Source organism: Hypanus sabinus, chromosome 16 (genome assembly GCF_030144855.1).
Source record: "Hypanus sabinus isolate sHypSab1 chromosome 16, sHypSab1.hap1, whole genome shotgun sequence".
Classification (NCBI taxonomy): Eukaryota; Metazoa; Chordata; class Chondrichthyes; order Myliobatiformes; family Dasyatidae; genus Hypanus; species Hypanus sabinus.
Window position 1 is genome coordinate 18532046 of NC_082721.1, and position 288358 is coordinate 18820403.

The 288358-nt window shown below is 41.5% G+C and overlaps 4 protein-coding genes and 2 non-coding genes across 12 annotated transcripts in view; 1 reads left to right on the top strand and 5 right to left on the bottom strand.

Moving 5' to 3' along the window:
- Window positions 1-505: 505 nt before the first annotated feature.
- apc2 (APC regulator of WNT signaling pathway 2) lies at window positions 506-233790 on the bottom strand. Its single transcript, XM_059990792.1, has 15 exons — window positions 233693-233790; window positions 162168-162326; window positions 119152-119242; window positions 107419-107611; window positions 100093-100201; window positions 83981-84094; window positions 69860-69937; window positions 33600-33680; window positions 29512-29890; window positions 25574-25669; window positions 21783-21922; window positions 16888-16965; window positions 13783-13899; window positions 11117-11331; window positions 506-6290 (listed from the first exon to the last, which is right to left on the bottom strand). The coding sequence occupies exons 1-15, from the start codon at window positions 233744-233746 to the stop codon at window positions 506-508; spliced, it is 7689 nt and encodes a 2562-aa protein (XP_059846775.1). The 5' UTR covers window positions 233747-233790.
- An 8050-nt stretch (window positions 233791-241840) lies between these two features.
- On the top strand, window positions 241841-248595 carry LOC132405789 (gap junction beta-5 protein-like). The gene is made up of 2 exons (XM_059990793.1): window positions 241841-241888; window positions 247365-248595. Exon 2 carries the CDS (start codon window positions 247374-247376, stop codon window positions 247968-247970), a length of 597 nt encoding a protein of 198 aa, XP_059846776.1. The 5' UTR covers window positions 241841-241888; window positions 247365-247373; the 3' UTR covers window positions 247971-248595.
- A 729-nt stretch (window positions 248596-249324) lies between these two features.
- On the bottom strand, window positions 249325-254094 carry rps15 (ribosomal protein S15). 3 transcript variants are annotated; one of them, XM_059991213.1, is made up of 4 exons: window positions 254011-254094; window positions 253436-253524; window positions 251512-251746; window positions 249325-249968 (listed from the first exon to the last, which is right to left on the bottom strand). In XM_059991213.1, the coding sequence occupies exons 1-4, from the start codon at window positions 254011-254013 to the stop codon at window positions 249855-249857; spliced, it is 441 nt and encodes a 146-aa protein (XP_059847196.1). In that variant the 5' UTR covers window positions 254014-254094; the 3' UTR covers window positions 249325-249854. The 3 variants fall into 3 exon arrangements, 1 of the variants encoding a protein (XP_059847196.1); XR_009516047.1 differs by lacking the exon at window positions 249325-249968 and having other exon boundaries at window positions 251650-251712; window positions 254011-254035; XR_009516046.1 differs by lacking the exons at window positions 249325-249968; window positions 254011-254094 and adding an exon at window positions 253611-254004 and having other exon boundaries at window positions 251650-251712.
- On the bottom strand, window positions 250292-250422 carry LOC132406600 (small nucleolar RNA SNORA13). Its single transcript, XR_009516205.1, has one exon. It is a non-coding gene; the product is annotated as a small nucleolar RNA SNORA13 (small nucleolar RNA).
- Window positions 254095-267196: 13102 nt separating the features above from the next.
- dazap1 (DAZ associated protein 1) overlaps window positions 267197-288358 on the bottom strand; it is a 22484-nt gene continuing 1322 nt past the window's right edge. Inside the window, exons 2-13 of one of the 5 annotated variants that reach the window (XM_059991214.1) lie at window positions 286734-286774; window positions 285140-285306; window positions 284216-284287; window positions 283524-283634; window positions 282269-282317; window positions 277365-277447; window positions 273496-273652; window positions 270936-270965; window positions 270677-270826; window positions 269504-269677; window positions 268142-268234; window positions 267197-267883 (exon numbers count right to left, since the gene is read on the bottom strand). In XM_059991214.1, the coding sequence (XP_059847197.1) occupies window positions 267702-267883; window positions 268142-268234; window positions 269504-269677; window positions 270677-270826; window positions 270936-270965; window positions 273496-273652; window positions 277365-277447; window positions 282269-282317; window positions 283524-283634; window positions 284216-284287; window positions 285140-285306; window positions 286734-286774 (1309 nt within the window). In that variant the 3' untranslated portion in view covers window positions 267197-267701. Of the gene's footprint in view, window positions 267884-268141; window positions 268235-269503; window positions 269678-270676; window positions 270827-270935; window positions 270966-273495; window positions 273653-277364; window positions 277448-282268; window positions 282318-283523; window positions 283636-284215; window positions 284288-285139; window positions 285307-286733; window positions 286775-288358 lie in introns of those variants that run through there. The other 4 variants (XM_059991216.1, XM_059991215.1, XM_059991217.1 and 1 more) reach the window with 4 other exon arrangements.
- LOC132406599 (small nucleolar RNA SNORA13) lies at window positions 271822-271952 on the bottom strand. The gene has a single exon (XR_009516204.1). It is a non-coding gene; the product is annotated as a small nucleolar RNA SNORA13 (small nucleolar RNA).

Sequence of the window (288358 nt, forward strand, 5' to 3'; positions counted from 1 at the left end):
TTTATATATACGTATATATAGATTTTAATTATCTTTGTTCCTGAAGGAACTCAATTATGAACTCCTCAGAATCTCTGATTAATCATGTGTGTTAGCCACCTAACTAGTTAACTAATATTTTCAGAGGCCAACTTGCGCTGAGACTGATCAAAGTTTGCATGACACCTTATCCTTGGAACAATGCCTTTTCTTATATTCACAAATGCAAATGAATCACTTGCTGCTGTGTATCACCATTTGTTGCAGTCAACTAATAGTAACAGGTGAGTGTTAACTTTGTAGGTAATGTCACAGGTGGAGGTACTTCACCTTGTAACCTCTTCTAGTCGATTGATAATCCATAATAAGATGGGTGATGGTAGAACTAAAGTATATGATGCATGCATTTTGTACCTCAATGTGCTTGGTGTACGTTTATGGATGAATGCACCATTGATAGATTTTACCACTCAAAGTGAAAAAATGCAAAACAATCAAGTACTTAAGCCATTATTCCATTTGGCTTTCAGCTTTGCACCTTAGCCACTGTTTTCTCATTAATAATAGGTGCTCGAATCTGAGGTGGCTGGAGAGATCCACTGTCTGATTTTATTGTCTTGGGGCTGGGTATATAATTGAAAGGAGTCACTCGAGCGGCTCTACTTGGAGAACCATGTCGACTAGAATTGAAATGCATATGACTTGGGGCTGTAGTGTGGCTCTCAGTCTCAGAGGATGTGGTTATATTGTTCCTCATAAGTAACACTGCATCAGGTTCCTGTTCGGCTGAGTGGATGCCATATATAGTCTCTAAGCTTTTCCCAATAAATGGCCTGCTCCTGGTATTCCTGGGAATAGCTTGTTGAAGGTGAGGGACAAGGTCCAATGTGGGTGATGTGCTTGAATTTGTTTTTGTAATTGGAAAATCTTCAGTCTGCACGAAAGCATCACTGGTTCTCGTTTCCATGGCTCCCATTTTGCCTGGCAGTTGCTCAGATTCTGATTTATTTACCAGTGCCATTGCAGAAGGTGGGAGAGAGTTGCTGAGAAAATATGGAATGTCTTCATCTTTGATTCTTCGCCATGTTCCCTTTAAGCTGGGCTGATTATTTCTCAGCTGTTGTTCATTTTGTTTGGCAAGTCTCCCAGCTCTTCGCGGTTCCTCTTCGCTCCTGGTCTTGTCACTGGATTCTGATGACGCTGAGCGAATGGAAGATGGACTTGCTGCCCGCTGTAACACGTTGATGTGAGGGGAAGATGAATATCGTTTAAAGTGCTCATTCTTCCAGGCCACGCTGTTTTTCACAGGGAGCCTCGAGGGGCTTTCTGAGCTTGGTCTCCTCAACAGCTTCTCATTCCGGAGTGCTGATTCTTTGCATACGACCTTGTATTCGTTCACATTAATGTTAGAGACTGGTTTGGCAACCTTTAGGCCCTGGCACTGTGTAGAACGCAAGACAGCTGCCTGAAAATCTGATTTGCTTCTCCTTGGTGATGCAGACTGAGACAATGATGAGACCGACTCAGATGAAGAAGCTTCAGACTTCTGCCTCTTGAGAAGGCCGGGGGACTCCTTGATGAATGTCAGCTGGCGCACAAAGTTAGACTTATCTGATTCACTGCCACTTGACTTTGCTGAGGACATCCTCACCAGGTCCAGCCTGTTTGGAGGCATGACCTTCTTCGAATCTTGGTTCTTATTTGGCGTGGCAGTATCATTCCTTTGAAAGGTCGGCAGTTTTTTCACTGGAGTTATTTGCTTACATGGTACCTGACTGTTTGATGTTTGGACTGGTGACCTTCGAGTGACTTTCCCTGATGATGGAGATCTAATATTTGGAGTGGAAGGCAAGGAAGTGACTTGAGGTCTCGGTTTCTGGTCAATTTTATTGATGCTGGTTTTTGTTACATTTGCTCCTTGCTTATTGGACTGTACCGATGTTGTTAAATTCCTCTGGGGCTGCCTGGATGGTGTTGAATTCCTTGATGATCCCCTCGAAGGACCCCTTGGTATTCTTGCAGGTGGAGTTACACTTCGTTTTAGTAGGGTTGTGTCAGCTTTCTCTGTTGTTTGTCCAGGTCTATGCAAGCTTCGAGACCTAAAAGTCTGGTTAGGATTTTTGCTAGGGGTGTTGTTCTTAGGTATTGCTTTCTTTGAAGAAAGGCTGGCATTATTGGACTTTTTCAACATATCAGGCATGTAAATCACGGTCCTTCCTCTGAAGATCACAGGTAAGCTTACTGCCCGGGATGGTTGCTTAGGTATGTTTGAACCTCTGTTAGTGTTGGAGGATTTACCTGCAGTTGCTTTGTGATCATTTACTTTCTTCCCTTCCTTAGCAGCACGCTCGGCACCCTCTAAGTCATGGGTTTGCTCTTTCTGTGTCCTTTTCTTGTCCTTCCTCTCGAGCGTAAAGTGGAGTGTTGACCCAATGGACAACCCTGACACAAACGATAGAATAGAATCCGATTCTGAGGAAGGTTCCCTTGAAAGACAGGCTGCCGCCTGATGCAAACTAGTGACTATGGAATTGGCACCTTCTTGAATAGCTTCCCACTCGATACTTTCCAGGTCAGGAGACGTCAGATCTGACAACGAGCTGCAAAGGTCTCGGCTTGTATCGTTCCTCTGCTGCGAATCCCAGGCAACATTCACACCAGTGTGGGTTTGTGCATTACCCTTTTGGCTTTGCTTTGCAGACTTCTCAGATTTCTTTGAAGAATGCTTCCTCTTCTTTGGCATTGCTGAGCTGATGCATTTCTGCAGGAGATCATCTTCAGAATCATAACTCAGTGAGCTTGGGGAGCTATCCCTTGTTGTCGGCATGGATGAGTATCCATGGCTGAAAGACTTGGAAGTGGAATTTTGAGACTTTTTCCTTGATTTTACAAACGACTTGCGAGTCTTCGTTTGAAAGTCCTCCAACTCCATGTCACTCAGGGAGCTCAGCGAGGAACTAAAGGAGAAGCAAAGTGGACTTTCATCTGTAATTAGCGCCCGCTCATTCTTACTGATTACACCAGCATTTTTGAACTTTGTAGTTGTCTTATAGTTGTGGTTTGGTTCATTTTTTGTTTCTAAGTTTTGGTTGATGACATTTTCCTCATACTCATTTTTCAGCCCGTTTTTCTGTTTTGTGACACTTAACCTATCTAAAGATTCATTTTCATAAAAGCAATAAACAGCCTCTTCAGTAGGTGTAGTGTGGCGCATGGACTGAAAGGCATAGTTTCCATGAATGTATTCTCCACCAGAAATGTCCATTCTTTGCTCATCATCATCTGCACTCTTACAATTGTCTTCCTTTTTATCCAATTTCACCACGTGCCTTGGTGTACTTTGTTCCTTCCTTAAGACCTTTGCAGTGAATCCTGACTGGAATCCAGGAACATTGTGGCTTTGACACTGTTGCAGAGGTAGAGAGTTCTGATTTCTTTTGGGAACCTCCCTTTGATTGACATTAAAATGCGATTGAGCTCTTGGGATTGAGCTGGAATGGGGACACACTTCATTTCTATTTAAGTTATATTTATTCCCTTGTTCAAGGCTTTTATCATGCATTCTGATCGATATTGGTACTTCTAGGTCATCAGTGTTGTGTCCTTCTGCAGGAATCAGTTCTCTTCTCTCAGTTATTTTAGGTTGAACTTTTGCCACGGTGGGTGACTCCCTTTGAGGATACTCCAGTGTCTCGTCACTGAGGGAGGCAGAACTGGAAAAGTTGACCGGCGTACCTTCAACAGAATCTGAGTATGAGGAATCTTCTCTGAGGGTGTCACTTTTGGAGGTACTGTGCCCAGCTGGATCTAGCTGAGGATGGGCTGGCAATAGCATGTAAACGGGCAGCTGAAGTGACTTCTTCGATTGCAAGACTTGAGTGGACAAGCCGGAAATGAGTGAGGTCTTCACTTTTCTAAACTTGGTTGGCATCGCAGAGTTTATACATTCTTTCAGGATTTCAATGTCGTCATCAGAGTTCTCCAAGATGCTATCCAACTTGTCGGCCTTCTCCATTCCATCAGCGCTCCGTTCCTCCCTGATGTCTTCCCTCTTTTCTTGTGCCAGACAGTTGAAACAGCTCTTTTCTTGGAGAAGAGGCATCAACTTTAGTTCAATATCTTTCTGTATATAGGGCTCATGAAGGGTGAGCGCACTTAGGCTTGACGCACACGAGAAGTTTTCATTCGGTTTCTCCAGCGTGAAATACAACATTGTGTCAATATCTGGAGGAAGTTGGAAACGCTCCTTGAATTCATTGATATCCATGTGCTTCTTCATCTCACTGTCCCATTGGTTATTGGCTTGGCTGGCATCTTTTTCCAATTGGTCCAGCAATGGCGTTTTACTTCTACTCGGAGGCATGGTTTGCCCGGGGCTGTCGGGTAAATCACTAGGACTGATTGTACCACTTACCATTTCACTGCAGGGGTCACTTTGAATGGAACTGACTATTGATGGACTTTCAAAGCTTCCAAGTGAACTAACTGAACTACACCGGCTTAAAACCAGTGGGGTTTCTTGCAAATAATTGTCTGACGGACTCGAAGGGCTGGAATCCATATTTCTGGAGGCGGCTCTTTTCCTTATCAAAAACTTTTCATGCTTTGGACAAGGTATTTCAATAGGCTGGGATGCAATGCTAAAGGAATGATCACTGGACTTGAGTTGCATCTCTTCTGTGGCAAGAGACTCATCACTTATAGGCTTTTCGGCCGTCAGTGGTGATTCTTTCTCTATGCCAATTATTTCCAGGGAAGAATCACTGTCAACATCATTTTCACTACCAATTTGTACATCCAGAGCATTTTCAGCAGACGATAGGGATGACAATGAACTGCAACGTGAAAAGCAAATTGGGGTATCTTCCACACAGTAAGTTTGTAAGGTTTCCTGGTCATTGGAGACTGGTGTACAAGCAGATGTGCTGGAGAGGCCTTGACTCAAATCTCTAGTACTCTGGGAAAGTCCGGGATGCACCCATGCCTGTTTCCTGCTCGATGAACTCTGAGGAGTCAGGGAATTTCCTGGGCTTGGGCTAGGACTGCTTCTTGTTGTGACCGAAGGCATGTGGGTCCTTTCATAAAGGGGTGAAAATTGTTTCTTGCTTATCTCATCTGCTTTTCTTAGCCCCCAGACATCATTCCATGAGGTATTGGATTCTCTGGAACTTGGCTGTCCATCAGAATCTTTTCTATCCATCTGATGGCTCTCTCCATTCTTTAGGTCCAGATTAGTTGGTCTTTTCTGATACATAGGAAGTTCTTCCTTCTGCTCTGTACTTGAGGGTTCCTTCAATGAGTTCATTTGACTTTTTGTGTCACATTCACCAGTGCTATTAGAACACTCCAGACTATCACTTGACAAGTTGGCGTAGTCTGTCCTAGCACCCAAGATGCCTTGCATTTTCCCACGAGTATCCCGTCTCCCTAAGTTCACAGTGTCTGCAAGGTGACGGGGTGATGAAGACTTTGTCCTGGGTTCATTCAGGTCATCTAAGGCAGACTGCCAGTCGAGGCACTGATCCTCTGAGCTAAGGCTAAAGCTGTCCTCTGAGGAGGTGTGCATGTTCGACATATCTTCCACTATTTTGTCAATTCTGGCCACCGTGGTGGATATTTGGTTGACCAGTCTCTCCGCAGCGATCGACACGTTGTCAGTGGCAGGATTGAATTTCTGAGCATCCATTTGTTTCCCGTCAAGATCCCTTTCTGACTCTGAGCATCTTCCAGTACTACGGCACCGGGACACGGCTTGCCCTTGAAGGAAGGAGGAGTTCAGATACATGGACAACATGGACAGCCCTCCGGTTTCTAATCCAGTTGGTATATTGGGACCCTCATCATCATCAAAGCATCCAGAGTCAGAAGCATAGTCCTTGGCCAGACTTTCAATGTGCCTAAGTGGCTTGTTGATGTTGGAATGCTTTGGGCTAAGTTTCTCAATGCTGTCGAAAGTCTCTGTTAAATGTTTGGCATTGAGCTCGGCCTCCAGTGCTTTCTGCTTCCTCATGTACAAAGAGGGCATGCAAGAGCCCGGGGATATCATGGTAGTATCCTTGTACTTTGCTGGGCGGTTAGTCAACAGGTTCCTCAGGGCAGCCGCACTTCCCATCGCTATCATCTTGTGTTTGGAATGGATCAGGTTCCTCAGCATGCTGACAGCCCCCAGGTCCCACAGCAGTTCCTGGTCCTTTGAATTTCGAGCTGAAAGGTTCCACAGGGTCCCACAAGCATTGCTGACAATGGTCAAACTGTGAGACTTCAGATGTTGTAGGAGGGTCTGCAGGCAGTTGTAGTCACGGAGAATTTGCCTAAAAGATAAAGTAAACAGAATGAGGGGTTTGAATTTTAATGGTACAACAGCTAGCCAACAGATAGCAATCCAAAAATGTCTACATTTTAAAGCAATGTTATGAAAGTGCAAGAATAGTCCATTTCTTAGAAACTTACAGCACAATAAGAGGCCATTCAGCCCACAGTGCCCATGTTACCTAGTAGGTAGGTTAGGGATTGTTTTATATCTCTAGCACTATTTCAGGCAGGGAGTCTCATAGTCCGCCATTCACTGATAAGAGCAAATAAATTTTCCAGTTCCTGCCTAACTCTTCCAACAATTAACAGTTCATTGTCCTCTTGCTTCTATGCAAGGGATAATCATTGACAATTGTTCACCTTGGAAATATAAATTATACACCTCAGTCAAATTTTCCTTCAGTTTCCCTTATTCTAAAGAAAGCAACCTCAGACTTGCAGATCATTCCTCAGAATTATTAGTCTCCAGACCGGACAACGTCCTAGTAAATTTCTGCTGCACCTTCTTTGTTGTTTAAATAATATTAAGGTTATGCATTAATTAAGGCCCGGGGTGGGAAACAATTATACCTCATTTAACAGTGTAATATGTTCATGATATTTTACAGCAATTTCTTTAAAAGACTGAATTTTTTGTCAGACACAATAGACTACAGCTTCTGGAATCCAGAGAAACACAAACAAATGCTGAAGGAAATATTCAGCTCTGGGTGAGCAGATAAAGAGACTTGACTCGAGACATCAGTTATCCATTTCCCTCCATTGAGCCATTGACTCCAGAATTTTATCATTTCACTGATTCTCCTTGATTTCAACGGAGAAGGTTACCAACAACAGTGAGTCAACTGAGAGAACTGCAGTCCTGAGAGGAATTTGAAGATTTTTATTATTTCTGCTTTTGCACTACCTTTAACTATTATATATTTACTCTAATCAATTTACTTACTTTTTCTATATTATCATGTATTGCATTGTACTGCTGCCATAAAGTCAACAAATTTCAGAACATATGCCAGTGATATTAAACCTGATTCTGGTTCTGATTGTCACAGTTAATTATCCATCTGCTGGAATCCTGAAGTTATTGTTAATGTAATTCTAACCACAAAATCTGATCAATAGTTAGGAATGTTTAGATTTTTAAGATTTTTAATCGCGTCATGAGACGCGATTAGACAGAACTTAATACTACACACAAAATGCTGGAGGAAATCAGTGAGCCGTAATAATGACTGAAATAGACTTTTATTTTCTGAATGCTTTCCAACAAGCTGTTTTTTGCTTTATTTTCAATTCAATCGCATTGATGTTCATGCCCTTTGCATTTCCACTGTGCAGAAAAATCAAGTGACACATTGGTCCCATGGATAAATCTGTCTGGTGCAATACCTCTTTCCATTGAACGGAACATTGTAAAGCAAGCTCATTGTACCCTTTACACTGCTGTTGGGAGTATTACTGATAGCCTGGACCAGACTATTTATAGGCTCAGGAGTCTCTCTCTCTCTCTCTCTCTCTCTCTCTCTCTCTCTCTCTCTCTCTCTCTCTCTCTCCCACTCCCTCTCCCCCTCCCCCTCCCCTCTCGCCCCCCTCTCTCCCCCCCTCTCTCTCTCTCTCTCTCTCTCCCCCTCTCCCTCTCTCCCTCCCCCCTCCCCCTCCCACTCTCTCTCTCCCCCTCTCCCTCTCTCCCTCCCCCCTCCCTCTCTCTCTCTCCCCCTCTCCCTCTCTCCCTCCCCCCTCCCTCTCTCTCTCTCCCTCTCTCTCTCTCCCCCTCCGTCCCCCCCCTCCTCTCTCTCTCTCTCTCTCTCTCTCCCCCTCCGTCCCCCCCCTCCTCTCTCTCTCTCTCTCCCCCTCCCCTCCCCCCTCTCTCTCTCTCTCACTCTCTCTCGATATATATATATACCATCCTTTATGCTACTAGCAAGAAATTACTTTAGGAATTTGATTTATATTCTCGTGAGTCTCTGCACAGACCAAAATAGCAATCTGCTCACTGTAGATTTCAGTCCAGAATTGTACAGATAGCAGGTTTCAGTTGATATGAATATTTTCCTTTCTGCATCTAATAGACTACTCATGTTTAATTATCAGTTAATTAAGTAACATATGCTCTAAAACACTACTCTACTCATTACTGTGGTCCAGGTGAGAGTAGATAGTGTGGTGAACTACATATACCTGTTTGGCATCCCCCCCCCCCCCCCCCCCCGCTGACTGCTCCTGTGGCTCCTCCCACAGACCCCGGTATAAAGGCGATTGGAGGCACAGCCCCAGCCTCAGTCTCCAGGATGTTGTGTGGTGGTCATTTGCTGCTTGTTCTTTCTTCCAGCCTATATCTCGCCTCATGTCTCCAAGAGTTATTGATGGTGCATCAGATAGTATTAGGCAGATCAATAGGGCTAGGACTAAATGGGCCAAAGGGCCTATTTCAGTGCTGTAGTGGTTAATGACTCTAACTCTAACCACCCAAACTTCTCTTAAGTTTGGCAAATTGTTATTGGTGTAGCAATGGCTCTATTACATACTAGAGAACATCTACAGATGCTGGAAATACAAGCAGCACACACGGGATGCTGGAGAAACTCATCAGGCCAGGCAGCATCTATGGAAAAGAGTACAGTCGACATTTTGGGCCAAGACCCCTCAGCAGGCTTTATTGCGTTGTATTTTACAACATGCTATAACATAAATAGATCTTAAAACATAAAAAGTCATATCTAAAAGCTCAATTGAGTATTATATTTCACTAATCTATTAATTGATTTTATAAGTTGTGAGCATCATATGGAAGGCCCTTAAAAAGATGGTACTTGTTGCATAAAGTGAGGACATGTTATTTATATTTGTTGGTACTTGAAGAAATCAACGATCTGAACCATTGAGCTGTCAGTTTGTGCTAAAATACTTGTGTAGTGTGAAGTTCAGTTAATAAAAAGAACAAAAACTTGGATTTCTGTCATCCTGTTCACAGCCTCGGGAGTTTTGGGGATTTACAGCCAATCAAGTATGACTCAGCAGCGTCACATTTATAATGTACTGAATGCAGCATCCAGTTTGCATGTGGCAAGCTTAAACGAACGGTAATGTGAAGATAAACACAAGAGATTCTGCAGATGCTGGAAATCCAGAGCAATACACACAGAGTGCTGGAGGAACTCAGCAGATCAGGCAGCATTGATGGAGTTGAATTATGAGCTGATGTTTCGGGCCGAGACCCTTCATCAGGACTGCATAATCTGAATGATCTGGAATATGATGATGCCTAGATTTGGATTATGTGTTATTGAAACATACATGTGCATGCTAGATTATTCCAGGAGAACATTCCCACTGTTTTCTTTAAAAGAGGGTCATGGATCTTTTTATGCCTACCTAAGTGGGCAAAAGAAAGTTCAGTTCAATGGTCCATTTACACATAGGACCTCATGCATAGCAACTCTCCCATAGGATTGCCTTGGAATCTCAGACTAGAATTTTGTGTTGGTATAACACCATAAGATACAGAAGTAGGCCATTTGGCTCATTGAGTCTGCTCTGCCATTGAACCATGGGCTGATCCAATTCTTCCAGTCATCCCCACTCTCCTGCCTTCACCCCATACCCATTGATGCCTTGGCTAATCCAGAACCTACTTATCTCTGCCTTAAATACACCCAATGACTTGGCCTCCACAGCCTCTCCTGGCAACAAATTCCACAGATTTACCACCCTCTGGCTAAAGTAATTTCTCTGCATCTCAGTTCTAAATGGACGTCCTTCAATCCTGGAGTCATGCCCCCTTGTCTCAGACTCCCCTCATGGGAAATAACTTTGCCAAATTTCACCTGTTCAGGCCTTTTAACATCTGGAATGTTTCTATGAGATCCGCACCCCCCCCACCCCCCACATTCTCCTGAACTCCAAGGAATACAGCCCAGGAGTTACCACATGTTCCTCATACGGTAACCCTTTCATTCCTGGAATCATTCTTGTGCATCTTCTCTGAACCCTTTCCAATGTCAATATATCCTTTCTAAAATAAGGAGCCCAAAACTGCCCACATTACTCCAAGTGTGATCTCACAAGTGCCTTATAGAGCCTCAACATCACATCCTGAATAGGGTCTGAATTCCCAAACGTTAGAGATTCTGCAGATGCTTGGAAACTTGAACAACACATGCAAAGTGCTGGAGGGGAGTAAACAGTCGAGGTTTTGGGCAAAGCCCCTTGATCAGGACTGGGAAGGAAGAGGACAGAAGCCAGAAGTGGGGATCAGGACAGGATTACAAGCTGGCAGGTGATAGATGAGACCAGGTGATTAGGAAGGTGGGTTGGTAAGGTAGAGGGTTGAAGTCTGAAGCTGGCAGGTCTTAGGTGGAAGAGGAAAATGGGCTGAGAAAAAAGGAAACTAATAGGCGTGGATAGTGGACCATAGAATAAGGGGAAGGAGGAGGGTCACCATGAGGGAAGAGATGGGCAGGTGAGGATAAGAGAAAGGGTGAGAGAGAGAAAAAAGAATGGGTTATCTAAAAAGAGAGATGGGGAATTTACAAGAAGTTAGAGAAATTTATGTTCATGCCATCAAGTCAGAAGCCACCCAAATGGAATATGAGACGTTGCCCCTCCAACCTGAGTATGGCCTCATCATGGCAGTGGAGGTGTTCGCAGACAGGCATGTTGGAATGAGAAATAGAAAATTGAATTGAAAAGAGCAGCCATTGGGAGATCCTGCTTTTTACGCCAGACAGAGGTGAATTTACAAACCTTTGACTGTGGCTAATGTATTCAGACACTAGTTAACTGTACCACACAACCCTAACCTCCATTTTTAAGAAGATAATGTTACCTGTACTCTTCATTTGTTGCAATGAGACTGGAAATATTCCGTAGAATACCCCCACCACTCTCAATAATGGCAAGTGAATTGCTCTGACATTTATAGGTCAGAGTACCCACGAGGAAAATCAGTGCCCCTTCAACGGAACAGATTGCGACTTTGTTCTCAGTGCTGTGAGCTGACAGGTTCCAGAGGGCACTCAGCAGGCTCTTGAGAGTTGATTCCTTGAGAGAAACATGAAAACACAAAATTCAGAATGTGAACTCACAGAATCATTCAAGGCAGTAACATTCAATCCTCCATAGCTCGACCAGCCAGATCCACCCATAAAGCTTTTGGAAATCTCTGTGTTCTTGTTCTTATTACTCTTCTTAGAGCTTTATTCAAGCATTCGTTTTTTTTTTGTCAACACAGGAGATGCTGCAGTTGCTGGAAATCCAGAGCAACATGCACAAAATGCTGGAGGAACTCAGTAGGTCAGGCAACATCAATGGAAAGGAATAAACAGGCGATGTTTTGGGCCAAGACCCTTCAATAGGACATTGATTTCTTGTGTGAATTTTCACCAGACAACTCCATGATCTTATTTTTTTACATAATTTATATCCATCTCAACCTACCATGTCAATATGGTTAAACTTAAACTATTGGTTTTGAGTCCTGAGGAAGAGTCTTGGCCTGAAATATTGTCTGTTTGTTCACTTCCATGAATGCTGCCTGATTTGCTGAGTTCCTCCAGCATTTTCTGTGCATTGCTTTAGGTTTAGCTTTTCCATGCGATTTAATATCCTTTATACACACATAATCTGTTGCAATTGTAAAGAGCCCAATGTCTCGAACCTACGCTCAGAACTTTGAATCAATCTTGTACCCCTTCTCTGCTATGCTCACTGGAACAGAATTCTTCTCTTGTAAATTGTGAGAGAATTCAAACAGCAGTCTCAATAATCTGACAACTTTATATTCACAATATTATATGCATCTTGTTTTGCGTTGCTACTGAACATGACATCGGCATGTTAAATGCAACATTTTCTAATACTTATAGATTTGCTTCAGCCTAGGGATTTCCCTCCCAGTACATGTATTAATTCCCCTTAATGTGTAGTAATTTATCTCCTTATTATCTCATCTCCCTAGTGATCCACCCAGAACAGGAATTCCCAGCCTATGGTCCACAGACCACTTGCTTACTGGTATTGGTCCATGGCATTAAAAAGGTTGGGAATGCTTAATCTAAAATATAATCAAAAATAGAATAGGGATTATTGCCACTGAAATAAGTCGTGAAATGTGTTGTTTTGCATTAGCATGAGTGTGCACTCTAAACAAGTCACTATATGTTACAATAAAATAATTAAATATTGCAAAAGAGGGAATTCTGAGGTAGTGATCGTGAGTTCATGGACCATTCAAAAAAATGATGGTGGAGAGGAAGACAATAGCCCTAAAACATTACTGTTGGTCTTCAGGCTCCTGTGCCTCCTCACTGATGGTAGTAATGAGAAGAATGTATATCCGGGATGGTGAGGGTCTTTTATGATGGATGCTGCTTTAATGAAGCACCGCCTTTGGAAAATGTCCTCGAAGGTGGGGAGGATTGTGCCACTGATGAGCTGGCTGTCTACAGCCCTCTTACAATCCTGTGCGTTGGCACTTCCATTACAGACAGTGCTCTCCACGGTACCTTTGTAGAAGTTTGTTAGAGTCTTTTGGGATATGCTTAATTGCTTCAAAGTCCTAATGAAGAATAGCAGTTGGCTGCCGTTGTTGTATTGCATCAGTATGGGGGGACCAGGATACAGTATATCCTCTGGGATGTGGACAATAAGGAACTGCTCATACTTTCCACCATGGACCCATCAGTGAGAATTGATGGTCTTCTCCCAACATTAATTTATTTTATTTAGAGATACAGAATGGTTACAGGTCTTTCTAGCCCAATGAATGACCTTTCCCTCTCTATAGACGTTGATGCCCTTACTAATTAAATACCTATCAACCTCTGCTTCAGATATATCCAATGACTTGGTCTTCACACTAACTGTGGCACTTCCACAGATTCAACACCCTCTGGCTAAACAACTTCTTCCTCATCCCCATTCTAAAGAGTTTATATTCTGAAGCTCTGCTCTGTGATCCTAGATTCCCCTACTCCACTCCATGTCCATTCTATCTAGGCCTTTTAATATTCAGTAGGTTTCGATGAGATCCCACCCTAATTCTTCTAAACACCAGTGAGTACAGGCCCAGTGCCATCAAAAGTTCCTCATACATTAATCCTTTCATTTCCAGGATTCTTTTCTTAAACCTCCCCTGGAGCCTCTCCAATGCTAGCACATCCTTTCATAGAAATGGGACCCAAGACATTTCACAGTACTCCAAGCACGGTCTGATCAATCCCTTACAAAGCCTCAGCATTGCATCCTTGCTCTTATATTCTAGTCGTCTGGAAAAGAATGTTAACATTGCAGTTGCCTTCCTTACTTGCAACTCAACCTGCAAATTAACGACTCCCAAGTCCCTTTGCACCTCCAATTTCTGAATTTGCTCCCCATTTAGAAAATAGTCTACGCATTTATTCCTTCTACCAAGGTGCTTGCACTCGTTCACAACATACTTTATTGAACACCCAGACTAGCAATGAATTGTGAATTAGTCGATAGAGAACGCACCTTTTTGGCTTTGAGGGCGCACCGCATCAGTGCGCTAACGCTCGCAACTTCCCGTAGGATCCTCTTGCTGTTGACATCTGCTCTCCATGAAAGGTTCCTCAGAATACTTGCCACAACCTGGAACAGGACATGGATGTTACACACAGAGTAAAGCCAATCCTATGAAATGCTGACCAGCAAATAGACTCAAACTTGGTTTTCATTAGCCTGGCCATTCACAAGGAGTAATATATACAGTATTTGCTCTTTGGCTAGATTATCAAATTGACTCACACTGCTACATCTACATGCATATAGGTGAAGAGGACATGAAAAGGATGCTTCTAGGATCCAATTTAGCCTCAGAATAAAGGGAAAACCTTTTAAAACTGAGAAGGAATTTCATCAGCCATATGGTGGAGAATCTGTGGAATTTATTTCCACAGAGGTCTGTGAAGGACAAGTTATTGGGTGTATTTAAGGTAGAAGATCTTGACTGATTGAGGGGGGTTTAAGGGTCATGGGGAGAAGGTAGGAGAATGGAGTTGAAAAAAAATCAACATGACTGAATAGCAGAGCAGACTCGATGAGTCAAATGGCCTAATACTGCTCTGATTTCATCTAGTCTTAGGGACATATAGAGTCATAAAAAAGTACAGCACAGAATCAGGTCCTTCAGCCCATCCAGTCCATTATAAATGTTTTAATTCATAAATCAAATTGTTCTTAACACTGATTTCTTATGTAAATAAAGGCAAGCGTGTAAAGCTAAATCACAATCTGAAGATTTATCAAAAACTGACTGATTCCATAAATATATATCTTGTTATATTTGCATTTATAATATTATTATAAAATATATCTTGGAAATTGGACTAATTTCTACATTTTATGCAAATCAGGCTTCAAAGTTTTAGCTAATGTAAGTCATACTAGAGTTAAGTTTTGTGTGAAATTAGATCCATTTGGAAAATGGCCGTTGCATTATTGTGGCTGATTCAGCAAACCTTGGCCCAGTCGCACATCTGATGACATCGCAGGTCACATGATTCATCTACCACTGCCAGAAAATGGAGCTTTAGTGTGGGCCTGCAGCCTTCACCATTTGCCTCCAGAGAATGGTGTGGAGATCAGAAATGAGACAGCAGTTCATAAAGCTGTCCTGTAATACTGATCTCTTGTGTGCCATATTTTTATTGGTCAGCATTAAAGATAAAGATTAGGTTTATTTGTCACATGTACCTTATCGTGCATTGTTTGCATCAACTCAAATCAGAGAGGACTGTGCTGGGCAAGTAACGCCACGCTTCCAGCCCCAACATAGCATGCCCACAACTTTCTAAGCCTAACCCTTGGAATGTGAGAGGAAACCCATGTGGTCATGGGAATCACATACACACTACTTATAGACAGCAGTGGGAATCGAACCCTGATCTTCACGCCGGTAGTGTTGCGCTAACTGCTACGCTACCATACCACTCTGCATAATAATTCAGTGGTGCTCCCTTCTCTGGCTGCAGCCATTTGGACAGCCTATACCTCACAGTAGCTTGGCACTACCCAGCAGCTGATCAGGGTCAGAGCTGTGTGCCCAAACACACAGGATGTCACCATGCTCCCTTCCTCCCATTTATTCCCTCATTCTCTACGTCAGCTTTTCATGCAGCCACCATGGCCTCCATAAGAGTAATTTCCCAGCATCATCATGGCAATTTTTTAACAAAACTACAAAAGCTTATTTACATAAAAATACACAAAATACAAACATCAAATATTTACAAAGCAGTGAACAGATTCAAATTAAAATATTATTATTACTGTCTATAAAACACTCAGTTCCCTGGGGGGGGGGGGACCATCATTCCTGAAAATCCCCCATGGTACCCATCATGACTGCATGCTCCTTTTCCAAGGATACCCGGGCATGAAAGTATCCGCGAAAGAGGGACAGGTCATCAGCCGAGCAGAGCCCTGGACTGTCCGCTGCCTGGACCTGTGGATGGCCATCTTGGCCAGGTCCAGGAGCAAGCCCACCAGTAGATCCTTCGAGCAACCTGCCCATGTTTCAGGAGTGCAGGACCAAGCTGTTGATAGATACCACTTTGTAATGAAATACCATAGAGCTGGTTCAATCTAATTTTTGCCCAACTTTACAAAGTTCTCCATGACTCACAAGTGGACATTAGCGTTGAACACAGCATATCTTTAGCATTGAAATAGAGTTAAATCCGAATTCCAGCCACACATTTTGGATTTGATTCTAGTTGACATCTGTTGAAAATCCAAACTGCTTGAATACTAAAGCTGATCTTCAAGCTATCCATGTAGTGAAAACAGGGTAAGTTCAGGGCAGACTTTGGTTTTAAATCTACCTCTTTTTGAACAGTCCATCGAAGTTAAATTCAGTGATCCCTCATTTTTGCCCCTTTGGACCCAGCTTGCACTTTCCTGTGCAAGTTGAATGATGGAATGCGAAGATTAACATAATTCTTTTGCATATGGACCACAAAGGCAGAGAAGCTGAGGTAGGTGAAATGGATGTAGTGGACTGCTTCTGTGACACTTGTTGCATGAAGTCACGGGAGAGAAGTACTGGTAGATATGAAGCAGTCTCCTTATTTAACAAAATGAGACACAGCAGGCATCACATTGAGACCCTTTCTGAGAAAAAGGACTGCTTGACCCAACACTACACGTTTTATATGCTAGAGGTCAAAGGACAATTCAGGACCATTACATATTTACAATGCATCCACAGTATTTCCTTTGAACTAAACACAGCCTTCACACCGCACTCTCACCACCCACACTAAAGACACCCAAATAATGAGTTTAAACCAGCATCGTCAGGTCTTCCATTTAACTGTGGTTCATGGTTCTTAGGAATCCATTGAATTTATAAAATCCATAGCTGCATTTTAAATTTAATCTACTGTCCATATACAGATCTGAAGATTGGAGGCTAAAGTTATTTTCTATATGTCCTAACCCCAAAAACACTCTAACAACACTGTGACAATTACAGTATTTTATTGTCTTGTAATGAAGGTATTTTTCTGATAAAATGTACAATTAAAATCATTGCAGACTTACCCAATTATGTGACCAAAATGATTCATTACTGACCTGATGTATGTCTTCACTTTCTGACTCTAACTGGGCCACGATACTTTGCATGCAGCCTTTTCTAGAGCATAATGTCGCCTGCAAGAGGAAATTGGGTTCTGAATACTCAGTAAGTGAGTACATCTTAATAAACACAACAATTTGATTCATTCACATCAGGACATTTCTGACCAAGACTAATGGGCTGTCCAAGAGTTTGTACCTGAAAATGGCTCCTTTATAGTACATTATGGCCCCATTGAGAGAGGGACTCACCCAGGTAATATCCTATTTTTGACTGTCAGTTTTGTGGTCTAGAACTAGTATGATACTTCGATCTGAATTAACTGCTCTGGGATAGAAATGCATTGTAATTTGGCTCAGTGCCTTGGTCATGGGAGGAAAGAAAAGTATTGGCCTGGATTTCTCTGCCAAGCCTTCACTAATCTGAGCTGGAATAGAACCTAGAAAAGTTCAGCACAGTACAAGCCCTTAGGCCCATGATGATATGCCGACCTTTTAACCTACTCCAAGATCAATGTAATGCCTCCCTCCTGCATGGCTCTCCATTTTCCGTCATCTATGTGCCTATCCAAGAGTTTCCTAAGTATCCCTAATCTACAGTATCTGCCTCCACCACCATCCCTGGTGTTCCATGGTCTCACCACACTTTGCTTGGATAATGTACCTCAGATATCTATCTATACTTCCCACCAATCTCCTTAATAGTATGGCCTTCCATATTAGGAACTTCCAATCTGGGAAAAGGGCACTGGCTGTCCAATCTATCAATACCTCTTATCTTATGCACCTCTATCAAATCTCCTCTCATCCTCCTTCACTCCAAAAGTGAAAAACCCTGGCTCGCTCAACCTTTCTTCACCAGACACATTCTCTAATCCAGGCAGCATTCTGGTAAATACCTTCTGCACCCTCTCTAAACCATCCACATCCCTCCTATAATACAGAAAGGTGTCGGAACAAGGCCAGTAGCATCATGAGGAATCCCAGCCACCTGTTCCTGAACTCTTTTGACCCACTCCCATCAAGGAGGAGGCTATGCAATATCCATGCCAGGATCACCAGACTTAAAAACAGTTACTTTCCCCAAGTGGTAAGGCTGATCAACACCTCCATTCTCTAACCATGCCTCCACGCCCTCAGCCACCACCATATTATCATTTCCTGTCAATCACCCTATGAACAGGCACTCCTGTGCCTACAGTCACCTGACATACAATCAATCTATCTATAAAAGCTATGTTATGTTTTTATATTGATTGTGTCTTTTTATTATTGTTGTTTTATTGTGTTTTTTGTGCTGTATCAGATTCAGACTAACAGTTATTTTGTTCTCCTTTACACTTATGTACTGGAAATGACATTAAACCATCTTGAATCTTGAATCTCAAAGGAGGCGACCAGCATCGAATGCAAAATATTTGTCTAGCCTTTACCCTAACATTGCCTCATATCTCTTGAGTTAGGTCCCCTGATTAATGAAGAGCAACACACCATATGCCTTCTTAACCAGCCAATCAACTTACACAGCAACTTTGAGGGATCTATGGATACAGACCTCAAGATCCCTCTGGGCTTCCTGCACATGGCAAAGAATCTTGCCACTTACCTTATACTACCGTCTGAAGTGTATCACTTCACACTTTTCCAGATTGAACTCCATCTGCTGCTTCTCCACCCAGCTCTGCATCCTGTCAATGCCCTGTTGAAACCCATGACAACCTTCTACACTATCTACACCACCACCAATCTTTATGCCATCTCCAAACTTACTAACTCATAACTTAGTGAAACTCAATGGTAGAAAATCGTCATCAACCATTTACAATAATGCCCTATTTGATATAAGCTGTGATTTTACTTAACCCAGAAATTATACTTACATTTGGCCAAACCTGCTGGCTTAGTCCACCCACCTGGAATGTCAAATGTAGTGACCCACACATATTTGGCCTGTCACAATGTATATGGACAATAACACTGGCCATCAGTGTCCCAGACTCCAGTGCATGGTCCAAGCAGCAATAGTGTTTGCACAAGATCAGGTTTGGTGAGGAGACTGTTCCTAAAATTCCCTGAGTGCTTTGCAAAGCTATAAAAGCAGCAAGGTATGCTGTTTAGTAAAAATTAAATATCTCTGATAAATAAGTGGTTAAGAATATTTTAAAACATATAATGACTTAGTGTAAGGATATAGAGCAAAATACAAACCAAAGCAAAATAATTTAAAATAAACTATCTTTTCTTTTTTTTCCCCTGGTACAATCGCTGGAGGGTTTTGGGTCCAGTTTGGGATATAGGAAGTACTTTCTCACAATGAAAACTGGGGAATTCAGAGATCCATGGAATCTGGTAGCAGAGAGAACTGACAGATTGGACATCCTGAATCTATTAAACACTTGGTAACCAGTGCCAGGATTTAATGGATTTAAATGGTTAAATGCCAGTGACTCTAATGGGAACCATGTAGCATCAGCCAACATAATCCTGTTCACTGATCCAATTTTTAGAAGCAGAATAGTTCAGATTGTTCCTACCGTCTAATGTACTTTGTGCAAATTATATTAGACAAATTTCTGCTCTTTTTTTTAGGGAGAAACATTAAGAAACTCCCTTGGGCTGAGGGACTGGATGGCACTGAATGCATGCATTAAACTGTCAGGAAGTATCATTTTTGTTAGGGAAGCTGGAAGGAGGGAAAGGCAAAGAAGTAAGTCCAACTTCTGTTCAGAATAACTATTCCCTCTTGACAAGTGCCTGAGCGTGTGCTTCATGCACCTGATCACTAACTTTTCTGGAAGAGATTAAAGCATCTGCCCTTGACCTAGAAGATTTTGTTTCAGTAACAGATGAGCCCAGTACAGGTCATCAATTATTTAAACTAAATAGAGTTTAGTTAATATGCTTAAGCAGATTGGCTAAGATAAGCTGTCAAAACATACACAAATCCACCTCTTTTTCATCGACTCCAAGCTTAAGGATCCTGGGATAATGTCCTGGCAATCAGACTGACTTACATTATAGATGGTGCAACATCTGATGAGCATTTTTTCATTAATCCTCTCTTTATGTAGTAGACATTATCTTTCAGTAAAAATGAACCACAAATATTGACTTGGGAACTTCTCCAGATGACACGACTCACACTCTAAACAATAAAATTATTGATTTTCTTTAATTTGTTCTGTTTCTTAGCATTGCTGGCGGGGTCAACAAACATGCATTAACAAGTAGCCTTGAGCTGAATGGCTTAATTATATCAGTTATAATCAAATTCACTTCAGTAGAACTGGAGTTTCAGTTAAGCTAATTTATTTGAGAATGTTTGATTCCCTACAAAATATTCATAAACCAGTTACATATGGTTTCATGGTCAGCATTTCTGCTACTAGCTTTTTGGAGCTTTTTATTCAGATTTATTGGCTTATGAGCTTTTTAGTAACTGAATTTAATGGTCATAACAGCCATGGTCCGAACTGGGCTAAAGCCCTCTTCTTGAACTCCTTGTTGTAAGTGCAGCAATTTAAACCAAAAAAAAACTAGATACTGGAAATCCGAAAAAATAGAAAATACTGGGGGAAAAACCAGCAGGGCAAGGATCAGCTGCAGAAAAAGAACAAACACAAACGATTCTTCGAATCCAGAGTAGCGCACACAAAATGCCGGAGAAAGTCAGCACATCATACAGCATCTATGGAGAGTCATTGTTTCAGGTTGAGTCCCTTCGTCAAGAGAGTTTGGATGACGGATCTCAGCCTGAAACATCGACTGCTGTTCCTCTCCACAGATACTGTGTGATGTGTGGGGTTCCTCTAACTTTCTGTGTGTGGAAAAAGAAACAGTTAAAGTTTCAGATCTGAGCTTCAGCAAAACTTAATCAATATGCCAAGTCATAATACACATAAATTATGTTATTGTACTAATGCTTCATAAATGTTATTTTTAACTCATTACAGAAATTACAATGGAGAGAACTGACCCACAATTTTCCCCGCTTTCCCCATTTCCCTAGATTCTTGATTCTGAAGGTTGACCTTGCGAGTCCAAAGAGATCCTTGCTACTGGGCCTTGATGAACATCATCAGCTGATGTAGATGAGCCATGGACATTTGAGGAAGCCTGACAGATCACAGAGCACCACCCACTCATTCCTAGTCTCGCCGTCCATCAAGGCTGTCAAGGCTGTCTCTATTAACTCTACTGTGTATCTAACACTAGTAAAAATAAAGCAATTAATGTACTTAAAATATTAGTTTTCTCTTAAGAAAAGGAAGTAAATATTTCAAATAGATAAATAAAATGTTAAACTGAAAACAAATAATTTAAAAACATCTCCCACTTTATTTTCATCCTTCTGTGCAGGAGTAAAATCTGCATTCAAGGGGCGGGGGGAGGGGGGATTTGCAAACCGTGCGGCATGTCTATCTCAGGACATGCACTGAGCACATTTCCTTGACATTTTTGCCGGATCCGATGCCCAGCAAAATCTAATCCAATGAACTTACACCTACATCGAAGTGGTTAGAAAATATGTGTTTTGTTTCAACTGCTTATAATGGAAAAAAGATATGGAAGCAGATTTTGCTCAATCTCTCTGTCCCGATGAGAACATTACTTCTTTTCCAATCACCCCTCCCAACCTTCCAACTCTCACTTGATCATTCTCACACAGAGTGGGCACTCATGATTCTTGTGGAAAGAATAAAGCCTGTCCAGACCAAACCCTTCATCGTCACTATCTCCTCCCATAGATGCTGTCTGGCCTGCTGCGTTCTGCCAGCATTTTGTGTTTTTATTTATTTCCAGCATCTGCAGATTCACTCGTGTTGCCTTCCCGTATTTATCTAGCCAGTAAAGTGTGGGCAGGTGTGCCTGGACGAGCTACAGTCACTCACCTTATTGACGACATCTCCAAAGGTGAGGTTGGTCAGGGCCATCCCTGCGTACCGACGTAGGGCTGAATTCAAAGGGTCACTGGTTGCCCCGTACATGTCGCAATCAACTTGAAGCAATTCGGCAACTGCCTGCAGTCCTCCTGTGTCAGGAGAGATAAACAAACACTGGTGAGACATCTCAGTGTCTCGTCTTCTCTCTTTTTTTGGTTTGGAGAAGCTAAATTTGGCAATGTTTATTTTACAGAACATAGAACACTACAGCACAACACAAGCACTTTGCCCCATGATGTACTGACCTTTTAACCTACTCTAGACTTGTAACTCTGCAACATCCTTCAGCCAGTGGAATTGAGCAGATTAATTAGAAATTGAGTATAAATTTTCATACAGATCTCCAAACTCCAAATTACTGATTTTTTAATAAATCAAATTTCTTTTTGTAGAACTAAATATGCTTGGAGTTGGGATTAGAAGTCAGCATTTAAACCCAGTAGACCTGTAATCACATTTCAGAGTTATTTTAAGGGGTGTATACTTAAGATCATTGACTAAAAAATCAGGTGGGTAATTCTGAATGATTATTTAACAAAATACTTCTCCTTCATTGATAGTTTATTATTGCCTGGTGAATCAAGTTGCTGTGAAAATCTTTGCACACCATTCATACAGATTATTTCATCGCATCAGTATATCATGGTAGTACAAGGGAAAGGCAATAACTGGAGGCAGAATATAGGTTACAATTACAGAGGAAGTGCAGACTGACAAAAAAGGTGAAAGGTCATGACAAGGTGAACTTTGAGGTCAAAAGTCCTTCCAGGCCATTGATTCCAGGATGAACTTTCATCTGCAGGACTTCAAGTTGCACCAACAGCTTACCTTTTTTTAGAAACATTCAATAAATTATTTTTCCTGTTGTTACCTGGCCCACATGAGGGATATGATCCAGTAAATAAACTTTAATTAATTTTTCGGGGTGGAAGGGGATCTGCATTACTGTCCACTGGAGGCAAGGCAGTCTCCTGATGCTGGAATCTGAAGCCACGAACAATCTGCTGGAGGAGCTCAGCAGGTTGGGCAGCATCAGTAAACTGTCTGGGTCCCTGAAGTTACGAATCTAGCAGATCCTTCATTGCTAGCATTATTGTCCGACACTAATTAACATTGATTAAATTGGTGGTAAGGCATTTTCTTGCTGTAGTCCATATGGAGCAGAATTCCCCTGTTGTTGTAAGGATCTCCAGCATTTTGACCCAATGACATCTTTTTGTACAAGTCAGGAGAGTTCCATCTTACAGGGAAATGATAGCTACAGACCTTATTCTTTTTGGTGGTGGAGGGTATGTGTATGGGAGGAGGCACTAGAGTAGCTTAGGCAAGCAAATTTTGTAGATGCTACACACAGAGTGTGGAGGGAATGAATGTTTGGGTAGGTGGGTGGATAATCTATCAAGAGTTCTCTCTTGTCGTCGATACTGTTGAGCTTCTAGAGTCTTGGTGGAAATGGAACTGAAGTGCTTCTTGTCACACTCCTGACCTATGTCTTGTACTGTACATGTTGGAAAGACTTTAGCAAGTCACAATCAGAGGCATGTCAATTACTATAGGGTCTTCAGATGGTCTGTTTGAGTTTCTAGCTGTTGGTGACCCACTCAGCATGTTAATGATAGGGGTTCTCAATGTTGGAAATGAAATGGAATTCCAGGTGCATTTGGTTGCACTCTTCCTTGTTGAAACTGATCGGTGGAGAAATTTTGCTGCTATTTTTACTTATCTTTTAAGCACTCAGACTTTTGAAGTGAATGGAATCAGATGGGTGGGTAGTGAGTAGAGCCTAGCACTAACAGCTACTGTCAGATTTCCCTCTCAACAGAATGTCTGTTGAATGTGAGTCTCGAAAAATAATTTGCATTTGAAATAAAACTCATAAGGACAAAGTTATGAAATCAGCATATCCAGTCATTAGATGCAGAATTTGTTCAAAGATAAACAAATCTGTTGCCAGATGTGATTATTGTACTCAGCAGCATGAATGCTACAAACAGCGGTAGATACAGCCCAGCCCATCACATGAACAGATGTCTCCATCATTGAGCACATTTGTAAGGGGGACTGCCACAAGAAAGCACCGTCCATCATCAAGGAAACAACCACCCTGGCCATGCTCTCTTCTCATTGCTGCCATTAGGAAGGAGGTACCAGAGCCTTTGGTCCCACACCACCAGCTTCAGGAAGAGTTATTACCGGAAACAGCCTGGATAACCTCACTCAGCTCAACACTGAACTGATTCCACAACCTATGGATTCCCTTACAAGGACTCTACAATCTATGTTCTGATCTTTTGTTGTTTGTGCATAGTCTTTCATTGATCGTATTGTATTTCTTTGCTTTACTCTGATTGCCTGAAGGAAAATGAATCTCAGGGTAGTATATGCCTACATATGTATACTTTGATAATAAATTTACATTGAATTTTGAATGTTATTGTCGGTTTCCTATTGTCGGTAATCTACAGAGAAAGTCTGCTCAGACACTCTCTCTGCTATTCCGGCACCATCACCCATTAATTCAGCTGATCCATCCCACAATCAGTGAGAGATTCTATTAACTTTATGCCTTTGATAGGAAATTCTCTCCCTAATCCTGCTTGTTGTGACATTTATTATCAATATCTCTGGAACCACTCTGTGATTCTTCATTTAGTTTATGAAAGGCGATTGAAATTTATAAAACTTGAGGCCATTCAGCCCACTACACTGACAACAACAGTTATCCTAACTTCCTAGCTTTCAGACCTTAGTCCTGTGTATTCAGGCACCTCTAGTGCTTGTTCTGGCATTTGTTAGGGGTTTCTGTCTTCAGCACCCTTTAAACAAGTTTCACCCCACCACTTTTCTGTGACTCCTCAATGCTGCTCTATATTTCTTTACCTCTTAACTAAAGTCTGAGCTTCCCTCACAACCTCTCCCCTCACCCAAACCATTCCTCCTTATCTCTGTTCTAAAGGGATACCCTTCTATTCTGAGGTTGTACTCTCTGGTCCTACACTCTCCCATAATTAGAAACATCCTATGCATGTCTACTCTATCTAAAGCAGGGCTTCACAACATTTCTTATGCCATGGACCCCCACCATTAACTGAGGGGTCTGTGGATCCCAGTTGGGAATCCCTGATCTAAACCTTTCAATATTCAAAAGGTGTCAATGAGATTCCTTCCTTATTCATCCAGCGAGTACAGGCCCAGAGTCATCCACCACTCTTTGTGCATTAACCTATTCATTCCCAGAATCATTCTCATAAGCCTCATCTGAGCCCTCTCCAATGCCAGCATATCCTTTCTTAGATATGGGGCCCAAAACTGGTCACAATACTCCAAATATGGTCTGACAAATGTCCTATAAAGCCTCTTGCTTTTACATTCTACTCCTCTGGAAATGAAGGCATTTACCTTGTCTTCCTTTCTACAGACTCATCCTTCAGGTTAACCTGTAAGGAAACCGATACTAAGACTTCCAGATCCATTTGCACCTCTGATTTCTGCATCTGCTGCCTTTTCAGAAAATAATCTATACATTTCTTCCTTCTACAAAGGACGATATACTTCCCTACGTTGTTTTCTATCTGTGCTTCATCAATGATTGGTTTCTGGTTTATTTGTTTGTATTGGGCTCTTGACTTTCAATTCCAACAAAGGAGCTCTTTTCAAATGTTCTATAAAATCACCTCCTTACCTTATTAGGGACATAGAAAGAACGACTATGAAAGAATTGAGAAAACAATGCAACTTGCCAAGCTCATTCATAGCACGTCGGTACTCTTCATCGAAGGACAGCTTCATTATTGCACACATTGCCTGGCAGATCTGGGGTTCTATAGGCAATGGCACTACAAAGGAACAAAAGTTAAGACCATTTAAGCACAATATTCCAAAGCATTTGTTGCAGTTATATGTCATATACTAAAGAAATTAACACCTTTTGGTGGTAAAGATATTTTTTCAGCTTGGTGGTTCAATAAATACTGTAGGTAATAAATGAAATAAAGTGGTAAACACAAGAGATTCTGCAGATGCTGGAATCAAAATCAGAATCAAGATTAATATCACTGATGTGTTGTGAAATTTACAAATGCAAACACAAGGAAATCTGCAGATGCTGGAATTTCAAGCAACACACAAAATGCTGGTGCTATCATTTCCGATTTCCCCCTCCCCCTCCTACTTTCAAATCTCTTACTATCTCTTCTTTCAGTTAGTCCTGACGAAGGGTTTCGGCACAAGACCCAAGGGTCAACAGTGCTTCTTCCTATAGATGCTGCCTGGCCTGCTGCGTTCTACCAGCATCGTGTGTGTGCCGTGAAATTTGTTGCTTTGTGATAGCAGTATATTGCAATATATAATATGTTTTTAACTAGATATTACAATAAAATATATTTTAAAATTAGATTAAATAGTGCCAAAAAAGAGCAACAAAATCTAGCAAGGTAGTGTCACTGTCCAGTAATGGATGTTCCCATGACAATATGGTTCAATGACATCCAAGTCACTCACAGCATTCCATAATGAGTGTAACATGGGGTAAATGACATAATTGCCTGAAAATCCAAGCAACACACCCAAAATCCTGGAGGATCTCAGCAGGTTGGCAGCATCTATGGAGGGAAACGGACATTCGACATTTCAGGCTGCCGACTATTCATCCTATAGGTTTTGCCTGACCTGCTGAGTTCCCTCAGCATTTTGTGTGTGCTGTCAAGCATCTACAGAATCTCTTGTGTCTCTGCCATTGCCTGCAAAATTTCACGATATATGCCAGTGATATTAAACCTGATTCTAATGTGACACAAAGCAATCCTATTGGCCTGTACTTGGGAGAATGGGTGGTGATCTTACTGGGATGCACAAAATTCTGAAAAGCTTGACAGAACTAATGCCTAATTGATGCTTCCCCTGGGACTTCAATGAGGCCTTCATTAGCCAGAATTGACCATGAATGTTATAACCTAGCTGTCTAAATATGCAATCCTGGGCATTACAATATGGATAGCCAGCTGCTGCCCATGTAACAAGCTTCCCGTCTCCATGCATCTGATCAACCCAAAGGAATGACAGGGACGGTACATGGGTTGCCAGTCAGCTTTGAGCTCAACGTAGGACGGTCGTGGGGACTCCAGTTCTGGGTTTTTCACTCATGCTTTACTGCTGAAGCCTTTGCCTTGAGTTTTGAGATCAGAAATTTCCTTCCCCTTGATGAGCTGCCAACCACGGCTGATGAACCCTACCTGCCCAAAGTGGCTGGTTTTAAAGTGCCGGTAACCCAATGTTGACCCTTCTCCTATCAGTAGAGAAGGGGCAATGTCAGGTTACTGGTGCTTTAAAACCAGTCCACCGGGCTTAGGAGCTAAGCCACATATGAAGACCAGGAGCCGGAATCAGACCTCAGAGACTATTTGAGGTGCATGCCATTGGGAACAGTTAATAGGTAGTGGGATTTTATCCTCATTACCAATCCCAGCTATAACAACCTTAAGGTTAGGATATTGAGCTGAGTATAGTCAAGACAGAGATTGATGGAGTTTTAGGCATTAAAGAAATCAATGGGTAAGGAGTTCCTTCAGAAAAAAAGTGCTAAAGTGAAGGTTGAGCCATGATCAAAGCAAGTTGAATGGCCTGCTCCAGTTCCAATTTCTTATCTTACTTTCTTATTCACGTTCTAAGCTATCAGAGACATATTTATGGAATGTATAGGGTGCTCCTATGTATGTACCACTGTTAATGAAACGTCAATGACCTGAAACATTAACCCTTTTTTTCTGCCCTGATGTTGCTTGGCCTGTTGAGTATTAATGACAAAAGCAGAACCATTATCAGATTTGTTTAAATTTCAGTTAAATCAGGAAGGTTATCCATTGGCAACACAAGTGAATCTGCAGATGCTAATAGGCATCCGTTAGTCTCGTGAGACCATGGATTTGCGCCTTGGAAGGTTTCCAGGGTGCAGGCCTGGACAGGGTTGTATGGGAGACCGCAGTTGCCCAAGCTGCAAGCCTTCCCCTCTCCACGCCACCGATGTTGTCCAAGGGGAAGGAGTGACTCCTGATGAAGGGTTTCGGTCTGAAACGTTGTCACTGCCTCCTCCCATAGATGCTGTCTGGCCTGCTGAGTTCTGCCAGCATTTTGTGTTTTTAAGGTTATCCATTGCCTGGTTGAAAGGTAGGATGCAGTTCTTGAAGTTTATGTTTATTGGAGTGAACAGTATAGACAGCAAAGGACAGAAAGAGTAGAATGGGAGTGAGGGAGAAAAGAAAAGTCAAAATAAATTAATGGAACCTTGATGGGCCAGCTAATTCTGTAACCATTTATAATCCATAAGACCAGAAGACATTGGAGTAGCTATTTGGTCCATCGAGTCTACTCCGCCATTTTGTCATGGTTGATCCATTTCCCTCCTAACCCCATTCTCTGCCTTCTCCCTCTAACCTTTCATGCCCTGACTAATCAAGAACCTATCTGCCTTAATTGCCCCCAATGACCTGGCCTCCATAACCATCTGTGACCACAAATTCTCTAGCTAAAGAAATTCCTCCTCATCACTGTTCGAAAGTGAGTCCCCCTATTCTGAGGCTGTGCCCTCTGGTCCTAGACTCTCGAACCACAGGATACATTCTCTCCATATCCACTCTATCGAACCACCAATTTGAAAGCTATCCTCATTTTAAATGATTTTCCACTATTCAGATTGCTGTGTCTACATAAATAGATGCCTTATAGACAGAGGAATCCTCAGAATCAATCAAATGAAGGACTGATATGAATTAGTTAGGCAGTTACTCTATTTTAGTGAAAACTTTGTGAGTTCTAATAATCAGATGTGGAATGTGAATAAACCAGGTGAGGGCAATCAAGGTTATGGAGATTGTAGCAGAAGAGGTCATTCAGCCCATCAGGTTTGCTAAATCTTATCTCTCTCAGTATTGCATCTTCACCTCAACAACTTTGTTGTGGGGTAAGTAGAATTCTAAAGTTCCACTGTGCTGATTACTAGTCTTGACAGAGATAGAACTAGGACAGAAAATGGAAGTAGTGATCAGCAAAATGATCTTATTGACCAGCAGAACAGGTTCAAGGGGTTTCAAGATTTTTCCTCTTATGTCAAACGGTAGTTGCTTCTAGGCATCACCTCAGATAGAGCAACACACACAAAATGCTGGAGGAACTCAGCAGGTCAAGCATCAATGGAAAAAAAAATCAAGAGTCAACATTTACAGCCCAGACCCTTCATCAGGACTGGAAGGGAAGGGGAAGAGGCCAGAATGAGAAGGTGGAGAAAAGGGAAGGAGTACAAGCTGACAAGTGTTAGGTGAACCCAGGTGAAGGGGAAGGTTGGTGTATGGGAAGGGGGGATGAGGTGATAAGCTGGGAGGTGATAGGTGGAAAAGGTAAAAGGCTGAAGAAGAAGGAGTCTGATAGGATGTGAGAGTGGATCATGGAAAAATGGAGGGAGGAGATGGGCAGATGAAGAGAAGAGAAATATTATGAGGGGAGCCAGAATGGAAAATGGAAAATGAGAGAAGAGGGAGGGGATAGAAATTAATGGAAGATAGAGAAGCTGATGTACATGCCTTGAGGTTAGAGGTACTCACAGGGAATAAGAAAGACAAGCTTGATTTGAAGGCAATGCCCTTTTGTTCTGTAATCGTTAGATGAGAAGGTTAGTTTATGTACTTACAGTTGTTAGATTCCGAGCTGTTGTCTAGTCTGTTGGAGTCCAGCCATTCCCAGCACGTTTCGCAGTACAAGCGCACCTGCTCCAGCACGTGTAGAACTCGCATTTCTCTCTTGGCCTGCCCCTCGTCGGGTTGGGAGTACACGATGTTATGGAGCGCAGCGCTGGCCCGGGCTCGAGCCTCCTTGTTGCTGCTGGAATTCCGGGCCGGCCCCGCGTCTCTCTCGCTGTCGTGCAGGAGCTGGATGAGCAGGGGCAGGCAGCCGGACTTGCGCATGGCGACGCAGCTGTCCTGGGAGCTGGACATGGCGAGCAGGGTCCTGGACATGTCATCCTTGTCGCGGGTCGCCAGCATGGAGAGGAGCCAGAACACCATCTCCACCTGCAAAGAGAGGTGCAGCAACCTTTCACTGACTTCGCACAGCACGGCTTTGATCTTATACAGCCTATAGCAACTCCTGGGGCATTTCTGTAGCATGCTTCAGATTATTTTCAGCACAAGACAAACCACTACATAATCAGTGAAGTATTTCTGAAGTGCTGTATTGCAGGATCAGCAACAGCCATTTTATGCACAGAGAACTCCCACAAACAGAAATGTTACAGAAGCCAAAGCTTAGAATTCAGCAATGGTAGATCCTTTTCTCACAAGATTCTGTGGTTCTCTTCCTGCCCCCCCCCCCCAATCTCTCATCTTTACTCTCCCTCCATTGCCTTGTATTTCTCTTCCTGTGCTTCCCTCCCCCCCCACCCCGCAAGGCTTTTGCTCTCTCCTTCTCCCTTCCTTTCCTTTGAAGACTTACAGTTGAAATATTGTCAGGACTTTGCCCTATGAGCATTCATAATCTGTGAGAACTGTAGGATGGTATGTAGGATAGATGCAAGCCATTCAAGTTACTTCTGGGATTTTCAATGGTGAATGAGAAGGCCACGTGCAAAATTAGGTTTTCCAGAGGTTTGTGAAGGCTGCTTCCGTTCTGTTCAAAAAAGTCCATCTGAGTATGTCTCAGTCTGATTCTGGGATCCCATATGAGCTTGTTACCCATGAAATGATATATTTACTGCAGCCTTCTTTCAACCCACCTCCATCACCACAATAATCACTCAGATCCATCTACCCAACCTCCAGCCCTGCTCACCAGTGTTCTGCCATGACCTTGCCTTCAGATATCCTTAGAAAGAGGTGACATAGGATCAGAAGACATAGAATGTGTAGCATTAAGAAAATATGTTAAAAAAAATCCCTGATGGGAGTTATACACAAGCCTTCAAACAGTAGCCAGGATGTGGGCTACAAATTACATCAGGAGGTAGAAAAGGCATGTAAAAAGGTCCTGATGAAGTGTCTCGGCCCGAAACGTCGACAGTGCTTCTCCCTATAGATGCTGCCTGGCCTGCTGTGTTCCACCAGCATTTTGTGTGAGTTGTTTGAATTTCCAACATCTGCAGATTTTCTCGTGTTTGCTCTTAAAAGGGGCAACATTGTGATAGTCAGTCATGCAGGATTTCAAAATGCAAATAGATTAGGAAAATCAGGTTGGTACTGAATCCCAAGACAGAGTATTTGTAGAATGCCTACAAGATGGCTTTTAGAGCAGCCCCTGGTGGAGCCAACCGGGGAATGGCAATTCTGGATTGGATGTTAAAATTAGATTTGATTAGGGTAAAGGAATCCTTCGGAGGCAGTGATCATAATATATTAGAATTCACCCTGTCATTTAAGAGGGGGAAGCTAAAATTGGATGTGTGAGTATTAAAGAGGAGTAAAGGGAATTTCAAAGGCATGAGAGAGGAGCTGGTCAAAGTTGATTGGAAGGGGACAGTAGCAGGGATGATGACAGAACAGCAATTGATGAACTTCCTGGGAGCATTTCAGAAGGCACAGGAAAGATACATCACAAAGACAACAAAGTATTCTAAAGGGAGTTTGACGCAACCATGCCGACAAGGGAAGTCAAAGACACCATTAAAACAAAAGGCAGCGTGTATAATATATCAACAATTACTGGGAATACAGGGGATTGGGAAGTTTTTAAAAACCAACAGAAGGCAACTAAAAGAGCCAGAAACAGAGAAAAGATTAAATATGAAGAGGATACCAGAAGTTTTTTTTTTCAGATACCGTAAATAAAGAGTAAATATGAAATGAGAGTGGATATTGGACCACTGAAAATGACACTAGAGAGGCCAGTTAGCCTGACTTCAATGGTTGGAAAGACGTTGGGGTCTATTATTAGGGATGAGATTTTGGAGTACTTGAAGACACAGGATAAAAGAGGCCAAAGTCAGCATGGTTTCCTTAAGGGGAAATCTTGCATGTTGGAAACCTTGGAGGAAATAGCAGGCAGGAGCAACAAAAGGGAGTCAGTGGATGTTGCTTATTTGGATTTTCAGAACGGCTTTGGCAAGATCCTACATATTGGTCTGCTTAACAAGATAAGAGCCCATGGTATTATAGGAAAGATGCTTTGTAGCATGGATAAAAGATTAGCTAATTGGCAGGAGGCAAAGAGTCAGAATAAAGAGTGCTTTTTCTGGTTGGCTGCATGTGACTAGCAGTGTGATACGGTCACCGTTGGGACCACTTCTTTTCATGATGTATGTCAATGATTTGGATGAAGGAATTGATGGCTCTGTAGCCAATTTTTCAGACAATACGAAGGTAGGTGGAGATGCAGGTAGTTTTGAATAAGCAGGATGTCTGCTGAAGTTGGCATATGGAGTATGGTGCCTAGTCACACACTTTGGTAGAAGGAGTAAAGGCATGAACTGTTTTCTAAATGGGGAGGAGATTAACAACTCACAGGTGCAAAGGATTGGGAGCCCTCATATAGGTTTCCCTGAAGGTTATCTTGCAAGTTGAGATGGTAATAAGCAAGGCAGTGAGTAGTTTTGGGCCCTTTGTCTCATGTTAACATTCATTTTGAGAGGACTAGAATACAAAAGCAAGGATATAATGTTGAGGTTGTATAAGGCATTGGTCGGACTGCACGGAGTATTGTAAACAGCTTTGGGCCCTTATCTAAGAAAAGATGTGCTGGCATTGGAATGGGTCCGGAGGAGGTTCACGAGAATGATCACATAAATGAAAGGGTTAACATATGAGGAGTATTTGATTACTCTGGGCCTGTACTCACTGGAATTTAGAAGAATGAGAGGGAATCTCATTGAAACCTATCAAATCTTGAAAGGCCTAGATAGAGTGGATGCAAAGAGGATGTTTCCGACAGTGGAATGTCTAGGACCAGAGGGCGCAGCTGCAGAATAGGGTGACATCCTTTTAGAACAGAGGTGAGGAAAAATTTCTGCAGTCAGAGTGTGGCGAATCTACGGAATGCATTGCCACAGACTGCTGTGCGGGCCAAGTCATTGGTTGCAGTATTTAAGGTTGAGGTTGACAGGTTCTTAATTAAAGTGTCAAAGGTTAAAGGGAGAAGGCAAGAGAATGGGATTGAGAGTGATAATAAATAAGCCATGAATGGATAAGCCCTGATGGGCTGAATGGCCTAATTCTGCTTGTGTGTCTTATGGTCTTATAGAAAATTATACCCATCCAACATCAGTTAGCCTTGCCGTCACTGACTACAATCACTGACCTCTTTATCTGGCAACCCCAACCATGGCCACCAATCACAGCAACAACATCATCACTGAATCCCAGCACCCAGCTCAGGCCAGTATCATTCCCATTGTCCCTGGTGTCTTTCCACAGGAAATCCCTTGTAATTCTGGTCCTCAATGTGCACGAATGCAGTGCAACGAGAGCACTACCTTGTTTCAGTCTGTTCAATACTGAACTTCCTACCTACAACCTCTACAGATTGTATATGCAGGTCATCGCACACTGACTTTAATTTAATGCACCTTTTTAAACAGTGAACTAGATTAGGGAGCAGGGTTGAAGGGTAATGATCTTATGGATAACATGGAGCTCCAAGCCAATTTCTTTACAGTTAACCATTTTCTGTAGATACTTTTACAGTGCACATGTAGAAGTATATAACATTAATGGCTGTGTATATGGATGTCCACTGTTTGTGGATGAAAATCTGTTCACTTTGTAATTTTCTAAAGTTATTCCAAGTCCTTACCTTACTGCCCAAGTTGTTTAGTCCTTGAGGTAAATTATTCATTGTGCTTTCTGTGTCCTGATCATTTGACTTTCCACGTCCCTGAACATAGAGCAAATGATTGCACAGTTTAGAAATTAATATGATGGAAACATTCTTTATTCAGATACCCCAAGACTAATCGTAGCAACAACCTTGCACTCAGCATCAGCAAGACCAAAGAACTGATTGTGGACTTCAGGAAGGGTAAGGTGCCGGAACACACACCAGTCCTCATAGAGGGATCAGAAGTGGAGAGAGTGAGCAATTTCAAGTTCCTGGGTGTCAAGATCTCTGAGGACCTAACCTGGCAGCAATATATTGATGCAGCTATAAAGAAGGCAAGACAATGGCTATATTTCATTATCAGTTTGAGGAGATTTGGTATGTCAATTAAAACACTCTTAAATTTCTACATTTGTACCATGGAGACCATTCTAACTTGCTGCATCACCGCCTATTATGGGGGGGTGGAAGACGGCTACTGCACAGGATCAATGTAAGCTGAAGAGAATTGTAAGCTTAGTCATCTCCATCATGGACACTGACCTCCGTCGTATCCAGGACATCTTCAAAGTGTGATACCTCAAAAAAGCACCATCCATCATTAAGGACCCCCATCACCCAGGACATGTCCTGTTCTCATTACTGTCATCAGGAGGGAGGTGCAGGATCCTGAAGACACACACTCAACAATTCAGGAACAGCCTCTTCCTCTCTACCATCTGATTTCTGAATGGACATTGAACCCATGAACCCATGAATTCACTACCTTTTTTATTTTTATTTTGGCACTTCTTATTTAACTATTTTATATACATATATGTGTGTGTATAATACAAAGTTTTTTCTCTATTATTATTTATTGCATTGTACTGGTACCACAAAGTCAACAAATTTCACAACATATGAAATTAATCCTGATTCTTATTCTGAATTGGTGTACTTCTACTTCTACATCAAAGGATTAAATGTCCAAATTACATTTCCTGCTTTCTCTTGGTGTTTTAAATTATACTCACAATAGAGAGTTTCTTTAAATAGAAACATCTCTCGAGCAGGTTGGATTACTATGCATGCCAGCTATCCCTTAATCACATTAGATTGCAGCAGACATTACATAATGTTCTTTTGTTCTGACTACATATTGGTTGATATTAATGCCCCCCATTACATGCAGACTGCTGTGATACAGTAATTAATGTGCAAAAGAATAAAAAGGAATAACCCACAAGCATCTTTAGATGTTGTCAGTTAACCTGCAAGACAATGGGACATTTGACTTGGTCTCACCCCATCACCAATGTTCCTTTGCCCTGTCCGTTGTTCCTGCCACTTTCTTGGCAAAGTTGTATTTTTAAATCTCTCTTTCCCTGTTCTCATGAAGGGCCTGAAGCATTGACTCCTGTTTTCTTTCCACATGTGCTGACTGACTTGCTGAATATTTTCTGTTTCCATTACAGCTGAAACAATGACAATATCATAAAATTGAAAAATCAGAACAATCAGGCCTAAAGTTTGAAATAGGTCTTTAGTGTACTATGCCAGGCCAAGCAACCACTAAATAAAAATGTGTCTTATCAGCAGTGCGTATTGACATGATGCAAGAGACACTGCCAATCAAATTGTTGGGATACACGGGGAATAAATTAGTACTTGAGCCCCCCTGATCTTAAAGCCTATCTCCAGCAAAATAGCTGCTTTTAAAACAGCTTCCTAGTTTCCATGATTCTTCTACTGAACTTATGATACAGAAAGAGTTAATACCATCGCTCACATAGCAGACTAAGACATTTGAAAGATGAAAAAAGTAAGAAATATGTATTATCATATTTATTAATTGAGACACAGCATGGAATAGGCCCTTCTGGCCTTTGAGCCAAGTTCCAATTTAATCCTAGCCTAATCATAGTACAATTTAGAATGACCAATTTTAACCTACCAACTGGTACTTCGTAGACCATGTGAGGAAACTGGAGTACCCGGAGGAAACCCATGCAGACACAGGGAGAACATACAAACTCCTGACGTGCAGCAGTGAGAATTGAACGCGGGTCGCCATACTGTAAAACGTTGTGCTATCCACCATGCTACTGTGCCACCCCAATATACCTGTGACAAATAAAATTCCAAGACAACTGGCTTCATTATTAATAAGAATGTTTCAATGGTAAACATGCCTATTCACTACTCTTAGAGCTACATCACACTCCACTCCATCCGCCAAAAGCCGAACTTCTCAGTGGCCAAGCATTTTAATTCCAATTCCCATTCCTGTTCCAACATGTTGATCCATGTCCTCCTCTTGTACCTCAATGAGGCCACCCTCAGGGTGGAGGGGAAACTCCTTATATTCTGTCTGGGTAGGCTCCAACTTGATGGCATGAATATCAATTTCTCCTTCCAGTAAAAAAATTATTCCCTCCCCTCCCCTCTTCTTCTATTCCCCACTCTGGCCTCTTACCTCTTTTCACCTGCCTATCACCTAACCCTGAGTCCCCTCCTCCTTCTCTTTCTCCTAAGGTCTACTCTCCTCTCCTAACAGATTCCTTCCTCTCCAGCTCTTTACCTTTCCTATTCACCTGACTTCACCTATCACCTTCTAGCTATCCTCCTTCCCCTCCCCCCCCCCCCCCCCACCTTTTAATTCTGGCATCTTCCCTCTCCAGTCCCGATGAAAGGTCTTGGGCTGAAGTGTTGACGATTTATTCATTTCCATAGACGTTGCCTGACCTGCTGAGTTCCTCCAGCGTTTTGTGTTTTGCTTTGGACTTCTAGCATTTGCAGAATGCCTCATATTTAAAGATCCTCCTTCCACTGTCCTTTGAAAACTTACACCATCTGAGAGAAAGCACGATCACTCCATTTCCGTCATAAATGATCAAGCACTTAGTTTGGACAGTGGTCCCTCATGCTGGATTCTACCACAGGAGGAAACACTCCCTCCACTATTTTTAGTTGTAATCCATACACAACAAATCCTGCTACATTCCCACAACATCGTTTAATTTACTGTGCCCTTTGCTAAGCTTTAATGTGCTTAGCAAAGCCCTTTGATGGTTTTAAAAAATATCCTTCATTTAGGGGAAGACTACCTAGTTCAGTTTAGTAATAGAAAAAGCTCCACTCGGGATCCAAAGAAAATAAAACTACGGGAGATGAAGCTGGAGTTTCCTATTGCTGGGATACTTAATCTGCACAGGCTTAATGTTCTGATGCACTTATTCCTAGTTGTCTGCAGAGCCTTTAGTTTTGAAAAGACTCAATATAAAACTTGAAGCAAGCAATCCAAGCAAATATAATGCAATGACATAAATGCAGTATATTGTTCAGGACTTTTAGGTAGTCGTTCATGCCTGTGAAAAGCCTGATGTTATTTAAAGGCTCAATTAAAAAAGAATAAGTATAACGATTAGATTTAGTTGTCACATGTACATTGAAACATCGAAACACACAGTACAATGAAATGAAGTCAAGAGGTTCAGTTGCTGTTCAGACCAAACATCAGAAGGGGGAAGAAATATTATCTAAGTGACTTTGACTGTGGAATAATTGTTGGTGCCAGACAGGGTGATTTGAATATCTCAGAAACTGCTGACCTCCTCGGATTTTCACGCACAACAATCTCTAGAATTTACAGAGAATGGTGTGAGAAGCAAAAAAAAAAAAAAAAATCCAGTAGGCGGCAGCTCTGTGGGCAAAAACACCTTGTTTTTTGAGACAGGTCAGAGGAGAATGGCCAGACTGGTTCACGTTGACTGGAAGGCGACAGTAACTCAGTGGTGTGTGGCAGAGCATCTCTGAATGCACAACACATTGAACTTCGAAGTGGATGGGCTACAGCAGCGGAGGACCATGAACATACACTCACTGGCCAGTTTGTCAGGTACAGAAAGTACTGATGCACCATCAATAACTCACACTGAGACGTAAGGCGAGGTATCAGCTTTTATTGACTGGAAGAAGGAACCAGGAGTGAGTGACCATCATACTACGTCCTGGAGACAGAGAGAGAGAGAGCATAGGCTTCAGATCGCCTTTATACCAGGGTCTGTGGGAGGAGCCACAGGAGCAGTCAGCAAGGGCATGTCCAGACAGGCACACGTAGTTCACCACATTCACCCCCCTTTGTTTAAAAGAGTCCCCATGTGGCGAAGTTTCTTACAAGTCAAGTCTATCAGGTGGTCGAATCTGTCGCTGCGATCTACGTAGCACCGGCTGTGATCGCATGGATGCCGGCGACATTGGTGATTGCACAGGGGATGGAGGTTGTGCTTGTTCCAGCCCACTAGGCGCCGGTGATCCCTCACGCATGTGCGAGGCGCCTGGTATAAATGCGTACGAAACGCCCGGTATATAAGTGTCGTGAGGAGTCTGTGTAGGGCCTGGTGTGCATGGTGTCACCTCAGGTGCAGGGTTCATAGTTACCGGAGAGCCTTCAGGGTAGTGGTCTGCTGCACCTGCGGGCGCGAGGTCGCGGACGGAGACCGTGTCCTCCCACCCATCAGGTAAGACCACATAGGCATACTGGGGGTTCGCATGTAGAAGGTGAACCCTCTCGACCAGCAGGGAGTATTTATTGCTCCTCACATGTTTCCAGAGCAGCACTGGCCCCAGGGACGTCAGCCAAACTGGTAGGGTGGTCCCAGTAACAGACTTCCTGGGAAAAGAGAATAGGCGTTCGTGAGGGGTGGCATTGGTGGACGTACATAACAGAGAGCGGATAGAGTGGAGTGCCTCAGGGAGGACCTCCTGCCATCGAGAGACCGGCAACCCTTTTGACTTAAGGTCTAAAAGTGTGGCCTTCCACACTGTGGCATTCTCCCGCTCCACCTGTCCATTACCCCGGGGATTATAACTCGTGGTCCGACTAGTAGCAATGCCCCTAGCTAGCAGGTACTGGCGCAGCTCGTCACTCATAAAGGAGGACCCTCTATCGCTGTGGATATAGCAGGGATATCCAAACAGAGTGAAGAGCTGGCGCAGGGCTTTTATGACGGACGTGGCAGTGGTGTCGGGGCAGGGGATGGCAAAGGGGAACCGAGAGTACTCGTCGATAACACTGAGAAAATAGACATTGCGGTCAGTGGAGGGAAGGGGGCCCTTAAAGTCAACACTCAGTCGCTCAAAAGGGCGGGTGGCCTTGACAAGTTGCACCGTGTCAGGACGGTAGAAGTGCGGTTTGCACTCAGCGCAAATTTGGCAGTCCCTGGTCATCGTCCTGATGTCCTCCAGGGAGTACAGCAGGTTCCAAGCTTTCACAAAATGGTAAAATCGGGTGACCCCCGGATGGCAAAGTTGTGCATGAAGGGCATACAGCTGGTCGAGCTGTGTGCTAGCACATGTTCCCCGGGATAGGGCATCAGGGGGCTCATTGAGTCTGCCAGGCCGGTACAGGATATCATAGTTGTAGGTGGAGAGTTCTATTCTCCACCGCAAAATCTTATCATTTTTGATTTTGCCCCGCTGTTGGTTGCTGAACAGGAACGCAACCGAGCACTGGTCGGTCAGCAAGGTGAACCTTTTGCCAGCAAGATAGTGCCTCCAGTGCCTAACAGCCTCCACTATGGCCTGGGCTTCTTTCTCCACCACGGAGTGCCGAATTTCGGAGCCTTGGAGGGTGCGAGAAAAGAATGCTACTGATCTGCCTTCCTGATTGAGGGTAGCAGCCAGAGCGAAATCTGAGGCGTCACACTCCACTTGGAAGGGAGCAGTCTCGTCCATCGCATGCATCGTAGCTTTGGCAATGTCCCCTTTAATGCAGCTGAAGGCCGCGCGGGCCTCAGCAGAGAGGGGAAATGTGGTAGATTTGACCGGGGGCGTGCCTTGTCTGCGTAATGGGGGACCCATTGGGCGTAATAGGAAAAAAACCCAGGCACCGTCTGAGGGCTTTGAGAGTGGTGGGAAGAGGGAGTTCTAACAGGGGGTGCATACGGTCGGGATCAGGGCCAATAACCCCGTTTTCCACGACATACCCAAGGATAGCAAGGTGGGTGGTTCCAAACACACACTTGTCCCTGTTATAAGTAAGGTTCAGAGCAGCGGCCACTTGGAGAAATCGTTGGAGATTGGCGTTGTGATCTGGCCAGTCGTGACCACAGATGGTGATGTTATCCAGATAGGGAAATGTGGCCTGCAGTTGGTACTGGTCCACTATCCGGTCCATTTCCCTCTGGAAGACAGAGACACCATTCGTGACACCGAAAGGGACGCGCAGGAAGTGATAGAGCCTGCCGCCCGCCTCGAAGGCGGTGTAGGGGTGGTCCTCTGGGCGGATGGGGAGCTGGTGATAAGCGGATTTCAGATCTATTGTCGAGTACACCTTGTACTGAGCAATCTGGTTGACCATATCCGCGATGCGGGGTAGGGGGTACGCGTCAAGCTGCGTGAACCTATTGATGGTTTGACTATAGTCCACCACCATCCTATTTTTCTGCCCAGTCCGAACAACAACCACCTGGGCCCTCCAAGGGCTTGAGCTTGGCTCAATGATCCCCTCCCTGAGCAGCCGCTGCACCTCTGACTGAATGAAGGCCCTGTCCCCCGCGCTGTACCTCCTGCTTTTAGTTGCCACAGGTTTACAGTCGGGGGTCAGGTCGGCGAACAGCAATGGGGGAGGGATCTTGAGGGTGGAGAGGCTGCAAGTGGTGTCAGTAGCACAGCTGTCGGCCTGGTTCTGGATGGGATGTGTGGGCCCGTGTGTGTGTGTGTGTGGTCAGTAGCGGGGTATGTGAAGAAGTCCCACAAAACTGAGGATTCTGGACAGTGAGTGGTGGGAGGGGCCTGTCATATACCATAGTCACACTTTCGAGATGGCTCTGGAAGTCCAGCCCCAATAGCACAGGTGCACACAGATTAGGCATGACCAGTAGCGCAAAGTTCCGATATTCTGTGCCTTGCACCACCAAAGTCGCTACACAACCCACCCGGATGTCTGCGGAATGTGACCCAGAAGCCAAATGGATCCTCCGACTTACCGGCCGCGTTGCGAGTCCGCAGCATTGCACTGTGTCCGGGTGAATAAAACTCTCAGTGCTGCCCGTGTCAAACAGGCATCTAGTCCAGTCCCCCTCCACCCGGATGTCCATCATGGACCTTGCAAGCTGGTGTGGGGCACTTTGGTCGAGGGTTACAGTGGCCAGAGTTGAATCGCCGTCGGGGTGCCCGGTAAGCATCGGAGGGTCGGGGGCAGGGCGTGATGACGCCAACAAAGATGGCCGCCCACATCCGGGCATGCAAGATGGCGGCCCCCACGTTTCACCCGCAGCGCTGCACTCCGCTCATAGTTGAGACTTACAGACCTTGGCGAAACGGCCCCGCTTTCCGCAGCTGGAGCAGGTCGCTTCTCGCGCTGGACAGCGTTGTCGAGAGTGCTTTTTGAGTCCACAGAAATAACAAAGCACGGGCTTCTGACGGGCCGCAGCCGTGGTCAGGTTCGGGGAGCTCGTGGAATCGCGACTGGCAGCAGCGTTGGCGAATTCGCTCCCGGGAGCCAGCGGTGGGATCTGAGGTGTCCACAGAACCGGCGGGGAATCGCGCGACTGGACAGCGTCAGCATTATGCAAAGCAGCTTCCAGAGCATTGGCCGTCTCGATCGCCGAGCGTAAGGTAAGGTCGGCATTTTCCAGCAGCCGCTGGCGCATGTACACTGACTTCAGTCCCGTCACAAAGGCGTCTCGCACTAGCAGCTCCGCATGCTGTTCTGCCGTGAGCGTCTTGCAGTCACAAGCTCGGACGAGTGTCTGTAGTGCTCGGAGAAACTCAGCGCACGATTCGCCAGGCCGCTGTTGCCGGGTAGCTAAACGATGTCTTGCGTAGACGGTGTTCACCGGCTGCAGGTACTGTCTTTTGAGGGCGTCCAGTGCCCCATCGTAGGTCGGCAGGTCCCGGATAATGGAGTAAACTTTTGGGGTGACCCTCGAGAGTAGGATTCTGTGCATAACGGCAGGTTCAGTTGCACGAACCTCCTCCAAGTACGATTGGAAGCATGCAAGCCAGTGTTCAAAAGCGAGAGCTGCTTCAGGGTCTTGAGGGTCCAAATCCAACTTTTCCGGACGTAAAACGGTTTCCATGTTTTAAAACTTCCAGTCAATAAAATTGATGCACCATCAATAACTCACTCTGAGACGTAAGGCGAGATATCGGCTTTTATTGACTGGAAGAAGGAACCAGGAGTGAGTGACCATCATACTACGTCCTGGAGACAGAGAGAGAGAGCATAGGCCTCAGATTGCCTTTATACAGGGGTCTGTGGGAGGAGCCACAGGAGCAGTCAGCAAGGGCATGTCCAGACAGGCACACGTAGTTCACCACAAGTACATAATAAAGAAGCCACAGTGGTGATTCAAGTTATCAATAGAGTGGAAATTTCCTTTTTCTGCAGATAATTTGCAGACTAGAACTTACAGAAGATAAGTACAGGAGTACACTTATTTTGAGTATAGGAGTTGGGATGTAATGTTAAAATTGTACAAGGCATTGGTAAGGCCGAATTTGGAGTATTGTGTACAGTTCTGGTCACCAAATTATAGGAAAGATGTCAACAAAATAGAGAGAGTACAGAGAAGATTTACTAGAACGTTACCTGTGTTTCAGCACCCAAGTTACAGGGAAAGGTTGAACAAGTTAGGTCTTTATTCTTTGGAGCATAGAAGGTTGAGGGGGGACTTGATAGAGGTATTTAAAATTATGAGGGGGATAGATAGAGTTGACGTGGATAGGCTTTTTCCATTGAGAGTAGGGGAGATTCAAACAAGAGGACGTGAGTTGAGAGTTAGGGGGCAAAAGTTTAAGGGTAATACAAGGGGGAATTTCTTTACTCACAGAGTGATAGCTGTGTGGAACGAGCTTCCAGTAGAAGTGGTAGAAGCAGGTTCGGGATTGTCATTTAAAGTAAAATTGGATAGGTATATGGACAAGAAAGGAATGGAGGGTTATGGGCTGAGTGCAGGTAGGTGGGACTAAGTGAGAGTAAGTGTTCGGCACGGACTAGAAGGGCCGAGATGGCCTGTTTCTATGCTGTAATTGTTATATGGTTATAACTTAGTAAATACATAAGTTTACTAGGTACTGGAGGTGACATCGGATGTACAGCAACTCTGGCAGGGTCTGCAAGACATTACTTCCTACAAAGCAAAACCCAATGGCATGAATGGATGAATGGCAGCAACGCTTCACTACCAGATGAACTCAATGCCTTTTATGCCTGCATTGAAAGGGAGAACAAAACCACAGCTGTGAAGATCCCTGCTGCAGTTTTGACAGCTGGTCTCAGAGGCCGATGTTAGGCTGTCTTTAAAGGGAGTGAACCCTCTCAAGGCAGAAGTTCCAGATGGAGTACCTGGTAAGGCTCTGAAACCCTGTGCCAACCAACTAGCAGGAGTTTTGAAGGACATTTTCAACCTCTCACTGCTACAGGCAGAAGTTCCCACTTGCTTCATAAACGCAACAATTATACCAGTGAATAATGTGGGCTGCTTTAATGACTATCACATCGACAGTGATGAAATGCTTTGAGAGGTTGATCATGTCTAGACTGAACTCCTGCCTCAGCAAGGACCTGGACGGATCGCAATTTGCCTATCACCACAATAGGTCAATGGCAGATGCAATCTCAATGGCTCTTCACATGGCTTTAGACCACCTGGACAACGCAAACACCTACGTTAGGATGCTGTTCGTCGACTATAGCTCAGCATTTAATACCAACCTTCCTACAATCCCGATTGAGAAGTTGCAGAACCTGGACCTTTGTACCTCCCTCTGCAATTGGATCCTCAGCTTCCTAACCGGAAGACCACAGTCTGTGTGGATTGGTGATAACATATCCTCCTTGCTGATGCAACACTGGTGCACCTCAGGGGTGTGTGCTTAGCCCACTGCATTACTCTCTATATACGCAAGACTGTATGGCTAGGCATAGCTCAAATACCATCTATAACTTTGCTGATGATATGACCATTGTTGGTAGAATCTCAGATGTTGATGAGAGAGCATACAGGAGTGAGATACACCAACTAGTGGAGTGGTGCTGCAGCAACAATCTGTCACTCAACATCAGTAAGATGAAAGAGCTCATTGTGGACTTCAGGAAGGGTAAGACAAAGGAACATGAACCAATTCTCAAAGGAGGATCAGAAGCGGAGAGAGTGAGCAGCTTCAAGTTTCTGGGTGTCAAGATCTCTGAGGATCTAACCTGGTCCCAACATATTGATGTAGTCATAAAGAAGGCAAGACAGCAGCTATACGTACTTTATTGGGAGTTTGAAGAGATTTGGCATGTCAACAGATACACTCAAAAACTTCTGTAGTTGTACTGTAGAGAGCATTCTCACTGTAGAGAGGCTGCATCACTGTCTGGTATGGAGGGGCTACTGCACAGGACCGAAACAAGCTACAGAAGGTTGTAAATCTAGTCAGCTCCATCTTGGGTACTAGCCTACAAAGTAGAACATCTTCAGGGAGCGGTGTCTCAGAAAGGCAGCTTCCATTATTGACCTCCAGCACCCAGGGCATGTCCTTTTCTCACTGTTACCATCAGGTAGGAGGTACAGGAGCCTGAAGGTACACGCTCAGGGATTCAGGAACAGCTTCTTCCCCTCCGCCATCCAATTCCTAAATGGACATTAAACCTTTGGACTGTATTTTTTAATATACAGTATTCCTGTTTTTGCACGTTTTTAAAAATCTATTCAGTATACATATACCATAATTGATTTATTTTTTTTAAATTTTATTTCTTATTAATTTTTTTCTCTTCTAGATTATGTATTGCATTGAACTGCTGCTGCTAAGTTGACAATTTTCACGTCAAATGCTGATGATAATAAACCTGATTCCAATTCTGATTTATGCAATCAATAAATTTTTCTTGCACAACATCTGTTGTATTGCCAATGGGAAAATTAGGTATATTGTTTGGGAAGTTACTGATTGAGAAACAGCAGTACAGGAGAGTCTGGTGAGACACTGGGAAAGAGATATCTGCTTAAACGTTTACTAAGAATGGAAGTTTTCCCACGTAATGTGAGATGTGGCAGGAACCACTGCATATTTTAAATATAATTTGGATAACTAATGTGCTATACTTTCTAATACCACTAAATGTTTTGGGAAATATGTCTACCATATGTCTACCATATCACTTTTCCCTATTCTGTATTTCATGAATAATTCGGTAAATTCAGATGTTATGGAAAAAGATTGTTGTTTTGTGAAACCTGTTGTCTTTGCCAACATATATGAACCTTGAATCTTTTTTCTTCTCCCACACATCTCCTTCAAAACAGGATTACCTTCCAATAGTACATCATGTTATTCCATCTATTTCAAAGCAAAATTGAATTCATGTTCTTCTAACAGATTTCAAATACAATAAATGCATTTATCTCACCATAGAGGAACAGCCAGTAAAGAGATTAAATCTGTCAGAACAAGGATACAAAACTTAGAGGCACAACTAGAAATTTATATTTACTTTTAAATCAATCAGCTTATGACAACCACTTTACTCAAAGATCCAACTGTTTCTATACAAAGGCATTATTTTCCTTAATAAGTCTTGTCCCCTGGGTTTATGGCCTGGTATGAAAATGACCTTAAGATTTTTTTCCCCTTTGGCCTGTGTTGTGAAGTTGTTTTTTCTGTCCCTGGCATGGGACAGAAATTGATATAAATTGCCTAATTACAGTTTATCCAGTGCACAGAACAGTCAAGTGTTACTAATGGTGGTTTAATTACTGTTACCTTGTAAATATGAATCTTTTTCTGCTATCACAAGAGAAGGGTCTGTCACTTACTGCTCCAGTGGCAGACAGAATATATTGCTAGGGTCCTCAACATGTATTAATCACCAAGTAGTATGAAATCTTTCATATTCTTGAATGAGAAATATCCTCTCTATAGGCACAAGAGATTCTGCAGATGCTGGAAATCCAGAGTAATGCACACAAAATACTGGAGGAGCTCGGCAGGTCAGGCAGCATCTATGGAGAGGAATAAACAACCAACATTTTGGGCTGAAACCATTCATCAAGACTCTGCCATCTTCCAGTTTGTACTCCTTCCCCTCCAGTCACCCTCTTATTTTGGCTGCTTCCCCCTCCCTCTCCAGCCTCGAAGCAGGGTCTCCGCCCAAAACATTGACTGTTTATTCCTTTCCATAGGACTGTCTGAGTTCTTCCAGCACTTTGCACTGTATGTGTTGCTCCTTTTTATAAGATCTTTAAGCTTACACAGAGGATTATATAACTTTACATGAGACAGCATGATTCTGAATAGATTGACTTAATAGAATGAATCTACTCTGGCAAAACAATTTATTTGGAGAGAAAAAAATTACAAGACTAAATGTTCCTTGAAAAATAAGTAGTGAAATGGGACAGAGGACTTTGGGAAGGCAAAAGCAGATCACCAAATCAAACCCCCGGGATACTCAGCAACAAAAAGCACCAGAGCTCTGGGATTCACTTCCATATTGACAAAATCAAGACAGCATATGAATAGGACTCTGTCTGGAGCTTTATTGGGGTAAACAGATCCGTTACACCACAAACACAAGAGTTTCTGTAGATGCTGGAAATTTTGAGAACACACAAGTACAAAGGGCTGGGAGGGTGGATTCAGCAAGTAAGGCAGTGTCTACTGAGGGAAATAAACAGTTGACATATTGGGCCAAGGCCCTTCATCGGGACTGGATAGGAAGAGGGAAGGGGCCTGGATAGGAAGGGGCCAGAATGAGAAGGTGAGGGGAAGGAGGCATGCAAGCTGGCGGTTGATAGGCAAGGGGAAATGAAGTAAGAAGTTGGGAGGTGATGGGAGGAAGGGGTGTAGAGCTGAAGAAGAAAGAATCTGATAGAAGAAAGGGAAGAAGGAGGGGCACCAGAAGGAGGGTGATCAGCAGTTGAGAAGATGAACCAGAATGGGAAATGGCAAAACAAAGAAGGTGAGGGAGGAGAAATTACTAGAAGTTAGAGAAATCGATATTCATGCTGTCAGGTTGGAAGCTACCCAGAGGGAATATGAGGTGTTGCTCCTCTAACCTGAGTGTGGCCTCATTGTGGCAGTTGAAGAGACTATACCTGCTGTAACAAGAAGAGAAAATGCTTGAAATTCTCAGCAGATCAGGCAACATCTGCGCATAGAGAAAGAGTTAACACTTCAGGTCGAAGGCCCTTTGTCAGTGCTCTGCACCCGCTGAGTTACATTGCAATGACTGTGAGAACTTGGAACATATCAATAGAGACCACCAGGTTGATATCACAATGTCAGTGCAGCGTTACATGAGGAATCCTGACAAATCTGCTCTGAACATTGCAATTCAAGGCTTGCTCTTTATGTGATTTTTGCAGATCGTGAGAGTGTCCTGCAGTGCCGTTCAAACACAACAAAGAAAATTTCTAAGCCCTGACCTTTATTTTACAAAAAGAATACGCAGGACTTGAATGAAGAGTGAGCAAGATTCATTAAAATTCATTGACAGCAATGGATCCCTTCAGAGTTAACTTGATACAAATCTTCCAGATTATCAAGTGGTTTGAATGGGTAGATGTTTCCATTTGCAAGTGGGTATCATAATTGGGGTCATTATTCATAATTGGGGTCCTGATGAAGGGTCTCGGCCCGAAATGTCAACAGTGCTTCTCCTTATAGATGCTGCCTGGCCTGCTGTGTTCCACCAGCGTTTTGTGTGTGTTGTTCATTAACCTCCCACTAGGATAGAGTAAACTCATGCTGCTGTAGGACAGAAGCGAGGTGAAAGTGTGGCATTGTAGCGTAGTGGTTAGCACAACACTTTACAGTACAGGCAAGCCGGGTTCAATTGCTACCGCTGCCTGTGAGGAGTTTGTACGTTCTCCCTGTGTCTGTGTGGGTTTCCTCCGGGAGCTCCAGTTCCCTCCCACAGTCCAAAAACATACTGGTTGGTAGGTTAATTTGTCGTTGTAGGTTGTCCTGTGATCAGGCTAGGATTAAATTAGGGGATTGCAAGGCAGTGTGTCTCAAAGGGCTGGAAGGGCCTATTCTGAGTTGTAGCTCAATAAATAAATTAATTAAAAAATGGAAGCTCACCAGCAGTGATCTGAGCAGGGAATTCAGAAGAGTTGTTCTCTTTTGTGTAAATGCTGGAAATCCAGAGCAACACACACAAAATGCTGGTGGAACTCAGCAGCATCTATGGAGGGGAGATAAACAGTCAACGTTCTGGACTGAGATCCTTCACCTCATGTGAAGGAGGAAATGGTGACCGTTTATTCCCCACAGACTTGCTGAGTTCCTCCGGCATTTTGTGTGAGCTGCCCTTTCTCTTTTATTCAATATTTCAGGATCTGAAACAATTTAGGCCATTATTTATTCACCATCTGTAATTGTTCTCAAGACATGATGATGAACCACCTTCTTCAACCACTCCAGTCATTCTCTTAAAGGTCCATCTTTCTGGTGGAGGGGAAGTTTGAGGATTTAGTCCCAGTGGTGTGTAACTTGGAAGGGAAGCTACAAATTATAATGTTCATTGATAGATAGCCTGGACAAGTGTGTTTTGTAGGTAATACATTAGAACAATACAGCTCAGATACAGGCCCTTCAGTCCATGCTAACAATAGCACTAAATTAGCTAGTCCCTTCCCATATTCCGTGTGATCAAAGGGAGAACACTAAAGATCAGTGAACAACCCTAAACAACAGGAACAAAATGGTGCCAGTAACCAATGGCAACATCCTGCAGACAGATCACAAGACTAATTCTTCTTCTTCTTTTAAATATGCTTCTATTACTAAACTGTGTGTGATTGGAGTTCTTAGTTTATATTTTGATTATGTGCTTTTAAGCCAACTGAACGATTTGGTGCTTTTGTCAATGTATATAGTCTACAACCGTCTCCTGGGGAATTCAATGAGCTTGAGAGCGGAGTGTGTGGCCTAAAGGCAAAGCACGAACCCAAGATCAGGTCCATTACTCCTCACTGATTAAAGTATCAAGCAAGATTGAAATCGACAAGGATGAGAGTGGAAGGTGAGCGGGTGTTCAGCGCTATCTCTGTATTTGACTGGTCTCCCTCTCCCTCTCACTTGCTGCTGCCAGAAAGGGGTGTAGGAGTCTTCCTCACACTGAAAGGCTCGATCGGCACGGCTCGAAGCTGCGGACTCATTTTAACAGACTACAAGGCTCATGTTTCTGGTTACTCTTTTTTGCTACTTTTGTGTGATCTGATCGAGGTGCTTCAGTGCTAGCTGGTTCTGCGGCCTGCAGTCAATGAACGACGCAATGCATAACTGAACTGAGCTAAACTGAACACTCACAGACCATTTTGAGGACTCTGAGGTCTGATGTTTAATATTCTATGTGTTACTCACTCTGTGCCGTTTGCTGGACTTGTTTTTTTGTGTCTAAGATGTTTGATTTATTCTTTGAAGATGTTCCATGATGTTTCTTTGTTTCAGGGCTGCCTACAGAAGGATGAATCTCAGAGTCATAGACTGTATACATTGATAATAAATGTAGATCGAATCTTCGTGATGAAAGAAAGATTACTGATGGAGTAAAAATAAAGTTTGTAGGTCCTGTTATTGGAATATTTTCACATCAAAATCACATTGACCAATTTTATCAGGGCTTGTCTGTGCCATACTGATGTCAGGGACAATCAGTCTCAGCTCACTTCTGGAAAAAAGCTCTTATGATGAAGTGTGTTCCTAAGTAACAAAATGACATGTCCTGCCCACCCCCCAGGACATGCTTTCTTCTCGCTGCTGCCATCACAAAGAAGATACAGGACACTCAGAACTCATGTATCAGGTACAGGAACAGTTACTGCCCCTCAAACATAAGGTTCTTTTTTTTTTAATTATTATTTATTTATTAAATTTTAAGAAAATTACAAAGAATAGATGTAATAAAAAAAGAAAAATAATATTGATCTCCCCCCCCCCCAACCCTTCCCCCTTAACCCTTATCTAAAGAAAGGAAAAAAAGAAAGAAGACAAAGATTGCCTGGATATCAGAGGATCCCCACATGCTCCATGGAGTTCAAAATAATTTTAATATTTATTTTTATTTTCCCCAATTACTTTATAATTTTATCTTCAAAGGACCTATATATTTAATCCCATCTTTTGTATGTATGGGAGCCAAATTTTCAAAAATATATCATATTCATTTCTTAGATTATATGTAATTTTTTCAAGTGGAAAACAACCATATATTTAATTATTCCAATGATCCATAGTTAAATATAAATCAGATTTCCAAGTAACTGCGATAACTTTTTTAGTTACTGCCAATGCAATTTTTATAAATTTTTTCTGATACTTATTCAATTTAAGTTTCGGTATTGTCCCTTCAATATCTCCTAATAAAAATAACATTGGACTATGTGGGAGTTGTACTCCAGTAATTTGTTCCAATAAAAGTCTTAAATTTATCCAAAATGGTTGAATTTTAAAACAAGACCAAGTAGAATGTAAAAAAGTACCAGTTTCTTGATTACATCGAAAACATTGATCAGACATATTTGAATTTAATCTATTTATTTTCTGAGGTGTTATATATAATTGATGTAAAAAATTATATTGTATTCATCTAAGTCGAACATTTATTGTATTTATCATACTCAGAACATAATCTTGACCAACTTTTTCCATCAATTTTAACATTCAAATCCCATTTTTGTCTTGATTTATGAATTCCAGATTCAATTGTCTGTACTTGAATCAAATTGTACATACAAGATGTAAATTTTTTAATTTTTCCTTTTTGAATTAATATTTCTATTTCACTAGGTTTTGGCATCAACATTGTTTGACCCAGCTTTTCTCGTAAATAAGCCTTTAATTGAAAATAACAGAAAAGAGTGTTGTTTGATATTTTATATTTATTTTTTAATTGATCAAACGACATCAATATACCTCCTTCAAAACAATCACCATAAGATTCTTGAACCAAAGGGAATAACTTCATTCAACATCACTTCCCCCATCGATGAAATGATCCCACAACTTATAGAATCACTTTCAAGGATTCTTCATCTCATGCTCTCTATATTTATTGCTCATTTATTTGTCATTTACTTCCTTTTGTATTTATACAGCTTCCTATCTTTTGCACACTGATTGAATGTCCAAGCCTTTCATTGATTCTGTTATGGTTATTATTCTATGGATTCACTGAGTTTGCCCACAACGCAATGAATCTCAGGGTTGTATACGGTGACATACTTGTACCTTGATAATAAATCTACTTTGAACTTTGAAGACAAAATGGGTCCTTGTGAGCAGATTACTGATGAGTAACTGATAAAGGGTTTTGCCTCAAACATCATCTGTTTATTCCCCTCTATGGATGCTGCCTGACCTGATGAATTCCTCCAGAATTTTGTGTATCTTAGGTACTAGCCTACAAAGTACTCAGGACATCTTCAGGGAGCGGTGTCTCAGAAAGACAGCGTCCATTATTAAGGACCTCCAGCACCCAGGGCATGTCCTTTTCTCACTGGTACCATCAGGTAGGAAATACAGAAGCCTGAAGGCACACACTCAGTGATTCAGGAACAGCTTCTTCCCCTCTGCCATCCGATTCCTAAATGAGTACTGAATCTTTAGACACTACCTCACTTTTTTTTAATATACAGTATTTCTGTTTTTGCACATTTTTAATCTATTCAATATACATAATTGATTTATTCATTCATTATTATTTTTTTATTTTTTTTTTCTCTGCTAGATTATGTATTGCATTGAACTGCTACTGTTAGGTTAACAAATTTCACGTCACATGCCGGTGATAATAAACCTGATTCTGATTCTGAAGTTGCTCAAGGGTTCCAGCGTCTGAAGGATCTCTTTGTGTCTGTGAGTAAGTGGTTGCACTGTTGATGATATCTCCCAGGTGGATGAGATTAGACTGGTTGTGTGGTCTTTAGTTGAATTAGATTTGTCCTGCTTCTTGTTAGAGCATTGGAACAGCTGGTTCCAGGATGTTGTACCCCCACCCCCCACCCCCGACATTATAGAACACACACACACAAACACACACACAAAATGCTGGAGAAATTCAGAATCAGGAATAAAGAGTTGCCATTTTGGGCCAAGACTTCATCAGGACTGGAAAAGAAGGGGGAATAAAGGAACTCCAAGCTGTCAGGTGATAGATGATAGAATTGAGCTGATACGTTGTCTGGTCCCATAGCCTTTGACATATCCAGCATTCTGAACTATTCCTTGTTAAGTTGTGGAGTGAATCAATTTGGCGAAAGACTTGCTTCTGAAGGTAGATCATTGCTGGGTGAAACTGGTTACAAATGCCCTCACATGGTGAGCCCCTGTCATTGTTGGGGTCGGGGATGTTCTTCGAGTTTCCTCCTCCCATTAGCTATTTTATTGTCCATCTGTGCTCCCGGCTAGGTGTGGAACGTCTGTAGAGATTTGATGTGATCCTTCATCTGTGAGCTCACTCCAATCTATTTCATGCTGCTATGGCCATTTGGCAAGCTTACAGGCCTGCCTTACTTTAATTAGAAAGCAGTTAGACGATGGAACTCACTACTGCAGAGAGTAGTTAAGGGAAATTGAATTCACAGGGGTGCTCTCTGAAGGGGAAATGATTGTAGATGAGATTGGCGAATCAGAAGAGAAAAGCTCATCTGGACCTCAAATACTGGCACAGATCTTTTTATTCAAATGACTTTATGAGGAGCAGAAATTTACTGAGAGGGATGGGAGAATATTCAGGGAAAGAACTGCTCACAATTATCAGTGCTGACCAGAGTGCTTGCTGCACATAGTGAGCACCAGGTGACTTCTCATTCAACAGAACCAGGTCATTCAACTCGAACTATGAGGTTTATAAAACACCCTGAGTCTTCACCCACCCCAAGCAGTACCTCTCGTGTCCTTTTCACCTTATAGAACAGTACAGCACAGGAACAGGCCCTTCAGCCCACAATGTTGTGCTGAGCCAGCTAAAAGGTAAGTCTTTAAAAACCCAAAAATGAATCCCTCCTATATACACCATGCCCATATCCCGCCATCTCCCACATATTTATGTGCCTATCTAAACATCTCATAAAAACCTCTAATGTATTTGCCTCTATCACCATGCCAGGGAGCACGTTCCAGACATCCACCACTCTGAGTAAAAAACTTAGCCCTCTTGTCCCCTACGTCCCCACCCACCTCACCTTCAACGGGTGCCCTCTGGCATTAGACATTTCCAACCCGGAAAAAGATACTCTCTGTATTTGTGCCTCTCATAATCTTATAAACCTCTATCAGATCTCCCCTCAGCCTCCACCGCTCCAGAGAAAACAACCCCAGTATTAATGGTAAGACTCTTGGCAGTGTGGAGGATCAGAGGGATCTTGGGGTCTGAGTCCATAGGACGCTCAAAGCAGCTGCGCAGGTTGACTCTGTGGATAAGAAAGCATACAATGCATTGGCCTTCATCAATCGTGGGATTGAGTTTAAGAGCTGAGAGGTAATGTTGCAGCCATATAGGACCCTAGTCAGACCCCACTTGGAGTACTGTGCTCAGTTCTGGTTGCCTCACTACAGGAAGGATGTGGAAACCATAGAAAGGGTGCAGAGGAGATTTACAAGGATGTTGCCTGGATTGGGAAGCATGCCTTATGAGAATAGGTTGAGTGAACTTGGCCTTTTTTCCTTGGAGCGACGGAGGATGAGAGGTTTCCTAATAGAGGTGTATAAGATGATGAGAGGCATTGATCGTGCGGATAGTCAGAGGCTTTTTCCCAGGGCTGAGATGGCTAACACGAGGGGGCACAGTTTTAAGGTGCTTGGAAGTAGGTACAGAGGAGATGTCAGGGGTAAGTTTTTTTCACACAGAGAGTAGTGAATGCATGGAATGGGCTGCCGGCGACGGTGGTGGAGGCGGATACGATAGGGTCTTTTAAGAGACTCCTGGACAGGTACATGGAGCTCAGAAAAATAGAGGGCTATGGATAATACTAGGTAATTTCTCAGGTAAAGACATGTCTGGCACAGCTTTGTGGGCCAAAGGGCCTGTATTGTGCTGTAGGTTTACTATGTTTCTATGTGTATTGAACTGAATAAGTTCTGTAGTGAATTTGAAAACAGAACCATTGTTCAGATGTACTCACAGGGATGATAGGGTCAGTGAAGCAGACCCCAGGAGAGGGTATGGCAACTCAGCTGAAGGGAAAGAAGTACTACCAATGACAGCCCCAGATCTCAGGGGCAAATGAAGCACTGTCATGTGTAGAAATTATGGTTCAGAGGTCAAGAGCTGAAGAAGAAGGAATCCGGTAGGAGGGGACAATGGACCATGGAATAAAGGGAAGGTGGAAGGGATCCAGAGAGAGGTGATGGCAGGTGAACAGAAGAGACGGGGTGAAAGATAAGCAGCATGGAGAATGAAAAAGTAAGAGAATGAGGGTTTAATTCCTTTAAGTTAGAGTAATTGATGCTCACACCATCAGATTGGAGGCTATCCAAACAAAACATACAATTTTGCTCCTCCAACCTGAGTTTGACGTCATCATGGCAGTAGAAGAAAGTTAAGGGGAGAGAAGGAGTAAACCGGAATGGGGAATGAAAAAAAAGAGAATGTAATTACCGTAAGTTAAGGAAAGAGAAATGGATGTTAATGGCATCAGTTTGGAGGCTACCCAGATGGATTACCCAGGCTCCTCTAACCTGTTTGAACTCATTGTGCGGGCAGAGGAGGCTTTGGGCAGACATGTCAGAATGACTGTAGGGAGAAGGCAGAAGAAGGGGTTTGAGAGGGATAATAAATTAGCGATGATGAAATAGTGTATCAGACTTGATGGGCCAAATGGCCTAATTCTGCTTCTACATCTTGAAGTTTTGTGGTGAGATCACAAGAAAGTAGCTGTCATTTCATGCTGTGCTCTAGACTGGCTGAACTCAATCAGAGCTTCAGAATTGGACTCGATGCTGTCAGGAAAATCAGTGAATGTTACTTATTCTAATTGGTAATCAAGCAACTGGCTTATATCATCTTGGATTTTGCTGTAACCTTTCCTACAAACAGAATGTTCATCTTCTAAGCTTGCCAGCTAGCTGAATTTTAATTGGCCCAGCTGAATTCTCTGAAATTATTTAATCTGGGTAAAATTGAAGTAATAACAATTTTAATGTCTGGTAGGAAGCAGACAAAAGTAACCTAGTGGTTCTAAAATCTACACTGGAGTCACAATCATCTTTCAAGGTGGGAATCTCCCATCTCTACAAAATATGATCCATATGTGGCTCCTGTTCCTTCCTCCATATAATGGACTCTAAACACCATTCATTAGGCCTGGTCCAGAGAGCCATCCTGTTCTAATGACAAACATTCACTGTGAAGCAGCCCACTGCCAACCTCATGGGGTGGAACAAGTTGGTGGAGTGATTAAATTGAGTATGGCATCCAAAACTCTCTTCCAGTGATCTAAAGTCATGACTTGGAATCCCACCAGGGCAGCTGATAAATTAAAATTCAAATAATTAAGTAATCTGAAGGTTCCAGTAAACACTGAGCATGTGGCAGTAAGATTGTTGTTAAAACCCTTCTGATTCACTACAAAATCTGGTCTGACTCCAGACCCACCGACGTAGTTGACTCTTAACTTTCTCTTCAGTTCAGGGGCAATTAGGGATGGACGATAAATCGTTGCCATGGCAACCACAGAGAAGACGAGAGAGAGAAAAATGACAATAAATGCTTCAGATGTATTCTGGGAATAAGGGTAGAACATACATCATTACAACATAGTACAGGCCCTTCGGCCCAAGATGTTCTACCGACCTTTCAACCTACTCTAAGATCAATCCAACCCTTTCCTTCTACATGACCCTTCATGTTTCTGTCATCCACATAGAGCTTGATGGAGCTAAAGAAACAAGGCACAATCTAAACCAGCAAAGCAGTATGTGGAAGTCAGTTCGTTGCAACAGCAACATTGGTAAGACTGTGCTCACAAATGGCTCTTGAATCCCTCCAGCTATCTCTGCATTTGTTCTGGTGGTTAAAATGAATGATTAAAATAAATGATCTCGCTTCTTGGCAGGCAAGGGTGAGGAGCAGAATACATTCCATGGGTTCTGTTCAGTATGTCCATTACTGTCAAAAACAGACCTTAAATGAAGGAAGTGTCACCATTACAAGAAGGTATTTTGAGAAATGGACTAAGTAACTCCTGGAAGGTTATGGTGAGGAATGTATGTTAGGTCATAACAAACAGTAGATGAACCAAATTTACAATTTGTGCTGGTGCAATTGAACTAAGACACTAATGTGATACGGAATACAATCTATCTTGGAACCTATGTGTTCATTTCGTTGCAGTTTGATCACAACATATCACCATGGTGGCTGGACAAGGAAGGAGTTAGGTTTCTGCAGGGTGCATGAAGATAACATTTTTTTAATTTTCAAGTTGTAATTTAAGAGAAAGGCAGTTTTAGAGTCAGACCTTTACAGAAAGAAAAACAAGAAGATGGAACAGGTAGATCAAAGATATTTCTAGGTTAATTGGTGTAGGATGAGCGGGAAAAGACTTAAATTGGTTCTGACGGACAAATTTTTCACTCAAAAGGTGGTGGGTGTATGGACAAGCCACGCAGGAAGTGTCGAGGCTGATGCACCATCAATAACTCACTCTGAGACGTAAGGCGAGATATCGGCTTTTATTGATTGGAAGAAGGAACCAGGAGTGAGTGACCATCATACTACGTCCTGGAGACTGAGGCCGAGCGTCAGGCCTCAGATCGCCTTTATACAGGGGTCTGTGGGAGGAGCCACAGGAGCAGTCAGCAGGGGGCATGTCCAGACAGGCACACGTAGTTCACCACAGAGGCAGATAAAATTACAATGCTTAAAAGGCATTTGGACAGGATTATGGTTAGGAAAGGTTTAGAGAGATCTGGGCTAAACACAGGCAAGTGCTTCCACACGCCAGCTGGGGAAGGCATCTTTGCTGGCATGGAACAGATAGGCCAAACGGTCTGCTGCAGATCTCCATTCTTTGAGCTTCCAGCCTCTGTGCTATATTCTAGGAAGTTGTCAACTACTTCCAAAGTGCTGTCCTTAATGGAGTGGGCAATACTTTTGTTTTCAAGGCACATCTATCTGAAACAGACTTAACTTCAGTTCGGGTAATGGCCTGCGGCACACCTACCCATCGTGTGGAGCAGCACATGAATCAATGTGTGTCCCAGAAGAAAAGCATTTTAATAATCAGAAAATGGAGAAAGAAAAATAAACTTTCACTCAAAAGGCTCGTTTTTAAAAATAAGAGATTGCATGGCATTTTAGAAATAGTATGATCAAAACACTGGGTTTGAGCAACACACGCAAAATGCTGGAGGGATTCTGCAGGCCAGGCAGCATCTATGGCAATGAATAAACAGTTGCCGTTTTGGGCTGAAATCTTTCATCAGCACTGAAGCTGGATCCAAGCTGGATTTGAATCATTTTCACAGGTCATTGGTTAAAATTTATTCGATTTGTACTACAAACGATAAACTGAGGTATATCATAAAGCATATTCAAGATGGTGCTAACATGCAGAAGATGACAGTGTGTTGTAGCTTCTAGATTTATTAGACAATAGGCTGAGAGAGAGAGTGCCAAAAGCAAAAAGGCTTGGAAAACACAATACTGTCATGCCAAATATGAATCAAGCATTTTAATGTGCGTTAATGCAGCAAAAAACAGCACTGTGTATTTTATGGTGAGAAAATTGACTGATTTCCACATTCAGTCGTGTGTGTGTGTGTGTGTGTGTGTGTGTGTGTGTGTGTGTGTGTGTGTGTGTGTGTGTTTTAAAGCCAAATAGAAAGGAGACACAGATGAAGTGCACGCTTGCTGCACAATACTTAAATATTAACACGGAGAGACACATGTTTCATCATCATCCATCAGTGACAAGATCTTTTCCACTAATGAAAAAAAACATTAAGCAGATATCGGTGCCCTGGGGTAATGCTGATATTGAGGCAGCAACCCGATTTTGGCATAGGGTGCAAGCTGAAGAATAACTATTGACAATAGATAACATGTACATGGTATATTTCATCAGGAATACAGAACTACATGATGATACATTAACGGCAAAAGGTAATTGATAAATATGTCAGTGGCTTCACAAAGAGAATGTAAGAGAAAAGATCACACACGCCAGCCACTGGAACAGCTCACAGCCCCTGCTTATTAGTATGCAGCTTCTGATGCATGTATGGTCCACCCTAGAGAGCTATATAATTTGAAACTCCTACCTGACTCCCCTCATGGGAGCATGGAATGGATTCCGACATCCCCTGTCCCAGTTTTCATCACCATGTGACCCTGCTCCTTTCTGCCTTCAAGCCGAGCATCTCCCTACCAAGCCGTGAATTCCACTCTTTGCAGTGACAGCACAATTATCCAGCTTCCAGGCGAAGGAACGGCACACTGCCCTTTCTGAGAAATTCAGCGTCTCTCCGCGCTCCCCAAGACTGGCAAGGAAGGAGGCGAAATCAAACCCCATCCGTTGTCTAGACACAGGACTGGAGGACTCCGTAGAAAGGTTCACTGAGATCCTCTGATCGTTTGCTCCGGTGACAGTCAGTCCCTCACTAATCTGACAATGCTTCAGACGAGAGCTGGAGAGAGAGGGAGAAGCGCAGCCACTGCCTGTTTGCTTCCTCCCTTATGTCATCTCCAGCACCCAATCACAACCCAAGCAGTTAATCTTTTCACGACCAGCAACCTAGCAACACAGGGTAAAAAATCAGACTCTGTAAAAGGGGTCTTAAAGAGGAATTTTTTCCTGATTATTCATATTATTAATTAATCTCTTCTTGCACAGTTCCCTCTACTCTTCCCCCTCAAACCTTTGTTGTTTTTAAACCCTGTGTTTAATTCCTCTTGGTGAATTGCACCCAACATCAGTTTTTTTTTTCTGGCTTTGTTCAAGTTTGAGTGTTTAAAATCTGCATTCATGGGAACAGACCTCTTTATGCTTTACAGTGGAGGAAAGGAATACAAAACGTGAACAAAAGACAAACATTAGATTCAGTAAGTGCACTGAAGTCTTGCAGGTGTTCGACGTTTCCATGTCCTTATTCTCTTGGCAGGCTATTTTTCTGTGCAACACTGAAAGACTGAACATCCTGTTTTTGTGTCAACATGGTGCAGAAATATTTTTATTTCTGGCTTGAGTCGAGGTACCTTATAAAAGAGGTACTCTTTTACAGGCGGGGAATGTTCCGTCATGACTAATAAATATTTTAGAGTAAGTTAATTTTTCCATTGTGTTTTTCCTCATTTTATTTTAAAAGGTACTCATGCTGTGTTGTTGTATGATCCATGTACCTTCATGTCATACAAAGAGGCCATTTAGCCCTTTGAGCCGATGACAGCTCACAGGGTACTAATTTTCTCTGTATTACGTTATATGATGCAAACTATAGTATTAATGGTAAAACTCTTGGCAGTGTGGAGGATCAGAGAGATCTTGGGGTCTGAGTCCATAGGACGTTCAAAGCAGCTGCGCAGGTTTACTCATTGGTTAAGAAGGCATACGGTGTATTGGCCTTCATCAATCGTGGAATTGAATTTAGGAGCCAAGAGGTAATGTTGCAGCTATATAGGACCTTGGTCAGACCCCACTTGGAGTACTGTGCTCAGTTCTGGTCGTCTCACTACAGGAAGGATGTGGAAGCCATAGAAAGGGTGCAGAGGAGACTTACAAGGATGGTGCCTGGATTAGGGAGCATGCCTTATGAAAACAGTTTGAGTGAACTTGGCCTTTTCTCCTTGGAGGGACAGAGGATGAGAGGTGACCTGATAGAGGTGTAAAAGATAATGAGAGGCATTGATCGTGTGAATAGTCAGAGGCTTTTTCCCAGGGCTGAAATGGTTGCCACAAGAGGACACAGGTTTAAGGTGCTGGGGAGTAGGTACAGAGGAGATGTCAGGGGTAAGTTTTTTACTCAGAGAGTGGTGAGTGCGTGGAATGGGCTGCCGGCAACGGTGGTGGAGGCAGATATGATAGGGACTTTTAAGAGACTTTTGGATAGGTACATGGAGCTTAGAAATTAGAGGGCTATGGGCAAGTCTAGTAATTTCTAAGGTTCTCAAGTTGTAATTTCTAAGGTTTCATGTTCGGCACAACTTTGTGGGCTGAAGGGCCTGTATTGTGCTGTAGGTTTTCTATGTTTCTATGTTCTCCCCACATTCCCATCAATTCTATCACACAGCAGACAATTTACAGCCGATCTCTCACCAGCATGCCCCTATGATGGGGGCAATGCCAGAGCACTGAGGGAAAATCCAAATGGGGACAGAAAGTGTGGAAACTGCACAAAGACAGCAGTCAAGTTCAGAAATGAATCTGGGTGACTGTACAGGTTATATTTCAGAAGAGATTGTCACCTTCTAATATAGGGTCGAGAGACTGTACCTCGTGATGGTCTTGACACCAAATGAAAGCAGACGATTTGAACAGGTTCTGTAGATGCTGGAGATGTTGAACAATACACACAGAATGGTGAAGGAACTCAGCAGGTTGGGCAGCATCTATAGCGATTGAACATGTAAGATGACAAAACCAAGGCCGATGCTGAAATCTAAAAAAATACTTGCTGAAAACACTCAGCAGGTTAAGCCACATTTCTGGGAGGATAAACAGTTAATACTTCAGATTGAAGAACTTTTGTCAGAAATGTCAAACAGTTTGTCACCCAAAACATTAACTCTGTTTCTCTTCATGCAGAAGTGGCCTGTCCTGATGATTATTTTCTGTTCTATCTTAGCTAAGGCTATCCTGGTTCTCACTTACCAATACTCCTTCAGAACTCAGGGACCGGGGAAGAGGATCAAAAGAGCTGAATGACTTTTTACTTCTTACTTTTACTGCTTGGGGAAAGAGGTCGGTAGAACTTAGTTTTACCCAAGGCTAGAAACACCATCCTACCAAATCCCTGTTTCTCTTGAAATATCCAGGCAAACTTTCCTGCCTCTTGTCCCGAGTTTTTTGGCCCCAGACATCAGGAGAAATAACAGCAGGGCAGCATGGTGGCATCGTGGCTAGTGTAACACTTTCAAGCACCAGTGATTGGGGTTCAATTCCTGCCACTATCGGCAAAGAGATTGTATGTTCTCCCCATTAATGAAACCACAGGATATTTTGTTTGCTACTCCATTCCTGGCCTAGGTATGTCAACAGTTCATGCCTGACTCCAGTGAAGCGCATTTCAAAGGCATTCAGATTATTAAGGGTTAGTACATTGGCACTGGAAGCATGGTGACCCCTGTGGGCTGCCCCCAGTGCATATTTGGACAGTGTTGGTCGTTGACACAAATGATGCCTTTCACTGTGTCGGTACATGCGTGATAAATAAAGCTATTCTTCTACCTTTTGCATTGCCTCCCTTTGATTCTCGGGCTGACCTGGACATGGGAGCTCAAAGCCATGGCTTTACCCAGTAACAGATGTGGTCTTGAAGTTGGATGATTCTTCTTTTACGAATTTTGGTTAGGAACTCATTTACATCGTACAATCTGCAGGGTTCACAAGAGAGAGGCTGAGACCCTTCCTTTCCACCTCCACCTGGAGCCTTCGCAAGTTAATTGCGGTCAGCAGCCAGGATGAAGCGATTTCAGAAATCGAAATGTAAATTCGTTACCCTTCTTCATGCTTCACTGCAGTCAGGCATGAAGTGTTGACATACCTAGGCCAGGGATGGAGTAGCAAACAAAAGAATCTGTGGTCTCCTTCACAGCTCCTCCAACAAAGATTTACAGTCAGGGGCCACTTTACTAGGCACATCTGTACACCAGCTCATTAATGAAAATATTTAATCAGTCAATTATGTGACTGCAACTCAATGCATAAAAACATGCAGGCATAGTCAAGGTGTTCAATTGTTATTCAGATCAAACTTCAGAATGGAAAAGAAATGTGATCCAAGCGACTTTGTATGTGGAATTATTGTTGGTGCCAGATGGGGTGGTTTCATTATCTCAGAAGCTGCTGATCTCCTGGGATTTTCACGCACAACGGTCTCTAGAGTTTACAGAGAATGGTGTGAACAAGAACACCCAGTGAGCAGCAGTTCTGTGGGCTAAAGCACCTTGTTAATGAGGAAAGTCTGAGAATGGCCAAAGTGGCTCAAGCTGACAGGAAGGCAACAGTAACTCAAATAACCATGCATTACAACAGTGCTGTACAGAAGAGCATCTCTGAATGTACAACACATCGAACGTTGAGGTGGATGGGCTACAGCAGCAAATAATCACAAACATACACTCAATGGCCATTTTATTAAGCACAGGAGGTACCTTATAAAGTGGCCAATTAGTGTGTATTACTAATGCATTTTTCACAAACAAAATATAACTGTAAAAAGTCAGTGTTATAAACAACGCTAATGAAGTTGTTTTCATTTGATTACATTGTTTTCCATCCTGGGATTTCCCTCATATTTTTCTTTAATGCTCCCTCAAAAATAAGGCAATATTACTTATGCAGTGATTGCCTGCAGTGTTGTAAATTGCCTTCAGTTGCATTCTAGGCTATAAAAACCCTGCAAGTTGTGATAACACTTCTTTGAAAGAATAAACAAGTCACTATCATTCATATTTGCAATGTGTAAGTGACTCAGGAATAGTTCATTTACAGTTTTTCAGTCATCCTTCCTGTTTCCTAGGTCTAATCAACCCACTTCCCTGCAATGTCCACAGTCAAAATAGTGGGAGGGGCCTACTCCTGGAGTTGTGCCAGCATCTCCTGAATTTCCTCCCTGAAACACCAACTGACCCATACCTTCAGATGGCTGGACCTAGCAATCTCCAACACTTCTACTCTCCATTGCCTCCTTAAGTTACTACTTAAAACTGATTCCTTTGACAATAGAAGGTTACGTTGGCTGCCCTATTATTTCCTAACCTGCTACTATGTTATTTTACTTATTTATTTAGCGATATACCACGGAGTAGGCCCTTCCGGCCCTTTGAGTCATGCTGTCCCAGCAAGCCACAACAACCCTGATTTAACCCTTACCTAATCACAGGTCAATGTACAATGACCAATTATCCTACCCAGTTGGACTTTGGACTGTAAAAGAGATGGCAAATGGACCAATGTTCTCTATAATTTGCAATGGCCAGTGTGCACAGAAATCTTGTGCTGTGCAGTTTTTTCGACCGGTGATAACAACATGTGCGCGCTGAATAATTCCTTCAATAAAACCAGTATAAATAAGCCAGTTCTATAATCTGCAGATAAATCATTGCAAGCATGTCAACACTTCGCATTATAAACCAGAAAAGGAAACGTGATTGTATACAATTGTGAAATATACTTAGCATGCAAACGAGGTAGAGGGTGACAACCTTTTGTGCACAGTTTAAATTCCTTTGTGCGCTGGTAGCAAAAGATGTGTGCACATACACATGCCACAGCCTAGAGGGAACATTGTTTGTGACTTTTAATAATGATAAGGTCTCTTCATAAATGTTGCTCTTGTTGCTTCTGCACACCCAGCTAGGAGGAATAACTTGATTTGTTGGAAGTTTCCCTCTTTCTGGGAAAATATTTCTCATCTGGACACTTCTGCCGTGTCCCACCAGTTCAATTCTTGATCTTTACAGACCTGAGTTTCTCTGAGCATTCAAACCAATTCCTGTAATCCCACCATGCCGGTAAGAAGCTCAGGACAAATGTTGTTGGGTATATGAAATCAAATAGGAAACGATAGAAATACACTAAAGGACAGGTGCATCCGAGAGAAAAGAAAGGGTTAATGTTACAGCCCGAAGACCCTTCTTTATTGACCTGAAATGACCATCCTCAATTGATGCTGCCTGATCTTCTGAGTATTTCTGGCATATTTTGATGAACTTTTTGTTAGCAACACCACTAGAGTTAAGGAGGAAGTGGCAGATATGCAGAAGAGAGCATTCTAACATGCTGTATCACTGCAGGCACCAGTCTACCCACCGTCAAGAACATATATACAGAAAGGTGCCAGAAAAAGGCCAGTAACATCATGAAGGATCCCAGCCTAATGAACTGTTTGCCCTACTCCCATCAGAGAGGAGGCTACGTATCATCCACGCCAGGACCACCACACTCAAGCACAGTTGCTTTCCCCGAGCAGCAAGGCTGATTAACACCTCCAAGTACCCCCAAACATCATCCTTAATAATAGAGTCCAACATCCTCACAACCACTGAAGTCAAGATAATAGGCATGTAATTTCATTCCTTCTGCCTTCCTCCCTTCTTGAAGAGTGGGGAGACATTTGCACATTTCCAGTCCTTTTGAGATGTCATTGTAGCAAAGAATTCCAGGCAATTTAACACCAGAACATCTCTACGTAGCACACTATGTCTGTATTTGATCCTAATCTTTCACATTACATAGGACATAGAACATTACAGCACAGTACAGAAACTTCGGCCCATGACATTGTGCCGACCTTTTAACCTACTCTAAGATCATTCTAACCCTCCCCTCCTACGTCAGCTTCCACTTTCCTATCATCCATGTGCCTATCTAGGAGTTTCTGATGTACCTGCCTGTACCACCATTCCTGGCAGAGCATTCCACACACCCCACCACTCTCTGTTTAAAAAAAACTTACCTCAGACATTCCCCCCCCCCCCACCCACTGTACTTTAAAATTATGCCTCCTCGTAATTTTGTATTAATGTTTCTTTTTGCTCATTTGTTTTTGTTATGGGTTGTTGACCTGCTCTCTTTACTGAGTCAGTCATTCTCCGTTTTGGGGAAAAAAAATCAAAATCCTGCTTTTAACATGTTCATTTTCTTGAAATTGCATTCTGGGAAAACACAGTGACATCCAAAATGTGGATGTAAAATGTGTGATCCAAACATGCACGTATATAATTGAAACAACTGAAACCACTGCTTCAGGGGGGGATTCATTTTTGTCAGCACAGATTCATTCAACCTTTCCATGCAGAATTACAGCTCATCCATTAGCTCACTGAAGCAAACACATATATTGTTGCAATTATTAGCAATTCAAATTACTCCAGCAATTCAATCCAGCATTGTAAACCATAGAAGCAGTAAATTCCTGCTAATAACACTAAACGTAATGATCACTATTCCTGTGCAGATGTACATCTTTCTGAAAGGCACAGCCAAAGCTTGCCTTTCTGCTATGGCCGAATCAGTACAACAAAATGGTGGTCAGACTTATGACTTTTACTTTAGTGACCTCCCAATTCTCATCATTTTTCCTCAAACACGAGACAGTCTGCTGATGCTGGAAATCCAAAGTAACACACACACAGAAAAGTGGAGGAACTCAGCAGGCCAGGCTACATATATGGAAAAGAGTATAGAGACCACATATTGAGCCATGCCCCTTCTTCAGGATTGAGAAGGATAGGGGGAAGATGCCATATTAAAAAGGTGGGGGACTTGTGCAATGCTTGGGGAGCATAGTTAATTCCCTGAAATGGCAGGTTTTCTGACAAGTGGTACATTGCCTCAACGTTTTACGGTTTAAGTGTGGTGAGGTGGAAAAAGCAGTTTTCTAATCCATTGCCTGTTTCCACTCAACCTGTATCTTGCCAGTTTAACATAGAGCCTTCTTGCTCTAGAATACAGGGGTCAAAAACCCTCGAAAGCAATTTGCTTCAATCTGACAGAAATAACCAGGAAATGCATACTACATTGCCCTCTCAATATCAGCATTTGGGAGTCACTATGCAACACTTATATTTTTGGTAACGTAGCATTTTTATATCCCCACGACCTCATATTTCATAGGAAGAGGTCATTGTATTTTTGAGGTGTGACCTGGAGAGGTTTTGTTTGACCCCATATGTAGATAGAACAATGAGATAAGCATTGTTATTAAATTAGAAATTAGTGATTGGTTTATTGTTGTCATGTGTACCGAGAGGCAGTGAAACGCTTTGTTTTGCATGCATTCCAAAGAGGCGGGAGGTAAGTAAAAAGGAAATTAGGAAGGCAAAGAGAGATCTTGAGAAATCACTGCATTCGAAATAGATCATTTCATCACATCAGTGAACCAAGGAAAGGGAAAGCAATTCCAAAACGTGATTAAAGTGATTATGTGAAAACACGAAAAGCAATTAAAGTGAAAATAATTAAAGTGTTATAGTTACGGAGAAAACACAGAGCAATCAGACAATAAGGTGCAAGCTCATGACGAGGTAGATCATGGTCAAGGGTCCTGTTCATCATACCAGGGGACCATTAATGGTGGGATAGAAGTCATCATAGAGTTATAGAATCACTAAGGTATATTGCTGAAAACTTTCTCCTATTGAGAGGAAGAGACTAAAAAAGAGAACATTTAGAGTAAGGGGATGTAATTTAGAAATAATATGAAGGAGACCTTCTTCAGTCTGAGAGTGCACTGCATGAGAGAGTGGTTGAATTTGGTACATTGATAACATTTAAGAAGTGTCTAGAAGGCACAGTGGACTAGGGACCACTTGCTGGACATACGGCTGGTAGAGAAGGGTAAAAACTGATCAGTGTGGACAAGTTAGGGTGAAAGGTTATAAGGAAAGACTGAATAGGTTAGAATTTTATTCCTTAGAATGTAGAAGATTGAGGGGAGATCTGATAGAGGTATACAAAATTTATAGATTATAGATAATATATAGATAGGGTAAATAGGGTTACAGATAGGCTTTTTCCATCGAGGTTGGGTGGGACTATAAGTGGAGGTCATGGGTTAAGGGTGAAAGGTGAAAAGTTTAAGGGGAACATGAGGGAAACTTCTTCATTTAGAGGGCGTTCGTGAGAGTTTGGAAAGAGCTGCCAGTGAAAGTGGTGCATGCCAGCTCGATCTCAACATTTAGGAGAAGTATGGATAGGTGCATGGATGGTAGGCATATGGAGGGCTATGGTCCCACAGGTCAATGGGAATAGGCAGTTTAAATCATTTGGCATGGACTAGATAGGCCAATGGGCCTGTTTCTGTGCTGTAGTTTTCCAATACTCTACAACTCTAAAAGTATCTCAAGGTAGTATATGATGGTGTATTTGCACTTGGGGATGGGCTAGACATTTTTTCTCACTTAAAGAAGGTGAAACATCTTCCACAGCCTTTCCTTTCCACATGTAGTGATCACCACAGGACCACTGTTTGGCTTATCATGCAGTGTCCTACACTACTGTGCCCATAGCAACGCTTTCACGTGGCATCCCTGTTCTTACTGAGTTTGCTAGGTCACAGTGCGACCAAGTATCCAGCGGGATAACTGAGCAGGCAGGCTGGGCTCACCGGCCTCGGCTGACAGCTAGCCTAGGAGAAGGACCACTCCAAGTCCAAACCTGGTAGATGGGACTCATCAGCCTTGCCAGGCAGTCTGTCTAGGAGAAGGAAAACTCCAATGCTCAACCTACAGCCTTGCAGTCGCCGCAGCTCGCTGTGCCATTGTGGAATGTCCCTTGGCCTAAAGCGTGGAACTGGTCTACGCACACCAACCCTCCCTGTAAACCTACGCAGCGCAGGTCAGGAAGAAAAGTCCCACAGCGATGGAGTTTTCCCTCCTGATCTTTGCAGGTGAAGAATCAGCCATCATCGTCATCATACGTACTTTGATAATAAATTTACTCTGAACTTTGAATGACCTTGGTCTATGATGTATGACGTTATGAATCAATGCATTGCACAGCTGTAATCTGGGATAACTTGTCCACCACTGGGCCAAGGTGGCAGGGGAGGAGGAGAGGAGAGAAAGTTACCACTGGTCACAAGTTCTAAATATCTCGAAGGTACTAGCAGGATATGCTGGTTACCAATAGTTGTGGAAAGCGAAAACGAGTGAACATTTCAAATCCGGTAAGTTTCAACTGGTCCCTGAACTGAAACATTAAGCCTCTGCCCCTCTCCACAGACGCTGCCTGACATTTGTGTGTTTCCAGAATTTTCTGCTTTCAATTTCATATTTCCAGCATCTGTGTTTTTTTTTAATTTTACTAGAAAATATTGACTATGTTCATTTTTTTCCAGTTTCTCTCCCTTTTTCTTCAGAATTGTGGTAGGAGCAGGTACAATTACAACATAAGGAACCTTTGGAAAGGAACATTCCTAAGAAAGGTTTGAGTAATATTGGCCAAACACAGGCAAATGGGACTAGCTCAGGTAGGCATCTTGGTCAGCATGGATGAGTTGGGCTGAAAGGCCTGCTTCTGGGTTATACAGTACTATGCAAAGGTCTTGGGTGTGTATATAACAGGAGTGCCCAAAACATTTGCACAGTACTGTAATAATTTTATGTATTGCTCTGTACTGCTACCACAAAAATAAAATTTGACATATGTGAAATGATTAACCTGATTCTGATATGGGTCTCTCTTGTGGACTGAGTGGGAATGGTGCAAGGAGCGGGGAATCATGGCTGAGAGAAGGGGAAGGGAGAGGGGAGGAAGCAGGAAGCACCAGGAGACATTCTGTAATGTATGGAAACAAATGACCATGCATCATGTCTCAGGGCTGGGTATGTCTGCAATGGTGGCTTCCCCAGTTCTTCTTACAGTTGGCTCCATAAAAAGGGTTTTAAATTTTGTGCTTTATCAATATGGCCATAATAGGAAAAAAAATTATAGATGTACCCCAAGTTAGGCCTTACCATCATGCTGAAGTATAGCTGCTATCCTGCTGTTACAAGACTTCCGAATGGAGCCCTCTAAGATAAAGATCAGCTCATGATCTCTCAAATGTGGCCCTTGCACCTTATTGTCTTTTTGCAGTGCCCTTTGTGAGTGTGGCTTTATTCTGCAGTCTGTTTTTGCTTTCCCTTGTACTACCTTGATAACTTATGTTTTGAAATTGTATGTATGGAGGCATGTAGAGTAAAGTTTTTGACTGTTTTCCAGTACATGTATCAATAATAGGTAATTCACCAGTCACCAATTACCAAATTCCCAATTAAAGCATTTTGTGAATATTGAGGCACCTAGCTATAGAAAGGACAATATTTACATTCAGTTCATACATACCAGCTGATTCATTGGGCTCCTGCCAGGAATAGGATGTGAGAAAAAACTCAGGGAGAGTAGAAAGAAGAATCCCTTTGTCCTGAAGAAGGTTACAGACTGGAATGTTTTGCCTTAGTGAGTGGAGGAGGCACCATATTTGCAAACACCGACAAGGCACTGAAAGCTGAGGACTCAAGTGGTTTGGACTGGACATAGTGGATTCCATGCTGGAGAACTCTATGAATCTCAAATGGGAAATTATGGTAATGATGCAAGGTTTGACACACAAACTACAATTTAAACCTCACATTTTCACGTTTCTTTTTGGCTTGAGAGTCTCCAAATGTCTGCAAATTCCTCCATTTCAACAGCTCCCCAAGTTCACTTCATTTTAATATTTCTGATATCCAAAATTCATTCCTGTTTTTTAATTGTTTGAACTATTGGAAGTTGTGTCTTACTCGGTCTGTGTCCTAAATTCATAAACTCCCTCACTTCCTTTACGCCAGGAGTTCCCAACCTTTTTTATGTCATACACTAATACCATTATCCAATGGGTCCATGGACCTCAGGTTGGGAACCCTGGCTTTAGGCCATCTCTTAAAACTCAACTCTTTGACGACAAGCTTTTGCTTACCTGAACCAACATTTTAAATAGTTCAGTGTCATATTTTGGGGGAGAATTGTATTTTTATTTATCAATATAACAGCGAAGAGATTTAACCAGATTTGTAAATTATGAGGAGATTTATTGTAGAGAGAGAGATTGTTTTCCTCTGGTTAATTAACTTGACTTTCTACAAAGTGATTAGGCGGTTCCCAAGTTGTTCATTCTGCGATTGCTGATCGACAATTTCCTAGAACCCAGATTTGTTATGTTTGATAAATATGACATTTATAACACAAAAGCTTTCACTAGATTGCAGATCCCATCTGAATAATGGCAGCCAGGGAGGACGCATATTAAATGCTAATGTAAAAGTCAAACACATGCAGTAAATTACTCAAACTAAAACCAGGTCTGAAACATCGCAACTAATTAGATAGAACACTAAAACAAAAAAATAGATTACTTTTTCCATAATAATACAAACAGTGCATTCAATAATCAAACATAGTAAATGATTTGGTGGTCCCCAGATTCATCCACCAGAGCATAAACCACGCATGTTTTATTACTGATGTCAAAGGACATTACAGCTGAATTACCGCCTTACTGTTTAAGCTTCCAGTTATTACATTGCAACAGAATCTACTAACTGTAGCAAAGTTGATTAATCTGACCTCAGTCTCGGTCTCCTGCACTTTCTGCTGGGACTGAAGAATCTCCTTTTCAATCTCTTGAATCCGGTTCATTCGCAGCTGTAAGTGATGAAACATAAACTTGTCAGTAAAATAAAACACTGTTTCTTTAATCCGGCCAAGGTGGCAGACCAGAGAATTGTGGCTCCAAATTCTCTTCTATCTCTCTTGAGGTATTTGGTCTTATCATGAAGACCTATACAATTACAGTAGCTTCCGGATAATTGGACCATCAGTTAATCAGGGCAGCCACTTATTTAGGACAATTCTTAAAGAACAAAAACTAATTTGGAGATAAGCGGGATTCCCTTTATTTATCTGGGACACTATCCTGCTTAAGTGAGGCAGGAGGTAGTTGCTGAACAGTTTCTAACTAGCGTCAGTCATGTGAATTTTCATAGCCATTAGAAACAACACTGTGCTTTGAGCGAACAGTTTTTAAATAGCATCAGTTGTACGTGTTTATGTTTAAAAAGCAGTGATTCTTGTCACTGATATTTGGCAAGATATAAACAGTAAGACAATTCAGAACGGTTTTGTTCACTGTGGTTTCAAGCATTCAGACTTGGAGATGCCAGAAACAGCTGGGAGTGAAAATGAAACAATTTTAATACTTCAACAAGTTAGAAAATATTTGAAGATACTGAGAATATTCTTGAATATTACAATAAAAATGAAGATTTGGAGGATGCAATCATTGACAGCATTGTATGAAGGTGGTCCATTAACTGCACTGGGTATCTACATTGATTTTGTTCATTTACATTCAAAAGAACACAACACAGATAAATTCCTCTATCGAAAAGTATTAGGAACTAATACAGAGTTTTATAGTACTGCAGTAGTATTGGTAGTGATCTAATTTATTCTGTATTCCATTTAACTTGTTAGTCATTTTATCTTTTTTATACATGTTTAACTATTTCCATGAAACTTCGGCTAATTGGGGCAGCTGCCTAATTGGTCCAAAATTTACTGGTCCTAATGTGTCCCAATTAATCATAATCCACTGATTTGGTCTTGTCTATAACTGGCCCTCAACTAGGGATAGAAATATCATCCAGAATTCAAACTCCTAAACACTATCCAGTGAGTATATCTCTTAAATGCCCATCTAGGACAAGACTGACTTGGGAACCATTAGTTTGGATTGCTCATACACATGAAGAATAGGCCCTGATGAGAACTCACATTATAACTAATCTCCTTTCATTGCACTTTATTAGAAAAATTATCTCACCTTTGTCAAGATACATTAATGCAGATTTGGTTATGGGCCAAGTTATTGAAAGGCCTAGATAGATTGGACATGGAGAGGATGTTTCCTATAGTAAGGTACATCTCTTTGGAGCAGAAACAAGGAGGGATTTCTTTAGTGAGAGGGTGGTGAATCTGTGGAATTCATTGACACAGATGGCTGTGGAGGCCAAGTTATTGGGTGTTTTTAAAATGGAAGATGATTTGTAAGGGTGTCAAAGGTTATAGGGAGAAGGCAGGAAAATGGGTTGAGAGGGATAATAAATCAGCCATGACTGAATGGCAGAGTAGGCTTGATGAACCAAAATGCATAAATCGGCTCCTACGTCATATTGAAGTACACCCCAGAAGCATATTTTGCTTATTTTTCTAGTTATGGTAGATTACACTGTGTGATATGAAATCTGCTTTAAGTTCCATCTGCCAACTATTTCCCCAAAATGGGATTAATGTTTTCAAGAGAAGAAGGAAGAACATCGGCTAATGCATTTTGAAGGAAATTTTATTTATGGTTTCACTGAATATTGAACTGGTAAATAATAAGAGAAGGAATATACATGAATTATGTATTAAATTACATTTAATTTGCATTATAAGAGAGCAGTAGCTCCGTATTCTGATTTGCTGAACATCTGCATTAGAACTTAGTAGGAAGAATATATAGCATCAGGTTCAGTCCACCTGTCTAGAATCAGCATCTGTGGTCTGCCAGCCCGCACACTTACCCAGACTGAATGTGGAAACCTATCTTACTGGCAGATTGTACAGACCCCACCCCTGATAAACACAAGAGATTCTGCAGATGTTGGAAATCCAAGGAAATACACACAAAATGCAAGAGGAACTCAACATGGAGGGGAATTAAGTCGACATTTTGGGCCAAGACCCTTCATTAGGATTGATGGTGGTGTACCTGGTGGCAGTGTTATGCTGGCAGAGGAAGTCGTAGATAATTAGAACAGTTAAAATTGAAGTAAATTATTTTTTAAGAAGTTATAAATGAAGTTGCAGATCATAAACACAAGAGGTTCCGCAGATGCTGGAAGTCCAGAGCCACACAAAAAATGCTGAAGGAACTCAGCAGTTCAGGTAGCATCCATGGGGAAGAGGAACAAACGTCTACAAGGAGCATTATCATAAGAAAGCAGTGTTCGTCATCAAGAATTTCTAACATCCAGGACACATGTTCTTCTCACTGCTGCTGGAGGGAAGGACATACAGGAGCCATAGGTCCCACAACATCAGGTTCAGGAAGTTACTTCCTTTAACCATCAGGCTCCTGAACCAACGTGAATAACTTCACTGAACACAACCTATGAACTCACTTTCACGGATTTTACAACTCACCAGCTCATGTTCTTAGTATTCATTCATTTATTTATTTGTTTATTTGCACAGTTTTTCCTCTTTTTCATATTGGCTGCTTTATCAGTCCTTGTGTGTCATTTTTTCATTGATCTTATTGTATGTCTTTGTTCTACTGTGAATTGTTGGAAGAAAATAAAACTCAGGGTTGTATATGGTGACATACACATACTTTAATAATAAATCTACGAACTTTGAACTTTTTCCAGTGCACTTTTAAAATGACCTACCATAGGATAAATAAAATAGATTATAATATTAATTCGCTCTCCATATAAAGCTTTTACATTAGCTTTACAACCACTCAAATCCAACCTACATCTCTCCTATTAAAAATACCATCTGGTATCCAGATGAAGGATTATTCCATCCTTTAGTGATTATTGAGTTGGCAGAAACTGTCATTGGTTTCCAATGTCCCCATTTGGTGAACCCAGGCTTTCAGTATCTCAGTGGGCAAGGCTGAATTGGTATAATGTGAATTTCTGTGTTTAATTGTTCGTTCATTATGTGAATGAATGAGTGATTGTGTTCTTTCCATGACCATAATAGTTTTTGGTCATGGCACGTTTTTCCTACAGAAGTGGTTTGCCATTGCCTTCTTCTGGGCAGTGTCTTTACAAGACAGGCAATCTCAACCATTATCAAAACTTCAGAGATTATTTACCTGGTGTCAGTGGTCGCATAACCAGGATCTGTGATGTGCACCAAATGCTTATACAAACATCCACCACCTGCTCCCATGGCTTCACATGACACTGATCAAGGAGGTGGGGGACTAAGCAGATGCTACACCTTGTCCAAGGGTGACCTGCAGGCTAGCAGAGGGAAGGAGCGCCTTACACCTCCTTTGGTAGGCATGTATCTCCATCCTGTCACCCATTTGTATTTAATAAATGCCCTCAATAGCAACTATAATCTGCATTTCTGTAGCCTTTTTGAGGTAGTAAAAGAATCAATGCTCTTCACAGAAACACGGGCAAAAAGAACTTTCTCCTGCCTCATTTTTGTATGTTTGAAGTCTGGTCTGAGTTCAAATCAACCCTGGATTTAGCTGCATTTATAATATCTCTGTTGTTAGGATATTGTTCCATTTGATGGTACTAAGAGGTGTATTGCTACTAAATAGCAACCTGTCCATTGATCTTTGTGATTATGGTGGGAGCATCTGGCTATTGGTGTCAATGTCTAAGGAAGAAAACACTTAACTTGGAATCAGTTCATCTCAGGTACACTAGATTAATACCTGGTAAGAGGGGATTATCCGATGTGGCAAGGTTGACCTACATTCACTGGCATTTAGAAGAAAGAGAGAGAGGTGTTCATATGATATAGAAGACTGTGAGAGGGATTGACAAGTTAGACACTGAAAGTCTGTTCCTCCAGACTGTTTAGAACTAAGGGGCAGGGTATCAATTTTAGGTCAGTAGTTTAGGTCTAAAATGCTGGACTGAGTTACAATCCAGTCCATCACAGGGAAAGCCCTCCTGACCATTGAGCACGTTTATAAGGTACACAGCCGTAAGAGAGCTGCATCCATCATCAAGCACCACCACCAGCTAGGCCATGCTCTCTTCTTGCTGCTGTCACCGGAAAGAAAATACAGGAGCCTTAGGTTCCACACCATCAGGTTCGGGAATAGTTCTAACCCGACAGGCTCGTGAATCAGCATGGGTAACGTCACACACTTCGACTCTGAACTGGTTCCACAACCCATGGACTCATTTTCAAGGACCTTACAATTCATGTTCTCAGAATTATTTATTTACTTATTTGTTATTACTCTTGTGGTTTTTCTTCTTTTGCACGTTGGTGGATCGTCAATCTTCGCACGTAGTCTTTCACTGACTTCATTGTATGTATTTATTCTGTTGTGAATGCTTGGAGGAAAATGAATCTCAGGCAATATATGGTGACATCTATACTTGGATAGTACACTCAGTGGTCACTATGGCACACGGTAGCGTAGCAGTTAATGCGATACTATTGCAGATTGAGGTGCCAGAGTTCGGAGTTCAATTCTGACATCAACTGTAAGGAGTCTGTCTGTCCTCCTTGTGAAATGCATGGTTTCTTCAGGGTGCCTCAGTTTCCTTCTGCACCCCAAAGATGTCCAGTTATTAGCTTAAATATAAACTGTCCTGTGACTACGCCAGTGTTAATTCGGAGGCTGCTGGGCAGCACAGCTGGAGGGACCATTACAGCCTATTCCACACTGTATCTCAATAAATAATAACTAAAAAGATAAATTAGGTACCTCTTGTACCTAATAAAGCATCCACTGAGTGTATGTTTGTGGCCTTCTGCTGATGTAGCTCATCCTCATCAAGGTTCAATGTGCTACACATCCAGTAGTATGCTCTTCTGTACACCACTGTTGTAACAGATGGTTATTTGAGTGACTGTCACCTTCCCGGCAGCTTGAACCAGTCTGGCCATTCTCCTCTGACCTCCCTCATTAACAAGGGTTTTTCACCCACAGAACTGCTGCTCACTGGATGATTTTTTTTTGTTCTTCACAGCATTCTCTGTAAGCACAAGAGATTGTTGTGCGTGAAAATCCCAGGAGATCAGCAATTTCTGAATACTCAATCCACCCTGTCTGGCACCAACAATCATTCCACAGTCAAAGTCAGTTAGATCACATTTCTTCCCCATTCTGATGTTTGGTTTGAACAACAACTGATCCTCTTGACCACGTCTGCATGCTTTAAGCATTGAGTTGTTGCCACATCATTGCCTGATTAGACATTTGCATTAACAAGCTGTGCCTAATAAAGTGGCCACTGCGTGTAGGTTTACTTTGAACTTTGAAGTTTGAAATAAACAGTTTTACTTATCATTATGCTCTGTCATGGAGACAGAGATAGATACATCTTGGCACACTTGGAAAAATAGAGGTTACAGGAATTACAGCAAAGCTGAACGGAGAGTAGATCAGGCAAGATCTTTTTCAATAGTCTGATCTTGCTCCTATATATTATTTTATTAAACTTTTAGCTTGAGTTCATCCAAATCTCCTTCTATGCTCTACCCCCCACCCCTGCCAACATGTTAACTTGTTTGTATATCATTTACTAAGACCCCTTCCCAGCTCCTTTTGTACCATAATACGTAGTCTCTTTCTGTTAAAATAATCATTTGCTTTTAAATATTTCCTTCCAAAGTGGATAACCTCACATTTTAAAGACTGCCAGCATTCTATTGGTCAATATTGTGCCCACCCATTTATAATAATTCTTCTTCGTCCCCTCCCCTGCATCCTCCTCCTCCCTCTTGGGATCAAGAGTGGCTTGCAACCATTCCACTTTTAAGGGTTCTGAGATGGCCACTGTATCTAACTGAAAAGCATGCTGGTCTGGTGCTTTTGGAAATTTCCATAAGGGTCCCGACGTTCCAGGCCATGAGCTTTGTAACATAGAGTAAAAGTTGCCCGTGTGTGATGTTCTGTTAACATGGGGTAGCCACAACACGGACTTCGCCAACTAAAGCATTGATCCAGTGACACTGGGGACCAAAACTTCTAAAGACCAATCTTTGTAGACTCTTTGTGTCTTCTTCATACATACTTGCTAATCCAATTATTTTTACAACATCAGCTATTCTCTCTTGGTACGCTTGAAGACAACTCAAAAATAATCATTTGGAATCTCTAGCAACACACACAAAATACAGAAGGAACTCGGCAGGTGATACGAATAAACAGGATCTGTCCCTTTTCTCTATTTCCTTTACCCAAGTCATCAATAAAGCATTTTAAAAGTTGAGGTCTCAGAACTCATATCTGTTACTGATTACCAATCTAAGAAATGAATCGTTTATTCTGAGTGCTGTTTTCTGTTAGTTTACCACTTCCTTATTCACACCAGTATATTACTCCAACCCTTCGTTCTCTTGCCTTGTCTAGCAAAACTATGGAGCAGAAATTCCCAGGAGTCATTGAGGATTCTGCATTTTTTCCAAGGAGGTTTTTCTGGAAAATCCTTGAACATTTTCCTCTATCTGTCTGGTAACATCTTCCTGTGACTGAAGTCAGAATAGAGCCACTCAGATCCCACGTAAATAGAAAAGTTTAAATCTTCTAAATAAGAACCGAAGAGTTCATGTGCTTTATCATTTATCAAGATTAAACTAGACTTGGTCTGAACTGCCATCTTATTCCACTCCCACTTTGGCAATAGCAGAACCTTTACTCAGTAATTAACATGCTTTACTTTTTATTTCTCCTGGTCTTTAATCTGAACTCAACTTCCATCACTACAATCACCATGGCAACACATACAAAATGCTGGAGGAGCTCAGCAGGCCAGGCAGCATCTACAGAAAAGAGTAAACAGTTTTGGGCTGAAGCCCTTCTTTGGATTTCTCAGTCCACAGATTTTGTCGTGTTTGTGATACTACAATCACCATGTTGAAGATACCATGATTAATTGTGAGTCTTCAGACTCACCATCGTGGGGTCACTAGATGAATTAGGTGAGCTCATTACTTCAGGCAGCTTCAATCCTTTTCAATCCCAACCTCATCACCAGCTTAATGTTTGTGTCCCTGTGGGTTCTTAGTTTCTAGTGAAAAGCGTGCACAGCGTGTCGAGTATAACAAGGGAAAAACATAGAGTTTCAAAAGGTGCGTCTGGTTTATTTGAGGTTCTCGTCAAACATTACACATAGGCACAATGACACACACATGAACAAGTACATTATGCAGTGACATCAGGCTTATTTCACATAATTCACTCGCCTTAATTTCAGGCCTGCAGTATTTTACCAGGTTTCAATTAGGCTCCACTGGCCCATTTTCAAAATGAATTGATTGGAACTAGTATTTTCAAAAATTTCTTTTAACTGCCGGCTCTGGGTAAACAGCAGGGAGATTTCAAAAGGATCTCTTAATAACAGAAAAGGGGGAGGGGGACAATTCTAGTTGGGGACGATCATGACTTTCTCATTACAAAGAAAAATATTAACTTACCTGGAGGGCCTTGTCGTCCTCATTGATAGTTGGCTTTAGTCAGTCCCCAGCACTAATTTATATGTAAATCATTGCCTGACTGAGATAACAGTTGCTCTGAATGAACTAAATTATTTATAAATTTTTGTGGAATATTTGAAATGTTAGTAAGGATTTTACTTTATATTTGTGATCTTGCATAAATGACACTTTAGTGAAAGTAGTGGGTGGAGATACATTTCTACCAAAGTAAGCAGCTTCTTCCTTCTGCTAACATGCAGGTCATCCTTGGGCAAGGTGTAGCTCCTGCTTAGCCCCCATCCCAAATCAGTGTCACATGAAACCATAGGTGCAGGTGATGGGTGGTCATATGAGCAGTTGGTGCATATCACGTCCGCAGATGCCTGTTAGACAATCTCTGAAGAGTATTAATAATGGCTGGGGTCACCCGCCTTGGAAAGACACTGTCCAGAAGTTGGCAATGGCAAACCACTTCTGTAAAAAAAAATTACCATGACCAAGAACAATCATGGTCATAGAAAGACCCTTGTCATATGACAGCACTTAACGAATGAACGAATGAAAGTTGATTCCTTATAGGAAATTACGGGCAAAAAGCCTGTAGTTTTCCATCCACTGCAACTCACTTGTGGAACGTTATAAAGTGGTTAGCCATAACTCTGAAATCACTACTTCCTACGAGCTCACTTGATGCCAGGAATGAGTGATGGGTGCCTCAGTAGCATAGCAATTAGTGTGGGGCGTCAGTGTTCGGAGTTCAATTCCAACACTGCCTGTAAGGAGTTTGTATGTTCCCCCCACAGTCCAAAGATGTACCAGTTAGCAGGTTCATTGGCCATTGTAAATTGACCTGTGATTCGGCTGAGGTTAAATAGGGTTGCTGGGCGGTGCAGTTCGTTGGGCTGGAAGGGCCTGTTCTGTGCTGTATCTCTACATAAACAATAAATAGGATTTCAAGTTTTGAATGTCCTTTTAGTATATAATTTAGAACACTAAAGCACAGTACAGACTGTTCAGCTCATGATGCTGTCCCAACCTCATTAGAATCAGAATCAGATCAGCATGTGGCATGAAATTTGCTTCTTTGCAGCAGCAATTAAATGCAATAATAGAAATAAAATGTGAATTTCAGGAAATATATATATATATATATATATTTATATATATATATAACATAGTTAAATTAAATAAGTAGGACAAGAATATAAATTTTTAAAAGATAGTGAGGTAATGTTCATGGGTTCAATATTCATTCAGAAAATGGATGGTTGAGGGGTTGAAACTGTTCCTGAATTGTTGAGTGTGTGCCTTCAGGCTTCTGTACCTCTCTCCTGATGTTAACAATGAGAACATGGCATGTCCTCAGTGATGGGGGTCCTTAAGGATGGACGCCACCGTTTTGAAGCATCGCTCCTTAAAGATGTCATGGATACTATGGAATCTGGAGTCATAATGTGCTGTAAGATCAATCCAACCTTTCAATTCGACTGAGCCCTCTATTTTTCTATCATCAATGTGCCTATTCCAGAGTTTGTTAAATGCCCCTAATGCATCTGCCTCTACCGCCACCCCCAGCAGTGTGTTCCATACACCTACCGCACTGTGCAAGAAATTTACCTCTGACATCCTTCTGTTAAATTACCTCCAATTGCCTTAAAATTATGGTCCCTCATATGAGCCATTTCTGCCCTGGGAAAGAAACTGGAATATGTTTATGGGTCCTCAAAATCTCAGGCGAGGGATCTTTCCATGCAACTTTTCATTGAATGGCCACTCCAATTTGGCAAACTAGGCTCATGTGCTCAAAACAGTAAAACAAAATGCATCAACTTTCATGACACTGGCATCTCTCCGAACCTCATTTGGTCTTTCACTGAAGGTCAATGAGTTAGCAAAGACAAAATTTTAATAGGCACACACTCAAAATACTGGAGGCATCCAGCATCTATGGGAAAGAGGAAATAGTTCACATTTTGGGCCGAGACCCTTCACCCTTTCTGACGAAGGGCTTCAGCCCAAAATATTGACTGACTACTCTTTTCCATAGAGGCTGCCTGACCTGCTGAGTTCCTCCAGCATTTTGAGTGTGTAGCTTTGAATTTCCAGCATCTGCAGATTTTTTTTTTATTTATAGGGACTTAATTCCTGTCTGACTGTCGCATTCACTCAATCGCCTCCATTGGTCACATGCTCCACTTGATATGCTAATTATACAGTCTGTTCATTGGCTTTAGTCTGCAGAGGAAAGATACATGCAAATGTTATACCACTTTTTACTTGCACATTGTGAACATCTTAGGAAACTAAAAAAAATATATAAAATGCTGAGATATAAAATATATAAAACACATATAAAATGCTGGAGGAACTCCGCAGCATCTATGGAAATGAATCAACAGTCAATGTTTCAGGCTGAGACTCTTCATCAGGACTGAGAAGAAAGGGATAAGATGTAAGAATAAAAAGGTGGGGGAGGGGAAGGAGGCTAGCTGGAAGGTGATAGGTGAAACCAGGTGGGTGGAAAAGGTCAAGGGCTAGAAAAGAAATAATCTGATAGGAGAGGAGGCTGGAACATAGGAGAAAGGGAAGGAGGAGGGGACCCAGGGGGAATTGTAACGTGTTGCTCCTCCACCCTGAGGGTGGCCTCATCTTGGCACAAGAGGAGGCCATGGACCAACACATCAAAATAGGAATAGGAATCGGAGTTAAAACGCTTGGCCACTGGGAAGTCCCACTTGCGGGAGATGATGCTGAGGTGTTCGATAAGGCAGTCCCCAATTTACAACAGGTCTTACCAATATCGAGGAGCACCGGACACAATAGACAACCCTGGCAGATTCGCAGGTGAAGTGTTTCCTCATCTGGAAGGACTGTTTAGGGCCCTGAATAGAGGTGAGGAAGGAGGTGTGGGGGCAGGTGCAACACTTTGGCCGCATGCACGGTTAAGTGTAGGAAGGGAGATTAGTGTGCAGGAACAAGTGGACAAGGGAGTCACAGAAGGAGCGATCCCTGCGGAAAGCAGAGGGGGGAGGTGAAGATATGTTTAGTGGTAGGATCCCTAATTTTATTTGATAATTTCAGGACTCTAAGGTGAAAACAGATTCTATAGGATATTTGACGGATTTCTCTGTTTCCCCAGTCAGGTGAAACACAAAAATGTAGCAATGGGCTGGAGTTCAGCTGCTGGATCATCTGATCTCTGCTGCTGAACTCAGCACTGGTTCCAAGGGGGAGCATGCTGAGCCAGGCAGTGGGATTACACCAAGTCAGCTCAAGCGGCCTAATCAGAAATATGCCGCGTAGCCTTAAAGACGGTTGCCCGAGGTTAACTTGCTACCTGCGGCCCAAGTTACCGCATTACATGGCCTGTAAGTTGTTTAGTCTCACAGACCAGCTCCCAAAGGGTGGCACAGTAGCTTAAAGCACCAGCAATAAGGTTTCAATTCCTGCCACTCACTGTCTGTGAGGTTGTATGTTCTCCCTGTGGCCGCGTGGGTTTACTCCGGGCGCTCTGGGTTCCTCCCACATTCAAAAGATGTACAGGTTAGGATTAGTAACTTGAGGGCGTGCTGTTTTGGTGTTGGAAGCTGAATGCAAACGTGAGCTGGCCAGCACATTTTCGGACTGCACTGGTCGCTGACACAAACAATGCATTTCACTGTATGTTTTGTTGTTTGGAAGTACGTGTGACAAATAGAACTAATCTTAATCTTAACATGCAGCTTGGGGGGGGGGGGTGATGGGAATGATGGTAGACGCAAGGTTCAATTAAAAAAACAACCTGACCCATTAAAATATTTCCGTGTAGTGTGGTTGAGTGGTCTGAGGCGTTGGATTAAGGTTCTAGTCTCTTCATGGGTGTGGATTTTAATCCCACTGTTGCCAATCACCTTTTGAACTGTAATGTTCTGTGTTCTATTTACATGCGAGGGAAGGGTTAGTTGGTCCTAGATTAGGTTAAATGGTTGGCACGGCATCTGAGGCTAAAGAGACTATACTGTGCTGTAATGTTCTATGCAACTCCACTGAAGTAGTATCCACAGCTCAAACTTTGGTGTATTTCAGCACAGAACTGCCAGCATAAGTAACAGTGGTTTCAGGGATCCATGGAAGTGCCAGTGCTCAGACTTACTAGTCCAGCACCGTGGGATAGCGGTATGTTGCAAAATATACAATTATTGTCGTCATTATGTCTGCAAAAGTGCAAAATAATTATTTCACGAAGTGCTTGCTCCATAATAGGCTTTTGCTATGAAACCCACGCCCCATGAATAACCTTCTTTGAAAAGCCATAACTTTGTATATTGCATTTACCCTGGAGAACTTCAGGTTCAGTAGACTGGTATCGGAGAATCACAATCAGGTTTCAAATCACTGGTACACGGCACGAAATGTGCTGTTTTATGGCAGCAGTGCAGTGCAATACATAAAATACAATTTAAGCTACAATAAGAAATAATACAAAGGATCAGCAGTGCAAAAAAAAGAGAGAAAAAAGTAGTGAGGTAGCGTTCGAAAATTCATGGATCACTCAGAAGTCAGAAAGCAGAAGAGAAGAAGCTCTTCCTGAAGCCTCGAGTGTGAGTCTTCAGGTTCCTGTACCTTCTCCCTGACGGCAGTAATGAAAAGAAAGCCTGTCCTGAGCAGTTGGGACTCTTATTGATGGATGCCTCCTTCTTGAGGCATCCATTATACTTTTTGCGGTATACTTGGCTCCACAGATATCTTAAACTGGCATAATCACAAGCACTATGCTAGATACACCTTGGCAATCTGTCTTCCTTTGTTTCTGTTCAGAGTAGTTATGGTTAACCATTGCTAACACCACAGTCCAGAAATAGTTGAGCATCTCCACGGAGATATTAACTCAATCAATGAAGCATCGGATAACATATTGCTGGTAGCTTTAGTACCAATCTTTCCCCCCTATGACTTTATGTAAAATAGTTCAGCATGGGTCCGGCGGGTGAGAAAATGATGTGAGGTAATTAAGCAGCCCACACTGAATTTAAAATGTTACACCTGATCAGCTTTTCCCTTCGTGTCCAGGCGATTCATCAGCCGAGACAGATAAGATTTGCCAAACACAATCAGGTCATTCAGTGCCTGCAGCAAGTGCACTGCCGAATGCTATCAGGCTGCATAAGTGAACATGCAGTTAGTGCACTGACCCAAAGCACCAGACACAGCAAGAACATCGTAAAGGTCTTGAAATTCCACTGCCCTGGGAAAGTCATGAGATGTGATATTTAAGGGAAACTTCTTCATTCAGAGGGTGGTGAAAGTGTGGAACGAGCTGACAGTAGAAGTGGGGATGCAGATTTGATTTCAATATTTAAGAGAAATTTGTGTAAGTACATGAATGGGAGGAGGCAGAGTAGCTAGATGGGCTGAAGGGCTTGTTTCTGTGCTTTAGAGCTTAACCACTCTATGGGCAGTATGCAATTGTGTGTTTCCTGCAGGGCTGTGTGTCAATCAAGGTGTGAATATTAAATCTCATGCAGCAGAACCTGGTCTCCTAGTCACCTTGGTTCTCTTTCTACTGGGACCACAAACTCTTTCTGTCAAATCCGTGCGATAGACAGTATATGGTTTCTTTTAATAAGGGATAGCCACTGCCCACAGGCAACTTCCACTCTTCAACATGAATGTCAACATGTGCATTAACAATAGCAGCAGCAACAGACACGGTCCTTGCCATCTTGACTGAGACAGGAAATTGATCAGTTTAAAGAACAAGGTGTAACTACTACCTTTCATCCACGTACCTATCAGTGAATCTCTTAAACTCCCAAATGTATCAACCCTGCTTCATACACTCGCCATTCTCTGTGTAATAAAACCCAACCCTGACGTTCCACACCCCCCTACTTGACAGGACTGATAAAGGATCTAGGCCCAAAAAGTCAACTGTTTATTCCTCTCCATGAATGCTGGCTAATGTGCTGAGCTCCTCCAACAATTTTTGTGCTGCTATGGAATTCCAGTATCTACAGAATCTCTTGTGTTCATAGTTGCACCTTCTTCTGGAGGAGTAGTCCGGAATAGGAGAAGCGCTGTTCATAGAATGCACTTCACCAGCAGAACAAGCTCCTGTGTAACTGGCTCACAGTAACAGGAATCCAATGCACTTTAGTTATCAGTACAGAGGTCCCAGCTTGCCAAGTTTCCAACAAGGCTGAAGAGGACTTCTAATCCACATGCCCTCCAGCGCATCCTTTGGTTGTGCTCTTTGTTGACGCAAACAGGGCATTTCACTTTCTGTTTCAAAGTTTCGATGTACACTTGACAAATAAAGCTAATCTTTATCTTTGTAAGTGCCTTGGTTTTTATGCTACTCCAAAAGTGCAATTTAAATGCAGAAGTTGCTTTTAGCGTCTCCTCAGTAGAATAATAAAAAATCTAAGCAGAGCAAGAAATATAATTTGCTAATTGGTTATAACTTTCAGTGGCTTCTCTTGATTATAAAGGGTGAAATGCTGATCTAATAAATGTGTATTTCTTTGTTACCTGGAGTCGTTCAGTTGTGTTGTCACCTGCACCGTATCTCTCCTCAATGATGGCTTTGATCTGATGGGCTTCATACTGTAGCTGTTGGCGAATTAAATCCATGTGCTTTGAAACCTGGGAAAGAAAGCCATTGATATACTTCACAACCAAGCCAATGATATTCAAGTTCCAAGACACAGTTTACAAAAAACGGAATTCTATTTGAGTGGATTCCAATTAATTGGGCCATCGGTTAAATGGGGCAGTCGCTTATTTAACTCATAAAGAACAAGAACTAATCAAGAAAATAGTAGGGTTCCTTTCATTTATTTAGGACATTTTGCTGCTTAATTGGGCCAGGAGAATTTGCCAAACGGTTTCTAACTAGCATAGGGTGCAGACACTTCTGTGGCTATTAGATACTACTCCGTGCTCAGAGCGGACAGTTTTCAAGTAGTGTCAATTGCGTGTCTAAGTAGTGTGCGTTTGTCTCTAAAAAGCAATATTTTTTGTTGCTGATAGTTGTCAAGAAACAAGCAGTGAGACAATTCAGAACTGTTTTGTTCTCTGCAGTTTTAAGCGTTCAGACTTGGAGAGACCAGAAATCGCTGGGAGTAGAAATGAACCGATTTCACTACTTCAACAAGCTAGGAACTACAAAGAGTTTGAAGGCATCAATAATCATCTTGAATGTTACCATGAAAATTAAGAATTGGAAGATGCAATTGTCAAAGCAGTCGATTATCTGCACTAGCTGATTACACTGGTTTTGTTCTTTTACAGTCAATCAAAAGAACACAGCAGCATACATTGGATGAATTTCTCCAATAGCCATTAGGAGCTAATACACTGTTTTATAGTCTCAGTAGTGTTCTAATTTGTTCTGTGTTTCACTTAAATACATAATTTGTTACATGGTTAAACCGTAGTTTGACTTTTTATACCTTTTTAAACTACTTCCATAAAATTTCAGCTAATTGAGGCAACCATTTAATTGGATCAAAAGGTACTGGTCCTGACGTACCCTGATTAACCAGAATTTGTTGTATTTAGTTAGAAGATGTGGCTGTCATTGGCCAACGTTATTTACCCCTGATTATTGCTTGCGCCTAATCTAAGGAGTCAGGTAAGAGAAAACATTGTTGATAACTCCCAAGTAACATGATGGTCCGACCTAGTAAGTGTGTTAGATTACTCAACCTAGTAACATTGGTAGCTTTCCTTCTCTCGACATAATTGAACTTGATGGCCTTTTTACAATAATTTATTAATTTCGTAATGAAAGATTTAAGATGAGCTTTATTTGTCACATGTACAGCATGTGCACATAGAACATAGAATAGTACAGCACATTACAGGCCCTTCGGCCCACAATGTTGTGCCGACCCTCAAACCCTGCCTCCCATATAACCCCCCCCCCACCTTAAATTCCTCCATATACCTGTCTAGTAGTCTCTTAAATTTCACTAGTGTATCTACCTCCACCACTGACTTAGGCAGTGCATTCCATGCACCAACCATTCTCTGAATGAAAACCCTTCCTCTAATATCCCCCTTGAACTTCCCTCCCCTTACCTTACCTTAAAGCCATGTCCTCTTGTACTGAGCAGTGGTGCCCTGGGGAAGAGGTGCTGGCTGTCCACTCTATCTATTCTTCTTAATATCTTGTATACCTCTATCATGTCTCCTCTCATCCTCCTTCTCTCCAAAGAGTAAAGCCCTAGCTCCCTTAATCTCTGATCATAATCCATACTCTCTAAACCAGGCAGCATCCTGGTAAATTTCCTCTGTACCCTTTCCAATGCTTCCACATCCTTCCTATAGTGAGGCGACCAGAACTGGACAGAGTATTCCAAGTGTGGCCTAACCAGAGGTTTATAGAGCTGCATCATTACATCACGTCTCTTAAACTCTATCCCCCGGCTTATGAAAGCTAACACCCCATAAGCTTTCTTAACTATCCTATCTACCAGTGAGGCAACTTTCAGGGATCTGTGGACATGTACCCCCAGATCCCTCTGCTCCTCCTCTGCTCCTACACACTACCAAGAATCCTGCCAAGTATTGTGTATTTTGCACAATACTGTGCAAAAGTCTTTTACACACACACACACACATACACACACACACACACACACACACACACACACACACACACACACACACACACACACACACACACACACACACACACACACACACACACACACACACACACACACACCCCCACCAAGACTGTCCTTCCAGGTGAGGCGACACTTCACCTGTGAGTCGGCTGGTGTGGTATACTGCATCCGGTGCTCCCGGTGTGGCCTTTTAGAAATTGGTGAGACCCGACGTAGACTGGGAGACCGTTTCGCTGAACACCTATGCTCGGTCTGCCAGAGAAAGCAGGATCTCCCAGTGGCTACACATTTTAATTCCAGGTCCCATTCCCATTCTGAAATGTCTATCCATGGCCTCCTCTACTGTCAAGATGAAGCCACACTCAGGTTGGAGGAACAACACCTTATGTACCAGCTGGGTAGCCTCCAACCTGATGGCATGAACATTGACTTCTCTAACTTCCGTTAATGCCCCTCCTCCCCTTCTTACCCCATCCCTGACATATTTAGTTGTTTGTTTTTTTTTCTCTCTCTCCCTGCCCATCACTCTGCCTGATCTCCTTCTCCCTCTGGTGCTCCCCGCCCCTTTCTTTCTCCCGAGGCCTCTGGTCCCATGATCCTTTCCCTTCTCCAGCTCTGTATCACTTTTGCCAATCACCTTTCCAGCTCTTAGCTTCACCCCACCCGCTCCGGTCTTCTCCTATCGTTTCTCATTTCCCCCTCCACCCCACTATTTTTAAATCTCTTAGTATCTTTCCTTTCAGTTAGTCCTGACGAAGGGTCTCGGCCCGAAACGTCGACAGCGCTTCTCCCTATAGATGCTGCCTGGCCTGCTGTGTTCCACCAGCACTTTGTGTGTGTTGCTTTAATTCCAAACAGTTGGTTTATTGATCATTACAGAATGTCTCTCTGGTGCTTCCTGTTCCCTCCCTTCCCTTCCCTTTTTCCCTAATATGATTCCCCTCTTCCTGCTCCATTCCCACTCTCAGTCCACAATAGAGTCCCACATCAGAATCAGGTTTATAATCATTCACAATGTCATGAAATTTGTAAGGGGTTTTTACGCAGCAGTACAGTGCAATATATAAAATGACTGCAGTACTGTGTAAAAGTCTTAGGCTTCCTAGCCATATCTATGTGCCTAAGACTTTTGCACAGTACTGTACATTAAAACATGCAGTGAAATGTATCATTTGCATCAATAACCACCACAGTCTGAATTTCACTATGCTTCCAGCACCTACTTAGAATGACCACAACTAACTGACCCAAACTTGAACATTTTGGAATGCGGGTGGAAACCGGAGCACCAAATGGCCACTGGGAAAATAGACTAACTCCTTACATAGCAGCTGGAATTGAACCCTAATCTCTGGCTCTGTAAAGCATTACATTAACCGCTATGCTACTGTACCACCCCTGTTCCTCTTACCAATCCTAATTTCTAATTCTAATCACAGTTACTGATTGGAATTTTTACTTCCAAATTCATTTAATTGCTTAAATTTAAATTCCCCAGTTGCTTTGTCAGGGTTAAAATTCACATATCCAGCTCTGTGCACCCCCACTTGGCTCAAAGCTTAATCACTGTGCTAGCATACCAGTGGAGATCAGAGAGGGTCAAGGGTAGATTTAATAGAACTGTTCAAGTGATGAAAGACTTTGATTGAGTAGATGCTGAGAAAATGTTTCCCGCAGCAAGGTTGGTAACCAGAGGACGAAGTTTTCAGATAATAGGCAAGAAAACCAGAGAGCGATGAGGAGGAAATCTTTTATTCAGCAAAATCTCGTGCTTTGGGATGTACAGTACTTCATGAAAGGGTGGAGGAAGCCGATTCGATAGGAGTTTTCAAAGGGATTTGGAAAGGAAAAAGTTGCAGGGTCTGGAGAATGTGGGGCTGATTGAATTGCTCTTTCATGGAACTAGCACAGGTATAATCTGAAGCAACACACATAAAATGCCGGAGGAGCTCAGTAGGTCAGGCAAAATCCATGTGTGTTGCTTTGGATTTCCAGCATCTGCAGAGTCTCTAGTGTTACAGATACAATCTGGTCTCTTCCCGAACTTGAAATATTGTGATACCGTAATTTCAGGAGAAGCACCCTTTCTGGGTTCTAAAAGCCATTACTGCTTCTTGTATGATATTAGTTTAGAAACAGGAAGCTAACATAAAAGAAAACGCACAAACAATTTAACATAAACACGGAGATTCTGCCAATGCTGGAAATCCAGAGTAACACACGCACACAGTTCTAGAGGAACTCAGCAGGTCAGACAACATCTATGAAGAGGAATGAACAGTCAACGTTTTGGGCCAAGGTCCCTGGTGCTGAGTAGTTTCAGACTGAAATGTTGACTATTTATTATTCTCCATTGATGCTGCCTGACTTGCTGAGTTCCTCCAGCAGTTTGTGTGTGCCACTCTCCACAAAAAGTTTATTGTAAAAGACCCAAACAGCTGATGTGAAAACAGCTGACACTCATTTGAATCAAAAGAGTTGGAAGACTGGAGTAAATAGCTCAAGATTAAAAATGTCTTTTACTTTGCCCAGCTCAAAATAGTACAGTGTGCATACATGCACAGGCATGTGAGCATCTTCGCCATAGAAGCCACTTTCTTAGAGAAATCATTCACTAGCCAGGAATACATGAAGAAGGCAAACCATGTCTCAGCACCGATTATTCCCATCCCTCTCTCTATTTCAAAGGCACTATAATGGTTACTGTTCATCCTAATACGCTTGTGTGCTCTATCTGCAGTCAAGATTTGACACACATCTCTTTATTTCTGCACCTTCCTTGAATTAAAAGGGAAAAAATAAATTGCACTAACTCCTATATTTAAAAGAAGGTCAATCGTTTGCCGTTCATTCAAAATATTACAAAGCACTGAATCTCAGTAGGAGCTTGCTTTCCAGCCTCAGCGTCCAATTGGTTATAAGTCAGACAAAGAGGGATGGGTTTGAAATATAAGCAAAACCTGTTGGAAACACTCAGAATCTGTAAAAAGAGAAGGATCTAAATTTTCATTTGAGGACCCTTCATCAGAACTTAGAAAACTAAGCCTTTTAAATTGCAGAGATGATTGGGGAAGGAGAGGATACAGAAATTGTCTCATATGCTGTGGTTGCCCTGGGGATAACTGCTGATGAAGTAAATTTGCTGACAGATTAGCTCAGTTAGAAAGAAAAGGAAAATGAAACAAAACATATGTAAAGTGAAAGAACATTCAAAGGAATGTGTATATCTAAAACAGAGGTTGATAATTTCTTGATTAGCCAGGGTGCAAAGGTTATGAGGAGAAGGCAGGAGAATGGGGTTGAGAGGGATAGTAATCAGCCATCAGCAACCTGGGGCTGAATGTATAATTCTTCTCCTACGTCTAACCGTCTTTTGGTCCCATGAATGTGAAAGCTGCAAAATATGGAGCTGCAGAGAGCGTCTGGCAGGACAGGCTCTGCTCGTGAAGTGAGACAAACTGATAAATGACCAACAACAGTACTAGCTGTCTCTTTTACAACGAGAACAAATTACCTGAAGCTATTGAATTCTGTACTGAGTAGCCTGAGGCTGCAACCGGTGGAAGTCAAACATCAGAAGTGCCTTCTTCTCCACTCCTCTTCACCACTCCCCTACAGAATACCAGCTCCTGTCTCCATTAATCACTCCCTTTCCCATGGCATTTTACCATGCAGCATTACTGTCTCCCTTCCTTCCATCCAGTGACCCAAATCATTCTTCCAGCTAAAGCAAAATTTCACTTTCACTAACACAAACACAAAAGATTCTGCAGATGCTGGAAATCCAGAGTTACATGCACAAAATGCTGGAGAAACTCACAGGTCAGCCAGCATCTATGGAGGGCCATAAACAGTCGATTGGGCCGAGAGCTTCGATCAGGACCTTCGCTTCTTCCATGGATGTACAAGAAATGAACAGTGGCAGTCAGGACATTCTGCACACCACAGTTCCTGAGGAGATGCAGGATTGTGCGTAGCCAAAGGAAAATTTCAAAAGAAACAAGCAGCAGAGTCAAGACATTCTGCGCGCCACAGTTCCCAATGAGACGAGGGATTGTACATAGCAGGAAAGAGATTTTGAAGGAAGCAAGTGGGGGCAGTCAGTACATTCTGCGCGCCACAGTTCCCGATGAGACGAGGGATTGTACATAGCAGGAAAGAGATTTTGAAGGAAGCAAGTGGGGGCAGCAGTACATTATGCATGCCACAGTACCTGAGGAGATGTTGGATCATGCGAAATTAGGCACGTGACAAGGGCCAGTGAAAGGAAGTTAGGCTTTAGCATTGTGGGAGCAGCCATTGTGTGAGTGGACCAGTGTTGGACTGGGGAGTGTAGCCAGTGCAGAGTATTCCTGTGGCCATTCCTTTTAGTAACAGGTATGCAACTTTTGGTATAGTGTTGTCGGGAGGAATCCGACAGCAGTCAAGGGTGGTTCAGAAGGGAAAGGGTGGGGGAAGAAGGGGTGAGCTGTAGTGATAGGGGTTTCATTGTTAGGAAAACAGAACAGGAGTTCCAGTGTACGAGAATGAGATTCCAGGATGGTGTGTTGCTTCCCAGGGGCTGGGTTCATGGACATTTTGGATCATTCTTAATTCTTAATTGGGAAGGTGAACAGCCATTGGTCCACATTGGTACCAATGACATGGGTAGAAAGGGTGAGGGGTTCCTGCAAAGTGAGTTCATGGAGTTAGGAGATAGGTTAAAGGTCAGAATCTCCAGAATTGTGATCTCAGGATTGCTAGCTGTGCCACATACTATTGAGGCCAGAAGTAGGAGGATCGTACAGTTTAACACTTGGCTAAGGAGATGGTGCAGGAGGGAGGTCTTCAGATTTTTGGATCATTGGGCTCTCTTCCATGGAAAATAGGACCTGTAGACAGGATGGTTTGCACCTGTGCTGGAGGGGGACTAATCCCCTTGCAGGAAGGTTTGTTAGTGCTGCATGGGGTCATAGAACATAGAACATAAAAGTCTACAGCACATTACAGTGCCTCACAATATTGTACCAACCATGTATATTACTCTAGAAACTGCCTAGAATTTCCCTACTGCATAGCTCTCTATTTTTTAAGCTCCATGTACCTATCTAAGAGTCTCTTAAAAGACCTTATTGTATCCACTTCCACCATCACTGCCGGCAGTGCATTCCACGCACCCACCATTCTCTGTGTGAAAAACTTACCTCTGACGTCCCCTCTGTACCTAATTCCAAGCACCTTAAAACTATGCCTACTCATGTAGCCATTCCACCCTGGAAAAAGCCTCTGGTTATTTACATGATCAATGCCTCTCATCATCTTATACACTTCTATCAGGTCACCTCTCATCTTCTGTCACTCCAAGGAGAAAAGGCCAAGTTCACTCAACCGATTCTCATAAGGCATGCTCCCCAATCCAGGCAATATCCTTTTAAATCTCCTCCACACTCTTTCTATAGTATCCACATCCTTCCTGTGGTGAGATGACCAGAACTGAACACAATACTCCAAGTGGGGTCTGACCAAGGTCTTATATAGCTGTAACATTACCTCATGACTCTTGAACGCAATCCAATGGTTGTTGAATACCAACGCACCACACAACTTCTCAACAACATACTGTCAACCTGCACAGCAGCTTTGAGTGTTCAATGAACACGGACCCCAAGATCTCTCAGATCCTCCACACTACCCAGAGTCTTAACATAAATATTATATTCTGTCTTCAAATTTAACCTACCAGAATGAACCACTTCACACTTATCTGGGTTGAACTCCATCTGCCACTTTTCAGCCCAGTTCTGTGTCCTATCAATGTCCCGCTGTAACCTCTGATAACCCTTCAGACTATCCACAACACCCCCAACTTTTGTATCATCAACAAACTTACTAACCCACCCTTCTACCTCTTCATCCAGGTCATTTATAAAAATCACAAAGAAGAGGGGTCCCAGAACGGATCCCTTTGGAACCCCACTGGTCACCAACTTCCATGCAGAATACAAACCATCCACAACCACCTTTTGTCTTCTGTGGACAAGCCAATTCTGGATCCACAAAGGAAGATCTCCTTGGATCCCATGCCTCATTACCTTCTGAATGAGCCTAGCACGGGGAACCTTACAAATGCCTTATAGAAATCCATATATACTACATCCACTACTCTACCGTCATCAATGTGTTTAGTCATATCCTCAAAGAATTTAATCAGGCTCATAAGGCACGACCTGCCCTTGACAAAACCATGCTGACTAATCAAATGATGTCTTCTCCAAATACTCATAAATCCTGCCTATCAAGATCTTCCAACAAATTGCCCACCACTGAAGTAAGACTCAATGGTCTATAATTTCTTGGGTTATCTCTACTCCTTTTCCATAACAAGGGAACAACATCTGCAGCCCTCCAATCCTCTGGTATTTCTCCCATCCCTATTGATGATGCAAAGATCATCACCAGAGACTCAGCAATCTCCTACCTCGCTTCCCACAGTAGCCTGGGGTAAATCACGTCCATTCTTGGCGACTTATCTAACTTAGTGCTTTTCAAAAACTCCAGCACATCCACTTCCTTGATTGTTTAAACTACAGTTGTAGGGAGATCAGAGACAAACTGCCAGAGCAGATCATGGAGAGGTTGTGGGGAACGATGTTGTTAAGCCTGCATACAAAGTCAGGAATCAAAAGGTTGAGCATATTGGGACTAATGTTCTGAATTGTGTATATTTCAATGCAAGGAATGTTGTAAGAAATGCAGATGAGCTTGGGAGATGGATCAGGAAGTGGAACTATGACATGGTAGTCATTAGTGAAACGTGGTTGCAGGAGGGGCAGGACTGGCAGCTCAGTGTTCCAGGGTTCTGTTTCTTTAGTCATGATAGAGTAGATTAAAGGGGGAGGGATGGCTTCACTAATCAGGGAAAATGTCACGGCAATGCTCAAAAAGGACAGGCTGGAGAACTCCTCAACTGAAGTTATATGGGTGGAAATGAGGAATAAGAACAGGATGACTACAATAATGGGATTACTGTATATTTTAAACCACCCAGCAGTCATCAGGATTCAGAGGAGCAAATTTGTAGAGAGATCACAGACTGATGCAAGAAATCTAAGGTTGTTATAGTAGGTTATTTTAATTTCCGCATATTGATTGGGACCCCTATACTATAAAAGGGCTGGATGAGATAGAGTTTGTCAAACGTGGTCAGGAAAGTTTCCATAATCCTGTGGAATAATTATCTTTCCATAATTTTAGTAAAGTCTGACATAGCAGAATTTCAGTGGAGTAAAGCAAATTACAGTGGAGCTGGCCAAAGTAAATTGGAAGGAGATGCTGGCAGGGATGACAGCAGATCAGCGACAGTGAGAGTTTCTGGGGAAGATGAGGAAGGTGCGGGATAGATGAATTCCAGAAACAAGGGAATACTCAAATGGCAAAATCTTACAACCATGGCCGACAAGGGAAGTCAAAGCTAATGTAAAATCAAAAGAGAGGGTATCCAACAAACGAAAAATTAGCAGGAAAATAGAGGAGTGGGAAGCTTTTAAAACCCTACAGAGAGAACTAAAAGAGTCATTAGAAGTGAAAAGATGAAATATAAAAGCAAGCTAGCAAATACTATCAAAGTGGATAGTAAAAGCTTTTTCAAGTATGTAAGAAATAAAAGAGAGAAGAGAGTGGATATAGGACCAGTAGAAAATGAGGCCAGAGAAATAATCACAGGGTACAAAGAAATGGCAGGTGAACTAAATGAGTATTTTGCATCAGTCTTCACTGTGAAAGACACTAGAAGTATACCAGTTACAGAAGGGTGTGAGGGAAGAGAAGTGAGTTCAGTTACTATTACAAAGGAGAAGGTACTCCAAAAGCTGAACCACCCGGACCAGATAAACTACATCCTGGGGTTCTGAAAGATGTAGCAGTAGAGATTGTGGAGGCATTAGTAATGTTCTTTCAAAAATCATTGGCTTCTGGCATGGTGCCAGAGGACTGGAAAACTGCAAATGTCACTTCATTCTTTAAGAAAGGAAGAAGGCATCAGAAAGGAAATTATAGAGCAGTTAGCTTGACCTCACTGGTTGGGAAGATGATGGAGTCATTTGTTAAGGATGAGGTTTCAGAGTACTTGGTGACCCAGGACAAGATAGGACAAAGCCAGCATGTTTTACATAAGGAAAATTCTTGCCTGACATACCTGTTGGAATTTTTTGAGGAGATTAGAAGTAGGATAGATAAAGGGGATGTAGTAGATGTTGTATATTTGGACTTTCAGAGAGCCTTCGACAAGGTGCCACACATGAGGCTGCTTACTAAGTTAAGAGCCCACAGTATTACAGGAAAGTTACTGGCATGGTTAGAACATTGGCTGATTGGTAGGAGGCAGTGAGTGGTAATAAAAGGATCTTTTTCTGGTTGGCTGCCGGTGACTAGTGGTGTTCTTCAGAGGTCGTTATTGGGACCGTTCCTTTAATACTGTATATCAATGATTTAGATGATGGAATAGATGTATTTGTTGCCAAGTTTGCAGGTGATATAAAGATTGGTGCAGGGGTGGGCAGCGTTGAGAAAATGGGTAGGCTTCAGAAGGACTTAGACAGATTAGGAGAATGGGTAAGAAAGTGGCAAATGGAATACAATGTTGGAAAATGCATGGTTGTGCACTTTGGTAGAAGAAATAAATATGCAGACTATTTTCTAAATAGGGAGAAAATCCAAAAATCTGAAATGTGAAGGGACTTGGGAGTCCTTGTGCAGAACAACCTAAAGGTTAACTGGCAGGTAGAGCCAGTGGTAAGGATGGCCAATGCAATGTTTGCATTCATTTCAGGAAGTCTAGAATACAAGATCAGGGATGTGATGCTGAGGCTTTAGAAGGGACTGGTGAGGCCTCACCTTGAATATTATGAATAGTTTTGGGCTCCTCACCTAAGAAAAGATGTGCTGGCATTGGAGAGGGTTCAGAGGAGGTTCACACGGATGATTCCAGGAATGGAAGGGTTATCATACGTGCAACATTTGATGGCTCTGGGTCTGTACTCGCTGGAATTTAGAAGGATGAGGGGATATCTCATTGAAACCTTTCAGTTGTTGAAAAGCCTAGACAGAGTAGACGTGGAAAGGATGTTTCCCATGGTGGGGGAGTCTAGGACAAGAGGACACAGCCTCAGGATAGAGGAGCATCCATTTAAAACAGAGATGCAGAGAAATATCTTTAGCTAGATGGTGGTGAATTTGTGGAATTTGTTACCAGAGGCAGCTGTAGATGCCAAGTTGTTGGGTGAATTGATCCGTTCTTGATTGGAAAGTTACGGGGAGAAGGCCGGGGAATGAGCCTGAGGAAGGGAAAACAGGATCAGTCATGATTGAAAGACAGAACAGACTCAATGGGTCAAAAGGGCTAATTCTGTTCCTATGTCTTATGGTTTTATACTCAATACATAAAGGTCCCAACCAGAGAGAGTGCTATTAGGGAATGAGACAGGGCAAGTGACAAAGGTTTGTACAGGTCAACACTTTACATGTAGTGATCATAATGCCATTAGTTTCAAGATAATTATTGAGATGGATAGCTCTTGTCCTCATGTTAAGATTCTAAATTGGGGAAAGGCTAATTTTGATGGTATCAGAAAGAATCTATCAGGTATGCATCGGGACAGGTTGCTTTCTGACAAAGGTATACTCGGCAAGTGGGAGGCCTTCAAAAGTGAAATTTTGAGTGTTTGTATGTATGCTCCAGTCAGAACAAAAGGCAAGAATAAAAGGTTTAAGCCACCTTGGTTTTTGAGAGATACTGAGGCATTGTTCAGATAGAAGGATGAGGTGCATAGCAGGTATAGGTAGGAAGAAGCTCCTAATGTATAAGAAATGCAAGAGAACACTTAACAAAGGAAATCAAGAGGGCTAAAAGAATGTATGGGGTTGTTCTAGCAGACAAGGTGAAGGAGAATCCCAAGGGCTTCTCACAGATATATTAAAAGCAAAAGGATAGCAAGGGACAAAATTGGTCCTCTTGAAGATCGGAGTGGTCATTTAAGCATGGAGCCAAATGAAATGGGGAATAGCTTAAACAGGTTTTTTGCATCTGTATTTACTAGGAAGACAGACGCAGAGTCCTTCGAAGGCAACACAGCAGTGAAGTCATGGACCTTATACAGATTACAGAAGTGGAGGCGTTTTCTGTCTTAAAGCAAATTTTGGTGGATAAATCCCCAAGTCCTGACAGAGTGTTACCCTCCCTTGAAGTGCAAAGATTCCGTGGCCAATAGCAGAGATACTTAAAACGTCCTTAGCCATGGGTGTGGTGCCAGAGGTTAGAGGACAGCTGATGTTGTTCTGTTGTTTAAGAAAGGCTCTAAGAATAAGCCAGGAAATGATAGGCTGGTGAGCCTGACATCAGTAGTGGGCAAGGTATTGGAAAGTATTCTAAGGGACTGTATACATAGTATTTGAAAAGACAGGGGCTAATCAGGGATGGTCAACATGGCTTTGTTAGGTTATGTCTAACCATTCTTATAAAGTTTTTCAAGGAAGTTATCAGGAAAGTTGATGAAGGCAAGGAAGTGGATGTTGTCTACATAGACTTTAGCAAGACCTTTGATAAGGTCCCATGTGGGAGGTTGGTCAAGGTGTTTCAGGTTGAGGTTGTAAACTGGATCCAGCATTGGCTTTCTGGGAGAAGCCAGAGAGTGGTTGTAGATGGTTGCCTCTGATTAGAGGCCTGTGTCTAGTGGTGTTCCGCAAGGATCTGTGCTTGGTCATTGTTGTTTATCATCTAGATCAACGATCTGGATGGTAATGTAGTAAAGTGGATCAGCAAATTTGCGCATTGGACAGTGAGGAAGACTATCAAAGCTTGCACCAGCTAGAAAAATGGACTGAAAAATAGCAGATGGATTTTAATGCAGAGGAGGGTGTTAGAACAGAGATCTGGAAATACAGATCCATAATTCCATGAAAATGGTGTCAAAGGGTCATAAAGAGAGCTTTTAGTAAATTGGCCTTCATAAATCAAAGTATTGAGTACAGGGGTTGGGATGTTATCTTGAAGTTGTGTAATACATTGGTGAGGCCTAATCTGGAGTATTGTATGCAGTTCTGGTCACCTAGCTATAGGAAATATATCAATAAGATTGAAAGAGCTCAGAAAAAAATATTTATAAGGATGTATCCAGCACTTAGGACCTGAGGTGCAGCAAAAGGTTGAATTGGTTAGGACTTATTTTCCCTGGAGCATTGAGAATGAGAGGAGATTTAATAGAGGTGCACAAATTATGAGGTGCATAGACAGAGTAAATGCAAGCAAGCTCTTTTCACTGTGGGTGGGTGAGACTAGAACTACTGGACATGAGTTAAGGGTGAAACATGAAATGATTAAGGGGAACATGACAGGGATCTTCTTTGGTCAGAGGGTGGTGAGAGTTTGGAATGAGCAACCAGAGGAAGTGGTAGATGTGGGTTTGATTTCAACATTTAAGAGAAATTTGGATGGGTACTGGATGGGAAGGGTATGGAGGACTATGGTTCCACTGCAGGTTGATGGGACTAGGCAGATTAATAGTTCAGCATGGACTAGGTGGGCTGAAGTGACTATTTCTGTGCTGCAGTGTTCTATGACTCTATGACTTTATTTAGAGTTCACAATGTGAAATCCTCAAAACTGGAGAAACAAACACTGATTAGGTCATTACTCTTTGGAACAGACACATTCGGTCCAGAGGAGCAATCCTGTTTCTTGCCAGTTTAGTTCCCCATCCTTTTCTGACCTGTCCATGGCCTTCAGCACTGTTACAATGAAGTCCAATGTAAGCTTGAGAAAGAGCACCTTATCTTCATCTGACTGTGTAGCAGTCATGTAGACTCATTATTGAACTCAACAACTTTCTTTACCTTGCAACATTGCTTGAGTCAGGACTCGTCAGTCCTGCTGCGGGTCAATCTATCTGTAGCAGTGGCTCAGGTTCTCTCTCCACGGTCACGGCCTATTCTATCAGCTCTCTGACAAATCTCCATCTCACAGACTTAAGTTCCTTTGACACAAAAGATTCTGCAGATGCTTGAGCAACACACACAAAATGCTGAAAGAAGTCAGCAAGTTAGGTAGCATCAGTGGAGGGGAATGAACAGTCGACTCGAGGGGTCAAGACCCTTCATCACCTAAAATGTCAACTGTTTATTCCCCTCCATAGAGGCTGCCCAAATTGCAGTATTTTGTGTGTAAATCGAGTTGTTTTGATTATGTTTTTGTCTTTAACTACCTGATCTTGCACTTTCTCTCTCCCTCTCTCTTCCCCTCTCTCCTCCCTCTGCCTCTCCCTTCATCGATGATTACATCATCAACAGCCTATCACTATGGAAACCCTGGCCTCATCCTATCAGAAATGTTCCCTTCATCCTTAACCTCTTCACGACTTAAAATTAACTTGTTTTTTTTATCTCCTTCTTAGTTCTTACAAAGGATCCCTGAGTTGAATTGTTAATTCTAGTTTTTTTTTGACTAACATTGCCTGCCCTATAGAATTGTCTGCTTTTTGTCACATATATTGCAACCTTCCAGCGTCTGCAGTTTTTATTTTGATGTTGGGAATAAATGTCGACTTTGTGCTATAATGAACAATGGGGTCAGTGAGTTTTATATCCACCCGATCTTTTATTCCCGGTGACCTCATCAGGATCAACACTGGGAGAGACTTAAATCATGGATAACATGCACAAAACGCTGGTTAAATTCAGCAGATCAGGCAGCATCAATGGAGAGGAATAAACAGTCAACATTTCGGGCTGAGATCCTTCAGCAGGATTGGAAAGGAAGGGGGAAGAAGTGGGACGAGGGTAAGGAGTGTAGGCTGGCAGGTGAAACATTGGCAGTTCATTCCTCTCCATAGAGGTTAAGTTTGACTTGCTGAGTTCCTCCAGCATTTTATGTAGGAACTTGAGCAACATGCACAAAATGCTGGAAAAATCAGCAGGTCTGGCAACATCTCTGGAGAGCAGTATACAGGCGATATTTCAGCTTGCTACCTTCCTTCAGCACCGAAAGGAAGAGGAAAGAAGTCATAATTAAAAGGTGGGGGCAGGAGCAGAAAGAGTATTAGCTGGAAGGTAAAACATTGGCTCTTTATTCTGATAGCATGGACATTGACTTCTCTAACTTTCGTTAATGCCCCTCCTCCCCTTCTTACCCCATCCCTGATATGTTTAGTTTTTTCCCCCCTCCCCTTTTTATTCTCTCTCTCTCTGCCCATCACTCTGCCTGTTCTCCATCTCCCTCTGGTGCTCCCCTCCCCCATTCTTTCTCCCTAGGCCTCCCGTCCCATGATCCGTTCCCTTCTCCAGCTCTGTATCCCTTTCGCCAATCACCTTTCCAGCTCTTAGTTTCACCCCACCCCCTCCAGTCTTCTATCATTTTTCATTTGTCCCCTCCCCCTCCTACTTTCAAATCTCTCACTATCTTTCCTTTCAGTTAGTCCTGACGAAGGGTCTCGGCCCGAAACGTCGACAGTGCTTCTCCTTATAGATGCTGCCTGGCCTGCTGATTTCCTCCAGCATTTTGCATATGTGGCACTGGATTTCCAGCATCTGCAGAATCCTTTATGCTGTTGAGATTCACAGCCTCGTGGTTTTTAGAACCGTGCAATTTGAGTAAGATCATCATGAGAATGCGGAACAGAACTCATGTCTGTACAGGTGCTTACCAATTCAGAGTCTTTTAAATTATGAGAAGCATAGAAAGGGCAGGCAGAATAGTTTCCCTAAGGTAGAAATCTCAAACACCAGAAGACTTGCTTTTATGGTTAGAGGGGAGAAGTTCAAAGACAATGTGAGGGGCAAGTTTTTTTTACACAAGAGGAATAAGTGCCTGGAATTAGCTAACAGGCTAGTTGTGAAATCAGGCAGTATGATAGAGTTTAAGAAGCCTGAAGGTGAGCACTCATTCTGAGCTGTAAATCTCCCCAGTTCTATAGAAATGCTTTTGGTGATAGGTCTGAGCCCAGATTCGCAGGGTGTGCTTCCAAATTCTGTTGTACTCACACTTCTGATTTGTGACAGTTCATCTGCTCGCTTGCCAAGATTCTGGATCTGAGCGCAATAAAAGGCTTTCTCTGTCTCTTCCTTTTCAATCTCAGAAAGAAGCAGAGCCCTGTGAAAGAACAGACAGAACAGTATCAATGACAAATCACCCTCTCTTCCACAGAAAATCAAACCTTTCCTGGCTTAATCTGAGATCCCCTAAGGATCAGGAAGCTTTCTTCATCTCACTCTGGGAGCCCTCCATCATCCAATTATTTTCACCGTGTTTTATTTCATCCTCCACACTCCACCCTCACCGATCTTGTTCTTTCCTTGTCCAAGGCTTGAACTTCACTGGGAACAGTAATTACACCTTGATTAATTGATTCCTGGGACAAGAGTGACATCATTTGAAGTAATATTGCAAGTAAGAGGGGTGATTGATAAGTTCGTGGCCTAGTGTAGAAGGAGGCAATTTTAGAAAACCTAGTACATTTATTTTTCAACATAGTCCCCTCCTGCACACTTAGTCCAGCGGTCGTGGAGCATACAGATCCCTTCTTTGTAGAAGTGGTCCAAAGCAGGGTGATCGATAAGTTCATGGTAGAAGAAGTTGAGTTATTAACTTCAAACTTTCTGCATTATCACTCAAAGAGTTGACCTGCACGTGCATGTATTGAGAGTGTCTTGAACCTCCAGGTGGTCCACAGCAAGGGTGATTGATAAGTTCATGGCCTAGGGTAGTAGGAGATGAGTTATACAGCTCTCGTTACATGCACGTGCAGTTCAACTCTTTGAGTGAAAGTGTAGAGTTTGAAGTTAATAACTCATTTCCTTCTACCTTAGGCCATGAACTTAGCAATCACCCCTCGTAGTTTAGAGGTTAGTGCAGCATTATTACAGCTCCGTGTGCTGACATTTTGAGTTCAATCCCATTGTCTTCTGTAAGGAGTCTATATGTTCTCCCCATGAAATGTGTGTGTTTTCTTCAGATGCACCGGTTTCCTCCCACAATCCAAAGATGTACTGGTTAGTGGGTGAATTGGAGTGTAAAACAATGAGAAGAAGCCTTACTGAACCCGATCAGATTGATGGTGAGAACATTCATTCCCTTGTTGCAACCAAAAATCCAAGATACAAGGTCAGTGAGGTGAAGAGAACTAACTTCATTCATAGCCCTTTGGAATTCTTTCTTTCTTTGGGCTGTGGGTAACCGAACATTTTCAAAACTAAATCAATGTTTATTTGGTCATTTCAAGCTATGATGAAAGGATAAGGAAAATAGAGCTGATGTGGAAGTTCACCAGAATCACAGTGAGTGGTAGCAGATCCGAGTCCTGCTCACATCTCTTAAATTTGTGCATTATTAATCAAATTGTGCAGTTCTCATCATGTGATGCTGCTATCCATTTTGAATCAGGAGTATGGCTAATCCAGAGTGTGTTCAGCCTATCAAGTGCCCAAATTAAATAAGCAGTACAAAAATAAAAATAAAAAAAGTAGTGAGGTAGTGTTCATTGTTTCAATGTCCATTTAGAAATCGGATGGCAGAGAGGAAGAAGCTGTTCCTGAGTCATTCAGTTTGTGTCTTCAGGCTTCTGTACCTCCTTCCTAATGGTAGCAATAAGAACAAGGCATGTCCTGGTGATAGGGGTCCTTAATGATGAATGCCAACTTTTTCAGGCATTGATCCTCGAAGATGTCCTGGATACTATGGACAGCAGTGCCCATGATGAAGCTGACTAAATTTACAGCTCTCTGCAGCTTATTATCACCCTCCTCACTGAGGTCCTAGTCCCTAATGGCCTTATTTATTTTGTGATTATTGGTTCGTGCCAAGAAGCCTCACTGCTTGGAAAGATTGATTGGAAGATCAAGCAGAGAGGCCATTGATCTCCACAGTGACAACGGAGGACACTGTGTTCAATCTGTGTTAATCCTGAATTTTTTTGCTTACTTGTAATAGATCTTGAAGTCAGGAGCCTTGCAAATTGGTCAATATTGACTACACCCTGGTGAGGTTCTGCCAATGACATCTGTGTCATCGGCGAGTTTATAGATGGAGTTTGAGCTGTGCCTGACCACAGTTTAGAGAGGGTAGAGCATTGGGCTAAGTATAAATCCTTGGAATGTGCCTGTGATGATAGTTAGTGAGGAAGAGATGTTAGTGCTGATCTGCACTGACTGTGGTCTCTTGATGGAGAAGTCAAGGATCCAGTTGCAGAGGGAGATACAGAGGCTCAGGTTTTGAAGCTTGTTGATTAGTACTGAGGGGATGAGTGTGTTGAACACAGAGTTGAAATCAATAAACAGCAGCTTGACCTAGGTAATGCTGTTGCCCAGTTGGATGAAAGATGAGTGGAGAGCCAAGGAGATTCTAATCCCACCTGCCCAGGTGGTTTGACCAGATTTGGCTAATGTATGAAACAACCAAGACTCCACTTTCATCCTTGAAACATAAGTCGAGTTTATCTGCGAACAGTTTAAATTCTTCTCTTTAACGTCCCTTCTTTCCTTTTCAAGGTGACTGGGGTCCCAAGCTGCAGTTCTTCACGGCATTGGGTTCCCGCCCTTGGAACTTGCGGAACAGCCAAGCGCTTTCGTTATCTCCAGAAGCAGCCTGGAAGACGGTGTGCGTTCAGGGTGCAGCCGAGTGCACCCCTGTGGGCAACCCAATTCCTCACCAGTGTCACTGACTGAAGGGACATGGGAGATCGGAACATTGAGACAGTGTCAGAGGCCTCTGCACTCAAGCAATCGCCGTCTCTGTCTTGATGCTGAGAGAGTGTTTGTTACTGATTCTCAAGTCAAGGGAACTCGAAATAAAGAGACACTGCAGACTGTAACATCAAAACAGCGAGCTGTTGGCCTCCCTCTTGCTGTGGAAGGAGCGATGCCTCGCTCTTCTTCATTAGTGAGAGAGGGAACCTGTGAGATATCAAACTGTTGGGATGAGTGAACAGTGGTTTTTGATGGACTCTAGATCACAGTCTCTTTGTGGGCTTTGCTATTGCTTGCATGGTGGGAGGTGGGGGGCTGAGGCTTTCTGTTGGAACAAGTGGAGGAAGAGGAAGAGAGAGGGTTGATGCTTTGCTGCCCGTTGTGCGTGGGAGAGAGGAGGGGAGCTTTGGGGTTCTAACATTTCTCTGTCATTCATTCTTTGGGGTTTTTCTTCTGTTTCATGGAAGTCTGTGAAGAGTAAGAATCTCAGGTTGTATACTGTATACGTTCTCTGATATTAAATGGAACCATTGAACCACTGAATTCCAAAGTTGTATTTTCAAAGCAACAGAAGCATTCTTTGGAACTCTTTTAAAACTCAGGTGATATCATTAAATGAAGGCAAGTGAGCTTCACGTCCCTTCCCTTTGTAGCCAAAGCTCCAAAACCACTCCAGACTGAATTTAGTTTACAGTCCAACACAGAGTTATTTGGAAACATATCTCTGCAGAGCTATCTTGTATCATGTCTTCAGAAAATAAGAGGGAAGGAAACGGCTCACAAATACAATTTTCTTATTCCGACGTCACACCATTCAAATACGTCTTTGATCTTACTGCAAGAGTTTTCATCCTGACCAATGAATGGTAAAATTAATGATGTGATGTTGTGCAGTATAGTTTGATAGCTTGGCAGACCTGGATTGGAACACGTTGCGCTTATTTCCACAGAATGAGTGGAAGACTTAATTAAAAGCAAGAGATACTCCTCGAGTGCCTGCATGAGGTTTATAGATATTAATGTTTCAGATAAGCTCATTCATAAAATCACTTTGCAGATAGAAGTGAAAGCATCTGTTGACCTCTGCCTGACTGCTTCCATGGGCTGGTGACAATGACACCTGGCTCAGAGCTTTGTTTAGGAGAGTGTGTGCCAGTAATACTGTTCTAATGATTCTCATCCCACCTTGATCAAAGTGCACACGTTCTTTAGAAGCTATGGAGCAAATTCAATGGACAAAACGGCCTAATTCTGCTCCTATGCCTTATGGTCTTGCATCTTACGGCCTAAGAATTTTTAAGGCATGGAGGACAATAAGGTACTGGCACAGAAAAAGTGATGAAACCTGAGGCATAATCACAAGACCATAAGACCAGAAGAGCAGATGCAGGCTATTTGGCCCATCGAGTAGTCCCTGCCATTCAATCATAACTGAATTTTTTCAGCCCCTTTCTCCTGCCTTCTCCCCACAACATTTAACCTCCCTTACTAATGAAGAACCTATTCACCTCTGCCTTAAATATACCAATACCTTGGCCTCTGCGGTCCTCTAGACAATGAATTCCCGATTCATCACCACTTGGCTGAAGAAATTCCTCCTCATCTCAGTTTTAAAGGATGTTCCTTTGTTCTGAGACTGCCTTTATGACATTGAATATTGTACCGGTGTGAGGCGCTGATTTTTTCCTGGTGTCTTATATAACTGGAGGTAACTATTGACCGAAGTTTGACCCCAACCTAGCATCAGCATTCACTGATGAGCCTCCAGTATGCCTGGCATAATTCACACTTGCTTGCATTTAATAGATGATGCTCATTGTTACATGACAAGGTTGAAATATGTTCAATTTAGTTATAAATAATTGTACAGATAATTTTCAAAAAGTGTTAAAATAATTTATTTAATATGAATATCATTTCATGTTGAGAAAAAAGTGATATTACTTTAAAAACATGCAAATGTATTTACTGAAAATTCTGCGAATTGGTGTGCAAAGTATTCTTTTGTAATACTGAGCACTGAATCTGCCATTAACTTGTAAAGTCCTGCATTCAACCTACAGCATGCAATTGATTGGCTGTGGATGGGGGGCGGTGTACACTGTACTCCTCATTCACTATAACGTTACTGATGCATGAACAGTGTGGTGTGTACGTTTCATTCACCATCTTCCTTCTTCAGGTAGGGAAAGCAATACAGAAAATGAGTGGAATTTTAAGCAAATTGGCACATTCATGTTCTCAGAAAATGAATTGTTTTCACTCTTTCAGAAAATACATTGTTGAGTGTTTTTTTCTCTGATGTTTGGTATAATTCTTTGAGTTACATGTTTGAAACCATGAGAAAAAGGCTGTTTTCACCCACTTGGCTTGTATGATTGAAGTGTTCAACCTGCGTGGCAACAGTGCCATGCAGACTCAGTGTAACGGTATGGATGCATAGTGTTGCAGATAACAGAAGATGATAGTTTATTTATATTTTTATATTTACTATTTTTATATTTTGTGTTATATTTTGATCATTTAGAATTAAAGTGAGATGTCCCCATAGAATAACAGAAACGATAGTTAAAGCAAAACAAGCCTGAGTGCTAAATGATTAACAGTATAAACGGGAAAAGAATTGAACCTGATTCAATGCACATCACATTGCCTATTGTTATATTTAACTGGATGTACCATCATTTATTTTGATTCACCATAAAGCTATTGAGGAATAAGCAGCACAGCGTGTATGTTCTACTGACCATCTCCTTTTTCCAGGGGTACCACCTGGGGATTCACCCTTCGTAGATCTCCTTATTAAACCACTATTGTGGCTGAGTGGTGCCACAACAATAAACTCTCACTCAAGGTCAGCAAAGTTGAAGAGCTGATTATTGACTATAGTTGGAGGAAACTGGAGGTCAATGAGCCAGTTCTCATCAGACGTTCTGAGGTGGAGAGCGTCAGCAACTTTAAGCTCCTCAGAGCTATCGTTTTAGAGGATCTGTCCTGGGTCCAGTATCGAAGTGCCATTACAAAGAAGGCGTGGCAGCCCCTTGAATTTTTTTAGAAGTTTGTGAAGATTCGGCATGTCATCTAAAACTCTGGCATTGTATTTGCACAATCATTGTCCTTTGCCCGGCGGTTGACATTGGTTGTGTGTAGTTTTTCATTGATTTGATTGGGTTTCTTTGTATTTACTGTGAATGCCGGCAAGGAAATAAATATTCAAAGTAATTTTATTATTAAACTACATATCTGTCACCACATACAACCCTGAGACTCATTTTCTTGCAGGCATACTCAGTAAGTCCATAACCAATATACAATCAATGAACGGCCGCACCAACTTGGGCTTCAAGACAACAAACTGCAAATGCGAAAAGAAAGAAATAATAATAATAAAAGATAAATAAACGCCTAGCTTCAATATGAGAGGAATTTGTCTTTGGTTACTAGCACAAAGCTGGCAGTAAAAATGAGCTGCTGGTTTCAATCACTGGGAGGCACAGTAGTCTAAAGGTTAGCACAACCCTTTACAATGCCAGCTACCTGTATAAGAAAGAGGTTCAATTCCCACCACTGCCTGTAAAAAGTTTGTACTTTCTCCCCATGACCAGGTGGATTTGCTCCCGTTTCCTTCCACTTTCCAGAGATGTTTGCTTAGGATTAGCGAGTTGTGGGCATGTTATGTTGGCACCAGAAGCGTGGCGACACTTGCAGGCTGCCCAGTACAATCCTTGCTGATTTGAATTGACACAAAAACAACAGATTTCACGGTATGTTTTGATGTACATGTGACAATATAGCCTATCTTCCGGAACCCTGAGAGGATACACTCACAATCCTTGAGCATGAGCAAACACAATTGTCTCCTATAATCTCATCCCTTCCTTGACAAATTATTCTGAACATTTAGTGCTTTGTGTAAAAATGTTCATGCTAATGCATAAATGGTAAATATTTTATTCTCTTGTTATTTTCTTAGGTCCAATTAGCTTCCCTACTTTTATAAAGTATTCACACTCACCCATTTGAAACCATGTAAAATTTATAAAACATTGTGCCAAAGTGGGCAAATCTTGCTCTCTGTTCCCACTGATTTCTCATATCTTTGAATATTTTCTTCCTGTTTAATTAATTCCCTTCTGAATATTGCAGATGACTTGACATCAATTGGAACTTAAAGTAATGCATTCCATCATTTGAAATCTGGTGTAAAATTGTATCAGCTCATCTCTTATTTTATTGTTCTACTCTTCGTTGTTGAAGGATCACACAGTACAAAAGGACCATTGTGTTCTTTGAAGCAGCATTTCTATGAGTCCCACTCTGCTCCTCCTTTTCCCCACAGCCCCATTTTTCAGCCATTAATAGTGAATATCCCTCCTTTCAGGAATTCTATTCCAGATCATAGCTATTACGCCTAAACTGAGGTCACTTCTTTCTGGAATGAGTAAGTTTTACTTTGTGTTGAAAGGATGAGTAGACCGATTGTACGTTGTCTAAAGTCTGATAAAATGAAAATGGGCATTATTTTCAACAGCAGAAAGATCATCTTTTACACTTGAAATACCTGTGAAGCACAGAATTTCACAGTGACACTCAACGAACAGTCCCCCATGCTAGTGAATCTATTACCTTTCTTCATTAAGTTCTGCCAGATGCTGCATCTTTCCAAGTGCTGCTGGTAAGTTATCTTGGACCTGTGGTGCTCTAGGATGCACCAGGCTCCTTTCAGCTGTTTGTTCCGATGCAAGTGTGCTTTGTCCTGAGCACACCATGTTTGATTGCCACTTTACGTCACACAGATTGTCAATATCGGTGTTCAGCTCTACAGAACAAACAGAAAAATATTTGAACTTGAAACCTTTTGTAGATATAAGCTTAAATTCATTTACAGTCATGGTGCTCAATCCATCTTTCAAAACCACCATCAACACATTCATCTGTCTGTTGGGTTAGGGCTTAGGATTGTTATTTGTCCTGGATTTCTCTTGTAGTTTAACTTTCCTATGCTTGCTTGTATTTTTATATAATCACCTATATACGTAATAGAACATAGAATAGTACAGCACATTACAGGCCCTTCGGCCCACAATGTTGTGCCAACCCTCAAACCCTGCCTCACATATAACCCCCCACTTTAAATTCCTGTCTAGTAGTCTCTTAAACTTCACTAGTGTATCTACCTCCACCACTGACTCAGGCAGTGCATTCCACACAATGTATAACTGTTCAATGAATTATTCAGTAATTACAGTACAATTGCTTTAGTCTTTTTCTTGAAACTTCATAGTATACAGTAGCAGGTGTCATGCTACTTGAAACTGGCTACTTTATATGTTAATTCTTATCATTGGAATTTGTGTTATCTCCAGAGTATGAGATAGTCACTACTGCTTTTTCCCTTTGTCTTTCTTTGGTCATTCTTCGCTTTACGACACTTGAAAAATTGCTCAGCAGTATGTTTTGTTTCTCATTCTTGACTTCTAAAGAACCTTTGGATCTCATAGGCATCATGGTCCAACATGTCCATCACTCACCATATAACCTTCCATAGTAATTATCCTCAATTAAACCAGGCTCTAGTCAAAAGTTCCACCTGATTTCTATTCCCTCCTGTATTTCTGCAGAGTATAAGGCTCTTCCACAGCTATCTACCTGTTGGTGCTCGTAGCATAGAAACATAGAAGACCTACAGCACAATACAGGCCCTTCAGCCCACAATGCTGTGTGAGCATACAGTTCTTGGCAGAACTAATTGGGTTTCTAACATTTTTTATATCATTCATTCTTCGGAGTTTTTATTCTGTTGCATAGATATCTATAAAGAGTAAGAATTTCAGGTTATATACTGTATTCATTCCCTGAGATTAAACAGAACCATTGAACCTGTTGATTCGTCTATGATGAATGGGATAATCTAAATACTAGAGACATGCCATGCTGGCATGAAAATTTTCTATGCATGGAGAATAGTTGATATTTAGCACTTTCTTCCTCAAAGATCCATTAGTGCTAGGTTGTTAATTTTAGATGTGAGGACGAGATTTTTGTTAAGGAAAATCATTTCAGGACATAATGGGATTCACAATGTTACAGCCATAATATCAAACGTGCAACAAACTCAAAAGACAAAATGGACTCCAGTTCAATGATCCCATGATCCTCTGTTCTTGAAATGAATGGTCCCTGTAAATAAGGATGAGAATTTTCTACCTTGTGACAGACAGGGAACAATGCTACTGCCAACGTTAAATTGGCTTAAGTGGTTTGTCCCTTTAAGATCACATTGTCCAAGGAAGACTGAGTTGAATTGGATCATTTATCACAAACCAGCGTCAGAGTATTTAGCCTCTCTTGTGTTGCCCTCTCTTCAGTCAGTTCCATTGAAATCAACAGGGCAGATCTGTCCTGAGACCACTCTCCACTGCCCCTGAATTCATGGAAATTTGGGCACAGTCTACTGCTGGGGACCCACCTCCCAGCACTTTAGCCTGGCTCAGTGCAGGGTGAGAGCAGTCAGGAGCAGAGATCGCCTCCCACTCACAGAACAGCTTCCACAACTGGTGAAGCTTCACGCTCAAATTCACAGCTGAAAGAACTGTCACTGTTTATCAAACATCATTGGTGTTGACAATAATTCAAATCACGTTGGCCATCTTGGTAATATAAATTATTAACTTTTTCTCACAGTACTAAAAATTGCACTCAGAAATATTAAAAATCGTTAAAATTTAATGCGATCAAAAAACCTTATTTTGCTATTCTGAGGAAGGATTGCAAACCGGAAATATTTAACTGTTTCCCTTTCTACAGAAGCTACATGACCTACAAGATATTCCAGAATTTTCAGTGTTTCATTCTACTACCTTCCTCTGGAAGCTATTTTCTCTCCTGACACAGGCTCAGCAGCAACTGTCAGCCTGAGAGCTGGGATGTCTGTGGACATTTGAGTTGCTGGCAGGACATCGATTCTATGAAAGACAAACTTTGATCTACCTAAAACTTTTCAGTGTAAGGAGAGCTGAGATGAATGCTTCCTTCTGACATATTCCAAGTTGCAGGAGCAGAACAGCGCATGTGTTATAGAAATACGTAGGACTATGTAGGAGGGAAAGGTTAAGAGGGGTGATTGATAAGCTTGTGCTCTAAGGTAGAAGGAGTCGATTTTAGAAGACCTAGCACATTTATTTTTTCAACATAGTCCCCTCTCACATTTGCACACTTAGTCCAGCAGTCGTGGAGCACACGGTTCCCTTCTTTGTAGAAGTCGGTGTCTAGGACCTCCAGAAGTGGTCCATAGCATGGGCTGATTGATAAGTTTGTGGCCTAAGGTAGAAGGAGATGAGTTATTAACTTCAAACTTTCTGCATAATCACTCAGAGTTGAGCTGCACGTGCATATAACGAGAGCTGTATAACTCATCTCCTTCTACCTTAGGCCACAAACTTATCAATCACCCATCTGTGGACCACTGCTGGAGGTCCAAGATGCCGACTTCTACAAAGATGGGATCCGTATGCTCCACGACCGCTGGACTTGCTGTGTAAATGTAGGAGAAATAAATCTGCTGGGTTTTCTAAAATTGACTCCTTCTACCTTAGGCCACGAACTTATCAATCACCCCCCGTAGATTGATTTTAGAATACGTTAAAAGATCTGCACAATATTGTGTGACAAGACGTTTGTACTGTACTGTAATGTTCTATGTCACATTTTCTAGATGTTTAGTGCTTTGTCAGGGCTCAGAGCAGCTACTGGAAAGGGTTTGTGAAGGACCACAGTCCAGAATCCCGCTACCACTAGACATTGAGGGGCCAGGGCCAGTGTATTAGCTGTTCAAATATTTTGTGAATGTACTATTTAAGGAAGAACAATCAGTGACATTTACACATTCTATAAAATGTATTGATTAGATGATTGGATTAATGTAGAGAAAGATGTCTATTGATTGCATTTCCAATAAGCACTCTATTAGTCCACCTCTACACCTGCTCATTAATGCAAGCATCCAATTAACCAATCATGTGGCAGAAACTCAATGATTAAAGCATGCAGACATGGTTGTTCTCTGGAACAAACATCAGAATGGCAAGGAAATGTGATCTAGGTGACTTGGACCGTGTAATGACCATTGGTGCCAGATACGGTGGTTTCAATAACTCTGAAATTGCTGATTTCCTGGGATTTTCACGCACAACGGTCTCTAGATTTTACAGAGAATGGTGCAAAAAAACAAATAAAACATCCAGTGAGTGGCAGTTTCATGGGTGAAAACACCGTGTTAATGAGAGAGGTCAGGGGAGAATGGCCAGACTGATTCAAGCTGGCAGGAGGGTGCCAGTAACTCAAATAACCACACGTTACAACAGTGGTGTGCAGAAGAGCATCTCTGAATTCATAACATGTCGAACCTTGAAGTGGATGGTCTACAGCAGCAGAAGAACATGAACATACACTCAGTGCCCACTTCATTAGGTACAAATGGTACAAGTATGTATATTATGAATTTTTTAAGTGAAAAACAAATTTGAACTGATATCCAGTCTGACTACCTAAATGTGCTGGGGATCGGGGCAAGAAGCCACAGGGTGTGGTTAGAACAGACAGGAGCAGATAGCCAAGATGCAACATAGATTGGGAGCGTGGGAGCAGTGCTCTCTCTTACTAGCAGAGAAGAGCCTGGACAGTGCAGTTACACTGAGTCCTCTTCCATTTCATCTGGAGATTCAGGATGGATCAAGTCCATAAAGTCACAATGAAAGGCAGTGAGGTCTACCCAGCTTTGTCTCAGTCTGATGGCCACCATAAGTGTGTGTTTGCATTAAGTAGTGCACTAAACTGAAGCACAGCAGCTGTCGTGTGCTGATGTTCCACCTGTCCATTATGTTGCCAAGGATGGACCTGGCCTTGCTGCCACATAAAGTTGTGCTTCTCGGAAAAGTTTCTGCAGTAAAGCACTATCGACCACAAATCCATCAGGCAGTTGTCATCACTGAACAACCTGCAGGCCCTGTGGGAGAAGGCCGTGGCAGATCCTGTGGAATGATTTTTCCAGCTGACTCTCAAAGTTATTTGTCCAATTGCCTTATTACAGAGCACGCTACCAAATATCCGGATTGCACCTCGAAAGCATAAGACCCTCCAGGTCCTTCCTGCATAGCCAGACTCTCAGTCTCACCGGATACAACCTTCAGGTTAGCTGCAGTGTGGATGAACTGATCAGCCAGCTCCTCGTGGACTGTACAGTTCCAGACTAGGGAAAGATGCAATAATCCTCGGTGAGGTTTGCCTTGTACAGCTGTGCACAAGAGGACTATTCCCAGGGATGCATACTGAGATAAACTGGAAGATCTTCAATGTAGTGAATGGCTCACTTTGGTCAACTCAAAACTTGTTAGCCACCAATTGCAAGGAGGTTTTAAGGGTGCAGGGGCATGTGCTGAGGGAGCCACCAAAGCCTAGTGCTGCTAACACAAAGGCTCTATGGTGAATGACCACAGCCCAGTGGACACTGAGGAGTAGGGAGATATTCTAACGGCAGGGTGACACTACCATAGCTAACAAGGGAAGTCAAAGCTAACATAAAAGCAAAACATACATCATATTACAGAGCAAAAAAAACAATGGGAAGTTAGAGATATGGGAAACTTATAAAAACCAACAGAAGGTGACTAAAAGAGCCTTGGGGAAGATGAAATATGAAGGTAAGTTAGCCAACAATTTCAAAGCGGATACCAAAAGATTTTTTCAGATATATGAAGACTAAAAGAGAGGCTAGGGTAGATATTAGACCACTGGAGAGGTAGTAATAGGGCATAAGGGAATGGCAGAAGAACTAAATAAGTATTTTCCATCAATATTCTCTTTGGAAAACACGAGCAGTATGCCAGATGTTTAAGCATATCTGGGAGCAGAAGTGAGTGTAGTTGCAGTTACTAGGGAGAAGGTGCTTGGGAAACTGAAAGGTCTGAAGATAGATAAGTCGCCTGGACCAGATGGACAGTACCCCAGGGTTCTGAAAGAGGTAGCCCTTGCGATTGTGGAGGCATTAGTAATGATCTTTCAGGAATCACTGGAGGACTGGAAAATTGCAAATGTCACTCCAGCCTTCAAGAAGGGAGGAAGACAGAAGAAAGGAAATTATAGCTAGTTAGCCTGAATTCAATGGGTGGGAAGATATTGGAGTCAATTGTTAAGGATGTAGTTTTGAGGCACTTGGAGACACATGATAAAACAAACTAAAGTCAGCATGATTTCCTGAAGGGGAAATCTTTCCTGACAAACCTATTTGAATTTTTTGAGGAAATAACAAGCAGAATAGACAAAGGAGAGTTGGTGGATGCTGTGCACCGGGATTTTCAGAAGGCCTGTGACAGGGTACCACATTTGAGGCTCCTTGGATCAGGTAGCGCTGAGGAAGCAGGGAGGCTGCAGAAGGACTTGGACAGATTAAGCAAGTGGGCAAAGAGGAGGTAGCTGGAACATAGTGTCGGGATATGTATGGTCATGTAATTTGGTAGAAGGAGTCAAAGGAAATAGGAAATAGAAAATAGGAGACTATTTTCTAACTGGGGAGAAAATTCAAAATTCTGAGGTGCAAAGGGACTTGGGAGTCCTTGCACAGGATTCCCTAAAGGTTAATTTGCAGGTTGAGTTGGTGGTGATGACGGCAAATGTAACGTTAGCATTCATTTTGAGATGACTGGAATATAAAAGCAAGGATGTAACTCTGAGACTTTATAAGGCCTCATTTGGAGTATTATGAGGAGTTTTGGGCTGCTTATTTCAAAAAGAATGTGCTGACGTAGGAGAGGGTTCTGAGGATGGTCATGAAAATGATTCCAGGAATGAAAGGGTTATCCTGTGAGCAGCAATTGAAGGCAGTTGGCCTTTTGTTCACTGAAATTTAGAAGAATGGGGAAGGGGGGTAATCTCATTGAAACCTATTGAATGTTAAAAGGCCTCGATAGAGTGGATGTGGAGAGGATGTTCCCTATCATGGGGGAGTTTAGGACCAGATGGCACAGTTTCAGAATAGAACAACGAAGATGAGGAGGAATTTCTTGAGCCAGGGAGTGGTGAACCTGTGAGAGGGAAATGGATCAGACATGATGAAATGCCAGAGTGGACTTGATGGGCTGATTGGCCTAATTCTGCTCCTATGTCTTATGGGTCTTGGGTAGTGCTTAAGGAGGAAACATCAGAGGGTGTGACGCATTGTAAACAAATGTATTGATTTGATGGTACAATAACTCTGAAAGGTCTGTAAAAATCGTATTTCCTCTGCATTATTATGAAAAAGCATATTTTTGAAATTTGAAAAAAAACTGAGTTTTCTTTTTGGAGCTCACGGGGAACAAAGAAACAAACAGCCACACAAGTAGCATAGTGAAAAGAGCTGCACAAGCCCACAGCATCATAAGGACTTCCACTGATAGATGCACGTACAGCAGTGCTGGAGTCAGGACAGAAACCTGCCCTGATTTGGAACTAAGTATCAGCAGGGCAGTCCTATGTATGCCTAATACTCTTAACACCCAAATAATCCCAATGACCAAATGCAGATCCTTATCCCTCAAGCTGTTAATAGGCACATCTTAAAGTGAATTTAGAATGAACATACTGTCATCAGCTTGTATAGTTACTGGCACTGTCAGAAGAAATCATCATAAGTGCTCATTATCCATTCCCTTATTTTATGCAATGTGTAGGCACTTTGAAAGGCAACATCTGGAGTGAAATTTAGTGACCACTTGTGCCCTAATCCACTGGTTATATTTCACAGGGCAGACTGTGCCATGATATATGGGACCTACTTGTTCCTAACTTAAAATAGATTCATGCCTAAGGCTTTAACCATTGAGGTTACACTCTAATCTAAAGTAATAAACCTTTTTTAGTCCAACAGGTGAAACAGGGAACAATTTAACTCAAACAAGAAAAAATCTGCAGATGCTGGAAATCCAAACAACACACACAAAATGCCGGAGGAACTCAGCAGCCCAGGCTGCGTCTATGGAAAAGAGTACAGTCGATGTTTCAGGCGGAAACTCTTTGGCAGAACAGGAGAAATAAAAAGCTGAGGAGTAGATTTAAGAGGTGGAGGGAGTGGCGAGAGAAACACAAGGTGATAGGTGAAGCTTGAAGGAGGGGATTGAAGTAAAGATCTGGGAAGTAAATTGGTGAAAGAGACAAAAGGCCATGGAAGAAAGTAAAGGGGAGAGGAGCACCAGAGGGAAGCAATGGGCAGGGAAGGGGATAAGATAAGAGAAGTTGAAGGGAATGGGAAATGGTGAAGGACAGGAGGGCATTACCAAAAGTTCGAGAAATCGATGTTCATGCCATCAGGCTAGAGGCTACTGAAACAAAATATAAGGTGTTCTTCCTCCAACCTAACTGTGGCCTCATCACAACAGTGGAGGAGGCCACGGATAGACACATCGGAATGGGAATGGGAAGTGAAATTAAAATGGGTGACCACTGGGAGATCCCGCTTTTTCTAGCAAGTGCTTGGTGAAGAGGTCTCCCACTTTACATCAGATCTCATTGGCATGCAGGAGGCCACACTGGGAGCACCAAACACAGTATATGACCCCAACAGACTCACGGCTGAAGTGTGGCCTCACCTGGAAGGACTGTTTAGGGCCTTGAATGGTAGTGAGGAAGGAGGTGTAGGGGCAGGAGTAGCACTTGCTCCACTTCAAAGATTCAAAGGTTCAAAGTTCAAGTTTGATGTCAGAGAAATGTATACAATATACATCCTGAAATGCTTTTTCTTCTCAAGAATGTTTTCTTTCTCCCATGGCCTTCTATCTCTTTCACCAATTTATTTCCCAGCTCTTTATCTCATCCCTTCCCCCTTCAGGTTTCACCTATCGCCTGGTTTTTGTCTCTCCCTTCCCCCCCCCCCCTTTAAATCTACACCTTAGCATTTTTTCTCCAGTCCTGCCAAAGAGTTTTGGTCCGAAACATCGATTGTACACTTTTGCTAGGGAACAATTTAATCTATGTCAAGTAGGTACAGAGTAAATTTCTGAGTGGAGTTAACAAGATTAGTTTAATTTCAGGTCAAATGGAAATATATATCAATACATTAGACCAGATGAGATATTTCTATGCATAATATACCACATGATTTCATTTTTCTCTGCAATTGCTTCCTCTGGGAGAAAGGGCATCAACTAAACGCATTTTGCAAGCAGCTTTATAATTGTACTAATGTGTTTGTATAAACTGATAACCTGCTCCCATTAGTTGAGAAATAAATTCCAGTCACTGAATTCTAGAGATAAGCCCACAGGATAAAAGGTGCACTCCCTGTAAATAGTGTTAGAATAAACAGCTGTAATGTGTGTAATACCCTGGTTAAGATGTCTATTGCTATGCTGTCAGGTAGTTTACATTAGCAGTTTTCTGCAAAAGCAGTGTGCCCTGCAGGGAAGTGTGCTTTGGCTTTGGCTAAAATAAGGACCCACGCTGTCCAATTTAGGAAAGTGAGTCAGCCGATCAGGATTGTGGGATGTGAGAGAAGGTTCTAGAGAGCTGTGGGGAACTGTTTTCTGAAAGACCATAGTGTGATTTGTGGTTCTTTGGCAAGAGGTGTGGTAAAGAGAAGAACGGGAGAGACACCCATAGTATTCGGTCTGAAGGGAAGACACAGTTGCAAGGAGTGCTTTGTGAGATGAAGGAGTCCAAGATGGGAAGCTCTACTGGTGATTGGTGATAAAAATTCAACGCCGTGAGTAACAGTTATACCAGCTTTTGGAAGAGACGAGCCCCAATGCTCATGAGCACATTTAAACTGGTTTAACTGTGATGGGCCCTCTTTGTTGTCTTTTCTTTCTCTTCTTCCTCTTAATAACTTTTTGATAAAGCTGAAACTAGTAAATATACTTACTTTATAATTTTATGCAGTGTACGATCCGTTATTTTTTGCCGCCGATAATTGTGTATGGGCAATATTTACACAGCATTCGCTCAGATTGAGGTTTCTTTAAGTGGAACATCACAGCATTCCTGTTTGGTTGAACCCCAAATCTTACCAACCATAGGCATGTATGTTTTTTAAAGGTGGCCGTCCCACTGCTGAGTGATATGGCAAGTTGGCTCACTAGCCCAATTTGTAAGTAAGCCCAGTGAGAGGGTTACATAAGTATAGAGAGATACACAGTGATTGATTTTGCACAAGAGTCTATATCTTTGTATAAAACTATGGGACTGAATGGTCCAAATGTGAACTGCAGGTGTAGGTGTTGAATTTGGTATGGCAATCAGGAGAAAGCATCCCTTAGTCTGAACTCAGATTCAGATTCATTTGTTTAACACGTACATCAAAACATACAGTAAAATCTGAATTTGAGTTCTTTGTTCTTTTTTCAACCGGCCTGGCAGTGATAGTCCATCTGGCTTATACTCATCTGCACTCTCTTCGTGGCTCACCTACCATCATGTCAACAGCACAACCACGCATGCTTCAAAGTACAAAGCAAATCACTTTGGATGTCCTGAAGTTCTGAGGGATGCTACATAAATGCAAGTCTTCCTGACAACTAATATACCAGGAAAACGGACGGTTGTACAGTCTTTTGCAGAGATACCACTTACCAAACAAAGTGAGTGGGGTATCAGCTCAATCAAGCACATCGTGCAGTAATAGAACAAGTTTAGTCAATGGTCTTTCTCACAGTGGAATCAATTGTGCACACTCTCCAAGAAGGAAACCAGTAGTTCAAATCTTGTATAATAGGAACGCAACAACGTTCCCATTAATGAGTAAGGGTCTGCAATAGTAGCTTAAATTTCATTGACAAATGTCTGCTGCTTACAGCCATTGTCAGTATTCATCCATTGCCCAAGCTTTCCTGAACTGAGTGCAGGGCACATATCTTACAAGCCAAATCACTCTGGTGATCAACTATGAGATTCTAAGTGACAGATAATTGCAGTTTTCCTGAAGTGTTTCTGAAACCATGGACTCAGCTTTGCTGGCTGTCAAAGTCATTAGGGACTAAAAATATTTCTGTCATTCAAAAACTCTTAAAATCTAATAAAATTGAATACAAAACATTGATAAAGTAGACTGCTAAAATAAAACAAACAGAAACACTTCAAATAATTAAATAATTTAAACTTTGAATATTTTCAAGAAGGAACTTGCCTTCTTACCATCCAGTTCCTTGGAAATCAGTGGGATCACTGACCTTGTGCCAACTCTAATCAGCCATGGGATCCAAAACCCATTCCCCCAAGATAGATTTGGGTCAATCTCACCCAGTGATGGCACTCCACTACTGGGATATATCGATTGTCCAATGTCAGATTGATGCCAGAAAATGACTGGCAGCAATCGCAGGATCAGGTTTAGATCTCTTCCTTTGAATTTGCAATGCATGCATAAGAATCTTGGATTTTCTGACATTTCAGTCACTATTGGGGGAACCTCAAAAAAAAGGTCACCAAAAAAATCTGACTTGATTCACATTAAGAATCAGGATCCTCACTCTGTTAGGATCATTGTCTGAACAAGTTAGGCTGTAACCACAGTGCAGTTAATGGAATTACTTTAACGTGATTTAAACCAAGGACAAGTATCTGAAGCGAATTGTTACACCAGAAGAACAAGTACTTACACAGCACCTACCACCTACTTCACTTTAGAGTCACTGAGCTGCTCTTGAAGTACATTCATCTTTGCAGTAGTACAGGAAACACACAGCCAATCTGTACACAGTAAACTCCCTCAAAGAGCAATGTGATAAAAAAACAAGGATAAGCACCAAAGTTCTGCAGATGCTGGAAATCCAGAGTTACACATGTACAATGGTGGAGGAACCCAGCTGGTAAGGAAGCGTCCATGGAGAGGAATTAAACAGTCAATATTTTTGACTGAAACCCTTCATCAGAACTCAGTTTTCAGTGATGTTAAATGAATGACTCTATGGTTCAATTTAATATCAGAGAATGTGTACAACATACAACCTGAAATTCTTGCTCTTCACAGACATCCACGAAACAAAAACACAAAGAATGAGTGACAGAAAGTATTGGCCAAGACACCAGATTTAATTCACTTGCTTTTCCTCCAAATGACATAATAGCACCTTTGAATTTCAACTCGGAAAGCAGACAGAACTATGACATGGAAGAAAGCTATTTAGCCAGCCCATTGTGAATGCACCATGTGGGGTTGCAATAGCTTTAGACAATTTTGTATAGTAAATAGATTAGCTGAAAATAAGCAAAGATAACTTCACTTCGAGGATATCTCAGTAACTCGAAAGCGAAACAGGCAAAAGGTGCTAAGTAAATATTTCTACAGATTTCCAATCTCAATGGTGCATTTTAAAGTAAGAGACAGCATCTTACCTTTCAGCTGGTCCAGAATTTCAGTTCTCCCAGTAGACACCAAGTTGCTAGCCTCTTGCTCCAGCCTGGTCTGAAGCTGCTTCAGCATTTCCTGCAGTAGATAATTGAGTGTAATGAGTACACCTATCATCTTGCCGTAACGGGAGAATAACACGGCGACACACGTACACAAATGAAGCACACGCCAGCAAAATGCGCAATGGAAGAAGCGTTCAGCAAGATCCTGTACTGATGTGACAGCTTTCAGTCATCACTTTTATTTTCATCTTTTTCAACTCCTGCCAAATTTGGAAATGCCGAGGGTGATCTGCTCATCACACCCTGTGGCATCAGACTCTTCTATTTTTAATACCCAGTGTTGGATAGCAGCAATAATTGGAGCACAGATACATGATGCAGACACACGCAAATCAGGGCTGCCCCAGTGATCTCCTTGGCTTCACTGATGAATGGTCAGGATGTCAAGTGCCTGCATTGGGTTATTTTCATGTTATGCCCCATGACCAAGTACAAAAACAACTGCAATAAAGAGATGTGCCCTTGCAAATGTAACTGTCCTCGTATTGATCCTGTAATCCTTTACTTCATTTTCTGTCCACTACTAAATGTGCCATACATCACTGCCACAGCAACAGATCAATATTAAATCCATCCTCTGCTACAGAGACACTGCATAGCAGAGAGGGCACCTGCCAAGCTGAAGTAATGAAACACGCCATTTCTCTTAAATCTGACATAAAACAAAGTCAAAGCATTTAATTTCAGCTGCAGAAATAATCCTGTATAATTCATCATGGACTTTCAGCCTGTGTTTTTAACTCCAGAGATTAAACTATACATTTCATAAAGCACCAGTTGGTGTTGTTAGCAGAAAATTCCAAACACGATATTAACATATCCTTCAAATTTTCTCCAGGAATTCCCTTCTTGTGAACAGTTCAGAAGATGATGCTTTTCCTCCGTTTGTTGTTAAAAATTCTGTTCCTGCACTTGGCCTCTGTATCTGTGAATACGAACGATTCTTCAAAATCACTGTGCTGCATATATCGGAGAGGTCAAATGACAGGCTCAGTGCCTGGTTTAATTCTACGGCATTACAACTGTGAGTCCAATAAATGCAAGCAGTAAGAACCACCCCAGAAAGGAGAGCTTTGTGACATCAGCTACCGCACGTGTACACAGCAGCTGCACGGCTGCACTTCTTACATCTCTACTTAAAATCCAAAGACACTTAAATGGAAAACCTTGCCACATTCGGCTTCCCTGAACTCTCTACAGATGGTCTTCTGTTCTGCAGTGACTCAGCTTGCCGTGTCAGAACAAGATGCAGCTGCACTCAAGCCTATGTCCTGTTCCTTCCCAATCAGCAGACCAGAAGCAGCAGCCGGCAGAGACCGGAGGCTAGGCAACACCCAAAAGGCTTAATGTGCAATTTCAGAACTTTGATGCAACACATTAATAAAATCCCAAAAATGCTGCATCATGCTGGCATCGGCTAAGCATCCTCAAATTGCAACGCCAGTGAAATAGAGCCAACCTGTGAAGCATTCTGGCATTTGTGTTTTATAGGAAGGGTTGGGGGTGCTCTTTAACCTAACATGTTTAATCTACATCCAGTATCACACTTCATTCAATGAATTGGGAGAATAAAATGGATTGCTCACAAATCCCAGCTTTACCTGGAAACCTGTCATTTCCCAGCTGGAATTAAAATAATTTGCACTGTGTTGGTTTGACTGTCCTATACACTAAGACTAGTAGGATTATTTAACTCATGCATAATGATCAATAAAAGGACTTTAATCTTAAAGACAGGCTGCAGGATCAAAACAGTCTGTTTTTAAGTTTTAAAACCTTTGTTAAGGAGTGAGATACTGGAAATCTCTGAAGTAAACAGACTGCAATTGATAATTATCCAAAAACAGTGTTTGAGTTAATAGAAGAAAATTAAGTGTGACTGTACCTGTAGAAGTCAAATTAAACTATATTGTGTAGTACCTTTCAAATAGAGGTGCCCAGAAGTGGGCTATGGTCCAGGTACAAGTCAACAGGATTAGGCAAAGTAATAGTTTGGCACAAACTAGATAGGCCAAAGGAAGGACCTGTGTCTCTGCTGTAATGATCTAAATGTGCCCATCAGCAACATATAATGATGACCTATGGAAAAAGAAAGATCATGAAGGAAGATTGGTGAAAGTATGAATTTTGGGCACTTTTCTTTCCAAATGAAAACCATTTGAGCAAGCAGAGAGATTCAGGAATAAAACAAGTAGAAAGCTCAATATCCTCTACAATTCTATGAATCAAAGCAAAATGCTATGGGTGTAGATATTTAAAGTAAGTACAGAAGATTCTGAGAAGAATCAGTTGTGGCTTTGGACTTGGAGTATAATTGTGATGTGTACCAACTAATTAGCCCTAACAAAGCAGTTTTCCCTTCAACATTTCATCCCCAGTCCCATCAAACCATTCATCCTCTTTGCTCTCTCATTTCTCCTGACGAATAGCCAACCCCAAATTTCAAATGGTTCCACAAATTCTTACCAGAAGAAACATCCCTGAATTTATCTTACGAAGTATTGTAAGAATTGTCAATGGGCTCATTTCTCTTTCTTCTAAACTCAAGAGAACATTTGCTTAGGTCCAGTTTGTTTAGTAGCATAGGACAAAACACCATCTCCATGATGTTAATTGCACTTCCTTATCTATCCTTAGATATTGAGACCAGACCTATACACAGTATTCCAGCTACAGCCTCACTGGGGCTCAATATAACTTCACTGAGATGTGCTTCCCTTTGTATTCAAACTTTCTTACAGTAAAGTGCAAAGTGTCATTTGCATTTGCAATTGCTTGCTCTACCCAATCATTAACTTTCAGTGATACATGTACAAGGATATTGAGGCCCACTTGAAAACAAACACCAACAGTTCAAGATTTAACAAGTTATCCACCTCTATATTTTTGCCATAGTGGATAATTTCACACTTAACGTTCCATCTGCTCTGTCCTAACCCAGGGGTTCCCAATCTTTTTTTATGCCATGGATTAATGTCATTAAGCAAGGGGTCTGTGGGCCCCAAGTTGGGAAACCCTGCCCTAACCTATTCATTCAGCCTGTCTATATCTCTTTGAGGCCATTCTACATCTTCCCCACAACCTTCACTACCCAATAGTTCAGTATAATCAGCAAATTTGTATATACTACACTTGACCCCTTCATCCAAATTACTGATGTCGACTTTGAACAACCAGGACCCCAACCCTGATCCTTATACCATTTCAAAAGTCACAGCCTTGCATCCCAGGATTGGCCTATTTATCCCTATCATTGCTCATTAACCAATCCTTAGTATATACTTGTATTTTAATGTGTTGAGATTCTTCAGCACGTATAATCCTTAAAAAGAAATAAAATCATAGGGATAGATCTATGATTTCATTTCTTTTAAGGATCATATGCGAGGATGAAAGAGAGCCAGTTTTGATCAGCTACATCCCTCATAAAGAGGCAATCCAACACTATTTGTTTGTCTACTCTTTGTCCTATCATTTAGTGATAGATTTTAACTGGCTCTAGAATGGAGAGCAAGGCGAGTCCCTTCCTGCTGCAGTTCTTGAACCAAGACAGGCTTAATTGTTTCTTTCTGATTTTAGCATCCTTTTTCAGTTCTTGACTGATCTGCAATGGCAGGCCACTTTATAACTGCTGCACTTTATGGACATCAACACTTGAAGCTGGTTTATTCTTCGTGTGAGAATCCCTGTGGTGCTAGATAATGGACTGTTGAGTCCTGACAGCCTTTCAGAGTGCTCTAATTATACTCTGCACTCACTTTCAAATGGAGGTTTTCAATATGCAGCTGATCTCAATGTTCTGGGGTAAACATTATTGCACCAAAACATCCTTCCACTTCAGCTTTTGCGTCTTGCTGGCTGAGACAAGTGTGGTGGACCATTAAATGAAATCCCATTGGGCAGAAGATACAAAAGATGTACCACCAGGATCAAGGACAGCCTTTGTCCCCACTATTATCAAACTCCGGAATTAATATTTCATACAATAAAATGGATTCTTGACCTTGTAATCTAACTTTCAATGATCTTGCACTCATCCAGTAGCGTTTACACTGTGGTAAAGCAAGTCCATATTTTATAGAGATAGAAGACTAGCTATATTTGACACAAGTACTGTACATCAAAACATCCAGTGAAATGCATTGTTCGTATCATTAACCAATACGTGCAGGGATGCAGCCCACAAGTGTTGCCATGCTCCCAGTCTCAACATAGCGTTCTCACAACTTACTAACCCTAACTCATTCATCGTTGGAATCTGGGAGGAAATCAGAGCCCAAAGAGAAAACCCATGTGATCGTGGGTTGTTAACCTTTGACACCCTTACTAAACAAGAGCCTATCAAACTCTGTTTTAAATATACCCAATGATTTGGCCTCCACAGGCATCCGTGACAATGAATTCCACAGATTCACCACCGTCTGGCTAAATAAATTTCTGCTCATCTCTGTTCCAAAGGGATAGCCTTCTTTACCGAGGCTGTGCCCTTTGGCCCTAGACCAGGCATGGGCAATATGCCTGTGGGCCATATGCGGCCCGTTAAGCTTTTTAATCCGGCCCGCAGAACTTGATGAAATTATATTAATAATTTGTTAAGGTTTTTTCCCCGCAATTCTGGCGTTTTCCCAATAGATGACGCACTCTATATACATTTGTGGCGACCCATTTCCTGGCACATCCGAACCGGCTCACAATTAGCCAGCGTTCCGTCTAAGGAAGATAGCCTGCGGGGATTTGCGAGTACAGAGCTTTGGAGCCTCTGTGCAGGGGGGCAGGTTGAGGGAGGCTTAAAACTGAGGCTGGGGATTTCGAATAAAGTTTTTTTCTCGACTGCCGTTACCGACTCCATGTTGTAATTTTAGCGCTGCATGTAGCACACCGCTACACATTGACCTTTGTTGAGGTGCAGCGTATTACTCCACATTTGCGCTTTACTCTTTGTTCAGCTCGACCTATTTGTGTGAACAGGCGTTCAGCGTCATGAACATCAACAAAGCCAGCCACAGATCCAAGTTAACTGACCAACTCCTCAGATCCATCCTGAGAATCGCCACAACAAAACTAAATCCAGACTTTGATGCGCTGGCTAAAAAGGGAGACCAACAACACTGTTCCCACTGAAATTAAAAATAAGTTTCTTCGTTATGTAAAAAATGCATTTGAAAATATTTTTTTCAATATGCCTTACATGTTACATGTCATTTCTGTTAAGTGATGGACATGAGTAGTGCGCAGGTGCACGTACGTTCTCAAAATAAAAAATGCGCTCCAGATCAAATAACATGCTCTGCATACCGGCGCGCTCTCACTGTTCTGTCATTGTGCGGGTTGTTGTTGAGTTTTGGCACGGGACAATTGAATAAGAAGGAGCAGGACAAGTAGACCTGCATCTCCTACCGTTTTTGAAATAAAGACAGTCAGGAGGAGAGTGATGATGATAATATCTTGAAGGATAACAGAATTTTCAGTGCTTTGAAATAATAACTCTTACTATTAAAAAAGCTGTATTTTATTCATTTAATTTTCAGTGTTTTAAAAGTCATTTCAATAAATAGCTAAATACCATGGGACATCAAAGACAGATATTTTGTTGTAATGCATTTGTTCATTTTCAATTGAAATTAAAGCACATGTTTTCTACATATCCCATGATATTTTATTTTCTCTTATGAGGTGTATTACCAAAACACTCCATCCATCTGCTCCTGGTCCGGCCCCCCTGTCAAATTTTAGAACCCTTTGTGGCCCTCAAGTCAAAAAGTTTGCCCACCCCTGCCCTAGACTCTACTACTATTGGAAACATCCTCTCCACTTCCACAATGAGATCCCTCCTCATTCTTCTAAACTCCCACAAGCACAGGCCCAGAGCCATCAAATGTTCTTCATATGCTAACCCTTTCAATCCCGAGATAATGTTCATAAGGCTCCTCTGGACCTTCAATGCTAGTACATCCTTTCTTAGATAAGGGGCTCAAAACTGAACAAAGTCTCGTGCTAAAACTTCAGTTTAGATTTTATAACATAAGGCCTAGAAGAACAAGTAGATTATTTGGCCTCTGATGTCTGCTTAGCCATTCAATAGGATCTGGGTGATCTTTCCCCTTATTGGCACTTTCTTGCATATTCCCTAATTACCTTTATATTTGTAAAAAAAAACAATTGACTTTATGTTCTAATATCCAGAGTGGGATAAAAAAATCTTTACCCTTTAATGCTTTCTCATTAGTGTCTGAGCAATATAATGAGCCGAAAGTTCATTTTAACATTCTATGGTTATGGAAACTGCTATTAATTAGTCAATAGCCTGAATGTTCTGGCAGAGCCTATCATCTTTCTGGCTTTGCAGTATTAGTCAGCTGAGTTGCTTAAAGACCATTGCCTCAGCTATCGGTTATTTTGATCATTGCACAACACACATCAGGCACAAAGTGGTTACAAGTTGACTCTACATAAACAAGTTGTTCCTGGCCAAGAATTCTCTCTTTCATAGTCTTGGGAAAGGGCCATAATTTCAACTGGCCCAGGAGGCATGAACATTCCCATTCTGGCTCTCTTATCCATTTTCATCTCTTCTCCTCACTCTCCATCACCATCTGGTGACCTTCGTTCTTCCCTTACTCCCAAAGTCCACTATCCTCTCCTATCAAATTTCTTCTTCTTCAGCCCTTTACCTCTTTCACCTATCATCTTCCAGCTTCTCACTTCATCCCCACTCCTCCACCCAGCCACCTTCCACTCACCCGGTTTCACCTATCATCACCAGCTTCTACTTCATTCCTGCCTGCCACCTTCCTATTCTCGCTTCTTTCCCCTTCCTTTCCAGTTCTGATGAAGGGCCTCGGCCTGAAACATCAACCCTTTATTCCTTTCCATTTTGTGTGTGTTACTCTGGACCGTTCTTGAATGAACCTGAACAGGGTGTAACAGTGCAACACACAAAGTATGCAGGAGGATCTCAGCAGGACAGGTAGTATCCATGGAAATTAATAAATAGTCGACACGCTCAGCGAGTAGTGGATGCCTGGAATCCACTGCCTGGTATGGTGGAAGAGGCAAATATATTAGAGGCTTTTAAGAGCAGTTTGGATAGGCACATGGATGTAAGGAAAATGGTGGGATATGGACATGATGTAGGTAGGAGGGACTAGTGTTTGGATGTTTATGATTTGCTTTTTAGCTGGTTCAGCACAACACTGTGGGCTGAATGGCCTGTCCTGTGCTGTATTCTTCTATGCTCTATATGATGAAATAGTGAAGCAGACTCAATGGGCTAAATGGCCTCATTCTGTTCCTATATCTTATGGTCTTATGGTCTTCATTATAGGATTCAAGTTTAGTATAATGTAGGTTCAAGTTCTATCCGGAGAATTCAACCCGGAGAAGTGTGAGGTGGTACACTTTGGAAGGACAAAGTCCAAGGCAGAGTACAAAGTAAATGGCAGGATACTTGGTAGTGTGGAGGAGCAGGGGGATCTGGGGGTACATGTCCACAGATCCCTGAAAGTTGCCTCACAGGTAGATAGGGTAGTTAAGAAAGCTTATGGGGTGTTAGTTTTCATAAGTCGAGGGATAGAGTTTAAGAGACGCGATGTAATGATGTAGCTCTTTAAAACTCTGGTTAGGCCACACTTGGAATACTCTGTCCAGTTCTGGTCGCCTCACTATAGGAAGGATGTGGAAGCATTGGAAAGGGTACAGAGGAGATTTACCAAGATGCTGCCTGGTTTAGAGAGTATGGATTATGATTAGAGATTAAGGAAACTAGGGCTTTACTCTTTGGAGAGAAGGCAGATGAGAGGAGACATGATAGAGGTGTACAAGATATTAAGAGGAATAGACAGAGTGGACAGCCAGCGCCTCTTCCCCAGGGCACCACTGCTCAGTACAAGAGGACATGGCTTTAAGTTAAGGGGAGGGAAGTTCAAGGGGGATATTAGAGGAAGGCTTTTCACTCAGAGAGTGGTTGGTGTGTGGAATGCACTGCCTGAGTCAGTGGTGGAGGCAGATACACTAGTGAAGTTTAAGAGACTACTAGACAGGTATATGGAGGAATCTAAGGTAGGGGGTTATATGGGAGGCAGGGTTTGAGGGTCAGCACAACATTGTGGGCCGAAGGGCCTGTACTGCGCTGTACTGTTCTATGTTCTATGTTCTATCCCTACTACCCCCAGGGTCCTCCTATCTGTAAGGGTAGATTCAATACCCAGAAAGACTTGGATAACTACCAAAAATAGAGACATTTTATAAAGCAATGTTTAAAAACAAGGGCAATGACTAACAAGAATGTGTTTCCATGAGTTGTCAAGGGCACAAAGGCTGAACGGCCTTCTTTGGTCCACTGATCAGAAATCATCGTTTGTACTATATTATATAAATTTTTGTCTATCTGAGCCCAATTATGGGTTAATGAGTTAATTGGATTTTTAGCTTACAGGCCATAATTCAAATGCATTCAGCATCATCATCCTAATTACCATAATTAATTCATTTTCTTTGAAGAGAATTATCCTTAGCAATGGGAAATTTTACATTCTGTGGCTGCTATGAAGATTTAGTGTTAGGAATTTTACCATTGAAAAGTGTGTCATAGACTGAGGGCGTAATTTTGTTGACAATTGAAATCTGTAACATTCAGTGAGTAACACACACAAAATGCTGGACAAACTTAGCAGGCCAGGCAGCATCTATTGAAAAGAGTGAACAGTCAACACTTTGGGCTGAGATCGTTCATCAGGACTGGAAAGAAAGATGAGAAGTCAGAGTAAGAAGGCGTGGGAGGAGACAAAGAAATACAAGATGACAGGTGATGAGTGAATCCAGGAGAGGGGGACATGGTAAAGAGTTGGGAAGACAATTCACGGAAGAGATAAAGGGCTGGAGAAGGTGGAATCTGATAGAAGATAGAAGTCCATGGAAGAAAAGGAAGGAGGAGTCACATCAGAGGTAGGTGACGGGCAAGTAAGGAGAAAAAGTGAGAGAGGAAAACAGGAACAGGGATTGGCAAAGGGGGAGGGTGGTCAATTAATGGAAGTTAGAGTAATCAATGTTCATGCCATCAGGTTGGAAGCTACCAAGATGGAATATAAGGTGTTGCTCCTCCAACCTGAGTGTGACCCCAGTGCGACAGTAGAGGAGGCCATGGAATGGGAATAGGAAGTAGAATTGAAACGGGTGGCAACCAGGAGATCCCGCTTTTCCTGACATTCTTTTTTACTACCTCTATTTAATTATGTATGGCATGATCTCTCTGGATGGCAAAATTTTAAAAAAAGATGTTCACTGTATCTCAGGACATGTGGCAATAATAAACCAGTTCAATCCAATGATGAATTGGATGAACGCAGAAGACTGTAATATCAGAACAGTGAGCTGCTGGTCTCACACTCTCGTTGTCACAGGAATGATTTCTCTCTCCCTCACTGGTGAGAGGGAGCCTGTCTGGAGATACCACAGTTAAGAGTTATGGACTGTGGTTTCTAATGGGCTCTAGATCAAGATCTCTTGGGGGCTTTTGCAATTGTTTGCATGGTGGGGAAGGGGGGTGGTGCCAGTGGGTGGAGGGGGTGGTCAATGCTTCTGCTGTTGCTTGTGTGTGGGAGTTTTTGCTTCATGGAAGACCCCACTCAAAGTTAATCATATTAATCTTAAAAATAGTTCCAGTAACATCAATTCACATGGATGATGGACTGGTGCTTTTAAAGTAGCTATTCTGTACAGTGAACAGGGCTTGAAGCAATTTTACAGACTCAGGCCAGTTTATGATCAGAATGGAGGTACAGCAATGTTAGGAGGCATGGCAGATTGAGGCAATTGACACAGACTGGGGACCAATTTGTCAAGCACCACTCTATCCACCACAAAATCTCCTGGTGACCACACATTCAATTTGACTTCCCATTTCCATTCTGACATGTTTGTCCACGGCCTCCTCTACTGTCATGGTGAAGCCAAACTCAGTTTGGAGGAATGACACTTCATATTCCATCTGGATAGCCTCCAAACTGATGCCATGAATTTTGATTTCTCTAACTTCTGGTAATATCGTCTCTCTTGTCTCCTCTCTTTTTACTTTTCTCATTCTGATTCCCCTCGCATCTCTTCTATTCTGCTCATGTGCCCATCATCTCCCTCTGGTTCCCCTCCTCCTTTTCATTCCACTGTCATCTCCTCTAAGAATCCTTCTTCTTCAGCCCTTTACCTCTTCACCAATCATCACCCAGCTTCTTACTTCATCTCCTCTGCCCCACCCACCCAACTACCCCTCACGTGGCCAGTTTATGCTCCTTCCCCTCTCCCTACATATATTCTAGCTTCTGTCTCCTTCCTTTCCAGTCCCAGTGCATCTTCAGCCCAAATACTCAACTGTTTATTCCCCACCATAGAAGTTGCTTGACATGCTGAGTTCCTCCAACATTTCAGGCACATTGCTCAAGATTTCCAGCCTCTGCAGAATGCTTTGTGTTTATGATCCCATTGCTTTGGTTCTTAGTCAAACAACATAATGGCAGAGGTAGAATGACCCACATAGAGTCGTAGAAAACTACTCCATAAAAAACAGACCCTTCGGCCCCTCCTGTCCATGCTGAACCATTTTATAATGCCCAGTCCCATCAACCTGCACCCAGGCCATACCCCACTCATCCATGTACATATCCAAGCCTCTCTTAATCATTGAAATCAAAATTGCATCCTTCACTTCAGCTGGCAGCTCGTTCCCTACTCTCACCACCCTCTGAGTGAAGAAGTTTCCCCTCATGTTCCCGTTAAAACATTTCTCTTTTCACTCTTACCCATGCTCAGTGCAAAAAGCCAACTTGCATTTACCCTATCAAGACCTGTCATAATTTGTATATCTCTAGCAAATGTTCCCTCAATCTTCTACATTCCAAGGAATAAATTTCTAACCTATTCAATCTTTCCTTTCAACTCACACCCTCCAGTCCCAGCAACATGCTTATAAATTTTCTCTGTACTCTTTCTATCGTACTTGCATTTTTCCTGTAGGTAGGTGACCAAAACTGCACACAATGCTCCAGATTAGGCCTCATCCAACATCTAATACAACTTTAACACAACATTCCAACTCCTGTAATCTACGTTGTGTACATTACATATGTAAGGTCCTTATACCAAAGGAAGAGAAAGCCTCAATGCGCAAAGTTGAAAAATATTGTATGTTCCATTGGAGAAGAAAGCTCAAAGTTCAAATAAATTTATCATCAAGTATGTACACATCACCATAAACTACCTTAAGATTCATTTCCTTGCAGGCAGTCACAGTAAAATAAAGAAATGCAATAGAATCAATGAAAAATTATACAAAAAGACTAACAAACAACTGATGTGCAAAAGAAGACAAATCATGCAAATAATTAAAATAAAATAAATAATTCTGAGAACATGAGTTGTAGAACCCTTAAAAGGGAGTCTTGTGGAACCAGGTCAGCATTAAGGTAAGTGAAGCCCATTGTTGCTTTCCATGGAAGACTCCTCAACCAGAGTTCAGACAAGGCCGGTCTATGAAAAGAGCATTTGAAAGCACCTACTCCTTCCCTTCTCCAAGGATCATCACCGTGTGGTGGTGGAGAGGCTTGTGGGTTCCTGAGAACCCGAGAGCAGTGCTGTCTGCACTTTAGCTCGCGTGGCAGTAATTCAAGTGGGAGGTTCCAGACTAAGAGCAATCCAGCCAAGACCTCACCAGTGGAGCTGACGGAAGACCACAACAGTAGCAAAGGGGCAGAAAGGCTGCAGCAGTGAAGGGCCCCCGGTCATCTTGCATTCCATGCTATTGGATCCTGATCGTCAAGGACTCTGTGGTGGCTGCCAATGCATCAGCCTGCCCACTTTAAACAATATCATGCACAAGCATTCTCCATTAAGGGAAGGGAAAACATTGTACTCGACTAGAGAGAATGCACTACTATTACCACTAGTCCTCACACTGTCCTGCTTTTTTGGTTGAGCCCATTTTGCTTTTCAGTCACATTTTTGGCCTGTGCTGTTGCTGCATTGAAATTAGCATTCATTGTCAGATGATTGATATCACTGCTTCAAGCTTAATATCATGGATTCAGATGCACCAAATTCAGCTTTGTATTAGGCTATTGAATTTCCAGCCCGTTGTTATCAATTTACAATAACTCAGTCTAAACGAAGAACATTTAACCTGTGTAGTTTATCCTTTTTCTCAGTGTCATACAAAATGCATTGGACAACTTTCATTTCTTTCCTGTGGATTTGTAATAAACTACACACAGCTGCTTATTAGTTTGAATTAACAGTTAAAGATACGGTTTGCTTTGGTTGTCAACGAGGCAGCCAGCCAAACCGAACATTTGGAAATCAGCACGATGGCCATTCTAATCGCTACCTGTTGCTTTTGTTCAAGACCATTTACTGAGAACCTAAGTAACGGGGTAAAGTTGAAAGACTGTTTCAATGATGCCAAGCATCATTGCCCATGTCTGTTTGGGATTGGATGTTTTTCAGGGATCCTTGAAAGACAAGAGTATATTGACTGGCTGCATCACAGCCTGGTATGGAAACACCAATGCCCTTGAATAGACAATCCTACAAAAACCGGTGAATACATCACAATCCATCGCAGGTCAAACCCCTCCCCACCAATGAGCACATCTACACGAAGCATTGTCATAGCAGCGTCCATCATCAGAGACCCCCACCACCCAGGTCATGCTTTCCTCACTGCTGCCATCATGAAGAATGTATAGGAGGCTCAGGACTCACACCACCAGGTTCAGAAACAATTATTACCACTCATCCATCAGACTCTTGAACCAAAGGGGTAACTTCATTCATCTTCACTTGTCCCATCATTGAAATATTTCCACAACCTAACAACTTTCAAGGAGTCTTTGTCTCATGCTCTTGATATTTGTTGCTTAATACTTATTGTTATTATTATTTTCATTTTTATATTTGCACATCTTTTGCACACTTGTTGAACACCCAAGTTGGTGCAGTCTTTCATTGATTCTATTATGGTTATTATTTTATTATGGATTTAATGAGTATGCCCACAAAAATTAATCTCAGGGTTGTATATAGTGACATATATGTACTTTAATGACAAATTTCCTTTGAAATTTGAAGATGTTGATCACCACTATTTTGCTTTTTTTAACCATCTGTTCATTCTGTTGAAGTTCAATTTCCAAAAGCAGTAGGAATCCACATGGACTGGTCTGCCTTGATCTGGAACATTCCCTCAATAAAGAGACAATCTATATTATTAGCAGCATATGCACAAGAGATTCTTCAGATGCTGGAAACCCAGAGCAACACACAAACAACATACCAGAGGAACTCAGCATCTCTGGAAAGGAATAAACTGTTGGCCTTCCAGACAGGACCCTTCTTCAGGACTGGAAAGGAAGGGGGGAAGATGCCAGAAATGTTTATTTCATTTCTATAGATTATTAGCATCCTTTCATTGATTACCTTAATGAAGTAATTGACTTGATTAAGGGATATCCAGTCACACTAGATGGCCTAGATTTTGAGCACTATCTCAATAAAGACGTAACTTAGGTCATGAAAATGCCCTAATTAAGTAACACAGGAGATTCTGCAAATGCTGAAAGTCCAGAATAACACAAACAAAATGCTGGAGGAACTCAGCAGGTCTGGGAATAAAGAGCCAAACATTTCGGTCAAGACCCTTTATCAGGACCAAGTAGCAACCTAGATTACAAGGAAGAGAAAGATAAGATTAACACATCTCCCTAAATTATGTGACTAAATTAAGATTGCCCTCTGTAACTTATTAAAAATCTCCTAGCTACATGATGGATGAGATGATGGCTATTCCTATGGCTAGCAGATTTGCAAAAAGGAGGGCTGAATGTGTAAGTCTCTCCCAGCCAGCGCATAGCCTCTCCAACTGCAAGCCTCATGTAGCGACTCCTCACTGGCAACACATGGAAACTGAACTCCTTTTGGACTCAGGCTGAACTATCGAGGACGGAGAGGAGGTATGGCCCCTGTACACATAGCGCGCAGGCCCACCAGCATGTGGACACGCCCTAGTGCTCGTGAACCAGATCCCCAGTTATGAAGCCTCGGAAGAGACGAAGTCTATGGGAGTAAACCCAGACAAAAATCCAGCATGGAGCCCCTAAGGCAGCTGGACATCATTGAATGGCCTTTTGGCAGCTCCTGCAGCCAAACATATTGCTTCATAAGCTTTCCTTTGGACTACACTGGTGAGGCTGAGAGGGGGATTTGACAATTGGGCAACTCAGGATCTCCATACCTTCCGCCCAGGATTGTGATGATGATCATCATCACCTATTGTCCTTTGAGACAGACAGATGCCAACTAATTGTTAGAAAGTTAGTTTAATGAGGCCTCAAACAACGCACACAAAATGCTGGTGGAACACAGCAGGCCAGGCAGCATCTATAGGGAGAAGCACTGTTGACGTTTCAGGCCTGACGAAGGATCTCGGCCCGAAACGTCGACAGTGCTTCTCCCTATAGATGCTGCCTGGCCTGCTGTGTTCCACCAGCATTTTGTGTGTGTTGTTTGAATTTCCAGCATCTGCAGATTTCCTCGTGTTGGCTTAATGAGGCCTCCATTGGTTTGGGCCTACCATAGATGGTGTGTCCTAGTTGTCTACATAATATGCACAAGCCAGGGCAGTACTGTTATGGATTCAGCAACAATAAATATATAAGTGAGGCAGAGTTTTTTATAACAAATAAAACATTTATTAAACACTGAAAAACAGATTCCCAAAAGTAAACAAGCAACTAACGTAACCGGAAATCAGCTGCTGTGCGGCAGCTTAAGCAGTTCTTCAAGGAATAAAGCGAAAACAGTTCTCAAAGTAGTACTGCAAAAGTTCAGAATGCTTACAGTCCATTAGAGAGACTTTTTGGACAATTTAAATTCTCTTTCACGTCGTGTTGCTGCGGTTCCCAGTCGAACTATACTTTTCCCGGAGAATTTACGAAGATGAAAATGAAACGGCTTAAAGGCTCTGACCTTTCCTTGACAAAACTATACCCAACCCTTTCTGCTATTCACAGGGGTTAACTCAGGGACAGCCAACGAATTCCTTCCGAATGAGGATCAAACAAGGTCGAACCTGTTTCACCGTCGAAATCGACGTTCCTCGATCTTTTATATCCCGAACTCTGATCTTCACTCTCCACTGATTTTTAAATGGCAGTATTATAAAGAAACTGCCGGCAATGACTTTTTAAACTTTAGGCATTAAATAAAACTCCACCTTTCAACCAAACTGCGTCATAATATTGGACCACGCAGTGGCATGGAGTCAAAATGGGAAATCCAGCCACGAACTGCCCCTCCTCACAGGGAGGTATCCTCCTTTTATACCCTGTAAAAAAAACCTCACATGACTTCTACTGGCAGGAAAATGACGTCACTCCACCATCACAAGACCACTACCTTAGGTTCAGCATATCTTCAACACCACTGTCACGTGACAAGTACAAGATACCCACAGGTACGTAACAGTACAATATGGAGAACAGGCTGTTGCCCATGCAGCAAGATCCCCCTCTCCACACATCCGATGAACCCAAAAGAATGGCAGAGACTAATACAGTTTGCCGCCAGCAGGAGTTGCCAGTCAGTGTTAAACTCAATGTAGGACAACCTTAGGGCCTCCAGCTCTGGATTTTTCCTGAAGCCTTGCCCATGAGTGGATATAGCCGCGAGGCAGAGGAGATTTGTGATCAGAGTTTTCCTTCTCCTAGGTGAGCTGCCAACCACAGCTGACAGGCCTCATTTGTCCAAACATACCGGTTTTTAAGATGCCACTGGTCCCACCTTTGCCCCTTCTCCTGTCAGTAGAAGCCCCAACCACATAAAATGGGCACCTCCCTCATTATAGCACACTATCAGTGTCAAGAGTCATTCTGAAATTTAATGCTTAAGTTTTTGATATTAGACGGGTGCCTTCAATTTTCTGACTCAGAGATTTAGATTGCTGTCCACTGAATCGTGACTGACATATAAATAGGAAAACTGGCAGAAAAGTGTTCAGTTGTACATTAATTAACAGAGCCAGGAAATAATAAAGTAAGAATTAATATGCATTCATGTGTCTTAATCTAAAAGACTGAGAAAAATGAATTGCTGCATACTGACCATTCATTTATGCACTACTGAATAAATCCTACTGTCTTTTTGAGCACATTACCAGATTCATAATGTGACCTCTGTAGTTATCCGATCTATCAATGAAAGGTTATTATTATTTTATAAAATGATAGACCAGTTAGGCAGATTTAATTACATGGTGTGATAAAAATAGAACCAGGGTAATTTTAAATTCTATCACTATGAAAAAAGAAAAAAATATATAGCAAAGGTACAACCATTTTTACACCCACCAAATGTACTTTCAGAATCCAAATCAGGTTTATTATCATTGGCATGTGTCATGAAATTTGATAAGTTAGCAACAGCAGTACATGATAATAAAGAAAGCATAAATAAATAAATAAATAAATGCATCAATTACAGTAAGTTTACTCTTATACCTCAGACTTTAGATGCAACACTGAGTCATGTCATCTACAGAAATTCTCTGGTGACTCAGCAATAGTTGGGTGTATAAAGGGAGGAAAGGAGGATGAATACAGAGCCCCGGTGGAGGACTTGCCAAATGGTGCAAGCTGAATCATCTGCAGCTCAACATCAGCAAGGCAAAGGAAAAGGTGATGGACTTTATGAAGACTAAGCCTGCACTGCTCCCTGTTACTGTTGATTGTGAAGACATGGATGTGATGAGGACCCACAAGTACTTTGGGGTGCACCTGGATGACAGATTTGAGTGGAACACCAACACAGAGGCTGTGTACATGAAGGCCCAGAGTCACCTCTACTTCCTGAGGAGACTGAGGTCCTTCGGAGTATGCAGGCCTCTCCTTCACATGTCCTACCAGTCTGTTGTCACCAGTACAATTTTCTATGTGGTGGTGTGCTGGGACAATGACATCAACAGAGGTGATGCCAACAGGCTCAATAAACTGGTTAGAAAGGCTGGTTCTGTTATAGGAGTCAAGCTGGACATGCTGGAGGCTGTGGTAGAACAAAGGAAATTCTGAAGATTGTTTCTCACCCTCTACCTCCTTCTTTGGCTGAATAGAGGAGCACTTTCAGTAATAGATGAAGACAACTCCAAAGGGAGCTATAAGAGGTCACTTTTAGCCTTGGCCATTAGGCTCTATAATGAGCCTATATAGTCAACCTATAGCCGGGGAAGTGATGACCCCCTTCTGACAGACTGCTAGTAGCCTCCGTTCACCAGAGCTCTGTTTAGATCTGTCTAGTTTTCTTTACCACGACTTGCTACAACGGACACCCTGTGCAATGCTACCATCACTTCTTATCTGGACAGTGTGAATGTGCACCCATTACTGATTAATATTACAGTAATTCTTGCACTACCATCTTATCAGAACTTAGAAATCTTGTAAATCTTGTCATCTTTGACTTGTAAATCTTGTACATCTTATTTTTAAGGTAACATATTTTTATTCTTTCTTACTTCTAATATTTGTATATCTGTACAGTAGTCATGCTACTGTGACACTGTTACTTCCTTTGGGATCAATAAAGTATCTACCTATCCATAAATACTTCACTTTACTTTATTGTCACCAAACAATTGATGCTAGAGCGTACAATCATCACAGTGATATTTGTTTCTGCGCTTTGCGTGCACCTATAAAAATTAGTGAGGGTTTTAGGGGACAGGCCAAATTTCTTCAGCTTTCTCAGGAAGTAAAGGGTTCTTTGCAGTGGACTCTGCTTGGTTAGACCAAGTCAGGTCACTTGTGATATTCACCCCGAGGAACTTAAAGCTTTTGACCTGTTCCACCTGCGCACAACCGATGTAGATAGGGTTGTGCGGTCTGCTACTCTTTCTGAAGTCAAAAAAAAAGGGGAGGTATATTCAATATATATTCAATATATATATATTCAATAGATTAAAAATAATGCAAAAATTGAAATAATATACATTTTTAAAAAGTGATGTATTGTTCATGGGTTCAATGTCCATTTAGAAAATGGATGGCAGAGGGAAAGAAGCTGTTCCTGAATCACTGAGCGTGTGCCTTCAGGTGTCTGTACCTCCTTCCCAATGGTAACAATGAGAAGAGAGTATGCCCTGGGTGATGGGGGTCCTTAACAATGGTCATCACCTTTCTGAGGCATCACTCCTCAAAGATGTCTTGGGTACTACAGAGGCTAGTACCCAAGATGGAGCTGACTAATTTTATGACTTCCTGCAGCTTCTTTAGGTCCTGTGCAGTCGCCACTCCTCCCGCCAACCCACTGCCCCTGTACCAGACAATGATGCAGACTTCAGGTTTTTGTATCCTTGGGATCTTTTCTGGGGGAGGTATGACCCATTCAAAAGTGACGGGTTGCACAGGAACCCAAGGGGGACGTATATTCTCATGGGCAGGTTTGATAGAGCTGTTGGAGGGGGTTTAAGCTAATTTGGCAGGGGGAGTTGGGAACCAGAGTGAAGGGACTCAGGATAGGATGGATGGTAAAAAAAAGCAAAGATAGCGTGCAATCAGACTGTCAGTAAGAGCAGGCGGATGACAGGACAAAATTGCGGCCAGCAGGGTGAGTGTCAGTGCAGTAGGGATGCAGAATCAAAAAGGGTTGCAAATACAGAACACAAAATGTAATATCTCAGTACATGAAGTATAAGAAATAAGGTGGATGATCTTGTTGCACTATTACAGTTTGTCAGGTATGATGTCGTGGCCATCACTGAATTGTGGCTGAAGGATAGTTGTAGTTGGAAGCTGAATGTCCAAGGTTATGCGTTGTAACAGACGGAGAGAAAGCTGGGTAGAGGGGGTGCCATGGCTCTGCTGGTAAAGAATGGCATCAAATAAGTAGAAAGATGTGACATAGGATCAGAAGATGTTAAATCCTTGTGGGTTGAGCAAAGAAACTGCAAGGGTTAAAGGAAACCGATGGCAGTTATATACAGGCCTCCCAACAGTAGCTGGGATGTGGACCACAGATTACAACAGTAAGTGGAAAAGGCATGTCAAAAGGACAATGTTATGATAGTCATGGGAGATTGGGAAGATCTGGTTGGTTCTGGATCTCAAGAGAGTGAGTTTGTTGAATGCCTATGGCTTTTTAGAGCAGTTTGTCATTGAGCCTACAAGGGGATCAGCTATACAAGATTGGGTGTTATGTAATGAACCGGAGGCAATTAGGGAGCTTAAGGTAAAAGAACCCTTAGGAGGCAGTTCACAATATGATTGAGTTCATCCTGAAATCTGATAGGGAGAACATAAAACCTGATGTAGCAGTATTTCAGTGGAGTAAACCAATTTGCAGTGGTATGAGAAAAGAGTCGGCCAAAGAAAATTGGAAAGAGATGCTAGCAGGGATGGCGGCAGAACAGCAATGGCATGAGTTTCTGGGAAAAATCAGGAAGGTGCAGCATAGATGTATTCCAACTACAAAGAAATATTCAAATGGCAAAATTGTACAACCATGGCCAACGAGGGATGTCAAAGCTAATGTAAAAGCAAAAGAAAGGGCAAACAACAAAGGAACAATTAGCAGGAAGATAGAGGAGTGGGAAGCTTTTAAAACCCTACAGAGAGAACTAAAAGAGTCATTAGGAGGGAAAAGATGAAATATTAAAGCAAGCTAGCAAATACTATCAAAGTGGATAGTAAAAGCTTTTACAAGTATGTAAAAAATAAAAGAGAGTTGAGAGTGGACATAGGACCACTAAAATGAGGCTAGCAAAATAATAACAGGGGACAAGGAGATGGCAGATGAACTAAGTGTGTATTTTGCATCAGTCTTCACTGTGGTAGATACTAGCAGTGTCATGGTTCTGGTTGGCTGATCCCCTTTAACCCTTCTTTCTCCCTGATGATGCCCCAATTTCAGTCAATTGCTGCTAGTTACCCAATCACCATACATCTGGCTTTCATCAGAGACTGGGAAATAAATACGATGGCGACTCTATCACAGGTTGCCAGTTTGTTGGTCAATTCTCGTGTGATGCTTCGTTCCCTGTTCCGATTAGAACCGGTAGTTCTAAGTTCCGCTCTAGTTTCCAGAGAGTCCCTGTGAATCCCGTCTCCTTGTCAAGATTCCTCTGGTTTCCTGCTCTACGTTCAGGTCTATGCCAGCCTCCCCAACTGAGTCGACGTGCCAGTGTCCTGCACTTGGGTGCTCCTCCGTCTCCACCGTGTAACAAGCAGTGTGCCAGATGTTGAAGGGTGTCAGGGAAGAGAAGTGAGTGCAGTGACTATTACAAGGGAGAAGGTGCTCAAAAAGCTGAAAAACCTAAGGGTACATAAGTCACCTGAGCCAGACGAACTGCACCCTAGGGTTCTGAAAGAGGTCGCGGGAGAGATAATGGAGGCATTAGTAATGATCTTTCAAAAATCATTGAACTCTGGCATGGTGCCAGAGGACTGGAAAATTGCAAATGTCATTCCACTCTTTAAAAAAGGAGGAAGGAAGCAGAAAGGAACTTACAGACCAGTTAACCTGACCTCATTGGTTGGGAAGATGCTGGAGTCAATGGTTAAGGATGAGATATAGGGTACCTGGTGACACTGGACAAGATAGGACAAAGTCAGCATGGTTTTCTTAAGAGAAAATCTTGCATGACCACCCTGTTGTAATTCTTTGAGGAGATTACAATTAGGATAGATGAAGGGGATGTTTGTATTTTTGGACTTTCAGAAGGCCTTTGACAAGGAGCCACACATGAGGCTGCTTTCCAAGTTAAGTGCCCATGGTATTACAGGAAAGTTACTGGCATGGTTAGAGCATTGGCTGATTGGTAGGAGGCAGCGAGTGGGAATAAAAGGATCCTTTTCTGGTTGGCTGCCAGTGACTAGTGGTGTTCAATAGAGGTTGGTGGAGGGGCTGCTTCTTTTTATGATGTGTATCAATGATTTAGATGATGGAATAGATGGCTTTGTTGCCAGGTTTGTAGATAATACAGAGGTTGCTGGAGGGGCAGGTAGTGTTGAGGAAATAGGTAGGCTGCAGAAGGACCAAGACGGATTAGGAAAGTGGGCCAGAAAGTGTCAAATGAAATACAATGTTGGAAAATCCATGGTCATGCACTTTGGTAGAAGTAAATGTGCAGACTATTTCTAAACAAGGAGAAAACCCAAAAATCTGAGATTGAAAAGGACTTGGGAGTCTTTATGCAGAACAATCTAAAGGTTAACTTGCAGGAAGAGTCCGTGGTGAGGAAGGCAAATGCAATGTTAGCATTCATTTCAAGAGGTCTAGAATACAAGATCAGGTCACTGGTAAGGCCTCTCCTTGAGTATCGTTAACAGTTTTGGACACCTCATCGAAGAAAAGATGTGCTGACATTGGAGTCACTTCAAAGGAGGTTCACAAGGATGATTCTAGAAATGAAAGGGTTATCATACGAGGGGCATTTGATAGCTCTGGGTCTGTATTTGCTGGAATTTAGAAGGATGAGAGGGGGGGAAATCTCATTGAAACCTTTCAAATGTAGAAAGGCCTAGATGTAGTAGATGTGAAAAGGACGTTTCCCCCATAGTGGAGGAGTCCAGGACAAGAGGGCACAACCTCTGGATAAAGGGGCGTCCATTTTAAACAGAGGTGCTGAGAAATTTCTTTAGCCAGAGGATGGTGAACATGTGGAATTTATTACCACAGGCAGCTGTACAGGCCAGGTTGTTGGGAGTACTTAAGGCAGAGTTTGATGGGTTCCTGATTGGACATGGCATCAAAGCTTACTAGCCTGGGTGAAGCATTGGCTAGTTGGCAAAAAACAAACAGTGGGAATAAAGGGATCCTATTCCGGCTGGCTGCCAGTTACTAGTGGAGTTCTACAGGGGTCAGTGGAAGACCGCGGCTTTTTATGATGTACATCAATCATTTGGACTACTGTATTAATGTACTTATGGCTAAATTTGCCAATGATACAAAGATAGGTGGAGGAACGGGTAGTGTTGAGGAAACAGAGAGCCTGCAGAGAGACTGAGGTAGTTTAGGGGAATAGGCAAATGAAGTACAATGTTGGAAAGTGTATGGTCATGCACTTTGGTGAGAGAAATAAATGGGAAGAGTATTATTTAGATGGAGAAATAATTCAAAATGCAGAGATGCAAAGGGACTTGGGAGTCCTTGTGCAAGATACCCTAAAGATTAACCACCAGGTTGAGTCGGTTGTGAAGAAGGCAAATGCAATGTTGGCATTCATTTCTAGAAGTATAGAATATAAGAATATAGAATATTTATTGTGTGCAGTTCTGCTCACCTAACTATAGAAAGGATATCAGTAAGATTGAAAAAGTGCAGAGAAGATTTACTAGGACGTTGCCGGGTCTTCAGGAGTTGAGTTACAGGGAAAGATTGAACTGGTTAGGACTTTATTCTTTGGAGTGTAGGAGAATGAGGGTGGATTTAATAGTGGTTTACAAAATTATGAGGAGTATAGACAAAGTAAATGAGAGTAGGCTCTTTCCACTTAGATTAGGAGGGATAAAGATGAGAGGACATGGCTTTATGGTGAAAGGGGAAAGGTTTAGGGGGAACATTAGGGGAACTTCACTCAGAGAGTGGTGGGAGCATGGAACAAGCTGCCATCTGATGTGGTAACTGTGGGATCACTCTTAAATTTTATGAATAAATTGGATAGATACATGGATGGGAGAGGTCTGGAGGGTTATGGACTGGGTGCAGGTCAATGGGACTAGCGGAATAAAGTTTCAGCACAGACTAGAAGGGCTGAATGGCCTGTTTTCTGTGCTGTAGTGTTCTATGGTTCTATAAGAGCAGGGACGTGATGATGAGGCTCTATAAGGCACTCATGAGACCACACTTGGAGTTTTAAAAAGGATATACTGGCATTGGAGAGGGTTCAGAGAAGATTCACAAGAATGATTCCAGGAATGAAAGGGTTACCATATGAGAAATGTCTGGCAGCTTTTGGGCTGTATTCCCTGGAGTTCAGAAGAATGAGGGAGGATCTCAGAGAAACATTCCAACTGTTAAAAGGCCTGTACAGATTAGATATGGCAAAGTTATTTCCCACGGTCGGGGATTGTAGGACAAGAGGGCATGACTTCAGAATTGGCAAACGTCCATTTCGAACTGAGATGCAGAGAAATTACTTTAGTCAGAGGGTGGTAAATCTGTGCAATTTGTTGCCATATGCGGCTGTGGAGGCCAAGTCATCGGGTGCATTTAAGGCAGAGATAGATAGGTTCTTGATCAGCCAGATCATCAAAGGGTAAGGGGTGAAGGCAGGGGAGTGAGGATGACTGGAAGAATTGTATCAGCCCATGATTGAATGGCAGAGCAGGCTAAATGGGCCGAATGGTCTACTTCTGCTCCTATATCGTCTTATGGTTACTGCAAGAAGGTCGAGGAGTGGGGCTGAGGAATGGAAAAAATAGGATAAGCCATGATTGAATGGCGGAGTTGACTTGATGGGCCAAATGGCCTAATTCTGCACCTATGTCTTAAAGTTTGTGGTCTTCTCTACTGTCAAAATACTTTCCACAATACATCTATAGAAGGTTTCGAGTGTTTTAGTAGTCAAGCCAAACCTCTTCAAACTCCTAATGAAATATACCTGCTGTCTTGCCTTCTTTATAGCTGCATTGATATGTTTGGATCAGGTTAGATCCTCAGAGATCCTAACACCCAGGGACTTGAAATTGCTCACTCTCTCCATTTCCTTCGTCTTACCCTTCCTGAAGTCCACAATCAGCTCTTTCATCATACTGACATTGATTGCTAGGTTGTCACTGTGACACCACTCAACTGGCTGGTATATCTCACTCCTGTACACCCTCTCATCTCCATCTGAGATTCTACCAACAATGGTTGTATCATCAGCAAATTTACAAGCTTTAGTGGCTGAGATGGGAACAACTGCACATACAACTGTTGCTTCACCAGTTGCAGCTTTATAGGAGAGAGGCAAAAAGAAAGCCACTGTTGAAAAAAACTCTTGTGAAATCTCAGCTAGAGTTTGAAGAGGCATATGGGTGACTCTGAAGTCAGCTGAAAGATGGTTCTATGAAACCAAAATTGAGCTTTTTGGCAATCAGACTAAACACTATGTTTGGCGTAACACCACTCATCATCAAAAATGCACCATCCCTACTGTGAAGTATGGTGGTGGCTGCATCATGCTGTGGGAATGCTTCACTGCAGCAGACTCTGGAAGGCTTGTGAAGGTAGAGGGTAAAATGAATGCATCAAAATACAGGGAAATTCTGAAGGAAAACCTGATACAGTCTGCAAGAGAACTGCGACTTAGGAGAAGATTTCTTATCCAGCAAGACAATGACCCCCAAGCATAAAGCCAAAGCTTCACAGAAATGGCTTAAAAACAACAAAGTTAATGCCCTGGAGTGGCCAAGTCAGAGTCCAGACCTCAATACAATTGATAATATGTGGCTGGATTTGAGAAAGGCTGTTCTCTCATGATCTCCATGCAATCTGACAGAGCTTGAGCAGTTTTGTAAAGAAGAATGGGGAAAATTTGCAGTGTCCAGATGTGCAAAGCTGATAGAGACCTATCCACACAGACTCAAAACTTTAATGCTACGAAAGGTGCATTTACTAAATATTGACTTGAAAGGGTGAATACTTAAGCAATCAATTATTTTGTGTTTTATATTTGTAATTAATTTAGATCACTTTGTAAAGATTTGTTTTTACTTTGACACAAAAGAGTCTCTTTTCTGTTGATCAGTGTCACAAAAAGCAAAATTAAATCCACTATGATTCACTGTTGTAAGACAATGAAACATTAAAACTTCCAAGGGGGAAGGGATGAACATTTTTTTATAGGCACTGTACCTAGCCACACAGTCATGGGTATAGAGAGAGTAGAGCAGTGGGCTAAGCACACACCCCTGAGATGTGCCAGAGTTGATCGTCAGCGAAGGAGGAGATATTATCACCAATCCGCACAGATTGTGAACTTCTAGTTGGGAAGTTAAGGATCCAATTACAGAAAGACGTACAGAAGCCCAGATTCATTAACTTATCAATCAGGTATGTCAAATGCTGAGTTAAGGCCAACGAACAGCATCCTGACATGGGTATTTGTATGGTCCAGGTGATCGAAGGCCATGTGAATAACCATTGAGGTTACATCTGCCATAGACCTATTGTACCGATAGGCAAATTACAGTGGGTCCATGTCCTTTCTGAGGCAGGCATTGATTCTAGGCAATGCCAACCTCTCAAAGCAATTCATCAACATAGATGTGAGTGTTATTGGACAATAGTCAGTAAGGCAGCTCACACTAATCTTCTTAGGCACTGGTATAACTGTTGCCTCTTTGGAGCAGGTGGGAACTTACAACTGTAGTTGAAAATGCCCTTGAATATTGTCATCAGAGATGTTTTTTGTTTAAGCTGCTACCAGTTCATTTTGCGATAGCCCAATTTATTCATAACAGATCTAGAGATGTTTGACTACTTCTTGCTTAACTCTTCTGATTCAATGTGGCTGCAGCTAAAACACTCTGTCAGCAACAGTAATATACCAAGTAGCAAGAACCACGGGCATCACCAATTTTGTGTTGCACACCCTGCTCTGACCAACACAGCACAGCAACTTTTGAATACATGTGAATGCATGTGGCAAATAAAGTTGATCCTCCTACTCTAAGATTCCATAGGATTGGGAAATTTTAAAGAGCAACAGAAGAGAACTAAAAAGGCAATACTGCAAGAAAAGATGAGGTACCAAGGTAAGTTAGCCAAGAATATAAAGGAGGATAGTAAAAGCTTCTTTAGGTATGTGAAGAGAAAAAAAATTAGTTAAGACCGAAGTTGGGCCCTTGAAGACAGAAACAGGTGAAATTATTATGGGTAACAAGGAAATGGCAGACGAGTTGAACAGGTACTTTGGATCTATCTTCACTACGGAAGACACAGACAATCTCCCAGATGTAATAGTGGCCAGAGGACCTATGGTAATGGAGGAACTGAAGGAAATTCACATTAGGCAGAAAATGGTATTGGGTAGACTAATGGGACTGAAGGCTGATAAACCCTTAGGGCCTGATGGTCTGCATCCCAGGGTACTTAAGGAGGTGGCTCTAGAAATCGTGGACGCATTGGTAATCACTTTCCAATGTTCTATAGATTCAGGATCAGTTCCTGAGGATTGGTGGATAGCTAATGTTATCCCACTTTTTAAGAAAGGAGGGAGGGAGAAAACAGGGAATTATAGACCAGTTAGCCTGACATCAGTGGTGGGGAAGATGCTGGAGTCAATTATAAAAGATGAAATAGTGGCACATTTGGATTGCAGTAACAGGGTCGGTCCGAGTCAGCGTGGATTTGCAAAGGGGAAATCATGCTTGACTAATCTTCTGGAATTTTTTGAGGATGTAACTATGAAAATGGACAAGGGAGAGCCAGTGGATGTAGTGTACCTGGAATTTCAGAAAGCCTTTGATAAGGTCCCAGATAGGAGATTATTGTGCAAAATTGGAGCACGTGGTATTGGGGGTAGGGTACTAACATGGATAGAAAGTTGGTTGGCAGACAGGAAACAAAGAGTAGGGATTAACGGGTCCTTTTCAGAATGGCAGGCAGTGACTAGTGGGGTACCGTAAGGCTCAGTGCTGGGACCACAACTATTTACAATAACCATATAACCATAAAACCATATAACAATCACAGCACGGAAACAGGCTATCTCAGCCCTCCTAGTCCGTGCCGAACTCTTAATCTCACCTAGTCCCACCTACCCGCACTCAGCCTATAACCCTCCACTCCTTTCCTGTCTATATACCTATCCAATTTTACCTTAAATGACACAACTGAACTGGCCTCTACTACTTCTACAGGAAGTTCATTCCACACAGCTATCACTCTCTGAATAAAGAAATACCCCCTCGTGTTTCCCTTAAACTTCTGCCCCTTAACTCTCAAATCATGTCCTCTCGTTTGAATCTCCCCTACTCTCAATGGAAACAGCCTATTCACATCAACTCTATCTATCCCTCTCAAAATTTTAAATACCTCAATCAAATCCCCCCTCAACCTTCTACGCTCCAATGAATAGAGACCTAACTTGTTCAACCTTCCTCTGTAACTTAAGTGCTGAAACCCAGGTAACATCCTAATAAAATATACATTATATACAATATACATTAATGATTTGAATGAAGGGATTAAAAGTAACATTAGCAAATTTGCAGATGACACAAAGCTGGATGGCAGTGTGAAATGTGAGGAGGATGTTAGGAGAATGCAGGGTGACTTGGACAGGTTGGGTGAGTGGGCAGATGCATGGCAGATGCAGTTTAATGTGGATAAATGTGAGGTTATCCACTTTAGTGGCAAGAACAGGAAGGAAAATTACTATCTTAATGGTGTCAAGTTAGGAAAAGGGGAAGTACAATGAGATCTAGGTTTTCTTGTACATCAGTCACTGAAAGTAAGCATGCAGGTACAACAGGCAGTGAAGAATGCTAATGGCATGTTGGCCTTCATAACAAGGGGAGTTGAGTATAGGAGCAAAGAGGTCCTTCTGCAGTTGTACTGGGCCCTGGTGAGACCACACCTTGAGTATAGTGTTTAGTTTTGGTCTCCAAATTTGAGGAAGGACATTCTTGCTATTGAGGGAGTGCAGCGTAGGTTCACAAGATTAACTCCCAAGATGGCAGGACTGTCATATGTTGAAAGATTGGAGCGACTGGGCTTGCATACACTGGAATTTAGAAGGATGAGAGGGGATCTGATTGAAATATATAAGATTATTCGGCAATTGGGCACGCTAGAGGCAGGAAACATGTTCCCAACATTGGGGGAGTCCAGAACCAAAGGCCACAGTTTAAGAATAAGGGGTAGGCCATTTAGAACAGAGTTGAGGAAAAACTTTTTCACCCAGAGAGTTGTGGATCTATGGAATGTTCTGCCTCAGAAGGCAGTGGAGGCCAATTCTCTGGATGCTTTCAAGAGAGAGTTAGATAGAGCTCTTAAAGATAACAGAGTCAAGGGATATGGGGAGAAGGCAGGAACAGTGTAATGATTGTGGATGATCAGCCATGATCACATTGAATGGTGGTGCTGGCTCGAAGGGCCGAATGGCCTACTCCTGCACCTATTGTCTATTATCTATTGACCCAATCTTCTGAAGATTAAGAATGCAGAGTATACTCCAAAGCCAATCCACTAAAACATTTTAATATAACTTGCCTGAAAAGTAACTGTTGTCTCTGAAGATACATCAATACTGTGGACAAATAAGCATTTTGTTTATGAATTAGGAAAAGGAAATTTATTTATTCTAGGGAAGAAGTCATGATGAGGGAGAGCCTGGAAAAACATCATCATTACACGTTGGAGTGTCAGTTTGGGGTCGCTTGAGTGGGGCTTGAGCACAAGTTGGCAATGTTAGATGATTCATAAATACACAATTGAGTATCATTCTAAATTAAGAATTAAAATAAAGCAGTTAAGAAGTTATTGGGAAAGATTGTTGAGTCTAAGTCTGTGCCAAATTCTTGTAAAGTATCTGTGAGGGCAGACAGTAACTCACTGGAATAAGATTAGGTGTGAGGAGCTAACCTGTTTTAAAAAAAAGCAACACAGAATGACTAACAGAAGCTGTGATGGATTTTGATAATGAGAATGAAGATTGAACTGTGTTCAAAATAACAAAGGAGCTGTTTTGAGGAGTATGTTTTCTACCCAATCACTACTCTCCCAAATTGCTTCACATCCTATGAATTACATTTGAGATATAGTCAATATTGTCATCCAGTAAAAGAGCAAGAGGTCACAATCTGAATAGCCAGCTGAGCTGCAGTTGGTGGCATTGATTAAGGGAAACGCACTGATGCATCAGCCAGAATGTAATCATTGATCAGATTGTTAAGTACGTATGGATGTCTCAGAGCCAGGTACATTATCCAATCAAAGAAGGGAGAATCAAACAAGAAATAAAACAGATGACCCTTGCTGACCTTTTGGTTTTCCTCTCTTGGGATCCATCACCAACCGGATTTTTTCCAATCTATCTACATATTGAAATCCCCCATTGTAACATTGCCCTTTTTACCTTCTTTCTCTATCTCCCATTATAATCTGTAGCCCACTTCTTGGCTACGGTTCGGAGACTCCCATAAGGGTCTTTTTGCCCTTACAATTTCTTAACTCTACTCAAAGATTTTAACATCTTCTGATCCTATGCCACCTCTTTCTAAGGATGTGATTTCATTTTTTACCAACAAAGCCACCCCACCACTTCTGCCTACCTTGCCTGTCCTTTCAATACAATGTGTATGCTTGGATGTTAAGCTCCCAATTATGATCTTTCGGCCACAATGCAGTGATGCCTACAATATCATACTTGCCAACCTGCAAAAATGCGCAACAAGATCATCTACCTTATTCCATATATTACGTGCATTCAAATATGACAGCTTCTATTTTAGTCCCTTGTTACACTTTAACTCAACTCCTGACTGCAATTTTGCCTATCATCTGCCTGTTCCTCCTCTCAGTCTCACTACACACTGCATTGAGTTGTATACCAATTGCTCCATCCTCAGCCCTATCACTCTGGTTCCCATTCCCCTGCCAGATGTCAGATCTCTTGGTGGGAGAGCATTTTGGAGATAGTGATCACAATTCTATCTCCTTTACCATTGCATTGGAGAGGGATAGGAAAAGACAGGTTAGGAAAGTGCTTAATTGGAGTAAGGGGAAATATGAGGCTATCAGGAAGGAACTTGGAAGCATAAATTGGGAACAGATGTTCTTAAGGAAATGTACAGCAGAAATGTGGCAAATGTTCAGGGGATATTTGTGTGGCATCCTGCATAGGTACGTTCCAATGAGACAGTAAAAGGATGGTAGGGTACAGGAACCGTGGTGTACAAAGACTGTTGAAAATCTAGTCAAGAAGAAAAGAAAAGCTTACAAAAGTTTCAGAGAGCTAGATAATGTTAGAGATCTAGAAGATTATAAGGCTAGCAGGAAGGAGCTTAAGAAGGAAATTAGGAGAGCCAGAAGGGACCATGAGAAAGCCTTGGTGTACAGGATTAAGGAAAACCCCAAGGCATTCTACAAGTATATGATGAACAAGAGGATGAGAGCTGAAAGAATAGGACCAATCAAGTGTGACAGTGGAAAGTGTGTATGGAACCAGAGGAGATAGCAGAGATACTTAATGAATACTTTGCATCAGTTATCACTATGGAAAAGGATCTTGGCGATTGTAGGGATGACTTTCAGCAGACTGAAAAGCTTGAGCATGTAGATATTAAGAAAGAGGGTGTGCTGGAGCTTTTGGAAAGCATCAAGTTGGATAAGTCACCGGGACCGAATGAGGTGTACCCCAGGCTACTGTGGGAGGCAAGGGAGGAGACTGCTGAGCCTCTCGACGATAATCTTTGCATCATCAATGTGGATGGGAGAAGTTCTAGAGGATTTGAGGATTGTGGATATTGTTCCCTTATTCAAGAAAGGGAGTAGAGGTAGCCCAGGATATTATAGACCAGTGAATCTTACTTCAATGGTTGGTAAGTTAATGGAGAAGATCCTGAGAGGCAGGACTTGTGGACATTTGGAGAGGTATAATGTGATTAGGAATCATCAGTATGGCTTTGTCAAAGGCAGGTTGTGCCTTACAAGGCTGATTGAATTTTTTGAGGATGTGACTAAACACATTGATGAAGGTAGAGCAGCAGATGTAGTGTGTATAGATTTCAGCAAAGCAATTGATAAGGTACCCCATGCAAGGCTTATTGAGAAATTAAGGAGGCATGGGATCCAAGGGGACATTGCTTTGTGGATCCAGAATTGGCTTGCCCACAGAAGGCAAAGAATGGTTGTAGACAGGTCATATTCAGCATAGAGGTTGGTGACCAGTGGTGTGCCTCAGGGATCTGTCCTGGGACCCCTTTTCTTTGGGAATCCTATAAATGACCTGGATGAGGAAGTGGAGGGATGGGTTAGTAAATTTGCTGATGACACAAAGGTTGGGAGCGTTGTGGATAGTGTGGAGCGCTATCAGAGTTTACAGCAGGACATCGATAGGATGCAAAACTGGATGAAAAGTGACAGATGGAGTTCAACCCAGATAAGCGTGAGATGGTTCATTTTGGTAGGTAAATATGATGGCAGAATATAGTATTAAAGGTAAGAAGATCAGAGGGATCTTGAAGTCCATAGGACACTCAAAGCTGCTGCATAGGTAGATTCTGAGGTTAAGAAAGCATACGGTGCATTGGTCTTCATCAATCATGGGATTGAATCTAGAAGCCAAGAGGTAATAGTGCAGCTATATAGGACCGGGGTCAGACCCCACTTGGAGTACTGGGCTCAGTTCTGGTTGCCTCACTTTAGGAAGGATGTGGAAACCATAGAAAGGGTGCAGAGGAGATTTGAAAGGACGTTGCCTGGATTGGGGAGCATGCCTTATGAGAATAGGTTGAGTGAATTCGGCCTTTAGCCTTGGATCTGTGGAGGATGAGATGTGACCAGATAGAGGCGTATAAGACGATGCGAGGCATTGATCGTGTGGATAGTCAGAGGCTTTTTCCCATGGCTGAGATGGCTAACACAAGAGGGCACAGTTTTAAGGTGCTTGAAAGTAGGTACAGAGGGGATGTCAGGGGTAAGTTTTTTTACACAGAGGTTGGTGAGTGCGTGGAATGGTCTCTAAGAAGCTGCTGATTTTGTTCCTTAACTTAGTCTCTAAGGATCTGCAGCTCGATACACTTCGTGCAGACGTAGTTACCAGGGAGACTGGGGGTCTCCCAAAGTTTCCAGAGCTCACACAAGGAAGATTCTGCTAATTCTGGATCTATTCTCAAGGCACTAACTATGTTCTAACAGAGAAAAAAACTTACTAGAAATGGACTTAGAATCTCTTCCGGATGCTTTGCCCAAGCCTGTTCTGCAAAAGCATGGCCACTCTATCGTACCCACTCCCACAATGACCGCTCCATCAGTGACCACTCCACTTACACCTCACTTATGTTTAGTTGGCCCCTGCCAAATGCCTGATAGATTGTTATGATTGCAGCCTGTCAAAGAGTCTTGAAAGCACCTGAGCTCCTTTTGAACATTGCACTGTATTGCCAATAAACGACATTTCACGATGACTGTAGTCCATCAACAAGCTCTTTCTATACCTCACCTACGAATGACCTCTTGCATGGATTGCAGCCCGCCAAAATGTAACATTGTATTGTTACATTTCACAAATAAACATACACAAACGTAATGCCGAAAATGATTTCTCTGTGCCAGTCTTTATAAAACCATTCCTATTTGTGAATGTAGTGGGTGACACCATCAAGTATGATATTTGTTGGAGAGCTGCTTCTAAAATTGAGACATTTACACATATTAAGTGGACAGTAAGCAACTTAGACCTTCCATTGTACTGATTTAAGCACAACTCGGTGCTGAGAAAGAATGGCGTGAATTGAAATTCTGATTCCAATTTTCTTGGCAAAATGAATAATTTCTTCCATTTTCTTTCAGCAGGTGCTTGCTGGATGTGCTGGCTTCATATGTATTTTATTCACGGGAGTGTTACAAGGTTGGAGAAAGGTTACTAAATGCACAGTAAGGGAAAAATCAGGCAAGGCCAATGTGGACACATTGGCACCTGAGGCATGTCAGCATACATTACTACAAGATAGTTTGGTGACATTAGCCATTTTTTATCATTAAAATCATCTCTTAATAATAAAGTTTTAATATTGAATATCTTATATTTTGTAAATGCAGGTTAATGGTGAAGTCTTACAAAAATCATGTGCATAGAAAAAGCTATTGTATGGAAAGTAATTGACAAATTTCACACCCACTCTTCCACAACCCCACTTAGATTGTCAGGGAAAGGTCAACATTCACAGCAATAAAGCCATCAGGACCCGTTTCATTAGGCTCTGTGGATGAGTTAACTTCAACACTTCTGTTTTTGGGAAAAAAATGTTCACAGGACTTGAGCATCGTTAGCATTAATTATCTGGTTCCCTAAGTGCCCTTGAACTGAATGTCTGCAAGGTTATTCCAGAGGGCAGTTAAGTACCAATCTCATTACTGCGAACCAGAATCACAAATAACCCATTAAGGAGAGAAGACTTCCTTTCCTTAAAGGATTTTAATGAACCAGAAGGGCATTCACAATAAACTGATATTTTCTTGAATATCATTATGCATACACATTTTTAAATTCAAGTTTGTTTAATGAAGTTCCCTGGCTGTCATGGTGAGATTTGAATGGGAAACAATCGTATGAATTCTGGAGGGGACGCAGAGAGGTTTCACAAGGAGATAGGGAGGGTAAATGAATGGGTGAAAACATAGCAAAAGGAATATAATGGATGTCCTTGCACAGGGATCGCCGATAGTTAACACGTAGGTTTAGCAAGCAATTAGCAAGACAAATGGCATGTTGGCCTTTATTGCAAGAGCATTTGAGTGTGAGGGTAAAGACATTTTACTGCAATTATGCAGAGCCCCAGTGAGGCTGCTTCTGGAAAACTGTGCCAGTGACCAGATCACCCAAGCAAAGGAAGGCTGTGCCTCCAACAGTGGCAGTGTGATTCCTTCCACAGCCCATAAGGTGTTTGGCCGTTCCTCCCGTGTCTGCGTGGGTTTCCTCCGGGTGCTCCAGGTTCCTCCCGCAGTCTAAAGATATACTGGTTGGTAGGTTAATCAATCGTTGTAAACTGTCCCGTGATGAGGCTACGATGGAATTGGGTGATCACTGGCAGATGCAGCTCGGTCCATGCTATAACTCAATCAATAAATTAGTGGCATCCGTCGGTCTCGAGAGACCATGGATCTGCGCCTGGAGTTTCCAGGGCGCAGGCCTGGGCAGGGTCGTATGGGAGACCGGCAGTTGCCCAAGCTGCAGGCCTTCCCCTCTCCACGCCACCGATGTTGTCCAAGGGAAGGGCACTAGGACCCAAGCAGCTTGGCACCGATGTCGTCGCAGAGCAATGTGTTGTTAAGTGCCTTGCTCAAGGACACAAATACGCTGCCTCAGCTGAGGCTCGAACCAGTGACCTTCAGGTTACTAGTCTGGTGCCTTGCCCACTAGGGCACGTGCCAACGATCAATAAGTAAATAATTTTTTTTAATGAAATTGGTTCCCGAGAAGTGGGGGTAAACCTATGGGAAGAGATTGGGGATACATCCTCTTGAGATCAGGGAACAGGAGGCGATTTAACTGAAAGTTATTCCAGGATTCAACAGAGCTTAGAGACTTTCAACACAGAAACAGGCCCCTCAGCCATCATATCTACTCACACCATTTTGCCCATCCACTCTAATTCCACGTACTCACATAGTGCTGCATTCTTTTTACAAACCTGTTGAAATGTCTCTTAAAGATAGAAATTGAATCCGATTCCACCACCGGGGCGGCACGGTAGTGTAACTGTTAGTGCAATGCTTTAGAGTGCCAATGATTACCAATCGGGGTTCCCTTCCCACCAGATACAAGCCACATAGACCTGTCAGTGAGGGGCACATACCTTCCCCCGTGACCATTTGGCTTTCCTCCCGTTGCCCAAGTTTCCTCCCACATTCCAAAGGTTAGGGTTAGTGAGTTGTGGGCATGCCATGTTGGCGCTGGGAGCGTGGTGACACTTGCGGGCTGCCCCCAGCACTGTCTGCTGTCTGGGTTAGGCATTGATGCAAGACGGCACATTTCATTGTGTGTTTCAGTATTTCGATGCTCATGTGACAAATGAAGCTAATCGTCATCACTGCTCTGCCAAAGTGTTCCACATAACAACCATTCTCTGTGTAAAATAACTTACCCTGAGACCCCCTTTAAAATTCTTTCTTCTCACCCCAAACCTTACCTTCTTGTATTTGATACCCCTTCCGTTCAGAAAATACTTTGCTTCTCTTCTCTAGCTCAGCTCCTAAAGATTTTGCATACTTCTATCAACTCATCTCTAAGCTGCCTTTGCTTCAGAAAGAAAACCCCAACCAGTCCCTTCCCATATCTAAAGTTTCCATCCAGGCAACATCCAAGTGAATCTCCTCTGCATCCTCACAAGTGCATACACATCCTTCCTATAGTGTGGTGACTGCATGGCTCACTATACTCCAGTGTTTTGTAAAGTAGTAACAATGTCCCAATTATTATATTAAATGTCCCGGCCTATGTTTTCTTCACTACTCTACTGACCTGCGTGCCACTATCTGGAAACTGGACTTGGGTCCCGAGGTCCTTTCTGTTCATCAGTATCTTATCAGTTATAAGTCCTAACCTTATCTGACTTCCCAAAATGCCTCGGCTTGTATCTTCTTAAAGAGCAAGCTAGAAAAGTATGTTCTTCATAATCAAGAATGAGCTAGTCCAGTATCTCAGCAACACTTCCTGCTCAACTGATGAACACTTAACACAGAGCCAACACACTACAGTCAACACACATGGCAACCCTGGGGCTTTCTGTTCAAATCTTGAAAAAAGCAATGGCTAATATCCCAAAGGGAGACAAATTAAAACTTCTGCGAACTTGATTATCAGATGGGAGGGATCACAAACTCCTTGCAGGAATTGATCGGCAAGGAAGGGGTGAAGTACAGAGAAGGCCACGGTTCCCTCACTGGCCTCAATAGCTATTTCAGAACCCACAAAGTTGCAGTGAAAGCAAAATCATTCTTGTTCTAGAAGAAGAAGAAGAATAGAAGGATGATTCACAGCCCTTGCTTTTCTGAACTATTTGCCAAAATAAAACCGCTTCATTCTATTCATACAATTCCAATCCTTTGGAATTTTACCAGTCCAGCAAGGCAGATTCCAAGTAGCTGTCCTTTTCTCCTTGAGGTCCAATCTAAAGTTGAGTACAGTATTGTGGAAAACAAGTCAAACTAGACTGGTTTTAAATGCTTAGTTTCCAAGGCTCACAGAGAATTTATCTTCTGGTAATAAAGTAACGTGATCAGAGCAGTGGATCCTGAATAGCAAAACATTTGGTCTTGTGGAGTGAAAGAATGGAAGGATCCATGGCAACTTAAAATGAGCTGATAAATTAAGCTTTACTGTCCTGCAGTCAAAAACAGAAATTCCCACAGGTATAAGCTAAGCCACAGCCAAGATGCTGTAATGAAATGACAGTAAATCTTGCGACATGGAAGCAGAAAGTTTCTTTAGATAATTGAAACTCAGCAGAACAATCTGAAGAGAAGACCAGCTTGGGTTTATTTATTTATGAGTAAGGACAATGCTAGCTAAGCCAGCATTTAATGTTTTTCTATAAATCACATTGGAAGGGGGACCCAGAGTCACAGGTAAACCAGGGGAGGTACCCTTCTACAATATCTCTTAGTTTTTGCATTGAGGTGTAATTGTTACATTTCTTGTAATTTAACATTCCTATGCCTTCTTATAATTTTTTATATATCAACAATGTACGTGTAATCGTCCAGTGAATTTACAGTAATAGAAAATAATTCTGCATTTTCTAGAAGCTTCTTAGTTTTTCTGCAGAAGATGTCACACCACTTGAATCTGGGTATTTCACAGGTTACATCTTATTAGTGGAATTTGCTTCATCTCTACAGTCTGAACCGGTTTTTCGTATCAGACAACCACAGCTTCTTTGTTCTTTGTCTTTCTTTCTTTGGTTCCTTGTTCTTGCAACCTGTAATAAAATGGCTGAAACCATCAAGTTTAATGCCTCATTCTTGACTTCTGAGAAACTTCCTGGTCAGTACCACCAGATCCAACATATGGTTCTGTTAACGAAAGGGTTTCATTATTTAATTCTGGATGTTCAGCTTGGGCTTCATATTATTACTTTGATTGTAATTCACTAGCTGGTGGGCTGGGATTTGAACTGACATCTCTAGAGAGATAGTCCGAGCGGCTGGAATTTTGTTTAGAGTTATAGCATAATAACAGGCCCTTCCAGCCCATGAGCCTGTGTTGCCCAATTAAAGCCATGTGACCAACTAACCTACTAACCTGTACATCTTTGGAATGTGGGAGGAAACCCATGCGGGCACAGGGAGAACATGCAAACTCCACACAGACAGCAGCAGAATTGAAATAGGGTCACTGGCACTGTAATAGCATTACACTAACTACTGCACCAAGTGACATCCCAATTTAATTGAGAACCTTGACAATTATGTTACTGTACCCCATCGGTGCCCAACACCAATTGCTCCTTGAGAAGCTGGTGTCAATCTATTGTCACAATGCAGTTGGAAAGGGCTCTTCAGGTTTGGTAATGACGAAGGACTGACAGAGTGGTATGTGACTTGGAGGGAATGTGAGTTTGGAATTTAAAACAGTTTTCAAACTTGTTGCGTATTTTGCATTTTTTGTAAAGGCCATTGCCCTCATGATACAAAAACAGTGACTCTATCTGCTTGCTTCAGTAAGCGCACCTAAGAGTGTTGTGATATTGTTAAGGTATACTCCCGAGCAGGTGATGCTATTTTGAGGGAGTGTGTTGATATTTGGTAGAGTTGCCCCAGAGATGGCTTTTCTCAGGCAGTGACATGATATTTATCCCATGGATACAGTAGTGATATTCAAAGAAAGGATCCATAAATTGAAAACAACTGAATTAAAAATTTGTAGGCCAAAATAATAACACAAAATTTTTTGTGATGAGTAGCTCACTGGGCCCCTCAAACCCCTCATAATTTTACAAAACTCTATCAAATCTCCACTCCGTCTTCCACATTCCAAGGAATAAAGTCTTAACCTATTCAATCTTTCCTTATGTAACTCAGGTCCTCCAGACCCGGCAACATCCTTGTAAGTTTTCTTTATACTCTTTCAACCCTATTGACATCTTTCCTGTAGGTAGGTAACCAAAACCACACAAAATGCTCCAAATTAGGACTCTCAACGAGGTCTTGAACAACTTCAATACAACACCCCATCTCCTGTACTCAGTTCTTTGAGTTACGAATGTGGCAAAAGCTTTCTTTACAACCCTATCTACCTGTGCCACCACTTTCAATGAATTATGGTCCTATATTCCCAGATCCCTTTGTTCTACTGCACTCCTCAGTGCCCTACTGTTCACTGTGTAAGACCTACCTTGGTTGGTTCCACCAACGTGCAACACCTCACATTTATTTGCATTAACTTCCATCTGCCATTTTGCAGCCCATTTTTCCAGCCGGTCCAGATTGTACTGCAAACTCTGATAATCTTCCTCATTGTCCACTACACCACCAATCTTGGTGTCACCCACAAATTTGCTGATCCAGATAGGTACATTATCATCCAGTTCATTGACATAGATGACAAACAACAATGAAGTAATAATAAAAATTTGAACTACAAAAAATCAATGGACCCATTACTGGTTCCTGCTGCTCTTCACTAGTCACGGGCCTCCGGTCAGTGAGGCAACCATCTACTACCACTCTCTGGCTTCTCCAACTAAGCTTATGTCTAATCCAATTGATTGCCTCATATTTTTTCTCGCCGGTGGAGGCAGGGGGGGATTGTTGCTTTCTGCTGCTTACACTCGGGAGGGAGGGGAGACTTTGGGTTTCTAACATTTAACTGGTATTTATTCTTTGGGGCTCTCCTCTGTTTTCGTGGATGAAAAAGCATTTCAGGATGCATTTCAGCATTTCTCTGACATTAAATGTTCCTTTAAAACCTTTGAAACAATTTTCCTGGTAATTCATGAAGAAAAAGCATTTCAGGATGCATTTCAGCATTTCTCTGACATTAAATGTTCCTTTAAAACCTTTGAAACAATTTTCCTGGTAATTTCCTCAAAGAACTCTATAGACCGATTAGATTTCACCTACCACAGGCAAAGCCATGTGATAATAATAAATGTTTTATAAAATCTGGTCACTTTCTCCTTTAGGATTATATTTTATTTTACTTAGAGATACAGGGCAGAACAGACCCTTCCACCTCCTTGAGCTTAGCTGCTCAGCAACCCACCTACTTAGCACTAGCCTGATCACAAGGCTATTTCTAATGACCAATTAATCTACTAACAAATACGTCTTTAGACTGTGTGAAGAAACCGGAACACCCAGAGGAAACCTGTACAGTCACCGGGGGACATACAAATTTTTTACAGGTGGCTCTGGAATTGAACTCCAAACTCTCACACCCTGAGCTATAATCATGTCATGCTAACGACTACACAACTCATGACTGCGTTATTTGAAGACTGGGCCAGCAAGACGCTCTCTTAATGCATGGAGGTGAATTGTCTCCCATTTCCTTCTCGAGCACAATGTAGTCTTAACAAACCAACACAATTCTTTTTTTAGCATCAGAAACCACTTAATGTCATGGCAAGTTAATGGAATCGTTCAGCCAGATTGCTTACTCTCAATAGACTGAAGATGTGAAACTAATGGCTCAATTATGTGGCATTTGTGCTAGTAGGAGTTTCCATCTAGCATTTGTGCTAGTAGGAGTGACACTTTAATATAAATCATACCGTGGTCTTCCGGAAGGCAACCTAAAGATGCAAATACAGCTGTTGTCAACCTGGATTTTATCTAAATGTTCATGAAGCTGAATGAGAGATGACTTGATAGCGGTGTACACGATAATAAGAGGCATAGCCTGAGTGGATATCCAGAGATGTCTTCTCAGGGTGCAAATGTCAAATACAAGTGGGCATAATTTTAAAGTGATTGGAGGGAAGTATGGGGGGGGGGGGGTGCATCAAAGGTGAGTGGTGGGGGTGTGAAATATCCCGCCAGGGCTGGTGGTGGAGGCTGACACATTAGGGGCATTTAAGAAACTCTTAGATAGGCACATGGATGATAGAAAAAGGGAGGGGTATGTAGGAGGGAAGGATTAGATTGATCTTAGAGTAGGTCAGAAAGTCAGCACAGCATTGTGTCCTGAAGAGCCTGCACTGTACTGTAATGTTCTATGTTCTGTGTTCTAACCCAAGAAGACAGGAAATTAGGAGCCAACAAGTCCATTCTGCTGTTTAATATGACGATGAGTGATAAATGCTGGCCTCAATTTCTCTTCTGCACCAGTTCCTCATCTACATGAAATCCTATATCTTTCAGATATTTATCCAACTTCACCTTAAATACGTCTAACAAAGTGTCCTCCACCACTCTCAAGGGCAAAGAATTCCAGAGATTCACTATCATCAGAAAGAAGAAATTTCTCTGCATTTCAGTTTTAAAGCATCACCCTGTTATCTTGTAGCTCTGTCCCCTTGCTTATATCTCTCCCATTAGTGAAAATACCCGGTCAAACCTCCTTAGGATCTTACATGTTTGAAGGTCACCCCTCATTCTTCTAAAGTCCAAGGATTGCAGACCCAAACACTCTACCTTCTCTTGTTAGGTCAATTCCCTCACCCTAATCTTGTTTGGACTGCCTTGAATGCCAATAGAGTGGGCTCTGGTAAATTGGGGCACATCGGGACCAGTATATCTTGGCCCAATTAACTAGCTGTCCCCATTTGCTGAAGTTTCATGGAAATAGTTAGAAAGGTACAAAAAGACAAGCTATTTACTCACTTAACTGAGTAACAAATTATGTATCTAAATTAAATACAGAACAAATTAGAACACTGGTGGTTGTCTGCCATATGCAACAATTACAAGAATCCTGTGCAGGACAGCTTTGAAGTGGAAAAGTCATTGCACTGGGACAATTACACTTTGTCAGCCTCGGAAGTCCCGGTCTAGTATTACAAGTAGTTGTCACAGTAAATGACTATGATTTCTTTGCCTTGTCATGCACTTCGCTGTCCATGAAACATTACAGAATCACCTCCTTGGCCATTGGATCTCACTGTTGATCTCATCCGCCCAGTGTACCAGAGCTGACTTTGCATGCTGACAAACATGTCCCTTCTCACCGATGTATGAGATGTACTACCAACACCTGGTTCAGCCCACCTGTCGAAGTGGTGTATCAGGGAGTGGCCACTATCACATGCCAACACCTACTTCGAGCCACAGGAGGGAAATGCATGCCCGGCGGGGAGAAAAGGTAGCATTCAGGATGATTATTGATACTTTCAAATTCTTCACAATTTCTCACTTGTTGAAGTAGTCCAATCTGTTCATTTTCACTCCCGGTCATTTCTGATATCTCCAAGCCTGAATGCTTGAACCGCAGTGAGCAAAACAGTTCTGACAAAAATCACTGTTTTTTAAACATAAACACGTGCAACTGATGCTGTTTAAAAACTGCTCACCCAAAGCACAGTGTCGCGTCTGATGACCACACAAGTGCATGTGACTAAAGTTAGTTCGAAACTGTTCAGCGACAGCCTCCTGCCCCAGTGAAGCAGCATAGTGTTCCAAATAAACAAAGGGAATCCCTGCTATTTTCTAGATTTATTTTTGTTAAGAGTTGTCCCAAATAAGTGGCTGCCCCGAGTAATCGATGACCCAATTAACCAGAATCCATTGTAGAGGGAGTAAACTGTGCACAGTATTGCAGGTGTGGCCTCACAAACATTCTACACAACTATAACAAAGCTTCTTTTTCTGAAACTCCAACTTCTTCACAATGAAGGTCAGAATTTCATTTGCCTTCTTAACTACATGGTGGACCTGCCTGCTTTTGTTTTTGTGACTCGCGTACTAAAAACATATATTGTAGATCCTTCCAAACTTCACTCATTTCTCTCTATCCAATTAGGAAATAATCCATCTTTTGTTTCCTCTTAGTAAAGTGCATGGCACCACACTACTCTGCATAAGAGTCTCTTTGTCTCTTGGTTTAGGGCAGACATTCAAACACAAATCTCCTGGTGGCTCAGATGTTACATCTGTGCCTCTCTGTGGCCTGTTTGGTTGTACTGGGCATGAGGTGGAAATGGGACTGGGGTTCAACTGTGTAGTGACTCTGTTACTTCTGTCGACATTTCCGGGCCAGCAGGAGGCATGAACAGTGGAAGGAGAAAAGGGTTTCAAGTGAGAGGTGTCTGCAATCATTGGTCTCTGTTATTGTTACAGAGCATGTTAACAATTGGATTGACCTCCATTATAAAATCAGTTATAAATTGATCATTTGGTGATTGCAGGGGAAGAAATTGTTTTTTTAAATGCAAAAGGACAATTCTCTTATGTCCTATTTCTTCTACTCGCTATCCTTATTTTTTTTTAATCAGGTGTCATATACTACTCTTGAGGCAGCTACGTAATCAACCATTATTGGTGTGGGTTCCCACCCTATGCCCCAACCTTGGAATATGAGGAAGAGTGACAAGGTCTTTTCCTCTGTTCCATATCTTCCAGGATCCTACTTCACTGTCTGTGAGCTATAGAGACCATGATCTCAGCAAATGGAATACTCTAACCAGCTCTAGTGTCTCCAAGTTAAGGAAGTGAAAGTTCACGTCTATAATGCAGGGAATGCAAGTGCAAGGAAACAGGTGAGGTGAGGAGAAAGGATCAGGCTAGGCTGTGCTATTCTCTGTGCTAACTGTGCGTAGGTAGCTCAGTTCAACTCTCAGCCATGAGCAGCTTTCAGATGGTTAGACAGGGGGAGAGTTGATGAAAAAGGAAAGTAGAAACTGGGGAGAAAGAAGTTTTCAAATCACATCAGAAATTACAAATCTCATACATGTCCTACTGCTTGTCTAATGTGAACCACCAGCCAACATAGGAAACCTTGTGTTTCAATACCAAAATTGAACATAGATGCCTTCTTAAATTTTCATGATTAGGATAAAAAAAATTTTTAACTATTTTGAACATCTTTGGTTATATAACAGCTACCCAATTTGCATAATAACTTCTGAAAGGGACAGAAATGAGTATCTGAATTCCTCTGAATGGCATTTCAATAGAATTATTACCTGGGTAATTTTCTAGCATCTGAACAATTTGTTCCTGCAAAGTCAACAGAACTGGCATTCAACATGTTTTTAGTGTATTTAAATTAAAACCCTTAAGGTTATCAAGGGACCAAGTAACAAAGTCCTCACCTTCATGTCTGAAGTCTCCGTCTCCAGCTTTGATAGATGGCTGGAGTTGTCCTCCAACTCTCTCCGAAGGTGGGAGTTCTCCTTCCTCAGTGCCTCGACTTGCTTTACAAGGTGGTCGTAAGAAGATGTTGACCCAGACATCCTGAGTTCTTCCAAAACCTAACAGAGAAAACGTACTTGATAGTATCTTCAAAACAGAAATGAGGGAAACTGGGGAAAAGAAACCCAATAATTTCACAGGTCATTTACACTAAAGCAATGGGATACATTTAGTGAAAATGGCACACCAGTCTGAGCAAAGGTAATTGCATATTATTCGTATACTGTGACTATTCTGCTGGAAATGACTGAGATTTGCTTCATGCTCATAACGAACCTGCTTCCACTCATTGCAATTGGTTATGAAGATCACACTGCTTTGACTGGAAAATGTTGCTGTAGTTTGTTTGCTCTTTAAACAGAACGACTGGATTGATTTTGCTGCATAATAGACTGTATTCTGTGAGAAATATACTCAGTTCAAAATCCCATCCACAGACAAATACGGTATTGGTAATTAATATTCTGATTATGAAAACAAAAGGTTAGGAGCAAAATAGTCATCTAATTTTGACCATATGACATAGGAGCAGAATTAGGCCATCTGGACCATCTGCTCTGCCATTCCATTATGGTTAATTTATTATCCCTCTCAATCCCATTCTCCTGCCTTCTCCCCTTAACCTTTGACATCCTTACTAAACAAGAACTTATCAACCTCAACTTCAAGTATACACAAAGACTTGGCCTCCACAGCCATTTGTGACAATGAATTCCACAGATCCACCACCCTCTGGCTAAAGAAATTTCTGGTCTTTTCTTTCCAAAAGGGGTGTCCTTCTAATCTGAGGCTGTGCCCTCTTCTGGTCCTAGACTCCCTCACTATAGGAGACATCTTCCCCACATCCACTCTATCTAGGCCTTTCAAGTTAATTTAATTTACACTGCTTGAATTTATAAATTGCAGACTTGCCTGCCATGAGCTGATTTTAGATCTAATAACTTTATTTTTTTGCCATTTACCCCCTACGTGAGGGAGCTAACGTAGTAATACAATCCAACAAGTCTTTCCCCAATCTGTAACATTCTCTGCTGTTTGACATGAAGAGACCTAATCTGAACGTCTTTCAATATCCACAAATTGAAGTTTACATCATCAGCCACTGAATGGTATAGGCAGTGAAAGTTTTGTTTATATTTGGAAAAACCTGAGGAACTCAAGGTTCTGCCTTGTTTCAAACCCTGAAGGTTTCGATTCAAAACATTGGTAAATCTGTTCCTCACAGATGCTGCTCGATCTGCTGAGTTCCTACAGCAGATTACTTGTTATTCTAGGTTTCTGCATATGCATTCTTTGGTATCTTTTGGTTTATATTTGTTAATTTATCATGTCTGGGGTTATTGGAGACAGTGATAGCAGCTCTTTAGGCTCCTCAGTCAAAAATAGGAGATAATTTACCTGCCAGGTGATATACTTCCTCCAAGAGGACCATAACCTTGTCGCGGTTTGGAGGCTTGCATGCTTCAATGACCCAGAGAGATATGTTGGCTGGAATAAGTGCCTTGTGCTTTGGATCTTGGTAGGGTCACCCATGCCAAACAGGTCAAAGGGTAGAGGCCAGACTAAGAGTGGTTCAGGGATTCAGCTCAGGGCTAACAACCCTGACTGGTAAAACAATATTGTTATGGAAACAGCAACGAAGAACCCTTTTACATCTGAGTGCGGTGGTATTCCTGAGTCTCCACCTGGGACCTGCATGACTGACGGGGGTGAAAACTGAGAGGAAGCAACTGACACGATGAAGGAAGCCCTGAACAGCTCCAGAGATGGAGGCCCTTCACTTTTGCTCTAAATCCTAGTGGGGTAATGGGCAGTAAGTAAGATTGAATGAGTACTTACTGAGCCTCTGAGATTAGATGCATTTTACAATAGAAGCCAACATGGGAACTGAAATATTCCAATGACATTTATTAGTACCAAAGCTACTTTGCAGAGCATTACATTTAAAAAATAGGCTTGTACAGTGTGGCCTGTAATACCGATGCCCTTATCCAAATGAAACATGCGCTAAATCATTTGGAAGGAAAACCATTGCCTTTAACTGCTACAGAACATAAGCTGAAAGTTTAGCGGTTAGCAGATGATTTAAAGGGCCAATAACCTGGGTTCAATTCATAGTGCTGTCTGTAAGGAGTTTGTACGTTCTCCCAGTGAACGTGTGTGTTTCCTCTGATGTCCTGCTTTCCTCCCTCATTCCAAAGATGTACGGGTTAGTAAGTTCATTGATCACATGGGTGGGTCTAACGGTCCAGTTACTGAGCTGTGCCTCTAAATAAGTATATAATACTAAACATGGCCTCTGCGTATGAGACTCCTGCTCTCTCTCCACACCTGATGTTGCTTCTTTCAAAGATTTCTGAAGTGTTTTAAACTTGGTATGAAGTCATTTGCTTGAATAAGGCCACTTTAAGGATTGACTTTTTCTAATAACATCCCTAATCCCTGTAACTGCCACCAGTCTGAGTCACTTAGCTCCCTCCAGCTCTTGTCTTTTGGACAACCTTTAGTGACCACATCTCACTATTAGCATCCGAGCTTTCAGCCATCCAATATGCTAAACTTTGCAAGTCCTTTCCAAGCCTCTTTGTGTCTCCTCTGCTTAGTTCTTCTTGGATGATCATTAAAAGTTACCCGTTTTGCATCCACCTCCTTCTGTTTTTCACTGATGACTTAAAATATGACAGAATGTGGAGCACCAAAGCTTGCCAGTTGTACATTTATTCTAGATTGCTAATTATGCTCGAGCCACATCTCCTCCTACTCCATTTATCATCTCACCCAGCTGTCTATACCACACCAAAGATGTTACAGAATTGTTACCCATTTTCTATTTAAAATTCTATGAAACAAAATGTCTTTGAAAGCTCAATTCATAAAAAATGATAGGGGACTACAAAAGTCAAGTTATCATAAAACCATAAGACACTAAGACATAGGAGCAGAACCAAGCTATCTGGCCCAATGAGTCTGCTCTGCCACTCTACTATGGCCAACACACCATTTATCTCAACCCCATTTCCTGCTTTCTCCCCATAACCATTGATGCCCTTACTAATCAAGAACCTATCAACCTCCACTTTAAGTATATCCGATGACTTGGCCTCTGCAGCTGTCCATTACAATGAATTCTACAGATCACCACCCTCTGGCTAAAGAAATTCCCCCCCTTCCCTGTTCTGAAGGGATGCCCCCTTGTATTCTAAGGTTGTGCTCTCTGGTCCTAGACTCACCCACATCCTCTCCACATCTGTTCTAAGTCTTTCAATATACAATAGGTTTTAATGAAATCCCCCCTCATTCATCATTTCAGAAGAATGACCTTTTTTTAACCTATCCAATAGGTTAAAGAGGACTTCACTCTTTTCAATACCAATCTACTGAGTATTTCCAAGATTTAATTTCAGATCTTCACTAAAAAGGGGCAAATGAAACAGAAACTATTTCAAGTTTTGTGCCCCCAGATTACATGAGGAAGCTATGTTTTTCTGACCTGAGTCTTCAAAGGAAGTGGTTACTATTTGTGGTTACAGAAAGCTGCACTTTTCTATCATTGACACATTTATGGTTATCCTAGAAATTCTTTCATTCAGTAAAAAAAAAATTGCTGTACGTCATGATCTATTCGGGAGGACTAGAATATAGACTGTTAGTACTTTAAAAGGCATCGGTCAGACCGCATGAGCAGTTTTGGGCCCCAGATCTAAGGAAGAATGTTCTGGCATTGGAGAAGTTTATGAACGCTATCCCAGTAATAAAAGGGTTAATGTATGAGAACTGTTGATGGCTATGGGTCAGTATGCATTAGAGTTTAAAAGAATCAGGCGATCACATTGAAATCTACTGAATATTGAAAGGCCTGGATAGAGCCGAAGAGGAGAATATGTTTCTAACACTGTGAGAGTCTAAGACCAGAGGGCACAGCCTTAAAATAGAAGGAAATCCCTTTAGAACAGAGACAAGGAGGAATTTCTTTGGCCAGAGGATGGTGAATCCTATGGAATTCATTGCCACAGATGGCTGTGAATGCCACATCGTTGGGCTTAATTTAAAGCAGGAGGTTTATATGTTCTTGAAAGTGGAGTTGAGAGGGAAAATAAATCAACCATGATCGACTGGCAGAACAGACTGAGGGGCCGAATGGCCTAATTCTGCTACTGTGACTTATGGCCTTTAGCACAGGCTGCTGAAGTCTGATTTAAAATTTTTAAACAACTGCACAGTGTTTCATTAATTTATAATTCCAGGCGCCTGGGTTATCAAAGGACATGAATCATCTAATTGTTAACACTTTGCGGCCTGTGGGTGGTATTAAGTGTGAATTAGGTGTCATGTTATCTACATTACACCTACAACCACCTTCATAAAGATCTTCGAGAGGTTGGTCATAAGTGACCAGAATCCACTCCAATATGCCTACCGTCACAACAGGTCCACAGCAGATGCCATCTCACTGGCTCTTCACTCAGCTCTGGAACATCTGGGCAGTTTAGTTATGTTTGCACTTGCACGGTTTGTTGTCTTCTACAATCCAGTTGATTTTTCATTGATCCTGTTATAGTTATTATTCTATAGATTTGCTGGATATGCCCACAGAAAAATTAATCATAGGATTGTATATAGTGACATATATGTACTTTGATAATAAAATTTACTTTGAACTTTGAGGATAAATTCATCAGGATGTTCTCCATTGACTATGTTGTGTATTTAATATTTCAATAATATTTGAGTAATCTTGTATAAATATTGTTTGATTATGTATTCTTGTTCATTACAAGTTAGACATATGTAGAAATACATGAATTTCATACATTATCACACTATCACATGATACATGCACACCTTGCTTAAAGTAAACCCAAAGTTAGATCTGCATTTTGGACTTGCTTATCTTCCTTTGAATTATTTTAACATTTTTTTAAGCTACAAAACATAACAGACTATAACTCAGCCTTCATCCCCTAAAACTAATCACTAAGCTCCAAGAATACCAGAGTGTTAACACCCCTGCTTCTGTATATGATCAAAAGATGGAACTTGGAGAACGATGTATCACAGATTTATAAAGAACATCCAAATACCTTTCATAGAGAATAATATGGCAAGTTCGAAATTAAACTATAGGGCTTTTATTGCTGTGTTCATCAAAGGTGAGCAAACTAGATTGCATTCCTGAGCCAACTCGTAAAATATGGTAACGACTTCTGTGAAAGAGACCAAGTCCTTTTGCTGATGATAATCATCACAGATTTCCCTCAGGCCCAATGAATCATGATGTTCAAGGTGACTATAAGGCCCACAGTAGACCTGATACCTCCAGTGTGTACTGGTCACCATAGCAACTACTAATAGTGCAACTCACCAACCTATATTAAAAAGAACAATGAGCAAAAATGCGATCACCATAAATAGTGGTTATACCTAACAGGGGTACATGGGTATAAACGAGAAATACTGAGGGATCAATATAATTTGCATATAAGTAGGTGAGTGTTAGCTTTCTTCCTGCATTTTTCATGATCAGAAAAATCAGTGAGGAAACTCAAATTACGTCAATAGTTTGAATGATCCATCCCACCCTCCAAATCATCCATCATGACTCCAGCTACGTGGATAAATAAAAATTAAAAATTAACTTTATTTGCCACATGTATATTGAAATATTACAATGTGCCCTTTACGTCAACAGCCAACACAGTCCAAGAATGTGCAGCCCTCCGTGTCTCCACCGCCAACATAACATTGCCACAGCTTACTAACCCGTAGTTAACTTGGGACAGTGATGAAAGAAACTGAAACTCTCACGCTTATGTTGTGCCTTTCACAGCCTCAGTTTGTTCCAGTGAGTCCAGTATTTTGGAATGTGGCTATGGGAGAACAGAGGCAGTAAATGTGTGCACAGCAAGATCCCATAAACCGCAAACCTGGTCATGATTGATGATTGAAGCTTAAGTATTGGCTGGGATGTCAGGAAGGAATTTCTTCTTCTTAATTATCGGTGCCTAAGAAGAACATACTAACCTGCCTCGGTGACTATCATCCGGTAGCACTTACGTCCACAGTGATGAGAGGATGATGACGAAACATATCAACTCCTGCCTGAGAAACAACTTGGATCTGCTCCAGTTTATCTACCAGCACAACAGGTCCACAGCAGATGCCATCTCATTGGCTCTTCCCTCAACCCTGGAACATCTGGACAGCAAAGATGCATCCATCAGGATGCTCTTTATCGACTACAGTTCGGAATGCAGTACCATCATCTCCTCAAGACTAATCAATAAGAATCAAAACTTTGGTCTCAATATATCCTTATGTAATTGGATCTTCGATTTCCTCACTTGCAGACACCAATCCATTTGGATTAGCAAAGCATCTCCTCCACAATCTCCATCTGCACGGGTGCACAACAAGGCTCAATGCTTATTCCCCTGCTCTACTCTACACTTAATACTGTGTGCTAAGCACAGCTACAATGCCACATTAAGTTTGCTGATGACAACACTATCATAGGCCAAATCAAAGGTGGTGATGAATCAGCACACAGGAGGGAGGTTGAGAGGGGCCACAACAACTAATTGCCTCAAACAATAATTTCAATGTCAGAAAGACTATTGACTTCAGGAGGAGGTGACTGGAGGTCCATGGGACAGTCCTCATCGAGGGATCAGAGATGGAGAGGATGAGCAACTTTAAATTCCTTGTTGTTAATCATTTCAGAGGACCTGTCCTGAGCCCAGCACATGAGTGCAATTATATAGAAAACACAGCAGTCTCTGCTTCCTTAGGAGCTTGCAAAGATTTGGCATGACATCTAAAACTTTGACTAACTTCTCTAGGTGTGTGGTGATGTATATAGACTGGCTGCATCTCGCCCTGTTATGGAAACGCCAATGCCCTTGAATGGAAAATCCAACAAAAAATAGTGGATGTAGCCCAGTCCGTCACAGGTAAAGCCCTCCCCTCCAGTGAGCACATCTATAAAGCACTGTCACAGGAAAGCTGCAACCTGGTCATCTCTGAGTCTGAGGTACGCAGATGTTTCCAATGAGTGGACAGCCGCAAGACTGCGGGACCGGACGGCATCCCAGGGTGAGTACTCAGGATGTGTGCGGCACAACTAGCAGGTGTATTTACTGAAATTTTTAATCTCTCCCTCTCCCAGTGTAGAGTGCCATCCTGCTTCAAATTATCCACCATTGCCCCTGTACCCAAAAAACAAAGTAGCATGCCTGAATGACTGGCATCCTGTCTCACTCCCCTCAAAAAATAAGCAAATGCTTTGAGAGGCTGGTCAAGGACAACATTTGCAGCTTGCTACCACCCAAAATGGACCCTTAAAATTCACCTACCTACACAATCGAATGACAGATGATGCAATAGCCACTGCTCTACATACCGTTCTTACACATCTGGAGAAGAAGGATGCTTATGTGAGAATGCTGCTCTTGGACTACAGTTCAGCATTCAACACCATAGTTCCATCCAGGCTCGACAAGAAGTTCAAAGACCTCAGGCTTAACCCTTGTGCAGCTGGATCCTGGACTTCCTGTCAGATCGCCAGCAGGTTGTAAGAGTGGGCTCCCTCACCTCCAACCCTTTGACTCTCAATACAGAAGCCCCTCAGGGCTGTGTACTGAGTCCCTTACTTTACTCCCTGTATACCCATGATTGTATCGCCACCCACAGCTTCAATCTGCTAATTAAATTTGCCGACAACCCTACATTGATTGGCCTTATCTCAAACAATAATGAGGTGACCTACAGGGAAGAAGTCATCTCTCTGACACAGTGGTGTCAAGACAACAACCTCTCCCTTAATGTTGCAAAGACAAAGGAGCTGGTTGAGGATTACAGGAGGAGTGGGGACAGGCTAACCTATATTGACATCCATGGATCTGGGGTTGAGAGGGTAAACAGCTTCAAGTTCCTCAGTATCCACATCACTGAGGACCTCACATGATCTGTACACACCGGCTGTGTGATGAAAACGGTACAACAGTGCCTCTTACACCTCAAATGGTTGAGAAAGTTTGGTATGGGCCCCCAGATCCTAAGAACTTTCTACAGGGACACAACTGAGAGCATCCTGACTGGCTGCATCACTGCCTGGTATGGGAAATGTACCTCCCTTAATCGTAGGACTCTGCAGAGAGTGGTGCAGACAGCCCAGCGCATCTGTAGTTGTGAACTTCCCATGATTCAGGACACTTACAAAGGCAGGTGTGTAAAAAGGGCCCGTAGAATCACTGGGGACCCAAACCATCCTAACCACAATCTAGTCCAGCTGCTACCATCTGGGAAGTGGTACTGCAGCATAAAAGCCAGGACCAACAGGCTCCGGGACAGCTTCTTCCACCAGGCTGTCTGACTGATGAACTCACGCTGATTTGAGTGTACTCTATATTACATTGACTGTTCTATTTATTATAAATTACTATGATTGCACATGGCACATTTAGATGGAGATGTAATGTAAAGATTTTTACTTCTCATGTATGTGAAGGACATAAGAAATAAAGCCAATTCAATTCAATTCTATTCAATTCCAATTCTATTCATTATCAGGGACCCTCATCACCCAGGTCAGGCTCTCTTCTTGCTGCTGCCATCAGGCAGAAGGCACAGAGGCAGCCGGACTCACACCACCAGGTTTCTGAACAGTAGTTACCTATCAACCATCAGGCTCTTGAACTGAAGGGGATAACTTCACTCTACATCACATTTCCCATCACCGAAATGCTCCCACAACAAATTGGCTCATTTTCAAGGACTGTTCATCTCATGTTCTCAATATTCATTTATTATTAATATTATTTCAGAGTTGTATATGGTCTCAGGGTTATATATAGTGACATACTGTATATGTACTTTGATAATAAATTTACTTAGAACTTTGAAAATATTTCTTATATCCTACTAAGGAGGCAGATGTTTATAATCAGCTGGTATTAAAAATTACAAGAGTAACAATGAGCCATAATGACAACTGACAAAACTGAGTCAATCAAATCTTTCTCCTCCTTTCCCACTAATTTAATTAGTAGGGATTTGAAGACAGTTTGCACATTCCTCTCAGACCATGAGTCACCAGAATATATTGTCATCTGAGGTTTTAGCCAGATCCTTGGTAATGAGAAGGACCTTCTTCCAGTCCTTTCTTAACTTTCAAGGTCAGAACATTGTATTCTTTATTGGCTGGGTAAGTTTCTTCGGGTATTACGAAAAATGGAAGACAAGTGCAAGAATTTTGATCTCTAGAAAAGATCATTTCAGAGTTTGATTCCTACTGGTAAAAAGGCACTCATAAATACATGTAGGGAAGGAAATTATTCAGAAATTATGAAATCTGTAATTCTCTTGAGTAAAAGCTGTTTTTATTCATTTATAGAATGTAATTGTCTCAAACAAAACAAACATGTATCATTTCTAGTCTCTGCGTGGGACTATTCTTGAGGGAATTCAAGAGGAGATTCAAGACATACCAGAGGTCAAAAACCGGAGGTTGAAGACCAAAATCAGTGAGCCCAGAAGTCAAAGTCAATGTCGACATGTCCAGAAATCGGAGGTCTGATGTCTGAGGGTCCAGCCAGAAACAACACTCCCTCCACTCCCCCTGTCCGAAAGACCAGAAGTCAAAACCTGATGGGCAAGGTCCCTGGGTCGACGGGCTGAAAGTCAGAGGCCCAACGTTTACGAGTCTGTGAGTCCATGACAGGTTGGAGGCCTGGAGGCAGACTACTCTGGGGCTGAAGACCTGTCTGTGCGTGTGAGTGGGAGGAAGAACAGCTTCGCTGTTGTTGTTATTTTTTGTTGCTGTTGCTGATGTTATTCAGCTGAACATTGTGGGCATGCTCTGTCGGTGCTGGAATATGTGGCAGCACTTGTGGGCTGCCCCCAGCACACCGTCAGGTTGTGCTGATTGTTTATGCAAGCGACACATTTGATTGCAACAGACACAAAATGCTGGAGGAACTCAGCAGGTCAGGCGGCATCTATGGAAATGAATAAACAGTCGACGTTTCGGGCCGAGACCCCTCTTCAGGACTGTAACTGAAGGGAGAAGACACCAGGATAAAGAGGCTGGGGGAGGGGAAGGAGGATAGCTAGCAGGTGATAGGTGAAGCCAGGTAGAGTGGAAAGATAAAGAGCTGGAGAGAAAGGAATCTGATAGGAGAGGGGACCATAGAAGAAAGGGAAGGAGGAGGGGACCCGGGGGAACTGATAAGCAGGTAAGAAGTGGTAAGAGGCCACAGTGGGCAATAGAAGGGGGGGAATTTTCTTCACTGGAAGGACAAATTGATATTCATGCCATCAGGTTGGAGGGCATCCAGATGAAATATAAGGTGTTGCTCCTCCACCCTAAGGGTGGCCCCATCCTAGCACAAGAGGAGGCCGTGGACCAAAACATTGGAATGGGAATGAGAATCGGAATTAATCTGGGAAGTTCCACTTTTGGCGGATGAAGCGGAGGTACTCAACGAAGCAGCCTCCCATTTTACGACGGGTCTCACCAACGTAGAGGAGGTCCCACCGGGAGTGCCAGACACAATGGACAATCCCAGCAGACATACATTTCATTGTATGTTTTGATGTATATGCGATAACTAATTGAGTCTGGATCGGAATTAATCATATTTCCGTTGTCACATATAGACCAGACCAGATAAACCTGGCAGTTTCCCATCCCTACAAGCGACTAGGGAACCAACTGTGCCGATTTAATTAGTTAGAGCTTTATTATCATTGCTGAGGATAACGGGATTTCTGTACTACTCCATTCAGTGCAAAACACCATACTGGCAATTACTAAAAACACAATGACTCAATTTAAAATAACGTCTGAGTTAATTCGAATCAAAAACAAAAAGCTCTAAAATTAACAGAGAGTGGCTGCCCCATTGAAGCATTGCACATAAAATTATAAAACACAATATTAACTATAAAATAGCATAAATAATTAAAGTTGAAATTTTTAATAAAAGTGCTCTGAAATCAAAGCAAGGTAGCTGCCCCTGTTGAACCCAAATATTGCACATGCCCATGTATTGCACTCAGAAATTGTCCATAGTGCCTCTGGACTAGAACTAGAGGACATTGCCTCAAGATTCAGGGGAGAAGATTTAGGATGGAGATGAGGAGAAACTGTTTTTCCCAAAGAGTGGTGAATCTGTGGAATTCTCTGCCCCAGGAAGCAGTTGACATTTCCTCACTAAATATATTTAAGAAACAGTTAGACAGGTTTTTACATAATAAGAGGATTAAGGGTTATGGAGAAAAGGCAGGTAGATGGAGCTGAGTTTACGATCGGATTAGCTATGATCTTATTGAATGGCAGGGCAGGTTCGATGGGCCATATGGCCTACTCCTGCTCTTATGTTCTTATTGACTGTGGGGGGGGGAGTGCAGGTGGAATGGTTCAGTTGTACGACAGCCCTGGGGGAAAAGAGTCTCTTCCAGTCTAGATGTCCATGCGGAGATGTTTATTTGCTGCAGGACGATAGGAGATTGAACAGGTGATAGCTGGGGTGGGATGAGCCCATCACAAATTTGCAAGCCCACAGTAGACAGCATGAGAGGTAGCCATTGTTAGTTGCGGTAGTTGTGTTCCAGTGATGTTCTGTGCAGTCCTGTGCAGTCCTGATCATATTGGAGTATAAAAGTTGCATTGTTTGCTATGTAGCCAAAACTATGTAGTCAGCTTTGAGTTTGCTATTTGCTAAGCATGTATCCAATTTAGTAGGAGAATGAAATCCTAAGAATGTAGAAGATAATGGTGTGTTAATGAGAGGTAACTAAGAGATGTAGATTAGAACATGATTAGGTCAATGGGTAGAAACAATAGTGCCGGATAGGATATACGTGTGATACGCAACTGTAGACCGATTGGATATGCTAATGCAACTAAACCAGGAGATTGCTATAAAAAATGCTATGTACAAGGATCGGTGGGCAATCAGCGACTAGCTCAATGACTGTCTCAGCGTTGATTTGCAAATTAAAGTTTAAACCTTCTTGTAGAATCTTCTGCGTCTCCTGGTCGTTTGTGGGGCACGAGAAACCACGACAATCACTCGTTGAAGAGATTTTTGGTCAATCTTGTGTACCATGCAGTAGGTCAGTATGCTCTCAATTACACATCAATCCTACAGTTCCACGGTCACTATTACCAACACCAGTACTTTTCATATATTAAAGGCTATATTTCATTATGAGCTTGAGAAGAATTGGTATGTCACCAAAGACACTTGCAATTTCCTACAGATGTATCATGGAGAGCATTCTAACTGGTTACACCACTATCTGGTATGGAGGGGGCACTGCACAGTCTCAGAAGAAGCTGGAGAAAGTTGTGAACTCAGTTAGCTTCATCGTGGGCACCAGCCTCCCCAGCATCCAGGCCACCTTCAAAAGGCGATGTTTCACAAAAGCAGCATCCATCATCAAGGACCCTCATCAGCAGAGACACGCCCTATTCTCATTGCTACCATCAGGGTGGAGGTACAGGAATCTGAAGGCACAGACCCTACATTTCAGACATAGCTTCTTCCCCACTGCCATCAAATTTCTGAAAGGACAATGAACCCATGGACACTACCTCAGTACTGTTCCCTCTCTTTTTGTACTACTTATTTAATTTAACTTTCTTTTTTATATCTTATTTTAACGTACAGATTTTATTATTATGCATTGCAATGTACTGCTACTGCAAAACTACATATTTCACAACATACAGTATGCCATTAATCCTGAGTCTGGTTCTGAAATTGATTTTAAATTCCACACAGCTAGCTTGGTAGGATTTAAACTCTCCTTTCTGGACTGCTAATCCACTACTTAAAAGTTGGTGGCTATTTATAACAAAAGTTGAAATTAGAACAACGTGATAAAATGGTGTTAGCTGTTAAGAAAGTAGAGGGAAAACAACTATCTACATTTGAAATACTAATCAGACGTAATCTAACTTAATGGCAGAACAAGCTCATGTAGCTGAGTCTTAAGTCTCAGGGAATGGTAGAATGCGCCATGCTTAATGTTTGATTAAGCAACTACTGCCATCTGTTTGAAACATTTCCAACATCTGATGGAAGACAAATTACCTACAAAGCAATTCAAATGTTGCTTTTCGTCTGCTGCTAGTTATCCAAATATTATACTTCCAGACTACACCACCCAAGAAAGGCTGAATTAGAAGAGAAAGGGAAATTTTTCTTACTTTTCAGTATAATCCAGCTATACTGTAAATCACAAACACAAGAAAATCTGCAGATGTTGGAAATCCAGGGGGACACATCACAAAATGCTGGAGGAATTAGGTAGGCCAGGCAGCATCTATAGAAAAGAGTAAATGTTGACTGGTAACTCATTTCCATAGATGCAGTCTGACCTGCTGCATTCCTCCAGCATTTTGTGTGTTATGTCTTGAAAATCTGATTTCTTTCCTGTCAAATTTATACCAGAAGGAAGTGTCATACAGAGTAAATTAGAGTTAATACATCCAATTTATACAAATTGCTGCCAAATGCCAATTTCTTGTCATATAATAAGCTGTGATTCAATTAAACAGAAGGGATTCAAGCCTGACTGGAAGTATCCAATCTCTCCACGAAGCATTGTTAGGATTTCTCTGCCAGTGCATGTACAGCACTACATTAACTTCACCCAATCCAAAACAGATCTCCTGCCTACTTTCTACCACTCTTCATTACTTTGGATCTATACGGTAATACCGGATATTGGACCTATACCATTAGTGGTTAGTGCAACGCTGTTACAGGTCAGGGCACTGGAGTTCAGAGTTCAGTTCCAGCATCCTCTGTAAGAGTTTGTACGTTCTTCCTGTGAGCATGTGGGTTTCCTCCCACAGTCCAAAGGTGTAGCGGTTAGTAGTTAAATTGACCTGTGATAGGGCAAGGGTTAAAATTCGGGGGTTGCTCAATGGTGTGGCTCATCGAGCCATTGCTATTCAACGCTGTATCTCTAAATAAAATAAAATAAAGCATATACAGATGATCACTCAGCCCAGAGTCTGCGCTAAAATATATATGTAATTCTTTTCTGTCCTTGACCACCTCCTCCACCTTATTTACTTCATTCATCTCAACAGTGAACTGATTCCACAAACTATAGACTCAGTTTCAAATACAACTCATGTTCTTAATATTATTTATTATTTATTTATTATTTGGTGGGGGGGGGGGGGGGGGGGTTTGCATCTGCACAATTTATCTCATTTTGCACGTTGGTTGTTTGCCTCTCTTTGTTCATGTGTAGTTTTTCATTGATTCTATTGTACTTCATTGTACCTACCATGAATCCCCACCAGAAAATGGATCTCAGGGTTGAATATGGTGACATATACGTACTTATTAATAAATTTATTTTGAACTTTCAACTTGAATTTTATTTCACGCTTTCTGTCTATCATGCATCCTCCATCCCTTAACACCACTGCTGAACAAACCAAAGGCTCAACATGGTGTCAGTTCTCTGTAATCTTCGCCCCATGTCTTCTTGTTGGGATAAAACTAGCTCCAGCTTTCCAAAGCTTTCTTATGGATAACTGGTTTTGCAACAGTCTGAAAGCAAAAACTTGACGTGCATTAAAGTCAAAAATTGGTGAGAGAAGGGATCATCATAATTTAGAGTAGCAGTTAGCATATCACGATTACAGCGCCAGCCACCTGGGCTTAATTCTGCCACTGTCTGTAAGGAGTTTCTACTTCCTCCCTGTAACTGCATGGGTTCACTCCCGCATTCCAAAGGTGTATGGGTTAGCAGGTTAATTGGTCACCTGAGTGTAATTCAGCAGCACAGGCTTATTGGACTGAAGGGCCTGTTATAATGCTGTATCTCGAGATAAAAGATGGAATAGAAAATAAATTAGAAAGCATTTGGAAACTGAAGTGAAGGATAAAGTAAGTACTGGAAAGGGAACCAGAGAAGCAAAGGGACTGGGGGAAGAAGTTCCATTGAGGAGACACAAAGAAAATTTTCTAGGAGTGGGACAGGCCATTGACGGTGAGAAGGATTTAAAAACCAAGAGTGTTGAGGGAAAGCTCGAAAAGGACAGAAGAAGGTGAGAGAGAGGGGCTTAACAAAGAACAAAACTGAGCCACCGGATGTTTGGTTGAATGACCTTTGCAGATGGACGAATAGAAGGAGAACCAAGAGTTGGGTGAGGCTACAACTAGAGGTCATAGGTTAAGGTTGAAAGGTGAAATGTTTAAGGGGAACATGAGGGGAAACCTTCACTCAGAGAGCGGTGAGAGTGTGGAATGAGCTACCAGTGCAAGTGGTAGATGTGATTTAGATTTCAACATTCAAGAGGTTTAGATAGGTACATGAATGGAAACGATATGGAGGCTATGGTCCGAGTGCAGTTCTAATGGACTAGGCTGGTTAAGTGGTTCAGCATGGATTGGATGATCCAAAGGGCCTGTTTCTGTGCTTTAGTTTTCTCTGACTCTATAAGGAAGTTTTGATGACATATGTGAGCAAAAAGTGATAACCAATATTGCATAATTATAAATCAGTTGCCTTGATAATCAGGTTGCTAAGACTGACTGATTCTTCCAGAGGTTTGCCATGGGAACTTGTGTGTTGATTGGAAACAGCAGAGACTTGGCAAGAGGAATAGTCATCTCCCATCCAGCTGGCAAATGTTATGGTTTCTCTACCACAATGAAGCATGGGCCTCTAAGGAGTGTTGTAGAAAAACAGGACCTTGGACTACAAATGTATGGTTCCCTAAAAATGGGGTCATGAAAGACAGAGTGGTGAAGAAACATTATGATGCGCAGGGGTTCGTCAGTCAGGGCAGTGAGTATGAATGTTTGAGGGTCATGGTGCAGTTGTACAAGACAGTGGTGGAGCCACACTTGAAGTATGATGTTCAGCTTTGTTCACCCTGCTATAGGAAATACGTTATTCAACTAGAAAGAGTGAAGAAAACATTTACAAGGCTGTTGCTAGGACCTGAAGGGCTGAGTTATAGGGAGAGATTGGATGGGTTATGACTTGTTTTCATGGAGCATAGGAGACTGAGAGATGATCTTATAAAGGTGTCAATACTTATGAGGTTCGTTGGTAAGGTGAATGCATTGTCTTTTTCACCGAGCTGAGAAATCAAGAACTGGAGGGCATAGGTTTAAGGTGAGAGGTGAAAGGTTTAATAGGAACTTGAGGGGCAACAGTTTGACATAGATAATGATACATACGTGGGATGAGTTGCCACAGGAAGTGTTTGAGAGATTCAAAAACAGCACTTAATTTTACTAGAGCAATCACAAGGAAACCATTTGCACGAGGGTCCTGACGAAGGGTCTCGGCCCGAAATGTCGACAGTGCTTCTCTTTATAGATGCTGCCTGGCCTGCTGTGTTCCACCAGCATTTTGTGTGTGTTGACTTAATTTTACTGTTTATTTATTTATTGAGAGAGCAGGAGATATGCCCTTCAAGCCACACTGTTCAGCAATTTAATCTGAGCATAATCATGGGACAATTCACAATGACAAACTAACCTACCAACAGGCGTGTCTGTGGACTGTGTGAGGAAACCGGAGCACCCGGAAGAAATCCACGCAGTCACAAGGAGAACGTACAAACTCCTTACAGGCAGCCGTGGGAATTGAACATGGGTGATCTGTACTGTAAAGCGTCGTGCTAACCACTTTAAAAGAGACTGGAGCAGATACACGGATAGGAAAAATTTAAAAGATTATGCATCAAACACTGGGAAGTAAGACACAGGAGCTGAATTAGGCCATTCGGCTCATCAAGCTTGCTCTGCTACTTGAGCATGTCTGATTCATTTCCCCTCTCGACCCCATTCTCCAGCCTTCTTCCCTTCATCGGTGATGCCCTTACCAATCAAGAACGCGTCAACCTCTTCGTGAAATGGGACTAGCTTAGACGGGCATCTTGGTCAGTACGGGCCACTGGAGTTGAGGACGCTGTTTCTGTGTGGTGTGACTCTATCAAGGGCAGACAGGATTGCGATCATGGTAATAGGACAGCAAGCTGAATGTCGCCCTTGTGCACATGAATGCTGCGACAAAGTCTGTGGATGTTGAAAGGAAGAAAAAGAAACTGATGGTAGAACTGTGATAAACTTTGGAGTTGGCCAAGTGGGAGTAGGAAGAAAAGTAGGAGATATATATGAGTTGAAATATTAAAAGCTATACATAAAGTGGTAAGGGAGGGGGACTACATCCAATTCTACAGAATAGGTGAAGATGAGAGGTAACAATGACATACTAATCTCAGAGGAAAAGATTCAAAGATTTAGTCAAATTCTCCTTGACGAGATGCAACATCTCCACTGATTCACTGTGAAGAAGCAGCTCTTGGGTTGGTTCTGAGGCCATGCATCAGAAGCGCATTGAAGGCCTGCATAAGTGCCGGAAGGAGCAGCCCACCCTGCCTCACAATCCTCTGCTCCTGTCCCTCGGTCAGTCATTGACTGCCTCTTCTGTGGATCAGTCTATCATTCCCACATTGGTGTCAGAACGAGAGTGAATGTAAGCCATTCCCCCATCCAGAGCCTCTGCTTAAGAAGATGAAGAAGCACCTTAGATGGCGCTGTTCATAATTTTGGCAAGTCTGGAGCAAGCTACGCATCAGCATACACTCAAAGAATTAAGGGTGGGTGGGAGAGTTGGAGATGGGTCAGTAAATCAAATTATGTTTTGCACATAAGCTTTTAACAAGGCCCTGAATAGAAAAGGATGGAAAGCTGGTTTGGGTCACAATCCAAATAGCGAGAGAAAGATTCTGTTTGAGTGAGCGAACTGCATATCCTGCTAAGATTTTGGTTTCTTGGGGCAGCACGGTAGCGCAACGCTAGGATCGGGATTCAATGCCCACTGCTATCTGCAAAGAGTCTGTGCATTCTCCCCTGTGACCACATGGATTTCCTCCAGGTGCTCTAACTTTCTCCCACATACCAGAGGCGTAAGGTTAGGGTTAGTAAGTTGTGCGTATTCCACATTGGTGATGAAAACATAGTGACAATTGCAGGCTGCCCAACCCAATCTTTGCTGATTTAATTTGAATTGAAATGCCTCATTTCACTGTATGTTTCTGTATACAGGTACATGAGACAAATAAAGCTAATCTCTCTTTCTACAACACAGAACTCATCCTTGGCTGCTGGCATTAAAGTGCAGTAGTTAAGTCCCACGTTAAAAATTTGGTCCATGGAACACAATAGAACCAAACCTCTAACGTATGGTATGATGTAGAGTGTTCACTTTGCTGCGTGTTTAGTGCAAGTGACTGAATTAACATTCTGTAATTTAGTTTGGAAAATTACTGCCATGTACAACTTTACATTACTGTCTTCAGTTTATCAACCGTAGCTTGGATTACTTTTCGTAGTCTTTCTTTTGTGTAATGGGATTGGTGATTGATGGATAATGCAGGAGGGAGAGAAAGAGAAAGACTTTTAACTGAAGCATTATGTAGCAAACAACTCAGGCTAGCGAACCCAGGCGCGGAGTAACTGGAAACTCGAATATAAAGCACCTACGAGAGTTTATTCACCAAAGAATCAACGAAGATGCACGGATCACTCAGAACAAATGGAAAGGCTAGTTCGAGCTCAGCTCACGTACCTTAAACAGGTTGCACAAGAAACCCAGAGGTACCAATAAACAGCACAGAGAAACTTCAGGGAGCAATTAACAGGTAACACAAGCCTCAATTAGGTAAATTAATGATATTCAGGTGAAGCAGAGCACCGAGGTCTGGGGCCCGTAGAAATGGTGCTGGAAGTTTTTACTAAAAATGAACCTACAATGTAGAGCTGTCAGTGCATTGAACACTTTTAGTGCCACCACCAAGGAGACATGCCTCTGAGTAGGATTACAGGGTGTATATTGACCATGGGTGATGGGATTGAGTCAACTGTCCCAGGTTTATTTCCACTGAAGTCACCGTTAGATCAAGTTCCAATGTTTGTCGTGCCTTAAACTTCCATGAATTTGGAAATGCTGGTGAATCTCACCGCCTTCCATGAATTAATTTATAATTGAGCCCCAGTGATGGTTTTGGATAACACTTAGCAAAGGGTAAACACAAAAGATTTTGCAGATGCTGGAAATCCAGAGTAACGCACACAAAATTCTGGAGGAACTCAGCAGGTCAGGCAGCATCGAAGGACGTTTTGGGCCAAGACCCTTTATCAGGACCATTGTCACTGAGTAACTGGACTCTGAAAACTTGCACTCTGTGGTGAACTACATATACCTGTCTGACTGCTCCTGTGGCTCCTCCCACAGACCCCGGTATAAAGGCGATTGAGGTCTGAGCCCGGCCTCTCTGTCTCCAGGATGTGGTATGGTGGTCAATCACTGCTTGTTCCTTCTTCCAGTCAATAAAAGCCGATATCTCGCCTTCACGTCTCAGAGAGTTATTGATGGTGCATCACACTCATCCCTCAATTATACTTTATTTTACTTGTACACAAGGAGAACAGTATGGCTCCTGTCACCCACATTACCCTGAATACTGAGCAGAGAACTGACTAACTGGTACAGATAGTAACCATTTGGTATATTGTTTGAATTCCTTGTAAGATCAATTGCCGTTCATAATGCAGCTGTTAAAAGTCAATAGAAACTACAAATTGACAACTGATGTGTGTCTTGGATTTCCTAGCTCACCTCCAGAGCCCTTGAGTGCAAATGGGAGCTATGCTCTTGTAATACTTCACTTGCCTGGGCTCTCTGTACTCTATTTGCTGTCTACCATTGCCTGGATATTATATTAAACTCTTGCCTTCTGCATTTTCCACAGAACAAAGTTCAGACTCAGAGTCAGGTTTAATATCAACGGCATACGTCGTGAAGTTTGTTGACTTTGTGGCAGCAGTACATGATAATAGAAAGAGAGAAAAAAACTGAATTACAGTAAATGTATACAGCTATTAAATAGTTAAATCTAATAAGTCATGCAGAAAAATAGAAATAAAGAAGTAGTGAAGTAGTGTTCATAGTTTCAATGCCCTTTCAGAAATCAGACAATAGAAAGGAAGAAGCTGTCCTTGAATCACTGTGCCTTCAGGCTTCTGTACCACCTTCCTGATGGCAGAAATGAGAAGAGGGCATGTTCTGGGTGGTGGGGGCCCTTAATGATGGTCTCCACATTTTTGAGACACTGCTCTTTGAAGATGTCCTGCTTGTTTGAACTTTCTACAACATAGTCCATTTGAAAACAGTCACCATGAACTAGAGCAAATGGAACTGAGTAAAACAATAGCATCTTCTCCTGATAAAAACAGGTTAGCTTCTGGATAAACTAGGGTTGTTATCTCTGGAGCAAGGGAGGCTAAGGGGAGACCTGACAGAATTTATAAAGTTCTTCATGGCATAGAAAAATAGATGGCTGGTTTCTTTTTCCTAGGGTCGAATGTCTAATACTTGAGGGAATACTTTTAAGCTGAAAGGGGGTGGGTTCAAAGGAGCTATATGGGATGAGTTTTTTTGCAGAGAATAGGGGGTGGGATGCCTGGAATGCAGACAGGGCTCGAGGTCGAGACAAGTATAATAGAGTCATCTAAGAGGCTCTAGGATAGGCACAAGGTCAGTGAGTCCGGAGGTTGGAGCATAAAGGTTGAAATGCGAGTCTGGAGATCCAGGCCCAATTTCTGCAAGTCCAGCACCACAGTATGGAGGCCAGAGGTGGCCTGTCCGGAGATCCATCTGTATGTGTGGGTGGGGATGGGGAAAGGGACTTGCATGTTGGTGTTTGTTGTCTTGGAAGAGCTCAGGGCCTGGTGCCTGGCAAATAACCTCTTGGTCAATCTCAGCAAGACAAAGGAGATGGTTATCAGGAGAACCCACACTACTTACAGCCATATTTACAGAGGCGGTACTGCAGTGGAAACTGTGAGTAGCTTCAAACTCCTGGGAGCACATCTCTCACACAACCTCCCGTCGTCCCAGAACTCATCTTACACAATCAAGGAAGCTCACCAACTCCTCGACTTCCTGAGGAGGCTGAAGAGAGCTGGACTACGTGCATCAATACTCACAGCATTATGAAGGACCCCACGCACCCTTCATACAAACTCTTCTCCATCCTGCTGTCTGGGAAAAGGCACTGAAACATTCCGTCTCTCACGACCAGACTGTGTAACAGTTTCTTCCCCCAAGCAATCAGACTCCTCAATACCCAGAGTCTGGACTGACACCAGCTTACTGCCCTCCACTGTGCCTATTATTCTGTTTATTATTTATTGTAATGCCTGCAACTGTTTTGTGCACTTTATGCAGTCCTGGGTAGGTCTGTAGTCTAGTGTAGTTTTTGTGTTGATTTTATGTAGTTCAGTGTAGTTTTTGTATTGTTTCATGTAGCACCATGGTCCCGAAAAACGTTGTCTCGTTTTTACAATGTACTGTACCTGCAGTTATGGTCGAAATGACAATAAAAAGTGACTTGACTTGACTTGATGTGCAGTAGAGAGCACCCTAACATGCTGTAATATGGCATGGTAAGGAAACTGAACTACAGCAGACAGGACGGCTTTACAATGGGTAGTCAAAACTGCCAAAGCATCACTGACACCAGCTTGCTCACCCTCAATGGGATGCATAGAGAAAGGGCCAGGAGAAGGCCAGCAATATCATGAAGAATCCAAACCACCCTGCTCAGGGACTGTTTGTCCCACTCCAATCGAGGAGGAGGCCACGTAGGGCCACCAGACTCAAGAACAGTTACTTTCCCTCAGCAGTAAAGCTAATTAACACCACCACCACCACCACCACACTATAATTTCCTGTCACTTCATGTAAACTCCATGGTGTTTCTTTGTTTCCTGGCTACCTGTGGCAGGACGAATCTCAGAGTTGTATTCTGGATACATTCTTTGATAATAAAAGTACTAATGTACTTTGAATATAATCAATCTATGAGTATAAGCTATCTTATGTATTTTTATTTCTTGTGCTTTTTTATTATTCTGTTCTTTATCTTATTGTATTTGTTGTTTGTGCTGCATCAGACCGGGAGCAACAATTATTTCATTCTCCTTTACACGTGTACATTACATTAAAAAATGTTGAACCTTGAACCTCCTATGTTGGCTGCGTGCTCTGCCGGACATGGTGGGCATGGCTCATTGGTGCCGCAATGTGGCATGACACAAAGGCGCAGTTCACTGTATGTTTCGACGTAGGTATGATTAATAAATAGATAAATCTAAATCTATGCATAAATAACAGTATGCAGAAAATGGAGTGATATGAGCAATGTGCAAGCATAAAGGATTAGGAGACTTTAACTTAACTATTTTGGCACAACATCAAAGCACCGAAGGACCTGTTCCTGTGATACACCATTCGATGATCTTTCTAAAAATCGGTGTGCACAAAAGCAAACTGATTTGGTCACGGCCAGACAATGATGAAAGTACCTGATCATCTCTATTCTAGCCAGGAAAGGCAGAGTCATGATTTGCAGGTGAGAAACCGGCCCTTTGACCCCCAGTACCTCATTAAGGATTTATAATGTATTCGATAAATGAGAAAATGATACCACAGTAGGAGCAGAGATAATTGCCTGTTAAAGCTCACCACCATAGTTCATCAATGTTTATATTCCCAGGTTCACTATAAAAATTTCAAAGACATTAGGGAAGCTTCCCTGTGCAATTCATGCAGAACATTGGCAAGCTGGAATTAGCTGGTGGATCTAGCAGAGTAAAGAGCTACTCTACTAATATCAGTGGCCTAGGGAAAAATAAATTCCCTGCAGTCACTTATCATTTGGTTGATCATCTATTTTATAGCTGTATTTGAATGATTCAGGTAAAAATATATGTATCAGCTGAGCAGGGGTGTGTGCTAACAGTGAGCGAGGCAAGATCAAGTTGAGCAGCCATTTTGAGAAGGGCCCTCGTGCTGTTGAGGGTGAAGTGCATGCTTTGGAGAACATTAAACTTCGATGAGGAAGGTAAGAAGGAACGAGGTAAGGCAAGACTGGTTTTTCTATTAATTAATAAAATGGCGATGAGGGGTTTCAGTGGAGTGGATGTGGGCGATCAAGGAGCATTCAAATGTCTGCATCGGCAGGGAGTGCGTCAAAATGCCACTCCTCACAGACCAGTGGATCAGCTGGAGTAGCATTCGAACACAAGGGGCTGTGAGTCTCAGGGAGGCGTTCACACCTAACATTCAGTCAGGTAGATGGGCAGACAGGGAATGCAGGAGCCTGCTGGGGGTGTTCCTCTCTCAAACAACAGTGCTGTTTTTGATACCGTGGTGGGAGACAGCCTCTCAGGAGAAAATGGCAGCACCAGCCAGATCAGTGTCACCATGACTGGCTCTGCTGCACAACACAGGACTTGGTGAGCAAGACTGAGATGGGAAAGACTGAAAATCGGGGACATAGACCAGTCATTTCTCTGGGATGGTGTGCTGCTTCTCTGGTGTCAGAAACAAGGATGTCTCTGAGTGAGCACAGGACATTCTGAAAGGGCAGGTTGAGCAGCCAGAGGTCAAGGTTCATACTGGAAATAATGGCCTGGGCAGGAAGAGAGATGAGATCCTGCAAAGAGAGTTTAGTGAGTTAACAGTAAGTTGAAAAGCAGGACCTTTAAGGTTGTAATCTCAGGATTATTCCATGTTTACATGTTAGTGAGGTAATAAATAGAAAGGTAATTCAGTTAAATACATGGCTAAGGAGCTGGTGTGGGAGGGAGGGGATTAGGCTCACGGATTATTGGGCTCACATCCAGGGCAAGGGAAACCTGTAAAAGGTGAGGTTGCACCTGCACTGGAAGGGCATCAGTATCTCACAGGGAGTTTTGCCACTGCTACTCAGGAGGGTTTAAACTAACAGAGAGTGGGAACCAGAGCAGTAGTTCAGCAAGTGGGGGGACTGGGAGGAAGATGGAGGTTAGCTCAGTTAGGTCTAAAATGAAGAAAACCTAGACCAAGTTAATAAACTTAGTGGTGCTGTTGGGTTGCAGTGTATTTATTTCAAAATTCAAAGTTCAAAATAAATTTAATATCGAAGTATGTAACTGAGGTTCATTTTCTTGTGGGTATTCACCGTAAGACAAAGAAGTACAATAGAATCAATGAACAGAAAGACTGCAAATACAAAAAAAACAACAAATAATAATAGCAAATAAATAAATAATGTTGAGAACATGTGTTGTAGAGTTCATAAAATTGGGTCCATAGGTAATGGAGAAGTTATCCATGCTGGTTCAGTAGCCTGATGGTTGCAGGGTACTAACTGTTCCGGAATCTGATGGTGTGGAAGCTCAGGCTCATGAACTGCAAAGGGTATTATAGATAAAGCAGACTAATTTAGGGCATGAATTAGTCCATGGAACTATAAAGATGCAGTCATTAAAGAGATTTGGTTGAGACAAGAACAAGACTGGCAACAAGACTTTCATGCCACTACCAATTCAACAATGTCTTCCAACTTTTTGCAAGTTCTAGCGTGTGTTCAGGAGCATTATGGTTAAGTCACTGAACTGCTATCCAGGGTCCTGAACCATTGAACATAATATAGGAATTTGAATCCCACCATGGCAGCTTGGAAATTTAAATTCAAGCAAATCGATAAATCTGAATTAGCATGTTGGTGCAAGTTATGGTGATCATAAGCCTATGGTATTGTCATGAAAGCCTTGTTCTATAATCCCCTTAATATCGGGAATCTGCTACCCTTGACTGACCACTATATGACTCCAGGCTATCCAATGCCTTTTCAAGTGACCTAAGCTATGTTCTGCATGATAAATACTAACCTTGTCATAAATGCCCACACCTTACAATGGAAATATAAGTGACATTACTTGGGGAAATCTGCTCAATCAGTGACCATTACATTAATTTCAAGGTACACTGGATGGGTAGCATATACTTTATCGAGTTGGTCTAATGATTAAGTGTTAAGTGTTGTATACATTTTGGCTCTTTTAATTTAGTTCTATTTTGGAAATATTTTATGTTTGACTTTTTATGTTAAATTATTTATTGGAATTGGAATTAGATTGATTTGTTATTGTCACATGTACCAAGGTGCAGTGAAAAGCTTATCTTGCATGTTGTTCAAATGGATCAAATCACCCCACAGTGCATTGAGTTAAAGCAAGGTAAAGAATAAAATAATGCAGAATAAATTACAATAGCTACAAAGGAAGAGCTGTAGAGGTAGACAATAAAGTGCAAGATCATGACGAAGTAGATTGTGAGGTCAAGAATCCATCTTATCACAATGGGGAACCAACCAATATGTTAAATTGTATGCTTAAACCATTAATTTTTAAAATTTTTATCATGGCTGTTCAAATCTGAGCCAGAGTTTAGGGATTCAATTACCACAGAATTACAACTGTCCTTATAGTCAGTGTGTACATTCCCCCCAGTGTTAATGCTAAGGAGGTGCTCTGTGAACTGTACGGGGCTATTAGCAAACTACAGAACGCAGTGTTTATTGTCACCAGAGATTTCAGTTATGCGAACCTTAAGTCAGTGCTCTCCAGATTCCATCAGAACGTGGACTTTGCAACAAGGGGGGAGAACGTGTTGGACCTTGTTAACACAAAGATCCCTGACACGTACCAGCGGTGCCCCGCCCCCACCTCAGTCACTCAGACCACATCTCTGTTATGCTGATCCCAGCATACAGACCGCCCGTCAGGTGTTCCAGACCAGTTCAGAAGCAGGTGAAAACCTGGCCAGCAGGAGCCATCTCTGCTCTTCAAGACTGCCTTGAGCACACTGACTGGCACATATTCAGGGAGGCTGCAACTGTTGGCGACTCTACCAACTTAGAGGAGATAACAGCATCGGTGACTAGCTATATCAGCAAGTGCAGCGATGATGTCACTGTGTCCAAGACCATCACTACTCACTCCAACCAGAAGCTGTGGATGACAGCGGAGGTGCGTGCGCTGCTGAGAACTCATGAATCCACCTTCAGAGCAGGCGACAAGGCAGCCCTAACAACAGCGAGGGCCAAACTGTCCTGAGCCATCAGAGAGGCAAAGTGTGCACACACCCAGAGTATCCACAACCACTTCCAGGACAGCGACGACACGCGGCGCATGTGGAAGGGCAACCAGGATATCACCAATTACAGGACAACATCACTTCACCGTGCCAGTGATGCCTCCCTCCCAGATGCACTGAATAACTTCTAAGTTCATTTTGAGGTGGAAAATGACGTGGCAGCGAGGAAGTCCACCCCTCCTCCAAATGACCAGGTGCTGTGTCTTGCCATGGCCGATGTGTAGGGTCAACCCACGGAAGGCTATTGGACCAGATAATATTCCTGACAGAGTGCTCAGAGGATGTGCAGACCAGCTGGCAGATGTTCTCACTGACATCTTCAACATCTCCCTGAGCAGCACCCTCGTTCCAACATGATTCAACGCAACCACCATCGTCCCCGTGCCGAAGAATTCTCTAGTATCCTGCCTCAATGACTACCGTCCTATTGCTCTCCATTCCATCGTCATGAAGTGTTTCGAGAGGCTCATCATGAGGCACATAAAGACCCTACTGGACCCCCTGCAGTTCACATACTGTGCCAGCCATTCAACAGACGACACCATTGCCACCACCCTCCACCTGGCCCTCACCCACCTGGACAAAAAGACACGTATGTTCGAATGCTGTTCATAGACTTCAGTTCAGCATTCAAGACAATCATCCCTCAGAAACTGATTGGAAAGCTGAGCCTACTGGGCCTGAACACCTCCCTCTGCAACTGGATCCTAGACTTCCTGACTGGGAGACCTCAGTCAATCCGGATCGGGAGCAGCATCTCCAACACCATCACACTGAGCACGGGGGCCCCCCAGGACTGTGTGCTCAGTCCACTGCTGTTCACTCTGCTGACCCACGACTGTGCTGCAACACACAGCTCGAACCACATCATCAAGTTCACCGATAACACAACCGCGGTGGGTCTCATCAGCAAGAATGACGACTCAACATACAGAGAGGAGGTGCAGCAGCTGATAGACTAGTGCAAAGCCAACAACCTGTCTCTGAATGTGAACAAAACAAAAGAGATGGTTGTTGACTTCAGGAGGGCACGGAGTGACCACTCTCCTTTGAACATCAACGGCTCCTCGGTAGAGATCATTAAGAGAACCAAATTTCTTGGCGTTCGCCTGGTGGAGAATCTCACCTGGTCCCTCAACACCAGCTCCATAGCAAAGAAAGCCCAACAGTATCTCTACTTTCTGCGAAGGCTGAGAAAAGTCCATCTCCCACCCCCTATCCTCATCACATTCTACAGGGGTTGTATTGAGAGCATCCTGAGCAGCTGCATCACTGCCTGGTTTGGAAATTGCACCATCTCAGATCACAAGACCCTGCAGCGGATAGTGAGGTCAGCTGAGAAGATCATCGGGGTCTCTCTTCCCGCCATTACAGACATTTACACCACACGCTGCAACTGCAAAGCAAACAGCATTATGAAGGACCCCACGCACCCCTCCTACAAACTCTTCTCCCTCCTGCCATCTAGGAAAAGGCAACAAAGCATTCGGGCTCTCCCGACCAGACTATGTAACAGTTTCTTCCCCCAAGCTATCAGACTCCCCAATACCCAGAGCCGAGACTGACACCTTACTGCCCTATTGTCTTGTTTATTATCTATTGTAATGCCTGCACTGTTTTTGTGTGCTTTATGCAGTCCTGGGTAGGTCTGTAGTCTAGTGTAGTTTTTGTGTTGTTTTACATAGTTCAGTGTAGTTTTTGTATTGCTTCATGTAGCACCATGGTCCTGAAAAATGTTGTCTTGTTTTTGACTATGTACTGTACCAACAGTTATGGTTGAAATGACAATATAAAGTGACTTGAATTGAACCATTCAAGGCAGATATTGGATTGGGAGCAGTGATATCCTAAGGGAGGGTTCCTACCACATCCAGGAAATGCCAGGCAATAGAGGTAGAGCATCTGCAAGGACACCAGAGGCTGTCTTCCTACTTTATCCTACATGACAGCTGCCGACAGTGTCCAGATTTTCCACTCCAGTTACAGAAATCGATGGTCTGCAAATACATTATCCAACTGTAGCCAGTCTGTTTCTGTAAAGGCTGTATGCAAACATTTCAAAAGGATTGATGGCAGCATTTTGTAATGCAATGTATTGTTAGAATCTGAGTAGAAGTTGCAGGAAGTATGCATGTTCAATAGCAACTTCTACAAAGAAATTGGATACATACTTGAAAAAAGGAAATAAAAGATCTTCCTGGAAAAGACAGAAGATAGTTATTTCAAAAGCAGGCATGGACACAATGGACATGATCGTATAAACTCATTGCTTAAAAAGAACCTTCTCATCTCTCCTCTTCTTTCAACGGAAAAGAGTGCCTTTTGGTTACAGACTCGATGACACAAGGAAAAATGGAGCAGCAATTCACTTTTCCTTGCACTCCGCTGCTGACATTTGTTTCCACTGAAATCAAAGGAATTAGATTTTGGAAGCAGTTCAACATACACACACTACCACACAACTGAGGACAAACTTCGGTCCCATTAGCTTTTCAATTTATCAAAGCCGTTCATGATTTTTAACTCTTCCTCTCAATTTCTTTGTTTTATTTTTTGAAAAAAAACAACCCAGCTTCTCCCTGGTTTATTCAGATAAAGCTCTTGTACACATTTTTGACCACCATGACCTCCTCCTCTTCTTCTTGAGCTCACAATGGGGCATAGGCCATCGATGACCTCTCATTAATATTCCTGTAATCCATTGTATCTATTGTACAGGAGATTGGCCTATACGGCTTCACCAGAGCCCTGTTGGCTGGCCTTACTCATTTCCACCTCTCACAACAGGGACATAGGGTTGGATGTTGAGAGCTCCTCTACAATGTGGGCACGATTTTCCAACCAAGACCTTAAGACAATAATACATATGAGCAGAATTAGGCCAATTGGCCGATTGAGCCTACTCCGCCATTTCATCCAGTTCCCTCTCAACTCCCTGTTCTATAACCCCCTCTTCTCCCAAGATGTAGGATCTTGTCCCAAAATATTGACTGTCCCTTTGCCCCCACAGATCCATTTGACATGCTGACTTTTTCAAGCAGTTACGTTTTGCTGTAATGGATGATACAGCAGGAATACTTCTTTGCCTCTGGTTCAAAGTTCACAAGTTCAAAGTAAATTTATTATAAAAGTGCATTTATGTTACCAAATACTACCTCGAGATTAACTTTCTTGAAAGCATTTACAGGAAACTAAGAAATACAAAAAAATCTACAAGAAAACATACATAAACAATGACTAACAAACAACAAATGTTCAAAAGCAGACAAACTGTGCAGTAGGAAATAACACTGAGAACATGAAACACACACAAAATGCCGGAGGCACTCAGCAGGCCAGGCAGCATCTATGGAAAAGAGTACAGTCGATGTTTCAGGCTGAGACCCTTTACCAGTCCTGCTGAAGGGTCTCGGCCTGAAACATCGACTGTACTTTTTTAAACAACTCTGGTCTTAACCCAATTCTCTGTTTAATATAGATTCTACAGTGCAAGAGGAGTAATCTTGCCTGGTAGAGCAGAAACATCTGTGCCCAGTCACTGTTTAGCACAAATTTCTCTTCTAAATCTTCTGGAGTCATGGGTCTTAAGCAAGCTTTATTCAACGCAGTTGTGGACTGGACTCTGTAGTTCATGTTATGATGTGTTTCTGGCTTCTGGTGAATTCTTTGGTGTTGCTATTTCAGATGACTTTGATCAGGGCGTCCTGTAGATTCCTGCTGCTACCTGTATGGAGTTTTGTATGCTCTCCCCGTGACTGCATGGGTCTCCTCGGGGTGCTCTGGTTTCCTCCCACAGTCCAAAGACGTACCAGTTAGTAGGTTAATTGGTCATTGTAAATTGTCCCGTGATTAGGATAGGGTTAACTCAGGGTATTGCCAGCTCAAAGGGCCTGAAGAGCCCATTCCGCGCCAAAACTCAATTGATTAATCAATCAATCAATAAATAGTGAAGCTGAACTGAATATGCCTGGACTCTTTCAGTTTTGTATTTTATATTCTGTGCTTTTTACTTGTTTTTTTTTCTTTTTTGCAATTTGCATGATTGTTTTTTGGGTTTGGTGGTGGTTGCTGTCTTCCTTTGAACGGGTTCCATGGTTTCCTTTGTTTCATGGCTGTCTGTGGCAAGACAACTCTCAGGGTTGTATACTGCGTGCATACTTTGATAATAACTGTACTTTATAAAAACCAATATCAATAAACTCTTTCCTTGACCTTGCACGGATTTTTACAGTACTGCATTGAAGTACTAGTCGGAGAACTGAGTTGAACAGAATTGCTCAATGTTTGCACTGCTGGGAGGTTTCCTGCCTTTGTGAGCTATTACCGTTGTTTGATAATGCAGGTGGCCATTCAGCTCAACATATGTATGTGTCAGTCAAGGAAAGGGTTACCCAACCATACCCCATCTTGATGTGCAGTCCTGCAAGTCACACCTCTTCAAATATACATTCAGTCACTCGATAAATCAGGTGAAGGTTTCAGCCACTCCCACACTTTCAGGCAGTGAGTTCTAAGTTCCCCCCAACCCTCCCCGGCACCAGCATCCTTGGGTGAAAAGATCGGGCTTCCTTCTTTATCGTGATAAAGATTACTGATGATTGGGAGAATACAAGATTTGGTATTCCAATGGGATAGTCTAATCTTAAAGACCTGTTCTTGTGTTTTCTATGGTTCATCATGACAGAAGAATTAGAATCAAAATCAGGTTTAATATCATTGGCACATGTCATGAAGTGTCTTGTCTTTGCAGCAGCAGTACAATGCAATACATAATAATAGAGAAAAATTGTGAATTACAGTAAGTATGTATATATATAAAATAGTTAAATTAAGTAAGTAGTTCAAAAATAGAAACTAAAAAATAGTGAGGCAGTCTTCATGGGTTCAATGTCCATTTCAGAAATTGGATGGCAGAGGGGAAGAAGCTGTGGCTGAATCATTGAGTGTGTGCCTTTATGCTTCTGTACCTCCTCCCTGCTGGTAACTATGAGAACAAGGCATGATCTGGGTGATAGGAGTCAGTGGTACTCCAAATTCTATCCGTCAATAAACACTCCGTGGGTCGAACAAATGACCTAAGCTCAAAACAAATTGTTGATGGGGCATGTTCTGTTTGATCCAATTATTTGTTCGGAAGGGAATGAAGCTTTTGCTCATTTTGCCATGACATGAAGCAAGGCTGACCTCTTGTGATGAAGCTGGTATTTGCTGCTTGAAATTGGCACTTCTACAATTTGAAGTAATCAGGTCCCAAAGACAAAAAAAAATCTCCCACCATAAATATCAGCTCACGTGTAATGCAGCCACTGAAGGCGTTCTGTGAATATGTCACCTCTCAAAATAATCTAACCATTCCTCCTCTGAAATTCAAACCCTAACTCTGCACTACAAAAAGTGTTGTCTTTCAGATGAAGCTCTCAAGTCCTCATAATAGATCCCTTGACACTATTTAATGAAGATCATTGGGATTGTCCTAGCTAATATCATCACTTAACCACCATTACTGAAAACAAATCTGCTTGACATTATATCTGTGCACACATTAACTGCTGCTTTCCCTACACTGCACTTGATTGACTTTAAAACATTTTGAAACAGACTTAGATCGGGAGAAGTGCTACATAGATCCAAGCATTTTCATCTTTCTTAAAGCAGACAATCCTTCAGGAATCATGATCAAAATTATAGAATAGCAATTCACCATGTTTATCCAAATAATTATTCTGAGAATAACATAATATACAATCTATCACTCTATGATTCGGATGATTGTGTTTTGTACAGAGCAATAGCTGGGTGTCAATGTGTTTAATACGCTCTTATGGAAGATCTTTTCATTAATTTTTGCTGTCAGAATACCAAACACGTTATTCACCCTCAGACAGCGTGCTGCCTGACTGCAGACACAATCCGAGACAGACACCAGTATATGGATTACCTGGGTCATCTTCAATTGAGAGTCCGTATGTAGACTTCCATTTGAGAAAAGGAAGGGATGTTCATCCCAAGTTCAAAGTGACTGATTGCTATCAATGATTGATGTGAAATTCTTAAGGGTGTTTGACTCCTGCGCAGTCAGCATCGTATGCTATATAGTACTAATTGGATTGTGTACATGCTGAAATCACATTGGGATTTAGTCAGGTTTTGTGGTCTGATCTTTGTTAATTATATTTTGTATTTCATCTAATTGCCTGGATTCAAAAACATCCAATGGTTAAAGTAAAAAAAAACTTTAAAAATCCCTGCAATGGACCATTTCTGAAATTTGCCTGTCACTGGGAAGCTATTAAATATCAGGGGAACAAAGAAGGTAGTTGCTACAGATTTTTTTTATGATTTTGTTTTTCATAATAGAAAAGACTTAAAATGCTTCAGGAAAATTAAGAAAAAATTAATTAAACATGGTCTCTTCTTCATTTTGAGATATCATTTTATGGATTGTATTCTTTAAACTCTGAGCTACTTTTTTTTATAAAATCTGATCTGGGTTTAATGTATCCCACTTCAAAGAGACTGATCAAATAGTGTTAATCGAGCGTATAAATTATTGCATGTAGTTCTTCCCCAATCCTACATCTATGCAACGCAACAACGTCTGATTAACAAAGTACTGAAGCACTTAGCTCACAGGAAGGATTTACCTTCAAAAACCATTATGAAATATTTGAAATTGGGACTATTCTACAAAAGGAATATTTCAGACATTCCACAACTACCCCTACAGTTCTCCCATTCCAGCTTCTGATGCTCAGCCTTCCTTGCAGCCCTCTACAAGGAAACCACGTTAGGAGGTATCAACACGTTTCACTTCTCTTTGGCACATCTCTCGACGAATATGAATCTTTGTTATCTTTATAGTTTTGTTAGATGTGAAGATCAGTTCTGATCTGTCATCAGCAGTGGGTCCTGGTGAATATTTGGCAGTGCATTGAAAGATGAAAAAATACTCTATCATGCACAGAATAATTATAACATTCTTTCTATTGTAAAGAATAATGAGAAATGATTCCATGAACATTTTTTATATTTCTTATTGTAACTTAGTCATTTTTGTTGACATATTATACAAAAACAACAAATTTCACTACATATGCCAGCGATAATAAACCTGATTCTGATTCTGTCGAAAAGCAAATACAATACCATAAGACCATAAGGTATAGGAGCAGAATTAGGCTATTCATCCCATTGAGTCTGTTCCACCACCTGCCTTCTCCCTGTGTCCTTTCACACCCCAACTAATCAGAAAGTTGTCAACCTCTGCCTTAAATATACCCAGTGACTTGCCCTCCACAGCTGCATACGACAACAGATTCCACAGATTCGCCACCCTCTGGCTAAAGACCTGCTGAGATTGAATGGCAGTACGCACTCATTGGGCTAAATGGCCTAACTCTGTTCCTATGCCTTATGGTCTTCTTGCTGACGCTGGCCTTCATAGGCTGAGGCATTGAGTTTAAGAAATGAGTCATCATGCTTGCAATTGTCTAAACCACACTTTTTTACAGTTCTGGTTGCAAAACCTTAGAAGGGGTGTTGCAGTGGCAGAAATTGATCCAACTTGATTCAAAATCTTGACTCACTGGAATTTAGAAGATTGACGGGGATCTTATTGAAACATATAAAATTCTAAAGGGATTGGACAGGCTAGATGCAGGAAGATTGTTTCTGATGTTGGGGAAGTCCAGAACGAGGGATCACAGTTTAAGGATAAAGGGGAAGCCTTTTAGGACCGAGATGAGGAAAAACTTCTTCACACAGAGAGTGGTGAATCTGTGGAATTCTCTGCCACAGGAAACAGTTGAGGCCGGTTCATTGGCTATATTTAAGAGGAAGTTAGATATGGCCCTTGTGGCTAAAGGGATTAGGGGTATGGAGAGAAAGCAGGTACAGGGTTCTGAGTTGGATGATCAGCCATGATCATACTGAATGACAGTGCAGGCTCAAAGGGCCGAATGGCCTACTCCTGCACCTATTTTCTATGTTTCTATGTTTCTAAAATCAGTACAAAACAAGTGCCTCCAGTCTGGGACCCCAGACAGATTAGGTATACTTGTGTGACATGCCCACAGCTCCAATGATTGCTTCAATGGTTTGAATTCCCTATTTTTGATCCTTTATTAGAAAACATACAATTAAGTACTATTGAGTGTTATCTCAGTGCTCAGCAAAGATATGATCTCGTGGTCCAAACTACAAACTGCCATGAAATAAGCATGAATATGTAACTTATCTTATTTAACGAGGGGAGTACCTCAGGTTCACTGTAAGGTACCATGTCGGAGAAAACTTTACTTGCATTTAGCGCAATGCTTTACAGTGCCGGCTGTAAGATCAGGGTTTGATTCCCGCCAGTCTCTGTAAGGAGTTTGTACATTCTCCTCAGGTCCATGTGGATTTCCTCTGGGAGCTCCAGCTTCCTTCCATGCTCCAACGATGTGCAGTCATGGCTATGTTGGCACTGGAAGCCATTGACACAGTTCACAGTATTTTCAGAGTACATATGACAGGTAATCAGATCTAATAAACTATTACGTTTGCTGTGAAACCATCTGCATTTATATGGATGATTCCGGGAATGAAATGGTTATCATACGAGAGACATTCGACGGCTCTGAGTCTCTGGACTGCAGAAGGATGAGAGGGGGGATCTCATTGAAGCCTTTCAAACGTTGAACAGAGTAAATGAGGAAAGGATATGTCCCATGCTGGGGGAGTCTATGACAAGAGGGCAGAACCTCAAGATAGAGGGTGTCCATTCAAAACAGAGATGTGGAGAAATTTCATTAGCCAGAGGTTGATGAATTTGTGGGATTTATTGCCCCAGGCAGCTGTGAAGGCCAGGTCGTTAAGTGTATTGAAGGCAGAGATTGATAGGGTCTTGATTGGACATGGCTTTAAAGATTACACGAAGAAGGCCGGGGAATGGGGTTAAGAAGGGGGAAGAAAGGATCAGCCATGATTCAATGGCAGAGCAGACTTGATGGACCAAATGGCCTAATTTTGCTCCTATGTCTTATAGTCTTATCCCTTCACTTTTACTACGCCCTCACTAATGTGACCAGTTACCGTAATAAACATACAGCACAGAACACGTGTCTCCTACAGGTGTGGCCATGGAGAGAGGGCAGAAGAAATTCAACAGGATATTGCCTGACATGGAGGGCTGTACTTACAAGGAGGCATTGGATAGGCTGGGTTTATTCACAACAGAATGTAGAGGTTGACAAGAGGCGTAGATAGAATCTTTCTCTCACTGCAGGGAACCTAAAGCTAAAGGGGACAGGCATAAAAGGATAAATTTAAAGAGAATCTCGGGAGGCAAGTTTTTCAAATAAAGATTGGTGAGCATCTACACTGAGTTGTCAGAGGAGAAGGTGGAGGAAGATACTAATACAATGTTTAAAAGGCATTTGGACAAACATTTGAATAGAAAAGGTGGGGAGGGATATGGGTCTAACATAGGCATCATATTTGGTTATGGAAGGAGTAGGCCATAGGGCCTGTTTCTATGCTGTATGTTTCTAAGATTCCCTGACTTTACGTCAGTATTACTTTCCTGTTCTAACCCATATCCCTTGATTCCCTTGAGAAGTGAAAACTGGACAGGGAGATGGATTAAATAAACCTATTGGATAGACACACCGACTTTAAAGACTACAATCAGATAACAGAGAGTGAAGGGAAGGGTACCCACAACAAGCAATTTCTATTTGAAATGAAAAATCCAGTCTAGACGAGAGAAAGTTAATCCCTCCCTGTGCTGGTAAATGATATGATGATTGTAACTTTTGTAAGGCATTAATATTATGGCAAGATGGTACTATGCCCTGACTGTGCAAAAAGTTTATTCTCAACAGTGTTTTGTCAAAGTGCAAATGTCAGGGATGATAGGAGTGTTGGGGAAATGTCACATTTTCCTGTGCGCTGCACCAAAACCATGGTGTAGACTGGAGTGGTGTAACTCTTGTACAATGAAACATTTCAGAGGAAGTAATGGTTCAGGAGTTTATTCAGTCCATCATGCCAGCCAAAAGGGGAGTTGTTTAGGTTAGGGCAGTCTGATTTCTCAGCAGTTGATCCTTAGCTTTGAGGCTTATGGCTCTTCGCATGCTCGTCCAGGGACGTTTTTGATAAATTATTTATTTATGTGTTTGCTTGTTTATTTATTGATCGAGGGAGATGTAGTGCAAAATAGGCCTACCAAGCTGCACCGCCCAACAACTCTTGATTTAACCTTAGCCTAATCACAAGACAATTTAAAATGACCAATTAGACTGCGGGAGGAAACAGAGAATGTCCAAATTCCTTACAGGAATTGAACCCAGGTCCCTGGTACTGTAAAGCATTGTGCTAACCACCATGCTACTGTGCCGCCCTTTTATATGTGATGAGGGTGTCTGCCTTCATCACCCTTTCAGACCATGACCGCTAGAGAACCACAGCAATCTTGGTGATAAACAAATTCCTCCCTTTTCATCCTCCCACTAATTAACGTCAATCCCCTATCTACTCCCTCATCCCTATCCCTGTCTATTGTTTTCTCTACCAGGAGGACTTGGTTCTTGTGAACTTCACACATATTCAGCACAGTTAGATCTTGCCCCTAGTTATAGACTGTCGAGGCTCAATGTGAGAACAATTTAACCTGTGTATTCAGCTCCTACAACTCAATTTGAGCAGCTAAACTATGCAGACCCTTCAGTCCAGCCAAACTGGATTCTGAAATGTTTCATTGTACCAGAGTTACACCATTCCAGTCTATTTCTCCTCTCTTGGTCCAATCTGCCTACTTATGTGTCTTTCATGGACAATCATGAGCCTGTGAAAAAAATAAGGAATAGAGGGTCCTTTCAGAATCTGAGCTAAATTAAATGCCTTAAAAATAGAACATAGAACATCGAACAGTGCAGCACAGAACAGGCCCTTCAGCCCATTGTGTTGTGCTGACCTTTTAACCTGCTCCAAGAACCATCTCAGAACCAGAATCAGGTTAATATCACTGACATATGTGGTGAAAATGTTTGTTGTGTGGTGCAGTGCAATACATTTAAAAATACTATAAATTACAATTTAATCATATCAATATAATTAAATTAAATAAGTAGTGGAAAAGAGAGCAAAATAGTGAGGTAGTGTTCATGGGTTGGTACATTGTCCATTCAGAATTTTGGTGGTGGAAGAGAAGATGCTGTTCCTAAAACACTGAGTGGGTCTAACACTTCCCTCCCACATAGGTTTCCAAAAATAAATAGCTCATCTCAATACTTGGGATCTTGCAGTGCACAAAATGATTACCTAATGACCTAGACAGCCTTAATCAATTATCTCCGGCACTTCCCTGGACTTGCGAAGGATGAAATATTCTTCAGGACAACATGTGAAGCACATAAATGCATCTGTCTGTGTTTGGAAGTTTATCACCTTTTTAAAAAATCGAGTTTGCAATAAAAACTCCTGAAGTAAAGGACCAGGGACAAAGAGGTCAACAGGCTGAATGTTCCCTTCCAGTGGTGCACTGTTGTGTGATTCTACGATAATCTTGAATTTTAACAATGCTTGCAGTCAGTCAGTTCATGTTTACCAATGAAATAAATAATTCTACCATCGTCTTTCATCTCAGTAAGAAGATTTAATGGCCTTATCAGACATCTGCTCTATTTGTATTAGTAAGACCTTGAATGGGGGTTTCAAACAGATATCATTTTCCATAACTGAATTAAAGGTCCAGGTTAATGGAAATTCCTGGAGCTGGATCCAGAGACAAGCACACGGATCATTAATTATAACACTGTCCGTTGATTAAATAATTCTTTAACCCTTCAAGTGTAGAATAACTATCATGAAAAGCAGAAAACCTTTGGAAATTTAGGGTGTTTATATATGTAAGTTTTAATGCATTTTACAACAGAGCCTTTGTTAAAGATTAACCATTGCATTGACAAGTTTATAGAACACAAATTATTGTTGGTAATCTTAACAGAGGAGCACATAGTGACTTTCATGAGCAATTCTACACCACTGTCCTCTGGGAAATAGGATAGGAACATAATATATCCAGATTAATACATAATAGCACAAAGTTCCTAACATGAATACATTTTGAAAGGACAAACTCACGTTTATGAAGAACTTTCTCAACTAAAATCACCTCACCTATATGGCAAAAATCATTTAGTGATTAATAAGGTAATTCTGACATAAAGGTGGTGTATGAAAGGTTAACTTATTTGCTGGTGGAAAATTATTCCAAAAGTCATCTCAACCCTGCTGGTTACTGATGGGCCCGCTTGAGGTACGGAACCGCCTTCCCATTGGTTAGAGCCTGTGCCCTGCAGCACGGGTTTCTGTTCTCAAGTCATGTGCGACGATACCTGCTTCCAGTCTTCAGGTGTATAAAGGGGAACGCACGAGTACAAGTCACTCTCTTTTTTGGTGATCGTGAGCCACTCCAGGATCTAAGCCATGATGGTCTTGGAGAAACCATTTGGAAGGTGTGTTGCAGTTAATAGGGGGAGGGGCTTGTGTTTCGGGTGCACATCCTAGTTAAGTAGCTGTTTATTGCTTGTTTGATCTTGTTGTGTGACTTGGACAGATTTAACAAGTGTATTGAATGCTCAGTGTTGTAATTTCCGTCGTTTGGGCCAAAGGGCCTATTTCTGCTCCTGTGTCTTATGGCCAATGGTTTGGGTGACTTGGATGGGTGCTTGTTCGACTTACATGCGCGTAAAGTGTTTCTTTGCTTGCTCGTGAATAAACAGTTGCTGCATTTACCCACAATCTATGTCTGCTGTTACACTAACCGTGCAAGGTATTGTAATATAGGAAACCCACTAGTCATTTTGCTTACAGAAACCTTCCCACAACCATCACATTGAAATTAACCAAATAATTGGTTTCAGTGGAATTATAAGGTGGGGGGGGGGGTTATATGGGAGGAAGGGTTTAAGGGTCGGCACAACATTGTGGGCCGAAGGGCCTGTACTGTGCTGTACTGTTCTATGTTCTATAACAACACTTGTCAGAACTATTCCACAGTTCAGGCAGCAGCTGTGAAGAAAGAGTTCACATTTCAGGTTAATGACTTTTCATTGAATTCTCTACAGGTGCTGCCTGACCAGCTGAGTTTTCCCAGAACTCTGTTTATTATTTCAAATGTTCGATATCTACAATATTTTGCTTTGGGGAAAATGTTTTCATGATTTTAGTTAAGGGTTTTAGTTATTGCCCAAATAATCATCTTGAAGGGAATGCAAGATCTCTTCAACCAAGCGGGGTGGCAAGGTTGCACAGCGGTACAGCACGAGCAATCTGAGTTCAATTCCCACCACTGTCTGTAAGGAGTTTGGTACTTTCCCCCTGTGACCGCGAATGTTTCCTCCAGGAGCTCCGGTTTCCTTCCACATTCCAAGGACGTAGGTTAATTGGTCACGTGGGTGTATTTGGGTGGCATGGGTTCATTTGGGGTGTATATGGTGTCCGGGGAGTGATAACACCTCTGGTGAAGGGGCTTGGCATGTCCATTCTGCGACAGCTCACGCACGTTTGTCCCCACCGGACACACAGCTCTCACCTATGGCTCCAAGCAGCTGTTTACACGTGACCCCAGTACGCCGCTTTGACAGGTGGGCTAAACCAGGTGAGGATAGTTGACGGCCTCGTACCCTGATGAGATAGGGACATGCCTTTCCTAGCTTGTGAAGTCAACTGGCCAAACGTTTCTACAATGAGATCCAGTGGCCACGAAGGCGGTCCTGCAATGCTCTGTGGAGAGCAAAGGGCATGACAAGGCATAGAAGTCACGGTCATCCAGCACAAACAAGAAAGACCCCAGTTTGTGATGCTTGTTCATACCACTGGACCTGGATTTGAGAGAGTGAACTGCCCCAGTGCAATAATTTCTCCACTTCTAAAAACTCTCCCACACAGGTTTCCTGTCATTGTCGAACACAATGGAAAACCCTCTATGGGCTCATTGGGCTGGAAGGGCCTTTTACGATACTGCATTTCTAAATAAAATATAAAATAAAAAGTAGACCCTATTAATTGGTCTTGGAAGTAAAGTATAATGTTTTGTGAAAGATGCCATTGAACAGATGATAGACACCAGGGTGAAGGAGGGGAATGAGGGGGGAAAAGGAATTGAATTCAAAAGATACAAGGCTAACAACTGAAATCGGGAGCTCTGCTAAGGAGCAGCAACCTTGGTCAGTTTTCACGGCTCATTTAGTTCCATGATGCTTATACTTGTGCAATCAAATGTTAATTAGTGGATGCATTTAATAGCAATGAAAAGCTTAGCAAACACGGTATCTAATGGGCATTGATAAAATGCTGAGAGTGGCTGAGACAGTCTGTGCTTTAATTAAACACAGGGCCTTGTATTTGACTCATATTGTAAAATATGTGATAGGACCACTATTTATGCTAGAACATATTACTTGGTGAATGCTGCACCTGGGGCCTCTTTGGCTCGCTATAGTTACCTTATAAATTTCCTAAGTGACAAAAATTACTTCATATTAAAGATACTTCATCATTTTTAAATGGTTTTCTTTCTACTTTTATTTCTTTCTCACCCTCACTCCTCTCCTCTTTTTTCTTCCTTTCTCACTCTCCATCCGAGGTACAAAAGGGTTAACAGATGTGAGCATTTGATAGCTTTGAGCTTGTATTCACTGGAGTTTAGAAGAATGAGGGGGGCATCTAATTGAAACCTATCAAATATTGACACTCCCAGACAGTGGACATGGAGAAGCTGTTTCCAATATTGGGGGAAATCTGGGACCAGGGGGCACAGTCTCAGAATACAAGGACATCCATTTAGAACAGAGACAAGAAAGAATTTCTTTAGCCAGCGGGTGGTGAATCTGTGGAGTTCATTGCCGCAGATCGTTGTGGAGGCCAAGTCATTGGGTATATTTAAAGCAGAGGTTGATAAGGGTGTAAAAGGTGGCGGGGAGAAGGCAGGAGTATGATGGTGAGAGGGATAATAAATCAGCCACGATGGAATGGTGAAGCAGGCTTGATGGGCTGAATGGCTTATTTCTGCTCCATGTCTTAAGCTTTTATAAAAGAATTTTATAAAATATAAAACACTAAGGGGCAGAAAACGCTGGTGGGAGTTGAGTACAGGCCACATAACAGTAGTAGTGAGGTTGGGGATGGCATTAAACAGAAAATTAGAAATGCGTGCAAAAAAGGAACAGTAGTTATAATGGGTGACTTCAATCTACATAGATTGCAGGCTCGAAGGGCTGAATGGCCTACTCCTGCACCTATTTTCTATGTTTCTATGTGTTCTGCAGGAAATACTTTGCTAGGTTTGTCAATAGCAGGTAGAATTGACTAAAGTTCCAAGTAAATTTTATTATGAAAGTACATATATGAATAAACTCTCTTGATCTTCCAGGTATCGTTTTTAATGGATTTTTCGATGACAGACTCTGCTATCTTAATCAGAGATGATGCCTGGACATACCTAGTCCGATGGTATTTATACCCCCATCGTCCATCCCTCCTGATTGATTAGTTCTCAGATTTCCGCTGTCCCTCCTTGTTTACAATTGAATTCCAGTTCTTACAGTGCTTTAAAATCACTACCTGTACCCAGCTGGAAGGCCGCAAAGAGTTCATTGCTGTTTATGCCTGGGAAAGCAATAGATCCTTTTTCAAAGTATATATGTCTCCAAACACAATCCTGAGATTCATTTTCTTGTGGGCATACTCATAAATCTATAGAATAATAACCATAACAGAACAATGAAAGACTGCCTAACTTTGGCATCCAACCAAGAGCAGAAGACAACAAACTGCAAATACAACAAGAAACAATAATAATAAATAAATAAGCAATAAATATTGAGAACATGAGATGAAGAGTCATTGAAAGTGAGTCCACTGGTTGGTGAAACATTTCAAGGATGGAGCAAGTGAAGTTGAGTGAAGTTATCCTCTTTGTTTCAAAAGCCTAATGATTGAAGGGCAATAACTGTTCCTGAACCTGGTGGTGTGGGTCCTGAAGCTCTTGTACCTTCTTCTTGATGTCAGCAACGAGAAGAGAGCATGTCCTAGGAGGTGATGGTGGCCCCTGATAATGGATGCTGCTTTCCTGCAACAATGTTTCATGTAGATGTGCTCAATGGTTGTAAAGGCTTTACATGTGATTAACTGGGCTGAATCCACTACATTATGTAGGATTTGCTGTTCAAGGGCATTGGTGTTTCCATACCGGGCTATGATGCAGCCAGTCAATATACTCTCCACTACACGTCTATAGACCAATTTGGATAGTTAATGGAATCCTTGTTAATTTACTTTCAGAAGGATCAAGTTAGAGAATCAAGCTGAAGAAATTTGGCCTGTCCCCTAAAACCCTCACTAATTTTTATAGATACACTGTAGAAAACATTCTTCTAAGGTGCATCACAACCTGGTATGGAAGTTGTCCTGTCCAAGACTGGAAGAAGCTGCAGAAGATCGTGAACCTACCCCAGCACATCACACAAACCAATCTTCCATCCTTGGACTCACTTTACACCGCACGCTGTCGGAGCAGTGCTGCCAGAATAATCAAGGACACAACTCACCCAGCCAACACACTTTTTGTCCCTCTTCCCTCCGGGAGGAGGTTCAGGAGCTTGAAGATTTGTACGGCTAGATTTGGGAACAGCTTCTTCCCAACTGTGATAAGACTGCTGAACGGATCCTGACCCGGATCTGGCTGTACCTTCTAAATATCTGGACCTGACTTGCACTACCTTACTTTCCCTTTTTTATTTTCTAATTATGATTTATAGTTTAAATTTTTATTGTATTTACTTTAATTTGTACTTCAGGGAGCATGAAGCGCAGAATCAAATATCGCTGTGATGATTGTACACTCTAGTATCAATTGTTTGGTGACAATAAAAAACTGGCAGAAAACTGGTTGGCAGATAGAAAGCAAAGGGTAACGGTGAATGGGTGTTTCTTGGAACGGCAGGTGGTGACTAGTGGGGTGCCACAAGGCTCGGTATTGGGACCACAGCTGTTTACGATTTACATCAACGATTTAGATGAAGGCACTGAGAATAACATCAGCAAGTTTGCTGATGATACTAAGCTGGGTGGCAGTGTGACATGTGATGAGGATGTTAGGAGAATTCAGGGTGACTTGGATAGGGTGGGTGAGTGGGGAGATACTTGGCAGATGATATTTAATGTGAATAAGTGTGAGGTTATCCACTTTGGGAGTAAGAACAGGAAGGCAGATTATCATCTGAACGGTGTAGAGTTAGGTAAGGGAGAAATACAAAGAGATCTAGGAGTCCTTGTTCATCAGTCACTTAAGGTGAATAAGCAAGTGCAGCAGGCAGTGAAGAAGGCTAATGGAATGTTGGCCTTTATTACAAAGGGAATTGAGCACAAGAGCAAGGAAATCCTTTTGCATTTGTACAGGGCCCTGGTGAGACCACACCTGGAGTATTGTGTACAGTTTTGGTCTCCAGGGTTAAGGAAGGACATCCTGGCTGCAGAGGAAGTGCAGCGTAGATTCACAAAGTTAATTCCTGGGATGTCCAGACTGTCTTACACAGAAAGGTTAGAGAGACTGGGCTTGTACACGTTGGTATTAAGGAGATTGAGAGGGGATCTGATTGCAACATATAAAATTATTAAGGAATTGGACAAGATGGAGGCAGGAAATATGTTCCAGATGCTGGGAGAGTCCAGTACCAAAGGGCATGGTTTGGGAATAAGGGGTAGGTCATTTAGGACAGAGTTAAGGAAAAACTTCTTCTCCCAGAGAGTTGTGGGGGTCTGGAATGCACTGCCTCGGAAGGCAGTGGAGGCCAATTCTCTGGATGCTTTCAAGAAGGAGCTAGATAGGTATCTTACGGATAGGGAAATCAAGGGATATGGGGACAAGGCAGGAACCGGGTATTAATAGCAGATGATCAGCCATGATCTCAGAATGGCGGTGCAGGCTCGAGGGGCCAAATGGTCTACTTCTGCACCTATTGTCTATTGTTTAATAAAGTAAAGAATGGTTAGGCAGAGTGAGTTCTCCCAATATACGTAGCGCTTTACCTTCAGCACAAGCTGCCTTGACAAAGGGTCTCAGCCTGAAATGTTGACTGCTCGTTTCAACGGATGCTGCCTGACCTGCTGAGTTCCTCCAGCTTGTTTTTACGTGCTGCCTTAAAACCTACTGTAAGGAAGAGGAGGTCACCAACATCCTGGAATGCCTGTTCACACCAAAGCTGTGGAGGGAGCTTCATTGATTCATTTCCAAAAGCACATTAACACAGGCCTCTGTGCACTACAGCTGCTTCCTGGATGCCAAAACAGGCATCAATTGGAGGACCATTTGCTGGGTGAAACATTCTGTGGTCATTCCAGATTTTACTGATCTCCTACAAGTAAGAACCCCCTAACAATGTGCATGAGGACAGATCTTACATACTCTAAACATACCTACAATCAGATTATGGTTGAAACGAGGGTTGCTAGGAGGCATGGCTTGTAGGGCCAGAAGGGCCTATTCTGTGCTGTACCTCAATTTTTAGGGCGGCACGGTAGTGTAGTGGCTAGCACAATGCTTTACAGTACAGGCAACCTGGGTTCAATTCCCACTACTGCCTGGAAGGAGTTTGTACGTTCCTCTGGAAGCTCCAGTTTCCTCCCACAGTCCAAAGACATAGTGGTTAGTAGGTTAATTGGTCATTTTAAATTGTCCTGCGATTAGGCTACCATTAAATTGGGGCATTGGTGGCCTTGCGGCTGGAAGGGCTTACTCTGTGTTGTCTCTCAATAGATAAATAAGTAAACCATGTAAAACATTGACTGTTATTGCAACAACTGCATGTAATTTCTATGTTCATTTCTGTGAAACGTCCTGTTTAATAAAGTATTGAATTTTGTAACAATGTGGGCATTCGCCATATATATATTAAAATAATATATATGGGCACAGTTCTGATGCTCCTCTCCGACTGAATTGCCTGTCAACTCTTGGCAACATAGGGATAATAGAGCGGTTGGAGAGGCAGGTGGAACAGGCTGGCTGAGATCCATGAAACCGGTATTCCAAGCGGAGTCAGAACCTGAAGCTTTCCCCAACTGTATTCATCACATTCTCCTAATTTCCAGTTCGGTCTCTTCAATGGATGAAAACTCAGTGGGGTGGGGTAGGGAACGGCTGAAGATGCAGAGAGGCCCAGAGGAAAGAAGAAGAACTGAACATCATGTGTACTTATGTACTTCAGAGCCAACCCTGAAAAGTATGATTGATGACTGACAGGGGAGTTTCTGTTTCATTCTGACAGCCTTTCTATCACTTCAGATTCAGAGGAAGAATCACAGTCATTTCGTTTGAAGCTTTTTTCAAAAACATTCCGTCTTATGACACTAATATGACACGATTATCCTTTTCCTCCCTGATGTTATGGAATTGGCTTATCATCAATTTAAATTGCAATGCCACTCTCCCTCCTCTGCCCCACATTTCACAGCCTTTATGTATGCAGTGTAGATAAAAATTACCATCCTTTCACACCAGCTGAGAGCAATAGACAAATGTCACCAATTTTTAATGTTAAGAGTCATTTTTTAGGTTGGGGTTTGATGTTTAGCATTCCCATCCCTCCATTGATAAGCAATTTCAATCTGTTCTTGATTGGAGCCCCAGAGTCCCTTCAGGGTCGGGGGGGGGGGGGCACAGAAAGCAGAATGATTTTTAATGATCTAGTTCTACAGATTCAGCATTTGGACTTTCAACTTTCAGCAAATGTCAATTTTCCTGTCAAGAGGAATTACAACTGAGGGTTCTACAGCCTTCACTCACTGCTGTGGGATTTGCATTGCCATGGCAACATGAGTGACATTTTCAGTCACAGCAGGCCTCCAAAGTGCCTGCACTCCCTCGCTTACACACATCAAACAGATCACTATCAAAATTACATTTCTGCACTATTAAATATTAATGATCACTTAGTTTATTGCCCAAATATTTTGAAACTTCCATCTTTACGCTTTGAGTGTGTTAAATCAATGATCCTGCATTTTGTAAAATAAACAGGGGATGAATTAGTAGATATTGTAACCCTGTATGTTTAGCACTCAGTTGCAATTTTTGAGATTTTTTTTTAGCGCTTGATTTTAATCCACTTCCTGCCTGGCAAAGAATGACAGGATAGACTTTACCTCACAATATACATGGTTGATAATTGGCAGTCAGATGCCTAATTTACTCTGGTAACGATTGCTGTCCAATGACTTCTGCAGAAGAAGGGTCAATCATACTCAGCTAAAACATCATCTTTCCCCTCACTTGTAATTAGTGAAGTGTTGCTAATGAAAGTTTGCTGCCTGTTATTGACTCTGCAAGGATCCTAGGCTGTCCGTATGACACCCACCCTGAATCAGGGCTAGCTGTGAGGGAGGTGGGGGAAGGTTAGAACTGTTTCAGCCGCTCCCTGCCTCAGAGTTCTTGGCCCGAATAAAATGGCTCTGTTAGCCATCTGTCTCTCTCGTTCTGCACCAATCGCAGCCTTACCATCAAACCCGCAAAGCGAGTGCCATTGTAGTGCGGCTGACTGACCTCTACCTTGCTGGGGCCAGACAGCAATTCTCAGACACCTCATCATACCTACCTCTTGAAGAGGACCCCACTTCAGACCATCAGAAAACATTCTGTGACACCATTACTGACTCCCTTAACTCTGGAGAACTCCCATCCACTCTCAACAAACTCATTGTTCCCTTACCCCACATTGCTTTCTTCTACCTCCTACCCAAGATCCACAAACTTGACTGTCTGGGTAGGAGAACTTTATTGTCCTATTGCTTCTACCTGCTCATACCCCACTGAACTCCACTTATTCCCCTACACTTCCCACCTACACTTCTCACGTTCTCGATCTCCTCAGTAACTTTCCATTCCCTGGCCCTGACCACCTCACTTTCACTATGGATGTCCATCCCCCATCAAGAAGGCCTTAAAGTGCCCCACTTCTTTCCCAATAAAATAACCAACTGGTCCCTTTCCACCACCACCCTCTCCATCTGACATAACTGGTCCTCACCCTCAACAAATTTTCATTCTGCTCCTCCAACTTCAGACTCGAGGGGTGGTCATGGGCACCCACATGGGACCTAGCTATGCCTGCATTTTCATGGGTTACATTTCTTTGTCCCCTATTGCTATCTCACCTGTGGTATTTCCCAGCAATCCAATATCCACTCTCACCTCTTTTTTATTCTTTATTAATTCTTTATATATCTGCAGAAACTTTTTTGGATCCTCTTTTATATAAAAGGCTAGCTTACCTTCATATTTCATCTTTTCTCTCTCTGTTTTTTAGTGGCATTCTGTTAGGTTTAAAAGATTTCCATTCCTACAACTTACCACTGATTTTTGCTATATTATATGCCCTTGGCTTTGCTTTTGTGCTCTCTTTGACTTCCTTTGTCAGCCACAGTTGCATCATCTTCCTTTAGATATTTCTGCATCTTTCTGCATATTTCTGCATCTATCCTGCACCATCCAAATTTCTCCCAGAACTCCAGCCACAACTGTTCTGCCATCATCCCTGCTGGTGTCCCCTTACAATCAACTTCAGCCAGCTTCTCTCATGCCTCTGTAATTCCTTTACTCCACTGTAATATTGATACATCTGACTTTAGCTTCTCCCTCTCAAACTGCAGGGTAAATTCTATCATATTACAATCACTGTCTCCAAAAGATTCGTTTATCTTAAGCTCCCCAATCAAATCCGGGTCATTACACAAACCACCTAATTCAGAATTACCTTTCCCCTAGTGGGCTCAATCCTAAATTGCTCTAAAAAGCCATTTAGTAGGCATTATAAAATTCTATTTCTTGGGATCCAGCACCAACCTGATTTTCCCAATCTACCAGCATTTTGAAATCCCCCATGACGATCATTACATTGCCCTTTTAAATGCCTTTTCTATCTCCCATTTTAATTTGTACCTCACATCCTGGTTACTGTTTGGTGGCCTGTATATGAGTCCTATCTGGGTCTTTTTAACCCTTGCAGTTTCTTCACTCTACCCACAAGGATTCAACATCTTTCTGAGGGCTGGGTTTCATTTTTTACCAACCCCACTCCCCAGCCTGCCTCCTGTCCTTGCAACACAATGTGTGTGTGTCCTTGGATGTTAAGCTCCCAACTATAATCTTCTTTCAGCCACAACTCAGTGATGCCCACAATATCGTACCTGAAACAAGATCATCTACTTTATTCCACATACTGCGAGCATTCAAATATAATACCCTCAGTCTTGCATTAATCAATCTTTTCAATTTTTTCCCATGTTACACTTAAACTCATCCTGCTGACTGCAATTTTGTCCTAGCATCTGCCTGTCCTTCCTCACAGTGTCTCTACACAATGCATCTATTCGTATACCAACTGCCCCATCCTCAGCCCTATCACTCCAATTCCCGTCACCTTGCCAAATTAGTATTAATTTGGTAGAGAGTATTAATAGGAGACGTATATCAAAGGAAATTGTTGCAATTCACTTGCAGACCCCCACCCCCCAGAGACTTTGAGCAAATGATGAGAGTAAATTTATTGCTGGGAGAACTGAATACAGAGCAGGAACATCATTCATCATCATATAGGGCAGTGGTGAGGCTATATCTGAAGTATAGAAGTATTGCAGCACTGTGCAGGAAAGCTGCATACATCATCAAGAACCGCCCCCCCCCCCCCCCCCACTATCCAGGCCATGCTGACTTCTCACTGCTGCCATCAAGAAGGCGGCGCAGGAGACTTAAGTCCCACACCACCAGGTTCAGGAACAGATATTACCCCTCGACCATCAGGTTCCTGAACCAGAGGGAGTAACTTCAATCACCCTAACATTGAACTGATTCCACAACCTATAGACTCACTGTCAAGGACTCTACAACTCAGGTTCCCAATATTAAATTTTTTACATATCTATTTATTATTATTATTTTGTTTTTCTTTCTGTGTTTGCACAAATTGTTGGTTTTTTTGCATGTTGGTTGTTTGTCTGCCTTTGTTTGTGTGTAGCTTTTCCATTGTGTTGAAAATGTGGATTCCTTGCAGGAAAACAAATCTCGGGGTAAAATATGCGGACATGTATGCGTTCTGATAATAAATTTACTTTGAACTCTGAACCTTTGTATGTAGTTTTGGTCTCCTTATTTAAAGGATAGTAATATGCTGGAAGCAGCTCTGAGATGATTCAATGGACAAATAGCTCTAATTAGCTAACTCTAGCTCTACAAACTCACTTTCAAGGACCCGATGTTACTCATAATCTCAGTATTATTTTTATTTGCATGTTGGTTGTCCATCAGTCTTTACCTGTTAATGCATAGCTTTTCATAAAATTCTATTGTATTTTCTTTCTCCTGCAATTAATCTGAACAAAGCACAAGGTAGCACACTGTAAATGTGCTTTGATAATAAATTTACTTTGAAATATCTGGAATGGACTATGAGGAGAACTTGGACAGACTAAACTGCATGTGCAGTAACTTAAAAGACTGGAAAGTGGCTTGATTGAATATTATAAGATTCTGAGAGCTCTTAACAGGTGGATGAGGAGAGGATATTTCCTTCCTTAGGAGAATCTGGAATTTAGGGGCATTGTTTAAGTTAAAAGGTCATTCATTTTCTCTATTAGGGCTGTGGATTCTCAACCTCAAAGGGCAGTGTAAGTTGAATCTTTGAATACTTTTAAGGCAGAAGTAGACAGATAAAATCTAAGTGAGTAGATGTAAGATTATGACTGATAGACAGGAATGGGAGTTTAAGACCATTAGAGATAGGACTAGAATTAGACTATTTGGCCCATCAAGTTTGCTCTTCCATTCCATCATGACTGATTTATTATCCCTCTCCACTCCATTCTGCTTCTTTCTTCCCATGACCTCTGACACCCTTACTAATCCAAGAACCTAACAACCTCCGATTTAAATATACCCATTGATTTAGCTGCCCTCCATACCCAATTGTGCCAATAAATTCCACAGATTCACCACCATCTGGCCAAAGAAATTCCCCCTCATCTCTGTTCCAAAGTGATATCCTTCATGCTGAGGTTGTGCCCTCTGGTCCTCGACTCCCCCTCTGTCCTCTCCACATCAACTCTATCTAGATCATGTCGGAGCAGATATAAAGGGTTGTACTCCTGCCCTTAATTAGTGTGTTTCTGTGCTCATATTTTCCTACCATCACAGTGTCATTTGTGAGGATGGGATTCTCTTGGTCATCTGTTGTTTCAACAACTAAGGAATCCATATGGAAGAATGTAGGGAGGCTCCGTTGTGCAGAATCGGAAGAGGCTACAGAGGTTTGTAGACTTAGCTGGCTCCAACATGGGCACGACCCTCCCCACCATTGAGGACATCTTCAAACAGCAGTGCCTCGAGAAGGCAACAACCATCGTTAAGGACCCTCTCCACCCAAGGCGTGCCCTCTTCTCATTACTACCATCAGGGAGGAGGTACACATTCAAAATTCTAGGAACAGCTTCTTCCCTTCTGCCATTTGATTTCTGAAAGGTCCATGAACCTATAAACAGTAGCTCACTATTCCTCTTCAGCACTATGTATTTATATTCCTGTGGGAAAGTTTGCTACATGGGCAACAGTTGTACTGCCCTGGCTTATGTGTCTAGGTAACTAGGACACAAAAGCCATGGTTGACTCTGCCCAATGGAGAACTCCCGGAATCAACTGGTTGTCCATATGACAGAATGAGCTGCCAGAAGAGGCTGAAGCAAGTACAGTAACAACATGAAACAGAGACACCTCTTTCTCCCTTATTAGGTGATGCTTTGCTGCACGCATGAGTGCTCGGTGGTGAGTGCCGATGCTTTTTTTTTGCTGGCGGGGGAGTGGGGATCGATACTTTGCTGCTGCTCATGCGTGGGAGCTGGGGGGGGGCTTTAGGGTTCTAACATTTAACTGTCATTCATTCTTTGGGGGCACTCCTCTGTTTTTGAGGATGGTTGTGAAGAAAAAGAATTTCAGGATGTATATTGTATACATTTCTCTGACATTAAATGTACCTTTGAAACCTTTGAAAAGATAGTTGGAGAGTTACATGGATAGGAAAGGTTAAGAAGAATATGAGTCAAACACGAACAAATGGAACTAGCTTGTGTGGGCATCTTGTGTGATGTTGTAGGATTTGCTGGCCACAAAGTTCCAAACTCAAGTGAAAATCTTAAGCCCTTTCTGATATTGACAGCTACGGGTAACTTTACTAAAGGGAAGTTTAACTGAAGCCACCCAGTCTTCAAAAGCTAGATCACTTCCATGTTTATTCTCCATGGCAAGTTTAGCTGCCAATACCATTTATCTGAGCAGTAAGTTGTCCCCTCGCTGCCAAAGAGGAGATACTTCCAGCCAACAATGTAGTTTAAACACAGTTCTTTTACTTTTAGTGATACATACATAAATCGGGACATAATTCTTAAAACATATTTGAAACCCACAGAGGATTTCCATCTTATAATGGATTTCAAAATTACAAACAATTTCTAAAATACAAAGGATTTCCAAACAACAGGTACAATTCCTTTCCGCTAAGAAGATATATCAATGAGTTGAAAAATGAATGGATCGTCCATTGCAAAAATCAAAGGCAGAGGAATGGATTCTAGTCACCCCGTTTCCTGTTATTCTTCTTGCTGTTCCTTGACCATTCCTAACAAGCCTGACCAGCACTAAACATCTATACTGTTTTTTTCACTTGGGTGACCTCACACACATGTGACATTTTCTCAGATACCATTTCACATGGGTGGTCCAAAAGCTTCTGGGAACAAAGTTCCAAGGTACACACAATTAATACTGTGAAGTTGACTCGCTAAGCACACAAACCACCCAACGATTAAAAGAGCAACTATTTGATGTGCAAATTGATAATATCAATCTGGTCTGCAAGCTTCTATAAACTAAATAACATTGCTTGATTTGAAACAGGCCAATTAACGTAACCTCATTGCCTTGCACTGCAACCAGCCCCATGCTGTGGGCAAGCATTTTGTGCTCTACAGACAGTATTGCCTGTTTGCAAAGCTGCCTTTTTTTAACTTCAGACTGATTATTGCTTGCCACTTACATTTTAAAAAACTGAAGACTGGCTCCCATTTATGACAAGAAGCTGAACAAAGAACATTGGTTGGAAGTTTAACTTACTCAGAATAAAACTCTTCGATCTCTACCAGTGTCAGCCGCTATGCTAGAAAGCTGAGCTTGGCAAAAAAAAAAGGCCCTGTGGCCCAGGACAGTGAAAATGCATCACACTTGGTCAGCATTGTCCAGTTGAAACAGAAGGATCTGTTCCCTACTGTATGACTCTAACATACTGTTAATGGAATGTTAACCTTGCAAGTGGATTAGCATACTCACTAAAAAAATAGAGGGAATTTTTGGATGAATGCATTAACACTCTAAAATACAATGGCCCCAACCTAAGTCTAGTACACTGACAAAAGAATCTTTGACCCCCCTAGATTTGAATTGCTATAATATTGCTAGTTACATGGAAGGAGGCAAACATCAATGGTGTTTAATTGCATTTTGTTCCTCAATGAGATGCAGATGGAACTGCCGAGACTGGCATCACTATCCATTATTAGCCACGCTGAGGAGAACGGGTCTTCATTTTGTGATATATCGCATTTGCTTTGGAGACAGGAAAACAATGTGTCCATCTGATTCACACTTCTTTACATCACTTCAAGCCAGTTTTCTTGTAAGCCATGTCTGAACCACTCACATTTCAAATATTAGGGATATAATCAGATTTTTTTTTAGCTTCCTATAAGAATTCAGAATATCATTACTGAGCCACATCTGCCTCAATCTCTGCCAAGAACAAAATAACGTCTCCCCGCACCTTCTTATGGATGGGGCTTGTTATTAATTTAGTAAGCTTTTCATGTCTAGCCAGTCTTTCAGAGATAAAAGAGTCACAGCAGTTCAAAGTCATCCTTCTTCAGTGCGATGCCGGTATCAACATATCCTGTGGGGAAGTAAATGGAGAAGTGGAACAAAGAGCAACCGGATCCTCTGATCCACATCTCCTGGAAGCGCAGCTTCCTACAGGGGCTGGGGATGTAAGGTTATCAATTCGCCATGGGACTATCTAGGGATTAAGGACTACTCTCTGGCCCTGGGCAATCAAGAGAACTGAAAAATCATAAGAGGGATATTAAAAACCATAAGACATAAGAGCAGAGCTAGTCCATTCAGCCCATCGTGTCTGTCTTGCCATTCCATAACGGCTGATCTATTACCCCTCCTTTGCCTACTGTTTATACGGATCAAAACATTACACGGTGCATGGAACTGGAATAAAGTAAAACAATAAGAATGCAGAATCAAGTGCAAAAGCTACTGAAAAACTGCAGTGCAGGCAAACGATATCATTGCTTGGTTTGAGATAGATTGTGTGACCAAGAGTCCATCTTATTGTACAAGAGGTCCATAAAGAGTCTGATAGCAGTGAGATGGTAGCTATCCTTGAGACGAGTAGTATGTGCTTTCAGGCGTTTGGATCTTCTGACTGACAAGAGAGGGAAGAAGAGAGAATGTCAGTCGTATGTGATGTCTTTGATTATACTGGCTGCTTTACTGAGGAGTGAGAAGTGCAGACAGAATCCATGGTGGGGAGCCTGGCTTCTGTAATGTGATGAGTGTGTCCGAAATTGATAAGAGTTGACAGGGACAAGACAAATTTCTTTAGCCATCTGAGCAAGTCGAGGCGTTGGCTGGAGCAGTAAGAGCTGGGAGCAAATATGCTCTTCAATAGGTCACCTTTTAAACATTTGAGTCTTTCCTGAGAATGTGTACATCTCAAAGCATGTATAAAAAATCACATCCTCTCTTGTTCCTTCTCATTTCCTGTCTCGGCTAAGAAAAGAGTTCAAGGAAAATGACTGCAAAAAGCCCACATGAGTGCAGAGAGTTTAAGGGTAAAAGCAGGTAGAGGATGTGAGTAAATACTGGAAAATAAAGCCAAAGAACATCTGGTGTTTTATGATTACTTAATGAGAATAACTTGGGAAATAGGCAGGCTTATTTGGGGCTAAAAAAGATGACCTGTGTGAGTGTACAGAAGATTAGGGTAAGGTTCTTAGTAAACATTTTGCAGTTTTCTGCTTCAGAAGAATAAAGATGCATCCTAGTTAAAAGGGAAGGCTGCAAAATATTGGACAGAAAAAAACATAGTAAAGGAGGAAATCAGAAGCAGTTCAGAATTGTTGAATTGTTGTCACTGCCCAACCACTAAAAGGAGCAAGCAAGGAAATTACAAAGGTTTTGACGATCATTTTCCAATGTTCTCTGACAAGAGGTGCCAGCGGATTAGAGGGCAGCTAACATTATATCATTGTCTAAAATGGCAGGAGGAGATAAACTGGCTTATTTTAAATTTGGCAAAAGACAACTTATTAACATCAGCTCCAAGGGATATATAAACCTTCATCTACAAAAGTGCAGATTAGTCAGAGAGCCTGCATGAATTTATCACAAGTCCAATTAATGTGCGTATATTTTTTGAGGAAGTTGTGCCAAAGTATTAGATGCAAAATAAAGTTCAAAGTAAATTTATTATCAAAGTACATATATGTCACCATACACAACCCTGAGATTCATTTTCTTGCGAGGATACTCAATAAATCCATAATAGAATAATAACCATAATAATCAATGGAAGTCTGCACCAACCTGGGTGTTCAACCAGTGTGGAAAAGACAACACGCTGTACAAATACAAAAAGAAATAAATAATAATAATAAATAAATAAGCAATAAGCATCGAGAACATGAGATGAAGGTCCCATTTGGCAGTCTGTTCAAAATTGTAAAAGGCCAAGAGATTCAAGGGGCAATGGCGTACTGCATTCAAAACTGGCTCAGTGGGAGGAAGCAAAGGATAATGATTCACCAGTTTATTTTAACCATACTGAGTACTCTTGTTATTTGCTGAGTATGTTATAGAATTTGACTTAAATGTAAGGTGCAGAATAAAATAAGTTTGCAAGTAGTAAAATAATTGGTTGAGTAGCTGGCAGCAAGAGGAAAAATGTTGAAATGTCAGAAAGTATGGAAGGATGGTTTAGTTGGTCAGAAAAGTGTCAAATGGAGTTAATCAGAGGTAGTGTAAAGAAGTGTATTTGTGTGGAGGTGTCACAAAGCAAGGGAATACAGAATAAATGTAAGGGTACTGAGTGGTGAGGACACTCAGAAGGACCTTGAAGTACACATCCACAGATCCTCAAAAGGCAGCAGTACCATTCAACCAGACAACTAAAAAAGCTAGGGAGTGCTTTTTCTTTAATAGCTTGAGGCACAGAATGATGTAGGAGCAGGGAGATAATGCTGGAAGAGTTCTGTTAGCTTGAGTACTCTGTACTGATCTGTTCACCACATTACAGTTTACAGGCCACCCCGGCTGTTAACAGAGGCAAGGGAGAAATTTACAAGGGCTTGGACTGTCATTTTCCAATATTCACCTGCCCAACAAATTGGAGGACTGCGAACATTGTATCCATGTACCATTATCTCAAAGAGAAAGGAAGCATATGTATGGTTTAGGAAGCTGAAATTGGACAGGGCTTTTCAAAAATATGAAGCAAATTGGAGAGAACTTAAATAGGAAACCAAGAGGGCTAAAAGGTACATTCAATTGTCTTTGGCAGATAGGATTAAAGAGATTTCTCTAACTTCCAGTAATTCCATCTTCTTCCATTCCCCACTCTGTCTCCCCTCTTACCTCGTCTCTTCTTCTCAGCTGCCTATTACCTCCCTCTGATACCCCTCCCCTTCCCTTTCTCCTACAGTCGACTCTCCTCTCCTATCAGACTTTTACTTTTTCCAGCTACCACCTGCCAGCTTTTCACTTCATCCCCCCCCTTCCTCAACCACCTATCTGCCCCCTCACCTGGTTTCACCTATCACTTGTCAGCTTCTGCCCCTCCACCCCCCACCCCCCACACGCTCTCATTCCAGCCTCTTTCCCTTCCTTTTCCGGTCTTGATGAAGGGTCTCAGCCCAAAACGTCAGCTGCTCATTCCTTTCCATAGATGCTGCTTGACCTGCTGAGTTCCTCCTGGATTTTATGTGTTACTCAGGAAGAGTTTTATACATACAGTACGATAAATACAAGAGGTTATCGAGGGAGGGGGTAGGAAGACTCATGGACAAAGAAGGACATTTATGCCTGGAGCCAGAGAAAATGGGCAAGGTACTAAATAAATGCTTCTTATTGGAATTCAATAGATTGAAGATCATGTTGATATGAAGAAAACGAAAGTGCTGGGCTTCTTGAAGAACATTAGGGTGAATAAATCCTTAGGTCACTGGTTAAATAATTTCCCACTCGAGATCAATAAAGTATACTATTATTATTAATAATAAATCTCCAAGGCCCTATGGGACCTATCCCAAGTTCTTAATAGAGGAGATTGCCTCACAAAGATCTTTGTATGCTCTTTAATCACAAAGAAGTTCCAAAGGAAAGAAGAAAAGTCAATATTGTCCCTCTCTTTAACAAGAGCAACAGAAAAAGAACCAGGAAATCACAATGACAGGGAAATTACTGGAGAAGTTTCCTATGGATAAGACCCTCTTGCATCTGGAAAAGCATAAATTTATTAGAAATAATCAGCAGGACTTTGTGTAGCCTTTTGGCCCGTGAGGTTGTGCCAACCTTTTAGCCTACTGTAAAATCAATTTAAGATGCATTCAGATGGGCACGGGAACAGGCAGGGAATGGAGAGATATCGAGTGAGTGCGGGCGGGTGAGATTAATTTGGATTGGCACCATTGTCACTGAAGACATTATGGGCTGAAGAGATTGTTCCTATGGTGCACTCTTCTATGTTTAAAAAGGAAGAGATAATTATAAGGAAATATTGGATAGGCTGAAGTTGTTTTCTTTGAATCAACAGATGCAGCAGGAAGACAGTAAATAGGAGGGACTTGCTTACATTAGCTAGGAGGCAGGATGAAGGTGCATTTCTAGCGAAGGAGGTGTAAGGCGTTCCTTCCCTCTGCTTGCCTGCAGGTCAACCCTGGGCAAGGTGTAGCACCTGATTAGCACTGCCCTCCCCACCACCCATATCAGAGTCAAGTGAAGCCATGGGAACACATGGTGGATGGTCATATGAGCATCTGGTGCATTACCACAAGTCCTGATTACGCCACCATTGATGCCAGGCAGGTGATCTCTGAAGAGCTGGGGTTACCCATCTTGTAATGACACCACCCAGAAGCAGACAGTGGCAAACCACTTCTGCAGAAAAAAATTGCCAGAAACAGTCATGGTCATGAAAAGATCATGATCGCCTACGTCATACGACACAGCAGATAATGACCGAACTTAGACCAGCAGAGGGGTGAAAAACTAGGAAGTGCACTTTTAAAATTATTGATGGAAGAATTTGAGGGCAAATGGGGATTTTTTTTTCAGTCAGCTTATTGCTCAAAAGACCAGAGAAGGAAGAAACCTTCTTCACGTACAGGAAATATATATCTGTACACTAGAACAACTGCAACCAGAGGTCCATGGAGTAGGTGCTGGAAGGTGGAATTCGGCTAGGTAGCTCTTTCTTGACGAGTAGGGAGACAATGGGCTGAATAACCTCTATCCACTCTGCACAGTTTCTAATGGTTAATGAACTCCTTTGACAAGTTCCCAGGAAAGATTTGAACACCTTCTGCTCATAAAAAATAGCTCATTGATGGAGTTTCTTTCCTTTACTGTTTACAAGATGTGGCTTCTCTGAATCCATCCCTCTCCGCTGGCAGTGGTCTCAGTGGAAACTCTGGAGGGCTTTCATCGTTGTGAGTCCAGACTCACAGGGACACCAGACCAGGGAAGGGCAGCCCAACTGACCAATGGAAATTAGAGCCCTGTGATTGGGTGGCAAGGCAACTTTGGCGGTGATTGACAGGGCATCCAGGAACCCTGGCAGTGTGGCAGTAGAAGCCAATAAGAGTGCGTGGCCAGATGGAAAAGGAGCCAAGTTCTTCATCACTCCACCAGGGACATTCTGGGATCTGTTTCAATAGACAACACTCTCCATACACCGCTTCATCTTAGTAACAGCCCCTACCCCTACACCAACTGTGTTAGTGCCACCTTCCTATCGTCTTACCGTCCTGGTAGATTTCCTAATTTCCTAGATATTTTATTAAGAATTCAAAGATTCAGAGTACATTTATTGTCACCAAGTATGTATACAGAATGTCACTTTGAGGTTCAACCTCCTGCAAAGAAACCCTTGGAACCCACAGAAGAAACTATCAGATTCCCACCACATGGAAAAGAAATCAAATAGCACTAGTGGCAAAAAGTGAGCGAACAACACGTAGGATTTCGAACAAGAAACCAGGAGTCCAGTTGTATTCAGTTTACTTCAGTTCAGTGTCACGCTGCTAGCCGACTGCTGGCTGCAGGCAAAGCATTCTTCGCTGGAGCGCCCCAGTCTGTATCGATCACCCTTTCAAGCACAGCAAAGGAAAGAGTAACCATAATCAAGCGATGCGTGCATCATGAACCTCAAAGTCCCACAAAACGAGTCCACAGCTTCACCGATCAATCCTTGCAACATGTAGCTCAAGGCTCCTGCGCTTTCCTCTGACAGCAGCTGGTGAGAGGGAGAGGAAGGCCAGTCAAACGCAGGCAGGTGCCGCCAGACAAGTAGTTCCGTGAGCTGTCTGCAGGATGTTGCTGTTGGTCGCGTTGTTCTCTGGTGCCATCTTGCTCCGTGATCATTACCAGGCGCGTGATGCAATATCGAGGGAATTCGGCAGACCAACCCTCCTGCCACATGGATCAGAACCAGTGCCCCAATCACTACCCATTCACTGCGGCTGCCCATGTGGGTGTTGTAATCCATCATCCCATCTCCAGAATTCTTCCAATAACTTGCACCCACAGTGAAAGGCATTAACCAGACATTCATCCCACCTGGAACCAGCTGCTGGGCATATTCGACAACCTTACTATTAGCAGAATGTCACAATGGAAAACAGCCATTATCTGATCTTAAATGCCACATTTGGTTTCTCCCTATCAGGAATATGCCCTTTGTCCATTTCTCTGTCTTCTGTACAATGGAAAATTTACATCGACTCACTTTCTCAATTTCAATGAAGGATTCTGGCCCTGAAATGTACTTTCAGAGTTGCTCTCCGATTTTCAGAGTGTTTCTAATATTTTCAGCTTTTATTTCAGACTTCCAGCATCTGCAAATTTTTTTATGAATATTCATAACCATTGGCTTTTGTGGGATCTTGCTGTGCCTTGACTCCACAAGCACGAACATTTGCTTCTCCTTGTTAAGCTGTTTCTGAAGCATCTTTCCTCCCACAATCTATTACACAAACCATTATGAATTAAAAATCCACTGTTGTCAGCTGGTGTCAGTGGGGAATAGGTAATAAGACAAAAGATACCATGGCAACAGAAACCATGTGATTTAGGGTATGTAGTGTTTAATCAACAAAAAGGTGGGGAAATCTGTCATTCTGGAATCAGGCACTCATCAACAAACGAAAACCATACTCATAAACATGAGATATTTTCTTACATTATTCATTTTTTTTCTACACTGCCCTTCCTTCTAAATTAAATCTTCATTAAACTCCCTTGCACAGCTTCCAGCGAACAATTAAACAATGCAAGGACAAGAAGGAGCTAGCCGGGAGCTATAAACCACAAGAAGGCAGACACAGGGGATTCAGGGAGTGTTCATTGCACAATTATGTGGAGTACAAAGGGAGTTTTCGCTGCACTGCTTCAGATGCCCTGCTTCACAGCAGCAGTGGCAGCCTGCCTTGCTGTGTCCTTGCCTCAGCCCCGGTTACAGCAGTAAGGACGAGGGCTGTTCACTTGGGGAGAGGTTTCCGCCCAGCAGTCTCCCTCTTTCACTTCTGAGGGGGTTTATTAAACTGTCATGGATGACCTACCTCGTCACATCAAGGAGGAGCAGCAAGATGCTACTTTGCACCAGAAGAAAAAAAAGACACAAAAATGTGAATATTTGTGACTGATAATGAGACACTTTGGCTAAAACAAAGAGAAATTGAGTCCAATTTTCCAGCTCTCAGCCATGTCAAGAGCTTATCCAGGTACTTGTGACCTTCTAGGGGTTTATGAAATCATGAGGGACACAGAGAAGCTGGAAGACCTCTGCTTTTTCACCAGGGTAAGGGAGTCCAGAACTGGAGGTCATAGCTTTTTAGTGGGAAGGTAAAGATTTAGAAGGAACTTCAGCACTCCTTTGTGGAATGAGCTACTAGGGGAAGTGGTAAAGGTAGACACAGTTACAACATTTAAAAGATATTTGGACAGGTAGATGGATAGGAAAAGTTTAGAACAGGGGTTCCCAACTTTTTTATGCCATGGACCCCTACTGTTTACTGAGGGGTCTGTGGACCCTAGGTTGGGAACTCCTGGGAGGGATATGAGCTGAATGCAGGTAAAAGGCATAAGCTCAGTCAGACATCTTGATTGGCATGAATGACACGGGCTGAAGGGCCTGTTTTCCATATAATTTAAAGTGCATGCGGTGCCCAACACAGGTAAAGAGTAAACAGTACAGTAAACAGCTTGTTGTCCTGATGACGAGAACTCGGTGGTGGCAGGGTATTCATTAGTCTCACACCCTGAGGGAAGAACTTGTTGCCCAGTCTGGCAGTCCTAGTCCCGATGTTCCTGTGGCTCCTTCCTGATGGTGGTGGATCAAAGAGATTGTGGAATGAGTGGTAAGATAATCCCATTTTATTCTCCCCACTTTTCCATCAACTCTCTTGTGTATGACATAGGCGATCATGATTGCTCTTGGCAAATTTTTCTTCAGAAGTTGTTTGCCATTGCAGTCTTCTGGGCAATGTCTTATAAAATGTAGGTGAACCCAGCCATTATCAATACTCTCCAGAGATTGTCCACCTGGTGTCAGTGCTGGCATAGCCAGGACTCGTGATATGCACCACCTGCTCATATGACCATCATATAACTCATATGACCAGCTCCCAAGGCTTTGCGTGACCCTGATCAGTGGGGGTAGGGAGGAGTTGGGGGGCTCGGCAGGTGCCACACCCTCCCCAAGAATGATTTACAGATTAGCAGAGGGAATGAACGCTTTACACGTCGTTTGGTAGAGACATATCTCCACACCACCATCCGATTCTTCTACACACCAGGGCAATTTGCCAATTAGCCTACGAACCATCACTACTTTGGGATGTGAGTGGGAAATGAAACACACAGAAGAAACCTTCTAATCTGGGTCACATGAAACCTGGTTAAGTGACCGCTGACACCAAGCAGACAATCTCTGAGAGTATTGATAATGGGTGAGGTCACCCGTCTGATAAAGACGCTGCCCAGAAGAAAGCAATGGCAAACCACTTCCGTAGAAAAAATTGCCAGGAACAACCATGGTCATGGATAGAGAAAAGAATAGCAAATGGAAAGACAAATGGAAGACATGATCGACCACATCATACAAAATGGAACATGATGATGATGAATGGGTGCCTGGAATGCACTGCCATGGGATACAGTGGAAACAGCTACAATGGCAATATTTAAGAGATATCTAGAAATACACATGAACTGGTGGGGAAATAGAGAGATACAGGTCATGTGCAGGCTGATGGAATTCCACATGGCGACAGAGGGCCTGTTCCTGTGTTGTACTATTCTACTTTTTCTGTTCTATGTTTAATGTCAACGTCCTCTGGTGAGATCTCCTCTGCTGGTTCTAAACTCCTATAGAATCAATCATTCTTCATGAGACAATAACTTCACCTCCCAAATCAATTCTAGTATTCATTTTTTCCAAATTGCCTTCAAAGCAAGCATACCCCTTCTTAAGTAAGGTGTTCCCAGTGTGATTTCACCAATACCCTGTAAATTATACAGAGGTTATCCTACTGCTATTTTTAAAATTTGTTTTAGCAATACAACGTGGAGTAGGCCCTTCTGGCCTTTCAGGCTACGCCTCCCCAGCAACCCCTGACAAACCAGATTAACCCTAACATATTCTAATCATGGGACTATTTACAATGACCAATCACCCTACCTGGTACATCTTTGGACTATGCGAGGTAACTGGAGCACCCAGAGAAAACCCACACATTCCATGGAGAGGACAGAATGGCGCCGGAATTGAACTCTGAACTCTTCATCGCCCCAAGCTGTAATAGCATTGCGCTAACCGCTACGCTACCGTGCTCTTGCAATGAAGGTCATTGTTACGTTTGCCTTTTTAGTGACTTGCTGCATCTGTATACTATTTTCTGTACCTCTCTTGTACAGCTGCACCCCATAGGATCTCTCCTCTTGGTCCTCTGCAGCCACCAACACAATTACCCAATGACTCATTCTCTATGAACATGATAAGCTCCAAAGATTCTGGTAGCCTGAACTCAAAGGGTTAAATATCAACAGAAGACTCTGGCTCAAATACCTTTCAAATATTCTAGGCTAAATTATATTCCTCTTTGCACTGTCAAATCAATGAAATGATCCTAGAGATCAATAAATATATTTGCCCAAGATAATCCACGCAGTAATAATTTCCAACGTTACTCAAATTCTGTTAGCAATTCACAGTAGAGCAGTCAAGTAAACTGGTGTGGAGAATAATGTGACCAGTGACCACAGATAGATATTTCAGACTCAAAAGCAAAATAGTTCCGATGCTGGAATCGAAATTACCAAAAGAAATTTCTTGACATTTTCAGCAGATCAGGCAACATCTGTGGAAAGAAAAATTTCCTGGTGGATTACCTGTTATCAAAACAATAAACTCTCTGATTTTCTCTCCAGTGATGCAGCCTGAGTACTTACAACATTTTCTGTCCTTCCTTCTAAAAATTCCTGTGATTTTTGATCAAAGCTTTAATGGAAACGTACAATGTAAACTTACATTTATTCAGCCAGCATAAACAAATACTACATCACCCCGGACATTCTCTTTCTCCCTTCTGCCATCAGACAGCATATACAAAGCCCTGAATGCATGTATCCCCAGGCTTCTACCCAGCTTTTCTAAGATTTTTGAATAGTTCCCTAACATGAAAAGATGGACTCCTGACCTCACAATCTACCTTATTATGATCTCGCACTTTATTGTTTGTCTGCACTGCACTTTCTCTGTAGCTGTTGGACTTCATTCTGCATTCTGTTATTGCTTTACTTTGATTAGATTAAGATTTTAAGAAAATATGATTAGTCTTGTTTGTCACATGTACCTTGAAACATACATTATTTACGTCAGATTAAATCTGTGAGAATTGTGATGGGCAAGTGTTGCCAAGATTCTGGTGACAAAACAATATGGTAACTAACTGTGCATCTTTGGAATATGAGAGGAAACAGGGAGAATATACAAACTCCTTACTAGCAGAAGCAGGAACTGAACTTCGATTGGGGATTTTAATTTATTTATTTGTTTATTTATTGGGTTGCAGTGTGGAGTAGGCCCTTCCAGCAGTTCAAGCCACACCGCCCAGCAACCCCCGATTGAAACGTAGCCTAATCACGGGACAATTTACAATGACCGATTAACCTACTACCCAGTACGTCTTTGGGCTGAAGGAGGAAACTGGAGCACCTGGAGGAAACCCACACGGTCATGGGGAGAACATACAAACTCCTTCCAGATAGCGATAGGAATTGAACTTGGATCACTGATACTGCAAAACGTTGTGCTAGCCACTACACACTGCAATAGAGATCCCTGGCACTGTAATAGTGTTACGCTAACAGCTGTACTACTGTGCTGCCCCAAGGTGAGGATGTTGGATTTTTTCAAAGAGCATCCTTAATCTATGTTGTGTCCCCAGTCTGATATCCCCTGCAGTTATGGCTGATCAGCTCCCATGCTGGTTTGACACTATGTCACAGCAGGAGAATATTGGTCCAGAAACATAACCTTTAATCTAAGTATCATATACTCATTTGCTGCCCAGTTTTTTAAAATAGTGAGAGCTCTGATGTCTCCCAGCAAGAATCAGCACCCAGAGGAACATCAAACTGAATGGAAGAATTTTACCTTATAGTTTTCTATCAAGGACATTAATATGATACTATATTTAAAAAAAGGACCTTGGATAGCAAAAGATCCATTATTAATAGATAGCAGACATCCATTAGTCTTGAAAGATCATAGATTTGCACCTTGGAAGGTTTCCAGGGCGCAGGCCTGCGCAGGGTTGTATGGGAGACTGGCAGTTGCCCATGCTGCGTCCCCTTCTCCACATCACCGATGTTGTCCAAGGGAAGGGCACTAGGACCGATACAGCTTGGCACTAGCGTCGTCACAGAGCAATGTATGGTTAAGTACCTTGCTCAAGGTCACAACATGCTGCCTCAGCTGAGGCTCGAACTAGCGACCTTCAGATCACTAAACCAACACCTTAACCACTTGGCCACACACCAACACCATTATTAATATCGCTCAACATAACTGAAGCCTATTAGTTGATTCATGTTTTTTCAGGCAGATTCCTGAAACCACTTAAGGCAGAATTACTTCATGCTAGACCCTTGATATCCAGTAGAAAAACTAATAATAAAGCTCTGTTAATGACATGGAATATATTATAATTTTTACCATGTTAATATTTGTTCAGAAGTTCTATGGTTCAGTTAATGTCACAGTATGTATACAGTATACAACCTGAGAGTCGTACTCTTCACAGAGATCCACGTAACGAGAGAGCCATTGAATGAATGATAGAAACATCGAAGCCTCAAAGCACCCTCTCCCCCTCAGAAGCAGCAGCAAAAGCATCGACCCACCTTCCCCCACCCATGCTCAGAACCCCACTACCTCCCTAACATTTTTTCCACCTTCTCTTTCCACTTCCTCTGTTTATAATGATCAGACCATACTTACCCCTTTGCTCCAATTAAATTATTCCATTTTCCTGTCCATCTTTTTAAACTTTGCTTAATTTTGGAGGTAGAATCTCAATCTTGATTGAGAAATGATTCCAGAGGCTACTTTATTAACAGATTAACGAGTCTTCATGTCTAGCACAACACGTTCAGTCCATCCACTCTACAGCAACTTTTTGAAAGGACTATACATTCATTTCTCATTCTCTGTTTTTCTTCCACGACGTACCTTTAATATTTTTAATTATTTAGCTTGTAATTAAAGTATTTTCTTAAAGATAATATAATCATATAACATAGAATGTAGAACATGTGCAAAGCTCAAAATATTATGTATGTGGGCATATGAATAGCTCTGCAGAAGAGTGCAGGTGTTGCATGTATTAGGTCTGGGATTTAATTCGGGGCATCTCCAGGGTGGCAATGTTGATTTTTTTTCTTTTCAGATTGGCACGGTAGCATAGCAATTAGCTGTTATAGCACTTGCAACCCAGGTTCAATTCCACCACTGTCCGTAAGTAGTTTGTACGATCCCCCCCTGACCACGTGGGTTTCCTCCAGATGCTCCTGTTTCCTCACACATTCCAAAGTCGTAGAGGTTAGTAGGTGAAAATTGTTCACAGGGGTGTAATTGGGGAGCAGGTGCTTGTTGCCATGCTGTTTCTCTAAATAAATCAAATAATTTAGTGGTCGGTCCAATCACAAACAAGAAAAAATCTGCAGATGCTGGAAATCCGAGCGACACACACAAAATGCTGGAGGAGCTCAGGAGGCCAGGCAGCATCCATGGGAAAGAGTACAGTGGGCGTTTCGGGCCGAGACCCTTTGGCAGGACTGGAGAAAAGAAAAGGAATAGATTTAAAAGATGGGAGGTGGGGAAGAAACACAAGGTGATAGGTGAAACTGAGAGGGGGAGGGATGCAGTAAAGAGCTGGGAAGTTGAGTTAAAAGATGGGAGGGGGGGAAGAAACACAAGGTGATAGGTGAAACTGAGAGGGGGAGGGATGCAGTAAAGAGCTGGGAAGTTGAAAGAGGTAGAGGGCTGGAGAAGGGAGGAGACAGAAGGCCATGGAAGAAAGAAAGGGGGGGCAGAGCACCTATTGGCATGAACATCAATTTCTCGAACTTCCGGTAATGCCCCCCCACCACATTCCCCGTCCCATTTCCCCTTTCTCTCCTTATCTCCTTGCCTGCCCATTTTCCCTAGTCTGGTCTATCAATGGAACAAAGATGCTTCATCCCTGAAAACCCTGCAGTAAGTCACCTTTGCACTCTTCCTAAACATCACCTTTCCAGAAGTGGACGCAGCTGTGACCAAACTAGTGTTTTATAAAGGTTTGTTGTGACTTCCCTGCTTGTGTACTCTGGCTAATACAACATTGACTCAGTTACGACAGTTGAGTATTACTTACATTAATGGGTAATTGAGACATGATCTAACGCTAAGATCAACAAGAGAAACAGAAAGGATCACTTTAATGAAGAATGTTTGTTCTTCGTTCCCACGCCCATTGACGTCATGTTTTCAGTTCCATCAATATGGAGTAAGGTAGATGATCTTGTAGCGCAGTTAGAGGTTGGCAGGTATAACATTGTAGGTATCACTGAGTTGTGGATGAAAGAGAATCATTATTGGGAGTTTAATATCCAAGGATACATATTGTATTGAAAGGACAGGCAGGTCGGTGGAGAGTGTGGGGTGGCTCTGTTGGCAAAAAGAAATGAAATAAACTCTTTAAGATTGGAAGATATAGAATCCTTGTGGGGAGAGTTAAGAAACTCCAAAGATAAAAAGAACCTGATGGGAGTTATTTACAGGCCTCCGAACAGTAGCCAGGAAGTGGGATATAAATTTCAATGGGATAAGATAGGGTGTGTAAAAAGGGCAATATTACAATAGTCATGGGGTATTTCAATATGCAGTTAGATTGGGAAAATCAGTTTGGTTTTGGATCCCAAAAAAATGGAATGTATATAACGCCTATGAGATGGCGTTGTAGAGCAGCTGTGGTTGAGCCCTATAGGGGAAAGGTAATTCAGGATTGGGTGTTATGTAATGACCCAGATTTGATTAAGATATAGGAATCCTTGGGAGACGGTGATCATATTATGGTAGAATTCACCCTACAGTCTGAGGAGAAACTAAAGTTAAATGCATCAGTATTACAGCGGAGTAAAGAGAATTACAAAGACATGAGAGGAGCTGGCCAAAGTTGATTGAAAGGAGACACCAGCAGGGATGACAGTAGAACAGTAAAGGCTGGACTTACACAGAGCAATTTGAAAGGTGCAGGATACATCCCAAAGATGAAGTAATCTAAAAGGAGAATGATGCAACTGTGACTGGCGTGGGAAGTCAAAGACAGGAAAAAAAGCAAAAGACGGCATACAATATAATGAAAATTAGTGAGAGGTTAGAGGTTTGAGAAGCTTTTAAAAGCCAATAGAAGGCAACTAAGAAAGCAATAAGGAGGGAAAAGGATATATGAAGGTAAGCTGAAGAGATTGTGGAGGCATTAGTGATGATGATCTTTCAGGAATCATTAGATTCTGGAATGGTTCCAGAGCACTGGAAAATTACAAATGTCACTCCACTCGTTAAGAAGGGAGGAAGGCAGAAGGAAGGAAATTATAAACCAGTTAGCCTGACTTCAGTGGTTGGGAGATGTTGGAGTCCATTGTTAAGGATAAGTTTTTGGAGTATTTGATGGTGCTTGATAAAGTAGGCCAAAGTCAGCATGGTTTCCTTAAGGAGAAATCTTGCTTGACAGATCTGTTGGAATTTTTTGAGGAAATAACAAGCAGAATAGACGAAGAAGAGTCAGTAGCTGTTGTTCACTTGGATTTTCAGAAGGTCTTTATCAAGGTGCCGCAAGATAAGAGCCCATGGTATCACAGGAAAGATACCGGCATGGATAGAAGATTGGCTGACTAACAGGAGGCAAAGAGTGGAAATAAAGGGGACCTATTCCAGCTGGCTGCCAGTGACTAGTGGTTTTCTGCGGGTATTGTTACTGGGACCACGGGAGAATGGGCAAAGAAATGGCAGATGGAATATAATGTAGGGAAATGTATGGTCATGTATGGTAGAAGGAATAAAGGTGTAAACTATTTTCTATATAGGGTGACAATTCAAAAATCAAAATTGCAAAGGGACTTGTGAGTCCTCATGCAGGATTCCCTAAAGGTTAACTTGCAGGTTGAGTTGGTGGTAAGGAAGGCAAATGCAATGTTAGCATTCATTTTGAGGAGTAGAATGTAAGAGCAAGGATGTGATGCTGAGGCTTTATAAGGCATTTATTAGGCTGCACTTGGAGTATTCTGAACAGTTTTGGGCCCTTATCTAAGAAAAGATGTGCTAGCATTGGAGGAGGTTCACGATGTTAATTACTGGAATGAAAAGTTTCACATGTGAGGCGTGTTTGATGACTGAGGAAGTACTCACTGGAGTTTAGTAGAATAAGGAGGGATCTCATTGAGACCTATTGAATACTGGCCTAGTCAGTAGGGATATGGAGAGGATGTTTCCTACAATAGTTGAGTCTAGGACAGTCTCAGAATAGAGAGATGTTCATTTAGAACAAAGATGAGATGGAGTTTCTTCAGCCAAAGGGTGGTGAACCTGTGGAATTCATCACCACAGACGTTTGAGGAGGCCAAGTCATTGAGTATATTTAAAGTGGAGGTTGACTGGTTGTTAGTTAGTCAGGGCGTCAAAGGTTAAGGGGAGAAGGTGAGAGAATGGGTTGAGAGGGATAATAAATCAGCTTTGATGGAATGGCAGAGCAGACTTGATGGGACAAATGGCCTAAGTCTGCTCCTATGTCCTATTATGGTGTTTTATTAACACGGGAAGAATGTCATGCGGAATGGAAGGACATAAGCAACAATACTGTGATTTTATTAAAACATTTGGGAGTTGAAAGCTGTGTTTCCATACAACACATTAAATAAAAGAGCACGGTGATTGACATGATTTCGATACTGGCTGTCTGATGATGTAGGCAACACAAGGTCACAGGATCAACAAAACCTCTTTCCCAGATCCTTTTATCAGTACAACATTAAACATATCCCTTCTAACTGATTGGCAAAATTAAAGCTGTACTGACGATTTTAACATTTTGACTCTCAAACATTCTGGAAGGATGTTAACCTAGATCATACCCCTGGAACATTCAGATAATTAACCCGAGACCACCCCCATCCCAGCACTAACTGCACCTGAAACCCATAGCCTGCTGTTCACCTTCCCAATCTCATCTCATTGAGCTGAAAACCTATAGAAGCCACACCTATGAATCTTTCATATGAATTTCAGCCAAATGCATTAACACATTTATTATTAATATTGTGCAGTAGGACTGCAGCCCAGTAGTTCATATTTTATGGAAGCAGACTAGACGCTTAATTGGAGAGTTATTTTGTGCAGTCAGCCTAGGCATCCAGAGAGGGCACCATTTCAGGCCAGCACTTCCAGGCAAAGGAACACTCTCCTATCAGTGGAGGCACTAAGGCGAGGAAATTAGGTAAAGCTCACAACGGTCCAAAAGCCCATCGGCATTGTGCTGTCTGGGTCTCAGAGGCAGATGGGCACTTGGGCAGCAGGTGCTGCCTAGATCTACGGAACAGCTAGCTCGGCAGGAGTCAGGACATCTAAAGAAGAGAGCAAGATGGAAGGGTAGGGAGCAGGTGGTGACGGCAACATGTCTGACAAAGAGAGAGCTTGTGTTTATATATAGTAATTTGCTCTTCAAGGATGTCCCAGAATAGTTTAACCCTATGAGGTGTAATCATTCCTGCAGTACACCCAGTGGCCACTTTATTAGGTATTAACCAGTGCCTAATAATGTGGCCGTTGAGTGTACGTCCGTGGTCTTCTGCTGCTGTAGCCCATCTACTTCAATGCTGTAAGCTCAAAGACACTCTTCAGCTCACTAACACATGGTTATTTGAGTTACTATACCCTTCCTGTGGCTTGAGCCAGTCTCGCCACTCTCCTCTGACCTCTCCCATTCACAAGGCGGTTCTCCCCCACAAAACTGGATTTTTTTTTGTTTATCGCACCATTCCCTGGACCAGGGGTTCCCAACCAATTTTTATGCCGTGGAGCCTTGCCATTAACTGAGGGGTCTGTGGACCCCAGGTTGGGAACCCCTGCTCAGAGACTGTTGTGCGCAAAAAATCCCAGGAGATGAGCAGTTTCTGAGATACTCAAATCACCCCATCTGGCACCATGGTCAAAGTCACTTAGATCATGTTTTTCCCCATTCTGATGTTTGATCTGAATAACTGAACCTCTTGATCATGACTGCATTCTCTTATGCATTGAGTTGCTACCACATGATTGGCTGATTAGATACTTGTGTTAATGAGCAGGTGTACCTAATAAAGTATCTGCTGAGTTTATAATTGCAGTACAGCAAGATCCCAGAAGTAGCAGCACAGTAATAGTTAAATAGCCTCGTTTTGTGATGTTTCAGTAATGAATATTAACAAGACACTGTGGATAACTCCCTGGACTCTCTGAAAGCACAACGCCTCTACATGGGAACATTACCCAAGACTTTTGTACTTGAGTCTAAACAGGATTCAAATCCATTGCCTTCTGAATCAATGCCAGGAGGACCATCTACTGAGCCTCACAGGCAAGGATAATACATTTCCTTTGATAGTTTGTGTTCTGTGCCCCACAGATAGTTCTTAACTATTCAATCCTTTGTCACTAATACACTACCAAACACAGTCGCTTTGATCAGCCAAACCTGCCAAACAGCAAGGAAGGGTTTGGTCCATTGCTTCTTTTTCAAAAGTATCACAAGACCTGTGTTTAAAACAAATAAATAAATGCAGAGGGTTCTGCAAATAGGCTGCAGATCATTCAACTTTCAATAAAATAACCATGTTGACCTTTCAAATGGAAAGCCTTCCTTTACACAAGTCACTGTGCAATATTATTTTATTTCAGATGCTAGAGGGGCCCTGAGTTCTTACTTTATCTTCATTTCTTGCCTCACATTTAGAGCATTTGCAATATTTGCCTCTGTACATGTGCCTGCCTCCAACCTAGGGGCAAGTTGCAATCCATCATGCGTTTAACCTTGAGGAATCCTCATTTCTAAAACGTAAACACAATTCCATGCCTGAATGTATTTGGTGATCTCCGAACACCCTGCAGTGATGTCCTATCCCACGGCTCGCATACCTAGCAAATGGAACGAAATATTCAACTCAGCAAAAGCAATGATTGGTACAAAAGATAAAGAGAACCAAAAACAGAACAAAACACAAGCATTGTTGCCTGATGCTATTATTCATGAGCTGGGGAGCGACCTGACAGACTGTACCTTCAGAATGCTGTTTAATTGTGCGCACACACAAACAGAAACAGAAGCAAATAACAGAAACACACAGGGGCTAAATCCTGTGTGTACCCAGCATTAAAATTCAGTGCAGACTTACCTCATCTCCAAAAAGAGAAGAATGTAGAAATGAAAGAAGCCAAAGCAACCCCATGAAAAACTGTGTCTGGCGAGATGCTGCATTCAGCAGCTGTGAGACTGGCTTACTGCTGAGGGCTTGGTTTGTGGTCTTGCTTCTCAGCCCACCAGATGGCAGGATTCCTACCACTTCATGCCACTGTTTTGCAAAAACATATATTTCCTTAAAGTCTCTTTATGAAACAAGGTCACAGACTTACAGCCAGAAACGAACAATGAAATACTTAATTTAAAAATATTCAGAATTGAGGGTAATAATTGGATTGGAAATCAGAAATTTAAGAAAAGGGTTTGCATCTGTCATTCTTGCTGGTGTTTGTCAAACAGCCCAGCTTTGATGAATTTGCAAATTGAATGAAAATGAATACTGACATCACCAAGTGGTCACAGCAGGTATTCACACTGCAGTTTGTCCACAAGATTCAAGGTTCAAGATTGTTTACTGTTATTTCAGGTACACAAGTGTAAAGGAGAACAAAATAATTATTACTCCAGTTCCAATGCAGCACATAAAAACACACTTAGATAAAGAACACAATAATAAAAAAACAATAAATATAAATATATAATACAGCTTACACATAGATTGATTATATATACATAAAGGAGTGTCTGTACTTAAAAGTGACTCTGACAGAAAATGATAAAGATTGATGATGAAGAATGTGATAGGGTGGGTTAATGGAGGTGTTGTTCAGACTTACTGCTTAGGGAAGTTAACACTTATTGTGTCTAGTTGTCCTGGCCTGGATGCTACAGAGCCTCCTTCCTGGTGGGCAAGAAATCTAAGCACTAAATCTCACAATTAGTGATAGATTCAACCTACACCAAAAGCTTTATCAAAGAGGTTGGTTATAAATTGAAGGGAGAAAGCTGGAAGAGGCACAGAGATGTAGGGAGGTGATTCCACAGCTGAGGGCTCAGAGAACTGAAGGATCAGCTTCCAGTAGTGGAGAGATTAGATCTGGGGATTTGCAAGAAGTCAAATTTGAAAGATGAAGAATTATCAAAAACGGAACTGGAAGAGAAAATAGAGAAGGGGCAAAGTCATGGATTTGAAAACAAAAATGAGTACTTTAAAATGGAGGCATTGTTGGTAACCGGAGTTCATTGATTCTACGGGTTGGCTTGTGGATTTCAGGAAAGGGAAGTCGAGGGAACACACACCAGTCCTCATCGGAGGATCAACAGGGTGAGCAGTTGCATGTTCCTGGATGTCAACACCTCTGAGGATCTATCCTGGGTCCAACATGTTGATGAAGTTACAAAGAAGGCGCCACAGAGGCTATATTTCATTAGGAGTTTGAGGAGACTTGCTATGGTCACCAAAGACTGACGGAAATTTCCACAGATGTACTATGGAGAGCATTCCAACTGGCTGCATCACTGTCTGGTGTGGAGGGGCCACAGCACAGGATCAGAAAAAAACTGCAGGAATTTATAAACTCAGCCAGCTCCCTCATGGTAATTAGCCTCACCGGTTTCGAGGACACCCTCAAAAGGTGATGACTCAAGAAAGCGGCATCCATCATTAAGGACTTCCATTACCCAGGACATGCTCTCTTCTCATTGCTACCAACAAAATGGAGGTACAGGAGCCTGAAGGCACACATTCAATGTTTCAGGAACAGCTTCCCCACTGCCATCAGATTTCTGAATGGACAATGAACCCATGAACAGTATCTCACTATTTTTGCTCTCTTTTTGCACAATTTACTTAATTATATATGAGTGTGTGTGTGTGTGTGTGTGTGTGCAATTATAATTTATAGTTTTTATATTATGCACTGTTGCAACAAAACAAAAAAAATCATAACATGTACCAGTGATATTAAACCTGATTCTGATTCTTAGTTCTACTGTGAATGCCTGCATGAAAATGAATCTCAGGGTAGGATGTGGTGACAAATTCGTGCTTTAATAATAAATTTACTTCGAACTTTAAACTTCTTGAATTTTGAAGGCTGGGTGATGGGTAAGTAAAATTAATAGCAGTTTAAGATGAGGTTTAAAAGACTAGCCACAAATATATGTGGCACGAAAATGGGATATAGGAGCAACAGCAGAGTTGGAGGGACAAAACTATCCTGGAGATGTGTAGGGCTGGAGGATGTGACAGAAAGGTAATACAGGGAGGAATTTAAAAACACTTAATTCAAGGACTATGGAACTAGAGCTGGCCGTGTCTTCATTTTCTTTGAAGTTTTAAGAGATTTAGCATGTCATTGAAGACTCTGAAAATTTTCTACAGATGTAGAAGCACTCTGATTGGTTGCATCATGGCCTGATGTGGAAACTCCAAACTACAGGACTGCAGAAGGCTACAGAAAGTAGTGGGTTCAGCCAGCTCTGTCCGGGGTAGACCTCTGCCCACCTTTGAGTACACCTGTAAGAGGCAATGTCTCAGGTAAACAAAATCCATCACTAATGACCTTCACCATTCAGGCGATGCCCTCGTCTCATTGCTGACATCAGACAGGAGCTACAGGAGCTTGAAGCTCCACATCTCAAGATACAACAGTTTCTTCCCCACTGCTATCAGGTTCTAAAATTGACCAGAAACCCCCTAATTCTATCTTAGACTGTGTTTCCCACAACTTGCACTAATGTCATTAATATTGTTTATGTTTTGTTTCCTTGTTAGGTTCTGTATGTCCCGCTCGGTGGCTCAATAATATCAGCGCCGGACTCCGGAGCGAAGGTTCCTGAGTTCGAATCCAAGTCCCGTTGAGCGTCGAGCTAGCAACTCAGCCTCGTAAAAACAAGAATAGCTTGCTACGGAAACTCTGTCATGATGGAGCCCCGATAACTCCACTGCCGAGTTAAGGGCTATTCTTCTACTTCTTCTTCTAGGTTCTGTTTAACTCATGTTAACTTAAGTGTGTATAATTTATGTTTGTGAAATTTGCAACATGTGGCTCTCAAAGTCCAACCCGTTATGAGCGGTGGAAAAGGTTAAGGCAGGCCAACAGGGCTCTGGTGAAGTTGTAGAGACCAATCAACCATTAGAGAAACACTGATCAACTCCAACCATACCGTCGACTTTGGATGATGGAGACAGGAGGTCATCAATGGCCTCTGCTCCATGGGGAGCTAAGGGCCCATGAAGAAGAGGATTCATTCAATGTATAATGTTGCTGCAAAATGATCATCTTCACAGCATCTATACCCTGGGTATGTATGCCACTGAAATTGAATTTGTGTAGCTCTGCAATTAGCTGCTTCAGCTCAGAAAATTTCCTTTCTAGAGATCTGTACCCATCAAGACTATGGTAGTTACTTTACCAGAAGGACTGCAGTAGCTGAAAGTAACAGCACATCGTCACGTTCCAAAGGATAGTTAGGGATAAGTAATAAATAGTTTGCTTGATAACAACACTCACATCCTGGAAAAGACCAGATTAGAGTGAATTCAAGCAGATAGAGTAGGTGACTGAATCGCACACACTCCCACTGGACCTATGCCAATATTATTTTACTTTTGACACAACAGACAGAGAAATGATGATAAACACAGAGTACTCTGCAGAAGCTGTGGTCAAAGCAACACGTACAACACACTGGAGGGACTCAGCAGGTCGGGCAGCATCCGTGGAAATGAACAGTCAACGTTTTGGGCCGAGACCCTTCGTCAGGACTGAAGAGGGAGGGGCAGGGGCCCTATAAAGAAGGTGGGGGAGGGTGGGAATGAGAAGGCTGGTAGGTGGCAGGTGAAAAACCAATCAGAGGAAAGATCAAGGGTGGGGGAGGGGAAACAGGGAGGGGATAGGCAGGAAAGATGAAGAAGGAATGTAAGGGGAAGAAGGCAGAATCATGAGAATCATGAGAGAGGTGATAGGCAGCTGGAGGAGGAGGCAAAGTGAAACTGGGATGAGGGAAGGGAGAGGAAGGGAATTACCAGAAGTTGGAGAATTCAGTGTTCATGCCAGGAGGCTGGACTCTACCAATCCCCTCCCTCTCCCTTCCTTGAAGCGACTTAGCCCAAAACTTCGACTGTTTATTCTCCTCTGTAGGTGCTGTCTGAACTGCTGAGATCCTCCAGCTTTTTGTGTGTTACTCTTTGACATACAGTATTGCAGTCTTTGTGCAGGTCGCATCAACTCAAGTTCCATATCTCAACGCCAAATGGTTTGTCCTCACCATCTTGAATGGTGGACCATGACAATCAGCTCACCAAATTAGATGGGTGCTAAAAGGGTGCAAATCTTCTACACTTTCAGAAGCAACAACATGGACTATGGGCTTGAGGAAGGACTGAACCAGGCTACCTTAAATATATCCATTTCTCCACCCCTCAGTACCCACTTCTCCAAAGAAAATTACTGTACCGAATGTAGTTAAGCCTTAACACTCCCAAGACTGAATAGTACCTTTTACAATTTTGGTACATCACTTTATAACCAAAGAAGCATTTCTTATTTAAGCCACAGTTGAATTAGCAAATGTAGAGTTGGGGGGAGGGGTGGAAAAAATGTAGAGTTGGGTGGAGGGCAGCAAATCTCTACCATTCTATACATGCATGATCATCTGATACTCACAATTTGGTATTGGCCATTGAGCCAATTTCATACCGGGGAACTCCTTTAAAGGACTGAATTAACATAAAAGGCAACTTCTTATTCTTGCATAATATTGTACTAGCATCATTTCATTGTTTATTTTGCAGAAGTGTAAGTTATGAACAATTCATGTTAACTTAAGCTGATAGAATATACAACAGTACAACACAATACAGGCACTTCGGCCCATAATGTAGCACTGACCTTTTAACCTACAACATCAATCTAGAAACAACAACACACACAAAATGCTGGTGGAACACAGCAGGCCAGGCAGCATCTATAGAGAGAAGCACTGCTGACGAAGGGTCTCGGCCCAAAATGTCGGCAGCGCTTCTCCCTATTGATGCTCCCTAGCCTGCTGTGTTCCACCAGCATTTTGTGTGTGTTGTTGTTTGAATTTCCAGCATCTGCAGATTTCCTCGTGTTTGAACATCAATCTAGCCCTCTCTCACATAGCCATAACCCCACCCCATTCCCATTTTTCTATCATCCGTGCCATTCTAAGAGTTGCTAAAGTACCCTAATGCTCCATCTCTGCCATTACCCCCACACTGCATTCTGTGCACTTCCACTTTCTGTGTAAATAAACTTGCCACTGACATCTCCCCGTCCACGTTTTCCTCCAATCACCTTAAAAGCACATTGCTCTCATGATAGTCACTGCCACCCTAGAAAAAAGGTGCTGGCTGACCTCTCTATCTGTGTCTTTTTGTTACGGCCTGCTCTGACAATGACTCAGGTGCGGAGGAACAACAGAATCCCATGTAGAGACAGAAACAAGGGTTTATACATAGGAATTCCAACAGAACATCTGTGGCTCGACTGAGTGACACCATGAGACAAATCATTCTCAAAACAAGGACCCCGTGATAAGCACTAATCAGAAGTCCACTTTATATAATCAGTACACTGAAAACCCGTGCCAGTTAAAATAAACTTGACAAGATTAATCTGAAAGCACAATGCTTAACAACTCTAGTTAAAACAACAATTAACAAATACAGGCCCTCAAGAAGCCTTGCAGGCCAATGTCCTAAAGCGTGCAGGGCTCATGGCATGCTTATCATGTTATACACCTCTATCAAGGCACCTCTTCTCCTTCATTCTGAAGAGAAAAACCATAGCTCACTCAAACTTTCCTCATAAGCCATGTTCTCTAATCTGTGCAACGTCCTGGTAAATCTTTTCTGCACCCTCTCTGAAACTTCCACATCCTTCCTACAATGAGGCTACTGGAACTGAATACAATACACTATACAGGTGTGGTCTGACTAGAGTTTTATAACAAACATGAGAAAAATTGCAGATTCTGGAAATCCAAAGCAACACAACACAAAATGCTAGTGGAACTCAGCAGGACAGGCAGCATCTATAAAGGCCAACACACCATGTACATTAACCAGCCTATCAGTTTCCATGGCAACTTTGAGGACTCTCTGAACTTGGACCCCAAGATTCCCCTGTTTCCCCGCACTGCCAGGTATGCTGCCTTCAGTTTGACCTCCCAAGGTGTATCCCTTCACACTTCTCCGGATTGAACTCCATCTGCCACTTCTCAGCCCAGCTCTGCATCCTGTCAATGTTCTTTTGTAACCTATGACAACCTTCTACACTAGCCGCAACACCACCAACATTTATGTCATCTGCAAACCTATTAACCTACCCTTCTACTTTCTCCCCAACATCACTTATAGAAATCACAAAGAGCAGGGGCCTCAGAAAGTAATTTTAACTTCCGTTTGTCCTTAACTTGTAATAAATTCTGCTGCCTCAAATGGCTAAAAATTATTCCATTTACATGCTGTGTACAAATGCCTATCAGAATCAGGGTTTATTATCACCAGCATGTGTCATGAAAGTTGTTAACTTAGCAGCAGCAGTACCATGCAATACATGAAAAATATAGAAAGAAAAAAATAAGTAAGTAAACAATTACCGTAAGTATATATATATATGTAAGTGTGTGTGTGTATATATATATCTCAGAATCAGAATCAGACTTTAATCGCCAATTACCTGTACACATACAAGGAATTTACTTCCGGCAGATGTTGTCTCTCTGCTCATAACAATAATAATGATAAATATAAATGAAAATATAGATTATACATACAAGTAGTGCAATCCAAGTAATAGTTAGCCGACAGTTAACCGGCAGTTAACTGGTCAGCAAAGTGACCGCAGTAGGGAAAAAACTTCTCCAGCGCCTATTAGTCTTAGTCTGGAGGGATCTGAAGTACCTACCAGACGGAAGACTTAAGTCTTTTGCACAGTACTGTATATCTGATTATTGGTTTACTGAATGGTTCATTTTATCTGCTACAAAAGGTGGGTTTTCCCAGCAGCCAATCATTTTAATTTGATTCCCCATTCTCATTCTGACATACCTGTCAATAGTCTCATCTTCTGCCATGATAAGGCCACACTCAGAATGGAGGAGCAACACCTTATATTCTGCCTGGGTAGCCTCCAACCTGATGACATGAACATCTATTTCGCTAACTTCTGGTAATTTCTCCACCCCTCCCCCACTTTCTCTCTTTCCCTGTTCCCCATTCTAGTACCCCTCTCACCCCTTCTCTTCTCCTCGCCTGCTCATCACCTACTGGTAACCCCCCTCCTTCCCTTCCTTCCATGGTTCAATGTCCTCTCCTTCTTCTTCAGCCCTTTACCTCTTCCAACTATCACCTCCCGACTTCTTAATTCAACCCCCTTCCCCGCCCACCTACTTCCCCCTCACCTATCACCTGCCAGCTTGTACTCCTTCCCTTCCCCCTTACTTTCTTATTCTACCTTCTGCCCCCTTCTTTTCCAATCTTGATGAAGGGTCTCAGCCTGAAACATCAATTGTTTATTTCCCTCCATAGATGCTGCCTTACCTGCTGAGTTCCTCCAGCACATTGTGTGCATTTTTCCAAGATTTCAAGCATCTGTAGAACCTCCTGTATTTGGGTTTTTTCCTTCTTTCTAGTTTTAAGTTGATACCTATATATTTACTGTTGTGATTACAACTCCAAACTTAAGTACATTTGTGGGTAATTTTCCATAACATGCCTGTCTTATCACCATAAAACCTATGATATGTGATATACATATGTTTCTAAAAGAAATTATTGGTCCAATAAATTTCTCCCTTTGTTTATTGCTTTAGTTTACTGGAATTTGCAAGCAAGATCTCTGAAAGGTGGGAGATAAGGAAATGATAACTAAATCAGCTACCTGGTGCTCAGATATAAACAACAATAATCAGAAAGCCATAATGGTTGTTAATCATTTTGAAAACAACCAAATAGAGAAGTTTTCTCAGTATTTTTGCTGACATTTTTTGGAAGTTTTAAAAAAAAAATTCTGAAATATCTTCTTATCATTGCTTCAATTCATACATTCAGTTTCTTTTTAACTCAATGTTTAAATAGCTTTCCTTTCCCAGCAGCGAGGATCAAAAGTCCAACTGTTGAGCCCAGCCCTATTATTTTAAATGTTACTTTCTTTTTTTCCTCTGCCAGTACTTTTTTACCATTAAATAGAACAGGTAACAGGACAACCTGTCGGATTTGGGTTTTGATAAGAACAAGAACTCTACTCGAATGGGAAAGGTGAGTTGAATCTTTATGAACTCTGTGTACAAGCTATATTCTTTATTTTATACACCACAATAACTCACCTCTAGCCAATTATTTTCCAGGATTGGTCTCCTTGAAAAGACTAGCCAGAGTCTGAAATGTTATTCAGCTGAGTTGTTAATGTTCTCTGATCCACTGGCCATTTCCAATTCAGATTTTCAATGTGTCGCATTGCGATTTAGAGAAAAGGTTTTCTTTTGCTTCCTGGAGGTGGTTTGTCACATCTTTCCAGGAGCATCCGTTCCCACTAACTGTAATCATTCAAAAACGTTTTCACAATATTAAACCTCTGCTGCAAGTGTTTTGCTCCTGCGATCGATCGATTGATCGATCAATCTATCTCTCTCTCACACACTCACAAAATCCTATTGTTCTGGCACCAAAAGACAAAGAGAGAGGAGGGGGGGGGGGGTGGTAGAAATAGAGCAGCTGGGTTGGAATGGGAAAGCAGCCAAAGGCAAGTAAGCAGTCACTGACCAAAAGTCAGTAGTGGGTGGGATAGGCAGCCTGCAAAGGGTTGGTAGGGGAGGTTGAGGGAGAGGTGTCACTCCATACTCCCACCATTGAGGGGCAACATGTCAAAACTTTTCTCAGGGTGGATTGATACTGCCCCTGGAGTGAGAGGGACTGAAGGTGCTCAGATTTCCCTGTCTAACCCACACCCCTCCATTCCCCGGTGCCTGGCTGGAGAATGGTGGCCAAGTAAGGACAACTGGTTCTCATTATCAGGTAGAATCATGTTTCTAACGAAGTATAAATACTGCTCCTGAAATTTATACTACATTTCCCACCGGAAATGAATATGCCTAGTGACATTGCAAATTGCTGCTGTTAAGATTAAAGATCTATAATGTTTTCCACAATTTTGACTCTCTGGTCCACAACTCAGTTGCAATTAACTTGGGTTCAAATATCAGTTTAAGCAGGGCCTCGTTATTTGTATGGCCTCCGAAGGGAGAATGCAAATTTGCTAAGAACCGATGGCACCATGTTATGACGAGAATGTTCATAACGTCACATTATACCTAATTTGGAGGACTTTGACCCATACTTGCCCTCTGCCCGATGCACACCAGTGCCCCTCTGCAATTCTCCTTGCACAGTCCCTCCCATTTTTCTATCCATGGTCTCTTCCTTTGCCTGAACCATCTGCCTCCTTTGGAACATGGACTCCACTCCCACCCCTCCACCACCCCTGCCCACCACCTCTGGTAACTCTCGGTTGTATCTCAGCACCAACTACTTTGACCTTCTCCTGCACTCGACTTCCCAGGCTTTTGGAAATACAATGTAGGATGCACGGAAAATCTATCACCGAGCCATTTTTAAAATTTCTTCCCACCATAGCTTTCATTCAGATCACCAATTCCTTCCTTTCCTGTGGCTTTTTCCCAGACTATGCGTTCCTGCTGAACACCAGCAGAACCCAAGGCAGGCTGCGGCAACTGTCAACCCACACTAGGCCCTGCTCACCTATCGTCCATGTAATCAGTGACCTGCATTGATCCTAAGCTCCATAATCAATCAGCTAATGATTCAGGAACAGCTTCTTCCCCTCTGCCATCCAGCTTCTGAATGGAGGTTGAACCCATGAACAATCCCCCACTTCTTATTTCTGCACTAATTATTTAATTCAACTATTTAATATATATATATAAAATTACTGTAATTCTCAGAGGTTTTTTTTCCTATTGTTATGTATTGCATTGTACTGCTGCCCCAAAGTTAAATTTCACAGCATTGCCAGTGATATTAAACCTGATTCTGATTCAGTGTCCTGCTTTGCAAGGAGGAACAAGGGACTGCCAATGCTGGAATCAGATACAACAAACAACCTGCTGGGAATCAAGCAGCATCTCAAATCCGCTGAGATCCTCCAGCAAATTGTTGATCCCACTTTGCCATTCCCACCTACCAAAGGAGGGATGACTTCATATTTCCCGCCCCCCCCCCCCCCACCGCTGGAGCCCGTTTAATTAGCATGGCTCAATCTCCATGAAATTTGTGCATCCTCCTGACGATTCACACTGCCAGCAGCTTTGGATCACCCTTGACTTATTACACACGGTTCCTTCATCCGAATCATTGTTGTAGATTTTGAACAGCTGGGGCCCAGCGCCCCACTTACCACAGCTCCCCAAGTGGAAAATGATTCACGTACTCTGTTTTCTCTTTGTTAACCAAACCTCAATACATACTTAGCACATTGTTGTCAGATAACCTCTTACGAGACACCTTATCAAATATTTCACAATCGCAGACTTGCAGTATACAGCTCAAAATTCTCTAAGCACTGTATAAGATATATCAAACATGATAGTCAGAGGCTTTTTCCCAGAGCTGAAGTGGCTAGCACGAGAGGGCATATTTTTAAGGTGCTTGGAAGTAGGTACAGAGGAGATGTCAGGGGTAAGTTTTTTACGCAGAGAGTGGTGAGTGCGTGGAATGGGCTGCCGGAAGCGGTGGTGGAGGCGGAAATGATAGCGTCTTTTAAGAGTCTCCTGGATGGATGCATGGAGCTCAGAAAAATAGAGGGCTATAGGTAAGACTAGGTAGTTCTAAGGTAAGGATATGTTTGGCACAGCTTTGTGGGCCGAAGGGCCTGTATTGTGCTATAGGTTTTCTATGTTTCTATAAATAGAAGTTTATGAGATAAGACCATAAGATATAGGAGCAGAATTAGGCCATTTCGTCCATCATGTCTGCTCTGCCATTTCACCATGGCTGATCCATCTTCCCTCTCAGCCCCAATCTCCTGCCTTCTCCCCATATCCCTTCTTGCCCAGATTAATCAAGAATCTATCAGCCTCTGCCTTAAATACTGTACATACTTGGCCTCCACAGCCACCTGTGGCAAATTCCACAGATTCACCACTCTCTGGCTAAAGAAATTCCTCCTCGCCTTCATTCTAAAAGGACACTCCTCTCTTCTGAGGCTGTCCTCTGGTCTTAGACTCCCCCACCATAGGACACATCCTCTCCACATCCATTCTTTAGATGCCTTTCAACATTCAATAGGTTTCAATGAGGTCAGTCTTCAGAATTCCAGTGAGCGGAGGCCCAGAGCCATCCAACACTCTTCACGTGACAAACCTTTCGATGCTGGAATCATTTTTGTGAACCCTCTCCAGTTTCAGCTCATCCCTTCTAAGATAAGGAGCCCAAAACTGCTCTCAATACTCCAAGTGAGGCCTCGCCAGTCCTTTATGAGACCTTGAGACAGTGTCTCTGATTTCCTAAGATCAAAGGAGGTGTGCAGGGCAAGGTTTTTCACTGAGAGCAGCGGGTGCCTGGAATGTGCTGCCAGAGATGGTTACAGGAGGCAAATAAGATTGAGATGGTAGATGGGCATGTGAATGGAGGGGTACTAGTATTGAGTAGGCAGAAAGGATTCATTCAGTTAGGCATTTAAGTTACTAGTTTAATTAGACTGTCACCACATTGTGGGCTGAAGGGCCTGTTCCTGTGCTGTACTGTCTGGTAAATGACTGTTGGCTCTGCCAAGCCCTGTTGTTATTTTTTAAGTGCTCTATTACCACTTGGTTAATAACAGATTTTAGAATTTTCCTTGTTTCTGACATCAGAATAACAAGCCTAAAGTTCTTTTTTTTTCATTCTCTCATTCCTTTCTTAAATAAAGGGATTACATTATGTTACATTTTTGACTTTTGGAAATGCATCCATTATCTCCATAGACACCTCCATTCAAACCCTTGGGGTGTCCAGGGTATTTATAGGCTTTTGCCCAGTTAATTTCTTCAATAATTTTTAAACCAATATTTTTGTTACTAGCTCCTAGCTCTATCCAAACTATTCTATTTCTTCGTGTAACAAGCTAAGATTTCTTGCCTATATTTCACCTTTTATTACCAGGACTTCTCCTCCCCTCTATTAAGTATCCGGTAATATTTTTTCCTCAACATTTTTCACTTTACAAACTATCAAGTTAACTAAATTCAGTTGAAGCTTTGATTTGTCTTGTTACAGGATTGTGTCGATGACTTTTTACCACAATTCTATATATTCACTCTGACGTGCTCTGTCCACCCCTTCCTCACACATTCCAGTTATCATTCCCCTTGTTGTTACCTTCTTCTATGGCCTTTCCCTTTAACTTTCTGCATTTGGCTCTCACCTGGATCTTCATCACCTCTTTAGTTCTATTTACAGTCCCAGTTAATGATTAACATTCTGAAGTTTGTCCCTGCAGAACACCTTTCACTTTCCTCAATACTAATGCCACTGTCTCATGAATGGGAGCACATTCTCCCTTTGTAACCTGTGGGTCATACGTTGAACTCTCTGCCTAGAGTTCAGTGACCAGTGGTGTTCTTCAGGGATCTGATCTGGGAGCCCTGCTTCTGGTGATTTTTATCAATGGCTTGGATGAGGAAGCGGAAGGGTGGGTTACTGAGTCTGCAGATGATATGAAGGTTGACAGTGCTGTGGAGAGTGTAGAAGGTTGCTGCAGGCTACAATGAGATATCAACGGGATATAAAGCTGACTGAGAAGTGGCAGACAGAGTTGAACCCAGAGAAGCATGAAATGATTCACTTCAGAAGGTGGAATTTGAAGGCAGAATAAAGGGTTAATGGCAGGATTCTTAGCAGTAAGGAGGACCATGAGTCCTTCATAGTTGCTGCACAAGTTGATAGGGTGGTTAAGAAGGTGTATGGTTGTTAACCTTCATTAATTGGGGGTTTAGTCCAAGAGCCGTGAGGTAATACTGCAGCTCTACAAAACACACTTGGAATATTGTGTTCCCTTCTGCTCACCTTAGTACAGAAAGGATGGAGAAGATTTAGTGAAGGTGCAGAGATCCTATGATCTTATTGATCTCATGCCATCCTGCACATGGGTCAGGTAGTAATTCCACTTTTAAACAACACTCACAAAATACTGGAGAGACTCAGCAAGTTATACAGTATCAATGGAGAGAGATAAACAGTCAATATTGACAGAGGTGGGTTGTGTGAAGCCACGGTGACACTTCCGGAGGTGAGAATTTGTTCACTGTGCGTGACTGAGTGCAAGGGGAAAGGTTGAAGGTAGGATCAGTGAATGGACAATTGGAGACTGAAGTGTGTGCTCCTGCATTGAGTTTGCACCTAGTTTCTAGATGTTGCATGGACAGAATCAAATTTAATACAGAAAAGATAATCTGATTTTAAGCCTGTATTTGTTGGGTAAAAGTTCAAGTTTCAAGTTCTAAGGTATAGACATAAACAAACACACAAGGTGTAAAAGCCATGAAAATTAGTTTTCCATTGGAAACACAGCTCAGGAAGCTTCAGGCCAATGTTTTGAAACATTCTCTTTCTGCACAGTTGCTACCTGTTTTTTATTTGTCCTTAAACATATTTAATTGTGCGTCTGGAAGAAAACACCTGTGTAGCAGAGTACATGTGATTGTACCAGTGCTAAAGTATTTGTATTATTTACTTTCAGTAAACTCAGATGGATCTGCACATGGACATGATCCCGCCATTAAGCGGCATTCAACTTCCTGCTTCCTCTTTCGGTAGCAGTTGTCTGGCCGCGTTATTTGTCGTTCGAGTCTTCACTATGATCGTCACCGCAAAAACCATTTGGAAAGACGACTTGGACGATCTGTTCTGTAATTCTACCCAAGTGGGCTGCAGTCGAGAATGTTACACAGAGTTTTCTGTTCTGTCGCCATTTAACTTCTTTGCGCTACAAACAGTATTTGTTACCACACTGTTGATCTGCAAGAAGAACCTGAGGCGGTACCATATCTCTAACCAAACAGCCTGCAACTATTTGAGTATGCTTTCCAGAATACTTACTGAAGGAATGTTTCTCGTTCTATGGCATGTGATCTACCCTAGTTTATTGAGGAAATCTGCCTTTAACTGTGATATATTTCCCTGTGAGCCAACAGTGGTCTGCACTATGCTTGGAAATAGACAGAAAAATGCCTTTTCAGTGTTTATGTACATATGTTCTTTGGCTTGCATATTAATGTGTGTGATTGAAATGTTCACACTGGCAAAAAAAAACATACGTTCTTTAAATTACATCCAGGTCTTTTAAATGTTATAGCTTCGCTACATCTGTTATATGCACTTTTTTCAAATGGATTTGATTACACTGGACAAGGAAGATTTCCCTTCAGAATACTTTTGGGTGTATCTTATGGATATTGCAGTCACAGAGAAACTGTCATCAGGGGAACTGGAATTTATCAATGGTGGATGACTAGTAGTAGTCTCTCGAAGTCCAAGGAAGACGAATGCGTTACGCAGTTAACGTCTGTGGGCACGCATACAACGTCCGAGGCGCAGATGACTATTGAACACTTAAGTCTCAGACAGAGCACAAATGAAAGTCAACGGAACGTTTTCAGCTTCGCTGAACTATTGCAGTGTCAGCACCATTATCCAATTAAACACATATTCATAAGTTAACACGAGGAAATCTGCAGATGCTGTTAATTCAAACAGCACACCACCACAAAATGTTGGTGGAGCACAGCAAACCAGGCAGCATCTATAAGAAGCACTGTCGGCGTTTCGGGCCGAGACCCTTCGTCAGGGCTAACTGAAAGGAAATATAGTAAGAGATTTTAAAGTACAAAAGTCGACAGTGCTTCTCCTTATAGATGCTGCCTGGCCTGCTGTCTTCCACCAGCATTTGGTGTTTGTTGTTTCAATAAGTTAACTTTTGTTTCTCCAAACTTACATGATGCAAATTGTCAATTCGATTACTTAATTTCAGATACAAGCAACCTTAAACTAGTTATGGTATCTACCAAGCAACATTACAAGAAAGCAGTGATTGATAAACCACTTGTCATTTGGAGTGTTTCCTAGGTCTTCACTGGGGAAGTATTTTCAGGATCCCAGGATTTCAAGAATTCCCAAGAAACATGGGATTGTGGCGACCCACTTCCTGGCGCACTCGAACCGGCTCACAAATAGCCCGCGCGGGACTGTGAATACATGCCCCCTACAGCAGCAGCGCCCGGGAGGGCGGGATCAGGGAGGCTTTAAAGCGAGGCCACAAAGTTCGAATAAAATCTTTTTTTTTAAAACTGGTTTACCGACTCCGTATAGCACACTACAGGCTTTGAATTAAACATCTGTAAAACAATGTTTGCCAAAGACAGCCTTGCCTTTGCAGTATGCTAAACTGAACTGAGGACAGAATTACATTACACTGTTTAGATATACCAACCGCCAGCCAATCCAATTTACAAGGGGATTCAAATTTAACAAGACTTGCATGCAAATAACCAGCACCATGAGGTGGTGCTGTGTAACAAATTAAGGTAAGGACAAGTGCCTTATTCACAATTCACCCTAACTTTACCACCATTAACACCCAACCTCTATACTCCCCTTTCAATCTGGCTGCGTTTTCACCCAAATAAAGTCATACCCAGGTGGTAACTGTAAATTTTTTATTAATTAGTAATGTGGGTGCTGAACCACCTAATCATTCATGATGCTTTTTAAGGTACATTTCCATCTTATCAGCAAAGACAGGACACTTTGAGGCAACATATCACTTTACAGTGACCAATAATCAAAGTTGCAATGAGTTTGTACATTATCCACTTGACCGTGCAATTTTCTTTCAGTTGCCACAGTCTGAAGACAAATGGCTAACGTGAGTGAGCTGTGGGCCTGTGCTAATATGATGCAACACATTTCACCATGCTTTGATTTACACAATAAAGACAGCTAATCTATACCTTAGGTCATATGTGATGTGCATGAGTTGTGAACAATTGAATTAAATGAAAGATTAATTGCTTCTAAGGTTTAAGAACATTTAAATCACATGCACTAAACATGTTCATATGAAATTGTGCCGTTCCACTACGTTATTCTGGAAATTGAAAATAATTTTGAATAAAGACAAACAAAATGTTTTGGAATGAGTTTTATTTACACATATTTCCACAGTAAATCACTACTTCAGAGGGATGAATCTGGAGGAGTGAGTGGCACCAATACCGGGTCTGCCGTGCTTGACGGGTTTGTAGGTGATGGAGAACTCTCCAAGGTAATGGCCAATCATTTCAGGCTGAAAGGAAGAATAAAATCAACTATGAACTGAGTAAATCAAACTGCACAGGCAACTTCCCAACTCTCAGGGAACACACAAAAATACAACTGGAGTAACAATTCTTAAATAGTCAGATTTTTTTGGCAGCCAAGTTTAGCATCAAAATAGCAATGCACTGAGGATACGGATTTTTTTTGCACGAAGGTTTTCTTGCAATATTCTGTATAGGTATCAAACATTATTAAAGTCTAATGAAATTCATTAAGTCTCATATCTTCATACTGAGATTACCACAAGCAAAAATCTCTGGAATTTACAAATTGCTTAAATATCACAATTAAACATGTTTCAGCCAAATCACAATAAACTGAAGCATGACAGCAACAGAGTAGGCTGGAACAGCTGAAGTCACTGTGTGCCTTTTCTGACACCACACTTATCAATTGGGAGCTAAGTGTGCAACACAAAGGCAACACTCATCTCCTGCTTTTGCTACAAAGCAGTCCCTGCAACAGCCTCTTTACATACTTTTACCATTTAATGAAAGAAAAGTTAGCCTATATTTTAAACAGTTTAAATGCAATATTTTTCTATAAGGATCAACACATTAGGACAAAAGGCCAGAGGGATTAATTGATATTTGATGTGTTAATCCTTGTAGGAGAGGGAATGGTGGGAGAATAAAAGAATCCTTTAGACGAGCATCCAGCTGCATAAGTTGTTAAAATTTAGATTGCTCCACCATCAAGTGAGAACCCTTTGTTGAACTCAATTTGATGCAAGAGATCAACACTTAATGCTGGTTTAAAATGGGGTTAATGGGAAAAAATACTTAAATTTGATGAAAGTTAAATGTAACCACCTCAAATTTAACTTCAACATTTTAGATTCCTTCCCCAGTTAAGACTAAAAACAGCTGAGGTATTTTGCAATTAAAACCCATATTGCTGTCACATCCTTGCAACTGAAACTAGCAGTGGGAGGTCCAAGGTTAGGCCCAAAAGGCACAGAAAGAGGAACATGCAGAAGATACAAGAAATTTCCCAAGCTCCTGAGTACGACCTATCTGGTACAGCCCTGCAAATGAACGTGGATGATCAAAGCATTGAACGTGGATGATCAAAGCATTGGTTTGCCTAGATTAAGGCACATTAAAAGGAATATTTCAGTGTACACAACAGTAAGGTTTAAAAGAATTTGCCTCAGTGAGATAGAACTGGACTGATTAACTGCACTATTGAGAGCTAGCATGAACTTGCCAGACAGAATAACCTTTGTGCCACATGGAACGCAGCAACCAATTCGTATTACTGAGCTATCGTCCAAGAGTTGGGGCAGGGGAGGATGTGAATAATGTTGTTTAACTGGTTAAATTATATAATGCATGATTAGCTATGCTAAGTTACAACTTAACTCTGGTAATGCTACTGATAACCAGAATGCTATTAGTCAAGTTCTCCGCAACATCAATCTGCCATTCCAACTCAAACCAAGATTACACCAACTCATCTGAACACCAGACAAGTAATGCTATATAACTTATCTCGAGCATCTGCATTACCTTGATTTCAACCTGGTTAAACGTTTTGCCATTGTATACACCAACCATGCTGCCAACCATCTCTGGAAGGATAACCATGTCACGAAGATGTGTCTTAACGACTTCGGGTTTCTCCATAGGCGGAGCTTCCTTTTTGGCCTTGCGCAGCCTCTTCAGGAGGGATTGCTGCTTACGGCGCAGACCCCTGTTCACACGCCTCCGCTGTCGAGCACAATACAATTGCATCAACTGTTCACTGAAAGCCAAAAACATGTTGAATTTCATATTACAATTGACTAAAAAATAACATTCTAGATGTTTAATTTTTATGTCACATAGCATTTGGTAGAGTAAAAGGGGGTTCTGAATGGTGAAGGTTTTCCCCACAAAATGTGGTAGGTAAATGGAATGAACTACAGTAAAGGCAGATACAATTACTAAGTTTAAAAATCACAAAGGGACAAGTAGGGGCTAAGAAGTGTTGAGTTATGTATGTTCCCAACCTGGAAGCCACAGACCTCTCAATTATCAGCAGAGGCCCATGGCATAACATTTGGGATCCCTGATTTAGAGGGATATGGGCCAGGGGCAAATGGGATTAGCTCAGAATGTGTTAAACCTAAGGGCCTATTTCCCTGCTATACATAATGATATTGATTAGTGGAAAGTGCAAATGCCTTCATTTGTTCTGGTTACTGATAAACATGGTTTTTGTGGTACTGGATCAGCATGAACTATTTGGGCTAGAGCACACGCGCTTCAACACCAAGAACCAGGACCACATGGCAGCATTCAATACAGACCATGTAGTGGGTTCAAACCCCAGGCATGAACGAGATACCAATGTAGCTTCGATAAGTCATCTTCGGAAGCTTGTTGCTTTAAATAAGCAAACGGTTATTCTCTTGGCCTTATTCTACCTCCATCCTGTCCTATTCAGGAGGGATACACCACGTGCAAAGGAGTTTGTACTGCTCTTATTTTAGGCTAGCTTGAAAGCTAAACAGGATGGCAGATAATACCCCAATTTCGTTCCACCCAGGCCTGGACTTGCACAATTTTCCCTTTGTGCTGTTTTCTCCCCTGAACACTGCACAACCTTCAGCAATTTCAAATCTGAGCTCACTACTCATTGTATAAAATCCAGATGTGATGCAAACCTTCAGCACAGATAAGATGGTAGGGGTTTTTGAACCTCTAACCTCAGTTTGATAAGCAAATGAGTCCAGTAAAATACCTTTTACTACCTCAATGCATTATAAAGAATTGCTCTATAAGAATGGTATGCAAGGCAAGTTTTTCACTGTATCCCAGTACATGTGATGTTTAATGATAATTTAAAGACATTTAGTACAGAGTTCAAATCTACAAGATCCAACCAACTTTCCTGGCCAAAAAATACAACTTTTGTAATTTAGAGTCTAAGACCAGAGGACACAGCCTCATAAAGGAGGTGTATCCTTTTAGAATGGAGATGTAGTTACTTTAGTCACAGTGGTGAATTTGTGCAATTCATTGCCATAGGCAGCTGGAGGCCAAGTTTATATGTAAATTTAAGGCAGACATTGATGTTTCCTGATTGGACAGAGCATTAAAGGATACAGGGAGAATGCAGATTAGGGTTGAGGGGGAAAATGTTGAAGTGACAGAGCAGACTCAATGGGCCAAATGCCCTAATTCTGCTCTTAAAAATACTGCAAATATCAGGAAAAAATTAGAAATGGGAGGAAGGAATTGTTCAATATTTACCTTCGAGAAATTGGTATCACTTGGCTTGCAAAATGCCAACAAATTATAGACTAAAATAAAAAACCTGGCAAGGCTAAAGAATGATCACCTGCATACTACAGCGGGCTCTTGGTCCGCATGGAATTTAAACTGGGGGCTTAAAGCACTACAGCACATGGCAAGGTTAATGAATGTACAAATGCATAATGAAACTTACTAGGACATATCAAGGAGCTGGTCCAGATCCACACCTCGATAGGTGAATTTCCTAAAGGTCCTTTTCTTCTTCTGCTCTACTGGGTCCGCCTGGGTTTAAAGTAAATTACATTACACAAATCATAGACACAGACTAAGACACGGCGCTTCTAAGTGCCTCTGGCTGAACAGATTACCTTTCCAGAAGGCCAAGATGTTGCATTCTAACAAAGCCTCCATTTTAACAGAGGGCCACACACAAGTCAGTCCTCGCCTCCTGGCTTTGCAATACCCAAACGAGGCGTCTTCATGAGCCTCTCGCCAGCTCCAGGTCAGCCTCCGACATCACGGTGTTGGAGCACTAGGAATTTTCAACCATGAACCCACCCAGCACTTCCGCGGGGACCCGCCGCACACTGGCCTACCCACTTCCCCGCCATCCGATGCCGTATTTTCAAAAAAATAATAATCAGGTATGACAACTCTGGCTCTGATCGGCGGCATCGTCGACAATCTAACGGCCCGGTCGCCGCCCAGCTCCGGGATGGCTGCGGATTACCCGCGACCTCGGCCGCCCCGCCAACTCCGCACACCTACCATCGTCACCCGCTCTCGATGAAAAGGACTTGCCTCACTTCCGCTCCGGCAAATATCGCGCAACTTCCCGCCCGGGCTGGGGGGGGGGGGGGGGGGAGAGAGGGGCGGTATGCGCATGCGTGCAGGACTCTATAGGCACATGAAACAGTTGAGCACGTGAACAGAACCTTCGGCCCGTAAACCAATTAAACGGTTAAAAAAAAAATTAAAAAACAGAAACTAATTCCTCCTACTCACACAACGTCCATATCCCTCCAAGTTCCTCACATTCATGAGCCAATCTAAACATCTCTTAAAAACCTCCAATGTATTTGCCTATAATATTAATGAGACAACAGTACAATTCTGGCCGTTCACTCCATATGATACTCTGGAGGGCAGTTTATACTGAATGGTTTCTCCTCTGTAGCCTCCATATCCACGTGTCTGTCTAAAACCCTCTCAAACTCCACCAAACTGCATGCTTCTTTTAACTTAGTGTTATGGCACATACATCCTCTTTTTTTTTAAATGTTACGACTCAATTAGGAAGATTGCCCCTCCCCAACAACCTTAAAAGCATATCCTCTGGTGTTTGCCATTTCTACTCTAGGGAAAGAATTCTGACTGTGTGCTCTATGGACACCTCTCATAATTAAAGGTATTCCATTAGGTATCCTCTCAGCCTCTGACATTCTTGGGAAAACAACCCAAGTTTGTACAATCTTTCCTTTTAGCTTGGGGGGGGGGGTCCCAACTACGGACCCCTTGGTTAATAATTAGGCTCCATGGCTGTAAACAAAAAGGTTGGGGATCCCTGATACAACTAAAACCCTCTAATCCAAGTAGCATCCTTTAAGCCTCTTCCCCACCTTTTCCACATCCTTCCCATAATGTTTCAACACGAACAGCACACAATATCACACTGCAGTCTGACCAAACTTTAACATAGCTGCAGCATGATCTCAGTACTCTGAGGTAATTCAAGATTCCCTTACTTTACCAGCCCACCCTCGTCCTTACTCTTTACAGAACATGCCGCTTCAGAACTGTGAACAGCTGGTCTTTAAACCAGTCCAAAGTGTCGGATATGGACTTGCCCAACAGCAACTTCTCCCTTTTCCTGTGTGTTACAGATCACTCTAGATATCATGGATAGAATAATTACGAGTTATAGTTTTTTAAATTAGTTTTTTTATACATTTTCTACATAACTACAAATTAAAAAACCCCAGATCAAAATGAGGAACATTAATACTGTGCAAAATTAAGCATACAATGACAATATGATACAAAGAAAGAGAATTTTTAAAAAAGCACCTATAAATTGAAGACAAGTAAACTTAGTATCCTCCCCAAGCCCCACAACACAAAAAAAACTCCAGACCAACCACAACACAATATAGAGAATATAAATCAGGACAATCAAACTCCCAGACTGAACACACTTAGCAACAGAGGATAATAATGCCTACTACCAGAAAAAAAAGGGAGCTGAAAGCAAGGGACCGAAAAAAAAAAACCCTAGTCAAGAGGAAGATTATGAAAGTACTCGATAAAAGGTCCCCAGACCTTTTGGAACTTTAAATCCGAATTAAGAACTGAATAATGAATTTTTTCGAGGTCCAAGCAGGCCAGAATGTCGTTAAGCCATTGAGCATGAGTGGGCAGGGCAACATCTCCATCTAAGGAGGATCAAGCATCTAGCCAGGAGAGAGGCAAAGGATAATATTCGGCATTTGGTCGGACTCAGATGTAAGTCTGTCTCGTCCCAGAAACCGAACAAAGCAATTAAAGGGTTTGCTTCTAGGTGGTGATTCAGAATATACGATAACGTAGTGAAGACATCTTTCCAAAATTTCTCCAAGCTAGGACAGAACCAGTACATATGAATGAGAGAGGCCTCGCCCCTCTTGCATTTATCACAAAGCGGACTAATGTTAGGGTAGAATCGAGATAGTTTAGATTTAGACATATGGGCTTTATGAACAATCTTAAACTGTAAAAGGCAATGGTGAGCACAAAGAGAGGTTGAGTTAACCAATTTGAGAATCGAGTCCCAACTCTCATCAGATAAGGAAGTATTTAAATCCTGCTCCCATGCCATTTTAATTTTATCCACAGGGGCCCATCTTAAGGCTGCTAATTTATCTGGAATAATTGATATTAAACCTTCACCTAGTGGATTAATGGAAAGAAATAAGTCCATAGCATTTTTCACAGGCATTTCAGGGAAGTTAGGAATTAAAGGAGCCATAAAATGTCTAATTTGGAGATATCTAAAAAAATGAGCATTGGGCAGATTGAACTTAACAGAGAGCTGCTGAAAAGAAGCGAAGCGATTATCAATGAAAAGATCTTCAAAATGTCTAATGCCCTTCCTATACCAAACATGGAATGCTGAATCATACATAGTAGGTAAAAAAAGGTGATTATGTACGACAGGGCTGGAAACGGAAAAACCACGGAAACCATAGCATTTCCTAAACTGAGCCCATATACGCAAAGTGTGTCTAACAAGAGGATTAACTATTAATCTGGACAAACTACGGGAGTGCAGAGCCAAGAAGTGCAGAGATAGATCATTCTTTAGTGGAGCTCAACTCCATTGCCACCCAATTAGGGCACTCGGGTTGGCCATGGAAGAAAGACCAAAAGGTAGCACAACGTATATTGGCTGCCCAATAATATAAACGAAAGTTAGGTAAAGCCATGCCACCTCTTTTTTAGGTTTTTGGAGATGGATTTTATTAATTCTAAGGCGCTTATTCTTCCACAGATATGACACGAGTTATAGTTTTAAAAAGAAGTAGACTAAAAGAAATAAAATTTGTTCACAGCGTCCTGATTCTGTCCCATACTTACGGTGAAGACAATAGATGAACATTCCTGTTGTTAGCATTTTGTTAAAAGTGTATCCCTGCCATTTTATGCCCAGTGGAGGAGAGTTTTATCACCTAACCGTCTGCTTAGTTGTATATTCATGGAGCCACTGTAACAAAAGGGAAACAACAACACACACAAAATGCTGGTAGACAGGCTAGGCAGCATCTATTGGGAGAAGCGATGTCGACGTTTCGGGCTGAGACCCTTTGTCAGGACAAAAGGGATATATTTTGGGTGTCTGGCTTTTGGAACAGACATCAGTATTGAATATTCAAAAGGATTTTGCTAGTTGGGATACCATTGTAAATACTTCTATAAATTTACCTGACTGTATCCAAAATGTTACAGTTAAGTAGGTGATTATAGCAATTGAAACAGTCATTAATCATTTATTTTTTCATTGTGTTGAAGAGGAATTAAACATACATCAGGAAAGTGAGATTGTCTGGGACCCTCCTGAACATTTGTTGTGTGAATAAAGATTTTTTTTAATTTCCCAGTTACAGCTTCCATGTGACTCAGTTTTAATTTAGTCACAAAATTTGGGGAGATGAGAGTAACTGGGGAATAATAATGTTGGTGGTTCAGAGAGCTGATGAACCTGCCAGAACGTAAATAGTGAGTGTATGAAAAACATTCAGGGCTGGACAATCCAGGGAGGGATGTTCCAGTCTTCTAGAAATGTTGAAGGAAGGACTAAACTTCGAATTGAGGAACCTGCACCACAATACGACCATGATAGACCAGGTCAGAATTGTAAAGTGGATGTAGCTGTTGCAAAGGCAAAGAGAACTTGCCTTGTGTGCGAACAACCAGGGAATCTAGCAAGGAACGGGGGAATGGATGCAGAATGGAGACCATATGGCTTCCTAAAAAGGGAGGAAGGTGTGAGAGTCAGCACCAAGAAGGCACACACTATCCTAGAGTCTCGACTGCAGCCACAGAAATACCCGTCTGTGCCCCTTTTCAATCGAGTCCGCTATTGCTATCTCTCTAAGTTCACCCTTCCCTTCTGTGCCTCAGAAATGGGCCCAGTGCCGCTGACCCAACTACTGATGTTGCCCTCGGAAAGGTCAACACCCTTCCCTCCCAATAATATCCAAAGGGGTATACCTGTCACTGAGAGGAATAGATATAGGGAAACCCAGCACTGTCTGCCTACAGTAATTCTTAATTCTCCTGGTGGCCACTCATCTGTAGTCTGCACCTTAGGTGTGGCCAGCTCCACTAAAACATTCATTTACAATAAATCTAAGCATTACAACTGATCCTGTGTAAATCTCAAAAGAAATGATACACAACAGATGCTGGCATTTTTGGCATTGTTACATCAAAAAGTTGCAAAATTTTAAAAATAATACGCTGATTATTTGTATTAAACTGAGAGCAGAAAGAGTAATTTCAGGCTCTGAGGAAGTATTCACATTAAATGGATCAAAACGAATGTTTTGATAGCAATGTCAATTAGCATCATACGGGCAGAAACCGGTGAAAATTTGGCCCATCGCTAAACCCTGATGTGTGCTAATCCATTCTGGGAATGTTACCACAAGGTACTTTTTATAAAGGTTAGCTTTCTTTGTTATATGTACACTAAAATGTGCAGTGAATTGCAGCATTTTTGTCAAGTCCAATCAGCGAAGGTTGTTTGGCACAGCCGCAAGTGTTGCCACACTTCCGGTGCCCACGTCATACTAATCCATATGTTTTCGGAAAGTGGGAGGAACCGGAGCACCTGGAAGAAACCCATGTGGTCAGATTCCTTACAGGACAGCCCCAATCATACAGCTGGCACGGTAAAGCAATTGCAGTAACCGCTTTGCTAATGTGCTGCTCACAATTCTGTTCTCATGGATTCCTTGACCCAAAACTGATTATTTCTACCCCCTTGGATATATATAAATATAGATGAAGTGTTAAATGCTTCCACTCTTTCTATTTAGCTTTGAATTTTCAGTTTTCTTTCGCTCCTCCTGCCCACAGTATTGCGGAAAGATATAAATTCAGTTTTTACAGGTAATTTCTTTTCCAGAAGAGTCCTGATGCAGGGTCATCACCTGAAATGTCAACTATCCTTCTGGCTTTGCATTTGCTGCCTGTTAGCTGAATTCTACCAATAGTTTGTTTGAGCTCCAGATCCCAGATTCTGAGATGATTTGCATCTTGGTAATCCATATCCTTTGCTTTTTTTTTGTTGGCTTATTGCAGGGTAAGACCTTCTAAATCTACTTTGTTATTTTCTCCATTAAACCACTATCCACTTCTTAGCAACACACACACAAAATGCTGGAGGAACTCAGCAGGCCAGGCAGCATCTGTGGAAAAGAGCACAGTCAACATTTTGGGCTCAGTCCTAATGAACGGTCTCGGCCTGAAACGTTGACCGTACTCTTTTCCATAGATGCTGCCCGACCTGCTGAGTCCCTCCAGCATTTTGTGTGTGTTGCTTGGATTTCCAGGATCTGCAATTTTCCCTTGTCTGTCCATTTCTTGTACATTTTGTGAGAGAAGATATAATCCCATGTACCGATTTTGAGCTCAAATATCCTCAGAGTCAGGGAAAAGCATTTTAAAATATTTTAAGATTGTGGGTGAACTACATATACCTGTCTGGACACACCCCCCACTGCTGACTTCTCCTTTGGCTCTTCCCACAAACCCCTGTATAAAGGCAATTGGAGGCACTGCTCCTCCCTCAGTCTCCAGGATGTTGTGTGAAGGTCTCTTGCTGCTGATAGTGCTCTTCCAGCTAATAAAAGCCTATCTCTCGCCTCACGTCTCCGAGAGTTCTTAATGGTGCATCAAAGATTAGTTTTATTTGTCACGTGTTCATTGAAATCTAGAAACATACAATGAAATGCATAGTTTGCATCAAATCAAATCAGTAAGAATTGTGCTGGAAAATCCCAAGAGATTCAATAGATGTACCAGGAGTAAAAGAGCAGTTAGGGACAGAGTAGTTCCCTAATAGGGCTGCCTATACCTTAAACCACTTTGCGATGGTATTGTGTTTGCTGACTGCAAAGTTCTAAACTTAAAATGAAGACATTAAGCCCTATCAGATATAAATAATCACGAGTACTCTCACTAAAGGGGGATAAAATACTGTAACGAGCCAATCTTCAAAGACTAGTTTACTTCCCTATGTATTCTTCACGATGAGTTTAGCTGCCAATACCCACTATTTAAGCAGAGGGCCCTCTATCCCTATCAACAGAAGATACTTACAGTTAACAAATCAGTTTAAAACTAGTTCATTTATTTTCAGGGATACACATTTAAATCCAAATGACACTCTTAAAATGCATTTAGAACTCACAGATGATTTCTATCTTAAACATTCCAAATTACTAACCACTTATAAAAACATAAGTTTTCTTAAACATAAAGCATCAATCATTTCTCAAACAAAAAGGATTCCAAATCACAAGTGCAAGTCTTATAAACTGAAAAGATATATCACGATACAGACGAACAAGTTGTCCGTCACAGAAACGGAAGGGAGAGGAATAGATTAAAACTAGAATCTAAACTAACTGTTAGTTGGAAGTTTACTTACATCTGTTTTTGACTTTACAAGTGGCAGATGCCACTACATGACATTTTAATGAGTTGTTTACTGAGGAGAAAATATTGTTTGCTCAATAGATAAGGGACACAAATTGAGAAGCTTTGGAGAACATTCATATTACTAGGGAGGAGGCATCTGCAACCTTACAGAGCATTAAAGTGGAAAAATCCCCAGTGCCTGACCAAATAGTTCTTTGAACTTGGGGGAGGCTAGAGAAGTTCAGGAAGTTTTTTTTTGCAGAAATACTGTATTTGCTTTATCCCTTCTTGATGAGCTCAATGCCTTTTGAGTATGTTTTGATGGGGAAAACTATGACACTCCTACATAAACCCCCACATCTATTAACAACTCTGTAATTTCAGTATCTGAGGCTGATGTCCAGGAATCCTTCAAGAATACACAAAGGCTGTCTGTTCCCTCAGCTTGCATACCTGGCTGAGTGGTAAAAAGGTCAGCGCAGATCAGTTGGCTGGAGTATTTACGGATGTATTCAACCTCTCGGTTCTGCAGTCTGAGGTTCACACCTGCTTCAAAAGGGCATCGATCGTGTTGATGCCCAAGAACAACGTGGTGACCTACATCAATGACCATTGTAATAAGGTGCTTTGAGAGGTTGGATATGGTGCAAATCAACACCTGCCGCAGAGATGACCAAGGTCCACTTCAATTTGCCTACCACTGTAATTTGGTCACAGCAGAAGCAATTTATTTGGCTTTGCAATCCATTCTGGATATTAGAAACACATACATCAGGGTACTACTCATCAACTAGAGCTTCGAGTTCAACACAATCAATTCATCAAAACTTATTATCAAGCTTCAAAGACCTAGGCTTCTGTACCACCCCCATCAACTGGATATTCAACTTCCTCATTGGCAGTACTGTATTGTTAGGAATATCTGTTCCTCGCTGACCATCGACTCAGGCTGTGTGCTTATCATTCTGCTCTACTCTCTATTCACACATGACTATGGCTAAATACAGCTCCACCACTATCTTCTAATTTGCCAACAACACTACAGCTATTGGATGAATCACAAGAAGTCATGAGTTAACTTACTGGGTGAGGTGGGTCACCTGTTTGAGTAGGGCCACAAAAGCAATCCCTCGCTCAACTTCAGCAAAACTAATCGAGCTGATTGTTGACTTCAGGAGGGGTGAAGGATGAACATGTGGCAGGTTATATTTTGGACAGCACTGCAGAGAGACAGCAGCTTCAAATTCCTGATGTTAAAATATAGGATGACTTGTCCAGGACCCAGCACATAGATGCAATCATAAGCTGCTTGGTTTTGTATTCCATTAGCTCTATTGAACCTTACTTTACGTTTTATGTTTTCAGCTTATCTAGGGAAAAGGTTCATCTTTAGGAAACAGTTCTATTATTTGAACTAATTGCTTCAACTTTACTGATGAAGGAGCATATAATTCTAAATCATCTATGTATAGAAGGCGTGTCAAGGTATAATTTGTTTTGCTTGTCTCTGATTTGATAACCTATTTTCATCTGATTCAAAAACTAGAGAGCACCTTTTCAGGATTTTTAAGAAAATTTTTGATCTGTATTAATAGGTACAGATGAAGGCAAACATGTTTTATACCAATAATTATGAATATTATCACTGCTTGTACTTTTTCAGTTATTTTTTTTTCTTTTTGTATTTGCATAGATGCTTGTCTTTTGCACATTAGTTGTTTGTTTGTCCTGTTGGGTGTCATCTTTCTTTGATTCTGTTTTGTTTCTTGTATTTGCTGTGTATACCCACAAGAAGATTCCTTCAAGAAGATTTTGCTCAAAAATTTCTACAGATGTACCATGGAGAGTATCCTGATTGAGTGCATCACCGTCTGGTAGGATGGGGAGGGAGGTGGGGGTGCAGTTGTCTACTGCACAGAGTTGAAGTAAGCTGTAAACTTAGTCAACTCCATCATGGTACTAGCCTCTGTAGTATCTGAGACATCTTCAAGGAGCAGTGCCTCTAAAAGATGGCATCCTCATTAAGGATCCCCACCATCCAGGTCATGCCCTCTTCTCATTATTACCATCAGAAAGGATGTAGTGAAGCCCGAAGGCACAAGCTCAGCGACTCAGGAACAACTTCTTTCCTTCTGCCATCAGATTTCTGAATGGACATTGAAACCATGAACTACCTCACTACTTTTTCTTATCCGTTTTTGCACTACGTATTAAATTTAACTATTTAATATACATATACATACTGTGTTGGCGTGCGGCCAAGTGGTTATGGTGTTCGTCTAGTGATCTGAAAGTCGCCAGTTCGAGCTGCTTGATCTGTGGTTGTGTCCTTAAGCAAGGCACTTAACCACACATTGCTCTGCAACGACACCGGTGCCAAGCTGTATGGGTCCTAATGCCCTTCCCTTGGACAACATTGGTGGTGTGAAGAGGGGAGACTTGCAGCTTGGGCAACTGCCGGTCTTCCACAAAAAACTTTGCCCAGGCTTGCGCCCTGTAAACTTTCCAAGATGCAAATCCATGGTCTATCATGACTAACGGAGACCTACACTGCTACATACTTATTGTAGTTCACAGATTTTCCCCTATAATATCATGCATTGCTTTGTACTGCTGCATTACTGCAAAGTTAACAAATTTCATGGCATATGCTGGTGATATTAAACCTTTTTCTGATGATGAATCTCAGAATTGTATATGGTGATATGTATGTTCTTCAGTAATAAATTTACTTTGAATTTTGAACTATCATGAAATAGCTCTATGATCTGTGCCAAGTCTTCTATTCACAGCTCCCAATGGCCAGAAGTTCCAGACAACAAGGTTCAAGAACTTTCCTCCACCCTTGAAGCAACCAGAACAAAACCCTAATCACTAGAGTTTAGCAACACTATGATCTCATTGTACTAATTTTTTTTTGGTTTTCTTTCCTTGCAAGAATTGTGTATATTTCTTGTTGTTGGTGTTTATATGGTGCTACATGCCTGTGATTTCTGTGAGTTTTTCCATTGAATCTGTGCATAGACTTGTACATATGACAATAAACTTGACATTGTTTATCACTGAATAGTTCCCAAAGACTAAGGTGGTTATTACCTTTCCATTGTTTAAGAAAGGTAGCCAGGAAAAACCGGGAACTACAGCATGTTGATGTCATCCTGATATCAGTGGTGGGGAAGTTACTGGAGGTAATCCTGAGCAAAAGGATTTGGATGGTCTGATTAGGAGGAGTCAGCATGGCTCGTGTAAGTCATGTTTGACATTATTTTCTATAGAGTTCTTCAAATAAGTATCCAACAGGATAGATAAAGGTAGGATAGTGAATGTTGGCTATTTAGAACTTAAGGTTCTGTATGACAGACTGGTCTGGAAGGTTTGGTCCCACATTCATTAATTGTGGAATTGAATTTAGGAGCCAAGAGGTAATGTTGCAGCTATTATAGGACCCTGGTCAGCCCCCTCTTGGAGTACTGTGATGAGTTCTGCTCACCTCACTACAGGGAGGATGTGGAAGCCATAGAAAAGGTGCAGATATTTACAAGGATGTTTCCTGGATTGGGGGAGCATGCCTCATGAAAACAGGTTGAGTGAACTCAGCCTTTTCTCCTTGAAGTGATGGAAGCTGAGAGGTGACCTAATACAGGTGTATAAGATGATGAGAGGAATTGATTGTGTGGATAGTCAGAGGCCTTTTTCTCAGGGCCAAAATGGTTGCCAGAAGAGGACACAGGTTTAAGGTGCTGGTGAGTAGGTACAGAGATGTCAGGGGTAAGTTTTTTTTAAACAGAGTGGTGAGTGCATGGAATGGGCTGCCAGCAACGGTGGTGGAGGTAGATAGGGATACAATAGGGTCTTTTAGGATACTTTTGGATAGGTACATGGAGCTTAGAAAAACAGAGGGCTATGTGTAAGCTTAGTAATTTCTATGATAGGAACATGTTTCACACAACTTTGTGGGCCGGAAGGCCTGTATTATGCCGTATATTTTGTATGTTTCCACAACATTGATTTTTGCAGTCAATTCTCACTGTAGAGATGATTAGGACATTTTTTGCTTGTAGAAGCTAGATTTTATAGGAGTTGTAACAAGAAGAAAAATGATTGCACAAGATATGTAAAGCGCTGCTAGGAAATAATGTGGAAACACATTTAGCAACTTTCATAATGGTATTTGATTAAATATATAATAGCAAAAAAAAACAGGGTTTCTCACACCCCAAATGAAAGAAAACAGCAGTTTTGAGTTTAACCCATTTTCAGGAACACATTCCCTTCCAACACAAAATTGGGAGACCTTAATTAATCTCAAAAATTCTTAATATCTTGGGTAGGTCCAATGTTTAACATTAGTCTGGTCAGATGGTATCAGTTCATGTGGTAAAATTTATCTTTGGGTATGGGGTAACATACATCTGTGAAATATTTTGTTGTATTCATAAATTTAAAGTTTTCCTGGTTCTCAATAGTAATTTTATGGAGTCTTCGCCATCCAACTTGTCAGGTTTAATTATTTCCAATTTCCCAGCAGTAGCTCCCACTAATAGCTCAAAACAGCAGTAAACCTCTCACCAATTGCCATGATAGTGAGGCAAATAATTGTCTAAAAAATTCCAAGTTAATTTGTGCTTGTTGTGAATTAACACCAGTCTTCTCTCAGGCTAACTCTTAATATCCGAGAACCCTGTTATGTTATTTGGGCAGAATACATTGTTTACTTCTGACTCGTAATCCCCAAAAATTGACTCTGTACAAAGCTACCATAGAAAGAGCTTGCCAGACTTAAGAATGTGCTCAAAGCCTTAAATCAAACATCCCCTGCAACCCTTGGAATTCCTGGCTGATTACCCAGTTGAGACGTGGTACTGAGAACCTTGGATCCACACTGCAGCAGCATTCAATAAAAAGGATCAAGTGACAGAAATGATGGTATAGATGGCCACCTTGTTACTGTAAGCTTTATTTAACTAATGGCAATACCTGTACAAACAAAGAGACCTGCAGAATGGATTAAGGGAACTGCAGACTTCAACAGTGCTTTGGTGAAAGGACTATCTTCCCCTCAAATTATGAATACAGGGTTTGAATAAATTTTGGAAAAAAATACCGGTCCACACCAGCCATTACAGCTTAGTGTATTTTGATCTGGTGATAAGCAGGTCCAAAGCTAATAGGTACAGACTTTTCTAAACATACAGATGGCAGGAGCAGGCACATAAATGAACACACAACTTTTTCACACTTCTTGCTCTCCCAAATGCCCACTTGTATGCCAGCCTGAGACTGAGTTATCCCTAACCACTACCAAATATATAGACTTTAAGCCACACCTAATCATGAATACTGATTGCAGCAACAGCCTGAAAATTTTTTATTTAAGTTATTTCCCAAGATTGCTGGTAAAGTCCAGATTTGTTGTAATTCTTAATTTTTTGCTGAACTGAGCAGCTTTCTCAGCTATTTCAGAAAAGTAATTGTCAACCACACTGGAGGATTTGGAATCAATAAAATAGGCCAGCATGGCAAAATGAGAGATTTCTTCTCCCAAAGGAATATTCATTAAGTGAACCAGAAATAATTATTTTTAAAAAGTAACTTTTATTCTACTTTTAAATTCTGCCTAACAGAGATGACTCAAACTTGCTTCTGTCAATCAATAACCTTAAAAGAAACAGTAGCCAGCATAGAATGATATGCTAATGTTAATACATTAACAGGACTTGTACTAGCAAGTGTAATTAAAATTGTACATGAGCAAGACCCAGGATATGAGTGGATAATCTTGTTCAGTCATTATTTCCAGAGTACTAAGAATGTAGGAATCCATCAAATAGGTAGAACAGGTAGAAAATAGAGAGAATACAGAGTGGTATGCTTGAAAACAATGAATCTGATTCTTCTGTTTATCAGAACAGGCAGAGTCTAACTCCAACAAAGTGAAGATAGGATAGGGTCCAATTTAGATCCTTGACAACACTAAAAGGTAACTTGCACTTATCCAGACAACAAAACCAGTGGTCATATTCCTTCCAAATTCACCCAACTTCAGGTCATATTATTGAAAAGAGGGGAAAAAAGTACAATGAACAATGGCACAATACAAAAGGAGATTTGTTTTAGGAAATAAGGTTAAATATCTGTTCAGATTAATGATAAAAAAAAACAGCATTCGATACATACTTTTTCTCTTATACTAGGTGCATCAAGAACAGTTTTATCAAAATAGTGCTGAAACATTTGACTCAAAAATAAAACACACACATTCGCAGCTGACAGAGATGCATGAACTGCAAGTCAGAGATGAAGTCTGTAACTGCTAATAAACACTAAATAGCCGATTGTGCTATTTGAGTGGGGAAGAGAAACTAAGAACAACAGATGCTTACGAAGGAAAATTAAGTTTCTTATTTCATTGAAGCAGATCACGGAACACTACTGACATTGTCTGAATGATTAAGGAACAAATACATGCTAGACAATACAACAAATGGTCAAAAGCAGAGGCTAACAGATATTTAGAGGAATTAACAAAATCAATAGCATCAAATGACATGTTATGGCTTCACAAATTGCAAAATCTATATAAAAAACTGCTTTTGGGAGGCAACATCATTCAGCTAAGGAGCTTGTAAAGCATAACATGCTTATTGAATATTTCTGTTGTGTGCTGGTGTGATCATGGAAAATAGACGATCCACTGACAAATACTTAAAAGTACATGAGCAATTTCTTTAAAGAAGAACAAAATTACAAAACAAGTAACACACCAAGCCAATTAAACGAAATGTGCTCTCTTTATTTAAACCAGGGGTCATCTGTCTTTAATTGCAGTTTATTCTACAACCATTCTTAAGGGAAATCTACATCTTAAATTAAAAAATAAGTCAGATGTAAACAGTACAAAATTTCTCCTAAAAATTGCAACGTCTGAATTCAAATGTTTCCATTTTATTTAAACATAAAGGTTTACTAGGGTAAAACAAAGTCTCAAAACGAACAAATGAAAAAAGAAACCAAAGAGTTGTATGGTACAGCAGAGTATTTCTCCTAAACCCTGCATCAATCAGAGCGCAGAGGTCATTTGTGCTGTTGGGAAGAGAGAATAAATTCAAAAAAAAAAAAATGCAGTCCAAAGCTCACAGCGTATCCTTCAAACTCCTTTTAAATTTTTTTGTTGTTTTTGTTATATAATCAAGTGATTGTCACAAAAGAGTCACAAATTAAGGAATTCCTGGCCAAATTTACACCAGAATATACTCCTCCTTTTCCCTGCCATAGTTTTAACGCCTGTAAGGATGAAACCCCTGAGCATTGTGGTTCTGACCGCGGGCAAATCCACCGGGTGCTGATGGTGGAGCCCCTGGGGGCGCTGGTGCTGAGGGTCCTCCATATGAGGGAGCTGGCTGATTTGGATCCGAGAAACTTGGGGCCTGGCCAAAACCACTCATGTCTTGCCCATAACCTATTGAATAGATAAAACGTAAGAGTTATGACTGTTTAAAGGCAAAAGAGCAAACAAACGTCACCAAACACTTCACAGAGAACTTAAGAAAAAGTTAACATTTCACAATTAGATCATCCTTGTACCAGCACAACAAATGCTCAACTGCTTTAGCACTATTCTCCTACTTTATAAACAAAATGTGAGCAAGGACTACATCCTACTTAAGCTACTCATCTTTGTTGAAGCAAGGCAGTTCAAAGTCTATGCAACACCTACCTGCTGCACTATATCCCTGCTCAGCCTGACCGTAAGTCTGAGAAGGACGCGTGGGTCCGTAGCCTGAAGGATCCTGAGGATAGTTACCCATGCCTATTAGGGAGATGAGGAAACCAGGATGACTACCCCAGTAAGCCTGAGCCTGCTTCAATCCATGGCATAGATGCATCAGGTCACCAGTGGCATATGGATGCAAAGAAATGCCAGTGAAATAGAAACACATTTTAAGCAAATGTTTGGTCAATTTGTTATTCTATATAGGTAAATTGTGGCAACAAACTAACGGTATATATAATTAAAACAATCTGCATCTAAATTAGCATTAGGGATTGAGCCTCATAGTCAAGTACCTTTAGTGAATGTAGTACAGCCTGTAGAAAAAGGTACTGAGTTGCAGTGTATTTGGGTTTAAGGAGATAAAACACATGCACCCCATGACAGTGATTAAATGAGCAGAGTATTATACTGAATTACATGCGTTGGTTCAGCTACTTCCAAATGAGCAATTTACAAAACTTAATATATTACCAGATCAAAATAAATTCCAATTTTCAAGGACTTCAGTCAGTCTTAATATTCAAGATTCTGGTATGGAACACTGCCACTGGAAATTTACAACAAATGCAGTGTAGCAGCCAATTGTAATTACAAAAAGAGCAGAAATTACAAAAAGAAAAGTCTTCATTGATTAACACTTCAAAGTTACAATTTTCATTTGAAAAGGCCTTGGTTCCAATTATCCAATTCCTGGAAATCTTTTGATCTAACTTTCTACCTTAAAGTATATTCTGACCAGAACAGTCTCCCTGCTTACATCAGACTGCACCTGAAACTGAAAGCAGGGAGATGCAATCAGCCAGCTATCACGAGGAAGCAGATGGACCCATCAAGATTCAGATTGAAAACAGTAGAAATTATCAGCTGGGTTAGGAATTACTAACATTGCAAGTTGTAGCAGATGGAAGGGATAGGGATTGGGTGGGGCAAGGGGAAGGGGGAGAAAAAGAAATCAAAAAACATGTCATTTGAAAAATTACAATCTGCTTGGATGTTAAAAAAAAAAGTTGAATAACTACTTACTGAATTAACTTGTATTTGCTAGTAACTTGAACAGTGAAGACTACATCTGCTGCTCTGGCCCTAACAGTAAATTTACATCCATGAACAATTATAAAATGCTAGAAAAGGATGATCTAATTCAACCCACCATTGTTTACCTCGATCTTCTGGTGTTCGCATACTCCTGCTGCGAATACAAGTAGGTACAAGGACCCTTGACTTCAGGAGTTATATTCACTGATGGGAGCTGAGTTCTTTTCTAATCCTACAGCACCTCCAAATCCTACACTACTTGTTACCTACCATACTGGTTGTACCCAGGGAATTCGGGCTGTCCAGCAGGTGGCTTGCTCATATCCTGAGGTGTCTGTGTTGCTGGTGGATAGCCTATCTGTCCTGCTCCTGGTGTGGCAGGGGGTGCTGGTATTCCAGGTGGGCCAAACTGGTCAGCTGGAGGTGCGCCAAATCCTCCATAGCCTGAATAGCAACAAGAATGAACTCAGGTCAGACTGACAGGTGAAAGATTAAAAAAAATATAGGGATGGATGGGTGTCACATCGTTTAAATATTTGTCACAAAAGGACAATAGTTTTAACGATCATGAACAAAAATAAAAGCAACCAGATATGCCCTAGAAAAAAATGTTTGTTAGGCACCTGCCATTCTGAAATGTATGTGTACATATATAATGCATGGATCTCACTGTGCTACACTGGACCCAGCTTTACTGCCTGTAAAATGACTAACAAGAATGTAGTCAGCCACAAACAAGTTCGACACTGCCATGTCCATGCTGCTCGCTTAAAAAAAATGAATAGGGACAAGTTATTTGGTCAATTAAACTGCAAGATTCATATGATCCAACAATAAAATGGAACAGCTAATAGCAAACATGGACTACTGCAGCTTCAGGACCAGCACAGAACAGCTCAGCTGATATGCTGCAAGAATCAGGGCAGACCAGCTTGGCTCTTTAAGGTCAGTAAGAGCAGCAATGCAGAATCCCTGCAAGACATTTTGATAGAGGATTTTTAACAAACAATATAAAGAATTGTACAATCTGGAAACATGAAGCAAGGCTTCTACAGGCTGCACTGTTGGACACAAACAGGCATGATACTAAAGATTAGGTCCAGAATTGTTTAATGACTTCATCCAATGAGATTTTAAAATGTTATGACCACCCCATCTTAATAGCACACACCAGATGAAAATTGCTAAATTTCAACAATTATTTTAAGTATTGAATAGGCTATTTAATTATCAAATCCATCCCTCCACCAAACCATAACACAAAATAACTAGCATATGTACTAAAATGAACCAATACCAGATATGCAATTAAATTGCAACTATTGTCATAATGCACATTCCTGGCATATATTGGGAAATCATATCTCATTAAAAGAAAGAGGAAATGCACATTTTTTCGAACATACTACAAATCCAAAACATACTGTTATAAACAATCCATACCATATTGTGGAGGTGCACCAAAACTCTGTCCAAATCCCTGAGGTGGTGCAAATCCTCCTGGAGGTGGTTGTGGCACTACATACGGATTAAAATGGGGCGGTTGTGGAGGGGCACCTCGTCCTCCTGGAGGAGGTGGTGGTCCATACCCACCTACAAAACACAAAAACAACCAATGATCTAATTATGCTGCTGTTTTCCCCTACGTAGAAGCTTGTACTGAAAATATTATTCATATTTACTTTATTGCAAAACAACCTACCCATTGGCTGACCAGGTGTCATCCACATACCTGAAAAATAAAAGAGCAATTAAAGCAAGCTAATGATCATTGATGTTACCCCAGAAAGACTTAAACTAAATGTCTAGTGGAACTGGAGAAAACCTGGCAATGCACAATATCCTATTAAATACATTTTCACAAGATGCCAATTACAGTTGGCCCTCCTTATCCGCGGATGCTCAAGTCTCTTATTTAACATGTATCAGTGCGGTGGTCTTTAGGACCCAGCGGAACCTGGGACTTTAATTAACATGGCTTCATGCGGTGGACATTAGGGCCTGGCAGCGCACTCTGAATGCACAGTGTTTCTGTTCACGAAAATAATCACGATTGAAAAGAGGTGAAACGCCATCAGTCATGGGAAAAGCGTCAGACTACAGTCGGTCAACGATCGGAACAATTTTAATGGAGCACGTGAAAGGCCCTGCCCCGATGAAAGCTACAATTATTACTAGGCAATGCAGTGGTTAAATTATTGAAATACATATGTTTCTTAAGTGTTTTATATGCATAGAAAGTTAAAATATGTACTATATACTAAGAAAAATGTTTGACTAACTGACGCTAAATAATACTGGATATACCTGTTCCGACTTCAAATCCGACTTAAAGACGGACTCAGGAATGGAACTCATTCATAACCCGGGGGACTGCCTGTACTTTTAAGTCATTTCTAGATTACTTATAATATCTAATACAACTGTAAATGCTATGTAAATAGTTGTTATACTGTATTGTTTAGGGAATAATGACAAGAAAAAAAGTCTGTACATGCTCAAACGAGTGTTGGAGAGAGAACTTCCGGGTTTTCCCAATCCGTGGTTGATTGAATCCACGGTTAAGGAGGGCCGACTGTATTTCGAAGTGCTGTCTCAGCTGAATCATAATATCCTGAAGCACAACAGCAACAGGACGCCGAGAACAGGTGAAGTTATTTTATGCCTTTTTTGACACCACGCTTATCTACATTAGATTAAGTGGGCAACACAAAAGGCAACCGAGTTCCTTTCTCTCATCTTGCTGCACATTATGTCAGAACTATGTATTTTAATGTCTAACACAGAGAGAACAAAGTCAAAGTAGCTCATTTTCAATGTCTACAGAGATTAATATGATAAACAAAAGGTTAATACAGCTGGACAAAATACCATAAGCAGCAAAGCAAGCAGTAGAATTAAGGGCCACATTTAATAAATTTACATGGTTACTGGCCTCAATCAATTTGGAAAATTTTAAGCAGGACCCCAGGATCCTCAAACTTTATTCAAGTGATACTCCATTAATGTGCGCACACAGGGCCTAATAGTAGGGCAATTCTTTGCAGAGATTCCAAGCAGATACTTGGCAACAAAGAACACTCATCAAACATTCAAAAAAATGTAAACCTGAATGGTACTAATTTGAACTGTCCACTAACCAAAAGCAAATTGCACCAGATTTCTAAAATCCGGACCCAAATCACATAAATGAACTGTAAAGGATAAAGTTTTGCACATGTATTATGGACATGTTAATTACATCAATTTAGTACAGCCCAGATTCAACTTGGAGATGATAAAAGAGATCAATGTATTGATTTCTTTAAGGGTACATTGTAGAGAGACTGTAATGTTTCAGTTAAGAACAAATTACCTCCATTCATTTTGCATATTCCAACAATCAATGAGTTAATTTTGAATCAAAGTAGTATTTCTTAGCAAACATAGCACTCCATACATAACATTATAGCTTTCAACAATAGCACCAATAATGTTGAATCATTTTACATCTCTCGTGACAGAAGCTGCCTAACCTATCAGTAACATTTTATAGTTTTAATGTGCTCAATATTGATGTGTGTGATCTTGCAATCCAGGCAAAAGCACAAATATTTGGCCAAAGTTAATATAAGGTCCACACACAAAATGCTGGAGGAACTCAGCAGGCCAGGCAGCAGCTATGGAAAAAAAGTACAGTCGACATTTTGGGAAGGGCTGCTGAGTTCCTCCAACATTTTGCGTGTTTCTTGGATTTCCAGCAACTGCAGATTTTCTCCTGTTTGTGATTTGATTAATACAAAGTTATTAGCTATAATCTGGTGTAGTGATAGGGCAGGAGAAAAACAAAAATTATCATAGACAACTATATGTTAAAATTATCTTCACAAAAAGAAACTCAGTCTACAGGTTAAAGTTGGTGACTAATGTGTATCATTCAGGTGTGAAGAAACAAATATATCGTGTTCCCTTATGAGCTGGGAATGCATTGTCAATTTTTGCTGAGCACTACTTTAATGAACACTGTGTCTATGAAAGTTATATCATGGATATATTCTCAGTGTTAATATGTACCTTGCTTACAGAAAACATGAAACATTTCAATGACACACCTTAAAAATTGCTACCAAAATACAAACAGCCCAACACTAACGATAACCCTCAAACATGGACTGATCAATAATAAATCTAGTACTATCATTAGAGTATGCAGCATTTTGACAAAACCAATTTAAAGTCTCTACCACTACTTGCATATTGAGTTGAACATTTAGCACATTTACCTTGTGGGCTAGTGTAACTCTGCTGCTGCCAGCTTTGTGAGGGCTGACCTCCCCAGCCATTAGCAGCATTTGGTAAGCTTCTGCCCCACTGTGGTGCTCCTGGCTGGCCAGGCCCTGGGCCTTTACTGTCACGAGGTTCTGCACGTTTCACCTCAACCTAATGAGGATAACAGAGGGAAGGATAAAACAGCTATTCCAATCAGTTTTCCAAAACCCTCTCCCTCAACACACCCGTGTCTATTAAACTTAACATTTACACTTAAATCTTATAACTTACAACTACATTTAAAATAGCTTAAATAGGCCAAAATATATATATGTGTATATATAGATATAGATAGAAAAATACATATTTATGTTTCTCAAGTATATATTACGATTTTTCATGAGTACTCATTACCAGATATCAAGTTTACTTTGAATTTTAAAATATCTAAATTTTGCAATTAGTCTCTTTAGAATTAACAGTCAATCAGAAGTCTGGTCTAATAGAAATTATTCTAACCACTGTCATTTTCATAGATGCAAATTACCTGAGAAACATAGTTTTTTTTAGATAGATGTGGCCTTACTTAAAAAAATGTTATTTAAACATCTAATGGAAGATAATGACTTACCTTCCCCAGGCTATGCATAAAGAATCTCAATTAATTACTTGAAACATAATGTCAGAAGGGAATGGATGAGCTAATCGAGTCTTAAATTACATCTTTAACAGAAAAAGGAAATACATGCAGATAAAAATGGACAGTTTGAGTAAATTAGAAGCAAATCTTCATACTGTGTTTGAATAAATTACACACCATCACCACTAAGCTAACAATACCTGAGATCTCAACTCAAGAACAGGTGTCACTTTTCAAAATATACAAACCAACTTCAGATGCAAATGTCAAAATAACCCTTACTATAAAATAAACTTTCAAGTTCTGATTATGGCGGCAGTAATGCCCACAACTCAAAGCAGTACAATCAAATTAACTATCCTTTTCATTGTTTGTGGTGGAAATGAAATAGCTTTACTTAAAAAAAATGGGACTACAAAAAATAATTAGTTGGCTATTGCTCCAACTAGCTTAGGTATTCAGTTGCCAACAGATTGCCAATACTGATGATGTCAGACAGTACTTTTGGGCCATAAGGTCTAATTAGACTTTCAATCTAGGGTTTGATGAAGTGGATTAACAGTCTAAACTACACAAATATGATGCACAAGAGGAATTTTTACAATATTATATTGCTTTCAAATGTAAGATATTTCTATCAGCTTTATTTTTAATTTATACTATGATATTCTTTACACAATGTCAAAAAATGCAAAGGTAGGATTTAACCACCAAAAGCATAAATCAATTCATAAGCAATTGACATAGTGTTGTACTTTGCTATTGCAACAGACAGTAAAACTCTGATAGTCCAGCATGCCTGGGACTTGGGTAATGCTCAGTTGGTAGGTTTTCTAGACTACTGGATATCATATTTTCCAACAAACTTTTAATTTATTTTTAAACTTCATTAAGTTCAGGGGAGTGCAGGAAATATGTGATGTGCCAGATATCAAACCACCTGAATTTCAGAATCATTAGAGTGGATTATCGGAGTTTTATTGTAACGTGATATCACCATAGTGTGACCTTCTTGTAATAACACTACTTTCGGTTCCATTATTGGGAAGAGCAAGATTCTTAGAGAAAGGCACATTAAAGTATTGTATTTCTAGTATAAAGAAAACAGGAAACAAATAATGGAAGCATCACAAAGAAAATCTTCTCTTGGCGTGTTTTAGAAATGGGATAGTAGGAAACAGGAATGGAAAAGGACTGCTGGACAACATTTCAAAGTTACATGCACAATATAGATTTCCTACAGTGCTCTGGGCAAAAGCCTGAACTCTAATCTGCCTTAATTGTTGGCAAACATCAATCATTCAAAAGTTACTCCAAAATCAAAGCCTGCACATTTAATTTCAATGTCTAAACAATCTCACGGAAAAGAATAGAAACAAATTCTCATCAGTACAATTGTTAAGCATTTTCTGATTTACAAGTCGCTCTTTTTATGACAAAAAAATCTTCATCAGAAATTGATCTGAAATCTGCAGCATGGTGATAATGCCCTTTCCATCTTGGCCAGTAGTCAAGACAGATGCAAAGTACACCTCTGCCTCACTGTTTCAGGTTCAGCTTCGATCTATTACTATTATATCAACAAACCATTCACTATGTTCAGTACCAATCCGAATTTGTGCCCAACAGGGAGTTAATTTGGTGCAGCCATTATTCTCTGCAATGGCCATTATTGTAGCAAGTATACTTTTTTCCATTATGGCGCAAGTTCAACACAACCATTATCAATATCATCCAAGTCGTAACAAAACAATTGCAGACCAATAAAAAACTAAAAAAAAATCAGAAAAAAAATCAAGTAAATTTGACTTTTACATTAACATTTTTCTTGAAACAATGTAAATTTACCTCTGAACAAAACCTAAATATATTCAGACAGCTGTGTCTGAATATGGGTGTATTTAAAATGAAAATTGATAAGTTTCCTGATTGGTCTGAGCACAAAAGGTCATGGTGAGAAGGCAGTTGTATGGGGTTGAGTGGGATCCAGGATCAGCCAAGAAGGAATGGCGGAGCTGACTCAAAAGGCTGAATGGCCTAATTCTGCTTCTATACCTTATTGTCTTATTCATGCCAGGATAAATCTTACACAGTATGATTTATCAAGTTAGGACTAGGGATGAGCAAGCTGAATTTAAACATGACAGGAAATACCCAAGGATTACAAGTTGATGGACAAACCATCAAACTGGGTCATTACAATGCTGTTAAATGACACCGGGAGACAGAATATTAATGCATACCTGAAATTTCAATAAACCTCATAGGCTAAATAAAGCTGCAGCACTGGCTTGCCATTGCAGTCTGCAGTAGAAATATTTAATGCTCAATACTGTATCACAAGTTAAATGATCAAATTTAAAATAACTTTCTTTTGCCCAAAGCACTGATATATACATACATTACACACTTAATAACCCATTTATAATAATTTAATATATATTAAATTAGCTTTACGTGACCTGCATTACACAGGACATAAAAATCAAGAGGATTGGCACCCAACATTTGCTAATTGAACACAAGTACCATCCCTCTACCAGCCCAGATACAACTTAAGTTTGCTTCTTCCTTATACACAAAATTAAACATTTTTATGCTGTCTTACAACACAGTATGAAGATCAAGCAAATGAGGCCACTTAACTGTTTTTTTTACATTAAGTTATTATTCACTAAAATATACAGCAAGTGACCTCAGACAAAACAAAATAAAATTAACAACCAGTCCTTCAGCATGTCAAGATATGACTCAACAGATCACTGATGGGTTTATTTCAGCTTATTAAAACCAGTCACAAATTACATCCTTAAAAACATATCTGAAGGAATGGTTTCTTAAACGGAGACTTAAATGATTAATACAGATTTCACCGGTCTTATGAATAGCTAACTACAATAAAAGTAATTATAACTAACGTGCAAGCAGCTAATAAATTCTGCTTAAGTGCATGCAGGCTCATCATTCTAAGAATGGCCATGATTGATTTAAGCACTATAGATTGTTTTGAAAACCGATTTTATAAATATATAAAATCATTAAAGTGTAAAAGCATGAAATATAACGTATTTACTGCTTCTTCAGCAGCAAATAGTACTAAATTCTGGTTCCCACTAAGTCGTTAAATTACCTTTTAACAGGATTCTCTTCAATGTATAGACCACACACAATAACCCCAGTGAAATCTCCAGTCACCTAAGCCTCGGTTCATTCTAAGGGTAAAATAAAACTACAACTACACACTTTTTTGCCCATGATGTCGTGATAATGCATGTTGACAGCCTGGTCCACTGATTGCTCGTCCTCGAAAGTAATAAATCCAAAACCTATCCAACGACGAAGAGTGAATCAAGGTAGCAGGGTGTAGTGACACAAAACAGGATGATGCACAGTATTAGGGCGGGGATATATTTAAAGGATATCCCAGGGTTTCAGATAATTGGAAGCCCCTTCTGTTGAATCACTGACAGGAAGACATTCCAGCCAGTCAGTAATTCAGTTATAAATAAAATACAGCAATTGACCCCAATGACAGCTATTTTTGTATCACAAGTTTCCAACCATTTTACAGCACATTTTAGAGAAATTTATCTTCAAATTTGGAAGTTTTAAGGTAAAATAAACTGACACAGGGTTATGAGTGTTGGCTAGTTCCACTAATTCAACTGAGTTCATTATTTCAAATATTGACCAAAGTTAAAAAAAGAAACAGACATGTGCAATGATACCCCAAGTCTAGAATCAGAAATTTTAAATAAAAATCATTTTATGCAGAGCGTGACACATTAAGTAAATACTATTGAATTTTGGGAAGCGAGAATGCATGGAGTGTAATTAACAATGTACAAGTTATTTTACATTGCTACATTACTTGTCAAAGGAAAGATGGTTTACATACACAATTAAGTTTAATTTCAGGATAATTTCCATGAGGCAATGGGAAACATACTTGACATAATATGAAGAGATGAAAAAGACTATCTCTTCACATAGCTCCTAGGTGCTTCATTAAAAGTAAATTAAAAGCACCTTCTTGGGGAAGGTGATGTTTTAGAACAATTCTAAAGGATACTGCAAATAATCAATGCAATAAGTCAGCCAAAATATACAGTGTAGAACTTCTAACATACATAATTGTGTTATAAAAGTATTAAACAGTGAAGCAAGATTATGTGAACTGCTCATCTTTGAAAGATTGCAATAGTTGGATGTTGACAAAAATGAATCCAGAATTTATATTAAAAACACTAAATAATTAATGTTCCTCAAAACCTGTAACTTTGTTTAACTTTCTTCACAAATAATTATACTCTGCAGCCAGCCAAGGCAACTACAAAAGGCAAGAGAGCATAGGGAAGCAAAGAATTTGAAGCAAGCACCTGCCTTGAGCATATTTTTAAGTGGGTGTGTTGAATTAACAGTCCAATGCATTGTTGTTTTATATCTGCCCCTATTAATTACAAAAGATTTGTCTATTTAGTTATCATTATGGCATGGAGGGCATTGCTACATCACTGAAATACAATGGGAAGAAAGGGAAAAGCAGTGACAGATTTTTGAACTGAAAGAACTAAAATGGTTAGAATACAAAAAAAAAGATAAAATTTCAATTAATTTCTAAAATAAAACTGGTGAAATACCAACACAATTCAGACCAGCCAATCTTATCTGAAACCCTGTTTTTTTCCTCTTGGTAGGCATATTGCTTTGCAGCTAGTGCTGACAGCAGCAACATAATGCTATAGCTTTATAAACCAAACTAAAATATAGATATGTATATTTATATATATACACTATAGGAAGTACCCTCGAAGCTTATCCAACATTGTTGGTCAGCCCAGAGAAGTTTTAGTTCAAAACATTTGATACACAAAGATACAGGCCAAAATGGTTTTGCAGCAGGAAATTCTGCTGTCAGCAACAAGAGCAAATGACAAACGTCTTGCAGTTTCCAGACAGACATATCCCATCCCTCCTGTGTGTAGAACTGGCCTGTACCTGTGTGATACAACTTATCACAAACCTAGAGAGGAAAATCTAAAGAGATAGGTTAATTACAGCAAAACAACAGATACATTTCTTAACATTACAGCACTTAGTTTTAACTAAATAAAACTTACATATGTAAATTATACTTAAACTGAATAGCAGTGGCAAAAAAAATCAAGACTAATTAACTTAAGATATATTAATAGGTATATTTTTCTGAAAATATCCAAATACAGTAATTCAGATGACAAACTATCACATAAAAATGCACATATTGAACTTGTTAAAAACTGACTGCCAGCAAAAAAATCTTCCACAGCAATAATTAATAGTTGACAATTATAAACACGATTTGTCAATGAAAATATATTTGGATAAAATTAACCTTGGAGGACTCAACTATAATTTAGGAAAATAAACTTCGATTAAAATCCAGAAGCAAAAAAAGCATGTTCAAGTTCCAAATGAAAACGATGCTCAAAAGCTCAGTTACTTTAGCAAAGATGTACGTTTCAGTTTGGTTTTCACATACAGATTCTTCATGAAAGGTTCTCATAAATGTCAAATGGACGATTGGGAATTTATAATTCAATGGATTACACTGAAAGCAACCTCACTCTCATACGTAACATTTCAAAGAATTTACAACTTTTGATCTGATTTCAATCTACTCATCTGATTAATCCACATTTGGCTAACTCCAGAACTAACCAACTTCCTGGAATTCAGGCAATTTAACCAACTTTCTTTAGAAGTATCATTTCAATGAAAACAAGAATACTACACCTGTGTACACAATACACTTACCACACAGCTGAATGTAATTCCCAGCAATATTTGCAAAGTGATAATGTTAAACTTCTACATATAATACTACACATAAAGACCAAACTTCCAGTATGCCGCCTAAATGTAGGAATTCATCTCATGACTGATCACATCCCTTTCAAGTACATACCAAAATTGTGAACAGTCAACCCTACTGCATATATTACAAGGTATTTTACAAACTTGCAGAAATTGGTTAAATATACGGATTTAATCTGGTCTTTTTCAGGACTATTAAGATCTTCACTCAGTCTAGTGTAATTTCTCCCCCAAGTCATTTTTGATACTAACATAGATAATCATATTTCTTTTCAACATGCATGCTTAGAAACCTATTATAAATAAATTCTAATTGAGTGATAAGTTACAGTAATTGAGTGGCAAAAGGAAAATCACCAGTTACACTGTCAATTCTGCAACAGTAACTGAAACAGAACTACTGCATTGCAGACGGTATAATACAATACCTTCTGTAAGCTTGCATGTTGCAGATTAGGACAAGATCATGCATTAAGTTCATTACTCTAACACAAGTTAATTGTCTATTCGAAATTGTCCATTTAACAACATGGCTGAGGACTAGCAGCACTTGCATAGTGAAATCATATCAAATACTAAATAATAAACTGGGATTAAAGTTCACTTGCTCTAAAATACTCAACTCACAGACCACGCTTTGCCCAATAATGAAATTGCTCTGACCAAACACTCTTCCCTCAAAACCTTTAAAGTATGCCACAGGTCATATGACATAGGAGGAAAATATGGACATCTGCCCATTCCAGTCTGCTCCTATATACTGGCTCATGTATTATTCTTCTCAACCCCATTCTTCTGCCCTCTCCCTGTAACCTTTGACACCCTTACTAATCAAGATTCTATCAACCTCTGCAACTTCAACACATCCAATGACTTGGCCTCCACAACTGTCTATGGTGATTAATTCCATATATTCACCACCCTCTGGCTGAATACTTAATCTCTGTTCTAAAAGGCTATTGATGGTCTCTACTCTGAGACAATGCCTTCTGGTCCTAGACTCCCCACTGAAGAAAATATCTTCTCCACATCCACTTTATCTAGGCCTTTCTACCTTTAATAAGTTTCAATGAGATCACCTCCTCATTCTTCTAAACAGGTCAGAACCATCAAATGCTCTTTGCAAGTTAACCCTTTCATTCCTGAAATGCCAGCTCATCTCAAGTGCTATGAACACCAGATGACACTCCAATAAAGAGTGAATTGGTCCTGACTGCAAGATACCAAAAGGGCAAAGTGTCTTAAGTAAATTTTTTACTTTCACCTCATGAATAAAGAAAGCACTTTTAAAGTACATAATGAAGGCAAACACGGTAGCAAATTTGCAAAAGGCAAGCTTCAACAATCACAATTGGGATTTTAATTTTTTTTAATCCTGTTGGTTGAAGGACAAGTATTAGCCAGGGCAAACTCACTTGTTCTAACATTTCCTTATATCCACTATAGGGACAGACAGGCTCTCAGTTTCATATTTCCCCAAGCAGTCCTTCAGTACTGTACTGAAGTGAAGCTTGAAGTTTTGAGTTTGCTACAAAGGCATAAACTTCTGACTCAGGTGAGAGTGCCAGAGTAAAAGTGCAACAGCACTAAAGGGAACATCACAGAAAACTCCTGTGTAACATGAAACATTTTAACATTACTGTTTCCCCCCACTTTTGTGTGCAATCCAAGTTAGTAGTTTAGAGACTGTTTGCACTGACCGCTTGCCCAAAACGGTTCAATTACTTGCTGCTACAGGTTTCATTACAAAATAAATTTAAACTCTACTCTTAATCAAGAACACCATTCTACTTAAGTATATCACCTTTTATTGAAAGCCCAACAGGCTTTCAGAGGCACATTAAATCTATAATACGCAGACTTTACTAAATTTGGTTATTCCATTGCATTGGTTAAATGCAAGGTTGAATGATGACGATTACCTGTGGATCTTTTTTTGTTATGTTGGGCAGAGGTCAAATATTAGGCAGGAGAGTGGGAAATGGCACACTGGCATTCTATCAAAGAAATTAGTTAACAATAACCCTAAATCAAATTACACGCTTTGCTCTAGGAAAGTAACTTACAATATGTAATCTTCCTTGTTCCTAAAGTTAGTATATATCTAAGGCCCTTTTGACGGATTAAAATTAACTGTTGGTCTCAATGGCTTTTTATTAATAAATATTGGGAGCCACATACATTTTTTGAGAACCCAAAGTGAAAAGTACTGTATGGATTACAAGAAGCAGTTTGTCATCTGAATATTAGAAAAAATAATTAAGACAATAACAAAATGGATCAGCCTTTACCTCGGGGCCTCTGCTTCTCAGCATCATAGATCATTACTACTTCGGAGACCTAAATGAAAAAACATCAATATATCAAAACCAGAAAGGAGGTAGACACAACCAAACGTTTGGGGGAGGGAGGAGAGAAGAGGAACTGCAGTTGTGAAGCTTGATTAATTTATGTTTCATCCTGCTGTGTTCCTCAATCGATATAGATTAAACAAGGGCAAAGATATAATTTTGTCCCTTAAATTCATCACTCAAAATGCTGAAAGTGCAGATGCTGGAATCTGAAACAAAAAACAAATTGCTGGTGGAACTCAATGGGTCAAACTGCATCTTCAAGGCAGAGGGATAGTCCCTACATTAGGACAGAGACTGAAGTGGAGAGATATGCAGTATAAAGAAGCAGGGGCGCGGTTCCACAGATACCGCCTGTCCTGCTGAATTTCTTTTTTAAAAGCTATAGACAGGAACAGCAATATCAGTGATAATGTATTTCAAATATACACCGGATGTATTCTTAAACTGAACAATATGTCAAAAATAAGCACATTTACTTGGCAAAAATAAATTACAGAAACACCAGCAAGTGACTTTGAAGAGTTACAACTCAACACATTCAAGTTTACTCTAAGAGTGATGCAGAAAATTCTGTGTGTTATTTATAAAATTCTTACAATAAACTGTAGAAGAGACTTGGAGCAGGCTGCAATGGAGAACTGAAAAGTGTTCACAACCATCATATTGTATTTTTGAAGTTAAACCTGGTACAAACATAATACACATACCCTAAAAATCAGATTTGGAAAAATATCATGATTTATATATTTAGAGAATGTCTCATAGTAAAATGGAAGTTATGTGTTATTATTTCAGTAGCATATTTATATAATTGCTTACATTCAAAGCTACATCATGAAGTACCAATCTTGTAATATGTTAATATAGACAAGTAAGCGATCAAAACACTGAGCACCACAAGTACCATGCCCCCCTGTCAAACTCCCAACTACATTTTAAGCTGACACAAAGAGAATCATTTATACTTGGTTGCTATATTTACATATGAAGTTGTATTTTCAATCTGAAAGATTCAGCAGATTCAAATTAGTTTAAAAAATGGCTTTACTTGTTAAAAAGCCGCTATGCAAAATTTTTTTTGCATCACTGCAGTGCATACATCCAATGTTGAAGGCAGGCTCAACAATGATTCAAAAAGGAAGTTTGTTTTCTACAAATTCAGGAAAAAATGCTAACATGACAAATTACTCACCACTCCAAATCTTTTGAAGTAATCCCTGAGCTCTGTCTCACTGCAATTGTGAGGAATTCCTCCAACAAATACCTTCTTTGATTTATTGCTGCTCTGGTTTTGTGAACCTTTCTGCAAAGATTATAAAATATTACCAGATCACAATATGAATGCGATGTAAAAATAGCAAATACAAATTAAAACACCCAGCATGTGAAGTCTCACTTGTAAACTAAAAATACTAATTCATGGCCATTGTCACTTGTCTTTTGCTGATATTTTGTCCTCAAACTTTGAAATTGGGTCGGAAGTTCTCTTAATCAGGCCAAAACTTAAAACATTCTAAAAATGTTAAAAATACTTTTCCCTTCATACCATTACACATTGCAATCAGAATGATCCAAAATTTCTCAAACTGACTAAAACAAATGTTTTCATTCTGTGCCATAAAAAGCTACAAAACCAACAAACTGCATTAGTAAATATCATTTAAAACCGGTTCTACACTTCAAACTTTTCACTTATCCTGCACTCGGAAGAAGTTTGGGAATTAGGATCAATCACCACAGAACTGATTTAACATCTGCTCTCAGAACAAAAACTTAACTAGTGAACAAATTCGACAGGTCAGAATTATTTTAAGTCAGTAAAAACAAGTAATTTCACAGCAAAACCTCAACATGGAAAACATTCCCTGTCAAACAAACACTTACCCATGCAGCACCTTCTTTTGCTTTTGGTTTTTCTTGCTGCATGGAACGAGGTGTACATGGCTTTGGATCAATCTGGAAGAATAAAACATTGCAAGTCAAAAGAGTTAAATACACTATTTTCAAGTAAATAATAGGGAATGAATGAGGGCTGACACACAAGTTTTTGCAAACAATTTTAAAGAAAATTGCAAATATTAGTAAGGTTACATAAACAAATTTTATACATGTATCTTAGCCCATAAACATCGACAAATGAAATAAAACATGCACATTAGTGACATGTCATATTTGATATAATGATTCCTTCTCATGACTAGTAAGAATTTTTGTAATTATGCAAAGACAAATTTAAATACCAATTTCACAATAAATAAAACTAAATAGTGCATAGTGCACCCACCATACAAATATAAAGAACTCTGTAAATTTTAAAAACCCGATTTAAAACTTTGTTAAAGATTCATTAAAACTTTTACTAAAATTGTTTCATAGTCCATGTTACCCAATTGAGCAGTCACAACAGATCCATTATCATGGCTCTACCAAAACACAATAGCAGCCAATGGCTAACTTCACTGATAATCAATGAAACCATCTTTATGATAGGACAGAAATTCAAAAATAAGAAAAATGCAAGGAGTAAGCCATTTATTCCTGCTCCATCATTTACCAAGTTTATGGCTGATCTTTACCTCAGGTCCGCTTTTCTGCATTGTTTCACATTACTGAATTGCCCAATATACAAGCATTAAATTTCAAGAGAAGACAGAATAACTTAAAAAGTAATTGCAAAAGAAATACAAAATGTAACAAATTTTGGAAAGATATCAATATCTAGGAAATAGTTATAGTTTTACAAAATTACATTAACACTTAACCATAAAAATTTCATATTCAACCAAATAGTTTGTAAATTCAACTCACTGTTCTTCCATCAAGATTATGAGGTCTACTGGCTAGTACTGTACCCACACAGTTTGGATCCTTGAACTTTACGAAACCAAAACCTCGAGATTGATTTGTCATTTTATCCTTCATTATGACACAATCGACCACCTCTCCATATTGGGAAAAATAATCTCGGAGGGTCTCTGTTAAAAATATAAAGAGTTAACACTTATTTTCTTTATTTTAACCAGCATGGACAAGGAAGTCTTTCCTAATGTGCAATTCTATCCACACAACTATAAGAAGTGATTAGCTGTATTCAAGACATTGAGTCTTGAATGTTCAAAACTTGTGATCTCCAATGACAAGAACATAAACAGAACCTCATGAACAGACAAGTACTGCTGAAAAAGGGAAGATCGATTTATGGGGCAATATGCAAGGAGTGCATTTGAAAAAAGACCAGCAATGTTTGCATATTGTGTTTTACTTGCATGTAATGTGGAATCTTTACTAAAAGGAAGCACCTTCACAAGACTCCAAGGTAATTAATAAGACATTGCTTCAAGACTTTTTAAAAATCTCCACATACCAGGCTTTAACATTTAACTTTGGCTGCATCAACTCCAATCAAATAACAAGCACTCTTTAAGTTATATAAGTCCCCATTCTAACTACCACACTCCAAAAAAATTGACAACAAATGGCATTGTCTAGATTCAATCAACAAGTTATAGATACCGGTAATAGAACCATTAACAAAGACTTTTTAGATAAAATAAAGCTTGGGAGGATGACCTAAATTGTCAGATTTCTGATGATAGATGGAATAGAATTCTTAAACGGGTTAATAAATCATCTTTCTGTGCTCGTCATTCTCTTCTACAATTTAAAGTGGTTCATAGAGCTTACATTTCTAAACAGAAGTTGTCCAGTTTTTATCCGAATGTTTCTCCACTTTGTAATAAATGCAATTCTGCAGATGCCTCTTTAATTCATACGTTTTGGTTTTGCCCTAAAATTAAAAAGTGTTGGCGGGAAATATTCCGTACCTTCTTGCGACATTTTAGGGTCCAATTTGACCCAAATCCCCTTACTGCCTTGTTTGGTATTATTGCAGATGAAGATATAACTTTAAATACTTCTAACCTACATGTTTTAGTTTTTACCTCTCTTTTAGCAAGGAGAGCAATCTTGCTTAAATGGAAGGAGTCTACCCCTCCTAAACATCTTCAATGGCTACATGATATTATGTTTTATTTAAATTTAGAAAAGATCCGCTGCTCAGTCTTAAATTCGAAACAATATTTCCTAAATTACTCTTCCAATTTATAAAGTTTAACAGTGCACAGACTTTTATGTATATATTTTTATCTTCTCTTCTTAAGCGCATGTTTTCTTTTCTAATTTATCCATTATCATCCATCAGCTTTTTCTTTGGTAGTTGGTACGGGGTTGACTTTCTAAAAAAAACATACGGCAATGTGGGTATTTCACCTTTCTTTTAGAAGGCAGAAATAATTACATGCATCATGTATCCAGAAGGAAGTTTCCCTCTTTTGTTAGGTAACAGCAACTTCACTTCAATGCATAGGAATCAACGCCATGACTTGCACCATACAAAACTTACCCTGTGTGGTATTCCAGTCAAGACCACCCACAAACAGCTTCCTGAAATAAAATAAACACCAGCATTAGCATTTTCCTGAAAAGAAATCCTACCCAAAACCAAGTCATCCAATGGGATCCAGAACAGGAATGTAGCAACATTGAAATGAAAGGCATGACCAAGATAAAAGATTTGCAAAATTAAAATACTATCACAATATCAATGTTCACACTTTACTATTAATTTCTCTAATTTACTGGGTTTAGCAATTGCAACCCTGAAGCAAACTGCTGAATCTAATGATACTGCGACTGTTCTTCCACAAGTTTCCTTAATGTCATAGCTCCAGATTTAAAACACAATGTTTGGTTCACAAATCCAAGAATTACATGTTTAATGAGATTCTTAAGCAAATTACATCCCCAAATTCAAAGTGTAACAAAACTTAAGACAATAAAACACAAAATAATCCAAAACCTAACTGTTCCACATAGAAATGATGAACATCCTTTAATTTGCTATGTAGTGAAATTATCCATTATGCAACTACTAAGGCACTCAAATTTAAATAGCATGATTAACAATAAGCAGAGGGACCAATCCTGTTGTTAGAAGGAAAATACATGCCGCTGTTTGAAGAGATTTTGGAAAATCCCCTCAAGTTACAACAAACAATCCATTTAAAAATCACCCATAAATATAAACATAAAAGTTAACCTTCACACAATCCACAGCAATCTCTGGCTAGATACATTAGATTTGACTAACTTGCAACATGACCTGACTGCACATTACAAATCCCCAAGATTAGTTAAAATACCAAATAGATATTGATGAGCAATATTACCACCCAAAGACACAATATGTACAACTTCATACACAATATCTTTAGCTATATTATTCCCTTGTTATCAAATATAAATAAAATGAACATTTATTTACATTTAAAAATTCAACTCCAACAAGGCAGTAGAACCTACGTGGACAGGACTATAACCTGAACTTGTAATTAGAAAGAAAAATAAACACAAGATAACTATGATCAAATGTGCAAATATACAGAATCTTCAAACAATAGTCAAATTAATCCATAGCACCACTCCTATCCTCATCTCACCACAATCTATTATGCCTTTACATGTAGGCACAATTTAGTGTTCCACATGTTCATTACTTTGTAGAATAACCAGAAACAAAATGAAGCCACAAATTCTACAAAAATAAAATCTAGCAAATGTACACAATCCCACACATCAGCATTTCAGTAAACTGCATCTGCTTCCACAGAGCTTTTGGAAATAAACTCATCCTAAGTTACTTTTCATAGACACAAAATTAGGTTACTAATGCATGATATCATCTTCACTCCAACAATGAATGGCATTGTCTACACAACAATGGCATTGCCTATAGAAGTCATTTTAAATCGCCAATTTTAACCACCACTGGACACCAACTCTCTCCAAGCTAAATGGGCCATAACTTAATTTAAGGTAGCTCAGGTAATCACAGAAAAACCATTGATGGGAAGAAAATTATTATTTCCAGAAAGTTTATTTTAAAAAGATCACCAAAAGAATGATAATTTGGTAGTCACAGTGGCTATTGTACCTCCATGGGTTCTTATACCAGGTTTGCAGATGAAA

What these genes read in the sequence shown, in the direction of transcription:
- apc2 (XM_059990792.1), bottom strand. Translation starts at nt 233,746, where the DNA reads ATGGGGTTGCTTTGGCTTCTTTCATTTCTACATTCTTCTCTTTTTGGA. An exon ending in CGGAGACTTCAGACATGAAG is followed by an intron (nt 119,243 to 162,167) that starts GTGAGGACTTTG and finishes TATCTACTGCAG; the next exon opens with GAAATGCTGAAGCAGCTTCA. An exon ending in GCAACAAATGAAGAGTACAG is followed by an intron (nt 6,291 to 11,116) that starts GTAACATTATCT and finishes TTTATCTTTTAG; the next exon opens with GCAAATTCTCCGTGACTACA.
- LOC132405789 (XM_059990793.1), top strand. Translation starts at nt 247,374, where the DNA reads ATGGATCTGCACATGGACATGATCCCGCCATTAAGCGGCATTCAACTT.
- rps15 (XM_059991213.1), bottom strand. An exon ending in CAGCTCCTTGATATGTCCTA is followed by an intron (nt 251,747 to 253,435) that starts GTAAGTTTCATT and finishes TTTGGCTTTCAG; the next exon opens with TGAACAGTTGATGCAATTGT. An exon ending in TTAACCAGGTTGAAATCAAG is followed by an intron (nt 249,969 to 251,511) that starts GTAATGCAGATG and finishes TCTTCCTTTCAG; the next exon opens with CCTGAAATGATTGGCCATTA.